This window comes from Oryzias latipes, chromosome 9 (genome assembly GCF_053564925.1).
Source record: "Oryzias latipes strain Hd-rR chromosome 9, Olatipes_Hd-rR_3.1".
Taxonomy (NCBI): domain Eukaryota; kingdom Metazoa; phylum Chordata; class Actinopteri; order Beloniformes; family Adrianichthyidae; genus Oryzias; species Oryzias latipes.
The window spans coordinates 21,246,561-21,520,471 of record NC_136245.1 but is presented as its reverse complement, the minus strand read 5'-3'; the positions used below and the strand labels follow the sequence as shown (position 1 = coordinate 21,520,471).

Sequence of the window (273,911 nt, the reverse complement as noted above, 5' to 3'; positions counted from 1 at the left end):
TAATACTACAGTTAAATAAAAATAAGTTTCTCTCACAGAATATATTTTTGTTTGTTTTTTTCACCAACACTATATTCTTATTAATTTTCACTTCATCTCCTGATATCTATTAAAAATCATAAAGGTGATGTGTTTTTTCTGTTTACATGCAGTATGTGCTGCTGTATAAATATGCTTAACTCAAAAGTAAAACCTAAAAGTCTATTCAAATTCTCAAAAGCTACTTTCTATTTATTTTTCACAGATTGGACTGCAGCACTACTGTTTCCTTGTCTTTTTTGTTGTCTGCTCCAGTGTAGCTATTTATATTTTACTCGTCGTTCCTGAGACCAAGAACAAAACTTTCGTGGAAATCCAGAATGAGTTCAAGTCATCCGAAAAGGCCAGCACCTCTGAGGGATCAGGAACCACTCTGCTATCTACCTGTTTGTGAAATTTGTCTGACTATAGGGCCTCGGAACCACGCGTAATTTTTGATTCTCAAAAGGACGAACAAAAAAGATAATAGTCCAATAATCACAAAAAGTTAGTGGTGAAACAAAATCCTGATATTTTAAAGTATCTTTGAAATCGTTTTAAACATGTTTCTGTTTTGTGTAACACTTGGATATTACTCATGTATGCAGCCTTGTGTATCGAAATGTTTCATTAAAACGAATACAACAAAAGAATTTTGCATGAAGTTGATTTTACTATAGCATAACATTTTAGCTTTCTAATCTGTGTTCATGATATGTTGAACACTGCAATCACTGATGTGCTTGTCATGTTTGTTTTGACTGTGAAAAAATAAACTAACATTAGTAATTTATAACAGTGAGAATTGGTTTAACAGCAGGTGCCCACTGTAAATCAGATCCATCAATCACAAATTCACCTCAGAATAACTTCAGTATTTAGCAGTAACTAAAGAAGTGTTCGGCTCACTGAATGTCACAACTGGCTCACTTCTGGGCACTTGTTAAAATTAGATCACAACATCAATAGTCTCTTTTTGTTGTCTTTTTTGTGACAAATACAGAGCAGCCGTGGTGCATATGTTGATATGTGTCTTGCCCAAAGACACTGAACCCCACTTTGCCTTTGGTGGATGGTTGGAGCCAGTGTTCGGCAGTGTGTAACACTTGTGCTATCCTAGGCACTTTAACATTGGGAGTTGGGTCATCTAGACCCACTAGACAGTTCGCTGAACCTTTTTTCTTCAATGATTTGTGAACCTCACTGGTGTCCATGGATTAAATGAAATCTTTCAACCTTTATCCACCTTTGTCATGGTAGGAATAACACGTCAAAGTAAGGGTGGGGTCAACTAAGATAGCACAAAGGTGAAATCTGTGTGTAAATGGGTGAATGAAACTGTGACTCTAGTGCTTTGGGCCTAGGAAGAAGGTAGAAAAGCGCTTCATAAGCACTTACCATGTTATATTATTCATGATATTATTAGTTAGTTAGTTAGTTAGTTAGTTAGTTAGTTAGTTAGTTAGTTAGTTAGTTAGTTAGTTAGTTAGTTAGTTAGTTAGTTAGTTAGTTAGTTAGTTAGTTAGTTAGTTAGTTAGTTAGTTCGTTAGTTAGGATGCAGAATATGGAAGCGATTTTGTAGCATTAATAAAAAGCAAAGTCAAAACCAGAAATGCTTTTTCATTTTCAAAATGAAGCTGCATTTTTTGACTAAAAAAGAAAATGAAAAAGCAATCCACCAAAATGCTTTTCCATTTCCTTCCTCAACACAGCTTATTCTGTCACTTAATTAAAATTAAAATTAAAATGGTATTTGACATTTCATTTTCAAGACGTTCCATGGTAAATGTGTAGCATAATTCATTTAGAAATGTTTAATTTGACATTTAAAATGGATTAATAGAAATGCTTTTTAATTTTCAAAATGAAGCTGCATTTTTTGACTCAAAATTAAAAAGAAAAAGCAATACTTCAAAATGCTTTATCATTTCCTTCCTCAACACAGCTTTTTCTGTCACTTAATTAAAATGATAAAGAAAATGGTATTTGACATTTCATTTTAAGAAAGGTCCCTGGTAAATGTGTAGCAAAATTCATTTAGAAATGTCTTATTTGACAATTAAAATGGATTAACAGAAATGCTTTTTAATTTTCAAAATGTAGCTGCATCAAATGCCTCAAAATTCAAATGTAAAAGCAATATTTCAAAATGCTTTTTCATTTTATACTTAAAACCGCTTATTCTGTGTCATAATTAAAACGAAAATGCAAAGAGGGGATTGCATTTGCAATTTCAAATCCACCCTGCAAAACTTGGAGCAATATTCATTTAGAAAAAGCATTAGCAGAGGGGAGGCGGGGCGATGACGTCACTGCTTTCTCCGTGTGTCCGGCCGCTGACACACACACACACACACGCAGGAGCAGACTGTGTTAGCGGCAGAGAAGACGGCTTTGAGTTGGTTGTGAACTTCTGATGAGTTTCCACAGCTTCTCAGGACTACATAGCAGCATGTCCGCCTTCTGCGGTCCTCCTCCTGACGCACCGCAGACAAGATTTTTTCTGCGGACCGCCAGCTGCCTTCGCAGAGCGGAGCGCGAAGCTCCCGATGATGATAGCTGAAGGCGGAAATGCTGCTGCGATCTGAGAAACCATCAAATGAATTTGTGTTTCCAGTAGTGTCCAGAACAAAATAAAGACTCATGTAATTTCCACATATTTACACATTTATTTGCAGCTTCGCGCTGAATTTGCTGTTTGATGACATCTGGAGCCCCAACAGATTTCACCGTACTAAACGTTGCTGGTTGGACCAAAAACACTCACTCAGCGCGAAGCTGCAGGAGACTATCTTCATAATGTGCTTTTATTACTGTCAATATTATTATTAAGGGCCTGCTCTACTCGATCATATGTTTTTAAATCCGTGCGGTCAGATGACGCTGAAGAAGTTTGGTTGCGATTCACAGCTTCTGATTCACGAGGGAGCTAAAGGAACATTCTGCTGCATTTTTCGCATTAAGATCCAGAAATCCAGGTTTGAGCAGTCCAGGTCCAGCGGTTTGTGAACAGGACCCGGTTTTGGGTGATCTTAATGCGAACACAGACATACCAGGTCTCTCAGCGACAGCTGCCGGACACACGGAGAAAGCAGTGACGTCATCGCCCCGCCTCCCCTCTGCTAATGCTTTTTCTAAATGAATATTGCTCCAAGTTTTGCAGGGTGGATGTTAAAATGCAAATGCAATCCCCTCTTTGCATTTTCGTTTTAATTATGACACAGAATAAGCGGTTTTAAGTATAAAATGAAAAAGCATTTTGAAATATTGCTTTTCCATGTGAATTTTGAGCCATTTGATGCAGCTTCATTTTGAAAATTAAAAAGTATTTCTGTTAATCCATTTTAATTGTCAAATTAGACATTTCTAAATGAATTTTGCTACACATTTACCATGGACCTTTTTTAAAATGAAATGTCAAAATACCATTTTTTTTATCATTTTAATTAAGTGACAGAATAAGCAGTGTTGAGGAAGGAAATGATAAAGCATTTTGAAGTATTGCTTTTTCTTTTTAATTTTGAGTCAAAAAATGCAGCTTCATTTTGAAAATTAAAAAGCATTTCTATTAATCCATTTTAAATGTCAAATTAAACATTTCTAAATGAATTATGCTACACATTTACCATGGAACGTCTTGAAAATGAAATGTCAAATACCATTTTAATTTTAATTAAGTGACAGAATAAGCTGTGTTGAGGAAGGAAAAGAAAAAGCATTTTGGTGGATTGCTTTTTCATTTTCTTTTTTGAGTCAAAAAATGCAGCTTCATGTTGAAAATGAAAAAGCATTTCTGGTTTTGACTTTGCTTTTTATTAATGCTACAGAATTGCTTCCATAGCAGAAAGACTGATTGGGTGGTTAGAAGAGTGCAATGAACAAGTATCTCCAGTAGGTGCCAGTATAAACCCTTTGGGAGATTGTTGACATGTACTTTAAAATCGTAAAAACGCTGTTTCCATAGATCTACAGCCATCTCAACCATGTCGAGGCTCATCGTTAAAAACCTCCCTAACGGGGTAAGTTTGCCATTGATGATTAGCAAACAGTTAGCGCGTCTGCGCTCCTAGGGTGTGTAATGTGTCCTCCTCTGTGTGCAGATGAAGGAGGAGAGGTTCAGTTCCATGTTCGCGGCCTTTGGCACATTGACAGACTGCTCTCTGAAGTTTACCAAAGACGGAAAGTTCCGCAAGTTTGGCTTTGTGGGCTTCAAATCGGAGGAGGATGCGAGCCGAGCCCTGAAACACTTCAATAGGAGCTTCGTGGACACGTCCAGAGTGACAGTACGGCTGCGCGGTTTGGCTAAGGACGCTGTTTGAATTCTTCACGCGTGAACTGCTGTTCTGTTGTTCGTAGGTAGAGATTTGCAAAGCATTTGGAGACCCCACCAAAGGGAAAGCCTGGAGTAAACACACTCAAAGCGCAGGACAGGAGAAGCCCAGTGGTCCTGCTCCCACTGAAGGAAAAAAGGTATGAGAACCTGGTGGGTTCCAGGAAAATACTTCAATCTTTCATTAATTTACTCCAGTAGTACTGTACTCGTATTGTATATCGGACCATTATAAGCAGACATTTGCAACATGTCTAATCATGTATCATTGTATTTTTTGTTTTATTATGTGTTTTTATGTTGCCACTTTCAGAAAAAGAACCAGAAAAAGGACACAGCAATTGGACTTGGAAATGTAAGTAAACAACAGTGAAGTTTTTCTGCCATTTAAATCATCTTATGGCAGTTTTTTTTTATTGTTACATATTGACAGTAAATAATCTGTCAAATTTCCATCTTGTTTCTTCATTCTGTTATGTAGACATTTAATTCTGCGCCTTGCCACAGCAGTTTAATACACTCTAGTTCAACAGCTGTCTTCTATATCCTCTTCACTCTTACCAACCATCCTCAGCTGTTTCTTTTACTACATCTATGAACGTCATCGTTGATCTTCCTATAAGTCTCTGTCCTGATAGCACCAATCTCACCATCCTGTGACCAACATAATCACTTTCATCCCCTTATTGTGTCCAGACCAGCTCCATCTGCTTCAGTGCATTCGTCCCCAAAACATCAAGCATGAGCCTTTTTTCTGATGTTTTCATTCCTTATTTTATTCCTCAGCTTGAGGAGGACCAAGAATTTAAGGAGTTCCTGTCAGTGCATCAGAATCGCAGCCAAGCACCAACCTGGGCTAATGATGCAGTTCAGGGGGCAGCTGATCCTTTACATTTTATTCTGTTACTCACAGATAGAGCCAGCAACAGAGTTCACGGTGAAGCTCAGGGGGGTGCCATTCAAAGAGGTGAGCCTCTTTGTTTCATCCATGGCATTTTTAAGTGTTTCATTTTTCATATTTCACTTTCTGTCAGTAAAGCCTTCGTCACATGCACCCGTACGGGGGACAACCCGTATTGGTGCTGCAGGTTTTTGGTTGTCTGGGTCTGTGGAGGGTCATAGACAGGTGCACCTGCATCTTTAAGGGAGTGCAGGTTTGTCTTGCAGTTTTCTTGTGGCTTGTACTTCATGGGACGTCATGAAAATGGAACGTACCATTGTTGTGCCTGTGTTGTGAAGTATTTGTAAGGATAATGTAAGTTACACTGACTTAGGACGAACAGGTGATTTTGTCGTATGGCACACTCTGGTTGATAAGGTGCGGGCACTGCCTTCTTACTGGCACCGTGCAAATGCTGCACCCACAGGGTGTGCAGGTGATGATGCAAGTGCCTGTAGTATCCCCAAACAAATTACATTCTTAGTTTTTTCCTTTCTAACAGTCAGGCTGCAAGCATGGAGCGTGCAGCTTTTGCTTGAACAGCACTAACAGGCTCCCTGTGCAGGTTTCAGGGAGATTGAAAATGAAAAATCATCAAAGCCCACATCCCACCTACTTCACCGTTACACCACAGAAGAAAATGCGTATGACGATGTTCGCCCCTCGGTGTACACGAGTGGTGTGTGTTTTTTAAAATTTCCTGCAGCCCACCTGCGTGCCCTGTACAGTTTTGCCCCATTTTTGGCCCGTAGACCCCCGCAGGGGCAATTATGACTAACTCATCAGGTGTGATTCAAAAGTCAAAGGAAACATTGAACTCCATGTCTCCTCTGAGATTATGTTTCTATTTTTCTCCAGGTTATGTATATGTGGACTTGCACTCTGAAGAAGAAGTGAATAAAGCCTTAAAGAAGAATAAAGACTACATTGGTGAGATGTTCTTGCTGAATGTGAAATATTTTCAAATGTTAGTTTGTGTCTACATAGAGCCTGTCAACCTTTATTAACCACTAATTAAATATATATTAATAGAAATTAAATATGTGTTTTTATATTACCTGAAATTTCTTTCTGTGGAACTGTCTTTAGCCTCTTCTTCCTGTTGTCGAATTAAAAATTGGACAGTGGATGTAAAACCCAACAAATGATCTGCCATTAAAATGTAACAGAAACATGCTAACATGCTCAGTTACTCTTGTTTTTTTTCCAGGGGGGCGTTAGTTGAATGCAGCTATCTGTTAGACAAGATAGCACAGTATGACGAACTAGAACTTTCAGCATCTCACAACAATGATGAAGATCTGAAAGATGTTGATATTGATCCTGAAATAAATGTTTTTCTATAGTGATAATAGTATAGAGGATCAATTTAATATTGTAAACAAAAATGATAAGTTCTCCATAATCCATTTTTAATAGAACATTGCATGCCAATTTCTATAAAATCAAGAACTACTTGAAAAAGTTTTCACAAAGCTTGAGTATAATTGCAGTCTCAGAAACATGGTTTAAAATGAAAGGAGATACAGTAGAAGAAAATTGTACTAAGTCAAGAATTGATGTTCGTATGTGGAGACTTTAACATACCCACTGAATTTAAATACATACAAAACATCTGAAGAATTTATTAACATCATGCACAGTAATGGCTAACATCCTTTTATATTGACACTATTGAGTTTTGTAAGAGGCATCTTATTACGAAATCTTAGCTTCGTGAGAGAAAAAGCTGAGTTTTTATGATTTTTTATTAACATAAGTGTAGCGCAATCGACCACTTCCTGTTTGGCGGTGACTTACGCAGGCACCATCACATGTACACACATGAAACTGCAGATCATGAGAGAACATCTTTTTGAGCATCTCCAGTTATAATTTCATGCATGTCGGATGAAGCAAAGAGATAAGACAGGTCAGAATGTGACAAAAAATATGTTTTGCAATAACTAGGTTGCACTATGGAGCTCATCCAAGATTGTCAAATTTTTAGAGACATTTGTTATCAGTTGTGTTCGTTGGTGTTGTAGTTTAATTTCATTGGATGTACAGAAAGGAGAAGAAGTTGCAGCATTGATAAAAAATTGACATCAATATAGCAGACTTCCTGTGCAAGTGACATCTTGGTACCAGGAGACTTTTTTTGTATGTTTCCATCTGATGAACATGCCATGTTAAAATCAAGCTTGTACGTTAAAGCATGTGGTGGGACTCGCGAAAACAAATTTTGTAGGTACGCTATCGAGCTGTTTTTGTGCACCCATGCAAGTCTCCCATATAATACGAAATATTTCACGACTCCTGACGCTTGTGCAAAATTTGGTGAGTTTTCGGGTATGTTAAAGGTCGCAAAAATGAGACTCTTTTGTCTGAAGCAAAACGAAAAAAAAAAATAAAGCTAACAGATACAATAGGCTCCTTGCACTACATGCTCGGGCCCTAAAAATGTAGAAAGTAGAATAAAACATAATGGGGAATAAATCAGAGTATCCAATAAGTTCAAATGCAAAAAGGTAACAGAGGGGGCATCTGCTTTTAAAAGCTTCTTCTCTCCATGTGTGATGTTCTGCAGTAAAATCGCTCTTTTTTTATACTTCTATGTACATTCCATCGTTCTATTCAAGCAGAAGCAGAGCGCATGAGTTGTGAGGAAAAAGTGCAGCCAGAGACAAAATGCCTGAGGAGAGTGTGGACGAATGCAAGCCCCTGCTTACTAAAGGAATGAAAGAGTCAAAGCGATTAAAGGTATGTGGGTTAGACTCCCTGCTCTGTGTAATGCAGTTTAATGACACTTGTTAATCATAATCATGCGTGTGTTTTTTTCTAGTTTCCTAACAAATCACTTCTTCTGGCTGCTTTTGCCACCTGCATAGGAGGAACCTTTCAGTGTGGATATAATATATCTGTCATCAATGCTCCCACAATGGTAAAAACGGTGCTACTCCTCATCTGAAACTTGGAAAGTATGGAGTTTTGTTATATTGGGGGAATACCAAACAGGGATGGGAAAGTTAGAAACAGATGAAGACGTCCACCTTACTTCAGTGTGACTGATTGCTTCTAAATGCAGCTTCTCTCTTTTTAATCGCTTTACTGAATGTGAGTTCAGACAATTCCAGGGGACCATGTAACCAGAGAACAATAAAAAAAGCAAAAGTTAACAAGTATTACTTTTACTTTTTTTTTTTTCTCAATCCGATTAAATGAAGTATAATCAGTTATTAAGAAATGTATTTTTTTAGATAACATTATTTTTTTTATTTTAATAAAAATTGAAAACTGTAAAACATCTACATATATGAATTTAGCAAATGACTTTTATTTGTGTTCCTCATCAGAGTGACATATAAAAACTCATCCAGTTTTTATTATTTCATTTTCATTACAATTTCTCCAGCATGTTCAAGCCTTCATTAACCGCACTTGGAGTGATCGTTACCAAGCGAACATATCAGAAAACGCTCTCACTCTTCTCTGGTCCACCATTGTGTCCATATTTACCCTAGGAGGACTTCTGGGAGTTACAATTGGTGGGACTTTGTCTGTTAAGTTGGGGAGGTAAGAAAAAATCAAAAACCTGCTTCTGTGAAAAGCCTCTGTTACCATGTGAGCCATACATTTAGTAGGAAGTGTGGTTTTGCTGCAGGAAAGGAACCCTACTGAGCAATAACTTGTTTTCATTGACGGCTGCTCTGCTGATGGGTTTGAGCTCCTCTGTCGGTTTATTTGAATTTCTCATCATCGGACGTTTTCTGATAGGAATAAATGCAGGTAAATGTTCAAAATAAATGCTCCTTATTTTAAATTACAGTTCACAATCGTACACTGGATATGGAATGTGTCTGCCTTTGTTTTAAAGTAATGTCAATTATTTTGTTTCTTTATTTGTTTGTTCCTGCAGGCATTGGTTTATGTGTTGAGCCCATGTTCTTGGGGGAAATATCTCCTACAGCGTTTCGTGGTGCCCTGGGATCAGGAACTTCCATTTTCCTCACTGTTGGGATTTTATCTGGACAAGTGATGGGCTTAAAGTAATTCCCGAATTCCAAAGTTACATAAACTGTCTTTAAAAATAATTTAGACTTGTGCTGTCAAGCTTTCAACCATGGATGTATTAAGGAATGTGATTACAAAAGTGTTCAAAATGGTGTGATAAGCATGAATATTTCCATAGTGAAGTCCTGGGTGAGGAGCAGTTCTGGCCCTACCTGCTGTCAACCACTTGTATCCCAGCTATCCTGCAACTCCTGATTCTGCCCTGGTTCCCTGAGAGCCCACGCTACCTGCTCATTGATAAAGGAGATGAAGAGGGGTGCAAAAATGGTAAATTGCATCACAAATGCTGCTTCATTGTTTCACCCTCAGAGACAAATGTGGTTCTCAGCAAGTTTGCACATTAAGCAAAATTGTGGTAACGGTGGTTTCACACAGAAACTTTGTGTGTTTCTATATAATAATGTCAGTAGCTTGATCACACCAGGTAAAAGATGACACTTCTCTTCTTTGTGTGCAGCCTTGAGGCAGCTGCATGGTTTAGATGACTGCGACAGTTCGCTGGAAGATATCCAAAAAGAGAAGAGCAACTTAGAAGGTTTTCAAGCTAAAAAGCCCTGGGAGCTGTTTGCTGATCGCAGTTTGCGCTGGCAGCTTCTCACCATTATTGTCATCAACATGGCCCAGCAGCTAAATGGCGTCAATGCTGTACGTCTGACCTACGCCCAGTGATCAAATTGATAAGAAAATAAGAGTTGTTATGTATTTCTTAATAAGTTTCATTGTTTTTATTTACTGTAGATGTACTTCTATGCAGATTATGTCTTCCTGCAGTCTGGCATTCCACTTGATAGAAAACCGTATGCCACTGTGGGCACTGGTGCCTGTGAATGCTTCACTGCTTTGACATGTGTAAGGACTGAATTTACCATAATACGCATTCTAGTTTTAAGTATTTCAACTTTGTTTTTTAATGTTAATAAATAGTAAAGCAACTAAAAAGCTGTAGTTTACGACGGAGTTTTAGGGCCAGTTTTCAAAAATACAATTATTTTTTAAATTACGACTTTTAAGTCGTAAATTTACGAGAAAGAAAGTCATAACTGTTCAATTACGAGATTTTAAGTCGTAAATTTACGAGAAAAAAATCATAAATTTACGACTTAAAATCTCGTAAATTTACGGGAAAAAATTCATAGATTAACAAGGAGAAAACACAGAAGTTGTCTGTTTATCGGAGCCTAGCTTGAAGATGAAATTAATATGTGGAGCCTTTTGTGAGGCTTTATTTCTGGATAGGTTTAAAAATCAAAGAGATTCTGAACCTTTTTTGTTAGTCAAAATCAGATTATTTTCAGTGGAGCCAGTCCAGGGTTCAGTGTCGGTAAAGGAGAGTTTCATATGTAAAATAAGGAGCTCAGAGACACGTTTGGGTGTAGAGAACTGCTGCAGCCTTTATTTTCCTTTTCATTCACACACCCTGAAGTTCATTTGTCACCTTACATCATGGACCTGTCATCCGAACATCAATGCGGAAGTAAACAGTTATATATCCCCCTTCCTCCAGATGAAAGGTCCCGTTTCAGCATAAAACAATAAAGAGGAATGAAAATAGTCCATTACGTTAGCATTAGAGAGTTGAAAATGCCAAAAAGTGCTCCTCCTCAGACGGAAGCGTCACACAAACGTAGAGATCTTGTCTTTGGTGAAGGAAGAAAGGATTGAAGTGGACAGCTGCCTGCAGGGATACCTCATGATCGGGTTGCAGAGATCATGCAAACCACCCATCAATAAAAAAAAACATTGATAAATCATAAATCAAACAAATGAGCTTCCAAACATTTGGAAATTTATCAATAAACATTCAGCTCACCTGTTCCATTGAGTTTAGAAGGGCTGCTCTGCTGCTGCGCGGCATTCACCTGCTGCTCTGCACGCTCACTTCCACTTTAATCTCGTAAATTTACAAGTTTTTTTCTCATAAATTTACGACTTAAAATCTCGTAATTTCACTTTTTTTTCAAAATCTTTCAAAAATGATGCAAAATGAAACGGTCCATAACAAACAAACAAAAAACATTCAGTTACGTGGAAATAGATTATCCAGTTTAAATATAATGTAGTGCTTCTTTTGTTACACCCCGTGAGATTCTAGTAAAGCTCCATAAATGTTTGTGGTCTGGTGACTTGCTGTGTGCCTTACAGGGTTTGCTCATTGAATGTCTTGGAAGAAAAGTGCTCATCACCGGAGGATACATCCTCATGAGCATCTGCTGTATTTTTTTCACGCTGACACTGGCTTTTCAGGTAATCGTACAGACATGCAGAATCCCTGATTCATATTTCTTGTCCATGATTGGCTCTCTCTTCGTCTCAGAATGTCAGTCCGGTCTTCCCATACCTGAGTGTGGCCTGTGTTTTCGCTTTTGTCCTGAGTTTTGGCTTGGGGCCTGGTGAGTACATTGAAAGCTTTCTTTACTGTCATTTTGATGAGTTACTTGAGGGTTTCTCTCTATTGGTTCTTCTTTTATGAAGGTGGTGTGACTAACATCCTGAACAACGAGCTGTTCACACAGACTGCTCGGCCTGCAGCGTTCGTGATCGCAGGAACAGTGAACTGGCTCAGCTTCTTCCTCGTTGGCCTGCTCTTTCCATTTATTGTGGTGGGTGTTCAGTCTTTAGAAAACATTGTTCTAATATTACAGTTAAATAAAAATAAGTTTCTCTCACAGAATATATTTTTGTTTGTTTTTTTCACCAACACTATATTCTTATTTTCCCAAATTGAAAATGTGTATTTGTTTTTTATTTTGTCTAAATTTTCACTTCATCTCCTGATATCTATTAAAAATCATAAAGGTGATGTGTTTTTTCTGTTTACATGCAGTATGTGCTGCTGTATAAATATGCTTAACTCAAAAGTAAAACCTAAAAGTCTATTCAAATTCTCAAAAGCTACTTTCTATTTATTTTTCACAGATTGGACTGCAGCACTACTGTTTCCTTGTCTTTTTTGTTGTCTGCTCCAGTGTAGCTATTTATATTTTACTCGTCGTTCCTGAGACCAAGAACAAAACTTTCGTGGAAATCCAGAATGAGTTCAAGTCATCCGAAAAGGCCAGCACCTCTGAGGGATCAGGAACCACTCTGCTATCTACCTGTTTGTGAAATTTGTCTGACTATAGGGCCTCGGAACCACGAGTAATTTTTGATTCTCAAAAGGACGAACAAAAAAGATAAAAGTCCAATAATCACAAAAAGTTAGTGGTGAAACAAAATCCTGATATTTTAAAGTATCTTTGAAATCGTTTTAAACATGTTTCTGTTTTGTGTAACACTTGGATATTACTCATGTATGCAGCCTTGAGTATCGAAATGTTTCATTAAAACGAATACAACAAAAGAATTTTGCATGAAGTTGATTTTACTATAGCATAACACTTTAGCTTTCTAATCTGTGTTCATGATATGTTGAACACTGCAATCACTGATGTGCTTGTCATGTTTGTTTTGACTGTGAAAAAAGAAACTAACATTAGTAATTTATAACAGTGAGAATTGGTTTAACAGCAGGTGCCCACTGTAAATCAGATCCATCAATCACAAATTCACCTCAGAATAACTTCAGTATTTAGCAGTAACTAAAGAAGTGTTCGGCTCACTTAATGTCACAACTGGCTCACTTCTGGGCACTTGTTAAAATTAGATCACAACATCAATAGTCTCTTTTTGTTGTCTTTTTTGTGACAAATACAGAGCAGCCGTGGTGCATATGTTGATATGTGTCTTGCCCAAAGACACTGAACCCCACTTTGCCTCTGGTGGATGGTTGGAGCCAGTGTTTGTCAGTGTTTAAATGTGTGTGTGAATGCGTGATTGGACCTGTGACTCTAAAGTGCTTTGGGCCTTTGAAGAAGGTAGAAAAGCACTTCACAAGCATTTACCATGTGATATTATTTATTATATTGTTAGTTAGTTAGTTAGTTAGTTAGTTAGTTAGTTAGTTAGTTAGTTAGTTAGTTAGTTAGTTAGTTAGTTAGTTAGTATGCAGAAAGATTGATTGGGTGGTTTGAAGAGTGCAATGAACAAGTGTCTCCAGTAGGCGCCAGTATAAACCCTTCAGGAGATCCGAACTACTCCTATAAAACTATAGAAGAAAAGCAATCGACAGGCTCCTCCCACTCAAAATGGCGGTGTAGGGAACCGTGCATGCTTGTTTGTTGACATGTACTTTAAAATCGTAAAAACGCTGTTTCCATAGATCTACAGCCATCTCAACCATGTCGAGGCTCATCGTTAAAAACCTCCCTAACGGGGTAAGTTGGTCATTGATGATTAGCAAACAGTTAGCGCGTCTGCGCTCCTAGGGTGTGTAATGTGTCCTCCTCTCTGTGTGCAGATGAAGGAGGAGAGGTTCAGTTCCATGTTCGCGGCCTTTGGCACAGTGACAGACTGCTCTCTGAAGTTTACCAAAGACGGAAAGTTCCGCAAGTTTGGCTTTGTGGGCTTCAAATCGGAGGAGGATGCGAGCCGAGCCCTGAAACACTTCAATAGGAGCTTCGTGGACACGTCCAGAGTGACAGTACGGCTGCGCGGTGTTTGGCTTAGGACGCTGTTTTGACGCTTCACGCGTGAACTGCTCTTCTATTGTTCGTAGGTGGAGATTTGCAAAGCATTTGGAGACCCCACCAAAGGGAAAGCCTGGAGTAAACACACTCAAAGCGCAGGACAGGAGAAGCCCAGTGGTCCTGCTCCCACTGAAGGAAAAAAGGTATGAGAACCTGATGGGTTCCAGGAAAATACTTCAATCTTTCATTAATTTACTCCAGTAGTAGTACTGTACTCGTATTGTATATCGGACCATTATATGCAGACATTTGAAACATGTCTAATCATGTATCATTGTATTTTTTGTTTTATTATGTGTTTTTATGTTGCAACTTTCAGAAAAGGAACCAGAAAAAGGACACAGCAATTGGACTTGGAAATGTAAGTAAATAACAGTGACGTTTTTCTGCCATTTAAATCATCTTATGGCAGTTTTTTTTTATTGTTACATATTGACAGTAAATAATCTGTCAAATTTCCATCTTGTTTCTTCATTCTGTTATGTAGACATTTAATTCTGCGCCTTGCCACAGCAGATAATACACTCTAGTTCAACAGCTGTCTTCTATATCCTCTTCACTCTTACCAACCATCCTCAGCTGTTTCTTTTACTACATCTATGAACGTCATCGTTGATCTTCCTCTAAGTCTCTGTCCTGATAGCACCAATCTCACCATCCTGTGACCAACATAATCACTTTCCTCCCCTTATTGTGTCCAGACCAGCTCCATCTGCTTCAGTGCATTCGTCCCTAAAACATCAAGCATGAGCCTTTTTTCTGATGTTTTCATTCCTTATTTTATTCCTCAGCTTGAGGAGGACCAAGAATTTAAGGAGTTCCTGTCAGTGCATCAGAATCGCAGCCAAGCACCAACCTGGGCTAATGATGCAGTTCAGGGGGCAGCTGATCCTGAGAGGGGGCCAGCAAAGTCCAAGAAGAAGAAGAAATCTGCTTCTGATGACTACCTCAACTTTGATTCAGACCAATCAGAGGATGAAGACAGATCTCTGGATGATGATGATGATGATCATAATGATGATGATAATAATGAAGGTTGAGTTTTTCTTTCTTACCAAACACTATAAACACTATCATTTTTTGTTTATGTCCTTTGGAATTAGTCTAAACTGTGAGAATGTTTTATGAAATAGAGCTTAAATGTGAAATGATAAATTAATTGTGAAAACTGTTGTTTCCAGCTGGAGCTAAGGAAGCTTTGAAGTCTGGCTTGTCTGATATGGACTACCTCCGCTCAAAAATGGCACCAATAGAGGACACCAAGGATGAAGATGAAGACAACGATGACGACAGTGCAGTTCAGCACGCAAACAGCGCCTATGAAAGTGGGGACAGAGAAAACACAGCGAAGACCAAATCCTCCTCTGAGAGCATGAGGCCGAGCAAAGCAAAGAAAACTGCCACACAGGAGGTCCTCAATGAGACAGATTATTTGACGCCCTTTTTGTTGTTCCTGTTTGTTTACATCTGCTTCTGTTACTCACAGATGGAGCCAGCAACAGAGTTCACGGTGAAGCTCAGGGGGGTGCCATTCAGCGTCAAAGAGGTGAGCCTCTTTGTTTCATCCATGGCATTTTTAAGTGTTTCATTTATTTTGAACCTTTTCCTATAAAAATCGCCAGCAACAAATCAAAGAGTTCATGACCCCGCTGAGGCCTGCAGCAATCAGGATTGGGAAGAACGAAAGTGGACAGAGAACAGGTCAGTTTCTGAGAATATTTCACTTTCTTTCAGTAAAATCTTCATCACAAGCACCTGTACGGGGGATGACCTGCATTGGTGCTGCAGGTTTTTGGTTGTCTGGGTCTGTGGAGGGTCATAGACAGGTGCAGCCGCATCTTTAAGGGAGTGCAGGTTTGTCTTGCAGTTTTCTTGTGGCTTGTACATCATGGGACGTCATGAAAATGGAACGTACCATTGTCGTGCCTGTGTTGTGAAGTATTTGTAAGGATAATGTAAGTTACACTGACTTAGGACAAACGGGTGATTTTGTCGTATGGCACACTCTGGTTGATAAGGTGCGGGCACTGCCTTCTTACTGGCCCCATCCAAATGCTGCACCCACAGGGTGTGCAGGTGATGATGCAAGTGCCTGTAGTATCCCCAAACAAATTACATTCTTAGTTTTTTCCTTTCTAACAGTCAGGCTGCAAGCATGGAGCGTGCAGCTTTTGCTTGAACAGCACTAACAGGCTCCCTGTGCAGGTTTCAGGGAGATTGAAAATGAAAAATCATCAAAGCCCACATCCCACCTACTTCACCGTTACACCACAGAAAAAAACACGTATGACGATGTTCGCCCCACGGTGTACACGAGTGGTGTGTGGTTTTTAAAATTTCCTGCAGCCCACCTGCGTGCCCTGTACAGTTTTGCCCCATTTTTGGCCCGTTGACACCCGTAAGGGCAATTATGACTAACTCATCAGGTGTGATTCAAAAGTCAAAGGAAACATTGAACTCCATGTCTCCTCTGAGATTATGTTTCTATTTTTCTCCAGGTTATGTATATGTGGACTTGCACTCTGAAGAAGAAGTGAATAAAGCCTTAAAGAAGAATAAAGACTACATCGGTGAGATGTTCTTGCTTGATGTGATATATTTTCAAATGTTAGTTTGTGTCTACATAGAGCCTGTCAACCTTTATTAACCACTAATTAAATATATATTAATAGAAATTAAATATGTGTTTTTATATTACCTGAAATTTCTTACTGTGGAACTGTCTTTAGCCTCTTCTTCCTGTTGTCGAATTAAAAGTTGGACAGTGGATGTAAAACCCAACAAATGAATGTAACAGAAACATGCTAACATGCTAAAGTACTCTTGTTTTTTTTTTTCAGGGGGGCGTTACATTGAAGTCTTCAAAGTTGATCACAGTGGAGGGAAGGCAAAGAAGGACCCAAAAGACAAAGAACCGGACTTTAACTTTACCAGGAAGCTGAAGGAAGATGAGGAGGAAGAGGATGTTTCAGAGACCGGTCGACTATTTGTCAGAAACCTTCCTTACACATGTACAGAGGAAGACATCAGAGAGCTTTTTAGTAAACATGGTAAATCATAAAAGGGAATATAGAAATGAAGATTCCACTGCTACAGGGTTTTTACTTTTATACATCTTTGATATTTACAGGTCCTTTGTCTGAGGTGCTGTTTCCTATTGACAATTTAACCAAAAAGCCTAAAGGATTTGCTTTTGTCACTTATATGATACCTGAGAATGCTGTAACGGCTCTTGCTCAGCTTGACAGACATGTATTTCAGGTAAGCATTGGTGGTAAATCATATCTTTATCATTTTTATGACTTGATATGGTTTAAATAAGTTTTTGGGTGTTTTAGGGTAGAATGCTTCACCTTCTCCCATCCACGGTGAAGAAGGAAAACCCTGAGTCCTCCGATGCTGGTGGTCCTGGTTCCTCGTCATACAAACGGCAAAAAGATGCCAAAAATAAAGCCTCGAGTTCCAGGTATACGCGATAAGATTACAATTCGTTTTAGCTAACTTTCTTCTCATTCTTGTTTTAAATAATATTCATGTGCTTCTGTTCAGTTCACACAACTGGAACACTTTGTTTCTGGGTACAAATGCAGTGGCAGATGCCATAGCTGAAAAATACAACACAACTAAAAGTCAAGTATTGGATCATGTGAGTGATTTCGTTGTTTAATTTGCGCTACCTTGATTTTTTTTTTTCTTATTGACTGTGCAACTTCTGGAGATCTAATGTTTTTACTTATTATTTTATTTTTATTGTAATGAAGCTTTCCCCTGTTTATGAACCGCTTGCTCTCCTCTGCAGGAGTCAAAAGGAAGCTTAGCAGTCCGGATGGCTCTGGGAGAAACCCAAATTGTCCAGGAAACGAGACAATTCCTTCTGGAGAACAGTGTCTCTTTGGATTCCTTCAGCCAGGTCTTTCACTTTAATCTTGTCTGCTGAACTCTGAAAACGTACGTTTGAATTTCTACATCCTCTTAATGTCCTTCCCGGTCTCTACAGGCAGCTGCAGCGAGGAGCACAACTGTGATCCTGGTCAAAAACCTTCCGGCTGGAGTGACCACCTCTGAGCTGGAAGAGCTTTTCTCCCCTCATGGCTCTTTGGGTCGAGTGCTGCTCCCACCATCAGGACTCACTGCCATCATAGAGTTTCTAGAGCCCACTGAAGCCAAACGGGCCTTTACAAGGCTGGCTTACAGCAAGGTGCGTGATCTGTCACCCGCGTCTCTTCGTTGACACTGTGTTGATGAGACTTTCAGCATCACGACAGGTCAATTCATCTGCCTTCTTTTATTGTTTTTCATCCCTGATAGTTTCATCATGTTCCTCTGTATTTGGAGTGGGCACCTGTTGGGGTGTTTGTTGCAGATCAACAGAAAACAGGTATAAACAATCAAATACACCTTACCACCTTTTTAAAGGTTTTGGCAGACTGGAAATTGAAATAATAAGAATAATTTCACATCTGTGTAACAAAGTGTCGAACAAAGAAGAAACTGTAAAAGAAAAAAAAGACTTGGAAAAAGAAGAGGAAGATGAGGAAGAGGACGCTGTCCCTGGATCCACACTTTTCATTAAGAATCTTAGTTTTATCACAACTGAGGAAAAACTGCAGGAGGTAAGATAGTTAATCAAATCATTCAGTTATACTCATATTTAAAAATGACTATTCCTGAAAGCTGATAGTGAAGATGCTAAACAAATATATATTCATTTCATGCAGACATTCTCTAAGTGTGGCAAAGTCAAATTCTGCAGCATCTCTAAGAAGAAAGATAAATCTGGTAAATGAACATAAATGGAATACACGCCTTTAATTATATTTGTTTTAGGTCAATCTACCCAAGATCTCATTAATTTGAAGAAATTGCGTATAATGTAAATTAACATTGTCAGCTTCACACCTTCCCTACCTTTTTGTTTTGACCTCCAGGTAAACTGTTGTCTATGGGTTACGGCTTTGTCCAGTACCAGTCAGCAGAGGGGGCACAGAAAGCCCTGAGGCAGCTACAGGTACAATTCCCACATCAGCTCATCAACACACAGCTTTACACTGAAACCAACATTTTGTATTTACTTATTTTTTTCTCCTTTTAAACACTTTTCCAGCACTGCTCTGTAGATGATCACAAGCTAGAACTAAAGATCTCTGACAAAGCAACCAGGTAAGATTGTGACTGACAAAGGTTTTGTTCTATTTCACATCACGCCTGTTCTGCAGCAGCTCCATTGGTTTCCTATCGCACATCAGGTTACATACAAAAGACTTCTCCTAACTTGTAAATCTATCCACAATCTTGCCCCTACATACCTGTCTGACCTTCTTCACGTTGCCACACCCACCCATCCCTCAAATCCTTCCTTCAACCTATCCCCACTCCTTGCCTCGTCACTATGGGGAGCAGAGCATTCAGCCACTTTGACCTCCAAAACATTGGCTCTCTCCTTCAATTCACTAAGAAGTTAAAAACCCATCTTTTCCGAATTGCATACTCCCCCCATAACTTGACTGCCATGGCCTATTTTATAATGGTATGTTTAACAGTTGTCAGTTTCTGAGGTATAAAGGCCATTTAATTATAAATGTGAAATCCTGCTTGCAGTGCATTCTGATCTTTTTTCTCCTTTGCACAGAGCTACTGAGACGTCCCGTAAGAAGAAGCAAGCTGAGAAGAAGCAAACAGGGTCTAAGATCCTGGTGCGCAACGTTCCCTTCCAGGCCACTGTCAGGGAGATTCGAGAGCTTTTCTGGTACTAGTAACACATCTTTATCTGTTTCTCTTTTAATGACTTGTTTTAATGAGTTTTTTCCCTTCTGTCTGTTTAGTACATTTGGGGAACTGAAGACGGTTCGTCTTCCAAAAAAAGCAGCCGGTTCAGGGAACCACAGAGGGTTTGGATTTGTCGATTTTATCACCAAACAAGATGCTAAGGTTTGTTAAGATTTGATTTCTGCTAAACCTTTAAATGTATTTTTCATACATATTTTTCGAAGTATTAAGGTGTCATGTTGTGCAGGAATTCTAATTGGCTGTCTTTTGTGTTGGTTTTGTTTTTGGTAGAAAGCCTTTGCTGCCCTCTGCCACAGCACTCATCTGTATGGGCGACGTCTTGTACTGGAGTGGGCAGATGCTGAGGAAACGGTGGAGGCACTAAGGCGAAAAACAGCCGAACATTATCACGGTAGCGCTATTTAAAAATAACAGAATAAAATCTAATTTAAAAAAAACTAAGTTATTTATAAGAATAGCTAAATCAGTAAAAAGGTAGAAACCTCATTTACTTTTAATTCAAGTTTTCCCTTTTTGTTTCAGTGTCTGCCAAAAAGAGCCGGCAATCTAAAGTTTTGGAAGGAATTATGGAGACGATGGAAACTGAAGGACGGACTGAAAATTGAGGACTATGATACAGAAAACTCCTCTTATCAACAATTTTCCTGTTCTTTATTTGGTAGACACAGATGTGCGAGCAAATTAGGTTGAAAGTTTTTGGCTTCTGTTATCTCCTTCATTGCCTGTGTTTTATTAAAAAAAGGCTTCTGCTGAAAGACTGCATGACTAATATTGTGCATATTTTTTATAAAGATTGATTCTATTATTCTTATGTTGTCTTCTTCATTTTTATAAAAATTAAGTCTTTTTCATTGCAACATATGAACTTTATCACTTCTTTCCTGTTATATAGTAAAAAAAATATTGCAACTACATTTATTTTAACTTCTGATCAATAAAAACACCAGCAAGTATATTGTATGTCTAGCTTTATTGCATGTAGATATTTGGGGAATTTTTTATTTTTATTTTCTGAAACCCTCTTTCTTTGAATAGAGATTGTGGGTTCTTTTTTTGTCGTTTTTTGTCCCAATGAAGAAATTGAATTTTAGAAATAATGAAATGAAGTCTATTAGTTAAGAGATGGCTATAGTGAATATTTCCTGATGGATAGCTTTAATAAATCTAGTAAATCTTTACAGTTGATTTGGAAAAAAAAAAGTAGTAAAACAAAACCAAAGCTGTTACAATTCCCCTTTTGTTTAACGAGTCCAACTTAGATGAACACTCCCATTTCTCAAGTAAAAAAATAACACTTAGTGGTAAAATGGAGAAAGATATTAGAAGTTTTTATACATATATATTTGTAAGCCATTGATTAAAATGGTCTAATTTATAGCTTTTCCCCTCATGAATACACATTTTTGTATGCGTCACATGGGTCTTTTACTTTGAAAAACCGGTGGTTTGGTTTAATCAGGTGATCCGGTCACATGAATCACGTGACTTTTTCATGTCAACATGGCTTTCAGGCAAAACAAGACGGTCTGCGCAAAAATGTCAACATTTATGAAGAGTTTGTTAGTGCTGGGTCTTTTCTGGGGCTGTGGTCGAGCTGAAATCCGATCCGCAGTAATTGATAAAGGCAGCGGAAAGTTGACCGTCGTCGAAGGCTATCATGAAGGCTTTGTCGCCTGGGCGAACTTCACCAACGACATCGAAACCTCAGGGTGAGTGAATCGATGTTTACGTTACGAAGCTTCAGTCAGCCTGGCACCGCTTCTTTCTCATTTCCCCGTTACTCCTAAACAAGGAAGGGAATTTTAGTGATGTTTTTCATCACGGTTCCTTTTCAGCTCGTAATCCGATTTTGTCGTAGTTCTGTACAAACTAGTGTTATAAAGTAGGATGTAATAATGTTGTGCGTTTGCTGAGAAAAAAAACTTAACTTTAGGCTAATTGTGTCTTTTAAGATAGACGTATTTGACTCTGGAAACAACTTTTTTAAAAATCTGAAATGTGGTTGTAGACAAACTTTGAACGTTCTTGTAAAACGGAAGTTTCAAAGACACAATACAAAACATTACAAGAATAAAATGACAGGACAATTTACACAAATTATCAAGACAATACTTATTGTTGTAATTTACAAATTATAATAATATTATAATTGACAAAGATCAAGAAATCACCAGTACAAGCCTCTTTAAGCATTGCAAAAATAACAAAAGACATTTTTTAAAATGAAATCTTGAGTCCCTTCAATTATTATCTGTCAATTATTATTGTGTATGTCAGCCCACCTGGGCCTTCAGCACCCTGACCTTTACCCAAATCTGTGCTGTTTCCATGCTATGGCAAGATGAAATTCTTATTTTTGGAAAATGTATTAATAATACCCTATCAATACTGAAACAGTTTGAAGTACGTATTTTACAGCCTTTCACTCTACTGTTCTAACACCCTTCCAAGGTCTTCTGCCCCCCTTTCACTTCCCCATATCAAATATTCTAGCTCCACCACTGAGTTTGAGCCATAGAGGTTTTATTTAGCTGATTCTCATCATGACTTTGCATCATTTTTTTATCACTACTGTCATATTTTTGAGGTTTGGCATTTCCTCTTGTGCTGTCTTTCAGTTGGTCCTTCTTGGAGATCACTACCAGCAGTCAGTACAACGACAGAATCCAGGCTTATGCTGCTGGTGTGGTTGAGGCTGCAGTTACCTCAGAGGTCAGCGTGAATCCTGCTGAAAACTCAAATGACCTTTTTGTGTTTATGTGCTTCTTAACCTGTGAATCTTTGATCCAGCTCATCTATAAACACTGGATGAACACTTTGATGGGTTACTGTGGACCCTTCGTGTCTGATTCGAGTTACTGTGAGCGCCTTAAGGCTTTCATTAAAGCCAACTTGGAGTGGATGCAGGAGCAAATAGAGAAACAACCGACATCACCCTACTGGTATCAGGTATGTGAGGAAAAAAACAATTCTATTCATATCCATGTTTGAGATGATATGGTAAGTATTGTTTTAGTACATATGTCAGACAATTTGCTTCCTGTTTTCCAGGCACATTTAGTTCTCCTACAGCTGAAAGGTCTGGAAGATGGCTACAACGATCAACTATCTTTTCCAACAGGCCACTTCTCCATCAATCCAATGGGATTCATGTCAGTATTTATTTCCACTTTGTGTAATTTGACTGCTTAAATAAATATCTTTACTTCTAACAGTTCCTTTTTATCAATATGTTTTTCTCCATCTTCTTCCAACTAGACTTTTTCAGATGGGTGGAGACATTGAAGACTTGGAGTCGGCTCTGAATAAATCAAGTCAAACTCGACCTCTTGGCTCTGGCTCCTGCTCAGCTCTCATTAAACTGCTGCCAAACAATAAGGACCTGTTTGTGTCCCATGACACCTGGAACACTTACCAAGCCATGCTGCGAATCATGAAGAAATACAGATTTGCCTTCAAAGCATCCTCTTCGGGTAGTTTAGCTTGTTCACAGTGATCACTATTACTTAGAGTTAAAAAAGTCCATATAGGTTAGAACAATTTGCATTATTTACTGTCTCATATTTTTCTTTCTACTTTTCTAATGACAGTGGACACACATGTTATTCGTCTGCTAATCTGCATGCAAAACGGATACAATCAGGCCAGTTTCCAGTAGAGAAGGTTGTTAACAATTTTTAGGAACTTATTTTAAAAAGAAAAAAGAAAAGATTATTACCACTGTTTAAAAGTTGGTCTGAGTCTTGACTAATGTACATACACTTCCTGAGAGTCATGCTTGACAACAGTTTAATTACCATGTGCCCGTTTTTAGGCAATGACCCTCTTCCTGGAGGAACTCAGGCCTTTTCATCTTATCCTGGAGCTATCTTCTCTGGAGATGACTTCTACATTCTAAGCAGTGGTTTAGTAAGAGCATTTTGAATGGCAATGACTTTTGGAATAACTACAATTTAAAAGAAAGATAAATAGCAAAAATGAAAATGCTGTTTTGTCTACAGGTTACACTGGAAACCACTATTGGCAACAGCAACTCTACCCTCTGGAAGTTTGTTCAGCCGACTGGAACTGTCATGGAATGGCTACGGAACATCGTCGCTAATCGACTGGCCACCACTGCCAAGGAGTGGGCTGAGATATTTAGGAAATACAACAGTGGGACGTAAGTTTTACAAATGATTTGTCTTATGTTTAATTTTTTCTTATGTGAAGGCATAGAGAGATCACTTTTCTCTTCAGGCTAACGGTTTATTCTGTGAAATGTTGACTTAAAGCCTTTTTTTTTAGTTATTATTTACTCATAAGTCAAAGGTTAATGCAAAATCTGGTCTGACTTGTGTGAGTTTTTAGGTACAACAACCAGTGGATGATTGTCAACTATAACCACTTCACACCCGGGAAAACAGACATTAAAGAAGATCTTTTTGTTGTATTGGAGCAGATTCCGTAAGTCTTTATTGTCAATTTTTATAGCAAAATAAAAGAAAAAATTGACTTTTGTGTGATAAATCTGCAGCCCTTTGACCACTTGACTACTTACAAAAACCACCTCTTATCTTGCAATGCTGCAGGGGACTTGTTGTTTACAGTGATAAGACTCAAGAACTGCTGAGGAATGGATACTGGGCCAGTTTTAACATACCGTAAGCAACTGCTTTGGAGACACTGCAACACATACATTTGCACCCCAGAATTCAATTTTTTTCTTTTTTTTTGTATGTTTACCAGGTACTATGAGGAAATTTTTAATGCAAGTGGCTGCAATGAGCTTGTTGAGAAATTTGGCCCATGGTTCTCCCTAGACCAGAATCCTCGAGCACAAATATTCAGGAGGAATCAGACACAAGTCACAGATTTGGATTCCATGATTCGTCTAATGAGGTATTGTTTGTGAAATTGAAGTTAAAACATATTTGATTTTTCTTGTTAAACTGTAAATATAATTTTACAATATGTGTGATGTATCCTGTTTTCTACTTAGATATAATAACTTTAAAGAAGATCCATTATCAATGTGTGAAGGCTGTAATCCACCTCAGAATGGAGAGAATGCCATTTCGGCCCGTTCAGACCTGAATCCAGCAAATGGAACGTACCCATTTGGTGCCCTAAAGCAAAGATCACATGGAGGAACAGACATGAAGGTGTTTATTTGATGTCACATCAAATAGTTCTCAGTTTAGCCATCCTGTCTCCAACATCTCTTTTAAGATAAAAAATTACCTTGATTTTATGTTTTACTCCTATCAATTTTTCCTTTCCTATGCAGATGACTTCTTTTGGAATGTTCAAAGAGTATGGCATGATTGCAGTAAGTGGACCAACCTGGGACCAACTGCCACCCTTCCAGTGGAGCACTTCACCCTACAAAGATCTGGTGCATATGGGCCATCCGGATGTTTGGAATTTCAAGCCTATAAAAGTCACCTGGACCCCTTGATTGATATTATGCTTGTATGCATTTAGCATTATATACAAAATCAGCTTTGATGGGTTTAAGCCTGCTTTAGCATAAAACAGTTGAATGATTTATCTGTAATTGAAAAATTGTGATTATACTGATTTTAATTGCTATTACAATGTTTCATTTTGCACAAAAGATTGAGTGATTTACAATCTTGCCAAGAAGTGTTGCTATTGTTTGGGATGTACCACTTTAATTTGAAAATGTTTTTTTTATTTTTTATCTTATTTTCATAAGAAATGTATGTTTTAATATGTACTTAATAAATAAAACCCATGATTATTTTTTGATAAACATGGTGACTACACATACACTACAAGCATTTAGTTGTTATCCTTATCACAGTAAATATATTAAGATTTGAAAAAGCGTTTTTTCACCAAAAATGAACGTTTTATTTGATCTGATTTGACTTTTTTGATGGGAAAACCAATTAAAACAGCTACTGAGAGATGGCACGCACATGTCACGTGACACCTAGTGGTCATGGTGATATTGTGCCGTCTATCGACGAAACTGTCGCATCTTGTGAAAAGTAATGATCAGGCTACTTTTCAGATGGAATAAAGAATCAATCACATTTCAGGAGATCTTTTGACGATCCGAAATAAGAGTTTTAAGGTATGAAAACATGTTTCTTCCTTCCAACTCAGTAGGACGTTTGTGTTAACAGTTGTTACGACGAGGAAGTTTCTACGTCTTTTTTCACTGTAGTGAGTGTGTTGTTTACACCAGGCTGGTAATAGAAAAAGTTGGGTTTTTATAATTTTGTAAATTACTCTAAATGTATCATAGTTATCTCGTTTCGTTCATATTTTGATTTGAACGTAATTTTCGGTCTATAAATACGGCGACATACTAGTAGTATATTGTGGAAAAATACAAAACAATGAATGTTTCTTTAAAAGAAAATCTAGAGATTTGTGTTTCACTGAACCAGTTTTATTTGTGTTTCATAAATATGTCGAGTGTGAAAAATAACCCAAACAAACAAAAACATGTTCTTTACGGCGTCATAGTAACAGAAATGATTCCACAGTACCACAACTGAAAATCACTACTTTAGGCAGAATTTGTTGTTATTGTTCATGACAACCAACCTTAGCAAAAAGTAGTACACTTGAAGTTGATTTTATTAATACCTGAGTATAAGTTTAGTAAGTATAGACCCTGTACATGTAGTTTAGGAAGAATACCAACTGAATACTTCAGACTAAATTGAAACATTGTAAGTTTACAATGTATAGATAGCATATACATATACTTCAAATATACTTCCTCACTTTAAGTATAGACTAAGTATATTTTTGGTACTCTTAAATAAACTACTTTTCGCCTGGGGCAGCCACTGTTGCTAGTAGCTCATTAACATGTGTTCTTCTATATGTTCTTCCGTTTGCAGCCTTCTACATCTCATGTATGTGTAACATCTTAAAATGGGCATCTTCCAGCCAATCTCTAACCTGAGAGTATATGCATCCCATAATCCACCAGCAGCAACTTTTTTCTTCTGCCTCTTGACCCTGGCCATCTCATTGATATGCCTCAGCTTTTACAGTGAGACCCACACACTGCCTAATCCAGACAACACAAAGGTAAAGACTTTATTTTTTTGAATTTTTAGACCTTTCTTAAAAACTTTATTGGCTTTGGAATCTTATACACACGATATGCATTTCGATTTTAGTTGATTAGCAGCAGTGTAAGGTTTTATTTTGCCATCATTAGAGTGCTTGCATTCACATGCATCAATAACAAGTCTTTAGATGCATGAACTGATATTCATGTATTTTTATTTCCTTTGTAGAATTGGAACAACATCTTCTTCTCTTTATCGCAATTATACTTGTGTGTGAAGGCAAATTCAAGTTCATTTCTGGACCGTTCTTCAATTCGTTCACCTCTGGAACAGAAAAAGGATCAAGCAACTTCTGTTAATAACTCATCAAACAGTCTTTCTGTCACGCTGGAAAATCTCAGGGTTCCTCTGGTCATAACTACCAGTTTAACAAGTAATCAACTGAAAGAATTCAGTTTATCCACTGTCTTAAGTGCCAGAGAGCTTCATCTTGGAGGTTGGTTTCATAAAAAGAAAAGGTTTTAATGGATTTCAAACTGACGTTGTACCTAATAAATTAAACCCTGTGTTTATTTTTACAATTTAGATGAAGAAACTGCTAATCTGACCATACAAATTACGTCTGGCGTGAATAAATCTACCTGCCTCACCATTAGTGCTCCGGCGCACCTTCTGCCTATGAGTCTGTAAGTAAATTTGGGCTTCAATAGTTCCTTTCTAGCTTCATTTAATTTCAAAGCTCAGCAGCTTGGTAACTTAAAATATTTCTGTAAATTTTTTCTTTCTTTCATTTTTTTATGTGGGCATAATTTGTATTTAAATAAAGATCTCCTCCAAAGTGCCCTGCATTAGAGAAAAATATTACAACAACTTATGTGGTTGCAAACAATCAGTTGCCCACAGCATCACAAACCTGCTTCAGTCTGGATTCAAAGGATGACCCTACTCTTGTAATCATGCTAACAAAGGTACAGAGTGTCACAGTTGATCAATTTATCTTACTTACCTATGGTAATGACCTATTTTTTTACTTTTTCTTCAGGAGGAGCAAAGCGTAGCAGTGCGACATTTGCTGGAAGTTAGTGTGTGTCTGCTTGGAGTTTGTTTGATTCTTTGTATAGCTGCAAGTCTGATTGATTCTAACGCCACCATGTAACTATAGATTTTTTTACTTTTAGTAATTTTTATCATTTTGTTTGTAGGACAATTTATTTTAATGTTTTTGCTTAAAAATGTTTAGAAATATTAAGAAACCCTTTTAATCTCACTTTGTTGTGTTTACAGGAGCCCTTGATTGACAATGAAATATCCATCATCTTCTGCTATAAAGAAATCATTTGTCTGAAAGAAAACTGTGTTTTTGACTATGTTTGATCCATGCATCTATTTCCTGAAACCGCTGAGTCCGTTTGTGGGTCAAAAGGCTGCTGGAGCCAACCCAGCTACTGTTTGGTGCGGCAGGGGGTACCCTGAACTTTTCGCCAGTCTGTTGCAGGTCCACACACCCGCATGCACACCTTAGGGCAATTTAGAGATACTAATTAACCTGTAAGTATTGTTTTTGGACTGTGGGAGGAAGCCGGCGAAATCTCAAGTATGCACTGAGAGAACATGCAAACTCCCAGCTGGGATATGAACTTGGACCCTCTTGTGAGGTGAGAGTGCTAACCACTACACCACCATGCCACCACGTTATGTCTCTTCATAAATAAAATAAAATGCATCAGTTTGGCTTTTGTGAGAAGTAGTACTCATATTTTGAAAAATAAAGAAAATAGATGGTAGTCTTTGTAGTTCAAGAGGGTATTTTAAGAATATAAATTCAAAAGAATAACTCATATAATCTTAACTATGTCATTTTGACTTGGTGCAAATGTCGTCTTTTTTAAGCTTAACACAGTCTGGTTGCAAAGTTGTAATTGTTCAGTTAGGTCTCTCTTGAATTAGCGCTGCTCCAAATTGAAAACCCACATCTATCTCTTTGAATGGATCTTAAATTATAGTTATCCTTTGTACCCCTGGTGGGGCATATAGGCTAAGAAACAACTTCTCTCTGTCATCTTCTGTCCTGGACTATCCTTTCTAGCTCTTTTCAGCTCTTAAACTATATCACACAACTAATCTCCTAATGCTTTCCTTGTGTATTTCGTGGAATTGAAGGTGAAAAAGGAAGTTTCAAAATCAGATCTACAAACTTAGTTTAGGAGTAACTATAAGAAATTGTCCATACATGTTATCTTTGTGTACATAAAGAAAATAAAAATAATTGCTACTATATTGTTAAAAATTATTACCATTGAAAAGTATTGTTGCTAGTTTTAAATAAGACTCAAATGAAATTAGACTTATGTGGTCACAAAGTCAAAGTGCTTTCATAGCACTATGAACATTAAGCATGTGAGGCTTGCTTTTAAACAGGAAGTATCTGCTCATGGGGTGTTGTTTTCAACTAACACTCTGGGTTTAGTAATCCTCTTTTGCTTTTTTTGCTTTTTTTGTTTAAAGAAAAAACTTTTTTACATGTAAAAAAAAAAGATAAATCAGATAAACACGTAAAAAGCTATTTGTTTTTTGGTGGAAAATCATGATAATAATCAGAATAAGTATAGCAAGTCTACCGTACACCATGTACATGTAGTGTAGGAAGCATACTAACTGAACACTTCTTCAGAATAACTTGGAACAAGTTTACATATACAGATAGTGAAGTGATCAAATTTGTTTTCCCAAATTTTCCTGCAGACTCCTGTCATAAAATCAATAATATGCTTCCCCGAGCACTGTCTAAGAACTTTGTGTATGATTTTAGATTGGGATTGGCTAAATGACATTATAAACTGTTATAAACCTGTGGCTACTTGACCTTAAGACCCTTAAGGGCAAAGCGAGAAGAAGAGTTTTAGTACTCAGTGAAAACCCCCAATGGATTCTATTTCTTAATAAGGCAACTATTTGATTTATTTTCCTGCTCACATGATTTATATTTAGAAGTTTACAGTTTTCAGCTTTTATTGGGAAATATATGGAATATTTTATATAAACCCAGATCTAAACCTTATATTATTGTATTTGGATCAAAATGGACCCATTTTGACCCAAAACAACATAGGGGTGTCTCACATTTGTTTTAGGTTTTATGTGAATAAATAAATAGTGTGCATTTGCAAAATTAATAATAAAAAAATAAAAATAAATAAAGATCATTAAATTGTTAATTTGCAATAAATAGTGGCGTAAGAGTTCAAAGAATTTTTGGTCCTCATATTTTTACCTCACCAATTGTGGCCCTCCGTGCATAAACACCACTGACTTGTAGTAATCAGAACAGGTGTTGTAATATAAGGATTGTAGAAACGTTACTTTAAAAACGAAGAGATTGGGGATTCATTATCCATCTGCAGTACTCTGGGTGTAAAAATGAAAAGTAACAAAGAAAGTGTTTTTTTCCCCCTTCTTTTGGCGCCACAAAAAACCAGGCCTCGAATCCACAGCAAAGTTGCGCCGGTATGTTCCTTACCTACGTTTCCCCAGAGTTTTATCCAATCACGTTCAAGAACCTCTCCAATGCCAGTTTCCATTGGTCTGTTGTGAGAAAAGGAGGCGGGACTTGTACATCGCTGTGGGGACTGACTACGGACGTACAGAAAACGGGATTGAACGGCCTGCGGAATTGATTGGTGAGAAGAATCACAAAACGTAAGGTTGCAAAGTGTTAATTCACAATTGAAAACATTACCATAGTTGTTAGTACTATAAACTTATGTGTCACTTCGCATGATGGAGTTAGCCAAACAATGTTACGCTTTAGCTAACGTTAGCTTAACGTGCCCACAGAATGAGGTCTGCAGAGGCTAGTGGTCACTACTAGCTAGCATGAAAATAAACATTCGGAACAGCTTTTCCGCAACGTGTAGAATGTTTCATTAGACGTTTGCAAGCACACGGGATTCAGAATAACAACAACCGGATTGGTCCACTAACGGATTTTAGGCAAAACGCCGCATTCACATTTACGTTTGCTCGGAGAAAACTACGCCCAAATTACGCTCTTCGTTTAATTCCTTAACATTTTTGTTGTCCTCTTCCAGGCCTCCCACGTGGGTACGTCTGATCTAAGGTCTGGTCGATACGTTTTAGAGTGTCTCTTGACATTTGGACGTCTTTAGCTTTCGCGAGTTACCATCCATGCTGTCGTTTGTTTTGGAATTTAACGTTGCGAGTGGAAGCGTCGTTCGTGTTTGTTTCTGTAACTCTATATACGTGTTTTCCCTTGCTTTTTTTAAGGATGGAGGTTGCACACTAGAACTCAAACTAACAAACAAGAAGAGAGGTTCCGTAGAGACCAACGACCATGGCCTACTCCAGCTACAGCAGCCTGAGCAGAGCTCAGCTCACGTTCGAGTACCTGCACACTAATTCGTAAGTAGGGACTTTACTGTCATCCATGTGGCAATAAATTTATTCCGTTGTGCTACACGTTGGACTGAAAATTTCCAGTCATATGCATATTGCAGTGTTTCACTGAAAGGTTCATGTGTAGGGCTTAGGATTACAATGTTATTTTTACAGATAGCTTGTTATGCTGACTTAATTTCGATGTTGTTACTGTGTTTACAAAAATGCAAAGCCTCTATTTGTCATTGTTGCAATGAAATAAGATGTTTACTTTCTACAAAAAATGTCTATGAACATGTTCTTCTCTAGACTGACAACTAGAAAACTTGAGTGTTTAGATAGAAGTTTTTGTTATTGGCACACAATCAAATATTCTTTCTCGAAAAAGTGTTAAAACCATAGCTTTGTATTTAAAAAAATAGCCCACATGTTAACTGTTTATGTGGAAGGCAAACTGAGATTAAAGACAAAGCAGATGAGCATCCGTCCGTGTCTTAAACATATGAAATGCTGTTAAAGGTGACATATTTCACTATTGCAGATTCATTCAACTGCTCCATTGTTTTACTGCCCTACCAGAGGTCAAAAGGACACAAAAGTCACAGAAAGAAATGCTAAAGACTCATTAAAAGACATGTTTTTTTGTACTTGCTGTTGTTGTTTTTATCTCATGATGGAGGAAATATATAAAGAAAATTAAGATGTTTCTGAATATTTATTTATTCAAATTGTTATGAATATGGAGCCGACAAAAACAAGGCTGTTTAAAAAAGCTTGTAGCGGTGACATAGATGCTACAGTTGGCGGGCCGTAAGGTCTCTGCTCTGGCCTATTTTGATGCATCCACTTGTAGTCAAATGGATCCATGCCCGTCTAGGTTTTCCTCATCCGAGCTGGCTACTGGCTGAAAACTGTGTGGCTGCGTAGCTCCAATATTGCTTGCCATTTTTGTTGCACCGGAAATGTTAGGTTGGGGTTTTGAGTGGCTATAAGCTAGCGGGAGAAAGCGTAAACTATGGGATGATGGGAAATCAAGGCAGGCTTACACCACACCAACAGATATCATAATCACTGGGAATAAAATGGATCAAAAGATGATTGGAGTGGAACTTTAGGTCAACTGAGCCTTTAGCAAAGGTCCTCAAGGTGTTTATTGGCTTTTTAAGATAAAAATAAGTTGTATAGTTTGTATAAACTATATATTCAACTTTTTATGAGTGTTGTGGTGTTGACATTCAAATTACTTTTGGTTGGGTTTAGTGTTACCCATAGCTGGCTTACATCTTTATTTATTAAATAGTATTGCTAATAAAAACTGTTTTGGATTGGATTTAGTTACTAGCAGGGTGTGGAATGTAATTAAAGGGAGAGAGACTTTGTTCAAGGTAAAGTTAAAAATAAAAATGCAAGGATACTTTTTGTAATATAGTAGAAGAAATACTAAAATGACTCTGAATATTATTTTAGATTGATCGCTGCGCCCTGTTTCATCAATTTTTGTGTCTTCTCAGGACAACTCACGAGTTCTTATTTGGAGCTTTGGCTGAGCTTGTGGACAATTCAAGGTACTCCAGAAGACTTTTTGGAAGTCCCAGTCCTAAGAAATGTCATTACACAGAAATCCATGTATGTTTGAAGGCTGTTAAAGGTTAACGGTTTTATTTCTTCCACAGAGATGCAAATGCCACACGGATAGACATCTACACCGGTAAGGTTAAAACTGTTGCCCAACGTTCTCTATTGATGTCAACTCAAGGATTGTTCCTTCAATGTCTTTTGTTCTTTGTTATTCGGACAGAAAAAAACCCAGAACTGCGTGGTGGTTTTATGCTCTGTTTTCTGGATGATGGGATTGGAATGGACCCTAGTAAGTGCAAAGTTTTATACCAAAAGAGATTTACTCAAAATTGATAGGTCAATATAATTTAAGTACATCAGAAATCCCAAATGTTGTTTTAACAGAGCTATTAATAAATTGTTAACAAATGCAATTGTACAGTGTGCATGACACCATTTTATTTGGTTTTAATTCATAAAAGTCGGTTATTTTGATTATTTTTAAGCCCATACGTAATTCCACGTGGAGTTTAATAAAAATGTTAAATATGCTGATGTTGAGGTCAAGAATTATTTGCAGTTGATGCAATTTAGGGTATTTATATTCCAAGGCAGAACAGTTCAAATGTTTTTTTTTACCAAAAAGATCTTTAAAGTAAACAAGTGAAGACTAATAGAACTGAAGTAATTTAGAAAAAAAAATCCTGGAACCATTTGACCAGCCCAGAGTTTGTTTTTATGTAACCACATTTTTTAAATATACAGCCGATACTGTCCTTTAGATGGCACTGTGTTTTACTGAATGCCAAAGACACACACACACACACACAAAAGAAAAATCTGCCAGGAAGTTGACAAAACAGTATCATAACCAAAATAATCAGGTTTCTATTTACCATAAAAATACTGTCAAGCTTCTGTGTTGTTTTGTTTTTTTCTAAAACCTTGAATCTGTACTGTTTTGTGTCAAATCACCAACACCTTACAGCAGCATGTCTTCTAATTCGATAAACCCGGCATTACTGATTTAAAGCTGTTCATTTTCTCTGAATGGGAATTGTGATGCAATTTCAATCCAGTTCGATGTGAAAAACTAAAGAAAGGCTAAATCTAGCACAGGTAGCATTTTGACCTCAGGTGTTTCTACTAAGCACCAAATCTCACTAAAATGTATTATTATTTAAAATTCCTTTATATTTAAAAATTTTTCCTAAGTGTGAAGAATATAAAATATGATGCAGTGATATTGTTTTATTAGATGAGGCAACCCATGTGATTCAGTTTGGAAAATCAAGCAAACGTTCTCCTGAATCCACTCAGATTGGCCAGTATGGAAATGGACTGAAATCGTAAGTCCGCCATCATAGACTATTGTTATGAGATGGAATATTTAGTGCTCAAGTTCTTTTCGGTTTGTTTGCAGGGGTTCAATGCGAATTGGAAAAGACTTTATCTTGTTCACAAAAAAGGATAATGCGCTGACCTGCCTTTTCCTTTCAAGAACTTTCCATGAGGAAGAAGGTCTTGATGAGGTCAGAGTCTGCTGTGCCCTACAATACATCTGGAAGTATTTGACGTAAATGAGTATTAAATGAGGAAAATCTTCCGCATATTATTAAACCTCTCACAACAGGTGATCGTGCCTCTCCCCTCATGGGATCTGAAAACCAAGGAACCACTAACCTCCGATCCAGAGAAGTATGCCATTGAGACAGAACTCATCTTTAAATACTCTCCTTTCAAGAATGAGCAGCAGCTAATGCAGCAGTTCAACAAAATTGAAAGCAGCAGTGGTACGCACGTAACCTAAATTTGATATCTTTTCCATAAGATTGTCATTCGCTTGTGGAAATGAGATGCTTTAAATTGACTCTTGTTAACTTTTATAAATGCTGTTTAAGGTACTCTTGTGATCGTTTATAACCTAAAGCTGATGGACAGTGGAGAGCCAGAGCTGGATATAGATACAGATCACCAGGACATATTGATGGCTGGGACACCTGCTGAGGGAGTGTGAGTTGAACCGTTATTTTGGGGTCCTTGCAAAATGAATTTAAAGATACCACGCTCTCTGCAAAAAATAAATAAGTAAATGTGTTGTTTACAGGAAACCAGAGAGGAGGTCTTTTAGGGCGTATACTGCAGTTCTGTATATTGACCCTCGCATGAGAATTTTTATCCAGGGACATAAAGTCAGGACAAAGAGACTCTCATGCTGTCTCTATAAACCAAGGTAACTTCCTAAGTTTTTTGTTTTTTTTCAGTGTATTATTATTTTCAATGTCTATTATCCTATTTGCTAAAACCTATTTGTTTTTTTCTTCTTTTATATTTTTTTTTTGAAAGGCTTTATAAATACACATCAACTCGTTTTAAAACGCGTGCTGAGCAAGAAGTTAAAAAAGCAGATCACTTGGCAAAGATCGGTGAGTCATTGATTCATTCGGTTACATTACAAATGTTGCAGTCGTTGTAAACGAACCTGAACTGACTTTGTGTTTTAGCGGAAGAGAAAGCCAGAGAGGCGGAGAGCAAACGCATCGCTATGGAGGCCAGACTAGGAGAAGACATCTCTAAAGATTCAAGAGTAAAAGCTGGATTTGAAATGTGTTGTTTCCTAACCCCTCCTCCAGTTGTCAACACAGTTTTGTTGGCTGCCACTTGTGCAAATGTGGCTTTATTTGGAGATATACCATTATTAATTGTTATTTATTAATTAATTTTTTCCTGATGTTCTAGGCAATCCTAAGAAAAGTTCAAGATTCAGCCATGATGCTCCGACGGGAAGCTGACATGAGAAAAAGGAATCTTGAAGCCAAGCAGAAGTATGTTAAAGAGACTCTGAAGTCTTGTCCTCTTAGGATATAAATCAGGAAACAGGGTCTGAAGTTAATGCTGTTTTGTGTTTATTTGTAGGAGGTAAAATAGTTGATTCTCAGTCAGTCAGACTAATCTAAATGTCAACCCTTTGCTGTCAAGCCTTTAAATAAACTTATTCATGCTCAAAATGACATTACTAATAATATTATAGCTCTAGAGGTCAGTGTACGAGGTCAGGTTTCTGATACAGCTTTATCATTTTATAACTTTTTGATGGCTTTTGAGCTATTTTCATTGTTTTCCTTTTAATAAACAAAAACAATTTTTTAAAAATTCAGTTTTGACGCATTTGAGTATTTGTATTGAGTATTTGGCAGCTGTGGTCCAGGGGTAGAGTGGTCCTCCCTCATACCCATATTTTAAAGTGTCCCAACTTTATCTGCGTTTTTTAAAAATGAAGTGCAGAAGCTACTTGCCATCTTACTTTGTGTTGTTATTGTGTATTATAACTAATATATGAAAATCCTCTTTCTTTTTACAATCTCTCATTGTCTTTGTTCCAGAGCACTGAAAGAACCAAAGGATTTGAATTTTATATTTGGACTAAACATTGAGCAGAGAGACCTCGATGGGATGTTTGTGTACAACTGTTCTCGTCTCATAAAAATGTATGAGAAGACGGGGCCCCAACTGGAGGGGGGCATGTAAGTAAGAAAACAAGCAGCAAAAACAACACAGAACTTGTTCTAATTGTTAAACAATAATATGATTTTTTTCATTTAAGGGCTTGTGGTGGTGTGGTTGGAGTCGTAGACGTCCCGTATCTGGTCCTGGAGCCTACTCACAACAAGCAAGATTTTGCAGACGCAAAGGAATATCGCCACCTATTGAAATCCATGGGGGAGCATTTGGCCCAGTACTGGAAGGATACCAACATTGGTCATTTTCTCTCATTTGATTATTGGTGGTTATAACATATTTACCAGGACTAATGTCATTATACTGATTAGATTGTCAATGTACTTGCTGCTTGTGGATTAAAAAAAAGAAGCTAAAAGACAAGTCCAGCTACTGAAAAAGCAGATGAAGAGAATATTTGATTTGATTTTTTTACATTTTTTATTTGAAATGGTTTATTTCAAGCAATCAAATAAGAGTAGTACACAAAAATATTACAATCATCAGTTATGCTTTCATGCAATGATGTAACAAACTTGGGATAATTAGACATAAAATGAATTATTGCTTGAAAGGTAGTGGAAGGAAGCAAATTTATATAATCCCACCCCCGTTATACCGTAACCATTTTATTACATGATTTATCATTATCCGGTTCATAACTTTATCAGACAGAATTAAGAATCCTTAGGTATCACTAAAGCACATGAAAAAGATGAATTACAAAAAAAAAAACTGTTTTAGAAATTAACATGGCAAATGCAGATCAGTTATTCTAAAATGTATACAGAATATGTTTATTATAAAAATCATGCATATGATTAAAAAATTAAACTATATCAGTAAAATAGACATAACACTGTTTCAAAAATCTTCATAGCAAAAATTGATCAAGTATCAAAAGTTAAAAATATGTGCAAATTGTTTCATTAGGAAAAATAATGAATCCGTTTTTGGGGCGGTAAAGTAATATCAGTAATATCATCATATCAATATTAAGTTATGACTTTAGTATTTTCTTGCGTACATGTTGTCTAGTCCTCTTTTATTTCTTCTTTATGTTCAATTTACAAATGTTTTGCAAACTGCGTTTGTTTTGCAGCACAAAAAGGAATCGTGAAGTTCTGGGATGAATTTGGATATCTCTCCGCCAGCTGGTCTGCGCCTCCATCCTCAGAGCTGAGATACAAGCGGCGTCGTGCGATGGAGATTCCCATCACCATTCAGTGTGGTACGTTTGGACGTACATAATCCCAAGAAAAGAAAAGGTGTTAAAAAATAGATTTTGGATTTTGATCATCTAGTTTAATTTTCAGATAAATGTCTGAAGTGGAGAACATTGCCTTTTCAAATGGATGCCGTGGATAAACGCTACCCTGACAGCTGGGTGTGTCTCATGAACCCTGACAGCTCCCAAGACAGGTATGAGGGAGGTTTAATGGGATACGCTTCTAGACTGTTCTTTTTCCTTTTTTAAATCTTGACATATAATTAAAATGTAGTGATTCTTATATTTATTAGACATGAATAAAGTATTTTGAATTGATTGTATTGTCTGATTTTAGGTGTGATGCTCCAGAACAGAAACAGAACTTGCCCTGTGGAATTTTAAAGAAAGACAAAATAACAGCTGAAGACAAACGGAAAGAGCTGGAAGAGAAAATCAAACTGCAACAGGAGAAACTTGAAGCCTTACAGGTAGAATCCTTTTTGTAGGCTTTTTCCTTTTATTTTAGTTTATGTATAAATCAACATAAACATTTGTCTCTTCAACAGAAAACTAGCACAATCAAATCAGCAGCAGACATCAAAAAACTTCCACTGGAGGTCAGCATGAAACCAACGGAGAGTTCTTCTCAGGTACATCAGAGCTGACCATTTCAAATGTTTGAATAACCTAAAAAAACAAATTTTTTTAAATGGCCTTCTATTCTGAAAGTATTTGTATAGTGTAAAAAATAAAATTACATTTACAAAGTAGAGCTGGGCGATACGGCCAAAAAATAAAATCTCAGATTTTTTCATTCCAAATTCGACTTTTACTTTTAAATCAAATTTTTTTCTCTCTGCTTTTACTTTCTTTAACAAAAATTACAATTGATGGAATATATTTAACAAAAACAATTTTATTTTAACATCTCCTTTGGAAATTGGCTCTTTTTTCCTCACAACACCAGCTTTGTAATGTTGTGATGGCATTGTAGTGTCAGTGTGTAATGACACCGCTGTCTCCAAATCAACACTTTTTATTCACGTGTCACATGTTCTGCTGCTTCATCAGCTTAAACTGAAGCTACACAGAGGCAACTAGCAGAAGTTATGGGGTGGGGGGTGCGTCTCATGGCGCGTGCGCTAGTTTTTTTTTCTTACCCTAGAAGAAGTAGCTCCTCTTTGCTTTCTGCTGTTTTCACATCGGCCCTTTGCGAGAGACCGGTGGACTGACTTTACTCCAAACAACGGAAGAGAGCAGAGAGCTAGAAAATAAAATCTCGATTTCCCAAAAATAAGTTGTCTAAAAAACAAATTCGAATCAATCCATTAATTGCCATGCCCTATTATAAAGTAACTTTTTAAACATCTTTTTATGGAGTGATATTTCTGCCACCACGTTGCACACAAAAACTTTCTAAGTTGCAAATGAAAATATTAATTATTTGCTTTTCAATTATTTTTTATTTTGCTTTCACTTTTTTTTTTGTCTTTCAAAATCTTTTTGTGTGCTTTCAAAACCTTTTTTGCGTTTGCAAAACACATCTTTTCACATGTGTTGTTATCACATGTCGCTTTTTTTTTTGCTATCGCGCTTAGAATGGTCAGCAAAATCAAAGACAGGAAAAAAGCGTGATTTGACACAACGCATGCGAAAACATGTGTTTTGCAAATGCAAAAAAGTTTTTGAAAGCAAAATAACAAATAATTGAAAAGCATGTATTTAATATTTTCACTTGTTACTTAGAAAGTTTTGTGTGCAACGTGGTTGCAGAAATATCACGCCATATCTTTTTGGATTCTTTTTGTAAGACAAAAAAACTAAAATGGCATGAGGAACACCAAAAAATATTATGAATTCATGTACTTAAACTGCATTTTCAAAGTATTTGGACTATGTATGTATTTTTAAACAGGTTCTTTTAAATAGTTTCTTTTTTTAGATAAACTGATCACATACATCTAAAATTGCTGCCAGTTGTAGTTTTTGTTGCTATTATCGTTTTTGTCCTCTTTCCATTGTGTTTGCAGTCAACTCGGTCCTCTGAAAGATCTGTAACTCGTCCACGATCCCCACCACTCCCATCCGTCCTCAAAAATGCCCAGAGTACTCCTCCAACACGTACCGTCTCTCAGCGCCCCACCCGATCCCCTGCTCCGCCAGCTGCTTCAACTAAAGTGGAACCATCCAGATCCAGAGCTGCAGCTAAGCCTCCTCCACCTGCAGCAAAGCCTGTACCCAAAGCCGCTGCTAAACCACCTCCCAGCCGCAACTTACGGGTCAGTTAAAGGCTTTAGAAACGCCAAAGTCCTACTTAACAAGGCATGTTGGGAGTAAAAGTCGGAAAATTACAATATTAGTTTTGTTCTTTCGTAGGCCTCTACCAAAGCTTCTACTGTTAAACCAGCAACAGATGGAAAGCGCAAGAGAGTAATTGAGCGGGAAGATAGTGAGGAGGAGGAAGAAGAAGAAGAAGAGGAGGAGGAGGAAGAAGAAGAAGAAGAAGAGGAGGAGGAGGAGGATAGTGATGAGGAAAGTGAAGAAGTACAGACCAAGAAATCCAAGATGTCCACCGCTATCGGTAATCGTGGTAAAGTTGTAGAGAAGGCCCCTCCTCCTCCTAAGCGGGGAAAAATGGATGAGGTAGGTGAAATGTGTGTGACTGGTGTCCTCAATGTTCATGGCATTCACCCTGTTGGTTTTGTTGTCACTGCAGTTCTTCACCTAGACCAGAAAGTGATTATAAAAATAGGTTTGGTTGCATACAAGCCCCATACACACAGCTATCATGGGTGTGATAAAATGGACATGTGATGTTCTGAAACACTTGGGCATCTTGAAGCTTTGCTTGAAGCTCCGGGGTGTGCATAACTGCAACGAGCGCTCCTTGAACCTTCTTGCTGAGACTCGAGCCTCCAATCAGAAGAATTTTGATGTTGACCTTTCAGGTTAAAACGCTCTCTCAGGCTGAGAAGAAAGGGGTTTCCACCCCAGCACGTCAGCAAGCAACCACACCAAGCTCTGTGCTTAAATCCATTTCTTCCCTACAGCAAGGCACTAAAGAAAAGGTAGATTTATTGGGCCCAGCTTTACTACCTTTTTATTAAAAGTAGCCCACATCTTTTTACATCTTCCTCCTATCAAACAAAATTTCTTTTAATATAGATTGATTATAAAAATAACCTTTTGTTCTCTCTAACAATTGTTGATCTTTTTCCTTCTAGTTAAAATCTTTTTTTTTTTTTTTACAGTCCCTCCAAGAATTTGTGATGGCAAGATTGTGACTATAATGCAGTTGAAGCCATGTCATTTTGACCTATAACCCCATTTATATATAAAAAAAAAGTTCCCAAGCAGCATGCAGCTCCCGTGCATCATCGATCAATTTCTGCTTGAGAATATTTCTGCAGAAGTAGGGAAAACTCAGGGTTTATGATGGAAGGTGTCCCTATGCAGTATTGTTATTGTTCGAAAGACACTTTTTTATTGCAAGCAAACATTAGAGAATGACTGGAAACAGATGGATAAAGATACACATCTGAATTAAGCAGAAAAAAGAGAAAAATCTATAGATTTTTGTGACAAAAAAACTGAAGGTGCTTTAAATTTAAAAATCATTTTACGCTTTGTGTTTGTGATGATGCAGAGAGGGCAATAAACACAGCAAAGCATATACAACAATTTCTAGTTTAATAAGGGGAATTTTGCTAATGTTTTTCAAATACGTAGATTTTTAAAGAATAAAACATCGAACAGATTAAGTTACATTTTTTACCAATAAACCGCTGGAGGGACTGCTCTGATTTTAACATTTAACACTCGTCTGAGATCAAGCATCCTAGTCTTTTTTTAGTAAATACCACCCTTTTGGTATCTTCATGGCTTTTAATCAAAGGGTTACAAATAGTTCCACACTTCTTCCTTTTACATTTGAACATTCCACCTGCTACTGTATTTGAATAACTTTGTATTTCTAGGCACCTGAAAAAGCGCAGCAGAAGGAACCAGAGAATGACACAAAAAATGCCCAGAAAGGTGAGGAGCTATGTCTGTTTTTAATTATTGTGTTAAATTAGAGGAACTTCCACATGTCTTTCATCCGTTGTGCAGATAAAGGTCTGCTGGTGGAAGTGCGCGTTAATAATGAGTGGTTTACGGGAAAGGTCATCGCTGTGGAGGTGAACAAACAGGGCGTTCGCTGGAAAGTTAAATTTGATTACGTACCGCGAGCCACCCCTAAAGACAGATGGTAAGCTGTGTTTCTGCATCCTGCATGTTCGTTTCTACACACATTTCTGAAGTCTTTTAAAATATTGTGCCGCTGTCAAGGGTTTTTAAGGGTAGCGATGAAGTCCGACTGATGAGGCCGCCATCTCCGATCTCTCAGACGCCTGACACCCAACAGGAGACTGAGAAAGGTCCAGCACCCATGGAGCCAGACACCACCCAGCCTGGAACCAGTCGAGAGGTGACCGACAGCCTGGTCACTATGCTGAGGTGAGCCTCAAGATTTGTTACTGGTGTTGTAGGGGACACGCATGGGCAAATTCATTTCTTTATGATGTCCAATACAGATTTTTGTAGCTTGTAAACCTCCTGTGTGGTTTTTCCAGGACAATGCTGCGCTACTTCTTCCCTCCAGCTTTTCGTATTCCAAAGGATGATGTCAGTAGCATGACGGCTGAGGAGCTGGTGGCCTTTCCATTGGTAGGATTGACAATCCATATTTTAACTGATTGATTTTTCACATAATATTTTAATATTTTAATCCTTGAGAAGTAACAATAATGGAGGATTATTTCTTTAGTGAAATTACTTTTAGTTTAGTTGAGTTTTACTGGTGATGCATACAATCAAAATGGTCTAATCCCTTATATTAAGTGTATCTTGTTTGATGGGCTACTTCCCCCTTTTTCAGAAAGAGTATTTCCAGCAGTATGAATCGGGTCTCCAGTCGCTGTGCAACTCTTACCAAAGCAGAGCTGATGCCAGAGCAAAAGCCGTGGAGGAGAAGAGCAAAGGCACAGATCTCAAACTGAAGGAGGCAGACGAGAAACTACAGAAACTACGGACTAACATCGTTGCACTTCTGCAAAAAGTACAAGAGGTAAACTTATTTCATTTCTCCTCCAAACGATTCTGAATATTACTGATTCTATGAAAACTGTTAGTCATGCTATAAGTAATACGGTACTTCTCTTTGCACATTCAGGATATCGACATAAATACAGATGATGAACTCGATGCCTACATAGAAGACCTCCTAACTAAGGGCGATTAGGAGACAAAGAATTGTAAGAGAAGAGCAAATGGACAAAAAAACGCCTCGTTTCAAACCAGCTATCTCTCTTGCAAAAGCATTCTTCAAGAAACCACGGTTACCATCTGTGAACATTTCTAGATGTTTTAATTTCTCGTTTGCTTTATTATTTTGATTTCTATACTGATGGTTAACATCTTTTCCTGTGGTATTTCTTTTAGTCCTTTTTATATATCCACATGTAGAGTGAATGTTTTCAATCTTTAAAACAGAAGCTATAAAAACAGGTTTCACTGATGCTCATTTATGTAGTTCACACCTTTGTTCTGATCCTGTTGAGTGCAGCCATTTATCAAGCATTTCACAGTAACATTATGTAACACATCAAGCAAACAGTGTTGTCCATAATTTTCTTCCTGTCTGGTTAACAAACCAAGGTCTATTTTTTAACATCTGTAAGATGCTGCATCCGCACACCAGGACTATTTACTGGGTTTTATCAGTATCAATATCTCCTTAAAGTACTCTACTAAGTTGTGAATGATGAGTGTATTTTTGAAAAGAGAAAAAAAAAAACTTTGTTTTGTGTAAGTGTGTTCATAATTTAGTGCTCTTGTCTTTCCTTTTGCAGATTTTTAACATGTCATCGAAAATGTTTTTTTTTTTTAAACACTGCATGCTTTCAGTCTTGATTGGTCAGAAAGAAGATGCTGTATTTTTGACAGATCTTTACTTCAAAATAATAAAACCAGTTCCTCAACACTTTACTCTGTTTGATGTTTCGCTTGGATTCTTTAAACATTTTAGGTAAATATTAAAAAGCACCCAACAAATCGTTTTTTGTCTTTATTTTTCTTCCACTTGTGTTCAATATGTTATTATCACTGTTCTACAAATTAATTTCTTTGTAGGAGCAGTTAAACTTGCAGTGGGGCCTCAAGGGCCAGTTTGTCTGTTCAGGGACCTCTATCTCTTACCTCCTTTTCTTCCTCTGTGACTCTGGGTTGGAACGACAGAAGGGTCAATCTTCAGCTTTGTCTTGTGCAGAATTTGCACAAGAAGGTCTTCAGTTACATCAGCAGGGGGTTCATAGCCTTAGGTGGTGGTAGGCCTCTCTTTTGAGTTGATGGAATCCTTTTAGATGTGATGAACTTTTGACATGCAAAGTGCCTGTTTCCTGTCTAGCCTTGGGTTTGTGCTCGCCGCTCCTGTGCGTCCTCTCACTTTGGCTGCAGATGCTCCTGTTGAGGGCCATGGTGGATTTATCTTTAAATCCATGTCTGTTGAAGAGGGATTCTGCACTTTTGTGCATGTGTGCTAAATGTTGCATGTTTTTGCATTATTTACATGTAGAAAGTGTAATTCAATGATATGATCTTCATTTTTTTCCGCTGCCTTTTATTTTGATAACACCCTATCCCTCTAGGGTTTTTCTTTCTTTGTTAGTTTTCCTTTTTTTCTTGGTGTTTCCTCTTCGTCTCTCTCCGTCTCGTCAGATCAAATTTAGCAATAAATTACCTGGACTTTTATTTTGAAGGCGTCGCGTTGCTCTGACGGTGTTTAGCCAACGCCGCTAGGTAAGAGTAAACGTTTACATTTTTAGTTGCACATACAACTCTTCGTTTGAAAAAAAGTAACTTTAATTCACCTTCTTAGTAATTCCGTTGCATATATGTGCAGTATCTGCATCTTATTTTAGATAGATTTTTGCTTGCTGTGACTGTAGCAGCCTTGTTCTTGTGTTGCAAGGAAAATACTCGTGCATTTGTCGAGGAAGATTTATGCTAAATGCTAACCAGTGTAAAAAATAAATAAATACATAAGAATCGAATAATAACCAGACTGGGGTTTTAAAAACGTACAATGCAAGTAACAGATTATGGGCAACAGGAAAGAGCGGAATCAATGAACTTTCACCCACTTAACTGTTGACAAAAAGCTAAGGTCACTTTCTTTATTGTTATATAACTTGTGTGTGTGTGTATTTTTCATAATAAATGACTTTTCTGCTCATTTATAATATGTACTGAGTAAATGTTATTAGAAACCAAACAAACAATTAGCCTCATTTTGTCTACAGCACAATTCATAAAAAAAATTGCTTTGAATAATCTGTCAGCAATTGTTTTTTTTATATATTGTTTTTAAACTGTCTTTTTTCCACTACTATTTTAGGTCAGTTACTGTCTTTAGAAGATAATAAAGTCTGTTTATTGACATTCTAAAAGAAAATCCTGTGTAAAAAATGCCTGGAAGCTCAGCTGTGGCAAACGTTGAAAGAATAATGAAAACCTCTAAAAGTGTTACAATAATCCGGCTCTTGGGGGTCAAATCGACTTTGGCATAGTGCTGTATGCGATGCTGTACAGAGGAGAAATTCTTCAGATGTGTTTTTGGATGATTGAGGAGGATGCTTCACCTTTGTTCTCTTTTGGTGAGCAGATCACCAGCCATGCCTTTGGGTGCAGCCCTACTGAACAGACATGTTGCTAGAAGCTGTGGCCGGCTGTGGTGGGATGTCCCTAGACCCCTCGTCCACATCCGATCGGCGAGTCGAGCTCAGACGGGCACAAGAAGATCCGATGAACAGTCCTGGGATGCAACAGTTGGCTACCTACCATTTAGCAGAGCCAGTATAGGATCTTTTTTCCAGCAACAACCAGAGCTGAAGAACCCTTTTCTGGAAGATGCTTTGCTCAGAGGATACTTAAAAAGACACTTACCCTCACAGGTACATTAAACAAAGTTAAGTTTAATAATCCACTTTTGGAGGAACATAATTTGCTTGTTTATATATTTGATTTATATAACATAAAAAGCTAGAAATTTGTGTAAAAGTAAAAATATGAACAGAGTGGGGAACTATTGACATCTTTAAATGAACTATAATTCTGGGGAGCATGCAGCAATGGCAATAGTAAATATCAATCAAGCTAAATATAAACGTCTGAACTCCTTCACAGGAAGTTTTCTCAGACTTGAGCACATTCGGAGAGCGAGTGGCTAAAGAAGTAGATGGTTGGGGTCGAGAGTGTGAGGTCAATCCTCCCCGTCTGCTGCACTTTGACCCCTGGGGTCGGAGAGTAGACCACATTGTGACCTCTGCTGCCTGGAAACGCATGAAAGACCTATCGGCTCAGGAAGGTCTGGTTGCTATTGGCTATGAGAGAACATTTGGGGAGTGGAGGTGAGACTTCAATGTCACATTTTCAGTTGAGTAGTTTTCTATTTTGGTTTCTTGTGGGGTGAATTTTTCTTTGTGAATATTTTTTTCAGTCGTGTTTACCAGATGAGCAAGTTGTACATTTTCTCTCCCTCGTCTGGTCTCTACACATGCCCTCTGGCTATGACTGATGGAGCAGCAAAAGTCCTTCAGGTACATCAAGACAAGTCAAACTAAAATGACTTGCACTTTACTGTCAAACACTTTGAATATCATATACTGCAAACTCGCCATTTATGCCTGCGACTTGATGGACTTTTTGTAGTTCTAAACTCTGAGTGATAAGATAAAAAATGTTAATAGGTTAAAGTGGGGTACAGATTTTTTTGCCTTCTTTTAAGCAAATAACTACTAATTGAAGCAGCCGTGCAGTTTCAAGAGTTTACTGTGAAATGAGAGACAGCCATGCAAAAAAAGTCAACTGGAATTGTAAAATGACACCAAAGTGGCCCTTTATGTTCTGGCTGTTTGCCTCAGCAAAAGTTTTGGTTTACCAGTTTTAAGAGAAAACCAGAATACAGACTATGAACTGCTCGGATATCAATATGATTTTGCTTTCAAGAGCAACCTCGGTCTTGTAGAGTGAATGGATTGCAGGTTGAATAAACTTGCTAGAGGTACAACTGTAAACTAATGATCTGGAGCTTGGCAGGCTGGAGTTTTTGGATTAAAATGATGAAGTTAGTATCTTACTGAGGAACTTTTCCCTATATGTGAAGTCCACAGGTGTGTCATGGCCAGTGGAAGAAGCCTACAGTCGCCTAACCAGCCGCCAGCCTGAACGTTTCTGGACGTCTGGACAATGGATGACAGAGAGACGGGGAGGATCTGATGTGGGTCAGTAGTGCTGCATTAGTTTGCTATGAACTAAAACCCTTTTTGTTCTTCAGGTGAGCAGTTAGCACTGTGACAAGCAAAAAAAGGTCTAAAATGTTTCTAGATATCAGAAATAACATGATTGGAGGCCACTTACTGTATAACTATTTGTTCGTTCCATACTTGTAAATGTTTTTGCATCCACTGTTCCTCATTATTTCCTACTTTCCTCAGCCAGCGGCACAGAGACTGTGGCCATTCCTCAAACAGATGGCTCATACAAACTACACGGCTTCAAGTGGTTCACCTCTGCCACAGATGCTGACATGACTCTGACTCTCGCCAGAATTCAAGACAGAACTGGAGCAACCACACCAGTACTCACTAGTTTTGGCTTTCTGCATCATACTTTTATTACTGAAGCAGAATCACTTGCAGAATTTGTTGAGTGAATGTTTCTCCATTTTTGTTCTGCAGGGTAGCAAAGGTTTGTCTCTGTTCTACGCAGAGGTGAGTCGGGACAAGGATGGGTTGCTGCAGGGCATTGAAGTTCAGAGACTGAAGGATAAGCTGGGAACGAGGCAGATGCCCACCGCCGAGTTGCTGCTGGATGGCCTCCCTGCTTACAGGGTAAGTTTCATGCAGACAAGTTCTATATTATAGGTAAAGAAAAAACCTGGAGAATCCTATTCAGCTTACTTTGTTTATATTCATGAGTTCTCCTGTGTATTTATCCCCATAACATTTAGGCCACGAGCATGAACAGATCAAGACCTTTTTCTAAATTTGTTTAGTTTGAGCTTCATGTTTGCTCAAATCTTTTTGAAAATGGATTTAAAAAAAACTAAAAATCAACTCATAAATCACCTGGTAAAGTCCAGTGCTATCCACATTGCAGTATGCTTAAAAAAAGCATTATTTTTGTTTATTAATAAGTAATACTAAAACTGAATTCATAACCAAGTAACAGTTTTGAAAATAACTGAACCAAATACAAGATTTTGCACTTAATGCTTATCGGACAGTAAAATATAAAAGTAATGTAAAATGCAAATGGAAAAGCAAGCTTCCCCCTTTAACCACAGAAAAGCTGGACATTATCAACGATCATTTTGAGAACTTCCAGACTTACTGGTTTAGTTTATGCTTCACTGGGCCATTCTTTATTTTATTTGATACTTGATGACCCATTTTCTTTGGCCTTAAACCTTTTAAATAAAACTTTGCAGACTGATCTGTGATATAAAAAAAATTGTTTGACTAAGTTTGTACATTTCCATCTCCATCATCAGCTCTCAGAAGAGGGGAGAGGTGTGGCTTCCATAGCTAACATGCTAACCATAACCAGGATCCACAACAGCATCTCCGCCGTGGCGGCAATGAGAAGGCAATACTCCGCTTATACATTGTCCTGGAATGACCTCACAAGCCTGCATTTTTAATAAAGCTTGGATGTTTTTCAGGGTGGTCCAGTTAGCTCGTGACTTTGCTGCTCGCCGCACAGCCTTTGGAAAGCTCCTTAAAGACCACCCGCTGCACATGCAGACTCTTTCACGGATGGAGGTGAGCAAGCACAGCCTCCCCACAAACTTTCCTCATCAATACTCTCCGTTCATTTGCATGTGCATGTGGACAGGTGGAGACCCGAGCAGCTTTTCTTCTAGCGATGGATGTTGGTCGTCTTTTGGGTCGAGAAGAGAGTGGCCTGGCCAGCCAGCAAGATGCGCACTTGCTGCGCCTGCTCACGCCAGTGGTCAAACTTTATACTGGAAAGCAGGTGTGTAGTTTATGCAAAAGAGAGACATGTGCTGGTTTTTTTAATAGATTTAGTGGTGTGTCCTTCTCAGGCAGTGGCTGTTGTGTCAGAGGGTTTGGAAAGCTTTGGAGGACAAGGATACATTGAGGATACAGGGCTGCCTACAATTCTTCGTGATGCACAGGTGAGGTTGGTACACAAATCCCGTCTGTCCTTTCCCACACCTCTAGCTTCCATTTCTTCATCCCTCAGGTGTTGAGTATTTGGGAAGGTACCACTAATGTTTTGTCCCTGGATGTGCTGCGTTGTGTGGCTCGAAGCTCAGGAATGGTTCTTCATGCCTACTTTTCTCACGTCAAGGTACGACGTGAAGTTTCCTGATCAGCAAGTTCAGTTACAAATTTGTGATCAAGCTAAACAAAAATATGAAAGGTATTTGTTTGTTTTTCTTTACAGTCACTGTTGGCAGGCGCCTGTAGCCTTTCTTCCCTTTCCCCTGCTGTGAAAGCAATTGACAGCGCTTTGTCGGAACTGGAAACCTTTCTTCAAGATGCAGCAACCAGGAAACCCGCCTACCTGGAACAAGCAGCCAGAGACCTGGCATACAGCCTTGCTCGCATCTATGCAGGTGAGAAAAAAGGAACAGCCAACAAGGAAGTTAATCAAATCAACCTGAGGTCATATCCATGTGGTGATGACATTTTACTAGCTTGACCGAAATGAAAAGTGCAAAATTGCTTAACAACTTGTTTTTTACTAGGCGCCCTTCTAATTGATCATGCTTGTTGGAAAGGAGCTTCTCACCTTGACACCTATGCAGCTCTCAGGTAAAACAGACACACAAGCCTTTATTTATTTATATCAAACGTTGTATCCGTCATCTTTGTGTTTTTCATTCCCCTTCATCAGGTGGTGTGAGCAGGACCTGTGTGTCGTTGCAGCTAAGCAGAGGACAGGCTGCTATGACTCCAGCACAGCTTCACTTGATGCTGCCATGGTCTATGAGCAGCCAATTCAAGCCTGAAGGATCACTGAATCTCAGTCCTCATCTTTCTTAGTCCTTAACTGTAGTATAACTTAATGGCGCACCGTGTTACTGCATTTGACAACCCCCCCCCCGTTTATTTTTAAATTGGTGTTAAATATGTTTTGTCTCGATTTAACATACAATATGGATGTTTATTGGATTATGGATGTGATTCATTTAAAAGCAAAACTTTCAAATTTATGTGAATTTTGTAATACTTTGCATTAAGAAACTTAAATAAAATAAGCATGGAATTCACAACCAATTTTTTAAATGTTTATTTCTCTATATTTGTATTAAGTTATAGATTAATGGAAAATACTGGGTGATACCACCAATGTAACTGTAATATAATTGAAATAAAAATGTCAATTCTTTATTTTGTTACTTTTATTTGATATTCCTACAGACTTATATCAATCAGTAAACCTATTTTTGTAAGCAAATGTACAGCAACATAAAGAAAACTAACATCGCATTTTATCATTTAATCAACTCTTTTGTTTAATCTGTGCACTTTAATAGCACTGTCCGTTGAATGATTTGTTTTAATTAAATCAAACAGCAATCAGCTACAGTTTCCTCTTATCTATAAATATCACCGTGAGATAAAAACACGTATCGAAATCGAGGTCAGTTTACGTCGCGTTGCCTTCGGTTGTCTCTACGCAAACCTGGGAAATTTGCGGGCAGCATTTAAAAAAAGTCAAGAACTATTTAGCTGAAAAATTATTCGTGTCTTGCATTGATATCCCAGCAATGTTTGAGTTAGTCGGTACTCACCATATGCCCTCGATGTGTGGATGTGCCAAATTTGTGCTCTTTCTGGAAAAATGTTTTTCTGAACTCAGCACAACATGGAAAGTGTCAATTCCAAGTTTATGGGGAAGTTCTTGAACACAGCACGCGAACGATTGGGCGAAGTTTCAGACGAAGTCACACGGAGTTTACTCTGACACTAGACCCGTATGCCTTTTCCTGGCGTTGAAAACACACCTATAGAGCAGCAAACAGGGAGGAACTCTTTAGTATATTTATATGTGTGTGTTTTGCGTCCAGCTCTGTCAGTCAGACTACTGCCGTCGTAGTAGCGGTAACACAGCACCGCCATGGACGAGGCACCAGGAGGATAAGACGAATCATGGCTTTTAATCGGTTCCTGTGGCAGCTGCTGCTGCTGGTGGTGCTGTTCGGTGGACAATTGGGGATCACGAGCTCCCAGGTCCAGAACCAAACTGGCTTCAACTTAGTTGGACTGTCCTTGAATCTAACCTTTGTGAAGATGGCCGCAAGGAACGCCGAGGTTGGTTTAGACAGATAAACAACATGTCAAGTGAGGAATTATTGGCAAATCTGGTTTCTGCTCAGTTCTCACTTGTTTATCAGTTAAAAGATTTGCTAGTTGAACATGTTTGGAGTTTGGCAGATCTTCCTTATAGTTGTGGGCATTTAATATACTGCCACAACACAACACGGTTTATTATCATTTCATTACTTATGTACTGACACACATATAGTTTTTGCCATGGTTTCCTTTGAGCTTGTCAGCTGACTCATGTGGATCGAGTCTCAATAATAAAATATGAATTTCAGCCAAATCTAGCTCCCCAATACAAAAATAGATTTTTATTTACTCACTCACCTATTTATTTTAACTTGACATTACAAAAAGAAATAACATTACAGGCTATCACAAATTGTGTGTTTTTTTAATGAATAAATATGTTGTGTCAGTCCTTACTTGTGTATTAACTCCTTAAAGTTGTGTTAAAAACAGTTCTTTGTGTGTTTGCAGTGTGACCTGGTGATGAACCGCACTCCTGCAGAGCGCTGCACCTTTGTGAAGAACACGCCAGACTGCGACATGGAGGATGGGTTCATCAACTACCTTAACGTGGTGTTCTGCTTGCTGCCCCCCAACCTCACGCCGTTCACCATCACCCTCTGTGTAAGACGGGCTTGTCAGACGCGTGTCTGGTTTTCACTACATTCACGCAGCTGAGTGGAAAAACCCGCAGATAAACGACCAGCTGCAAGGATGGATAGTTGGGAAAGGTCTTTTTTTTTTCAAATGAAGTAAAACGGTTCTATAAATTTTTGCTTAATGTCCAACTTTCACAATGATGACCTGAACTTCCTCATATCTTGCTTTGCTTCATTATCACAGTTTTGACAGGGAATATTTCACCCTTTCTGAGATAAAGGCTAGCAAATCTATCTTTTTTAAAGCACTATGGCTTCAGATTACGACACTTAAAACATGGCCTTGTTTGTTGAATGCACTAACTACCGTATGTTTGTTCAGGACTTAGTTTGATCATGTCAGACTCGGGCTGCTCTTTTGTGTCTCACTCCGTTTTTGTAGCTAAAACAACAGCCCTTGTCATATTATAGTTTTCCTTCTCTGCTCCTCCACAGTGTATGTGGCTGTTCTTCTTGTTTATGATTCTTGGACTGACTGCATCTAAGTTGTAAGTATTCCCCGTTGTAAAACAAGCCCCCGGTGCCCTGCTGCACGCCTATTGATTCAGACACAGACGACGAAAGTGCTATACGTGCTCACTGCACACAAGCACACGCTCGTACTCTGAGCTTAACAGTCACATGAGGTCATATGATGGTGGAGAGTTTTCATTTGTTGGACTTCCATAAAGGAAGCAGTTTGCTTTCAGTCCCTCAACTGCTCCTTTGCACACTGTCTCGTCATTGTAGTTTGATAACAAAGCAGATTGATAGGTTTTTCCGTTTTATAGTTTGTTCTAATACATTTATAACATTCATCATTTTTTTTCCTCAAGTTTCTGTCCCAACTTGTCAGCCATCTCCTCCAGCCTTCACCTCACTCACAACGTTGCTGTATCCTTTTTTTGCGCACCCCCTTCCCAACTTCTTGACTTTTAATTTAGGCTATTTCATCAATTTTCTTTAACTGCGTTCTGTGCTGAGGGTGTGACGTTTCTGGCTCTTGGTAATGGAGCTCCTGACATCTTCAGCGCCATGGCAGCGTTCTCTCATCCCCACACTGCTGGCCTGGCTGTAGGAGCTTTGTTCGGTGAGCACACGCTCATCAACTTACCCCAAAAATTGCAATAAAATGTAAAAAAGAAGGGATTCATTTTCTTGTGTTCCACCTGCATTTGCCCTCCAGGAGCTGGCGTATTTGTTACCACAGTAGTTGCTGGCAGCGTGTCTCTTTTTAAACCTTTTGCTGTGGCGTCTCGACCGTTTCTGCGTGACGTCATCTTCTACATGGTTGCAGTGTTCTGGACTTTCCTCATGCTGTACAGAGGAACCACCACACTGGGAGAAACATTAGGTAAATTTCACAGTTGAACTGAATACAATTTGTCATTATAAAATATGCAAGAAGCCCAGCAGAGTTGATAAATAGACATTTCTCTTCTTGACCTGTCAGCACTTTAGAATCTCTCCCTATCTTGTTTGCTGCATTCCAGCTATCAGGTGTTTTAAAGACCCATGCAAAGATTTCTGTTAGCTCTGAAGTTGGAAAATATGGCAAAAGAGTTGTTTTTGTTTTGAATATAGTGCTACCTTCTGGGATTGTTGCAAAATTCCCCCGGAATTTGACTTTTAAACCAAAATTATTGTGAATATATAACACCAAACCAATGAAAAAATCATGATAGGTGTCGTTTGAAGCCTGAGCCGATTTCTGTTCTTCTTTCCAGGTTACCTCAGCCTCTATGTGCTGTATGTCCTGACCGTTATTATCAGTACGTACATCTACAAACGACAAAGAAACTATGTGAATACGAGCAACCAAAATGCTCCACATATACAAGGTCAGACCAAAAAATAACTTGAGTGTTCAGGTTTGAGCTTCAACTGTTGGCTATGGTTTTTTTACTTATTTGTCTGTTTACATTTTATTTATCTAGAGTTTCCGTCATCCGACTCATCAGACGATGACCTTCCAAACCTGACTGGTGGAAATATCCAGCAAGATTACGGTAGGAACACATATATGTATAAATTGCACACACATACGTACAACTATCCTATGTGTATTTGTACAAATTAAAACGTGATTGCGTGCCCACATTTGACTTACAATCTTGTGTCACAACAGAGTTTACCGATTGTGGAACTGAGGTACAAAAAAGGAAGTGTGTTTTTCTTTGAAGGGAAGAAGTGTTTCCCTCTCCGATGAGCAATAGTATCCACGCAGGTCACCTTTCCTAGCTCTGCACATCCTGATGTAGCAGAGAGACTCCTCTAAATGCACGTTTTCATCTTGATGTCACATTAATAAAGATTTTCTGCCGTACAAGAGAAGCTATCAATCATTCTGCATGACTGCGGCTCATTTCTGCAAAGAGAAGTAATAACAGCCATTGGAATAGGTGACTGTTTTGATAAATGGGTTGCAAACGTAGAAATAAGAGTTTTCTGTGTTTTATTTTAACTTCTATTAAATTGTGAAACTATAATAGCTGTTTTGGAGCATCACCTTATAGGTAGGAAGTCTTGATTTAAATTTGAGCACATGTTCTGGCTCTTTCCCACAGTCCTGGAAGGGCGTGGCGGTGTGGTTGTCTTTCAGGAGGGGGGTTGTGGTTGCTTCCAGTTGACCTGTTTAGGTTGTTCTATTGTTTTGACAGTTGGCATTGAGCTCCATCAAGCCCCTGTGACTCTTATAAGTAAGAAAGGTTTCTAGAAAACAAATTGTTTGTCCGATGCAAACTGTCCCCAAAACATCAAATCTTTGTTGTCTTAACTATATCAGATTTGCATGGCTCAAAAGCCGTATGCTTAAAGTAATGGTCCAAATTTCCTCACTATCTAGTAAACTGAATTGTGCGTACGCAACTTTGTAGTGCTACAATTCTAAATTCCAGTGCCCTGGAAATTTCCTAGAAATAGATTTTCAATTCATCCAAGTCCTCATCTTCAGAACACAGTGGATTCATGAATAGTATTTGTAAAATTTTCATGACGTCATATTTGCTGAAATTTTTTTTTAATTGTTCATTCATTCATTCAATAGTCTTTTAGGGGTTAAGAAGTAGTGAGGAAATTTGGACACAAAAGGTATGAGCTCTCCTATAACATGTTTGTGAGCAAGGGAAAAACCGAAGTTTTGGTCTTTCAAATATTTATCTGAGCTTTCTTGTGTGGCAGAGTCCGAGTACAGACCGCTTCTGCCATACTCTGAGCCCACAAGCCGGATCCTGCTGAGCTCTTTGAATCCAGTGGACAGCAGGAAGTGGAGAAGAAAATCTTGGAGATGGAGAGTCCTCAAAGTGCTTAAGGTGCCCTGCTTGAGACTTCGAAATGGTTCTTTTTGAGACTTTTGCTCACATCCTGTGTTTTTCCTCTGCCGATCAGACACCTTTAGAGGTGCTGCTGCTGCTCTGCGTACCTGTGGTCGACCCAGACAAAGAAGACAAGAACTGGAGGCGCCCCCTAAACTGCCTTCACCTGGTCATTGCACCTGTGGTGTGTGTGCTTGCCTTCCAGTCGGGAAAATGTAAGAGCCTCGCTTTGCATAACTGAGGCAGTAAGTCGAGCAGCTAAAGTAAAAAAAAACAAAAAACGCTCAATTAATTATGTTTTTTAATATTGTTTAGATGGAAATTACATGATCCAGGAGCAGTTCCCTCTATGGGTGCTAATTCTTCTGCTGGGATTCTTTCTGGCTGCTATTGTTTTCTGCACAACCACAAATGATCATCCTCCCAAATATCATGCAGTGAGTGTTTCTGTCACTTTAAATGAAAAACATCTGAAAATGTAACGGTTAAGAAAATTAATGACCCTGGGAGTTTTTCAGGGAGGCTACTCAAGCAGTGCGTTTACCTGGTTACTCCTCCTCGCGGGCGGTTCAGTCTAATTAACTCACCTGTTAAGTTCCAGCTGTGCGGTCCAATCCCCTTTCTTCCATTTCCACGAGCTCTGCGTTCATCACCCCCATTTGCCAAAATCCATAAAACCCATAGTTTTCTAGGACAGTTTCTTTAGAGCGGCAGTAGTTCGTTAGAGATTCGCCTCTTGAGTTGTGGGCAGGACCATTGGCACTTCTACTTTTAAAAAGAGACCTCTGCACATTGAAATTGGCTTGATTATTAATATATTGCAGGTTACAACTCACATAAGTGAGTGCATCCTCTTGGTTTTGGATTTTTTTACATGTTTACAAAGGAAAGGAAGGAAATCTATAACCTTCATTCTCAGCCAAAAACTGCAAGATTAAAGGCAGATTTGCGACCTTTTTTTCAGAATTCTGACTTAAATCCTAAAAACAAATTATAAAAGAATTTTTCCTATTACCCCTATTGTTGTATTTACCATCCAAACAATCAAACTCAAGGATTTTATTGTCCATTTCTACTGTTCTAGAGTGCAGATTGTTTTGTCTTTCAAACAATGCATCTTCCCTTTTAATGGGATACAATAAAGTAATCAGACTTTTGAGGCGTTTGGCTAAGTGTAACAATTAATGAATGAATGACTGCATAGCAGAGGAGCTCATAAAGCTCACCATCTTGATGTTATTATATCAGGGCTGAAAGGGGTGGAGCAACTTACAGCAGGAAGAAGAAAGGGTCTGACGCATAACTTTATACTTGTGCATCCCGCTGCTATTGAACGACGACCAGAAAGGGTCCGTTACTTTTTAGGTCCCTGCTAAATAATGGATTTTTAGTCTCCCCTCGCTTGCTGCAGCTGCATCTATGCATGCATGCATGTAGGCCTGCACAATAAACCGCAAATTTATCGTTATCGCAATATCCAGCTCTGCAATAGGCATATCGCAAAAGACTGCGAATATCGCAATAAATCGTAAACCCAAAATGTGTTAAAACAATCTTATGGCAGTTTGACGCTTTTTTAACAAATCAAATAAATCCCTTTATGCTTTGACCAATCAGATGGACGCCTTCCCATTGTTTACCAATCAGATGGAGGCCTATTATGTTAGATGTTTGTCACCTATGTCAATAAGGGTCATTGGAGTATAATTTCAAACTGTTTCTAATGAAATGGGAAGGAGGTTTTTGGCATTTTTCTATTTTTTTATATACCGCAAATTATATAGTTATCGCAATATTAATCTCTAATATCGCATATCGCAAGTTTTCCTCATATCGTGCAGCCCTACATGCATGTCTCCCCACTGTCAAAACCCAAGTATGTTTTGTGACTGTGAATTTTCTGAGTTTTTCTTGTTGTCTCTGCAGGTCTTTGCACTCCTGGGCTTTGTTGTGAGTGCAGTCTTGATCAGTGCTGCAGCCTCAGAGGTGGTGAGTCTTCTGCACATGCTCGGAGTGGTGCTGAGCCTCAGTAACACTGTCCTGGGGTTGACTCTTCTGGCCTGGGGCAACAGTATTGGAGGTGAAACTAAAAGTTTGATGTTTTTAAAGACACATAATTTTTTTTTTGTGTGTGTGCATGATTTATGACTTGATTCATATTTATTTTCCAGACTGTTTTTCTGACATCACAATTGCCCAGCAGGGTTACCCACGGATGGCCATCTCTGCTTGCTTTGGAGGCATCATTTTCAGTATCCTTTATTCAAACCAGACTAGAAACACTGATCATGTGCATAAATGTGTCCTTAACCCCATTTCCTTCAGACATGGTAATAGGAGTGGGTTTGGGGTGTCTTGTGCAGATGGTTAAAACAAATTCTGATGTGCAGGTAATCTATATCTGACTAAAACAAGTCTAACTCCAAAGGCCTACAGATAATATCTTTGTTTTTCCACCTTCACAGTTTGAGTCAGAGGGATTGTTGACATGGATCCTGGCAGGATCTCTGGGCTTATCCTTGGTTCTGTCTTTCATCATTGTTCCACTGAGCCAGTTCCACTTGGGTAGAACCTATGGGATCTTCCTCCTCGCGTTTTATGTCATCTTCCTCATCATAGCACTTTTTACAGAATTTGGAACAATCCATACCTGACCCACGGTGACCAGATACTTCACTTTCTTACGTTTTTACAAGTCCTGTAAACCGACTCTTTGTTCTGCATTGTAATATGCAGACTCCAGTTTTTAGTCGCATGAAATTTGACTTTTTAGAAAGGTCTGTCTGAAAAAGGAGCTGACTTTAGGGAATACCAGTCTGAAGAGACGACCTTTTGTTTGTGTCAATTAGTGTGACACTGGGGCAAAGGCAGCAGACAGTTCAGTATCCTCAACAAAATACTTTTTTCTTACAGCCGCCCCCTTCAGGGGTCACCATATTGACCTAAACATGTGATCGGGTTTCAGTTACATAGCAGTTTCCTCACCTGACCACTTGAAAGCGCCCCCATGTGGTTGCATTAACTTACAGCACTTGGTAATCTCAGGTGGTCTCTCATCCAAGGACATTCCAGACAACCCAGTTTAGCTTTAGATGTAAACTGTATTAGTTGCACTATTTAAACAGGAATCAGTAGTACTTTTGTTTTCTTTGGCAGCCATAAAAAAATCTGTGCCTTTGTCAGTAAAACCAAGCAGCCAGTATAGTTTTCTGCTCAGGGAAGGTTGAACAATTGTGCCTTTTTTCCTGTTTTGTGTTACTGTTACTGTGTCAACCAAGAAAAGTGCTTCATTAGTTTTGTAATTTATAAACTTTCTAAAGTGTTCTATAAATCAAATGTTGAGAGCTGTGAGGACACAAAGATGTTTTGGTTTATAAAAGTTTTATGCAAGTCTGACTACTTCATCTACATATACATTATTGTAATGTAAATCACTGTAATAAAACAACATTTTCCATTTAAATAGTTTATTATAATCCCTCATACTCTCATATACATTTAAGAATGAGTAGTAATATAAAATACTTTTGAGTCTGCTAAGACAATTAAAAGAAACTTTACACCATAATTGTGGTTTGAGCTAAAAGAAGTAAACATTTTTTTGTTAAAAAAAAACAAAAGAAGAAGCTTTCTATCTGTGTTAATGCTGAACAGATGTGCCGTTAAACTAAGGCATCAGGTATAATTACTACATTATTTACGATAGGGCACGACTGATGTGGTAATACAAGCTTTCTGCGAGCTTTAGTGTTATTAAAGGCCAAACAGGGAACCGTCTGACTCCAGGATCAGCCGCCATCAACTTGTAGTCCAAAAGGCCCCAGAATTTCTCCTTCTATGAAGGATAAGTTAAGTGTGGGGGGGTCACTGGAAGTGCTGTTGTTTTCCTGTGCTTTAGTTAATACTGTGGTGTATAGTCTGTGTGCTCTCGGAGGCAGGACTGTCGTGATGTGGATCATGGATCTGGTCTTGCTGACAGACATTTTCCCTTGAATATTCTGCATACCACTCCTGCAGAAATACAGTTTAAAACAGAATAAGAAAATGGTCTAATTGGGGGTTTGGTGGGGGGGTCAACAATGCAGGAGGAGTTGTAATGTTTCTCACCTGAATCTCCTCTTCATACATTTTCATGCTGAGGTCACTTTTAGTCCTGGAGCGGCGCCCTTGGTAAACAAGAGACGAGTGCTGCGGACAAAAACATGCACAGCTAGTTAGCCAGGAGCTATAGAAAAAAAGCCAAGTGAGTTTTTATCATTTGCGTACCCCACTCCTGTCCATTGCTTGGAGGACTCCTGTCAGAGAGCTTAGGGAAGATGGCGTCAGGCAGGTCTGCCTGTAGAGCTCCAGTGTGGTCATAGCTTCGTCCCGACTCACCTCTACTTCAAACACGATCCCGTTTTCATCTAAAGTACAGAAAACTGTGTAATAAATGTAACGACTAGTTCAAGTTCTAAATATGAACTTTATTGTTGTAATTGGCATAGGGGCAAGAGTTTACAAAGACTCACCTTCTGGATTTTCCACTGGCTCACGGTTCTTTCGGCTGTAGTTCATGCGGAAAACAAAGGCATCCAAAATAAAAGCCACGATGATGGTCATCACCACCTATAAAAAACAGGAAATACTGTCACACACATGCATGTTCAGTGGCACAACCATTCCCACTCAGGAATTCAGAGAAGAATAAAATGAAAGACTGGTTTCCTTCACCCTTTGCATGGAGGAGAGTCTCCTTCCTTTATAATACAAACATGCTCTGTAAGGCATTCCCCACATAAAGAGGTTGATTTTTTCCCCATATATTTTATTATACTTTATCGTGTTTAGTTAAAAACATTTTCTACATTTATATCTTTTAATCAACTGAACACATCCTGCTAAAACTCAAAGTGGAAGTTTGTGTATTATGGGGCCTCACCATAGTGACTATGTAAAACGTCATGAAGTACAGACGGCTCCAGTGGCTTGTCATAGAAGTCACTCCTTCCTATGGAGCAGTGAACACAGACATAACTCAACTGCAATGTCTAGTGATCAGCAATAAAGCTGCTGAACTCTTCAGGCTTACCATGGTGATGTACCAGTTATTAACAACAGTCAGTTCAAACAGAGTCACTGCAGGACAACAGGAATCAGAACACATTATATGTAAAGACATGAGAGTCTGACAGACAGAACTGAATGGATGAAAACAATGAATTACCAAAGCTGCGGAGAATGTTGTTGAAGTTGTTCAGATAATAGTAGCCTTCTTCCAACACTGTTGTGTTGCCGTGTGTAACATTTATCTGCCTGTAGGAGTCTGCTACTGTGCTGGTGCTGAAGAAACAAAGACACAAGTCAGTGAAATGACAAAAAAAGAAATATTTCCGTTTATCACTCAAGTTGTGGCAGAATCTAGAAATATCAACGACAACAAAATAACTGAAGGTCATTGAATTTTTCATAAAGTTGCATGGCTCACTTGCAGCAGTTTGGGTAAACAACTCCAGCGAAGAACTCCATTCCCACAATGGCAAAAGAGTAGTAGAAGATGATCAGTGTCAGTCCCAGACTTGCCATTCTGGGGAAAAGCTCAAACATGGTGTCCAACACATTACGATACCTCTGCTTTATCTTAAACAACCTGTGAAGAAAACAAATAGAGAAATTAAAATGTAACCAGTGTGCTAAGCTATTCATAAGAAAAAAAGAAAGAAAAGCTCACCGGAGAAGCTGGAGCGGTCGAAGAACCACAATAAAGTAAAAAGGCTCTCTGTTGAACGCCAGAGCGATCAGTCCCAGGAAGGCGAACAAGGTCACTGAGAAGTCAAATCTGGACAGAAGATCGCAATATTTTAATGTACAGACAAAGTAAAAATATTATTTAAAGTAAAAGCACGAAGAAACTTAATGTGTGCAGTATAAGAGGAGAACTGAGATAAAAATGATTTAATAAACAACTACTTACAGATTCCAGCCAGAGCTGAAATAATTTATGGGTCCCAAACCTGCAATTTTCAGTAACACTTCTACTCCATAAACTAAAGTGAAAGGACAAAGGAAGAGCTGGGATTAGTGTCAGCTGTAAACCTATAAGGTAAGAAAAAAAACCCTCCCTGAATTTTGAAGTTATTTCTATCACATCCACATAATATTAAATATAATATTAATATTTAGACTTTTGAGACTTTTACAGGTCTTGTAATACATCTTCGGGGTGAACAAAAATATTAAAAATGTAAAGAACAAACAAGTATAATTAAGCTCTGCAAAGTGATTTTGTGAACTTGTAAACTCTCAATGGAGAGCAGAAGCCTGAATATCTCACTTTCTGTTTCACTTTTCTAAATATAAAGGTTTGCAGAGTCTACTCTTTTACCTTCTATCAAATCATTTAAGGTTTGGGATTCCAAACCCTACTTTTATTTAATATTTGATCTTTTTTGAGCCAATTTTTAGCCAACCTCAGACATCACATGATCATTTTGGGGCTTTTACTACTGAGGCTTCAATTTATCAGCTCACTAATACTGTCACTATGTTCTCTTTCAGAGAAAGAAAAACAAGCTATACCTGCAGAAAAAAAGTCAAGCCAGTAGAGTTTAGGATTTGCTCCTTGAATAATTTCTATGAACTTATCAAAAATGAAAATAAAAGGGCCAAAATTTTGATAATAGTTGAGTAAATTCTGACAAAAAACGTCATGACTCACACACGATTAATTTATATTGCAAACTGCCAAAACATTTGCTCACACTTGACATTTGTTCAACATCTATCAGCTTCCAGAGAGGCAAACATCAGATTTTTGTTGAATTACTTTTTAACACATTGCCTCTGCACTTAAATCCCTTTAAAAATAACTATTATATTTCCTTTTTTACTTTGTTAGAAATAAATCAGAATGGTGTTTACTATGGAAAAGCTTAAAGAGCTTTCAGGTTTATCCTGATTTTGCCAGAGAACACACAACATTTTTATTTAGACATCTACAAAAATAAATTGCTGTTATAGTTTGAATTTTGTTGTTATTGAGTAAATAGTATTTTTTGAGACAACTTTTACTCACTGGTCAGGAAAACAATGTAACTCCAAGGAACAAATTTGGACCAGGAGTAACCACCTGCAGGCAGAAAAGGAGGTGAGAGATCTGTCTAATATTGTTAGATGGTCTGGTTTCTGAGATCTTACTGTTTAATGTGTATGTCTCCACGAGGATCCACACCCCGTTGATGGCTACCACCACATCTGCAGAGCCAATTAGAGATTAGCAGGTCTGAAGCGAACACTTCTTCCTTAGAGGACAACTCGGAAAAGTTACAAACATATTGCTTACACATGGCATACTGGAAGGCCTTTGACTTCACAAGCAAGTTGATGCCTGATGGAGTGGAAAAACACCAAAAATAAAAGATGAATAGACAGTTTTCATCAGTGGAAAAAAAAAATAATAAAAAACTTGCCTTTAAAAATGAGGAAGGCTGTATGAGGAAGATCATCAAACCAGTGTTCTCCACTGCGCCGGGCCTGAACAGGACAAACATTTATGGATATATATGATAATTAAACACAAGCTGAATGCAAAATATTTACCTTCCATTTAAGACCAATGACCTCATAGAACTTGTAAAAGTCCTGGAGACTGGAACAGAACAAAGCAACATTCAATACAAACAAAAACATGACAACACCATCCATGCAGATCGATTTTAGTACCAGACCTGAGCATCCTGGACCCCGAAGTGTTTAAAGCTTTGTATGTGAGGAAGCGGTCTCTGGCAGACATTCGTGGTCTGTAATATCGCATCAGACCATCAAACTGTTTCAGAGACACTCCCATGGGCCTCTGGAGTTTAGAACAACGGACTTTTAGTATTTTAACAACACAAAATATACGCTGAGATGCATTAAGAAGCTAACACACCTGTCGGCTAACTAACAGCTGGAAAGCGTGATCAATGGCGGAGCGCTTGTGAAGCAGGAGAGATTTAAACTTCATCTTCTCGACATCATTGAAAGTGTCAAACACCACAGCTAGAAGCTGGAGGGAGGAGGGGGGGGGGGGGGGGGCACAAGGAGGAGGTTAGCAGTGTTGCTGATCAAAAAGACGGTCCAGCCAAAAAATTTGGTTATAAAACAAAGCTGTCTCTGTACCAGGTTCATGATGAAATACAGCTCTATGGAGAGGTAAACGATAAAGAAAACACAAGACCAGCTGTTCTTGGAGTATGCTGGCATCATCACATCAGGGAAGCTGCAGAAGACGGAAAAAAAGGAGATAATCCGGTCATGTGATCCAGAAACATGTTCAAGCACAAAATTTGAAGACAAATTATATAAAGTTCTGAAAGTCGGAACTACTGCCTGCATGCCATCATGATAACTCAATGGCGCTTTTAGGCTTACTTTGCTGTGGTCAGCAGCACAAAGAGGCTGACGAGGCTGTTCTCCAGAGTGTTGAAGTACTGTGGTGAGAGGACACGGTTTAGGGCAGGAAGTCCCAAAAGAACCAAAAAAGGCTTAAGAAGAAGAGAAACCCAAACTTCCACCCTTGTATTTCATATACAAACGATTTTGATGCAGACTCAAGATTTTGCTCACCGGGTCGGCAGTGTTTGTGGAGAAGAGGCAGAAGCCTAACAGAAGATGAGAGGTTGACATATAGATTTTTTTTCTTGTAAAAATGCATCACAGTTTTGCAACCTGCAACATATTTTTACTGCATAAAAGTAGCCACAACATTTATTAGGGAGGAACTGGTTCAAATTCTTACCCAAAATGGAAAAAATCACCATAAAGAAAAGCAGCAGCAGAAGAATGTCAATAAATGATGGGAGGGACTGGAAGATCTGACGAAGGTTTCTGATTGGATAAGAAACACACAGCTGTTAGCAGCTGCATCTAGATAAACATTAATTTACGAGTAAAAACCACACTGCAAAAACTGAATCCTAAGAGAATAAAAAGAAAATTCAGGAAAAATCGTCTTATCAGGAAGACTTTTAAAAAGAAAAATATTCCTATTTAAGAAAACATGTCTGAGTGATTAAAATTTTTCCCGTAAAATAAGAATTCTTGCTAAAACCTTTTTACCCCATTGTTTTGCTTATTTAGAGAAAATCTGCCAACGGTGTAAGAATTTCATGTTTGACATATAGCACATTTAAAAAGAAAAGCTCTGCAATTTGAAACTTACTGACTTGTTAAAAGCATAATGAACATATATGAAATAATTTTGTAGCTAAATTAAAATTTCTGTGTTTACATCCCAACGTACCTGCGCACAGCACCACAGTATCTGCAGTCCACCAGGAAAATGGGCCTGAGCGCTCTGGTTATTCTCATGTGGGACGTTTGTCTTATTAGAACCACTATAGCCTCCACAAACTGCAGCATCAGCACACACGTCTGAACGAGGAGAACACAGAACATGACAACGGTAAACATCAGGATCTTCAAACGCCAGACATGGCCTCCAACAGGGAAGCAGAAGGTGCCAAAGTTTTGAATCACTAAGAATAACAACATCTGTGTGCAAAAAGTGCAGCCCTTACCTTAACCATGGTCCTCTTGTGACGTATGAACGTGTGGAAGCCTAGCCAGCGCAGTTTCATGCATAACTCAAATGCAACCATCACCAAAGCCAGTAGCTCCAGAGTAGCGTGAACCTGCAGAGATATGAAGCACATAACTTTTTGTATATTTTATTCCTAGCAGTTGTAATACAAAGTTGTCTAGATCTGACTTTTCCTGAAGCATGAACAGTCACTAAGTTTTTTTTTTAGCTTTTATAATAATAATAATAATAATGGATTAGATTTATCTGCGCTTTTCCAGACGCTTAAAGTGCTTACAATGTGTCCATTATTCATTCACTCCTCATGTATACTTGGTGATGGTAGAGGCGTGGCTGCCAGTTCACACCTACGGTCCCTCAGACATTCATACGCATTCGCTCACCAGTGGAGCCACACTGGAGGCAGGGAGGGTGAAATGTCTTGCCCAAGGACACAACGACAGTTGACTGGGGGGAGCGGGGATCGAACCTCCGACCCTTCGATCATTGGAAGACCTCACTCCAATCATCTTTTGACCCATTGTCAAATCGCTCCCAATGGTTTATTAATTATGATTATGCAGTTTTTAGGAAAAATAAAAAAAACCTGTGTTGTTTTCCACAGTTTGGCAGGAGTTTGTTGAAATTTCACCTCTGAGTTGAAGGCGGGACCGTTTGTAGAGTAAGTCTGCCCCCACTTCCCAACAGCCATCTGTTTACACACTCTCTTTCTATCTTACAGCCCCTTAATCCCCCAACCTAACATTACCGGTGCAACGAAAATGGCTTGCAATATTAGAGCTATCGAGTGGTACAGTTTTGAATCAGAGGCAAACTCAGTCCGGGAAAAACAAAAACGTGGACTCAATGGCCACTTTATTAGGCACACCTGTCCAACAAGTGACTTTGAACATGGCATGGATGTTGGTGCCAGAGGGCTGTATTTCAGAAACTGCTGATCTACTGGGATATTCACCCACAACCATATCTAGGGTTTACAGAGAATGGTCAGAAAAAGAGAAAATATCCAGTGAGCGGCAGTTCTGTGAATGAAAATGCCTCGTTGATGCCAGAGGTCAGAGGAAAATGGTCAGACTGGTTCCAGCGGATACAAAGGCAACAGTAACTCAAATAACCACTAGTTACAACCAAGGTCTGCAGAAGAGCATCTCTGAACGCACAACATGTCCATCCTTGAGGTAGATGGGCTAAAGCAGCAGAAGACCACACCGAGTGCCACTCTTGTCAGCTAGGAACAGGAAACTGAGGCTACAATTCACACAGACTCACCAAAATTGGACAATAGAAGATTGGAAAATGTTGCCTGTTCTGATGAGTCCCGATTCGGATGGTCGGGTCAGAATTTGGCATCAAAAGCATGAAAGCATGGATCCATCCTGCCTCTGTAACAACGGTTCAGGCTGGTGGTGGTGTAATGGTATGAGGGATATTTTCTTGGCCCACCCTGGGCCTAGTAGTACCAACTGAGGATGGTTACAACACCACAATCTACCTGAGTATTGTTGCTGACCATGTCCATCCCTTCATGACCACAGTGTACCATCTTCTGACGGCTACCTCCAGCAGGATAACTCGCCATGTCATAAAGGTGGAATAATCTCAAACTGGTTTCTTGAACATGATAATTAGTTCACTGGACTCAAATGGCCTCCATTGTCACCAACCCTCAACCCAATAGAACACCTTTGGGATGTGGTGGAACGGAAGATTGGCATCATGGATGTGCACCCGACAAATCTGCAGACACTGCATGATGTTAATATGGACCAAACTCTCTGAGGAATGTTTCCAGTACCTTGTTGAATCTGTGCCATGAAAGATTAAGGCCCTTCTGAAGGCAAATGGGGGTCCAACCTGGTACTAGCAAGTTGTATCTAATAAAGGAGCCGGTGAGTGTACATGGATCTAGTCATTTACAGGTGGATGCATCAGAGTGGAGCAAAGGAGGGAGCTTGTGGCTTGCTGTTGTAACTTCTACATAACAACTACAAGCTTTTTCCAGCAACATTTTTTTACCTGCTCCCAATAAACACAATTTGAATAAAAAAATACTCAGAAATTCAATTTAAGATTAATTATTTAAAAAACCTGATAAAATAAACGGACTCGACCACAATAACCGTTTCAACAATGTAAAGCCAGTTCTGCAGATTTCTTCTCAGGTTGATGACCAGAGTAAAGTAGCCGTTAGCTTACGTAGACGTCCAGGCGCAGCGAAGGCACAGCAGGAGCTTCGCACAGCGACAGCGACAGCAGCAGCAGGCCTGTCAGCAGTTCCATCATGTAGAACAGGTGGTTGTGAACAAACAGGTATGCTGCCAGCGCTTTGGGGTTTTGTGGGTGCGTAAAAAACTTGTCGTTGTTTTCTCCCTCCTGTGAAATAAATTCAGCAATTATGGCCTGACTACTTAAATATTTACATAAATTAAAAAGAATTTGTCTTTTTATGATCAGATCCATTCTTGGACATGGGTAACTTACTGCAGCTGTTCACAAAAACAAGTAAACATAAACATGTGCAAGGGTTTAACGGCATCCAAGTACTAAACAACTGAAGGAGCAATAAAATGATCATGTGACTTTGTGAATGTAAATCTTTCGCAATTTTTGTGGACACCTGCAGGTAGATGGCTGCCTCCTGGTAGTTCATCTCCCAGCTTTGCTTCAGGGACACATTCTGGTTCCTGCTGTTTTGCGGCCCAGGAGTTGAGACCACAGTGTTGTTCACTATGTCATAATTGCCTCCTCCATCTGGAAGACAACACACAACAGTTTGTCTATGCAGCCGTAATTATACAGATAAGTCACACACAGGTTCCGGCAGCACAGAGAATGAAATGCACCTACCGATGCTGTCTATTTCTAACTGTAAGGCGTACGAGGAAATCACGACTGGACTCTCGTTAAAGGACCCATCGTCATGGAAACTGGCTGCAGGTCCATATATGGATTCCATTAATCAGCTTTGATTTGTCTATGTTACTTAGCTGCTGGAACACATTTAGGTCTCCGATGTCCACAGCACCACAGGCTTGGTTCTGGCGCAGCTGATTTTTGCTCCTGCAGTCACATACATCTGGAAATTTGATGCAAAGGTCCAGCCAGAGTCATGACTGATGTCCACGGGAAATCCTCACAAATCCAGGTTTGTTCTTACAGTCGCAAAAATCCAAGGGGGTAGAACTGCCCAGACCAACCAACATGGCTCTTAAAGTGTGCTGCTCCTCGGAAGACCCAGAGAGAAACCATCCCTTCACCGACAGCTGCTATCATCAGCAACAGAGGGTACACTAAAGTGTCTTTAAATGAGCTTGAACTATGAACCCAGTGAATGAGAAAGAGTTGTGTCTGCAGGAATGCCACACTCCCTGCCACAGAGTACAGACACAGGTCAAATGAAGCTTTCAAAATGCACAGAAATCTTTATAAAGCAACTATAAGGGAAAAAAATGACTGACAGGAAGTGGCTCTTCTCTCATAGAAAAAAAGAGAGAAAATGAAGAACAGGATATATAAATCACTGATAAATGTAATCAAGCCATCATAAATTATTAAAAAATGTTGAAGTCATTTCAATTGCGTCACGTTAAACCCCTGTGATTAGTCTATCCAGCTGCTCATCTCAAACCCTCTGCACATCACATGCTTCTGCCTCTGGCACCGGCCCATTGGAATCTAGCACAATGTAGGTCACAAAGTCTCAGAAATAGAGTCAACAGATGTTAGCTGTCCATCAGGCCGCCCAGGATATTCAGCTTAAGCGGGAAGATCCCAGTCCAGTCCAGCAACCGGCCTGTTGTCCTGACGGGACTGCAGCCTTCAACTGCTGTGTACCATCCACAGCCCTCAGCTGTTTGAGAACAAAAGCACGCTAGCAGCTCCCAGTCAACAACCCAGTGATGTCAGGCTCACAGAGACACAAACACGCCCTGCAGTCATCGCCGCTCCTCCCAAAATAAAACTAAATCTACTTCTGCAATACCACCAGCAGCTCAATGAAAATCAAGGCTTCTCCCACAGGCACGTGATTCCTGGGCATCAGGTGATAAAACTCCGCCCTCTTTCTCACAGTCCAAACTTCTTCTCTAGAAGGAGCGATCGGTGTTAGGAACTCCACCACACCCAGATTCAGGGAGGGAGAAGGAAACGACCCTCCTCTTCTTTTCCGCTTCAACTCAAACAAACTGACACAGTGGACACTCAAAATCACAAGCAGCAGGGAGGGGCTGAGGGGGGGTTGCATGGCCTGCTGAACCAGCACTTTCTCAGATGGAACATTTGGTAGCTTACATGTGAGCAAAACAAAAGCTGCAGGATTACAGTGTTGTGGAGGATGCATGGATTCCATACAGTGTGTACCCACACATCCAGACCTGGTAGGGAGTGTTCTCTGGTATGGATTTGCGGCATTATACAGCTGTTAACGTGGTTACGGCCATCAGCCAGAGTCATGAAGGTAAGAGCTTGAACCCAGTCACAAAACACACTTCTACTGCATACAACTTCTGGAGATGGAAACATTTTAGCAACCCAGTGAGGTAATAAAAGTTCCACCACACCGAGATCTACTTGCCGGTAGTTAGAATAACATATGTATTACAAGTAAATCTACGAAAAATGCTCGTCAAATCTGTCTTAATTATTTTTCTATTAAAATTCATTGTGAAATAAATCCCTTACACGTCATATCTAGTTTGGTGGAGGTTCGCCTGTTCTTTACATGCATTTTTCACATTGTTTTGACCTCAACTTTGTTTTGTTTTTGGACTTTTAGATTTTTACTTTAACTATACTCGTTGTTATAAAACAAACAAAATTTTGATCTCAATTTTGCAATAAAAATACCATTTACTACCTTGGAATTGAGTTTTTGGTATGTTTTAGGTTTATTATGGAACATGAAAAAATATTTGTGAAAAAGAATCTAGGGTTGAACTTAAAAATACTCTAAAACTCCCCAGACTAACAAGGGTTTATCATCTACTAGATTACCGGTATGTTTTCAATCAACAATGGGAGATTTTACTGTTTAGTTGAGCAAAATATACATTTTTAATTAATAAATGTGTTGTTTTGGAAGCAAAAATAACGGTTAAAAGCAATACCACTAATATGACTGAACTGAAAGGGGTTTGGATCGGAACCAACCAGTACCTCTAGCATTTCTGCATATTTGCTGCATCGAGTGCAAACTTGTTTACGGCTCATCATCAAATCATCATATTTGACAATGACGCGCGGACGGGCGCGCGCGCTTCCTCGCAGCTCCAGACTTACTCTCGTCTCTTCTGTCAGTCTCCTCAATGAACAAACAGTTGTTTGCTTCGTCCCAGCTCAGGATTGGGACGTCGTCGTCGGACTCCATTAACTCAGATGAACAATCTCCAGAATCAACAGAAAGGAAGACAGAAGAGAAACTAAAAGCCGGCGACACAAGAGTGTGGTTCGTTCTTCCTAATAATCCAGCGCCGCATCGTTAGTGGCGGTCAAAATGAAAATAAATGGGTCAAACTGAAGATGAACAGTTAGCTAAAATGAGCCACGATTTAAACCATTAAAATATAAAACTATCTTATTTAAAAAATGTGCAATATTGATAAGGAAGAGTGTGTTTGTCGCACTGGTCTTTGTCCTGTTACGCCAGACATCTGTCACCGATTTGACATCACCGTTCCTGAAAGAAAACAAGCTCGGCGTGTCCGCCTGGGTCCATAACTACAGCCTATTGGCTATATTTACAACTGCAAACTATTCCGAGTTTGTGTTTAATCCGAAGCAGAACTTGTTCAACCGTTTTCCTTTAAAGCCTTAAGCATGATTATCTAACCCAATCCGAGATGACAAACATCCGCAGACACAGCAACAAACTTCTACGACACTAAAGCAATTCACGGCAGACGCCAGTCTAACTTTCAAAATAAAAGTCCACGAACAAAACTTTTTTATTCCCCACATTTTTTTGTATTTTTCTATTTTCTTTTTTTTTCTCAGAATAAAAATACAAGTATAGATATTGTCTTTAATTTATAAAAGGAACAAAGAGAGAAAGGTGCAACCAAGTGGATTCCTCTCTGATTGGTGGTATCCTAGCAACAGAAAAAATAGACGTCAGTTGTATCACGCTGCATTGCCAGGTAGGTAAAATAGCTTACATTTTATAAGGATTTCTAAATCTATGGATTAAGCACATCTGCTCTTTATGAACTTTTTTTTACCATGTTAAAATTTGCTCTAATAGTTTGTCTTTTAAACAGTTTTTGTGGCGATGCTTGATACCTATCTTTTTAGATCTATCGTTGTTGTTTTTTTTTAATTCATTTTATTTCACAATAATGCTACAATTAACCTCAAACTTTCTAAAAACCTTAATTCGGAGGTGTAAATTTTCTTTATTTTAATTTATTTTTGTTTAGTGCAAAAATGAAAAAAAAAATATAATAAAGTTCAAATGGGTAAAGACTCAATAAAATTGTATATATTGAAAAACAAAACCGAGACAAGGTCAAAACAATGTGAAAATAGTCTAAAAAAGAGGTGAAGCACCACTAAACTTTATTAAATATTCCAAGAATTTATTCCAAGGGGTGTCCCATTTATGTGTCATAATTATATTTTGTATTAAACCAAAAATTTCAGGCTTAATTTTTTTTTAAAACTTCAAGTTAAATTTTAAATGAAAGCTATACGGGGGGGGGGGGGGGGATCATTCTTACATTATTAAAGACAACTGATGTGATTGGCAAAGGAACTGGAGAGTTCACAGACCACTAGGGGTTAAAAACGATGTTGTGTCTGTTTGTCACAAAGCTGGTTTAATTGTCCTTCTGCCCCACAGAGACAGTTTGGCTGTATTGGAGGTAATGATGGAGAATCAAGACGAGACTTCCTTGTCAAAAAAGCAGAAGCCCTCTTTTGTTGCTCAGCACATACTAAGCATTGTAGAAGATTGCTTCTCTCAAGTGGAGTTTGCTGTAACTCTTCCTGTTGGCAGTGCATCTGTTCATGTGGACCAGCCTTTGAGTGAGACACTTCAAGCACACAGAATATTAGAAGAAAGATTTGTAAACTTACAAGATGTGAAGCAGGAGTCAGAGGAGGAGCAAAGCAGAATGTCTACAAAAGCAGGGAGTAAAGGAAAGGGTAAGCTTAGGCGGGAAATAAAAAAATCTATTACTGACATTCTCAGGCTTTTCAAACCCCACATTGGTATCTTGTCAAGTTTACGGACGGAGCAAGGCGTCGAATTAAGTTGGAGTGAAAGTTTATTAATCAGAGAGCTCAACATCTATCAAAGCCTTGTGGTCAAAAGACTGACTAGTGAGCATGAATGGCCTATGCAAAATATGCTAGATCTAAATTTGAAAGAAGAAGAAGAAGTTGCTGCAACCTTGAAGCAAGTAAATGTAGAGGTGAGCCATCAGCATATCCATCAATCTGGAATAACATTTAGTTTTGCATTTCTATTACTTATTTTTTGGGGTCTACAAGCCTTAGCTGTCGATTTTTCCCATGTCCTCCTATTCACATTTCAGTTTTCCCAGTTGTCTGAAGAGATAAATAACACACAGTGCTATCTGGATCTTGAGGAGGAAACTATAAACCAGCCAGTTGCACAAGCATCAGACACAAAGCCAACCAGTTCACAAGATGAAATCGATCAACTCAACATTCATCTTTACAATCTGATGCATGCAAACAAACAGGCAGAAATGATGCTGCGAAAAGTATGTTTAAAGTTCAAATGCCACTAAAATACTCAACATTTTTTGTTGGTGCAATGAGTCTTTTTTTTGTTTTGTTTTTTGGCAGAAAAATGAAATATTGGAGGGGCAAATTGAAGACTTACTCCATAAATTTGACAAAGACAAGGAAGAAATTCAGGTAAACGGACAGAAACTCCGACAAAGTGCTGCAAATAATGTGTACTCAGTAAGTTTTTATGTTCATCTTTGTATTTTTATAACATTCAATCTTCCAATTAAAGAAAATCAACTTTGGATTTACACATGTGAAACATCTAATATGTCTTTCTATTAGTCACACCAATCCATATTCAGACTACTTTTCCACAAGATGAACATATTCTATTTCATTTTTCCCTAAATCATCTGACAGTAACTAAACATTCCTGTAGAGTTAATGCACAATGAAACTATGATCTGTCTTAGGCCAAGCTGGAGTTGACTAAAAAAGAGTATGATGAGGTAATGGAGGATACGAAGAAACTGAAGAAATACTTTCAAGATTTAGAGCTGGAGTGCAACCAGATTCATGAGAAGCGTCGACTGGCAGAAGAGAAGAAAAGGGAAGAGATAAGAGAGCTGGAACTGAAGACCAAAGCTGCCATTACTGTCCAAGCCTGGTGGAGGGGCTGCAGTACTCGGAAGGCCTTAAAGAACAAAGACAAAGGCAAGAAAAAAGTAAAGACTAAGAAAGGAAAAGGCAAGAAGACCAAATAAACGACTGCATCAAGAGCATACATAATTGTAAAATATCGAGGCCTTTTTGAGGGGTAATTAAAAAGTATGAGGTTGTTTGATTGTTGTACAGAAATGTTATCTTCCAATACATTTCTAAGGTAGCTTTAGTCCATGTCTGTTTGGAAAAGAGACTGCTTAAATCCCCTCAATTCCACATTTGTTGTTATATTTCTTATTGGCCACAGAGGGGCAGTATAACTCCCTTTCAGTCAACTTATCTTCATTGCTCAAACTATTCGACAACATTGAGGACAAGATAAACCGTAATTGTGAGTTTAAAATAAGCCAATAAAGTAAAATATGAAACAAATACAAGGTGTGTGCCATTAATTGATTATTTTTTACATGGCTAATCAACCTGGGTACTGAATAGGTTTCTTTTCTTTCCTGCAAGAAAAACGAGTGAAAATTAATTATGTGTACAAACAAATAGGTAAACAAGATTTAACGACAAACCCATTATTAACATTTTTGTTCCATAACTGTTGTTTTTCTGCATACAAATAATACAAACGTCTGTATGGCTACATGTCTTTGCAAAAGTGTTTCCACACATTGGACTCTAATGATGGTTGATCATTTTTATACTGTGTGCTGTCCACTGTGTTGACACTTGGTCGTTTTTATGTTATAGTTAAATAAGCCTACCATGTCTCAATCCAAATGGTATTTTCCAATATTGATATAATCAATTTATTTCCTGTTGATTTTTTTTTATAATGGCATATGTCGATTTGATTAACAACTTCCCTTGGATTGATCTGGTTATATAAATGGATTACGGTAATTAATTAATCATTACACCACTATTTATGAACATAATTTTGATCTTTATTTGATGAACACTGTGATTTGTTTATTTATCTGTTCTTCCTTTTGATGTCTTACTTTCCTGAAAACTCCTTTCTGACAATTTTACACAAGAGTGACGAAGGTAAATTACTGATTTTACAACTGTAGTTCTACAGTGTTATAGGCCAGCTGCCTCATCATAACTCTGTCCAATATTTCCCAACTTGATCCATATTAGCGCTAAAGCCAAGCAACTTTCATTTGAACTCTTTCTCACACAAGACGGTTCCTGCTTAAAGAGCAGCTGATTTATTGATGTTTTTAAATCCATTCTTAAATCACTTAAGTGGCTGCTGTGGTGAGAATATCCAATTTACTCAAATTTGACCCAGTGTGAACATTAATGGTGAATTCTGACCTGTAATTGCATTTTTTCACTCAGAGCACTCTTGTCACATGATTCCAAGTCCAAACAGATGAACAAGTATTCCTTACATCACACTTGTGTGTAGAATTTGCCATCAATAATTAGAGTCTATTATTTGCACTGTCAGCTGGAACTATTTTTGAGATATAACTGAAACTAATATGATTAATTAGTCATTCAGTTCAATGAATATTAGTGTTTGGAGAAACGACTAAATGACATACCTCACTTCTTGCAAAATAGTTATTTTTGGGATTGTTCTTGCGCCTTCTGTGCTTCCTTTCTTTTTATCTGCAGATTAAAAAAAGGTCAAAGCTATTCTTAGATATTTCTAACATTGCACCCCTTCTAAAGACAATTATAGAATGTTTATAGGTAGGCCTATGAGAGTTTTTGAAGAGTAGCATCATAACAAAAGACAAAGAAATGACCAAACAAATATTTCCTCAATATTTCTGCAACGCATTGAACATTAAAGAATAACATAAGTCGATATTCTGGTGTCATTATAAGACTAAATTGGGTTTGACATTCAATGAACAGATGAGTTACATCAGACCATTTCATTTTGAACTGATACGATCACATTTAATACGCATGAGCAAGCAAAAGATATCCATTTACTTATACGGTATACAACAACAGATACCCCTGGTTTAGAGCAGGACTGCTTAAAACCCTCAGGGCCACTGTGCTGTCTGTTTATTGATATGCTTGTTGTACCTACTGTTGCGTAAATCAAGTGTTTAGTGAGGCAGAAGGGATTGTTGGAAAAGAAGCAGTTCTCAATGCCTGGAATTGTCCATTCCTGTTTTAGGGGTTAAAGAAAAACGTGGAGACTATGATTTGGCTTTACATGCATCCCCCAGTCAATTTTTGGCTTGGGGATATCAGGTTGAATTTGTGTAATATGGAAAAACGCAGTTCTGAGCCTATTTGAAGACATCTATAGAAATAGACTAAAATCAGAGACCTTGTTGGAATTAATGAGGAAGCGGTAACCTATTTTGTTTTAAGTAAGATAACCTGTGAATAAGTGAGATGGTTTGTTCTGGAAAAATCAGCAAAAACCTTTTGCTGATGAACTACATAAGCAAAATAAATCCACGTCAAGAAATTAAAGAAAGTTCCACAATGAACTCAAGTTTACTCAAATTAAACTAGACCTGTGATTTAAGCATTATGTGTGTGTGTGTGCACGTGAGTGTGTGCAATTGTCTTTTGTTTGTTTGTTTGACAAATGAAGTCCAACAAACAGAGAAAGATGAATGAGGAAGGAACACATCCTCACAGGATCATGACTCAGGAGAAAGGGTCCTCCCTGTTTCATAAGGTGTTACCTTTTTCTCTGTTGCATCAACTGATGGGATTTGTGTTTCTTAGTGCTGCCACCGCTAGTCTTCCCCTGCTGCGTTGTAAATATTAGCCATGTGATTCACGGGGAGCGTTCGGTCTTACAAAAGGGAATTTTAAAGGTCGCTCCAATGGGGTGGTTTTTCAAGATGGGGATTGTCCCTTGTTCTTCAAGGAAAGTCTTACATTCTTTGAGGATCTAGAAAGCTCAGGATCATTCCAAATAATGAATTAGTCTGAAAACGCTTGCTGGTAAAGTCAGCTTTAATGATTTCTTAAATGTTCTGCCTGTTTGTGTATAGTTTGCTCATCTGTAGCTAGTTGTAATAAAAAAAAAAACAGAATTCAGCTCATATTTTTCTTTATATCACTATAGTCAGGGTTTTGACTTTTTCCTTAATAAAGAGAAGAACCACACAGGAGATGAGAACTTTTGCTAGATAGACTTCTGCAGAAGGAGAATCGGTCTGTCACAGCACAAAGCTGTCACAGAGGAGTTCTGCCTTCCTAGTGTATCCAGTCTCTTTTTATTGAAAACTGAAGGCTGCAGACATGAACGCGGGTCATTTAATCAGGAACAACAGGAACATCACATCACATAACAACTTTTCAGGTCATTGTTTTCTTACTGAAAGATAGAACTGAGACAATCATATTGTGGTGATTATAGCATGTAAGCAAATGATAATTACATAACCATAACAACTATCTTCTTCCCTTTTGCAGTAAACATCTGTATTCCTATCAGATGCTAGACGCCAGTCTGCAACACTGGAGTGAGATGCCTCTGACCAGGGAAAAAACAGCCACAGACACTTTTGGTGGCTTATCGGTTTCCGAGGTTTGCATGAACAAGATGTTTTTCAACACAAATTATAATCTTACAGAAATTACGATTAAAAGCAGATGTTATAGTTACGTATAAAAAAGAATGTCTACTATATGGTCAATACTTTGTGTAATCAATTTGTTCCAGATATAAAAATACAAATCAGTGTTGACGAGGATTCATGAAACCTGTTGTATGGTGCATACTTTCTTTATTTACCCTCTGCATGGACTCTGGAGATTTAAGATTTAGAGATCTGATTGACAGGTGTGGAGGAGGGAAGTGTGGGCTTTTGTTTCTTACTTTCACACCAAAATGGCACTTAATGTCACACCTTTTAGTTCTACTCTTGCTGTACAGTGCACAGAAACGCATGCTTACACTTCACGCTCTTTCTAACACACTAGACTGACAGACAAAAACACATGTGATGACACTTGGGAAAACAGTTCAGATACAAGATCAGGTGTGGGAACGTGTTTTGTTTGAATTAGTTTAGAAAACGTGAGCCAAATGTGTGTGCTTTACAAAACTGTAATATCTTTGTTAGTATTTATCTTGCACTCCAGCTGATAGCTTTTAATTGTATGATTTGCATAAAATGTGGCCAATGGGAGTAAATTAATTTAACAAGTAAAGACTGTTCTCTTATTGATGTGCTAAAAAATAAACGGTTTACACTTTAAAATGGGAAATAAATAAATAGATAAGTGAGGTTGTTCAGTGGGAAAGTATTTTAATGCATCTGCAGCAAGAACTTCTTTAAAAATTGATGATCATCATTCCTAAAATGAGTTTCTTATCCTTTTTGGGACTCATGTATTTAGCTTTGCAATGCTTTCACCTGGATTGCCTTAGTGGCTGCGTAAAGATAAGAAAACAGCTGGGCCAAACGACAAACCCACAAGTTACTAATTAAAAGTACATTTGACAGTGAATTTTAAAAAATGCACAAAGGAAAAGAGCTCAAAACAAGCATTAAAACTGTAAAAATTGTTTGCAAATTATAATTTTAAGGATACAGCTCATATTCTTCAATATGCACTTTAGGAGTGATCACAAAAAAAGGTGATAATTGTTGTATCGGATCAGATCAGATACAGCAATTATCAGATCTGACATGAGAAGGATAATCAGCGGAAAGTGCTAAAAATACCTAAAGATTATTTTAAAAATTATAAAAAAGGCTTTAAGAAACCAAAACTCTAAAAGTGGTTAAAGAACTGTTTAAAAAGCAGGAGAACAGACACAGACTTCTAAGTATCCTTTAACTGAGACTAAATTTAAAGAAAGAAGTTGGTCTAATACAAAAAGAAGTTGGAAAAACTATGTAAATGTGAGAGATGGAAAATCTATGAAGGCACAAAAAAGTGACTATAGATATTCTGACACAAAGCAACTGAAATAAAATTGCAGACTTGTAAAGTAAGGAAACTAATAAATCTAAAACAGCAGAGGGGATGGTTGATTAAACCGGATGTGGACATGAAACTGAGGAAACAAAACCAACACACCTGAAGAAAATAACAAACCTACTGACAATCTGAGCACAAAACACGACTCAAACAGAAAATGACTAAATTTCCTGAATCCTGATTTAATTCATGCTTTACCAGTTGTGTGTTGTTGGTCTTGGTCTAAAGCAGGGGTCGGGAACCTAAGGCTCGCGAGCCATATATGGCTCTTTTGATGGTCACATGTGGCTCGCAGACAAATCTTTAATTCAAATTTTTTTTCTTCATTAGACCAGTCCTTCTCGTGCGCGATGCGATGGCAGAGGCGCGCAGTAGTAGCGGTGCTTAGAGAGACAAATCTGCGCCAGCACTAGTATAAGTTTAAAATTGTCTATTAATTCACAGAGTTTGTACCACCCGGAAACCTGTGAATTGACGTGCCTAAAACTACGCGCTCCCGTCTCTGAGAAAGAGCGCGCAGTTGCGGGGACGGGATGTGTGAGGGAGAAAGCAGAGGGTGGGGCTGAGGTGTTGTGGGGACCGGCAGCAGGTGAATCGCGCAGGGATTGTAAATAGGTAAAACCCACTGCCTGTCACTCACTGCAGCGTGTGAGTGTGTGTTTGGCTCCAGGTCCGCATGTGAGCAGTCTGTCTCACATCTACAAAACATTCATACCAACCTAAGATCACGTTTAAAGTCTCAACGCCTGCATGAAGCAGAAACTCACCACGTAAACCAGACTAGACCATCAGCAAAACTACCACGAGAAATACTCATCATTTATTAGAAACAGCATAACAATGTTATTAAAAAGAATCCACAGACTTATTGTACTTTAAAAAGGTTGAAATTACATCAAATGCACACATTCACTTGTATTTTAGTTTTAAACATATTGTCGCGGACTGAGTTGGGTGGCTGTTGGGCCGCGTTAAAAGTTCTGGAGTTCATTGACCGCATCAAGCAGAGAGCTGATTGGCTCTCAGTTCTGTCGCTCAGCCTGTTGTTAGGTAGTTTGGACCAATGGGGTTCAGCTATGGGCCGAATAAGGGAAAGGGGAGGGCTGCAGCGGGAGCAGGGGAATATAAAGTTGGGAGAAGCGCTCTCGTCTCGGCGGGAGAGATTCAGGAGTTGCTGAATTAATTGTTCGGCGTTTGTCGCGGTCTGCAGTAACCCGAATAAAGAACCTTAAAAGAGGTTAAGTCTCCGTGCCTCAGTGTGGGAAAGGGACACTACATTATTGTATGGCTCTTTCGAAATTACATTTCAAAATATGTGGCGTTTATGGCTCTCTTGGCCAAAAAGGTTCCCGACCCCTGGTCTAAAGGTTCCTCTAGCAGACAGTCCTAAAATTCTCGAGTGACATTTGATCTTTAAAAAAGCTGTGATGTTAGTGCTCAACAATTGAGGATGTGGAATGATCCTGGTTATAGAAAAAAAAGACTTACAAAATGCGTTTTGGTAAAACTTCCTTTAATCAAGGGTTTATTGATCCAAAAAAAAACCAACAACTGGAAATTCAGTTTGTTGCCTTCAATTAACATTAGCCTCTTAAAATGCTCTCATGACCCACAATGATTTCCTATCACCATGAAACATGACCCATTTTGAAGTAAGGCAATATGTAATTTCCCATTACATGTTTGCAGCAGTGTCCCAGTGATGCATAAATAAAGAAAAATGTGGGATTCCACATGCCTAATGTGAAAAGTGTGCACTGTTACTTTTGCATAATTATAATGGTAAATCTACGATGTCAACTTCACCAGCAGAACAAGAAAAAAGCATCAGATATGAATTTGTGTCATCCTTATGCAGCCCCCCCACCCCATCTCAAACACAATGCAAATGAATTGTGATAGGTCAAAAGAAATATGTACCTTAAAAGAAAATGAAAAAGAAAAACATGAACACAGATAGCTTCAAGGAAAGGTGATGCTCTTTCTTTAAAAGTAGGAGATGCTTTACTAGAAATAAAGTTTAATAATGGGAAAAATGACACTGTGTCAGAGTGTACACTTACCAACCACTTTATTAAATATACAGTACCTTGCTAATTTCAGAGCTGTCTTTATCCTTTAGGTACTGGAAACCTTCTTAAGAGAGTTTGGTCCATGTTGACATGACAGCACCACACAGTTGCTGTATATTTGTCAGCTGCACATCCATGATGCCAATCTCCCGTTCCACCACATCCCAAAGATGTTCCATTGGGTTGAGATCTGGTGACTATGGAGGCCATTTGAGGACATTGAACTCATTGTTATGTTTAAGAAACCAGTCTGAGATGATTCCAGCTTTGTGACATGGCACATTATCCTACTGGAAGTAGCCGTCAGAAGATGGTACACTGTGGTCATGAAGGGATGGACATGGTCAGCAACAATATTCGCGTAGGCTGTGGTGTTGTAACCATGCTCAGTTGGTACTAAGGGGCTCAAAGGGCGTTAAGAAAACATCCCCCTTTACTACAAGGCAGGTTGGATCCATACTTTTATGTTGTTAGTGCCAAATTCTGACACTATCATCCAAATGTCGCAGCAGACATTTTTCCAATCTTCTATAGTCTAATGTTGGTGAGTCTGTGTGAATTTTAGCCTCCGTTTCTTGTTCTTCGCAGACAGTAGTGGCACCCAGGGTGGTCCTCTGCTGCTTCAGCCCATCTGCCTCAAGGATGGACGTGTTGTGCGTTCTGAGCTGGTGCAATATCAATGGCTACTTATTATTTGAACATCAGACTGACCTACTTTAACTTCTTGTTTTAGAAGCTGTCTTCTATATGATAGTTTATTTGTTTTACACGACTCCAAATTTTCTATGTGCAGGAACCATTTTTTTGCATTGTGTTTTTTTCCGACATGAAAAACTGCTTCCTCTCCTGCTTGATGTGTTTCGTATCCCCCTCCAAACCTGTTGACCTGCACTGAAATTGTGCTGCGTTCTGTAGCACAAGTTAAATTGAGCTTAAAAGACCTATATAGCCTGCATTTACATTCAACAGATGTTGTCAATTTGATTTGCCTCAGAGAAGAGGCACACATTTAAACTCTGAGCAAGCTTTAAGGAGAGCTGACAGACAGCAGAAATAAAAGCTAAAAGTCTTCTAACACATATGTAAAAAGCATAACACAGATACTTCCAGTACAGAGGTGTATGGAGGTTATATGGTTGTGCTAACTTATGTAAGGGTCAGAAAAGATGGATCTTTAGAACAGAGCCAGATATGCCCCTGCTCTAATGGCTCAGCAGATCATTAAATGCCCCATATGAGCATTTTGTCTGACAGGTGTTTTTAAGCTAGTTATCAGAAGAAAAACATACACCACAAGATCAGAGGTAGAACTAATGGAAAGAAACTTAGTTGATTGAATAAACTGAACTTTTATTTAAAACTTAAGACAAGAACTAAACCACTGAAGTGAAACATGAATCAGCTCAGCAAGGATAAATAGGAAACAGAAAGGAGATGTTCTTTTTTTTAAACAGGATTGGCATGAAGAGCAAAACAGAATCTGATTTACGGAATAATAACAAGTGGCTGCACTGTGATGCAGTGGTTAGCACTCTTGCCTCACAGCAAGAAAGTTGGAATCTCTTCTACTAGGACCTTTCTGTGTGGAGTTTGCATGTTCTCCCCGTGCGTGTGTTTTCTCTGCACACTTCCTCCAACAGTCCAAAACAGGTTCAATAGGTCAATTGTTCATTTTAAACTTGTCCCTCAGGTGGGAATGTGAGTGTTTGTGTGTCTGTAGGTTCTTACAATGGACTAGCAACCCATCCAGGGTGTACCCCACTCTCACCCTACAGTAGCTGGGATAGGCTCCAGCAACCCAGTAAACCCAAAAGGGGAATAAAGATGTTTGGAAACTGGATGAATGGACAACAACAGCAAAAAAGATGAACTTGTCCTAAAACAACAATAAAACAAATCAAAGACAACCACACAGAAAACACAATCCTTCACAGCATCAACCAGTCTTAAATGTCTTTAAAATACTGTATTTGTTCCTGCTGGGCCAGAAGGGCTCTATGATTCTCTATAGGTCTTACAGTTGGATTGTGGTTCATCTTTTTTTGTTCCAAAGTCTTGCTCTGCCTGTCCCAATAAAATCGACAGCTAACCAAAGAAAAGTCACTGTAAAGCAGAAAATGTTGGTTTCACGTTCAACAACACCCAAGCTGTATAAATATCGGATGTTTGTTTCTTTAAGAGAAACACAGCACAGATGAAGGACATCTTTTTAAAGGTTTCTGAATTCAGAAAAAAATGCTGTGAAGCTTAACTGCTCTCCAGTTCCTAAAAACTATTGAAAAATGTATTACCTCTATTACAACAAAAAGCCTTTACTCCTGCTCTAGCTTACAAGTCAAGTTGAGGGCTAATAAACATTTGTTTTTGGTATAATTGAAGGTGAACTGAGCTGTTTAAAGACATACTGAGAGGAAGACTGTGTTTATGCTAATGCCTTGTCAGATATAGAAGCTAGCAGCTCTTTGACACCATTTATTATTAATAGGACAAGATCACAGAAATGCACAAGATGTGAGGCAAACAATGCTGCCTCTGGCAAACAAAGGGGTCTGACAGCGGCCTGAGTGAATGCTTCAAATCCAGTTGCATGTGCATGCAGGGCTTAGAGGAAGTGAGTGCAGGAAATTACTTTTTTGTTTATTGATGTTTATGTTTGTCTCACAGTAGAGGCTGTGTCCCGCCTGTTTGCAAACATGTTTGTAACACGTGTTGCAGAACACGCATGAGCCCCCCTGGTGACTGGAAAGCAGGAGGCCTGCCAGACGGTTGGCACTGCAGTGTATTCAAACACTTTGAACTGATCATGGAAACAGAAATATTGAAGGTTTTAATTAAATTTACAGTTGGAAAATCTGTTAACTGGACTGAATTAAGGTTTAATCCCATCAGGTGGCAGTTCTGACATCAAACACACACACAATGAAAATACAAGGTATGGTGTTAGGGTAATTAATAAACAATATAATACATCCTTCCCTAAACAAAATATATCCCAAACAATCAATGCTTTTTATTTCCACTGCAGGTCTAATGTGCAGCGAAGATTACTCATTAAAAACACCCTCTCTCACCCGGCTGTACAGTGCAAAAGTATTTGATTACATTTAAGCGGCCATATCATAAAATTACATTTATCAAGTTTTAATCTTATGTCAATTACATTAGTAATACATTTTGATTTAAATCCTTCTTCATCAATATCATATGGTAATTGAGCAAAATCTGAGAGTCTGCAAGCTCTGTTGGGAGAAATCCTGCTGTTTCTGTCACTTTTGAGAGTCAAGCTACTGTGACAGTATCTAAAATGAAAATAAGATCCGTAACAACCATTCTGGGGGTCTTTTTGATTATTTTCATCATTGTATTTTGTATTTAAGATTTAAATGACCTGAAACTGGTGTGGGATCTTAAAATTGACAGGTGACTGCAAGATCCTTAGCCTTCCTTTGCCCGTTTCAATAAGTATCAGGGTTGCTTGTAACTGTGGTTTGCCCATTTTGCGGGAGGCTTGGGTTCATTGACACCAAAATGTCATTGACCACTGGAGCAGAAGAACTTTTGGCCCTATACAAATCAGTGGGTGAGGTTGCACACCCTTTGTTCATCTGTAACAGACTGGGACGATGGTGAAATTAGGATGCTGATAGAATTAAAACTAATAAAAATTGGTATCATTTTTTCACCCCTGGTTCTGTTGGCAGAAAAGGGTTTTGTTCAGTAAAGAAAACTTTTAAAAAATCATGTTACAGACCACTGTATGCACAATGTAACTTTGTGTGTGAGCTACACATCCAAAATGTGAAGCTCTGAACTGTTTCAAGTTGTCTTTTGTGCATCCTGTTATTTATAAAATGAACAGTGCCCTTCGAATACGAAAAGGCTACCATCTTCACTGCAGCAAAACAGACCCAGTGGCAGCATTAAGTCGTGCAAGTGATATCATTATTCTCTGTGTCCTGCACTGAGGATGCAAGTGAGGTCACAGTGTTCTGGGAGTAATCTCTTTGCATGCATGCGTGTGTTTGTGTGTTCACGTCTTTATGTTGTACTGGTTGTGAGTCTGTGTGCTCAAGTGCAGGATTAGCGTGCCTCTCCAGTCCTCTGGCTGTAATCGGACAGGACACTGGCTCCATGACGGCCTGAGACCCCCACCGCCTCCCACTGTGGGAGTGCCCCCGCGCCTTTCACTCTTTCATGACAGAATTTGGCTGGGTAGTCTTGGGGCTGTGGTATTAAAGCAGTCATTGTTGTTCACAACAGATTTTCAAAAGTGTACCTTCTTTCAGCAAGAGTGATAAATAAATATGATCTCCTGCCCCTTGTCTTTCTCTTAGAGGTATCAGCTGCTTTCCAGAATTTATAAAAGTCCCTTAATTTGTTGAACTCCCACAAAAGTCAGTCAGAGAAGGAAAGCTGCAGCAGTTTGACGGTTTGGAGGTCTTTAGATAAACGGCCTTCGGTGATCAGGTTAGTCTGAGCCCTCTGACCCAGGACTAGTCAGTCTGCTGTTAGTTTGACCCTTAACCTCACCCTTTGTCTTTCAGACTCAACGCCCAAGCGCTCTGACTCCAACACACACACATACACACACACTTTCCTGCATGCCCTATTATCCTTGACAGCCCTTATGCTCATATTAAGATCTACTTCTGTGATTTCAGGGCTGTTTCAGCTATAAACTCTCATTTAGAGGGAAATTAGTTTGGGTCGGAGTCTTGTTACTATACTGTCCTTAACAGCATTAGGTCTTTACTTGTGGCTTTTAAATACCAACGAGGATGGATGGTACCATTCAAATAGACTTCCTACTTTGTTACACCATGTGTAATGGCCAAGCATATAATGCTTTACTTTATTGTATTGCCATTGTGCAGTTCTCTCAGTGCCACAAAGCGCTCACTGATAATAATTACGGATGGACACATGCTGAAAGAAGGGTTTATGCATCCGTGCACCCATCTATTGAATATGACCTCTCACTAAGCCCCACTAAGGCTTTTAAACCAGCTAACTTTAATCTGAACAACCTGAAGAAATTAACAGACGAAAAATATTTTATCCTGCATATTTAGTCGTTGAAAATGAATATTTTCCAGATAGAAATTCCTCACATCTAAGCTTACATTGCATTGTGACAGTTGTTTTATGAGGGCGATGCCAGTGGGAAGGAACGATGCTGTCGCCCTCATCCCTCCGAGGAGACGGAGCACCATCAGACCAATCGAGATGGACCATAATCAGCTTTTCCAATTATGCTCCATCTCAGACCACTTATTCCGCACAAAATGACATCGATGAGGCCAGACATCACACAAATGCCTCTCAGAGTTTTGCAAGAGACCTCAATTTATACATTCAAACAAATAGTTGGGGCTATAATGAAAAAAGCCTTTTTGAAATCTCGGGTGCCTTTTAAAAAAATCTTCATTGTCATAGCAATCCCAAAAAGCTTTGGTACAGCAGAGACACGAGCTCAAAGCAATACACCCAGATTTTTTTAACAAAGCATAATTCTGCCAAGCAAATGAGTTATAGAGGAAAACTGACGTGTTGTGACAGAAAATGACTCGACCTTGTGCAGGAGGAACATAGAACTATTATTTTTTAAATGCATTTGTATGGAACAGTTTTTGCACACCATAAGAGAGGAGGATGGAATTGCCTGTGTGCATGCTCATGTATATAAGTTGGAGAGGCACAGGGGGTAGGGAGTTAATGATAAGCACCACTTAGGCTCTTTGATCAGCAGGGTTCATCAATCTACTGTCTGATCGGTAAATCTGAGAAAGTCCTCCACTGATGGGTTAGAAGTTTTCCCCTGTGTGTTCATGAACAAAACCACAATTCACTGTATTAAACGTAACCACTTCATGGAAAGCTTTCCTCCCAGCTGTTCCTTAACAACAATAAGTCGGTCAGAAAGTTCTGTCACTGTATAAGCATGTCTGAAGGGGCACAGTCTCCCTTTAAGAGCTGGAGGCCCCTGATGTTTTCCCCCTTTTCACTCCCTCTCCTCTTTTTTGACGAAGTTTTCTGGAGACAAAGGGTTAAGGGGAACCAGAGCCTTTGAAGAGCTGCCTGCTTAACCTCTGACCTTATGGTGCATGAGAGACAGACAGAAACAAAGAAAAAGAAAAAAGTTAGACCTGGTAACATCTAAAAAAAAAAAAAAGAACTATGCGATGAAATGCAAATATTTAAAGTTAAAAGTAAAAAAAAAAAGGATGTAAGGATGTAAAACATGAGTTTCATACATTTGTTCTTGTAAATGTTGTGAAGTGTGAAATGTTTCTGTGAGTAAAAATAAGTCCATGGATAGTGAGGGTGATGAACACTGCCCTGGAGAAAAGTCATTTGTCCACTATCCCTAAAAACCCCTCCCCTCGCTGGGCAGCAGGTTGTCAGTGAAGTGGTCCAGCTGGTGGAGACTTGAGATGCCAAACAACCTGTCAGAGATAAGAGGAGGCGGACAAGGTATGTGCAGAGCACACGAACTGCTCTGCAGCTTTCACTGATGACCGGAGGAGTTGGAACAGTTGGGCTCCCAGTCTCATCACAGAGCTGAGAAAGCATCTGTACAACCTGCTGAATGAGACTTTACTTGTTATCAGGTCCCTCATATTTGGACATGCACTGAGTTTGATAAAGTGGACTCCACTTAAGAGACCTTCCACGTTAAACTGGCGACAGTTCTTGTAATAAACCCCTGGGGAATGTTAATGGTTTGTCAGAGAAGAACCAAGCAACAGCCAATCGAAGCTCTTGAAAAAAATTTATTCCGACTCTGTTAATACATTTTTAGTAAACAGAAAAGTAGGGATTTTTTTTATTACAATTTTCATCAACACTTTGGGATGGAGACAAACCCTCACAGCGAAACAAATATCTGTGAACAACCGTCTTAACAACAAACTAGTATTTACAATTGTACAGTGATAAATACAAGTAACAGAATTACTACTAAAAAAACAACTTATAACAACCCTTGAATTGCAGAGCCACAAACATACACACACACACATCTAATTTAAATAAAGGAATGTCTTTTTCCTCTCAAGTTAGAGCATCTTATGGCAAGTCGCTGAAGCATTAAGGAGAAATATAAGAACTATTTCATGAAATGAACTCTCAGCTTGGGTCATGTTTACAAAACTGACAACATGGAAAAACGGATTGGTTAACTCTTTTTAACACCGGACTCATGAATAATTCACAAACAAACAAAAAATGGGCCAATTCACAACTTGGATCACAGCTTTGACTGTGTAGTCTGTCATGACAGAGAGCTGCGTGCTCATTGGCCACCTGTCAAAGGACAAAGGAAGCTTATTGGTTGGGCGGGGGTGACTGAGAGGACAGTCAAAACAGCTGTGTGATTCTGGATTGTGCACTTACCCAGAATGCAATGCAAACAGTGTTTACAGGTCCTTGAGCCTGCAGTGCGGTTTAAACAAACTGTTTATCTCAGTGGTGCCCCGCCTGCAGCTACCACTGCCTGTTTCGGTGGAAATTAACTCATAGCATCACTGAGCTATGTTGACATCGGTTTTGCATTTACACAGTCACACAAAAACACACACACACACACACATCTTTTCTCCTACACTGAGACTGAGCAGGGAGCTGTGCTTTGCTCCAATAATGAGAAACATGTCTCCCTTAGGATCTGTTGTGAGAGCTGAGATTATTTTGGTCGGTAAATGTTACTGACTGTCTGACAGTGGTCACAATTTACATCCTTCATAATGCATAAAGTGAGGAAGACGGACAGGAAAACAACTAAGTGTGGTTCACGGTAGGCCTAAAAAGGCCGCACAGTGCAAACATTTGACACAAGTCACAGAGTTTTGCAAAAATGACACAATACAATGCTAATGTTACTACTACTTTAAAGACCGACTCCAATCATCTTTTGATCTATTGTAAAAGTGTTCCCAGTGGTCTTTTATTTATGATTAGGCCGTTTCTAGCCAAAATCCAAAAGCCTGTCGTTTTCTATGACATAGTTTCTGCAGAGTGGCAGTAGGTCATCTGAAATTTGCCTCTAAGTTGTGGGCAGAACTGTTGGTGCAGAGTAAGCCCACCCCCACTTCCCATCATCCATCTGTTCACACGCTCTCCAGCTAGCTTACAGCCCCTAACAACCACAACCTAACATTGCCAGTACAACAAAAATTGCGATCAATATTGGAGCTATCCAGCCGCACAGTTTCTAGCCAGATGTCAGCTCAAACGAAAAAAAACAAGACGTACATGGATCTATTTGTCTGAAAGTGGATGCATCAGAATGGACCAGTGCAGGGAGATTTTGGCCAAAGATTGTAGCTTCTACATCACTGCTATAGACTGCATTTTTTCATCTGACTTGAATGAAGAAATATTCAGAAATTCAATTTTAAGCTTAACTTTCTTAATAAATTCTTCGTTATGTAAAAAAGGCCACAATAACATGTTAAAAACAACCAAAACACAATTTTCCGTGGAGTGGGTCTTTAAGCACCAATGATTTGCTAACCATAAGGAGCATCGATTCTGTCTGAGTCCAGTTTTTAATCATCCAGTTCTCTTGCAGGAGCGGAGAGAAACATTACAAACAGGTGAAATCTCTTTGCACGTCACAGGGTCACACTTTTCACAACAACTTTACAAAAGTTTTACAGTTCTTCCTCCATCCAGAGTGCAGCATCAGCCAGAAGACCATGAAAAGAGGAAACAGGATTCTGTTGAGGTAAAGTTTTTTCCTGGGATTGGGTTAGGAGGCTGCACTCCATTCTGGGACTCCACACCTGATGTGTGTGTGAGTCTCCAGGGTGTGATACAGAGGTGGGGAGAGGTTGGGTGTGTAGCGAGGATATTCTCTAAGAGAAGTGCTAAGCTGCCTGTTGTAAATGTTCTGAGGTGAAGATCCAGAGCTCTGGTAAAGGTCATGGCCCATATGTTCTCCCAGTGGTGGAGAGCTTTGATGGTTTGTAGCGCTGAGTCGAGAACCCTGCGGGCTGGAGCTGTAACAAGGTTGAGGGGTGTAAGGTGGGTAGGGCTCCATGGGGGTCATGGCAGTGGAGAGTGGGCAGGAGTAGGACCAGGACGTACAGTTAAGTTCATCTATTCTGGGCTGTGGGCTTGCAAACATGCATGCCTGGCGCTGTCCCATATCTGAGCTGTACGGAGAGTCTGTGAGGCACAGAGCAGGGCTGCTGGATATGCCAGGTGGAGGAGGATAGGAGGAAGGGTGACAGTAAGATTCAGTCCCACTTGGTGAGCCAGAATTGAAGGTTTTCTTGTACGCGTGTTGTAAGTTTCTTGATGAGCAGTTTTCTTCTCCTGCAAAGACAAAAAATACTGCGTTAAACTCAAGGGAACTGACCATTTCCAATATGATCTAATATCTTTCAGTTTAAGTTAAAAACAGGATGCAAAAAAAATACAATTTGGAGGATTTGTGTGCGTTTTTCAGATCAGATGTGTAGGACTCGGTGACTGCTAAAAGTCAAAATTGAGGTTTGAATGAGCATCCACTTCAATTTGGAGTCCGGCTGAAAATAACTGCGAAAGTGTTGAAGATTTTATGAGACCAGCTAAATCAACAGTTTTCTGGCTCATCGGTTCTGCACCACAGTGGTATAGTGAGGCTATAAAATGATTCCGCCATAAATTTAGACAACCAAATTAACCAAAAAACTGAAAAAAGAATGCAGACAACCACAATGTACCAATAATTACAAAGAAAAACAATCATTTGAATAGATACATACATTGTTGTCTAACAATTGTGCAACAAATAAAAAATACTAATTAAGATTAAGCTATCAGACATGTTTTTCCAATAAATTGATTCTACATTTATGGCATTCTTTAAAAAAGCATCAAAAGATTCTTAAAGAAAACAATTGAATGTTGAATAAATTTTTAAGATCTTATCATTTTATATTTATGTATCTATTCTAGGGCTGCACGATATTTGGAAAACTCACGATGTGCAATATTAGGGATCAGTATTGCGATGACGGTATAAATTGCGATACACGAACAAATAGTAAAACAAATAAAAACATAATCTCCATTTCACTGCAACAATTTAATTTAAATAAGAGTCAACATAACTGAAGTTACACTCCAAATGACCCTCGTCTGCCTACAAGGCGAACATTTAACATAAAAGGGCTCCATCTGATTGGTCAAATGCATAAAGGGATTTATTTGATTCGTTAAATACTTCAAGCTGCCATAAGGCTGTTTGAACACATTTAAGGTTACCATTTATTGCAATTTTTGCCGTCTTTTGCGACACGCGTGTTGCACAGCTTGATATCGCCATAATCATGAATTTGCGATTTAATGTGCAGGCCTAATCCAATTTTATGGCTTTTATTCATGTTTCTTTATTATGGGATTTAAGATTTAATGTGACAACATACATTATGCTCTTGCCAAGCATAATGCAGAAATGACATCTAACATGTCTTGGTAAAACCATAATTTCACAAATGAATGCACATGCTAATAAATAATGTAGGAATTTATTCAACCACTGCCTATGAAGGTCTTCTGTTAATTCGATTTGCAAACCAAAGTAAAAAAAAAATGCATTGATTAGTAGAAATCTTATTCGTATTCAATTATGGGTAATTACTTATAGTCTAAAAGAACAAACTTGAAAAATCTTTACAATTTGTTTCTTTATGTTTTCTCTCTCAAAAATTTTTGACAATAAAATCTGAAACCTTGCATAAAAGAGCCTCCTTAAATGTAATATTTATACTGAAATGATTAAATCACTACTCCTGACTGAAAGTGTTACACTTGACTCAAAGCTTGCATGAACAGCTTGTTCCCACCTTTCCTCTTGCTGCAGTTGTAGGCTTGTGGCTGCTGGCTAGGCTGCAGGTGGGGATGAGGCAGGGTGTAGTGTGCGGGTGGAGCGCTCAGCAGCTCCTGAGGACTGGTACTGTTCAAGCTGTTCTCACAGCTGTAGGGGGACCCAGCAGTCTCCGGGGAACCCCGCAGAGCCTGACTCTCCCCACTTGAGAGAATCCCTGTGGAGCAGGATCTCTGGCGGACAGTGCTGCGAGGAACCACAGGGTAATCCTTTCTGCAGCAGAACCAGAAGGCGTACTTAGGCATTACACCAGAAGCAACAGTTTGCATTTGACCCAATAATTGATACGTGACTGTCTTTGTTACGTCGCTCGCTACAGTATTTATTTCTATCGTTACTGAATTGTCCCCCAGCTGAAATACTTGTGTTCTTGTTGTTTTCCCTTTTTTCCTTCGTGTCTACTTAGATCCTCTCCATCCTTTCAGCTCTGATTTCTGTCTGCACTCGCTGCCCTCTTGGTGAACTTTGTGGTATGTAAGAGACAGCGGGCCACATCTCCCTGACTCCTGCAGAGATATACACGCATGCATGCACGCACACAACCAGAGCTGTTGTAAGATAATTCACCACTCTAAAAATAAACATCCATCCGTGTGTCACTTCAGATACTCTCTTCTTCTCTTCTCTCCTCAGCAACAAAAAAAGAGGAGGCTAAGTTTAAAATCATCCTCTTTCCCTCCTTCCTTTTTTTTATACCTCCTCCTCATCTTAAAAACATTTTTTTTCCACTAAAACGTTTACACTACCACACTTAAAAAATGTAAACCATGCAAATAGAGGTGGACTTGCATTGTTGTGATGTGTCTTGGCTCTGAACATTCAGTTTGAGACCAACCTTCGCGTGGCAAAGCCTCCGATCTGTTTAGACCACTTGGTTACACTAAAGCAAACCTTCATGTCTTTGACCATATGTACCCCATCATAACAACCTTCCCCACCAGCTGAAGCAAGTGGAGGTAGAGGAATAAAAATAGATTCCCATAAATGCTCTTGCACACACACACACATTCACATAATTGAAACATGCATTTACAAGACTGAACTCACCCTTGAAGCTTGGCCATGCGGTGCAGCTCATTGTCATCACTGCCTCTGAAGCCTTTAGCAAAAGGATTATTCTCTATCTTCAGCTGTGTGATCTATTGAGAAAGAATAAAAAGGCCAAACAACAGGCCCAGAAAGTTTCATACACCCAGATCAGATCATTAAAAGACACATTCAGTTGCTCACTGGCTGAATCATTAGTTTACGATCAGTCAGAGATCTTAAAAGCAGCCCTGCTGCAACTCGGCATGTTCCACATTCCTCAGCGGCTGATGCTTCTAACCGAGCAGGACAAAGTTCTCACCCACTTACACAGAATAAACTGTTTACCTAAACAGTCGCCGGGTTTAAGGGTTTCAGGCCAAAGCTTTTAGAGGTCCAAAGCTTTGAGCTTTGATGTTAAAGATCCAAACTTTTCTTTGTGATGTCATGGAGATAAACTGTCACGTTTTGAGGGATTTCATGTGGCTGAAGACCAGCTTCCCTCTACTGCAAGGGATCATCCAAACAAACTTTTAAAGAGCTGAAAACACTCGTGGCGGTGAACACAGCACGGCCTGAAAAGCTCCGATCTTTACCAAAAGAAGTACTATAAATGAAAGGTTTTGAACTTGAATTTCTACAGCTTTTGTTCAAATCTGGCATTTTATCGAAACACATTTGATTTTCCAAAATGAGAATGTGTTTGCTTTATACTACTTTTTTTTTGCACAGCAATTGCTCATCCTGAGAACATGTGAAATTATTTCTGTAATTTTGCAATAAATTCAAAAATATATAATTCTCGTTTTATTTACTTCTAATTTCTATACGTATTGTACACACAACTGTTCTCACACAATCAATCTCTGCAATGTTGATGTCTTTTTATGTAAAAGTAGTTTGTTGCTTTTCATTTTGGTAAGCAATAGATGTAGAAAACTGCATATATAAATTTAAAACAATAAATTGTTTTTTATGTGATTGTGAAGCTATTTTATGGTATAATAAACATTCAAATGAACAAACAAGTAAATAAATACAGGAAACTTGTTTTACCAAAGTTGGAAAAAATACATTTATGCTGTTTAAGAATGCAAACCGTTGTTTTCTGAAAGTGAAAAGGTCAAGCTATCAGTGAAACTTAATCTAACCAGCTTCTCAAAACATAAGCAGACTTCAGGAAACTGGATCATCCGAGATCAAGGGAAAGAAACAGGTCGTCAGAGAATGACATTCACAAATACCAGGCATGCTTCCACTCATGTACATATACAGACTGAGGTGTTGTGTTTGCAATTACACAAATAAGAAAATAAGGATGAAAACATTTAAGAGAATCTTTAAAGAGAATCACGGGAACAGAAATCTCTAGCTATAAGCAATGTTTTTTAATAATCAAGCCTGATTTTTGAAACATGATATGATTACATCACAAAGAATCTATACATCTGATGCTGAATATTAGTTAAAATGTAATATTTAACGTTTGTCAAAGGTACACCAATTAAAGTTGTTAGTTTAAAAAAATTCTTTAATGGAGCCTTTTGTGACTCAAATAAAACTCACCTTGTGGTTCTGATAGGAAGTCACAGCTATGAAGGCAGTTTCAGGGAAGACGTGGGTGCAGAAGGCTGTGTTTTTTGAACCAAAGCCATTGTTTTCATCCGCCTTGACGATGTGGAGACGAGGCTGGTATTTGTGCATGGAGTTTAGAATTATCTGCATGGGGGAGAATCAGAGAATTTCATGGGGGATGGAACCTGTAACATTCAAAGATACACCAACAGTCGGCATGCTGAATTTTCAGCTTGTATGAATGTTTTAAAACACAAGTTAGTGGTTCAGCCTCAATTGGATTTTTTTTACTATTATTCAAACGTGACCAAAATTATTAATGAACCTTAATTAATCTATTATAGATGATTAATATTTTTATGTTGACCGAAGTGAAGGTGCAGAGGTCAATTTATGAAAAGGTAAGATGGAACCAGAAAAACAAGTCAATAAAAGAAAATGTTTTCATTTCACATTTAGCTTGGAGCTTCCAATTTTTCTGAGCTTCCAGTCCAACAGAACCGGAACTCAGAACCGAGAAGCGTTTTTATGAGATCTCCTTTTTCCCTTTTTGTGAGCGCGCGCGCACGCAGGCGCGGTCACGTTGGTTTATCAGAGAAGCTCAGTTTAATCGATGTGACGTGTCCGCTGGTGACGCGCATTAGCTAATGGTCTTCGGAGTCACTGAAATTATCTCTAATTTTACATGCCAAAATGAACGTTGCCTCTCTGTGCGTGCGCATACGTGCGCCAACACTCGTCTTTTTATTCCTTTTTTGCGTTAATTTAGATGTTACTCTTTAAAACATTTTAAATTACAAAACATGAATTCTGGAGTGTAAATGAAATATGAATATAATATTTGTTTCAGAAATCCACAAGGACATCATAAACATCCGTCAGACTCACGTGTCCAAAGGGGTCCAGGTGATTGTTGGTGAGTTTGAGCTTCTGAAAAGAAACGAGCTGACGGCTCCAGTGCGCTCCAGTGGCCGGGGAGTCCGGATGGACGTACAGCCTGCCGGGCATGGCGGGCTCTGCCTTTCCCGTGACGGACCTAGTGGCCATGCGGGAGATCAGGAAACGCTCACGCAATGACGCTCCTGGCGTCACAGCCTGAGAGGCCGCGCAGGCCCGCAGCTGAGTGCCGCTGGCTGCTGCAGGCCTGACCGCTTCTTCAGCCACACAGACATGGGTGCAGGAGTTCAGGCAGAATGCCAAATGTCACTTCTTTTTTATTGATAGCCAGAATAAAAATATTTACAGATGATATCATTTTGATCAAATCTGTTTTTTTTTAAAGTAACTTAATGATCTGGACCCTGAAAGACTGAAAAACTGGTGAAACTCTTGATTGATTTGTTTGTTTTTTTCGTCCTTGCAGCTGGGGAAAAATACCCACCCCTCCCCATGCTAAAATAACCCAAGAATGAATTTAAGCAGCAGTTTCTTTGAGGAAGCAGTTTTGATTATTATCGAAACGAGCATGTCTTCATAACAATCATTTTTAAAAGAAAGCTCTAGCAAATGTGGCTTTGCATTAAAAGGCCTGACTGATTTTAGAAATATGGCGCATCCTCCTAAAGTGCATATAAGTTTGGAAATCAAGTTTGTTGCGCAGGCCAACATTTCTAGCGGGTGAGATCACATTAGGTATTGAAGTTTCAGGTTACGCAGTTTGGATTTTCTGGTGCTGGTTCATAATAAAAGCCATCTGAATGATTTATCTACCAAAAATGACTCTTTTAAAAAAATCAGACAAAATACGATTTACATTATTTATCATTTTATTTTATAATCCAGCCCAGCTCCAATCCTCTTATCCCAAACTACTGGAATTATGTTTTTGCCAACATCAACTTAACTAAACCGACTGCTCTTGAAGTGGCTTTTTCCCCTGCAGTGCGTGTCTTTTAATGGACTCCCATCTCATTTGTTATGAAGCTGCTCCTCTTTTTTTCATGGAGAAATGTTTGATGTTTTGAAAAGCGCATTGATGGATCTCATTGCGATCTGTGGAGTCAGTGTTCCGTTTAGATTTTCCCTTCAGCGCAAGTGATATCAGAGACTTTAATCCGGCCTGCGCCGTCTGTCCGCCCCGTGAACCCGTCATAGTCGGATGTAACCGGCGGGCAGACGCACGGGGGGAAACGCGGGGAACTAGGCCATCCCGGTCTGCGAGAAGGACCCGACCTTTACGCAGCGCAAAGGCGGGGCTGGAGTGAAGGATATAATACACTACCACAACACGGTTCACCCAAGGACGCGCAGTAAATTCATGCCGAACAAGGGCCAGTTAGGTATTAAAAATGATGTTTGCTGTAATGTTTGTCTTTAACATGCTCCATGTTTTTGAATATCATAAAATGCTTATATGATTGGATTTATGTATCAAATACTCTGCACCACGGACACAAGCGCGTATTTTAGGGGCAATCCAAGGTCGAATTACGTAAAATAGATGCGATGTACAAACCATTTGTTGTCTGCAAATTTGTAGCGATGGTCGTCCCCGGGCACGATGTCCATCAGAAGGATATACTTGGTTTTTGGATTGAGCCCAATGACTTTGACTTTGTAACTGGGGAACATCCTCCTACAGGAAAACATTCAGGATGGATGCATGCAAAGCTGACCTTTCCGCTTGAAAATGTTGACTTATAATTAAGCACGTTAAAAGAAATGATGCTCCCACAAAAAGATAAAGAAAAAGTCTCACCTTCCAGCCTTGGTGATGATCATCTCAGTCCCGACTTCATCAAACTTGGTCCAGAGTTCCCTGTCATGAAGGACAACTTTGATTGATCCCATTCCCTGCAACAGAATATAAACAGCGTTCACACAAGCTGCATATGCTCCAACACGAACTAGTATGCAAAAATATCTCACTAAATAAAAAATATTTATAAAAATAAGGAGTTTCTCAGACTACAATTCAAATATATCAGAATTTAAACCATGTTAACGGTATAAATGTATCAGATATTATTAAAAAATAATCCGGGTCTACATACCTGTTGGCTGGAGGCCGTCTGTGGTGAGTTAGCAGAGCTTAAATTGAGCCTAGGGTTTTCAAGTTTGGGTTCTTCTGGAGAATCCACGCAGCCCGGGTCCGGGTGCTCTGCAAGGCCGAACTGCTCCCCTCCGTTTGCCATGTCCTACTGCCGCGCACACAAGCAAACAACAACATGCACGTGCATTAGTTATTCGTTATTTCCTCTCAGAATTTCTCCTTCAAACAAAAAACAAGAAACCTTTATAAAACCTGTCTTTTGTTTAAATACAATATTAAAATCAAATTGTCTGCAGTAAAAATCGCATATTTTGAAACATTTAATGAGATCTGGAGGCATGGAGTTTAGGTGATGCTGTCAAACCCTCTGTCAAAGTAAGGACAGTGCGCTCTTTGATTCTGAGATGACAAAGCTGAAAATATCCCTTTAATTGAGGCTGACGCCTGATATTAGATTACAGTGGCTCACGGTGAGCCACACCGTGGACAAACAGATCCAATAACCACAACAAGCTTCACTTTGAAGAGGAGATTAAACGAGAGGCCTGAATTTAGGAACTGCTTTTAGTTCTTTGCTGTAGCTGGATGAAAAATTATGTTTTAAATTCCACTACATGTTTGTGAGTTACATAGTTTTTTTTAGGTGTGCCTGTGTGTGGGGTCCGTGGGCCTTTACCTCACAGCTCCGCGCTCCCTGCAGAAAACACGCTCATCCTGGCTCTGCTCCCTCTGCTCACCTATATTTGCGTCGGGGTGTTAGTGGTGTGTGGGGGATGGCCGCTATTGGATACGCGGGTTGTTTAATTTTTCCACCGTTGGATGCAATAATCCACAATGTCTCCAGAGTTTGGATAAATCCCTCAACTGCTTCTCTGCATCCGTCTCCTTTGCGCGGAAGAGCGCGGCTTGCGCTCCACGCGGTTCTGTTAGACCGGATGCTGCTTCTTGTTCTTCCCCCTTTGATTCCTCATGGTGAACCCTATCTCTGAAGCTCTTATCCAAGCCGTTTCTCTCCGACCGTTTAATACAAATGGAGTCAAGTCCGCCTCATATATTCTGCCCTCCCCCTTCTGTCTTCCCTGCTCTGCCATAGGTCTGCACGATGAATCGTTATCCACGGTCCAAGTGATGGCCGTGACACTGGCCAATGACGCACAGCGCACACATCCTACACTCATTGTATGTTTCCTAAAAACATGGTGCGCGCTCTGTTTGTGTATGCACCCTTCATGAGGCAAATACTTCTAAATGGTTTTTCATCTGGAAAAAACCTATTCAAATATTCCCATTTGCGGAAAATTTCTGTAGGGAGGACGAATTCTTCCAAGTACATAAAATAGTTGCGCCTTATGTCAATTTGGAGAAAATCGAACCTCTCCAACACGAGTCTTATCAGAAACTCGAGACCAAAGGAAGAAAATGTTTTATCAGTTCCAGAATAACCCACACTGTTTAAATCAAGGACAGGATAACACCCAATCAAAGGAGAAGTTGGAAATTAGCAGCAGCACAGACGGGAGCGCGCATCCCTTTTGACTGGATTACTGCAGATCATGATAACCGGAGGCATCCAGAGTTGAAAGTTGAAGCGGTCACCGGGAGGTCAGCCCGCTGCATCTTGCGTCACACATTTCCAGCGACGTAACATCCCTCACTGCACGCGCGCCGTCCAAACCCAGACCTCACCATGGTGCATTTTCTAAGCAATCACAAGCTCCAGCAAAAAAAGGCTGTTTGAGGGCGCATTTTATTATAATCTGTATGAAGCCACAATTACTATATTATATTATATTATATTATATTATATTATATTATATTATATTATATTATATTATTTCATTTTATAAACCATTTCTATGAATCAAGAAAATTGATTAATATATTAAACATAAATGGAATGAATATTTAACAAACTTTATGTGTAATCTGCAGGGAATTGGCATACTGTAAATTTCAGGTTTAGCAGATCTGCTTTTGTTTTTGGTCACCATCGTTATGTATTCATTATTATTATTATTATTATTATTATTATTATTATTATTATTATTATTATTATTATTATTATTATTATTATTATTATTATTGTTGTTGTTGTTGTTGTTGTTGTTGTTGTTGTTTTTATTATTATTATTATTTCTTTTTGTTAAATGTCCCACTCCCCTTGTGTCAGACGTCCTGGGCAGCAGCTCGATGTCTGTCCCGCATTGCTCAGCGCGCCGCTGCCAGAGGAACAGGACCTGTGCGCACGCGCGCATGATGCAAATAGATTCTGTCTGAATAATACAAATACATCCATAGTAACAGACTTCTGCAAAAAATTAAAAACATTATTTACGTATAAGCAAATGTGTGGAAGGGCTTTAGTTTTGGTGTGACAACAGAGCAAACGGATGAAGTTGTTTTTTGAGGATTGTTTGTGACTGATCATTATCTTTTTCTAAAATAGATTAAAATTAAATGAGAAAAATATAAACTACAGTTCTGCTGCAGTATGAGAATAAAGTATTAAGTTTTCTCTTTTTGGTTTCAGAATTGCTGAAGTTTATTGCACTTATTTGACTTTTAAAAATATTTTCGTTCACAACCAACTTCCTGCTTCATAATGTGTTTCATGATCAAAACTTCTAGTAAAAGGAACTGTGTTTTAAAGCAATGCATCGACTATTAAGCCTAGTGTTTTGTTTGTAATTTATACTATGGAACAGTTGTGCAGCACAGAATAGAATGTATTCCTGCAAGAAAACATTTATAGGCCTACGCAAAATGGTTCTGATAAATCACGTGACTTTAAAAAATAAAAGTAAAAAACTCTATTTCTAAATAATTAATTATACTAATTATTTGTTTTAAATTGACAGACTTTATTAGGGTATTTAGACTTATTTCAAAAGATTTAGATATAGTTTAATCTAAAGGTTTAAATAAAATGGTGTTCTCCACAAGGAAGCTATAAAATGTAACTTCATTAAAAAAATTAATTCTTTGGTAATTTTACTGTAAAAGACAAACAAACTGATAAACTATGTTGACAAAATAAATCAGTTACATTAAAACAGTTATCAACATACTTAAGTAATTCTTTATATATTAAAGTAATTTTATTCAAAAGTTTGAACAGATTTTTCTTTAACCTGAATAGTAACCAAAGTTAATATTTGGTTGTGTAAAAAATGTAAGAACTTAACAGTCTCGGACCTTTCAGGATTCAGTTAACACTTATTTGCATCAAAACGCACAAAAAATCTTTTCATCTCTTTTATTTGCACTTTGCAGAGTAAAAATAAGAACCGGTTAGGAATCATACCTGAAACGAGGTCCCAGTGGCAACTGGAAAGGCCATTATTGCCCCATCCTGGCTTGAGTTGACTGGATCCTCTGTTCTCTGTCTGGAGGAAGTGGTGAAGGGGTCCCAGACCTCCTGCACTCAGCAGATCCGTCTCAAACACCTCCAGCTTGGCTGAAGCGAGTGTGTGCACAAGTGTGTGCATGTGTGTGTGGCATTGCAGGGCAAGGTCAACTCATTTCTCTGCAAACAATCACATCACACAGAGCAAAATACATTCCAACCCCCCTGCTCCCAGCATATAAGGTGCTCTGATTTGGTACCAGGGAAGAGTGGGGGGTGGAGGGGTCCTTTTGGGTTCCAGATGAAAGCGAACATGTTCCACGTTCATATGGCTTCATGTTCCATATGTGAGCAAGGTGCTGCCTTCTGCACGGGCCTGGACAAATACTGCAATGCTGCAACCACTGCATAATCCCAGCTCATGTGCAAAAACAAAAACTTTATATCACATCACACATAGCATGAAAAGTTTTTAAACAGCAATGTTCCTCAACAAAATCATTCTTATCAAATTTAAAGTACCACAATAGAGATGTACAGGAAAACCCCTATTCACAAGTCTGTGGTTTGATTGTTCTTACAGTCTAAATGATCCAGAAAGTGACATAAACTTTAAGGTCAACAGTTTAAATGCAAAAACAAAAAGATTTATTTGTAAAACAGCAGATTAAACACCAACATGTTCTTCAAAACTAAAACAAACCTGCAAAACCTAAAAGATTTTCATAATTCTTGACAGTTTATTGAATAACGTAAATTACTGCTGAATGACAATGTGTAAAGATGTGTTACAGCTCCCTCTAGAGGTTTTCATTTGTAAGTGAGGTCACAGCAAATTCAGATTAAACTCTGGAGACAAAATGCAAAAGTTGACAAACAAAAAGCTCCACTCTGTTCTATATTTTATATATGTTGTTGTGCAGGCAAGAAAGCATGCGGTTCTCAAAAGTACTGAGAGCACTGAGCATGTTCTGAGCAGACAGAGAGGAGCAGAGCAGAGTCATCCATGTGGGAACATTAACATTTAGGTGAGCTATGTGTTCTGTTGTGTTTCTGTCTGCCCTCAGAGCTGCCTGTCACTCACAGGCGACACAGTAAAGTGCTTCATGACCTTTATGTTTGTTGCACGGGCAAAAAAATATAAAGCCTTCAAGGGTTCAACTGGGTTACCACATTATATTTTATCTTAGCTACATGCAACAACTGAAAAACCAGAAGATGTGATAATATTAGTCAGCTTTTAGAATAAGAAATGAACACCAAGTTTTTATTCTCAAGTGCCCAAATTAACATATTTTAGATCAGGTGTGGTCAAAATTTTTAACTTATGGACCACAAAGGAATCTGAAATTTGAAAAACCAGGAGCAGATGCGTGGTGTGTTGTGGTGCTCCACCTCAATGGAATGGAATCTGGACAAAAACATGCCTTCATTCTGATTGAAAATGAATAATACAAAGTAATACAATGAAATTGAGTTTTCAATTTCAAAACTGTGACTTTTGTTCTAGTTTTAATGCCAATTGCACCAATGGTTTGATGTTCCTCAGGGAAAAACACAAACTTGGAGAAATACTGCATTCATGATGTGTTGGAATGATTGGAAAAATGCTTTCCTTACATGAAAAACATGCATGAACATCAGAAAAACGACAAATCTTCCAACACCACATGAATGCAAAATAACTTTCTGCACCTAAACAAAGGTCAATTTATTAGATACTAGAATTACAGGGAAAATAAAACATGAATAAGAATTATCAATATTATTCCATTTTGGCAGCCAGATTAAATAGTTTAACAGGTGCCATATGGCCCACAGGCCATAGTTTACCCACCCCTGTTTTAGAGTCATGCTTTCTTCGAGCTCGGCCTTTTAACTCTACATCTCTGGTTTCCTCCTTTAGAATTTTTCTCTGTATCTTGAAGAGTTCCATCTTTAACAAAATAAAAGAGCTTGTGTCCAAGCAGCTGACATTTCACCAGCTCTCAGGGCTTTTCTTTTATCGTACCAACAAGATTTAAAACTCTTGACTGGAGACGTTTTTTTGTTAGCCTTCAGCAGCACAGCTGCACCAGGAAGGGGGGAGAAGTGCAAGGAGGTCAGGACAGAGTTGTAGGCGTTTTACCTAATAGACTTTTACAGTGGACGTGTCAAAGACTTCACTTAACACAGCCTGTGGTTACTCGATTGGCATGTGAATGAATGCTTCGGCCTTTATGATGTGCATTAGGTGACAATATTTAAAGGGCAAATCTGTTTTGGGGTCTTACCCTTTTCGTACTGTTGTTAAGGGCAGAGTGCATGCATGTCTTCATGGCTTTAAATGCTTTTAAAAACTTTTGTTTAGGTTTAGTTTTTACAGTCTAAGCACTAAAAATACAAAACACCATCTAGTTAAACAAAGAAGTACCCTAATAATAGCATAAATAAGTCCAACAAAAAAAAGACATTGTAACATGCAAGAATAGACATGGTATGCAGACGAAAGCAGAAACAGAAGTAAGTGTTGGAACATAGTCTCGAATGTGCTGAAACCAGTGGATATATTGAGGTAACAACTAATACTCAGTGTTTGCAGAGCACCAGAAATGTTCACACACATCCTTTAAGACAGATTTTTAACAGATGGGTCTCTTTATTTAAGCTTAGTCATTGTGAGTTATGCAAAAAGCTTATATTTCATCCTGTTTTCAACCATTAATGGGACCAGATCTTCTACTTTATTTGAAAATGATAGTACAGTTTGCATTTCGTTTAGAAAAATGACTGTGGAAACTTTCTATGCAAGTTTTTCAAAACTTTTTTTTTTCATTCAGTGGTCTATATTTTTGGCTTTAAAACAAAACAAAAGAGAAAAAAAATACAAAAAAGCAATAACTCAAAGTTCACAGCAAAGAGTGTACAATAAAGCTGCAGAAGCGACACAGTGAAAATGTAGATAATCAGGAGGACACCGATAAAAATGTGTGATGTGAGAACTATTTTAAAACCTTTAGGAATTCACGCAGCACACTAATCCCTTAAAGCCTGGAAAATAAGTGTATAAAGGTCGTTTTTAGCTACATGCAAAGTCTTGAAACATTGACACTCTTGCACATGGCTATTTCAAATGGCTGCCATATTCACACCACCCACAGTGAAATGGCAGACGTTGATAGGAAACCAGATTGTGTCCTCTCAACCTTCCACCCCTATTTTCTACTTCACAATTGACCCAAAATGTGTGCACATGCATTATCTGGAGAAACTTTGCTGCACTTTTTCATATCAAAAATACCAGCAAAAATGCGTGCGGTTGGGGTGTGCATATCCGGCCAATCATCTACCATGAAAGAAAGCAGAGACAAGGGAAGAAATAATACAAAACACGGGTAAATATTAGAAATGCAAAGTGCAGAATTACAGATAAAGTACTAAAAGTAGTGGCAAATCATCCCACTCTGAGGTGCAATAACACAATCACATTTATAAAGCTTTCAAACAGCAAATGCATGCAGCAGCTGCTGCTATTTGACACCAGCACAAGTACCATTGAAACACTGCGGGAAGGTACTAAGCTGCCACCCCAGAAAAAAACTCCTCTTGGATTTGAAAGTCTCGGTTCAAGACATGGAGCAAAAAGTTAGAAGCAAAACTTTTGTGGTTATGAAAACAATGTTTGATTTTTCTTTATTAAAATAGAAGGAAAAACACTTGTTGGAGCAGTGTAGAAATGGAAGTGTCCATAATATTTGACTGTCTTTTGTGAAAAGAAGTTTGACTACAAAAATAAGAAATATGCATATAAATGTGTTCCAATGCCTTTAAACACTCTTTTGAGAATACTCTGTAACAGGGGTGACCTACAGGACACAAATCCAATGAGAGGCAAGTGCAAAGGCTAAAAGCATGTGCCATCAAATCAAAGTTTGCCAAAACATTTAAGACATTTTCAAGTTTTCTGTGGAGCTCGCACTAAAACACTCCAGTCTGGTTACCTTTTCACAGTCCACTGAACAACACTGTGCCCCCCCCCCCACTGCCCTTCCCACCACGTTGGTGCATCCTTCATCTGTGATACAGTTTCAACACCAGCAGGGGGCTCTAATATCCCGCCACAGTAAACAGACACAGTGTCTCTTCATTAGCAGAGAATACTATCATTACAAGTCACATTCATTTTTACCCAACAAGTACCAATACTTGGATCTACGTGGGAGTTCGGACAGAGCTCTTGGAGCTACACGTCTGTGGTGCGGATGGTATCGTCATCGAGGCTGAAGGGGAAGCTGCGGGGAGGCTGTGGCTGCGAGCGGTGCCGCCTGCGACCGCTGGCTGCATCTGCTGATGCTGTGAGGATCCCCAAACCGCTGCTGGAAGGAACTGGAGACGTGCTGAGGCAAGGGTTTGGGGTGGTGAGGGAGTTGGAGGAGGAGGAAGTGGAGGAAGAGGAGGAAGATGGGGAAATCAGGGTGGTCAAAGAGCTGAACGAGCCTTCATCCTCCTCTGTGTCCATTACAGAGGGTTCGCCCACTGGAACGGGAGTCCAAGGCTGCCAGCCCGGTGCCACAGAGCAGGACTTGACCAGCTGAGGCCTCCGATCATCGCCTGGTTGGCGGCGAGATGCAGAGGACGCATTGGGGCACCGGTAGAGTGAAGATGATCGTTTGAACTGGGAGCCTGGCACCTATGAGAAAAACGCATTGCCAGCCAGAGATGATCAGATGCACTCCAAAAACCAATGAGGTAGAAAAGAGGATGTGAACGTTTTCTGTTACACCTTGGAGTTTAAAAGAGCCTGAGGTGGAACTTACTCTTGAGGGCCCTCTAAACTCCTGGATCTTTGAGTCAATATCCCTGATCCAGCCGTGCATTTCCTCTGGAGAGTCAGCCTGTGGGAGAGGGAAACAGAAAGAACAAAAAAGAGAGAAAGAGTTCTCTTTTATTTTTTTTTAAACAGGAATGATTTATGGATTTTTTTCTTCCTCTTTAATCATTTCAATCTAAGTAGACTATTTAAATTAGTTTGGGTCTTTATCTGAAAAAATAAATATTTTTTAACATTAAAAAACACACAGGGAAACTCACTGACATCACTTATAGAAAAAAAAAAGTCGCCTAAATGAATATTAAAATCATAGACTTTAAAAAGTAAATGGGTCTTTATTTGGTTTGAGATAGACTCCACTCCACCTCATACCCACTAACTGGGATTAAAGACAAGATCAGGTCCCTTAAACACGATAAGGATTTATAGAAAAGCATTTTTTAAAATAAAATTTCCATTTTTATAACTACATTGATTATCTTATAAAACAATTAGCAAAACATAGAAACAGTATACAATCCAAAGTGTATTCTACCTTCACTTAAATAGAGCCTGGACTTGCACCAGCAGACCCTCGTAATTTGAATTAGGAAGACGGGAGAAAAGGAAGTGAACCAATGCCTCACAATTCTCACAATATAATAACAAATAGCAGCTAAACATTAATGGTATAGAAGCAAACAGGGTTAAGAGTGTGGACCTCAACAGATTCTCACAACTTTCAGAGCAGTAACTTTATTTTTATCAAAATCTGTCCTGTGAGGCAAGAGTGCTAGTGGTTAGCACTCTCGCCTCAGTCTTGCCTCAAACTGAGAAGGCCCTGGTTCAAATTCTGGCTGTGACCTTTCTGTGTGTTTCCCGATTTTGCCAGTGCCATGTGTGGGTTTTTCACCGGGCACTCCAGCTTCCACCCACAGTCCAAAAACATGCTTCATATGCTATTTGTTGTCCCTAAGACTGGCAACTTGTCCAGAGTGTTCCCCGCCTTTGGCCAACAGTAGCTGCTGTAGGCTCCATCAACCCCGTGACCCTGACAAGCATTCAGCGGGTTTGCAAAATGGAAAATGTAAGGATAGATGGACTTAGGTCTCACTGACTTGAATTGGCATTTAAATCCGGGCTTGTGCATTGTGGCAACACCCCCACGCAGACTCAGTAGTACATTTGTTATAAGCATAAAACTTAAATCGCTAAAGTGACACCACGACTTGGAAATGGAATTAAAATTCTTCCAATTTTGATCACTTGTGGCAGAAATATATATTTTTGTTCACCTATGATGGAACAAAGAAAGAAAGAAAATTGGATGTTATATTTTCAAAGCCCATACACCTCATTGGGAATAAATAAGTTAAAAAAAACACCATTTAAATTTGACTTTTTCATTTTTTCATTTTTTGCATGCTTAATGTTGAATAATGTTTCTGTGCTGTTAGCTTAGCATTAAATGAACATCATCATGTCGCTCTCTTCCCATTTTCTAAACCTTTTTTTTTTATTTTTCGGGGTCAAAGGTGGAAGATGAGTTAATCACAGCCTTTGTAGTGAAAGAAGGCCGACAGTTTACTATGGCGTATATTTAGCACTTTACTACCTTCTCAGATGGCCCAAGTAGCTTTTAAGTTGCAGTCCCATCCACACACACATTCACACACTGATGGCAGCTCCACTGCCAAACACTGGTGCCAATCTATAAGCACCAGGAGGAATGTGGGGTTCAGTGTCCAGCTCAAGGACACTTCAACACATAAGCAGGGTGGGAACTGAACCTGCAATCTTCCAATCAGAGGTCGACCGGTCTACCTCTGCACCATGACCATCCAATATGTAACCAATTGAGAGAGTGAGATCTGAACCGCCCAAAAAATCGTTGTATCAACTTCAGCTTTTTTTTTTAATCTGTTCCACAACAGAGAATCAGAATCTCTTTCATCTTTGCCACCAATTTAGCATTTGATTGTGGCTTCAGCTTAGCTTTTTTATTATTTAACCATCAGCTTATGGAGCTCTGTAGCAATCATGAGCCATTTCAACCTCAAGTCTTACATAACACTCAACAAAAACTTCTTTCAGCGTTAATCACTTTATTTTGTTCGTTCATGCAGAATGCAATAATCTTATCCCCCCCTTTCCGAGTTAAACAATGTAACATTTTTAAAAAACAAATAAATATATATGATTTTGGGTTATTACATCAATCAAAACCAAATAATTATTTGTATTGAGAAGTGTTAACTATTTTTTTAAGTATAAACAAGAGTTCAGAATGGGACCAAAATCTTCAGTTGACATGTTTACTTGAGCTTACTAAATGTTTCTCACACTTCCCTTTTTTTTCTTTTTTGCAAAGATAAACATAAAAGCTCTGGTGCTCTCAGTCGGCCTCTTTCTCTCCAAAGCACTTCCCATCTGATCAGTCAGCTGCTCTCCCAAGAGGAGCAAGAATATTATTGTTGTTGTTATGGTTACACATGGCTGTGCTCCTTTCACAAAAACAAACTGTGTAGGGTCCTAAAAAAGGAGCGGTGGTCTCACATCAGCAGCAGAGCATTCAGAGACAACATGTCAACACATCAGGACAGATGCAGCAGAAAAATTTCATGTGCTGTTTTTCATTTTCTTCCTAAGCAGCAGGACATTGTAATGATATTAAATACAGGATTTAAAAAAAAGATGTTTGTAAGCAAGACTTTTTACCTGGATATAGAACGTTCTAGAGCTGGTGATGATCTCAAAAAGATTGTCTCTGAGCAGCAGATCCCTAACAGGAGGAAAAAGTGAAAAATGACTATGTTAGTGTTCGAGGTTTTGTTATGTAATGTCTTAACATTGAAAATGAAATAAATAATTCATTAAAAGAATAATTTACGTTTAAACTTTTTTTTAAGGATTTTGACAAAATAAATGTTTTTGTGATGAGAAAGCAATAAAGAATAAAGAAATAAGATTTAATCTCTGTCAGCAAACTTAAAATCTTCACACACAAAAAAAAGATGAATTCTTTAAGTTATCACTATCAGCTGTGCTCAGTCACATTCATTGCTGAATCACGTGGTGAAAGGCCTGATCAACATGAGGGAAGCTCTGCAAAGACAGTCAGAGGTTGTTGGATGATATATAAGTTTCATACACTCACACTGCAGCAGCTCATATACACACTTGTTTTCGGCATTTTCGGTAAGTCATTTCCAAAAACTGCATTTGATTTCTATTTTTGTGAGACAGATAACCAGACAGAGAAGAAGCTAAACTGGGGAAAAAATCTGACTGTGATTCATGTCTGACTCACCCTGATTTGACGAGACATTCATGGACCTTTTGAATTTCTCTCAGCGGAACAGCTCGGAGGGGCTCCTTGTCCTGGGACACACAAACACCGCTGTCACTTAACGGCATCAATGACAGACATCAAAACAAAACAAAACAAAAAAAAGCTGTAATTCTGCTGTCTTACATTTTCAGACTTGTAGTAACAGACTGCGTTATCATCCAGGGTGAAATATCGCCTCTTCCAGCTCTTCCTCTGCAAACACACTCGGTTTATTTATTCAGACAAACAGTTACTGTGTTATGAGAGGTTGACCACTCACCACATTTCCTTGTTTAACACAGTAACCACATCTCAACACACCAGGCCTGTTCCCCTTCCTCTCCTTCCCATTTGTTTCTTCAGCGTCATTCTGAAACATTTACGAGGAAAAAAAAAAGTTATGGATTAAAAAACTGTTGCGTTCTTTTACATTAAGATGTCACAAGATTCTTGTGTAACAATGACAGTAAAGGATTTCTGATTTTTGCTGCTTAGACAGTTTGGTCTTTAAGTCACCTGAATGGGAGTGTGGACCACCACGCCGCCAATGATCTCAGTCTTGTAGGCCTGCTGCCTCTTCCCTTTGTGAGTCACGTTGATCTCAGGGGTCACATCAGGTCTCACTGGTGGGGGGCAATACTTGGGGACCTGTAATCCAGCCGTGTAATATTAAAACAAAATCCCACACAGCACTTTGAAAGATTATTTATAACAGGGCAGATCTGGATGTTAGATTAGAAAGAAAAACTCATAATTGAAGTTGAAGTGAGCTCAGTTAGTAGCATGTGAGTTCTTCAACTGCTCACAAAGACTTGCAAACTGCTAAAGATCATGAGGTCTAAAATTTCTAAACATCACTGTACAATCAACCAGACCTTTGCTTTAAATACATGAGATGCTCTGTTATTCACAGACCCGATATGAAACTTAAAAATCTTTATGAAGAAGAAATCATTGCAGAATTTACCATCAATCTAAAACAGCAATGAGATGTAAACTAGTAAATAGGTTTGTTTTAAGTCACACCTCAATCGTCTTTTGATCTTTTGATTATGATTATGCCATTTTTAACCAAATTTTTTTTTAAAACGGTGTCGTTTTCTAAGACGTTGCTGGTGCAGAGCGGCAGGAGTTCATTAAAAATTCACCTCCGAGTTGTTGGTGCAGAGTAAGCCTACCCTGACTTCCCATCATCTTTGTTCACACTCTCCCACTAGATTACAGCCACAGACTTATACATAACGCTTACAGCCCCTAAAACCCCTAACATTACCGGTGCAAAAAAAAGGAGAGTTTTATAAAACTTTTTTCATCTGCTTTTGATTCACTATGATTTGAATTAAAAGAAATACTCAGAAATGCAATATTAAGCCTATTTTTTCACACAAGCCCTCCATACTGAGAAAATGCTGCAAGAACACGTTAAAAAAACACCAAAAACACTATTTTCAATGAGTGTGTCTTTAAGAAAAGAGAACAGCAACTGTAGCTGAACGCAATTTATAGGATCGATTGGAATAAATACACCCCATTAAGTAAAATTATCAAATCAAAATTAAAAAGTTACACAATTTCTCCTTTAAGACTCTTTTTTAGATTTTTCTGGTTTCACTCAAAGTAGTTTCATCCTTTCCCTCCAGCTGCAGCAAAAATAACACTCATACTAATACTGTTACTTCTTATGTGTGCATGTGCAAAATTTCTCGCTTCATTTATAATTCTTTTTTTTTATTCAATCAGTCCTTAGACAAATAGATTGAAAATATAATAATTTTGGGCTTTAGCCTTTGTTTACACCACAAATAAAGTCCAAAGTATAAAAAAAAGATGTGAGCATTACCAAGTTCCTCCTCGATTTTACAGCTTGCAGATGCACCATCAGGAGCAATATTGGCATAATGATGTAGTAATGCATGACTTCTAGTGGTCTCCCACATTATAGCTTGGGTGTTTGGTTTCATTTTGGCTTACAACATCGCTTCAGTTTTTTAGGTTTCTATGCGTTGATTTATGCGAAGCAGATTGAACACCCACCGCAACATTTCAGTTGGGAACACATCTGGATTGGAGTCATTCCATGACTTATTTGTTTTTACTTTTCTGCCGCTACAGGGCAGATTTGCTGATATGCTCCTGATCTTTTCATTGTTACCTGATGTTAGCTAAGCTTTAGTTTTCTCACTTTGGGATATTTTTAGATGTCTCTTAGAGTACCTTATTTTTTTAAAAATTCCTAGTTAAAAAACAGCAATTTTATGTTCATCTTCAGAACTCACTACATCTCTTTTAAAGTCACAGCGTAGCTGGTTCCAACCCAGCTACTGTTGGGTAAGGTGAAGCACACCCTGAATAGGTCACCAATTTGTCACAGGCCAGTTTGCAGACACAATTTAACCTACAAAAAATGATTTTGGACTGTTGGAGGAAGGTGGAGAAAACCCACACATGTAAAGAGAAAGCATGCAAACGTCACACGGAAAGGTCCCAGCTGGGATTTGAACCAGAGTTATCTTGCTGTAAGGCGAAAGAGCTAACCACTGTGCAAACATGTTTTTACAAACATCTAACTGGGGTTTCGGAGACTGTAATTAAAACAACAATCAAACACATAGTTCTGTTTAGATTTTTACATTGTCATATAACTGAACACAATGATGGTAAAGGGTTTATAATTTATTGTCAGAGTGGATTATTAATAGAATGATCTTAAAGCACATTTACATACCTTCAGCTGCACAAAAGTATCTAGTTGCTGCTCAGAAATAAGGTTTTAAAGTAAAGATCTGCATTTACCTGTATAGATAAAAAAATGTGAATTCCACACCAATGTTGTCATGGTGTTTATATTTGACAGTAAAAAGAGAAAAAGGGTGATGGCATACTAGAGTCGTAATGATAGAAACATGTTTGGCTTTTCTAGCAGTTTTATTTCAAGCATATCAGCTGCAACAGGATGGTTCTTATTTAACAAACTTCTTAGGGTGAATTTTATTTTGAAAGGAACTTGTATGTGCTTCTGTTAAAGTAAAATAAGTAAAAACTGTTATATATAGAAATAATATAAAACTTGAAATATTGTAAATATTTTAAAGCTACATTTTATAAATGAATGGATTAATGGCCACAGAAACAAATAAAATGGGTTTTTCTATGCAGGGAAGTTTGACTTTGTGGCGCTCACTGGGTTTTGGTCAATAAGAAAATAACCCAATGGTTCTTTCAGAAAGCAGCTGAAACAGGGTGCATTAGAGAGGCAACTTGTTCAGGGTCAACCTTGCCTTTACCCAGGGATGGAACCAGCAACCCTGTGACCACTGAAAGGGATTCAGCGAGTTCTGAAGATTAGTGGAAGGTTTTGAAATTGCAGTGTATATTGTATATCTAGTAAATGTTTAAAAAAGTTCTCTGATAGCCATCTAAAAATATTTAAAGTTTAGACGTCTACAGGTAGACGAGCAGATATCTTTTAGAACATTATCTGTAGACCTGTTATAGAGTAACAAAATAGAGATGTCCAGTAGACATCTGCAACAGATGCATGTTAGTTATCTAAATGACATCTTGTGTCTGGTGAGAAGAAACTACCCACATGGCTTGTTTACAACACGCAAGGCATGATGGGATAGAGACACAATTAGCTGTGGGAAAGTCATCTAAACAGCAATTTGCAATAGAACTTAATGAATTGATGTCTATCAGATGCGTAAAGCATATCTATACCTGTAAACATTAATATAGCCATGATTTGGATATCTAATGTGTCCATGCCCAGCAGATGGTTGACGACTAGATCAACATACGTCTTTGTTTTCCTCGTCCGAGTTCCAACTGGCTAAGAAACGGTACGGCTGGATAGCGCGCCATTTTTGTTGCACTGGTAATCCTAGGTTTGGGGTGTAAGTCAGCGGGAGAGCACTTAAACAGATAGCTCAGTTATGAGTGACAGGAAACTTAAATGAACTACTGCTGCTCTGTAGAAACTGTCCTAGAAAACAACAAAGTTTTTTTTTGTTTTTGTTTTCCTAAAAACGGCATAATCATAGTTAAAATGCCACTGGGAACGCTTAAACAATAAATCAAAAGATGATCGGAGTGCAACTTTAACCCACTGAGTTACATCCACCCCATAACTGTTGCAGTTGCCTTCACAGTGCCACCTTTGGAAAGATTAACAACACTTGAGTGCCTTCCCCTTGTTGATAAATGTTGAGAACATTAACACACTAAATTGTTCAGAAATGGCCTCATTAGCTTGTCCACATTCATGTGAAGCTTCTCCAAGATCATTGTTCATGTCTTTTCTTCCCCTGCTGCATTTTTGCTTAGCTCAAAAAAGGGCTGATGATTTGTACGAGTGGGCTGAAACCTTTGCCTATGGATGTATGAAGATATCACAAACCCACAACAAATAGTGGCCAAACCAGCACTTCCACTGCAAAATTATATCTAGATAACATTTCCTTTTTTTAAACTTAGGTATTTATTTTGTAGCAAAGTATTTTTTTTTTAATTTTTGAAACCTAACCACTTCCTCCTAACATGCAAAGATGCAAGCAAACCCCTTTGAAAAGAGATAAAAATAATCATTTTGTATGAAGACATTTTGTCCTTTCTGCTTCACGTCACTCTTGATTAAGGCCAAGGCAGCACAAAAAGGGTAGCGCTGAAGTGGAGCAGCCATCCACCCGATTGGGGAAGTGAAAGAGAGTGAGCAGCTCTGTTTCCTGTGTGAGTGAGCAGGTAAACGAAGAGGACAAACACTCCTCTCTGTCACCTGCTGCCAGCACACATCTGGATGTCGCTGCTCACAAAAGGTCCACAGTTGAGCACACAAATATCATGCAAAGTGGCTAACTGAAAATCAGACGAATGTGAACGACGAAAGTGAACTTTATCTTTCATATTTCTGGTATTCGCAATTTTGCTCTTCAGCATCTGCGGCAGTGGAGGTAATTATCACGCACCCGAATATGTTTCAGTTTCAAACACACGGCTGGAAGCAGAGCTCCATGCTGACAACAGCGTTTATCTAGCTTCTCATAATACATTCAATAAGAGCAGAACGCTCAAAGACGCATGCTGCACTCACAGTTATTTTACTGGCTTGGTTTAGAGCAGCCACCCAGTCCTTCATGTCAGTCACATCATTGGCTTGGAGGAAGTACTGCCGTGAAACTGCGTTAATGACTGCACAAAAACAGAGAAGTTCACACAAATCCACAAAGATTAAATCTGTTAATGTACCAACCAAATGAATGAAACTGCCCATCGATGGACCAGCAGGGAAAACTTACCGAAGCAGAACTCTGTCTTTGGCTTTTGCTTTGCTGTAACTTCACTCACCTGGAAGAAGAGATGACCTTTAACCTTTAGCATGCGGTTCATTGGTCTAAGTCAATTTATACAATTTGAAAAAAAAATGGTCCTCATTGAGGGCAATATAAAGTCAAAGACTGAAAAAATTTTTTTTTAAATGTTAATTTAAGAAAAAACAATAGATTTATTTGTTAATCATTCAAATACACACACAAAAAAACAACACAAAACGGTGATCCTTTGACCTCTTGACTATTTAAATCTCTGGCTATGTCCGAAGTCCTTCACTACTCACTACATAGTGAACTATATAGCACATTTGCCATTTTGTAGTGCTTTCCAAATCTACAATTCCAAAATCGAGTGCCCAAGAAATTTCCCAGAAGTCTCTGCGAAAAACCACTGTGCATTGATGCTCACTAGATTACTGAATATAGACCACAATGCTTTGAATAATTTTTGCAAAGAAAATGTATTTAAATATGTCAAAGTTTTCATCTTCAGAACTCAGTGGATTCATAATTAATCGTCACAAAACGTGACCAATGAGATCGATGCCATCATATTTGCTGTTTAGAAAATAAAAAAACAATAGTGAGCATGGTGTTCAAATTGCTTTTAAAATCCTGGCACTACATAGTCCCGCACTATATAGATTTTTAGTAGTTAGGGGTTAGGGTGGGAATTCGACACAGCCTTTGTCTCATGCTATGCGTAAATGAGAGTTTCTGGCTTCTGTGTTCAAAACTGTCATGTTCACACATCGCGAAGCAGGTTTTTAAGTCCATTTTGGGGCCCTAAAACGCGAACCCATTAAATGCACATTAAAAGTTAAACCAGTTGAACTTTGACCAATTAGGGACTCAGATTTGGTAGCGCCGTATGGTTAGCATCCTTTTTGAAACATGGAATTGCCAACCATTTGAAAAGTGATCGCTAACAAGAAATTATTATTTGTGGTTTGTCCCCGGCTGGAATTATATAAGACCAAGTCTTTCATGGATCGGAATAGGGCCGGGAAAGAAAAAGCCTGGAGCAAGATTCACAAGATTTGCACATTTTACACCAAGCCTCTTCCAACTAGGAGTACATGTGCTAGTTCAGTGTGAACACCATATGCTAAAAGCACGTTCAAGAACCCATGTTGCCCACGTTCTTAAACCTGCATCACATGCCTGGTGTGAACGTTGCTTTACGGAAACTAGAGCTCTAAACATACAGTCAGGACCATAAATATTTGGACAGAGACACATTCTTTCTAATTTAGTTTCTGTACATTACCACAGTGAATTTTAAATAAAACAACTCATATGCCATTGAAGTGCAGACTTTCAGCTTTTATTCCATGGGTTGAACAAAATGATTGCAGCAAAATGTGAAAAACTAAAGCATTTTTTAAACACAATCCCTTCATTTCATGGGCTCCTAAGTAATTGGACAAATGAAATAACAGAAAACAAAATTGTCATTACTTATAGTTGGTTGAAAACCCTTTTGTTGCCATTTACAGCCTGAAGTCTTGAACTTACGGACATCACCAGATGCTGGGTTTTCTCCTTCTGAATGCTCGGCCAGGCCTTTACTGCAGCGGCTTTCAGTTGCTGTTTGTTTGTGGGCCTTTCTGTCTCAAGTTTAGTCTTCAACAAGTGAAATGCATGCTCAATTGGGTTAAAATCAGGTGACTGACTTGGCCATTCAAGAATATTCCACTTCTTTGCCTTAACAAACTCCTGAGTTGCTTTGGCTGCATGTTTTGGGTCGTTGTCCATCTGTATTATAAAACGCCGCCCAATCAGTTTGGCTGCATTCACCTGGATCTGCGAAGACAGTATGTCTCTGAACATCTCAGAATTCATTGGGCTGCTTCTGTCCTGTGTCACGTCATCAATAAACACTAGTGTCCCAGTGCCACTAGCAGCCATGCAGGCCCAGACTATCACACTGCCTCCACAGTGTTTTACTGATGATGTAGTGTGCTTTGGATCATGTGCTTCTCCACTCCTTCTCCATACTTTTCTCTTTCCATCATTCTCCATACTTTTCTCTTTCCATCATTCTGGTAGAGGTCGATTTTGGTTTTATCTGTCCAAATAATGTTTTTTCCAGAACTGTGCTGGCTTTTTTAGATGCTTTTTAGCAAAGTCCAATCTAGCCTTCCTATTCTTGAGGCTTATGAGTGGCTTGCATCTTGCAGTGTACCCTCTGTATCTACTTTCATGCAGTCTTCTTTTTATGGTAGACTTGGATATTGATACGCCTACATCCTGGAGAGTGTTGTTCACTTGGTTGGCTGTTGTGAAGGGGTTCCTCTTCACCATGGAAATGATTCTGTGATCATCCACCACTGTTGTCTTCCGTGGACATCCAGGTCTTTTTGCGTCTGTTTGCGTTGCTGAGTTCACAAGTGCTTTCTTTCTTTCTCAGGATGTACCACACTGTTGATTTTGCCACTCCTAATACTGTAGCAATTTCTCCCTTGTTTTTTTTCTGTTTTCTCAGCTTAATGATGGCTCCTTTCAACTGCATGGAGAGCTCCTTTGACCGCATTTTGTCTGTTCACAGCAAAATCTTCAAAATGCAAGCACGTGTCCTCTAATCAACTCCAGGGCTTTTATCTGCTTCACTCATAATGACATAACAAGGGAATTGCCCACACCTGCCCATGCAATAGCATGGAAGTCAATGGTCCAATTACTTAGGAGCCCATGAAATGAAGGGATTGTGTTTCAACATTGCTTTAGTTTTTCACATTTTTATGCAATCTTTTTGTTCAACCCATGGAATAAAAGCTGAAAGTCTGCACTTCAATGCCATCTGAGCTGTTTTATTTAAACTTCACTGTGGTAATGTACAGAAAAAAAGTTAGAAAGAATGCGTCTCTGTTCAAATATTTATGGTCCTGACTGTATGTTTAACCCATTGACAACTATTGATGCTAATGTGCATCAAACCCCTTCTGATCCAAACTTACCTTAATTTAGCATAGACTTGAAAGCTAAAACACAAATGACTTTTTTTCATATTGCTGGAAATAAACTCATGCTTCAAGTGATTAACATTAGTAATTTCCTTAAGCTGCATTTTTTCCAATTTTTCCATCAGAATTCTAATTCTTAGCCTATAAACATCTTTTTGGGTCTCGCACCAAAACATGCCTCAAAAAAAAAGCCACATTTTAACCACAGTATACAGCATTTTACCTAAAGGGAGCTTTTACCCGGGCTTCTAGCAGGACTCCACACACCCCTCTCCCTGATTCATGAACAACAATTAGCAGAGCTCAGTTTAGAGCTTTTACTGCCAGCTCTTTCTTGGAGAGGAGAGGATCTTTGATTTGAGACAGGAGGAGCTGTAGGCTCCACAGTGCAGTGAATCCAGATGTTGTTCTCATAGCAAGCACGCTAACATCTGGAAAGTTTCTTTCAGTCTTCCTCTGCTGCATGTGACCATTGACTGCAGCTGCAGAAATAACTCAGAGATGTTGAGCATCTGTGAATTCCTCAGTAAATTTGCATGTCATTTTTTCATACCGTGTGACTCCTCAAGTCCACTGAGCCCAAACTTTTTGGTTTGTGTATGGTAAGCAGTTTGTTTTCTGTTGAGCATCAGCATCATGCAACAATATTAAATTGATATAAAGTAATTTATAGCAGATGGTGGAGGGATGTACCTTGGAGATGTAGGTTAATTTTAGGCTTCCAACAGAACTGGCTCCACTGGGCAGGTTCTGCACACAAACGCGAAAAACAAGCTTTTCATTACCTCAGAGAGCAAAGTTCAATGCTTCCTATCGATTCCTTTCAGCAGCTCTAACCGCTTGTGCAAGTGTGTGTCATAGAAGTGCTGTATGTGTCAAGCACCTGGGGATTGTCCATATACCAGAGCAGGGCATTTCCCTTGGTGTCTAGGATGAAGTATCGTCTCTGGAAGCGGCAGCTGCTCTCCTTCTCCTCGACGTCCAGGAAGCCGCACACGCGGTTCAGCCGGTCAATGTATGGCATGCTGCCACTCTCGCATATCACTGAGGCACAGGCCAGGACAGAAAAAGGAGGAAGAGTCAGTGTTGACGTGCTCAGTTAGCAACAGACAGGCAGGTATTGAGGGTTAATCATCATTTGGCGTTCAGGCACAGTAAGAAATAGAGCCGCTCACACTCAGCAGTTTTTCATGTGACGTGATCGGGGCTGAGCAACAAGCCCTGGAAGCCTTAGGCTGAGCTGAGGTCGAACACCACAACCAGAAATTACAGAGTGCACTCAAGATCTGCATACATGCACATTTCCACTGGACAGGCGGGGGGTGGAGATGTTAAAAGGGATGGGGGGGGTATTAAAAAAATCTGCAATGCAGTTTTTAATAAAGATTTAAAACGATTTCAACAATGCTTTAATACATGAACTTTTGGATCCTGAAGCTGATCCCTGGCAAACTAAATACAGTCATATGGGGAAAAAACTTTTCAAAGTCCTGATTTCTAGTCTCATTCAAAGACTTTAATTAGGTTCATAAAAAGGTATTGATAACCCACACCTGTAACAGTCTTTTAACCACAAACACAAATCATAACAATTGTAAAAAAAACTTCCTTCTACCAAAACTTTTTCGGACTGTTCCAGCTCAGAGTTCTCCACAAAATGATCTGCATTTCCACAAACAAGCCACCAAACAAAGAACAAAAGAAAACACAAACAAACACTAAAAGGGGATGACAATTTCCCATGAGCTATGTTTAAAGACCAAACCAAGACAATTCTACAATTCTAATTCTGAAAGTCTCAGCCCTGCAAGCTTTCTGCTGAGAGAGGTTAGATATGCAAAAGCCGTTTGCAGAAACTGATTGCAATGGAAAACGTTAAGACAGCACAGGTTATTCAGATGCCAACTGGCACATACACACACGCACGTGCGCAAACACGCGCGCCACTTTTGCATGAACCATTTTGGGCTGAGAAAACATCTGGCTTGAATAAAGAAGTGGTTAGATTCTGCAATTTTTGGTAAAACATTTTACCAACAAACAGAACATAGCAGGATTTTTTTAATTACATTTTTTTAATCTTTCAATTTATCTTCACAGGTTAAATTAGTAATTATATAGATGGGATTAGTGGGTCAGGGTCAATTAGACACAAGATTGGACTTTTCCATGTTGCACAAGTCAAAATCAGTTCAACACAACGTGCAACACATGGTGTTTGCAAATAGTTTTCCTTCCTCTCTTAGACTGAAATTAGACATGATTACGGTGTTTTTGCCAAGCCTGATGCCGTAACCCGTGACAACCGCCTTCATTTTGCCGGGTCAAAGCAGTAGACAACTGTTGAGCACGCGGCACTGAGGCCACAAGCTCAGAACCCGAGTCCAGATGACTTACCCGCTGTGTGCGCCACAGCCAGCGCCCCGCAGCAGCGGCGGCAGCGGCGCTACGAGCGGACGCAGCCGAGCCCGGCGCGCAGGATCATGGCAGGCAAACTCCAGGAACAACGTAGACACCAAATATTCATGGATACATAAATATATACTAAAAAATAAAAAATAAAACCTATGCACTGAACCCTCACGTCTGTTTGTTTGCGTGATCGGATTACACTAGACTTGTCTTCTTTCCGGGTTCGACGTTTCGTTATTAGAATAAACCAGCCCCGGATGTGATGTGATCTATGGGTCCCTTGAGCCCGGCAGGGGCCCTCCTTCTCCTCCTCCTTATTTTCTTTGCTCAATTACGCAGTGAAAGTAGAGACTTTTCAAAGTGTTTTCATCCGTTTTAACATATTTTATCAATGCCAAAAGCAAACACTGAGTATTTCTGAGACTTGTGATCCATTATATTTCTAATCATGGTAATTAATAAACAAGCAGGTGTGCCATCAAGTGGCAGGAGCAAGGTAGTTGTAATTGTTTACACACTAAACCGAATTTAGAGACCTTGAAAAGGAAAAAATATTGGAAAAATAAACATCTATAAGGAAGAACAAACTGGAGGATTTACTTAGGTTAAAAGTCACTAAAAAAGATCAATGTTGGTCAAACAATAAGTCAAAACCAGAATACAAAACCTCCTATCTGCAAATGTTTAGAATTTGAGTTTTTACATCATATGATGAGAACAATGATAACCACACTTTAAGTGAATCTGCAAAACAATCTTTTCCTTTTATGACAAAGTTTACAAGACAAAAACTTCCAATCAGCATTGACTAGAATATTATAAACACATTTTTCTTGTTTCCTAAAAAAAAGCGTTTTTTTCTCATACCAGCTTTTGTATTTTGTCTATACTGTTTGCTTAAGGTTTATAATGAAACACTGCACTAAAAAGTTAAATAAAAATCTGTCCTGTAAGATTTCTTCAGTAGCTGTGCAACTCTAGTGGTTCATCTTAAACGTGTTTCTTGTCGTGTTATTCTACACACATGGCCATTGGATAGCTATCTGCTTCTTTATTTCGATGTCTATGAAGCATGTTTTTGGACTGCGGGAGGAAGACGGAGATCCCAAACATCCGCAGAGAGAACGTGCAAACTCCACAAACAAAGGGGACAGCTGGGACTCAGACCAGGGCCTTCTTGCTGTGAGGTTAGAGCGCTAACCACTGCACCGCTGTGCAGCCCACATTAAAATCTCATTTGTGAAATTTGCTTCTATGTTGTTGGTCACTAACTTCCCTTTCTTACAACATTTCTAGTCCCCCTTTTTTTGGCAGCCTTAGTAAAAGTGGAGGCAAAAGGGCCATTGTTGGTTTTCACAGATTCACATGCATCAAACAAATCACTTTTGCTGTCACGACCACATAGTTTTAAAATACTTTAGACCACGAGAACTTTCTCCTTACCAGTCATCTGAACAATTATCTCATATTCTGCAACAAGCAAGGGAGGGGAAACTTACTTTCCATAACCAATGAGAGTAATCTTGAATGTACCCTGATCTATTGATGCTATGAGCTTCTTTTGAACCCTTTCCAAGGCCTTGACTTTAAAACGTATAGCTGTAAGCTGAGTTATTTAACACAAATGTCTTGTGCTCTCTAAAAATGTCTATTTAAAAGGCTTTCTGAGTTTGTTGGGTGCAGTGACTCCTTTATTCTCTTCCTTTAGTCCTATGGCATGAACATCATATTTCTCTTTGAATGTCCTTAAAAAAGAACCATTACTTCAAAGTGTTTTGTTCTGATAAAAATCTGTAGGGGTTTTCCATTTAAAATTCAGTTTCAAATGTGCATATAGGAATAATGTGTCCCAAAATATTGCATGTGAAATGTTTTCTCGTCAGATGTGATGTCATATTTTTTAAAAGCATTGATGTATGATAACAGAGTTTTGCTCCACTTTTCTTTTTCCACCTTCAAACAACAGTAACCGCATATTGAGTCATCCTGGCAGGCCATCTCTTTCAACTCTACAGTTTTGAACCAATTGCTTCATTTTAATCACTGATTAATATTGTTTACAGTCTGAAGTTCAATGGTACTGTCAGCCAAATGAAATGATACACCCACACCCTTTTCTTTTGGTAAAATGTGTCCTTCTGTTAAGAGGAAGTGGTTACCCATCATATGACCTGACTGTGTACAGAGACCTACCTCGTTGATTTCATATCCTGTGGCGCCTGCACAGAATTTAAGTCACAATGCTGCAGAAGAAAATGGTAAAGTTTCCACTGAGCAGAGTATGCCTCACTTAATTTACATGCGACACGAGGCCCTAACAGAATCTTAACTGCTTCAAAACACACTGCTAACACACACATAGGAGTCTGATTATAGGTTTTTATGCAGACATGAGTCCCAGCACAAAAATATATAAATAACCATGGCAACAACAGAATAATGAGGTTCTAAGAGTGAGTGGTTAACTACAGCAGCTATCAGAACTATATCCTAAATTCATTAATATTTACCTCAAATATTCGCATTTTCACATTTAAATAATCTGAAATCATATACTGTTCTTCAAAAAAGTTTTTTTTCTTACATTTTATTTGGATTCTGAAACACAGGGGGCAGCTGGAATGCAGCTCATAGCAGTGTAATAAGCCCTTCTCCTGTTCAACATTTCTCAACATCTTGACACACTTTAGGGTGTTGCCATCTGCTTAAACGCCCAGAAAATGCAACCCTCCTTTACACCGAGCTATAACATAACAGACGGAAAAGCATCCTGTGGTGGATGACTTCACAGCTGACTGAAGGCCATGCGCAGCAGCAGGGCTGCCATCAGGACAACTGGGCTGCAGGCCAGAGCTTGTGAGCTGTTGCCGTGGCTGTGGCTGTGGTGCGGCCCATTGCAGTCGTCGCCAAAGCAACATTCCATCTTGGCTCCCGAGTTGCTGCTGTGCGCCTTGTCACAGAAGGCCTTGTATGAGCAGGACTTCATTACAGTGTCTGAAGGACAGTAGGTAAACACATACAAGTCTCTCAGTTAAACTATTAGACGAACATGCAAAAAACACCTAACAGATAAATATTTTAGATTTTTATCAGTAAAGTGAAGGAACTCTTGTTTAAATCGAAAAAAAAAAACATGCAACAAAAAATCATGAGAAGTCATAAAAAGACAATAATAGGTAACCATTGACTAAATGTGGGGGCAAAAGTCACAGAAAATGTTCTTAGTCAGAAGAAATGACATTAGTATAACTTCTTCTTCCTTAAACAGTCTACAGCTGATTGTTGGTGCTGTACTGACCTCTAGTGAGGTTAACTATGATTCATATTGTTGTGTGTTTACTCACTTGGTCCTGTAATAGTGGAACAGGCATCAGCGTACTGAGGGCAGGAAGTGGACCCCTGCTTATTGCAATCCTCCTCAGTGGAGGCCACACATGTGTGACACTTGAGGGCGCGGCCTTCGCAGACAGAGCAAGAGAGAGCACCTGGCTTGAGACTAAGCATGCATATACACAGGTGGGTGCAGCCAGGCACACACAAGTTCCCAATTTGTACTTCAATCAAGCATCCTCTCCATACACTCTTTTTGTACACAATATTTATGTGTAACACTGCAATTCTACTCCTAGATTATACAGTATGACTGACAAGTTGACAAGTTCACCTTCAAATACCAGTAAATACTTTAAAACATAATGCTGTCTGCTATGAAACCTTAAAAATATATCAGTAGCTTTTTAAACTAATGATTTTGACAATTTTTCCTTTTAAAACACCTTTTGAGCATTCCTGCAGATTAAAACTTAGTTTAAAAAAGTCCCTAATTTTTATTTTATTTTAATTGATTTTAATTTTTTTTTGTAATTGTACAGATAGTTCATGAACCAAATAAAGTAGTTTAGACTTCAAATGTGCATGTTGGATGCTTTGAACAAATTATGGAGTACTGCCTGGTCTGCATGTAGATAGAAATGTCCAGGATTAATAAGGATAACAAATAGTAAGAATGGATTTCCTGTTCATTGCCCAAAGTCATTTAAAAAAAAAAAAAACTTACTGTGACAGGCCAGAGAGAAGACAACAAGGAGGCCCAGAGCAATCTTCATAGCAGCTGGATGATGGGTCACTGTGTCTTGCAGAGTCAAGGGGTTGCAGTGAATGAGTGCCTGATGGCGGAGACACTGGCAGCTGAGTTGGAGGAGGAGAGCTTTAGCGGTGAGAAGGACATTAAAGCTTTATCCCAGTAATCTGTATTTATGCTGCACAACCATCATGCACTGATGGACTTAACTACAGTTCAGTGTTGTTCAGCCAGGAGTCCAATTTCCAGGTCATTCAAAAACAGAGCTTGTAATGGCACCATAATTGTAATCAGAATTCTAATTTAGATCTGGATGCTTAAGAAAAAAAATCAAATAATTCAAAAAAGCAGGAGATAGAACAAACTATAGTTTATTGTTTTCAAGCACATGTGAACAGGTAAACATATGTGGGCTAATTTCTGACCCACAAATTCAAAGCGAAAAAAAAAAAAACTATTGCTACAAACATTATCTCAACATATAACATCAGTCAAGAAAATTACTTTTAGTAACATAAGTTAATATAACAGTAGAGTGGACTTAAATATATATATATACCATGTCACATGAAAAGAAAAAAACAAACTTCAAAGCAAAACCTTTCAGTTATAAGGAAATAGAACGTAAGGACCACTTTTATTTCTGTTTAATCAGTACAGTTCTTGTCTATTGGTTAAAAAACTATTTAAAAAAAACTTTCAAAGAAATGACTTAACTGTAAATGCATGAATTGGAGCTCACATCGTCAAACAAGAAGACCGAAGGCCAAAGAGACTGGAGGGAAATTTGTTTGACACTTGAAAACTGTTTATTAGTAGTAAAATAACTCAAAGTATTGTTTCATCTGCTATTCAAGTCATTCAGTATTCCTTATTTTGGCTGGTTACTGGTTAGTGCTGGGGTCAGTTTGAAAAATGGAGTAACACAGACAAAGTGACTATTAGCTTCATCATAAGCAAACATTTTGCAGCTTTCTGAATTGTCATTGAAAGTTTTATGCCGTCAAGTAGATGAAACAGTAAATAATTTGCATCTTTTAAATGAAGTCAGACACATGAGGACAATGTGCCCTTGAACAACTGCCTCCCCCCTTCTTGTGCAGTCTGCCGTTCACTTATCGCTTCATTTTTTTTTAAACACAAAAACCCCTAAGAAGGGTACTTTCAGAGTGCAAATTTTCTTTACTTCATGTAAAAATACTTTTATTATGTATGCAGCTTCAAAATAACTATTCTCATCGACAAAACCCGGGAGGTCCGAGCCTTAAAGCAACTGCTAAACAGACATCGGTCTGCGTTAGGTTTGATGTCATCCTGGAGGCGGTTACTGGGAATTAAGCCATTAAATACAAGCTGTGTCACAAAGCAGCTGTTGTTCACTGGCACGACAGAAAATAAAATCCCACAGGCTCAAGACGACCTCGAAATGGACATGAAACAAAATGATCACAGGTTCTCATCAAACGTAGTGCATAAGTACAATATATTGTAGTTCCACATAAGCAGCCCCTAAATGCATGACAGGCATGTGATGCAGTGGGAGAGCTGCTTCGTGATTGGGGCATGCACAGGGCATTACTTTAGGGGTAAGTGCAGGGCTGGGGGGAGGATCCAGCTGGACTTCAATGAAGTTTCAGTCGTATTTTCCCATTTTGGCAATCAGCTCATCACAGATCTTTGTGAGTTCCTCGAGCTCCTGGTTCTGCAAACACACACAGATGATTCAATAAGAGTTCTATTATTTGTAGAATAGTAAGAAGATTCATCAGGTTGGCTTTTACTTTCTGCTGCAAAGCTTGCTCCAGAGATTCATTTTTCATCTGCTCCTTCCTCAGGCTGGCGGTCAGCGCCATGTTCTCAGAGCTCGCCTTAGCACGTACTGTAGCAATCTCCTCGTTGGCCCTGAGAAAACACAAATAAAAACAATTAAAACATAAACATATTAAAACATATAGATAAAACATATTTTTTTCTGGTTATACTTGTTAAGTTTTTCTTCTGTGTGTAGCTTTAATGTTTGATATCTTTGCTCCTCTTGCTTGACTCTGGCCAGATAGTCTTGAGCACACTTCTTCAGCATCTCTTCATTCTAAAAAGAACAGATATCATGAGGATTTTTATAAGCATTGCTTTCTAAAAACAGAAAGCACACAAAACACTCCACACCTTTATATGTAATCTTAAGTCCCATTCCAATAATCTTTTGATCTGTTTTTAAAACGTGGAATTTGAATTATATTTACGCAGTTTTTAACCAAAAGTCAAAATTGGTCTCTGAGTTGTGGGCAGGACTGCCACCTTTCCATCATCCATCTGTTTACATGCTCTCCCACTAGCTTACAGCCCCTCACACCCTCAATCTAACATTACCAATGCAACAAAAATGGCGAGCAATATTAGAGCCATCCAGCCGTACAGTTTTGAACCAGATGCCAGCTCAGACGAGGAAAGCAAAGACGTACATGGATGTATTTGTCTGCAAGCGGATGCATCAGAATGGAGCAGAGAAAGGAGCTTGTGGCTTGCCGTAGTAACTTGTACGTCATGCAAGTTTTATCTAGCAGCATTTTTTCTTTCTGCTCCTGAATCACGACCATTTGAATAAAGTCATACTCAGAAATTAAATTTTAAGATTAATTTTCTTCAAACAAGTTCTTGATCATGAAAAATATGTTACAAGAACATGTTAAAAACATTAAAATCCCAATTTTCATCTTTAAGTCTCTGTGCATGCTCTAGGTTTTCCGAAGCTCCAACACATATTCACTTTTAAAATAATCCCTGAAAAACAAATGCTTTGAAACCTTCATAGCTCCTAGGGGTGAAAAGCAGTAGCGAAACTGGTATCATCACTTAATGGTTTTGCAGTATTTTCAAAACAAAAAAGAGAAAAATCAAACCCTCTTTAACATTTGATAAGACGGAAAAAAAAAACTTTAAACTGACTTCATTAAATCCAGTGACCTACTTTCTTAAAGCCTTCAAGATTGCTCTTTGTGTTCTCATAGCGCCGGAAAACATCTGAGAGAGAACGCTCAACAGAGTTCAGGTCCGCCAGGGCAGCCTCCTTCTCCAAAGTCACTGCATGCAAAGCCTTCTGGGAACTTAGGGTCCTGCGCTGGTCATCCTCTGAATAAAAAAGCACAGTTAGCCATGCAAAGTCCTTTAGTCTCTGCATAAAAATAGCAGGTTTTCAACAGCTTCTGTGCATAACAGAACAATTGAGACAACTGCGGTTAAAACAGCAAGTTTTCCAGCAGATGCTGACACAGGCATCAAACTGAGAAGTCAATTTTCCTGTCACGACAAGATAACTTTCTACTCAAATCAAACTGTATTTATCAAAAGCGCTTCTCATACATAAATAAAAAATAAAAACAAAGACACACATTAAAATAAAAACCCACCCTTTGCCCCATCCCCCCATCAACACAACACATACATCCCATGATCCCTCACACAATGAAACTCACCAATCATCTGAGCAATCGTTGTCTCATACTCTGCAACAATCTTTCTGCAACCAAAAACAACAGTTGTTTCATTTGAAACTTTTAAAATAATAGAACACCTCAAACAATGTCTGTCTCTGAAAAATAAACTTCTTTTCTTGGTTTAACCCTCACATGACCACTCCCTGCTGGTCAGGCTGACAGCAGAGTAAAAGCGTGCAGCAGCATGTTTTCCTAACCTCATCTCTTCCACTTGTTGTTTGCCCTGCTCATACTTTTTCTTCCAGTCGTTGATTTCGGCCTCCTTTGTAAGGACCTGAAAGAAGACACTGTTTGAGAGCCGATTCCCATGAATCAGACCTTGTCAGAAACCTGTTCGGTTCACTGCGACTAGAACAAACTGCAGTGTGTACCTCCTCTCGGATAAGGCTGAGAACGGCCTGTTTTTCAGCCTCACTGATGCAGATGGAATCCAGGACCTGACTTCCCGCTTTTTGCATCTCACTTCCCCCAGAGGATCGCTTCAGTTTGCATGCGTCGTCATTCTGCTGAAGGTAGAAAGAAACCAGTCGCACTCCTTAAACTTCTCACTGGGCCACAAAAAGCATACTATACATACTTTTCATAAAAATCGTTTTCATTTTGGCAAAAGACTTTTACTATTAGTTCCTAAAAATAACAAATGTCAAGTGCATGTCTACTTTATTTTTAAATACTTTGTCTTGTTCATTCTGACACTTTTCTCTTCTACTTTTGTGCCTCTTGATCAGAGTTTTACACATCTGAAGCCTTCCTCTCACTAACCCTCACCATCTCCACCTCTCACTTTGTCCTTCTCTGGATTATGATACAAAGTATAATCTCAAAGGGTGATCATCTAAATCCATCTGTCACCTGAGCAGATAAATACGATGGCAGATACTAAAGTAATTCCGTCCTAGCACAGTGCCGTCATTACATCAGATCATACCACAGCCTGCAATGTGGAGCGTGTCACTGTCCAACTGTATCTTTTAGGTTTTTCTGCTTCTATTCACTGGTTTAACCAGATTTATATGGAGGTGAAAGTGCCAGTGTAATGCAAGGAGGAGTCTGGACTTGTTGAAAGGTGCCTTTTCTTTGTTGAATGTCTAGTGATTGTCTCACCGCAGAGTTGAATTCAGACTCCACAGGTTTGGATGTCACCTGGCATTCCAAGACTGGAGACAAACGAAGGTCATGTTAGGAACAATGTTCTTTTAGAACACAACCACACTGGAATAAATACCTAAAATTATGTTTTTCCAGCCAGAGCAGCCAGTAAATGTGCCTTAAGGTGGAAGAGTTAATAATTATTTAGGGACTTTTTCAATAGATTTCATTATCCTTTGACAGTTTAAGTACAAATAAATGGATTACGGTATCTTGTTAAAACTTCTTGCTTTGCTGAAAAAGATCTCAAAAATTCAGCTCTACATCTAAAACCACAATTCAGAAACATTTGTATTAAAATGCATGGAGTGGACTTTAAAGTATAAACAGGTTATAACTTAGTGGAATTGTGTGTTATCAATGTTTACTACGGCGCTCTGCTCGAACAGGTACTGCTGAGCAAACAGACGCTTTAACGGGGCCTTCTTAGTTTCCATGATTGACCAAATTTCAATACAGCAAGGATCACATGTTAAGTTAATGATTTAGTCGAAACATCTGTTTGTAAAAGCAGTGAAATATGACCTTGTTCCTGTCAAATATTGAATGGCCATGGTTAATGGTTTGCTCACGGGAAAGCTCAAATGTGCTAATTAAACTTTTACCAGTTATCTGATCTCTGTGCCTCAGAGACTACGCACTGTGAGTGAGTTTAAAGTCAGAAAATCAACAAAGACATTCCTGCCGGTTCTACTCACTGTTTTGGATCCTTTCTGGTTTGACACCAACGCTGCCAGCCAACTTCTCCTCATCTGTAGCGTGGCCACCGTGATGGTCATCCTTCAACAAAAGTCATCTTTATTTACCATGAAAGCGATATAAACACCGTATGATAAATGTGCATCTCAAAAGACAAACAGAATTAAATGTTTAGAACTCACCTTTCCGCAAAAGTCCTTTATTTCTTGATTTTGTTTTACTTTACAGGAGTTCCTGAGAATGAAGATCAGTAGTAATGGCATTAACACGTTTTTTCCTGTGTGCATCCCGATGATTTTCATGAAATGGAAATAACCATGCTTTTTAAACAAGTAAATTACAGAAACCAAAATAATAAACTGTTAACTTTGGGAGGGGGGGTGGCAAAAGGAATAATAAGTCAGTCAATGACTGTTGTTCTGCTCTTTTGCAAGACTATTTTACACCCATTTTTTTCCCACCTACGCTTTGATACTGAAAGAGAATTGAGGTCAGGCGAATGTGCCTTTCACGGGAGAAGCTGCCTTTACGAAGCACAAATAGTACTTACAACAGAGCACAGAGGAAATGGACTTGTTCAGCAGTCCTGATGCCACACAAACAGAACCGAATCAGAATGTCAAGTTGGTAGGAAGACACAGAACGCGACAGGGGTTAGGTCAAAACACAAGATCAGTCCAGGGTTATTAAACTAAGGTAAAAAGAAAACATAAATGAAACATTGATGGTGTAATTCACTTAAAGACAAAGGAATGAAAAAGTAGAACTAAAAAAAAAATATCCTTATCGCCTGCAATGTTTTGGCATTGTTACATTTTCCCTGCAGGTTTCCTCAATTCAATAAAAAGTAAAAAATGATTGAGGTCTTATTTGAATTGCAGCAAACTAGTGTAAGTCTTTTTACATTAGTAATAAGGATGTAAAACAAAAAAATCCAAACAAGCTTTTGAACACGTCAGCAAGTGGTACTGATGTTATGAATAAAAGAAACCACAAGAGGGAGCCCTTTGCCATGCTGTTTTATGAACATAAGAAAACATTAAAGAAAAAAACTTAAGCTTCAATCAAAGTTCTTGCACAAAAGCTTCCAAATAAAGGATAGTGAACAGAAATAATATTGGTGAATTATAAAGAGTAAGACCAGATGATGAGCAACAAGTTAAAACAGAACACTTTCATTTGTTCAGGTTGACTGTAAACAATAGGAAACGTTCGATATTGTTCCTTAAATTGAGCAACAGGGAGAAATGTTTGATCAGACTGAGAATCTGAGGAATCCCTCCAGCTTTAGAACAAATATAACACCAACTGGAACTGTGCTTTACATGTAAAGAACTGCTTTATGCATATGTGGAAGGGTTAGGTCTTACTCACGTGATAATTGAGTCGTTTATGTCACAGCTGAGCTTCGAGTTGGCCAGCACACCATCAGCCTTCATGTTCCCATTTAGCAAGTCAGGATCCACAGTTAGGTTGGAGTCTGGGCTGACATCAGGTGTCACCGGGGGTTCATCATCCACCTCTGAAGGATCAGGTTTGATCAGAAGAGAGAGGGGGGGCCGCAATGGGAGCTGAGGGGTTTCAGAATTGACCTGGGGGCTGGATTGGGACAAAGCCTCCTCGTGATCAGATTTAGAGCTTATAGTTACATTGAGGTTTTGATCCAAACTAAAGGTGCCATCATTGGGGGATGTTGCCTCATCTGATGGAGCTGTGGTGGTGTTTTGGTTTGAGTTTTTGTCCAAAATGTGGTTTGTAACATCATCAGCAACTGGGAAAATAAAAGAAAAATACAAATTACTTTATTTGTGTGTATTTGTGTGCATGCATCACGTTGTGGTCTTTTAGTAACTATAGTAAAGTCTCCACCATCTGGTTTTGACTTCTTCCATGTTGCTTATAATTATCTTCTGGGCCATACTCGTGCTGAGCTCTTTGGTTGCTGTTATTTTCAGTGAGGAACACACATGCACTACAAAGAGAGTGACTCTTCATGACGAGCAGTGTTCAGCCCTGGATTATTCCCTCAAATGCTATGGATTATCAACTGTGATCAGGGAGTTTCTTCTACATGTATGTCAGGGCCTGGACCAGTCCAACTCCCTCATACCTGAGAATTGTTGCTTGGATATCAGCCAAGGTGATAGTCTCTGATTACTGCTTTGGATATCTGTGGTCAGCTCTGAGAGAAAGAGCTTAAGCAAGATTTCTATAATGGCTTTTCCAGCTTTGCTCACTGTCAGCCCTACGTGGGTCCATAATTGTTTCATCAATTCTAAAAGAGTACACTGTGTGCATTGTTGGGTTTCATTCCCTTAGCTGTGAGCCTTTATCAGGCAAACTGAGAGCCTATCAAGAAAGAGTGTTTTATTTCCCACGAAGATCTTTGCCCTTTTCTGTTGAACCAATAGCAGGGCGGTTCTAGGCCTCCTAGAAAAGGGAGGTTCTTGCAGCTTGTGTTGTTCATCCTGCAGACAAGTACCTCTAGAATCATTGCTGGGTTATACATTGGGTTGAGCAGAAGTCAATGTCTAGTTGGAATGTTGCCAGTTTGGTTTTGCCCTTGGGGAAGACACTAGAGCCAATGTTGCTTTGAATATTCTGGCTAGCAACTTGCATGGCAGCTCTGACACCATTATGGTGTGAATGGAACTTTAAAGCACTTTGGGTCTTAATGAAGGTAGAAAAGTGCTGTTTAAGTATGTGTTGCAATAGCTCACTTGTGACAGTCTCTTTTTTGCATTCTTTATTATAATCAGAGTTGGGACTAAATGTTGATCTATATATTCAGATGTGGGTGACTTTAAACAAATGTAAACAGTCAAGCTTTTTCAATTTGCACGACAGGGATCCATGCATGGCAGCTGAGAGAACTCTGATAGGCCAGTTTTGAATTCAAAGTTGGAAATATAGACATAAGAAAAGAGAAATGTTTCTCTGTGCTGAGCTGAGACTCAACATCGTATTTGCAAGTTACCGTATTGATAGAGATTAAAAAAACATTCCACCCGGGCTGCATGATATAAGAAACACTCGCGATTTGCTATATTAGTGATCAATGTTGCGATGACGATATTACTTGCGGTACATCAACAAAATAGCAAAACAACCAAAAACATAAATTTTCATTTCACTGCAACAGTTTAGTTTAAATGAGGGTCAGCATAACTTGAATTACACTCCAAATGACCCTCATCTACATAGGAGGTGAACAACTAACATAAAAGAGCTCCATCTGATTGGTCGAATGCATAAAAAGATTTATTTGATTCGTTACAGAAGTAAAGGTGCCATAAGACTGTTTCAACACATTTAAGATAAACATTTATTGCAATTATCTCCGTCTTTTGCAATACGCGTATTGCACAACTTGATATCACGATAACGATTAATTTGCAAATGATTGTGCAGGCCTACAATCAACCATATCAATACAGCATTTAACTGTTCCTTTTTTTTGCAAAAGAGCTCATGAAAAGACAGAAACTAGCTGGTCTGCTGGGAAAACTAGAATCTACTGTTGTGATAGCAGGGGGAACAAAGAAATGGAGATTTTTTACACTCCTGAATTCACTTTTTTGCATAGGACCATGTTTAGTGGTAATTAATTAAGCAATGTGTTACTATGAACAGCTGTTTTTTTGTTACTTCTTTGAAAACACATTCAAAACTAATTTATTTTCATAGTAAACATCAAGCAAAAAACCACAGTGTGTGTGTGAGGTGTGTGTGTTTGTGCGTGTGTGTCAGCTTCTGCAATAGCTTCTCTCATTCTCCACCTAAAAACTAATTAATGATGGCTTATGTGAGCTAAAAAGTGTTCTACACACCCTTTGGAGACATGGAACACATGAGGAGGGACCACTCCCAGTTATGCAGAGTTCACGCCATCATGTGGCTTAGCAACAAAAGCAGCATCACACTTTACAGGCATTTCACAACTCAAAAAAAAATAAAAAGAGGAAAAGCTAATAATAAAAGGAAGTATAACACACACAGTGAAAGAGAAGCGGACATTAAGAAAAACAAAGTCTGAGGAATGATTGGTGTGATTGTTAGAAAGATGGAGAAAGAGGCTGCACTCAGAAACAAGTCATTTAATTACCAGGAAGCCTGAGTTCAAGTGTCCTCACACAGTTGATCTTTTGTTTATGAAACAAACCAAATTTTACACTAGACATGTGATTACCATAAAAAGTAGCTACTGTGCAGCCATATAAACATGTCGGATTTGCAGCAGCTGATGTGTAAAAGTGCACTAAAAATTACAAAAAGGCTTCTTTTTAGCAACCGGTTCCCTGAAAAGTATACATTCGTAAGAGCAGGACATAATCTTACTTGTTTTTCCAGGATCACTATCACCATGGCAATGAGAGCTACATTTCTCTGTGTGGGTGAAAGGAGGAGGAGGAAGCAGGGATGAAGAGCATTGAAGTCTTTAAGCAACTCCAAAAAAAGCAAGACTGTCAGAGATTTTAAGCGAAAGTCTAACAAATGAGAGTTTTTGGTTCAGTTTGGATTTATCTTGGGGGAGGTAAAATATGATCAGAAGTAACAATGCTTTTGATGACAAACACTGTTCCCATTGTCTAACAATCAATACTAACAGCAAGTACAAAAAAAAGATCAAATAAATGGCAAGTTTGTTAAAATAAGCTACATAAACTGCAACAGTGAAGTGATTGACTTTAAAACCAGGAGTATAGCTTATATATGGAGAGTGCTTGGTGTTTATTTAGTTCAAAAGCTTACAGTACTTCACTAAAAGAATTAACTGCTTTATAAAAAGAAATATATCTACTGCCATTTAAAGAAATTATCTTTCTTGTCACCACCTAAAATACAATACTTTACTAGGATTTCCTTCCATTTTTGAAATGCTAAATCACAGGATACCACTAAAAACATAGTTTAAACACGACATAAATACTTTCATTTGAATGAAAATTCACAAAATCAGTAGATAAAGTGTTCATTGGGTTGTTCAGTTAACCTTTGGGCACAAATGCTACATAAGAAACCAAACATCAAGAAATTCAATCACAACTGTCTTTTCAGCAGCTAAGTGCAAGTCAAGCACAGCATGTTCTCTGCAAATGTGTTACTCAAAGTCATATGAATGTTTGATCAATGGAAATCATGCAGAAATAATTTAGTTTGGATTCAAAGCCAGAATTCTGAAAGAGAAGCTCAATGAATTATTTTATAGTTGAAAGATTATTCAAATTTAAAGACCCACTCCGATCATCTTTTTATCTATATGAAAAACGTTCACTATGGTCTTTTAATTATGATTATGCAGTTTTTAGCTAAAATCACAAAAATTGTTTTCTAGGACAGTTTCTGCAGAGCGGCAGTAGTTCATTAGAAATTCACATTTGAATTGTGGAGCAACCCCATTTCCCTTCATCCGTCTGTTTTCACGCTCTCCCGCTAGCTTACAGCGCCTCAAAACTCCAATCTAACATTAATAAATGGCGAGTAATATTGGAGCCATCCAGCCGTACAGTTTTGAGCCAGATGCCAGCTCAGACGAGGAAAACAAAGACGCATGGATCTTGTCATCTACAAGTAGACGAATAGAGCAGAGCATGGAGCTTAAAGATTGTAGCTTTTATATCACAACTACAAGCTTTTTCAATTGGCTATTTTTCATCTGTTCCTGATTCCCAACAATTTGAATAAAGAAATAATCAGAAATGCAACTAAAGGACCATAAGAGAACACTGTCTCACCTGTGTGGCTGGAATTGTCCAGGTGGCCCAACAGCTTCTCAACAACTGGAGATTCAGCCTCTGGAGTCTCAAAGGTGCCCTCAGAATCTGAACTGCACGGAAGGAAAACACTGCGAGTTATCAAATTCTCATCTAACACACAACAGAGACGGTGAGAGAGCGATTCTAATAGAAAATCCTCTGCTGAAGGACGTGGGGTTTAGCTTTCTTATTTGAGATGAAAAATGTGCCACAAGTGATAAAGTTTAACAACAAATGGACTTTAAATTAACTTTAACATTTGAAAAAAGTATTTCACACAACTTGAAAGATCACAAATTGGAAAATATTTTTTCAGCCTTTTATAGCAAGAACTATTGATGCAAAGATTTATCATTGCCATCTTCCAACTTCATTTTCTTTCTGACAAGAAAAATACTTTCCAGTATGATTGGTTTCCCTAAAGTGACATAAAAACAAGGGATTTGACAGCTCAATGCCATTTAGAATAACCAGCTCCTTTCTTTTTAAAGGAAGTTAGAGGAAGGGAGAGCAGAGGAAGTGAGGCCCTCGAAGGCCACCTGCATCCTTGGCTCCTTAACAACAAAAACACACCAGCGTTGATTCAAATGCTCGCATACACATGCATTTCATACTGCAGCTCAAGCGACAAACAAAAAGTAATCTTTTTTTAAAATACAGTTTGCCACACAAAGACACAGTCTGCTTTACATCCCAGTTCCAGCCCCAACAACTGCAGTTTTGGACGGTTACTAAGGAACCTAACATGGACGGCAAAAAATGTCAAAAGCTTCAGAAACGGTGCTTCTTTCTCCCAACCCCCAGCTTTTAGCAACTGCTCCTTAACAACCACACAGCCTGTCACACACACATGCACACACACACACAAGCGCAGACCCAGATAGTTATGTCATCTGTGCTTGCCATCTGAAAAAACAAAATGGAGAGCATTAACCTGCAACTCACAAAAGGTTTTTACATTTTAACAGAAAAAGAACCTTTTTGGCTACGTCCTTTAGATTCTCTTTCATCAGAGTTTAACTTCATCTGATGCAGATTCTCTGTAAACAGACAACCATGAATGTACTTTTCACAAAAGCATCCACAAAAGTCTAACAATGCATATTTCCGATTTAAAAAACCATAGTTTTGTCTTTGTTTCATCTGTTTTAGTCCCGTCGCTCACACAACCACATTCACAGCCATCTTACTGGTCCTCTCTTTCATCCTTCGCTCTGAGCTGTCCATCATCTCCTGCACCTCCAGTCACAGCTGACCACGTCCATTTGGCCCATTGAACCGGAGACAACCAGGACATCTCTGCAGCGCGTCCGATGCCACCTCCCAAATTTAACAAACTCCCCTTTCTTGCAGATCACTTTGGATTGCTGCTGAGAAACGGATAGGCCACTCTGTTTAAAAAAAAAAAAAAAAAGGAAAAAAAAAGCAGTAAATCCAATTCAGAAGAGGCAGAAGAACTGTCCCGGGTCTCGTGTTCTAAATAGCAGAGTCACTTCCTCGTATCAGCTTTCCCATCCTGCTTTTCAGCCTTTGTTGACGCTCAGGCCAGAGAGATGTGTCACGCTGCCGTGGAGGATCTGTGCTGCTCTGCTGCTCGCCACAGCGCTGACTCTGACGGTGCTGATTTTCAGAGCATCAGTAGTCACTCCCCTCCGTCTCCCCCTTCCTTTCCCGTCTCTGCACTTTTGTCTGGGTGGACGATCAGCTGGTTAACACACGTCGCCTCGCTCAACTCCCACGTGCTTGCCAAGTCGCCTGCTTTTCCTCTCCACCCTCCCTGACGTCCTTAACGTTTGACGATTCTGACCAGAAACGATAGAGGCGTTAAGATGCCTGACAGCCAGATGTCGGTTTCTCCAATAAACAGGATATAAAAAGAGATTATGGTGTAAAGTGGTGGGCTGCACAGCACAATCTTGCACCTGGAAGGACCTTAAATGATGTTAATTCAGTTTTCTGAAGGCATTTCCTGAAGCAAATTGTTGCAAATTCAAATACCCATTTTGCTTCTTTTTTTAGGGCATTCTAGAGTTTGTTTTATTGTAGCTCTCCTGCCATTTTAAGAGTTTTCTAAAAGGTAATCTGAGCTGTTTGTAGTAGTCTGTTTACTTAGCAACAGAGACAGCTGCCAACTATAACAAGAAGCTCCACTGCCAACTCAGCAATTGTTGCTAACAAGGTTTCCGTGTTTTCTTTGTATGCTTTTACCGGGTTGCAGGTTAAAAAAAAAAAACAGCAATCCCACATGCAGCAGCCATGATGCGGGGGTAAAGGAAGCTCTCATCGATGCTTTCACATGTGCCTCTGAGGCTTGGTTGTTGAGCTTATGTAACCCCGTCAGACATCTCTCCCCATCACACACAAACACACACACACAGGGTCTCTAGGCTGGAGGAGATGTGCTCTTTTGAGACAAGATGGACCGTGACTAATCTAATAAGAGGAGGACCATTCAACCATTGTGGAAAAAAAAGATGACAAAAGGAAGAATTGTCCGTCTTGGTTTACAATCTAAAAAATATTCTTAGATGTGTCGCGCATGAAAAAATAAGAGACACAGACACACAAGTTAGGCAACACACTGCCATGTAAGGTCACACACTGTCATACACACACAGACAGAACTACTGTCTATGACTAAACCAGAAAAGCAGCAAGTAAAAAAGGTAAATAAAGATGTAAATACTTTGAATGATAAAGGAAACAAAACTAAGGAAGGGCTGGGCATAAACTTTTGATTGCGTTTCTTCTTCACACCGTTTTCTTTTTGTTGCTTTATCTTTCTGGTCGAACAGTCAAGAAGAAAAAGCGGCTAACAAAGATGTGCTGGAACACAAACTGTTTCTCTGACTTATTCAGGACTAGAGCCACATCTTCATAGGTCCTAGTGGGCTCTAAAAACTTTCACTTGTGACATTTTAAAATGATACTTTAGACAGATAGAAGTCACTTTCTCTTGCATCAAGGTTTACCGAATGGGAATATGCTTGACTATAACAAAATAAAGACTCAGTTATGTCATACCTAAAGGTGTTAAGACCCACATGTGCATATATGTATAGCCAATATAAAAATAAACTAAGTTTGCCATTTTAACTCACACATAGACCAATATAGCCAAAATCCAGACATGCTTCCTCAATTCCAACTGGTCTATGCTATTTAAACATAGTTGGTTAACCCACGCTCTTTCCACATCATCATCATTATTAGACTGAGTGACAGCAGCATGGGGTTAGGGATAAAAGCAGCTAAAATTAGTATCTGTGAAGCACAACAGAAGGAAATTAGATTCTGGAAGAGATGAGTGTGCCGACATGGGATATGCGTGGTATGTCAACTTTTTATTGCTGCTCTCAAACAAACATGCATGAGATGAATCGCTGCTAATTTGTTGTTGCGCCACTTTCAAAGGTGGATAATCTTTACTGAAAGTCAGACTACATTAAGGCCAAATTACATTTAGGGTTGTTCTTCTTTGACTAGTAGGGTTAAAAGTGACTTAATATTCAAAATTACAGTTTAACTTCAAGGTATAAATCTCAGTTGATGGCAGAACAATTAAGCATTAGATTAAAATGTTTGATTTGTTTTTTGTAATCCGATTACAATTTATAAATTTAAGGAATGTATAGAACATCTGATGCTTATGTAACGCTTCTCAGGTTATGGGACTAGACGCAATAATCAGAATTCGTCTCAGGGAGCCCAAAGTATGTAAATGAAAACAAGACAGCGATGAAAGTAAAAGGCAATCGATTGTATTAACAGAAAATAGACATTTAAACAATACAAAAGAACAACAACAAAAGGAACCGGGATATGGGTCTGAGTCCTATTGAGAGGTTTCCAAAAGTCTATTGGTTGGGATGTAGTTGAGGTTTGCTGCAGGTGAGGAGTTGTTATTGAGGGTGGAAGTATCAGGATCTCAGAATTGGGTAGCTCGCCATCAAGTTGTAGATCAAAGAATACATAACAAAAACCTGACCAATGAGCAGGTCTCTTTGGGGTTAGTTAGTGTCCAAAGGTAAATGCTGAGGTGTCCAAATATGTTCGTATTTGTTCGTATTATTCGTAATATGTTTTAGGCGTCCTGGTGTGGCCACAGCAGCAGCAACAGCTGAGAGCAAGAAGCAGCCAACAGGAAGCAGGAAACAGGAAGCAGGAAGTGCACCAGCTGACCAAGAACTTATATACACACCAGGCCTCTCACAATAAGGGCGGGGCCAGGTGCTCACAGTTAGTCTGATGGCTTGTCTGATGCCAAGGGGTTACACTTAAAAAATCCTTAAGACAATACGATCATGGCTTTTTTTTTTTAAAGAGGACAATAATAAAGATCTATACTCTAATCTCTTGATATTTTCTTAAATTGTCAAAATAGTTCTCTGCACGACATAATTTTGGCGCTGATGAATGGGATTTTAGAAACATCTTTCCCCACACAGCATGTCCTGTTTAGCATATCTACATGCACAGAGTTTCCCTAAATATTTATACAGCGCAGATGTCAGACGTGCAAATAAAATGCCTGAGTCATCTTTAGTGTTTGTGAGTCAACATTCAAACAACTCTGATGTTGACTCAAGCATCCTGTTTTTATTGACTAGGTTTGTCTGACTTGAGCAACAAAAACAACACCTTAATAACACCTGATCTCAATTAAACGTTTCTTGCATTTTTAAACAGGGCAGCCTTTCCAAGTACAGTTTTTACATTTAAATTGCATAGCTTCCCTTGGCTTGGGCTTGGTGTGTGGCTCCCCTTGCTGGCCACTTTTAGACCTATACGCCTTGAAAAGGTAACAACAGATCATCCGATTTTTAGACTTACCGGTAGATTTCACTGTTTCGTTCAGAGTAGCAGAAAAATGATGCAACAAAAATGTGGCATATTTTATAACAGGATAAATGCTACTTTTTCACACTACAACAGATTTGACATGATCCTTAATATAACCATGGAAACCACTGCACAATCAGAGGTACCCTTTTGAATAAATTCATGCAAAGACTATAAAAATCAGTAAATTAATGCACACGGTCTATGAGAAGTTGCTTGTACAAATTGATGCACAAATGCTGTTTGGGATTATTTAGGCTAACAGAAGAGATGCTAATATTGTGAATCTTAACACAGATATATGCAGAATATCTGTGAGGTCTCTCATTCATCCAGGATTATTCCATAGCATGGCAGAAAAAGTTTTTTAAGTTGAGGACATCTGGCATCTTAGAGGCTTTCTCGATGTCAACAGCGAAAGCAGGGCTCGACATAGCCATTTGTCCGCTGGCCCGGTCCTGTTTTTCGAGCAGTGCGGACCACAAGACTTTACTTTTCACTTGTCCGCTCGGGCCACTAAAATATTTAACGGTTTATATATTCTTCACCTTTTTCAATAAAGTAAATTTTGCGAAAACGTGTAGATTTACCTCGTCTTCATAATTTAGTTTTTCTGCTAGTCCTGTGTTCAGACTTCAAGGGTTTCTATGGGAAACCTTTGATCACTTCTCCTTCTCTCCCGCCTGCGCGCGCTCGGCTTTCACTGCCGAGCACCACGCGGCACGCGCTCACTACTTTTTTTTTTCAAACTTTATTGAATGTAACAATTCAATACAAAACAATGTTAAACAGCAACAACGAAGGAACAAGCCAGTGGGTTATTATTACATTTGATTATAAATCCGACACCGTCACTGAAGAGAGACTGAAGCATGTCAGAGATGTGGAAGACATGGCAGGAATAGATAGGAATATGTTGGATGGAGTAGTGGGTATAATTAGTAGTATGGACAGCAAGATATTTAATGAATGCATTGAAGATGAAACTGTATCCACTAAGCTTTAAGCTGAATGTCAAAGAATCAAAGGCAACTCCAAATACCTGAATCTCAGACTCAAATGCAGCAGAATGTTAAACTACTTAATTTTGTTTTTCTTTACAACACTGTAAGCAGTAAGTATTTCTAGTTCGCTGAATGATCTCAGTTAGACCTGCACAATATGAGGAAAACTCGCGATATGCGATATCAGAGATTAATATTGCGATAACGATATAATTTGCGGTATATAAACAAACAGCAAAATAACCAAATAACCATTCCCAGTTTAAAAATTATACTCCAAATGACCCACGTTGACATAGGTTACAAACATCTAACATAACAGGGCTCCATCTGATTGGTCAACAATGTGAAGGCGTCCATCCGATTGGTCAAATGCATTAAGGGATTTATTTGATTCGTTAAATGGTTCAAGCTGCCATTAGATTGTTTTAACACATTTAAGGTTTATGATTTATTGCGATATTTGCCGTTAAAAGCACCATGAAAACTTCTGAACTAGTGTTACCTACTACACTGCAGTGCTCTCTTCAAAACATCTGAAACAGACTAGAGCAGATTTAAGTTTGATATGGTCTATTTTCAGTCATTGAAAAGTGTAGAAATAAGTGATGTCACCAGAATGCACCAAATTGTACCATATTAAAAGTTTCCGGGGGGGCATGCCCACAGACCCCCCTAAAGTTGCAAGCACCTGCGGAGCGGCGGGTCCCGCTATGCGCGGTGTCGGGCCAGTAACTTTCAGGCAGGGCCAGTAAGTTTCAAAAACTACTGGCCCTGTGGGCCAGTGCAAATTTCTGGGCTATGTCAACCCCTGGAAAGAACACCACCATGGCAAGAGATGAGTAAGTGACAAGATGAGAAGAGTGGGACAACTCAAGAGGAGCGGGGTTTGAACTCCAGCAGAGCTGTTGTTCAAAAGTATGGCAAGAACACAGGACCACACAACTCCTACAACAATGCAGCCTGTACATGTTACACACATGAACGCACAGAGACAACACACCACCTACTTTAAGTCTGTTTCTGTACACTCTCCTTTTCAATCCTTTTTTTCACGTCAAGATTTAAGTTAAAGTGGAATTCCCCAAAACACTCAGCAGCCAAAACAACATGTAAAGAAAAACATTAGTAAAATGTTGAGCTCAAAACAGAGAAACTAGATCAGATTTTTTTTTTTTTAAGTTTTGCCGCATGCAAAGATTTAACAACCACAGATATTCAAAGGCTCCAAATACAGGTGAGTTTACTCGCAGCTGAGTGGAGGTTTCTGCAGAGCAGGACATAAAAATGGATGATTAAGCAGGATAAAATTAGTCTTTAAGCTAAAAGCTGCAATTCCACAGCACTGGTTCCCAGTTTACCCAGAGGGAGAACTCCAACCCCCAACTGGCCTACCTAAAGACAGATGGATATGAAAGATGTTTGTATGAGACCACAGATCCTTGCTAAAACTAAGCATGCCCTTTTCTGTCATTACTAAAACATATTTTTTAAGTGCTTAGCAGTTTTGCTTTCTATGTGTCATAGTAATCCTAAATCAACAGCAAGGCTTTTAAAAATAGAACTAAAAAGCAATGCTGAAAAGACAAAGTCACAGCATTTTACCTTAGCCTAAAAAGGATAAGCACAAACAGAGGAGATAAATGCATGAAGCAGCAAGCTCTTTTCTGCTTTTTGGTCAAAAAGAGGGCCTCAGAAATGACAGCTTCAAAATTCAGCATTAAATAAAACAGAAAACAAACTGTGCAGCCCGAATAAACAACGTCACTGTAAAATTAAGGTCACAGCTGCATAATTAAGAGGAACTTGGCATCATGCTAACTACTGTGGTAGGTATATAAGCCATGAATTATGTAAAAACAAAGGAAAAAAATAGAGCAGTCTTAAATTTCGAAGACATGATGGTCCTTAGCTCCTCTGCCTTGCCTTCTGCTTTCACAAAGACTTAAATACTTCAACATATTCAAAGTACCATGGCAGCAATGCTTGGTAACACTGTCTGATTAGCTCATGTGCTTCCAGTTGAGCCCATAAAGTCCTGGTTCTGCCCTGTTAACCATCTCGTCTTTCCTATGCCAGCCACTTTCACCGTGTGAATGCTTTGACACCAACATACAAACAAGCAGGATGAGCGCGGTCTTACATGCTGCCCGTCTTTTGAGAACTGATGGATCCTTTCCTCTGCTGGCTGAGGGAGCCCCCCATGGCAACGACAGACTCTGTTGTATTCCTCTCAGGTTTGTTCCAGATGCTCTCAATCTTCCTGTTTACATCCTAGATTCACCGCTGCTCGTCCTCTATTGAAGTCGCTGTAGCTTTGCTGTGACATGCCACTTCTCACAATCAGCTGGATTTGATTGGCACTAATAACCCTCTCCTGGTCTTTTGCTCTTTCGCCGTCTCTCTTGATGCTTTGAAGAATCCCACACATGAACGGCTCTGGTGACAGCCCCGCCTCCTCACTCTGCCTCCATCCACAGCAACAGCACAGAGGCAGATGTAGGTGGGGCAAAGGCTTTCGATGGGGGTCAAAGCACAGAGGTGGGGCTCGTGAGGGGGGAAAATCCCAAATCCAGGGAGTGGGAAAGTGTAGTGGGGGTATCTGGCAGGCTCAGGGTTTTGTTCAAGAGAGAAAGAGTCCTTTCTTTTGTTAAGCAGGCCAATTCCAGAGTTGGGACAAGTAAGAGGGAGAGATGCCAAAGGAAGTAGAACAGCTCCACTTATTCCAGTACCTGCTGTGACCCCTCACCCATCTCTGTAGGCCACGCCCACAGGTGACCCAACACAAACCTCTATAAATGCCTCCTTTTTCATGCTTTGACAGTGTGGAGCAAAAATATTACACAACACAATCCAGTAGCTTCTACCAGGAAAATCAACAGAACAAAACATTTAAAATCCAAAAATTGAAAAACAGGATGTTTTGAGAAGTTCTGTCTTTTTTTATGCTAAATTGGAGAACGAAATGCTTTTTTAAAAAGATATCATATATTATCACTAAATTGTGTCATATAAAACGTGAGGTTTATCACGATTTTTTTGGATCAAATATTTTTTCTTATGACTACTTTTCTAATCTTATCAGAGCAGCAATTAGCTTTTCCGTACTGCCAATTAGCATGCTAAGCCTCTTTATTTAAAATATCACACACACAACTCCAGCTGATTAAAAAACAAAAGGATATTAATTGTTAAAAATGTAAGACAGAACTAAAAGTTTGTATCATAAACTTGCCTCATACTTCTCCAGATTCAGCGCCAGTTAACTCCCTTAGTTCGCACTTAGCACGCGCTCACCTTTTGGCGCATGCTCAATTCATTAACGGCACCAGCCCCTGACCATGTGACTTTCATGATTTTTTTTTTTAAATGTTGCTCCTTGAGTCACTGATACAGTTATTTTTAAAAGTAACTACTCTAGAAAACATTTAATTTTGAATCCAGTGTGGACAAAGATGTACAGAACACAACAAGACTGGAGTAGTGTTTTATTCTGGCACATAAAACACGTAACCACATTTATTGAGTATGTGATTACAGGAAAAACATCTGCTTTTTGGCATATGTCATCAACTGCTGCAACTGGCATTATGGAGTCATGGTGTCAATAATTTGGTGTTTTGCATATAAACATGCATTTCACAATATATGCCACAATGTGTCAGATAGGAATAAAAAAAATAGAATAAAATAAAAAGAGCCAGTTTTAATAAGTGATGAAATGTTACATCTCAAACATTGTCCAACATTTTATAGTAAAGAACTTCAGACATCTGAAAGTGCATAGCTTAAAATAAATATTTAACTCAAACTATTTACTTTTTATTTTCTTTTTTTCAATCTGCAATACATTTGACCACTTCATATGTTTGTGCTCTGTGTGATATCTGGAGTATACAAAGAAACACTCTCAATTGAAATAAGTGCATCTAGTTTAGTGATCACTGTTTATTAGGTAACTCCTTCTGATCCTCCAGGACCAGTTGGTTGCTGGTTTTGTTAGATGCTGCTAACTTGTGTGCTGCTCCGGTGTGTTTCTCCGATAAGATCCAACGGGTCGGGGTAAGTTACAAAACAAGCAAAGCACCCACACTCAATGCCTGGACTATATATGAAAATGAAATAAAAACATTTGTTAGTGTGATGATGTTCTGAACATCGGAAAGAAGTGGAGAGAAGTGGATGGAAATGTTTTTTGTGCAATTAGCATGATTTACACACTTACACTTGGAGTATTGACAGATATTACAAGACAAACTCACAGTTTCTAAGCCTGACTCTCTGCACATCAGTTAAAAAAAATAAATCAGGATTACTTCATTCAGAAATGTTACAGATATCAAACTTACACAAACTTTAACCACATCAAATATCAATGTAGCAAAGTGCACATTTTGTTAATGAAAAGAGGGACTTTGTGAAATGAGAGTGGTACAAATTTACCACCACTCTAACACTGCAAATGTTTCCAAGTTTTAAGATTTGATGCAAAAGTGAATTTAGCTGCCAGGAAAATTGTAACAGACAACATATCAGCCATTTTTTTCTTCAACAAAAAGCTTCTGGTATTTGTAAAGGTAAAAACCAAGACTAATAAAGGAAACACTTCACTGCTCAAGAAAAGCTTAATAATTAGAATTTTTTTTTTTAATTGTGTTAAATCTTTGTTTCATTTGTTCAAGCCTGCTTAATGTTTTCTCTTGTGACAACACTTAGAAAAGTGTATTTTACCGGTATGAGTCTGAAAAACAAAAAAAAGAACTCAAACTGACAAGCCACATGTGCAAAGCTGTTTTCAGATTTCTAGTGAGCATTTTCAAACACATATTAGATTATAACCTAAAACTTCTATTACCTGCAACATTGCAGAAAAAGCAAAAAGGTGGCTTTGGAAAGTGCAATCAGATTTTAAAGCCAAAAGTTAGACCTTCATTAAACTCCAGGCAGACCCCGCTAACCTGTTTTAGAGAAAAGAAATGGACAAAGATCACCTGACAGCAGCCTCACATTCTCCAGTGTCAGAGAAAGTGGGATGGGTCTCAGTCAGTAAGGCATTCTCGGAGATGATTGTCCAGTCTGTGGCTTCAAACCTTCTCCTTCATTTTCATGAAACAGTCATAAACATGCTTCAAACAGTGTTATTGTTGTGGCTGTTCAAAAGCCACACCTAGCTTGTCATAAATCTCCTTCAGCAGCAGAAGAGCTGTATCTTCAGATTCCCTAAAGAAAAAAAAAGTTCATTGTGATAAAGAGTAATTATCAGAAAAAACAAACAACCAAAGGTATAGAACTTTCCTTCTTTATAGAAAGGGATAACTTACCAGTAACACAGATGAGACTGGATAGCAAACAAGTATTCATTAAAGCTCTCTATGGGTTTTTCTTGAAGCACATAATCGATCCTTCGTCCTCCATTCAGCATCCCCATTTTGATCTCAGAATTCTCTGTCTGCTCTGCGTTCATGGAGGACTCTGCCTCCACACAGACGCCTGCAGCAGAGACAGAAGTGAGATGAGGACACAGATGTAGATTATGCACATGGGAAACAAAAGCCAGCCACTGTGGGTTTTAGCTCATGTTTTTTTAAAAACTGAAACAAAAATAATGAAGTAACTACAGAAAAAAAAACTTTTAAGAAAGTTTGAATGAAAACAGTGCAGCTCAGTTTACTTTTACTCTGCTGGCAGAAATATTTGTGGGTTTAGTTAATGTTTGAACAATTTAGGAGTACATGTTACAACAATAAAGTGCACGGCAGTTCCTGTTGGAAGTTTGTAAGTGATGCTGCCATTGGAGTTGGACAAGGACTAAAGTCATAAAGTAACATGAACTGCACTGGGAGAACTGTCTCAATGCTTTTTCCATTCAGTATCCATGTTTTATAAACCAGAAAAAAAAATTCTGAGGAGTCTGATTTAAAATTCCACAAATAATAATTATTTTCAATGATTACGCACAAATTTGAACTTCAGTAATTAAAATGAAGCAGAGATTATGAAGAGCAAATGTTAGTAGGGTTAGTTAAGAGATAATACATACTTTTTAATAAAATAATAAATACATACATACATAAATACATAAATAAATCCCAGTTTCACACAAGCATATGTTGCATTTCTGCCAAATCCGTGTAATATAGCAGAGCAGGTACTGTCTTGACAAAAATGATAACCTTTCATATTACATAACTTAATATTACTTATGTTGGAAGAAACTGTCATTTCTGAAATACTGCTAGTGGAGTATTCACTCACCAGCAGTCAAACAAAATTCTGCTTGAGGGCCAAATATTTTTGATAATTTTCCAAAGAGACCTTATAGAAGGATTGAAGCCTCAGGGAAGAGCCAGGTAAGTCAACAACTTTAGTCTAAAATGGCTTAAAACCTATGAGATGGGGATGTGATTATGCATGAGCGAAGGAGAAGCAAAGGAACACTAAAGGCCTGTGGCAAAAATGAGACACATTATGTAACAATTGCTGTTGAATGGAATCGTAAATAGTCTGTTAATAAAACAGTTAACTTGTTTTGTCATAAATAGTGGTGTAACAGCAAAATCATTCGAGATTTCTGAGACAAAATTGTAGAAATATCTATCACAGAAGTAAGCGTTAACATGACGATTTTCTCTAGCCTCTCTAGTCTCATCACCAGCCTGGCTTACCTTTTAAGTAATGCGTATGAATGGCCCCGGGCCACTCCAGTATTTTACTCCAAATATCAGCATTTCTGTCTCCTTTGTTAGCATCAGCATTACTATCTGCTGCTGAAGCTGAGACACAAGGTAAAAGGGTAAAGGTGAGAGGGAGGGCAAGGAAGCAGTAAAACAGATTGGTGGGAGGGCAAAGAACATGCAGAATGGGATGACAGAAGTACAGGAAGACTAAGTTAGACATCCTCTTGAGGCCTTTGTGCTTCCTCTCGCATGCACAAATGCACCACCCATCATAGCAGGGAAGACAAACAACTAAATGTTCCTACCCTGTGCCTCTTGGGGGTTTGCATCAGCGGATGTTTCTCCTTCTTCCACAGAAGGCAGCGCGGCAACAGGTATTCTGGCAAACGACTGCCACGCTGTTCGTAGGGATCCCAGTACATTATTCTTCAGATCCATACTCATTCGAGTCAAACTGTCTTTCAGTTCTATGTGAAAAGAGTTAAAAATTACAATTAAAAGCAAGAGCTTTGAAGCATTCACGTTCTGCAGCAGTGAATGAAAAAGAGACAAACCCAGATGCATTCTCTTTCTGCCTTTGTGGTGAGGGATTAGCATAGGCTCCAGATCCACCTCTGAGACGATCATGGGTTCAATCCGATATGCAACAGGATCGTACTGCAGAGAGGATGAAAGGAAAGACAAATAGTCTCCTTCGTTGTGGAAGCAAAATTTGTTTTAAGTAATTCTTTATCATGGCTCCCAAGGTAAAAGTTCATCAAAACAACGTTTTGCAATTAAAAAAAAAATAAAGATTTCCCCAGTGAACAAACAGTTGATAAAGGGTATTTGAGAGTAAACCACACAAGTACTCACTGGATGGTAGATGTTGTAAAAGCTCTTGCATGTGGGGAAAGTGTAGTTTGGATCAATGCGCTTGAGTCCACGAACCGTCAGGAACATTCCAATTGGGGAGCCAAAAGCAAAAAAGGCCTGAGGTTGGAATGCTAATTGCGGGTAATCAATGGAGACCTGCGAGAAAGAAGATTTGGTGAGAAAAATGGGCTTATTAATCGTGCTGCTTGAGGGGGATTTCAAGAGGATTTTTTCTCAAATGAGGACACCTGGAGGGACAGATGGAGATTACACAATGCTCATTTTGTCTTGAATGATGAAGAGCAGGAGAAAATTGAGAAGATGGCCACTCATGCAAGACAAGTGAAAACAAACGTGTGGCTTCGAGTTGTGCGGTTCTGCTTTGGTCAGCACACAAAAGTGGCAAAGCCATGGAAAATTCTACTTTTGGAGAAAACTGGCACGAGAATATTTTCTGACAAGATTTCATAGAATGCAAAAGAAACTCCAGGCAAAGTGAGATACAACACATAACAAGGCTTTACGTAAAGCCTTTCGGAGACACACCTGTCCCTTGGCTATGCCTCCATTGTTCTGTCCAGGCAAGCGGGGTAAGAATAAAAGCAGGAAGGTAATGGCCCAAAGCATCATCTACAACGCAACAAAATAAAAATACACACTAACTTTGTGTGCATGTGTGCTACCTGTCCAATGCCGACATCGAAGTATTCATAGTCCACGGCGCTGGTGACAGCCTGCGCTCTGTAGAAACGGGACTGCTCAGACGACAATCCTGCAAGCTCGTCAGCGTCGTGACCTGGAATCTGGGGATCTTGCATCTGCAGTGTTGCTGCTGCCTTGCACTCCTATTCAGATGAAAAAAGAAAGTATGAATTTGTTTAAATGCAGTTTACCTCATAAATACAACTGGAATTAATTAAAAGAATTAAGGCCTAGTTCTAGAAAATAACTAAAATAAAGGCTGCATTAAGACTCCATGTATTTTTTATACATGAATAAACACTAAATGAATGTATAAACACCATACCTGCTGGTTTGAACATTTGAAATTAAAAGCCATCTAAAAAAAACATTAGGCACATCTAGCCGTTACAATGGTAACCCAAAAAAACATTCCAGCTAGATCACTTAAAGCAGGAATTTCCAGAATATGAGCCAACTTCTGACCTCTGGGAGCCACCTTCTCTTGATGTAGTTTAAGATTTTCTTCCGGGGTCCCAGAGGAATTCCCAAATCTTTAAGATCGCTGTCTTTGCAGAGACTCTAGGAGAGAAGAAACACATTTTTTTTTTATGTGAAGCGTAAATAAAGATTATCAGCACTTTAAATTATGTCTAACACAGATTTGTGTATATTATACCAGTGATTCCAGGTCAAGGTTTTCTGATTTAAGTATGTCCAGGTATTGCTTTAGGTCCAGTTTGGTTAAAATCTGCTCCAGAGTATTACTGCTTAGAGAAGAAGGATCCCCTGATGGTACCTTAAGCACAAAAAGGCAGGATATGTCAATTGTTTGTCTAAATAGGAAAGAAAGGGGCAACTCCTTTAAAAAAAAGGGAACAATAACTTCAGGTCATTTCTTTTTTCTTACTTTTGATTCCGTCTTTTGATTTGTTAGAAGGTCAAACAGGATCAGAGAACCTACAGAGCAAGTAAAATCTTAGGAATCAGTAGAAGAATTTACAAATGGCGTTTTCACATTCTAGAATACAGCTGTTTTCCCACAGACCACATTTTTGAACATACTTTCATCAGGTACCTTTTTGACACAACAATACTAATCTCTCATAATGAGACAAATGTCATCTCCAATGTAATTGTTCAAAAGAGAGTGAAACAGTAAGACTTAATCAGCTGTACAAAACATTCATAGAGGTTCTCACAAAACACATCTCATTTTGCTCACAATCTTGCAAAATTTTGATCTATTTTAAGATCAAAGTATTATCTGAAGAAACAATCTTTTCTACTGGTATGAAACATTTCCTATATTTCAAGCGTGCAATCCTTGTTTAATTCTGTGTTTGCGCAATACTGACCTAGGCTATGGCCCACGAGAGAAACAGCCCTGTTGAAGTCCGGGTGCCTCTGCTTAAAGAGGGCATAAAGCCTGTTGATTTCTGAGGCCACTGTGTCTACTATGGTCTGGCAGTAGGTTGGGCTGTTGTAGAAAAATAGGTCTAATAGTGTGTCGTTGGTGAAATGCCTTAGCCTGCTGATGCTGGGTAAAGTGATCCTCTGAATGTCCCTAAAAATGAAAAAAGAAGCACATCAGCTAGACAAGTTTAACAAATATTATGAACAGTAAAGTGACTGAAATATCTGTCTTTACTTTGACACTTACTCATCTACACCGGTGGCATCCCCATGTAGAGCACTGTGCCAGTTGACAGGTAGAAACTCCACCCGGCCCACCAGCCCGTCCTGCTGCGCTCGCTTGTAATGGGACGCAAGGAGGGACAGCGAGGCGCTCCTAAAGTCATTTACTGGAGAGAAAAAAGGGTCAAAAGGTCGAACAAAAGACACGCTAATGCATCTGTTTGATATGAACACAATAACACAAACTTACCACATTGTATGATGGACCTAAAACGCAAGTCACAAGCAGGGCCAATGCCGTGCACCATGAAAACAAGATGATCCACCTTATCAGGCTCCCCTAAAACAAACATTCATTTTACATTTTGAAGTAAATAATAGAAATTCTATTTTGCAAAAGGAAAATATTAATATAGCAAAGAACACCAACACACATACCATCAGGTATGTCAATAGGGATACTATCAACTCCCCTCTTGACGGTGCGAGGTCGAGTCTGCTCTGACGGAGAGGAAATCCAGTCGTCCTGCAATCCGATTGGCTGATACTGCATTATGAGCTAAGAAGAGTAAACAAAACAGGCTTAAGAAATAAAGATTGACTATTGGAGCTCATTCTTTATAATTTAAATGTTTTAGTGATTTTTTAAGGGTGTTGTGTCACCCTTTTGCTGTAATAGTGTGTTAAGAAAATTACAAAATAGGAGTCAGCAATAATGCAGTTTATTAAATATGATCAACATTTTACCACAGCTCACTTTAGGGTTGTGTATGATGACCGTCTCCCCTGTAGGAAAGTCAATTTTCTTCTTCCACTGGTCTGAAGTCACTGCTTCTTTAAATGCTTCCTAAGCAAGTACAGAATGGGTGTGATCCATGAAGAAGTAACACACCGTCTTAAGAAAAGAACAAAGTGTGGAAAAGCTAAAGTTCAGAATACCTCCAGCATTTTGCTGAAGTCCTCAGGGTATGGCATGAACCGAGTATCCTTATCCCCTTTGTAGAACCAAGTACAGCGGCGGACCTCAGTGGGAGCCTGCTCCCAATACACGGCATAGCGCTTTCTCTCTTTGACATGTACATCGTACCGCTCCCCATCCACAGCAATTACGACTTCCTCGTCCTGATTTCCTGCAGATAGGATAAAGATCCCATGTCTTATTCTGACCAAAAGAGAAAAAAACTTAAGATTTGCAACAGGCTTTCTGCTATAGCAAAAATATTAACGTGAAGGCAAACCTCTCCTATGAGTTTAAATATCTGTGATATTTAAAACATGAAAGAGTAGCTAAACTGGAAAGGGTACAGCAATAAAAAAATGTTCCTGACAAAACTGATAAGTACTTTAGAATTAGTGTTAAATAGCACTACAGAAATATTAAATGAATTCACATTTACTATTATTTACAATTGAATACCACTACTAACTAAAATTACACATTACTTATAATCATTTTCTCCAAAATAAAGGATTAGTGAACAAAATTAGAATTTTTACTAACAAAATGTTGAACCAAATAAAATAGTTGCTTAGGAATGTAGACAAAAAAGTCTTCATTTCCTCGTGATTTACTGATTTAATAACAAGTTGTGTGTTTACTTCCTCTTTAAAGGATTAACTCCTCTTGAGTCTATCCAATGATCAGATTAGATCCAATAGAACAAACAAACAGCAAAATAAAAGCAAAAATTCCTTAAAATGAACTGTTTTATATATATATATATATATATATATATATATTTTTTTTTTTTTTTTTTTTTTTACAGCATTTTCCATGTTCCTGTCTGTAAAAACATGCAAAGTACCAATTGTTTCTTACCAGTGGTGTATGTGTTTTCTAGTTTGTCAGAGTCCTCTCTGCTGAAAGGGAGCCAGGATGTGCTGTCATCAGCCCGACAACAGAAATACCAGTGAGGCTGCACGTCTTTGTACGGGTCTGGAACCGACTCCTCGTCAACCATCTCATAAGAAGATGTGGATGAAGGAGAGGCCTCATCTAGCAAGCGTGAGGGCTGAAGAAAACATGTGACATGGGGATTAGGATTTGAAATTCAAATGTTCTTCTATAACTGTAACAATATGTAAAAATAACTGATGTCTGCAAAAGACAGTACTGTACATCTTTAGTTTCTCACTACATAGCAAACTACTGTTCGGCACCTCATTACCCAATAAATGTCAAAACAAAGCTACCTGAATTTTTTTAGTGAAATGCTCACAAGTAAGCTTAAACACAACAAAAAAGTAAGTTATATTTTAAACACCAAAACAAAAAAGCAGGCCTCTTTTCAGTTAAAGCCTGTTTTAATCTTTTCTACTTTACATGTTGTGTCTTGCCTCTTTTTCCATTGCCGAAATAACTAAATTACCCCTTTTATCAGAATTTCTTTCTATCGTTCAAAAAAAAAACGACAATTCAGCTCCCTCCTTTGCTGTGCTGGATAAGAGAGCTTCCACTGTTTGACACCAAGCGCACACACACGGTACACAATTGCCAAATCCCCACTGCAGTTTAGGGATAAATGTGACTGCTGTGGACGGACGGATTTATAATCAGATTATAAATTAACTGGAAAACAAAATAAATCTCATTGACTAGCTGATAAAAATACCTTTGTGTGCCATGATTGCTGTGCTGGATGTTTTACAACACTGGGGTGAAGAAAAAACTCTAAAAAAAAAAAAACACTCAGTCAAAAGTGTGACTTTGTGAATTCCAGAACAAAGAATGCAAATACCGTATTCATCTTTGAGGACAAGAGCGCAGGGAGAGATTTTTCACCTCAACTTCTTTGCATAACTGTAATTTTTGTTACATAATGCCACAGGGAAAATTATACAAATGTCTTTTCTTCAGTTTATCTATTAAAGTACGTCTACTCAGAATCCACATACAAATTGCTTTTTTATTTTTAACCATGTTTGGTTAAATGTGTTTGCTTCTCACATGTCTTGAACATTTCTAAATGTCAAAACAAGAATTAGTTTTTCTAGAACTCCCCACCTACTTTCTTACTAAATTCCCACTAAATACTTCATTCTCAATGGCAATCAGCTCCCTTTCAACAATCTGCTAAACTAATTAAAGTTACACTGGCTAAAACAACTCCACCAGTTTCAATAAATTTAAGAAAGTTACATTTAGGACTTTAAAGAATTTTACAGAACAGCCACTCTGACAAAAGAATATTTGACTAAAAATTTTTGAGGCATGTCTGTGTCCTGTGAAGAATGGAAGTGAATTACACAAGACTATGGTTGTGTCGGAATTTCTTCACTACTCACTACTTAGTGTGCCATATAGTGTGTTTACAATTTTGGTGGCTTGTCCGAATCCACAATTGCCAAAATCCAGAGTGCTAGAAATTTTCTATGAATCTCTGTAAAACTCAGGAGTGCATCAACGCTCACTGGGTTGGCAAATATAGACTACAATACATTGTGTTTGAATGTTTTTTAAAGTGGAAAAAAAATTATTTCAATGTATTTTTAAAAATCATTAAAATGATTTAAAAATCATCAAGTTTTTTTCATCAGAATATCGTGGATTCATAAACAGTGTAAAATGTTTATATTTAATAGGCTTTTACTTCAGGATATCTGTGACGTCATATTTGGCATTAAAAAAAGCAGTGAGCATAGAAAATCTAAGGCATTTGTTATCACTGCACCATATAGATTTTTTAGTGAGTAGTGAGGGAATTTAAATATAGCCTAAGTTAACAAACTTCAATAGAAATCTAGTTGAGCATGCGTATATTGTAGATTTGTCATGCCCTTAGGAAAAAGAAAAGAAAAAGGATTCTTAAATTAAGAATTGTGTGTCTGATTTCGAGAGTGACATGTTTGATAATTCAGTTAATTTCAGTGAAACTGAATCCTTAATATCCAATTGTCCTTCCACACCCTCACCTGCTCTTCTGGTGTGTTGGCTTTGGCCCCTGGCTGAGTGGGCTTGCCAAACAGGTCTTGGGTGTTTTCATTAGAGGCCGCCTGGGACAGACCCCCCTGATCATTTGGACTGGATGACATTAGCCCGAGTCAGTTATTCCCCGGGGGGAGGGGGAGGAGGGGGCGACGACGACAGGATGGCCTCTCCCAGGGAACCTGGAATAATAACCAGCAGCAAATGATTAATGAGCAGTAAAGGGGATTGAGAGGCGATCACAGCAAATGCACCCTCGGTGAAAAAGCGTGTAACACAATAACAACTGTTCATAAATAGAAAAACAAACCAGATTTTGTCATTAGTATATTCTTGGGAGACTTACCAATAGCTTTATTAACTATTCATATTGACAACAGGTAACGTAATAAGTTATATTGATTAAAAGACTAGCAGCTTTCCATGAAGTTATGCTACAATTACTGTACGTTTTTACATTGTAAGATACTAAATAACTTACGGATATTATTAGCAAGAAAAAAAATTGTAGCAGGGGTTACTCTTACTGTTGTAAAAACAGAACAAAATGTTGACAACAACAGATCATCATGATGATGCAGCTTATGCTAGCTAGTAGTAACTATCTGTATTGTTTTCATTCCTTGTTTTACTTTTAGTCTTTGCGTGAAAATATAATGGACACATAAGCCGTTGTTAACTAAACTCACCTGCAGCTTCACGTAAACTTTAACGGGGAAGTTTGAGTACGCTGTTTAGCTTGTTCATGCTAACACGGCTAGCCAAGGACAATCTGTTGTCAAATGCCAGCGAGACACGTTAAAGTACAGTCGGAAAAATAAAAGAAAACTCAATTTAGTCTGCCTAAGAAGGAAAGATTAACAGAATTATTTAAACTTCTTTTGAGCAACGCCCAAATCTTCCATAAAGACTTGATAAATGTTTTTTGTCAGCGTAATAAAAGAAAAACAGTAGTCACGCCCATTACACGATTATCTAAGAGCCCAAATGTAGCGTTTCGTTTATGTGATAAATAAATTGCTATGTAAGAAAAATACAGAGATTAAAGTGTCACTTTAAAACATATTGTGTTGACTTGAAGGAATAGCTTGATAACTTATTTTTAAAATCAAGATTTACGAGGCACACTGAATGTAACATTAAATCACACCACATCGAGTGGAGTGTACGCCCCCCAAATAAAAGTTGTCTAAACCAAACACAACATTTTGTTTTTTGTGATACTGTTTAAGTTTTGTGATACTGTTAGATGAACACATTAAGCGTGCGTGTTTTCTTTCTGTTGTGTGTTTATTTAATACGTCTGCATGTTATAGATTCTTTACATGCATGCTAACTTTTCAAAATAAAATAAAAAAGGTTTGACTTTTCACTCTTTCAGCTGAACAGGCTTTAGAGAGCCGATGTTTATTCTGTGACATTGCAATCATACTTATCAAGTTACATCATAAGGCTGATGAACCAAAAGTAAAACTGGTGTAAAGATGTTATAAGTAAACTCCACCGCTGCGGCTCAGGGCAATGCGGTCGGTTGACCGAGGTCAAAACACTTGTGAACGTCTGCATGTGCATAATTTTCTCATCTAACTCAAGGTGGGGGGAGGAGTGAAACATGCCTGAAGGAAGACGGGTGAGTAAAGCTACAACACAGACACACCCAGTCCAACAAAGTTTGTGTGGAGCAATAAGAGGGTGTGGCCTTCCCCCCCTTTTTTTTTTCTTACAGAGGGAGGAAAGATAAGCCAAGTTTGTCTATAGATCAGGGGCAGGAGTCACAAAACTGAAGAGGAAGCAAAACACTTTCACTCTACTGGGAGAGATCGTCCAGCAGTACAGTACATTTCTTCCACTGCTGCTGCAAAGAGAAAACCAGGAAAAAAAGGACTCTGCAAGGAGGAATCAGCTCAGAGAAATAGAAACTCAACGCAAAGGAGGGAATCAACCCAAAGCCATGAAGGACAAACTTAGACGAGGAGGTGGGAGAAATCAAGTTAAGACTGGTGAGTAAAACCTGCAGTCATGTTTTTTTCTACTTGTTTTTTTGCCTTCCTCACACACTGGAAATGTGTGGAGGGAGTGTGGGAGATTTGGCACTGATCTGCTGCTCTGCACAAATCTGCTGTAGCCTTTTCAGAATAGCTGCTGTTTGACCAAGGATTTTTATGGTAGGAGTCTTCTTCATGCACACATGTCATAACTGACATAACTGCAAAACCAGTTATGATTTATTAAAATAATTTGGATAATCACCTTTTTACAGTCATTAAACCTTTAAATACAAAATAAATCTTCAAGGATATCACCCACTGCATGCAGATTACACCCCCACCAGCAATGAAAGCTTTTTATTTTTACACAGAAGTAATGGTTGTTTGAAAAGGTGCATTTCAACATTCCTGAGTTGTTTCTTTGCTTATAAAATATTAAAACTCTGTTGGCAGTTCAGCAGGATTGCTGTCCGCGGAGCTTAAAATTTGGCTTCAGGTTTGCAGGGAGGAGGGATTTCATACAGCGAATCAAGATCAGCTATTTTTTGGGGGTGTGCTTTCCAAAAGTAAAGTTTTCCCAAACTGACAGCAAGAACACAGACTCTTTTGTATGCTGAAAACATAGACACTTAACAAGCTGACATCTATCAGCCAGTGCACTCCACTGCCCGATTTGAATTTTTTTCCCCTTTATTCTTTGTGTCTACCTCTGATTCTTCCACATGCCAATGCTGGGCGTGGCTGTCCCTTCACCCCAGGATGACATGAAGGCTATAGGCAAATTCAACAGGTTTTAGTCTTACTGAAGCTGGTTAAACATGCCGAGTCCTGTTTTTCCTTGATTGTGGTTCAGCAAATGAGTACTAGGTTTAATCCACTTCCAAATTTCTGTCATTTGCATGCATGTAGTCTCATATCCCCCCAGGCACTCTTACAGGCAAAGTCTTAAACCCTCTCCAGGTAGATCTCCTGTCATTCAAGGGGGGAAAACTGGCTTTATATTATTAATATTACAGAATTTAATGATTATCCTAATGTTGTTTTTTTTACTTTGACTTTCTCTCTCATACAGATGTACTCAGCCAGTCTAGTGGCAATAATTCAGTTGCCGTCAAGAAAGATGACGAGACATCCTTTCCTGTAAAAATCCAGGGAGCCGGGGTGGAGCCATTTGAACTGCAGGTACAAAAGGTCTTACTGTGCTTGAGTGTGTGCTACATGGATTAATACATGCATAAATGTTTGTATATGCTCATTAAATATCCAAGATGAAAGGACATCTATGATCTCTGTTTTTATAGGTTAATGGCTTTTGGCTTGTTCAAGATGCAATATTGAACGTGCTTTCGAGAAATGAGGTCTGTCCACGTTCCAACTTGTCTCTGGCTCTAGCTGGTCAGACTCTGGATCCCCTTGCAGAGCTGCAGAGCCTCAAGGGTCTGAAAGCAGGGGTCAGCATGCGCCTCGTAGAAGGTAGTTCGTTTGTTTTGAGCATAATTTTGAATCTTTTCACCAATGCCAAAATATAAAATATACATTTAGGTCTTGGTAAAAGTGTCCCCCCCCCTCCCCCCTGTATTTTAATAATTTATTTAAATGTTTTAGTTGGATGCAACTCCATTTCGTCATTGCAATTTTTAAAGGTTATGCTAACCAATCCCCCTCCTTAACTTTTAGAAAATCTGAACTCTTTTTTCTTTTTTTTACAAAACTTTTTGGTTTACAGATGTTTAGAAACGTTTGGTCAGACGTCTCTGCATGTTCCATGAGAACAGACTTTTCTCAAGTTCGTCCCACCTTTCCCACGTTGCTGTGAGTTTTATTTAGAGTTGGTCACGCTTGTCTTTTCAGAGCCGTACACTTACCACTCAGCCAGACTGCATCTGGCCCGTGTTGTGGAGCTGCTGAGAGCCCCTGGCCCTCAGGATGCTTTAAGGGAAGGACGCTCACCAAGCGTCCTGGAAGCAGTCACGCAAACACAAGCTCCCGGTAAGCACTTAAGAAACGTAGACCCGACTGCAACACAGTAAAAAAAACTGATTGAAAACTTCTCTCTTTGTGCCTATGCAGATGCTGCCTTACCAAACGGAAAAAACCAGAAGCGTACTGTTACCAATTCAAAATCAGAAGTAAGCAGCCAGGATGGAAGTCCACCTGAGTACCTCCTCCCTGGCTCCTCGGAGAGGCCGCTCATGGCTCTACTGCCTCACAGCTCCCAGACAGAGGTGTGATAAGATGAGGAATCTGTTCAAGCATTTCAGTTTAAACAAAGACAACAAACGTCTGTCTTTTTGACCTTCAGGTCCCCAGTTACCTGAAAGACTTATCTCTCAGTTGCTGGAACCCACCTCCAGGACACAGGAAGCTGCAGGGAGACTTCATGTACATCACAGTGTTTACAGTGGAGGGACGACGTTGTGACATCACGTCCTGTGTAAAAGGTTTCTTCCTCAACAGGTAGCTGAATTTTAAATGTGTTCAAAAAAATGAATTGTTTTCAAGTTCATTTAGACTATGCTGCACCGTGGGGCAAAGAAGGTTCTGTTTAGACACTTATACTGCACATTGTCTCACCTAAAAAGATGAGTGAGGTCTGTAATATTTATTATAAATATACAGAAAATAAGTTTTTGGCTCATAAAGCTAATGAAAATTCAGTCTCTTACAGACCTGTTGCCTCATCTTAAAAAAACGTTTTTATCTTCCACTGGTTACCTAAATCAGTGTCACCTGTTTCAACTGGCTATCTGTATGAAAGACACCTGTCCACACCCAAACAGTCAGACTGTAGCATCTCCCCCCTGACCAAGACCAAAGAGCTGTCTGAGGACAACAGGGAGAAGATTGTAGTCCTGAACAAAACTGGCATGAACCAATCTACAAAAAAGAAGCAGCTTGGAAAGAAGAGATCAACTGTTGGAGCAATTATTAGAAAATGGAAGAAATACAAGATCCCTGATGATCTCTGATGCCAGATTATCTTACCTGGTGGGGTACAAATGATCTTGAGAACAGGGGTGAAACAGTCCAGAATTACACAAGGGCAGTGGACTATGACCTGAAGAGAGCTGGGACCACAGTAACAAAGGTTACTGCTAGTAAATCACTACATCACCATCGATTCAAATATCATGCTTTGGGACTGTTTTTCTGCAAAGGGGACATAAATGACCGATCTGTATTCAGCCAGGGATGAATGGTGAGATTCTCGGCAGAAACCTCCTTCCATCAGTGAGAGCATTGAGGATGAAACGTAGCTGGATTTTCCAGCATGAAAATGTTCCCAGACACACATAGCCCGAGCAGAGTGTCTGCGTTAAATGCATTTCAAGGGTCTAGAGTGGTCTAGGCAGTCTCCAGACCCTAATTTAATACAGAATCTGTGGGAGGAGTTGAAATCTAGCCCCTAAACATCACAGTTCTTGAGTATATCTGCATGAAGGAATGGACCTAAGTAGCAGCTACAGTGACAACCTGTTGAAGACCTACAAAAAACCTTTGACCTCTGTCATCGACAACCGGGGTTACATAATCTTAAGTGGGTTAACTTTGAAAAAGGGTGATGGACATCATTTTTGGTCACATTAGAAAAATATAGAATAACAGAAAACCATAAAAAACTAATTCTAATTTTTAATTAGTTAGATTGGCTTCAGGTTGGAATGACAAGAGTTGACTATTAATTTATTTTCACCTACAGATCCACTGAAGATGCATTTGATCCACGCCCTGCACAGTCTTCTGTAGTTTACCACTGCCTCACAGACCTGCTCTGTCACATCAGTCCTGCTTTCAAACAAACATTTACCACCCTCAAAACCAGGTAACCCACTATTAAAGCATGAGCTCCATTTTACTTTTAAAGAACATATATATGAGTTCAACCAGGGTAAGGCAGGGAATTCCAACTTCTTTCTTCAGGCCTCAGCAACCAGCAGTGGAGGTGACTCCCACTCCTTACCACACTCTGAGCTGGCTCGGACCTCCCTGTGCCTCTCGGGCCCACAAAAACTCCTACAGTAGGCTGGGTTTGGATGAACAGGCAGCAACGCAGGTTTGTGGAGGGAGGTGCAATTCTTTGACAGGTGTTTGGAATCAAATAATGCAGTTCTGTGGTTTTTAGGCTCCAGATTGGAATGAGGAGTTACAAGGGGCCAGAGATCTTCCTCAGGGAAGTCTGGAGGAGAGGGTGCAGAGAGACCGATCTGTTCTACAGGTTAAGTGTCAGTGTTATGAAATTTAAACCTCAAAAAAGGACTTTTATTTTATTTTATTGTTTTCAAGTTGTTTATTTGTAGAAAAAGATAAAATACTTATCTGAGCTTTTTGATTTTGTAAAAACACACATTGTATTCTAGTCACAAAAAGAAAGAAAAAACAGTAACACTTGCAATCTGCTGAAGGAACCATCTATCTGTTCATTGGTCATTGATGATTTGGGGTGAAAAGTTGTAGTGATTGTTGGGATTTACTTTCTCCTCCTCAGGTTAACGGGGCATTTGTGAGGGCTGTCATGCAAGGAGCAGAAACCATCATAGATGGGTTTGTTGAACCAGTGAATGGAAACCCAGAGGACCCAGCTTTCCTATGGGGTGGCCTGTTCATGAGCCAAGGGGCAGGCGGTGGGATGTTTGGCAATGAAAGGGGTCGCAGGTGAGACACGAAACATGTATACTAATAAACAAGCAAAAAATGGTTTTGCTCTCAACTTTAAAGGGTAAAAGATTCTATCTTCATATAGATAGATCTTATTTACCGTAATCACTTTTTCCTCTCATTCTGTTTTCGCAGGGCAGCTCAGAGACTGGAGCTAAAAGGCGTTCAGGCTTACAGTGACTTGGAGGGGCTGCAGGGACTGCACACTCTACCTACAGCCATCGTGGACTACAGAGGAGTGCGACTGTCTGCTCAAGGTCTGGCGCCTGGCTTAGAAGGCTCGGAACAGGGAGAGGAATCCAATGCTGCTTCAAGGTAGTTACTTTAAACTGAGACCAGGCTGCTGTAAAACTGCATGTGTTGTGAGCATATTATGGGGCTGTCAGTCCTAAATGCCCTTTCCTTTTGTGTTCAGAGGTTTGCTTTATGGGGTGAATGCAGGACCCCAGGAGTCCCCCCATCGCAGAAAGCTGCTTGCCCTCTTGGCCCATTCAGCCAAATCGCTTTCCCTCCAGAGACACGTTGTTCTAACACCTAATGGTCATAAAGTACCGCTCTTCACTGCCGCGGATGCTCAGGGGCTTCTGGGAGCTGACGGGCGGTTCTACTTACTAGACGTGTTTCGGACCTTTCCTGCTGATGCTAACTTTTGTCCAGAGACGGAAAGCCACACACCTACTGAAGATGAAAATACAAACAAAAGCTGTGAACAAGAGCTGGAGAAAAATGGCTGTCAAAAAGAGGGCTTTCCGAGGAATTACTGTGCCTCTTCTGGGCTTCCAAGAAGCTTTCCTCACCGCCTTTGCAGGCTGAGACCGGAGTTGGTGCAGGCTTTCATCCAGCACAAGTAAGTCCTGCATGACAGAAACCAGTGTGGAATGCACTTTTGTTTTTTTAAGTTTTCATAAAATACGGATTTCATTTTCCCTTTAGACACTCCCAATTCACGCAGCTTGTCAGAGAAAAGCTGGATGAGAATGGAGGTTTTGAAAACTGCGCACTAGCATGTAAGTTTGTTTTTGTCAGTGCTCAAATCCAAATTTTGTTGAAAAAATTCTGAATTAACATAATGGTTTGCTCCTCACAGCTGACTCACGGTCCACTGATGCCATGCGAGCCGCATGTCAGGAAGTGGGGTCACTTAGTGACATCATCTTTGAGATGCGCTTCAACCCAAATGTTTTTTCACCAGGTATTTGCTTAAAAAAAGCATTCAATTATTTAAACTTACACTCCAGGACGGCATTAGAGCTCATCCCTCCTGCGTTTCAGGAATAGCTTTTCCTCCAAGTGAAAAGGCATCAATAAATCTGCAGGAAAGGTTGCTGAGGGAAGCTGCAGCTTTCATCATCACAGATCAAATCCCAGCCTTTGTAAGTGGTCGTGTGTATCACAGACATGCTTTAGAATAAATAAAATGGTCTCATGTCAGTTGTGCTTGTAGATACAATGTTGCTTGCAAAGCAGAGAAGCACCAATGGACGGAGCATCTCTTAAACATGCGCTGCACCAGAAAGGCATCAATGTCCGATACTTGGGGCACGTGAGCAAGTCCATCATCCAGTCAGAACACAAGGAGCGACTCAGGCATATAATGGTTTGTTATTCATCAACAGAAATATGAAAAACATTCCTTCATTTGCAGATGTTTAGTTAAGTCTTTTTCATTATTTCTGCCCTCACCAGAGGTCAGTTATGGGAGACATTTTCATCTGCTCAGCCAGAAGAGTATTCAACACTTTCCTTCAGGTGCTTCATAGAGTTTTTGAACTATCCTTTTTTTTTAAATACTCTAGAATAAATTCTGTTCATTGAGGTGTTCACTTGTTTCTGAAATACTGTCTGGATATGTCTTTACAGGGTGTGGACGTACCAAGTTTCTCTGCAGCAGTCAGCCACTTCCTCAACTGCCTGTTAGTCCCAAACTTCTCAGCCTCTTTTGTTGGAGAGGAAACCAAGAAAAAGTCGAGGCGGCGCGGCCGCACTGCTGGATCTTCTGAAACCACACCCTGGAGCCTGCTGACAGGTGCTGAGCTGTGGAATCTGGTCTGCCAGGATGCAGCTGAAACATACGACGTCTCTGACAGCCTTGGGTGGGGTTCCACACTCTCTCCTTCTACTCTTTTATGCAAATTTGCCATGGTTAGTATCTGAAGTGAGATTATTCTCTGTGACAGCTCTGGTCCAAGCCACCTGGTGGAACACTTTGGCCTTCAAAAACTCTCTTTGCTCAGAGACTTCTGCTTGAAGACTGGACTGCAGGTAACTAATATATTTGCTATGAGCATGTTCAAACTAGGTATTACGCCATCAGCAATTAAAATCAATCACTTTATTTGTACACCAATTTTCATCATCATGCTGTCAAAAACACGGTGCTTAACAAACATCAGTTAAAACAATTAAAGGTCATAAGCAACAAAAAAATAAGACATAAAGAGGAAGGAAAGATCTAAATGATAAACCATAAAACACTTAAGATTAGTTAAAAAGATGTCTTTATAGTATAGATAAGAGAGCAGAACCTGAGGATCTGCATATTTGTATGGACTGAGGATGCAACAGAACATGCAAACACATCATCTCCAAAGGATCATTAAAATTAAGGGAAACTTAATAAATTCAACCCTCAAAATTGGAAAATAAAATAGATTTATTTCAAGTTGAATCTCTACTTACAAGAGTATCATGAGGTTTCTTATCAAAAAACAGCAAATGAGTTGATCGTCAGTATTTGTGTGCACCTAAAAACAGAGATTTTGGTCATTTCTGATCAGAACATCCAAGGTTCTTGTTCCCACAACCGGAAAGAAATCTGCTCTGACTATAACAAAACAAATAATTCTTTCTGTCTCTTTTGAAAGTATTATATTGCCATAGAAAAAGGGGCTAGTTTATAATCTTTTGATCAAATAATTGGCGAGCTTGTAACATCTAAGAGAGACTTCCAATATTTCAAGTGTCATTCAGAAAGGCACACGCTTAAAGCCAAATCTCATCAAACCCAGCAAAAAAAAAAAAATCACATAATTATGACCTATTTTGGAGGAGAAAAACCTGTTCTTTGTAAAAAGAATATATCATACTAAACTCTTCTTGTCATGACTGGACAAAGGCCCCAAGCATACAGCAAAAGCTGCAAATATATTTACATAAAACTGCGAAATGGAATAAAAGCAAACTGACAGAAAAGTGACTTTTATTTCTCTGTTTGTGTTCACATTAGTTGAGACTCAGAGACTACTTCCTGGAAACTCAAAGCAAAGCCCCCATCAGTCCAGACGACATTCTGAACATCTTCCCTGTGGTCAAACACATTCACATGCCGACTGAGGACGCCGTAAAGGCCTTTCGTGCCGCACAGAACTTCCTTCAGAAAGGTAAGTCACCCAAATCTGATGGGCGTCATCATGACTAATATGGGTTTAAAGATCTAACACTGCACTGTAATTTTGCTGGGTTCCCAACTGCAGGTCTGCTGGAACAGGCCCATGAGAAGTTGAAGGAAGCAGCATACCTCTATGGTAGGGTGTGTGATGACCTCCACCCTGATGCCTGTTTCTGCAACAGCATTTTGGCAAAGGTGACCTTCCTGCAGGGGAAATCAGCAGAAGTAAGGCTACTTTGACTCATTTTTGAATGTCTGCCAATCACACAGTTAGTTGTGCAAGGGACACACTGAATTGCAGTGACTCATTCAGGGCAAATGATCATTTTTTAGTTCATTGTTTTTCTCCACACTTCATTCCTTTGGTTATAGAGTGGCTAGAATGAGTGTTCATTTCAGGATGTCTGAATGTCGTCATGACTCGTGGTCACTTTGACTCTCGTTAAGGCTCGGAGCGTGCAGCTGAAAGCAGTGGTCATGAGTGAAAGAGTACTAGGCTTTGACCATCCCAACACCATTCAGCAATATGTGAGTATTGACACAACCTCCAAAATCAATATAATTATTATATAAGAAGCTTTAACAGATGTGTAGTTTTTTTCTGGTTGTCACCGTTTGGTTGATTTAAATGTGTTACAAAAAGGCCCTCCTGGGAGTGTATGCATATGCTGGAGGGGAAACAGCCCTGGCTCAGAGATGCTTCTTCAGAGCTCGTCTACTCATCCTCACAATCCACGGTGAAGACCACCCATACACTGCAACTGTGGATGTAAGTTACTGAGCCTTTGATGCTCTTCACCACATGCCATGAACCAGCATTTTGACTGCGGTTTGTTGTTTGTTTGATGTTGTTTCTTTGCAGAGCTGTCTCGGCCTGATGCTGACTGAAGATCCAACCGGGCAGTTCCTAAAGAATGCGCTGAGACTCAACATTTCCTTCTTTGGCCTCAAAGATTTTAACACTGCTCTCACGTAAGATGTTTTTAAAAGCGTAGATTCTTTTTTTTCTTTTACTTCAATAATCCGTCTATTTCTTCATCTGGATGTGCAGTCAGCATCTGCTAGCTCAGTGGATGTGCAGGAAGGGTGACTACAGAAGTGCCATGACCCACGAGAAAGAAGCACTCACGGCCTTCACTTCACTGGTTAGTGACTGCAATGAAAAACGGACATCGAAACGGCCTGCATTTGAGTTTGTTCATTTTTTTTTTCTTTTTAAGTTTGGCGAGGACCATCCACAGACTTGCTGCAGCAAAGAGTTTCTAAGCACCATAACCAAGCAGGCGGTGAAGGTGGAGCGCACTCTCAGACAGGCAGGAGCTGACTGCACCGAGCAAACCATTGAGGTATGGTAGGAACCCATGTAGCACTCATGCAGAGGAGGAAACCCCCACTCACTTTGTTGTCCCGTCTGTTTTCAGTGCTTGAACCCAACAACTGAAACAATTCTGGAGCAGATGGTTCTGGTCACAGGAATCAGAAGAATTTCACGCAGGTACACATTCATAGCAATATATAAGCATAATTCCACAATGTTGTTGTCGTTTATACCCTGGTGGGGCCCCACCAACCTGATATTCAACTAAATCAGGGTTAGAGCTGTTCTTTTAAGTCCTGCACTAATTTATTCTGGAAAAGTGAGAACTTGATGTTTTTTGATTATCAGCTTCTTCTTATGGAGTGTAGGAAGATGAACGAGCATGCATGGTTCCTGCTGATCTAAAACGATCTAATAAGTATTAAATATACAAATCCAAAACTAAAAAAGGATTTAAAATGTAATTAATTTGATTGGTCTTTTTTGGCTTTCTTTAGAGTAATTTCTTTGCAAAAATGTTCAAGTCACTAAGAAAGTAATGTCAGTCTATTCAGTTGCATTCCAAATGACTCACTAATATTGCTGGCTTGTTCTCAACATGGGCTAGTTCAACTTTATCATGACGTGGTAGGAGAAAGTTCATTCTCCACTTGGTTGACACCACTGAGTATGTGTCAGAGGCTTGCTGCACCTTTGGCCATTATGGGTGTGAAACTGGCATTAAACTCTGCTCCCAGTGGCCTTAAGTGGTTCTTAAAAAGTCTTAAATACAACTTGTAGAAACCTGCAGGAGCCCTGAGCATGGGAATAGCTCTGATCATGACAGAGCCTCAGCGCATGGGAGAGACGAGGAAAATTAGCTTTAAAAGTAAGAGTGACGTCTGAGCCGTACTGTCTGAATAGTCAAGGCAACAAGAGAAGTAAAAGGAAATAGTGTTAAATGTTCATTTACAATTTTTCAGCAAACTAACAGAATTACTGTTTGAAGACTAACTCCAATCATCTATTGATCTCTTGAAAAAGCAATCCCAGTAGTCTTTTAAATTTGGATTATTCCGCTTTTAGCCAAAATCATAAAACCTGCTTCGTTTTCTAGGACATAGTTTCTGCAGTGCAGCAGAAGTTCATTACCAATTTGCCTGTTGCCGCAGGGCATCCCACCCCCATTTCCCGTCATCCATCTGTTTTACACTCTCTCCCGCTGGTGTACATCCTCTCACAACCACAAGCTAACATTAGTAGTGTAACAAAAATGGCGAGGAATATCTGAGCCATCCAGTTGTACAGTTTTGAGCCGAATTCCAGCTCAGAGGAGGAAAACAGAGACGTTAATGGATCTAAGAAATACTCAAAAATGCAATTTTAAGCTTATTTTACTTTACATGTGTCCTTCATTATCAGAAAAATGCCACATAAAAAAGAATGATGCCAAAAAAACATGTTAAAAACACAATTTTCATCGGAAGTGAGCGTGTAAGAATAATTGAAAAAAGTCTTGATGGCATTTAGTAAATAGTTATGATTTCAATTTCCTTTTTATTAATAAAATATTTTAGTCAAATGTTATAGGCATTTGTTCCATAGTTATATAGATGACAACCTGAGAACTTTTAATGTGCGAGTATGTTTACAAAAACACATTACCTTAATCATATCTATGATTTTTTTTTCCCACAGTTGTTCTATCTTGCATAAATATGACAAATTACTTTTTGTTTTTCCAGTGACAGGTTCAATGAATTCAAGCAGAAGCACCTGGAACGGAAGGTAGCAGCAGCCAAAGAACTGGGAATCAAACTGATTACCGGCTCTGCCATTACAGACCTCATTAACGCAAGAGAAGGAATTTCAAATAGGGAAACAGGAAACTGGAAGGAGGTTCAGGATGGGAGACACAAAGCCGAGGAAAACGGGGGAGAAATCCAGGAGCAGCAGCCTGCGGAAGACCAATCTAAGACTGCAGCTACCGTATCAGCTCATAGCTGTGAGGAAAAGGCCGCTGAGCAGAGCAAAGATGAGGGAGAAAGTAGCACAGAGGCTGTAGCTGTTGATGCCAAGAAAGAGAAAAATGATGAGGAACATGGTGCAATGAATGGAGCTGTGGACAGCCCTGTCAGCCCATCCAGCCTTAAGAGTAAACTGACATGGGCAGATATCGTTGGTTCAAAAGCAGTCAATGGAACAGGAAGTAAAACGGTAAACGGAGCAGACAGTGTCGCTGTCAGTGGAGCGGCTAAAGAGTGAAGGCATAAAGAATACTGGGTTTGGGAGAGTTTAAAAGTCACTGCTGTAAGGCGAACCGAAGATTTAAGCTGTAATGTGATTTAAAGCAGGACGAGTGTTACTTTATTCATAAAAAACTTTCTGTCTGTAAATGCACCATAGTTATTACAGGAGGTGATCAGCTGTAATGTGACTAAACGGCTGATGTTTTTGGATACATTCTGACTTTAACACTAGCCCAGCAATTTTTTAAAACATTTTTTTTATTCAACAATGCTTGTGCTCCATACAGAAAAACTGAAATTCTTGTTTTTTCTTTAAATCTTTTGTCTGAAAACAACGTTGTTCTTTTGTTGTTGCATTTGTTCAAACCTTCTTTGTGATTTGATGTCTCAACTTTCTTGATCCTGTCGAGTGTTGTGCTGTGAAAAAGTATTCCCAAGTTTTAATAATTTGTTCAAAATAAATTCTTGGTGAGTTTTTAATCGGTTCTAATTAAATTACTTACAGACATATGTTGATAGTGTATGGGGTGCTAATAATGCAAGTCTTGTGCAACAAAGCTGGTATTTGAGGTTACATTTTTCATTTTCCCTAAGTTTGAAGTACACTTCCATTTTCAAAACTATTTGAATAAAAATGTGTTTTTGGAACCAAGCTTTGTACTTGAGATGCTTCATTAAATAAATGAATTTAAAAGTTGCTAGAAGTGTTGCGAAAGGGGATAAAGTTCTAAAAAAATGGAAAGTACTATAACGCCATATACATGAAGAAAACCATCTTTAACTAATTGGCTTGATTTGTAATGTTCCACTTTCGTTTTGTGAAAAATCTGAACATAATAGTTTCCTACATGTTTGAAAATTTATATCAAAATTTTATTTCAATGAAGTCCAGTCAGCTCTGAGTTTCCTTCAGGATTATCTCCAAATCCTGGCGGTCTCTGTATTCAGGTTCAGGTGACTCAGCCCAGTTAGTCTGTGGCACTTTGTGTAAGATGTGGGGAGGAAAAGCAATGACTGCCGTATCACTGAAGACATCTATCATGTGAGAAGGACAAGGCAGCATTTTTTCCTCACAGAGGTCCACAGCTTTACTGATGTAGCTGTATTCCTGTTTGAACACTCTTTCCACCGTTCTGCAACAGACAGAGGACATTATTTCATCTCTGTTTGCTAAAAACGATGCGCTCCATCATCAGTGTTTTCTACGAACCTTTCCCTCATACCATTGAAGCTGTTTCCAATGATTACAAGCTGGTATAATCCCCGTAAGCTCCAGTTTTTCCACAGTAGGTTGTTGTACAGAGCCTTCCCACAGTGCATGAGATAAAAAAGAGTGGGCTTGGTCACCAGACGCTTCCCCTCCTAAATAAAACAGCGGATACTTTAGTCTGTTTAGATCTCAGTTACGGTGATAACATCAGCAGTTTGTTCTCTAGAAGTGCAAAAAGAAAAACAATTGACATGACCTCGTTTTCTGTGAGTACAGTCATTCCCAGCTCCCTCAAGACATCCTGCTCTCCAGAGGAGAATATGGGATCATAAACCAAGCAATCCCTTAAGGAAACCTTTAGGAGAAAAAAAACTAAATGAGCAACTCAAAACAAACATAACACATGTTTGTTAGAACATAGTCTAATGCTCTCTTCTGACCTGTAATACTTCCAGCAGCAGAAGCAGCATGGCAAGCTGATACCGGGCTGCAGTGCAAGAAGAAAAGGAGCCAAGGCCATAACACACACACTCCAGCTGATCACCTGTGTTCTTCAGATGCTCCTCAGTGACGTCCTTCTCTGCAGATGCTGATGCTGTGGATGCCATCAGCAGCTCATCTGAGGACGAGGAACATAAGAGTTACAATTCAATTACACACTAAATAAAAAAAACATGTCTAAAAAATTTGGTTATGTTTTACTTACCTTTCCATTTGTGCCAAAACTCTTCGCATCTCAACTCAGTCCTATGAGACAGAGAGTAAAGAATGAGATATCAGAATTAGTTTTCCCCTCGATAAGGCACAATGAACTATGTTTATGAGTGGTTTTCCGTTTTTTTTATTTTATTTCTTACACAGTGGTCCTGATCCGTCTGACAACTTTCTCGACATCAAGCTGGTCTTCTTGGACGCTGGTGGAACTTAAAGGCACATGAGATTTAAACTTCCTTGTTTGCCCTTTTCGACGCCGAGCGACCTGCCACTCACTTTCAGACATTTTTTTTATCTCATTCCCATCATTCAACGATCTATAATAAAATGTTAGGGGTGAAAAAAAAACAGTGATAATAATTAAAAAACAAACACCCTAATCACCTCCGCCACAAAATCAGCAGCGCGTAGGACGGTTTTAAGTGTAACACATTTGTCTTCCGGTGTAACGCCAAAATAAAAGCTTTTATCACATAATTTATTAACCTAAATGTGTGGTGTTGCTGTTTTAACTTAGAGAAATTTATATAAAAACCAACACAAATCTTTAGTAAATGCAAACAAATAAAAATAAGTAAAATCTCAAAGTTTTAAGGTCACAACATTTATTCGTCAGTACTGACGGACAGACTTTACCCGGAAGTATTTCCACGTTCGTGCGTTGAACGAAAAGCTACACAGATAACCTCTTCTTGCTACAGACAGCCAAGAATGAGTTTTAATTAATCTCTAAGTGTATAAACTATTTCTTGTCAAGTAAGCTTTGTTTGTATTAAGTGCCTTTCTACTTTCCAAGTTCGAAATGTTTCTGCAGTCGTAATGGGATTTAATGTCCCAACTATCGTTAGCTAGATTTCGCTAAAAAATCTCATCATTTGCATTATTAATATCTGAGTTCTGTTAGTTAATACCTTTTTGCTTGAAACTTCTTAATGTATTTTTACGCTTTCAATCATACAAATGTGCAATACAGTTGATATTTATGTTGATAATTGTTTGTGACCGAAACAGTTTTGTGGCTAGCTTCGTGCTTAGCTAGCGTTAGCAATCATTGCTGACTGTGGTTTCATGCTGTTGTACGATTTTTTAAGCAACTTGAATGTTTTTCAATTGTATGGCTTTTATGATTTTTTTTTGTATTGGGTCTCTATCTAGAAATGTCGATGTCCCATCTTTACGGGCGGAGGGAAGAAGAGGAAGAAGGTGTGGAGATCGAAAGCTTCGAGGTGACAGACTGGGATCTGGCCAATGAGTTTAACCCAGAACGCCGCAGGTTTAGGCAGACCAAGGAGCAGGCCACTTATGGGATCTGGGCTGACAAAGATTCAGATGAAGATGAGAGACCCAGCTTTGGTGGCAAGAGGTAATTCACAGGTTTGATGCTCTGATGTCTAAATGTGAAAATTTTTGCAGAGGATGTTAACAGTGTACATTTTCTTTAGGTCGAAAGATTACAGCACCCCAGTGAATTTTGTTAGTGCCGGTCTACGTAAAACTGCAGCCGAGGAGAAACAGCAAGACAAAGAAGAAGGTTCTGATGATTCGGAAGAGGATGCCCCTGCAGTTCCCCCTCCTACTCGTGGAATTGCACCTAGAAAACTTCAGATGGTAAAGTTTCGCTTAAGAACATATTTTATCTAAAAAAGCTTTCTTTTTAAACTGACGTCTATAATTTCTTTGTTTTGTCAGAGTAATTTTCGTGGGAATCAGTCCCAGAGGTTTGCTGGTGGAATACAATCTGGACAGGGTATTGGAACCTGGGAGAAGCACACAAAAGGAATTGGACAGAAGCTTCTGCAGAAAATGGGTTACCAGCCTGGAAAGGGGCTTGGAAAAAATGCTCAAGGTAGGCAGCGTAAAGGAGGAAAAGTACTGTACACGATTGTGCTTTTGCATGCATTTCAGAGGGAAAATAATAGAGATTTTATTGCCATGCCTCTGTTTTGTTTATGTAGGTATTGTAAACCCTATTGAGGCAAAGGTCCGTAAAGGTAAAGGAGCTGTAGGTGCATATGGCAATGAGAGAACCCAGCAGAGTCTGCAGGACTTCCCTGTGGTTGACTCTGAAGAAGAGGAGGAAAAGGTGAGATTTTGCCACGAGCAGTTCTTTACTCCATATAATCTTGTTTTCACAGTGATTGTGTATCTGAAGAATTGAGGGCTAACTGTGAAATTATCTTCTTGTTTTTCTCCTGTAATGTGTGTTGTTGTAGGAGTTTCAAAAAGAATTGGGTCAGTGGCGAAAGGATCCTGCGGGCTCCGCAGTCAAGAAGAAACCAAAATACTCATACAGAACTGCAGATGAGCTGAGGGCTAAAGGCAAAATGGTTTCTCGGAACATGGCAGCATCTGCAGGAGAGTTGGCGCAGGTTAAGGTGCGTTAAAATCCTGCGTTATGTCCTTTTAATTTCGGGTCAGAACAATGAAAAAAACCACAAACTTTAATATTTTAAAGAGCTTCACAAGCATCTACTTGTTTTTTTTTTTTTTTTTACATTTCCTCCTTTCAGCATAAAACTGAAATAAATTGAAAGATTTTTATGGCCATGGAAGTAAAATGATTCAAGTTTTCTTTTTATTAATTGTTTTTATCTCTCTTCAAATTTAGGTTATAGATATGACTGTAAGAGAGCCAAAGGTTTACTACAGTTACAGTCAGATAGCCAACAAACACAGTGTTCCCGATGAAACCCCACCAGCCATGTCCACACGGGATCAGAAGGGTTCCGGCTTCGCTCTCCCTGAGCTTGAGCATAATCTTCAGCTGCTGATCGACCTCACAGAACAGGACATTTTACAGGTCAGAGGAAAATCTGAAATTCTTTCAAATCATTTTCAACTATTAACCCGTTTCAAGTGGGCTTCCAGATTTAATTTTTTTCTTCTGCTCTCTTTATTTATTCTTTTGTAGTCGGCCAGACGTCTACAGCATGAAAAGGACGTGGTCGTTTCTCTGAGTCATGAGTCCCGTGCGTTGCAGAGCAGACTAGAAGCAGAGCAAGATGCCATCCAGAAAATGGAGGCTGTTTTGGCACTGGTGGAGCGTTTTCCCTCTGGAGAGACGCCACCAGGGGAGGGACCGACTCTTCAGGTACGTGGCACATGAAAATACCCAAACTAGATGTACTTATCTTGCAGTTTATTTGTTCCTAATGGTTTTTAATCTCCATTCTTCTAACATTTAATCATTTTGAACATACTTATTTGTTTATTTTCTCACCTCTCTGTGCCCAGGAGTGTGCCCAGATCTTTGAGACTTTACAAACAGATTATTATGAAGAGTATAAAATGATGGGATTGGCAGACCTGGCTGTGGCAGTTGTTCATCCTTTACTTAAGGAGAAACTTCACTCATGGGAGCCTCTAAAGGTTTTTTTTTTTTAATTATTCTAATTAAATTATTACGCTTTTATTTCTGTGGGGGGGAAAACAAACACCTTATTTTCAACATGTTGCTCAATTAAGATACTAGAGTTAAGACTGTTTTTTGTTGTAGGACAGTGCATACTGTCTGGAAGACATTGGTCAGTGGAGAGCAATCCTTGAATCCAGGGATCTTCGTTCCAGTGGCCCAGACTCCAACATGGATCCTTACCACAGGTCTGTTTAAAATACTCACTTTTACATGTAAATGTTCACATTTTGATTTTTAACTGCATGTGTCTCTCTTTGCTTAGACTTTTATGGGAAGTGTGGATCCCTGTGATGCGTATGTGTGTGTCCGGGTGGCAGCCCCGTATGGTTGGACCGATGGTGGACTGTGTGACGTTGTGGGCTCCTCTTCTGCCTCAGTGGATCCTGGATCACCTACTGGAACAGCTGATCTTACCCCGCCTGCAGCGCGAGGCAAGGCACACAAATTATAACAATCCTACATGCTTTTTTTTTTTTTTTTTTGTTCTACTTTTTCTTGCATCTGAAGTGTGTGTATCACCTGTCAAAATCTCCCTACATTTTCTCTTGTTTATTAGGTAGATAACTGGAATCCTTTAACTGACACGGTGCCCATCCACTCCTGGATTCACCCTTGGCTTCCTCTACTCCAGTCGCGCCTGGAGCCTCTCTACCCACCTATCAGGAGCAAACTTGCCAACGCTCTGCAGCGCTGGCATCCGAGTGATGCCTCAGCGCGCCTCATTCTTCAGCCATGGAAGAACGTTTTTACAGCAGGTGCATGGGAGGCCTTCATGGTGAAAAACATCATCCCTAAACTAGGTTGGTTTTCTTTAGTCACTAGCTTTAGGCGTTGCAAAACTGACTGGATCACTGACTTCTATACCTTTTCATTTCCTGTCACAGATTTATTTATACATATATGTATTTCACATGTGAAAATCTCTCTTTCCTGCCAAAGCTTTATGTCTGGAAGAGCTGGTCATCAACCCGCACCAGCAGCAGATGGAGCCGTTTCACTGGGTGATGGACTGGGAGGGAATGTTGTCTCCCTCCAGTCTTGTGTCCCTTTTTGACAAGAACTTTTTCCCAAAATGGTTACAGGTATGTGAATGTCATAACAAATAGTAAAATACGTAAAGCGTATTTCTTAAATATATAGGTTGAATAAATCCTCTGAAATTGCTGTATTTTTTATTTTTATTTTTGGCTTTTAGGTTTTGTGTTCATGGCTGAGCAATAGTCCTAACTACGAGGAAATCACAAAGTGGTATCTCGGCTGGAAAGGCTTGTTTAGTGACATTCTGTTGACTCAACCTCTCATTAAAGAGAAATTTAATGAGGCTTTGGACATCATGAACCGTGCAGTGTCATCAGGAATGGGTTTGTGTACACACAGTCTACTTCATAAATATGAAAACCAAAGATCTACCTTAATTCAAACTATAAAAGCAAAGTTTGAGAGATCTTTGCTTCACTTATGTTGAGTCCGTTATTCCTTTTCACAGGTGGATATATGCAGCCTGGTGCAAGAGAGAACATTGCCTATCTCACACAGACGGAGAGACGGAAAGACTTCCAGTATGAAGCCTTGCAAGAGCGCCGGGATGCAGAAAGTGTTGCTCAAAGAGGCATCGGTTCTGGTGTGCCAACTAACTTTAAGGATCTAATTCAGGCCAAAGCAGAGGAAAACAACATTGTTTTCATGCCCATAGTGGCCAAACGGCACGAGGGGAAACAGCTCTACACATTTGGCCGCATTGTTATTTACATAGACAGAGGTGTTGTGTTTGTGCAGGGGGAAAAGACTTGGGTGCCAACATCTTTGCAAAGTCTGATAGATATGGCAAAATAAATGTACCTTAAAAGATATTTTGTTTTCAGGTGCTTTTATTTTTGTCTTAAAAAAAATAAACCAGTTCATTTCATGTATCTTTAGATGTAGTTTTTAATGTGATATTTGTAAATAAATTATTTCTGTTTATATGTTGTCTTTCTTGTTGTCCTTTGTACCCAAAAATAGATATGTTGATACAAAATATTTGTGGAGGTTTGTTTTTTAATTATTCTTATTTGGGGATATGTATGTTCACTGATTTGCACACCAACTTAAAATTAATTTATAAAATATTGCTGTGTTGAAAAAATATATACATTCTTATTTTAACGACAATTTTACGTTCACTGTATAAAATGTTTAAAAAATTGCGGAGATTATTTTTTAATCAAGCCAGTATTAGTAATACCAAGAGGAACCGTAGGGGGCAGTGTAGCGATTACCATTGATTTTCAGTCATTTCGGCTTCCGTTGAAAGGCTTTGTGCGATCCATAACATCTGCCTGTTCGTAATTTAGCCTCTTAACGTGGACCTTTCCGCTTATAAGGTACGCAAGCAAGTTTTCAAATGCAGAAAATAAGAACAAAACAGTAAATTGATATTGTGGACGTAGAAGCTAGCGGTTGTGAGCCGTTATTAGTCACAGGCCATGATGGTGCTAACAGTTTAGCATGCTAGCATATTTTGTCGATCGAAGTTGTTTTATTCTCACTATATACATCTATGTATACATATGTTATTTTTCAGAGTTATAAGTGTGCAGTTACATTTAGTCAGCCATGTCATCTGACTCTATAAAGAAACGCAAGTCGAAGGTTCTTCGTAACGAAGGGGGAACCACTGAGATGAAGCGAGGCCGAGGGGAGGTCGAGCAGCAGGTACCCAACCAGTGTTTCTCACGAGTTCTGACTTTGTTATTACAAAGTATATTTATTATACTTTGTTATTATTATAATGGCGATCACAGTAAAGTAGTAGTGTTATAAATCTGTGGAGTGACATTCTTCATAGATAAGAGTTTTAATACAATAATGTCTCTCTTTTTTTAGGATGTTCGCGTGTATAATGAGGAGGTGGAGTTGGACGGCAGGGAGCCTGAACACGACTACTTGCAGTTTAAAGAGTCCTGTGAGACTCTGGCTTCTCTCATGAGTGAAATCCAGGAGCTTAAAGCTAATGGAGCTAAAGAGGGGGTATGCTCTTTCAACTTTACAGTTCACGCCAATGTCCCTGCCAAATGATCATTTTCATCAGCCTTAGCATAGAAAGTAAAGTAAGGTAAATAATTATTTAAAAGTATCTAGTTGAACTCTGACAATCATCAAGCTTGCAGTAGTTATGACATTTTTGAGGTCAAAGTGTTATCAGTTATTGCCAAGTGTTCATTGCCAATAAATATGATCTAATGTCTCTAATGTCATGTTTTTGACAGATACACCATCATGGTGAAGGGACTTTACATTGTAAGCCCCGTCTTTAATAAATAATTGTGTTTTCTCTTTTGCTTCAGTGTGCCGAGGTTGAGCAGAAGCGCATGCAGAGCTGCATCCTCTTCATGACCTTGAAGAAGTTCAACCGCCTGGCCCACATGCGGCTAAAGAGAGGACGAGACCAGACGCACGAGGTAACTTCCACACGTCTCTGTAATGCATTGCTGTCTTAAGAGAAATGTGAACGTTGTTTTATGCACTCAAAAATTGTTTTATCATCCGATAATGTCACTCTTATTGTGTGTCTTGATTGATCACTATGCTATATGTTTTTGTTATTGGTCTTTTGTATGTCGAATCCTTGTCTTGTTTGCCAACTTGTTTAAATATTAACTGTGTTTAAAATGTTACCATTGTATCAATGCCTGATCGTTGATTTTTCGTCTTCCTAGGCAAAACAGAAGGTGGATGTGCTGCACCTTCAGCTGCAAAACCTGCTGTATGAAGTCATGCATCTTCAGAAGGAGATCAGCAAATGTCTGGAGTTCAAGTTAGTCCTTCCGAATTTATTAACTGGTTCTAACACAAAATTAAACCACTTTTTTTGTTATCTGATTACATTTTTGCAAATGTATGTACTGAAAAATACTAGATTGTTCACTTATTTCACATTGCTAGTTCTTTAATTGCTTTAGGAAGGAATAAAATCACAATATTTAAGTTGCTGACCTGAAATTGCTTTCTACTGGTGTTGCAACTGAGTCTTTTAAAGAGCCGATAACCCGGGGGGGGGGGCATATTTATGTGAAAGTTAATAAAGACGAACCAATTTAGTTTGTGTCTTCTCTAGGACTTTATCCAGATTGCTTAATTTCTTTTCTTTATTGTTTTCTAAAGCGCTTAAAACTTTGTGACTTTTCCACCACTCCGACAAAAAATGTATGCTTTTTAATTATTTGACCTGTTTATTCTGTTTTTATTGACATGGCACAACAATGTTAGTAGTTTTAGAAACAACCCTGGGTTAAAAATATCCTTTTGTTTTTGCCTCAGGTCAAAGCATGAAGAAATAGACTTGGTCAGTGAGGAGGAGTTTTACCGGGATGCTCCTCAAGAGATCTCCAGGCCTCAGCTCACAAAAGACGATCCACACCAGCTCACACTGGCCCGGCTGGACTGGGAGCTTGAACAGAGGAAGAGGTTTGCTCTGTTGTTGTTACTGTTTTTCATTCTCCTGAAATAGATATGTGCTAAAACGTCTGTATGATACAGATTGGCAGAGAAATATAAGGAGTCTCAGTCTACAAAGGAGAAAATCCAGAAGAGCATTGAGGTGAAGAAGGAGCATCTGAGAAGTTTGCAGCCGGGACTTAATGCTATCATGCAGGTATTAAAAAATAAAGCTCAACTTGAACTTGATCTTAAGTTTTTAGTTTTTAATATTCTTCTAAATCTTCTCCCAGGCGTCTATCCCAGTGCAGGAGTATTTGTCCATGCCGTTTGAGCAAACTCAGAAACAGACCGAGATTGCCCGCCACCTTCCTCCACCCCTTTATGTGCTGTTCGTTCAAGCGAATGCTTACAGCCAGGCTTGTGGTGAGCAATTTTCTCTGTAGGGACAATAGCCGAAATGTCAATATGAGTTGTAAGCAAGGTTATTATAGTTAACGAAAACGAACGAAAAAACTAAAACTAGAACTGAAAAAACATTTTCATTAACTGAAATAAAAATAAAAACGAGAGTTTTATAAAAAACGAAATCTAACTAAAACTGTTTGTTGTGTGTATAAAACGAACTGAAACTAAATAATATTAACCCCAAAAAATACTTTGTTTTCGTCTTTGTTAATACATAAGTCTTTTGGGTTGAAATAAAATCTATTTACTTCACGCTGCTAGTTTTACTGTGTATCTGACCCTTACGGCATCACGTTGTCTGTGACATCACATGATGTCTGTCAGACACTGCCGGCTAGCGTGGTCATAGACATTTACATGAGCGTGATGGCTGCATTAAAAGTTGGGAGAAAGCGGGAGAGTCCTATTTGGGACTTTTTTGAATATAACAAAAGTAAGTGCCTTGTAGTCGAAGCAGGAGACAAAATTTGTGGAACGCTCCTCAAAGGGAAAAAACCCTACGAAAAGTACATTTAAAAAGCGCACACAAAAACGCAAATCAACACTACCTACAAGCTAGCCTGCCGCCCGCCCTCCCCCGAAAAAGAAGCAAGAGCAGATAACGTAATGCTGTTATCGGCTGTTGTATTTTAATTTAAGGATGGTTGTACTTGTGTCCTCTGAATAATAAGTGTTTCAAAATGTATCTTTGATTGATTTTTTATCATACAACACTTATTCTGGTGATTTTGAATCATGCACCTGACAAATATCCTAATTTACAAAAAAAATGAAAAAACTAAAACTAACACTACAACTAATAAAAATTAAACTAAAACGAAGCAATTTCAAAAAATAAAAACTAGTAAAGCTGCCTCTAAAAACTAATTAAAACTAAATAAATTTAAAAACAAAAATTCAAAACGAAATAAAAACTAAAACTAATAAAAAATCCGAAACTATTATATCCTTTGTTGTAAGTCATGTTTGTCAACAGGTTCCTTAAGGATTTGGCCTTTAGGCTTCTGTTATGACTTAAAATAAGAGATTTTGGTTATATTTTTGTTGTTTTATCAGTACATTTTTATGTTTTGTATTCATTGGGATAACACTTATGACTTTAGACTGACATCAGACACACGAAGCATTAGCAGCATCTTTAAATCATTCCATTCAGTATTCAAAACGATAAACTTGAACCATGTATAGTCCATATTCTTCTTCTTCTTTTTTTTTCCCAAACCATATTTGACACATTTCAGAAAATCATTTAAGTTTTACAATAGCACTTTAACCCAGCACAAAGGTTTTGCTTCTTTTTTTCCTATTTTTAATCACAAAATAGATATTGGTTGATGTTTCATGGCAAATCAGATCTTTTAGTGTAAGCAACAGAGGGAGAATTTTTGTGACTTACATAAAAGTATAGCCTGATGTTAAAACTACATTAGAAAACTTGAGTGAATCAGTACATTTTTCCTTTACACTTGTACTCAAAATCAGAACTCCTGGATGAGCAGCAGACTAATGTTTGTTTGTGTTTCATTCAGACAAGAACCTGAGTGTGTCAATCAATGGTGATGTGGATGAGGCCAAAGCCCTGTCCAAACCTCCAGATGACTCTCATGGTATGCACATCACCCCATGTTCTGCAAAAGTCTTTACATGCATGTTTGTCATTATAGTTTTGAATTTGATGAATCCTTAAGACGGAAAATGTGCTGTGTTGGTTTTGTTCAGATGATGAAAGTGACTCTGATGCAGAGGAGGAACAGGAGAAAACGGTGAGTTCCAGCAGCTCAGGTCGTTGAGTTCGAGCGTCTCAGTTTTGCACTCGACACCCAAACATGTTTTGGAGCACAACGGCTCTCAATCGATTGCTGCGTCCGAAGAGCAAGTTGGGGGATTCTGGGAAATATTTCCCTAGAATGGCGAGGTGACTGTAACCTGACACCATTTGGGACCTGCATGCTCAGCAGCACACCATCTTCCCTCCTATTGTTAGGGAAATTGATGTTTTTTCCCCCCCGTTTACTCTGCTATTTATGTCTGCAGACTTTGTGTCTTTGTGGGTACAATGATCAGTAGTTTGTTACAACTTACTTTTTCCTTTCTGTAAATTAGCTGTTTTTTGCTGAAACAGCACTTTGTCCACACTTTTATTCGGGTTGTGAAAATTCCATAAACATGAAGCTTCACTAGAAAATGTGCTTTTAAAACAGTTTTATTTCATTTGGAGGATCTGCAAAGCAAGAATTGAATCTTAAAAGAGTAAAAAGACCTCTGTTTCCATAAAAATGTCTTATTTTATGTCTTGCAAGAAAAATTATCCAGCAAAATAATATCAGTTTAAGAAAATGTCACAGTGGCTAGAATTTTTTTTTTCTTAAAGTAGGAATTTTTGTTTTTTTACCCCATTAGCAGATTTATTTTTTGCTTGTTAAAAGAAAAATGTTCAAATGTTAATAATTTTTTACTTATTTCTAGGGGCTGTTATTGAAGTGTTTCAACTCCCTTATCAGTTTGTTGAACATTTTTAAGTTTATATACCAGTTTTAACCACATTTAGATGACATAATATTAAAACAAATCTTTCTTTTTGTAACTTTTGTTTGATGAGAGTGAAATATATTCCTAAAATACATTATTATTTAACCTGGAAAGGTGTTTATTTGCGCCCTTTTTCACCTTTTTTTCTGTTATTTTTTCAAATAGAAGAGAAGAAGGCCGACAACTGGAGGACAGCTGGATGACAAAAGAAAAGAGATGCTGAAAAGACACCCGCTATCCCTGTGCATAGACCTGAAGAGTAAAGGTATTGCATTTTGGACAATTGATTTGTTCTATGCAATTTTTGTATCCTTAGCCTATTTCTGATGTTGCACATCATAAAATCAAAGGTTCTCTTTTCATTTTGTTCCAAAACTGTGCTGATATAAAAATGTGCTAGCAGCTTTTGTTTTTTTTCAATAACTACCAGATGTATTCAACAAGAATCTATGAGTGATTCACAAACCAGCAATTAGGAGACTGATATATAACAACACAAAACTTTAAATATTTGAAAGTTTACTTCTTTTAATTGTTTTTGTGTATTGCCAAGTTGCCTCAAAATCTTTTTTTCCTTTAAATGGTACAAAAATATTTGCATTCTATTTATGTTTTGTTCTTTCTGGTGTGTGAATGTTTAGCCTTGTTGTAACTTTAGATGAATTGAACACTTTGGGTCTGAGTTAGATTACACTCCCCTGTGACATCAGGTTGCTTTAACCCTCTTGTTCCCTCTGCTGGTTGTTAAGGAAACATGTTGATAGATAACGGAAAAATCTGCATTGCAGACGTAACTTAACCTAAAGTGGAAGTGTGTGTGTGTGGGGGGGTCTGCAGCACCAACAGTATCTAGTAAGCATTTTCTCTGTCTTTTGTCTGGCTTTTAGTTGTACTTCGCCGTGGTTATCCTCGGCGCTGCCAGCTGCTGCAGCTTGTTTTAGTGCAATAAAAGCAGAAAATGAGCAGTGCAGGTGTGAGTGAGTGACGCCGTGTCACCGAGTTCACTCTCACTGCAGTGAAGAGCCGCCACTGATCAGCATAATGTATGATCCCCGGCCGGTGGCTGATAGCTGCCTTTTTTTAAACATAGTTGATGTTCTATAATATACCGCAGTGTAAAGTCAACCCAAGGGCCCCCATCACTGCCAGGATGAATAAAAGGACAGAACATCTAAGTGTTCTGATGGCGCAGATCAGCTCACCGCTGTTCCTCTTGTCTCCACAGATGGCAGCATCCTGCATCTCTACTTCTACTATCTAATGAATCTGAACATCATGACAGTCAAGACCAGCGTCTCTACCAACACGGACCTCACCACAGCCATCAGTGCAGGGTGTGTAACTGCGTCTTTAAACCCTGTTTTACTGCTCACTGCACGTTCTTCTATGATTTTAAAGGAAATCGTTTGTCTCCCCCCCACCACCACACACACACACACCTGCAGGGAGCTTCTGAAGTCAGACACCCTCCTCAGCTGTCTGTACGCCAATGACCAAGGAAGAGAAACTCCCAATCCAGCTAATCGCTACCAGTTTGATAAAGTTGGGTAAGAATGTCAGACTTCAATAAGGGGTTTAAAGAAAAAGCTTTGTGAGGAATTTAAACCTTGAATTTAGCATCATTTCAACCAGAGCAGCAGTAAACATAAACATGCTCAAATCAAACCGGTATTTTTTAATAAAATGCACTGTATATAAAATTGTTTGGTTGAAGTTAATAATATATTCTGCATCTCTTCTAGGGGTGGAACGATTCATTTTAACAATGATTTGATCCGTATGATGATTTGTGATTTACGATAGGATTCATTGTTGATTTTGGTTCATTTTGAACGATTTGATTCATTGACCTAAAATCAATCTAGGACATCTTTAGCCAAAAATTCAACCAGTTTGTCTCAGAGGTAAATACCTGGTACTGAACAGTGCAGCTGAAGAATTTCCACATTCCTTGTATTTCTTGCAAGACAATCAATAATAAAAAATCACATTTTAGTTTCCTAAAGTTTAGCCCACTGTTGTATTCCACATCAAAATAATCCAAAGGGAACATTATGAGAACATTCTACCAGAGTATGGTCACATGTCTTTGCAAAATGTAAACTGTTTCCACACATTGGACTGGGATGATGGGTGATCATTTTGGCTGCATCACGTGTGTGTTGTCTATTTTCATTTGGAATAATTTTACTCACCTCTCATTTCTTTTCCAGGATTGTTTCCTTTTCTGATTATGTGGAAGACTTGGGTTATCCCTACCAGTGGGTTCAGGACCTTGGAGGCCTGCATTTTCCATCTGAAACCTCAGAGGTGCGTTGTTTGCAGCAAAGCTCTCCCCCTCCGTCTGTGTGTTGTGTGTTTCAGGCGGTAGTTCCTGATTGTTGACGTGTTTGCAGGGTGTGCTGATCGGCAGCTCTCTGAGTGCCAGTCACATGGAGAACACCATGAAGCTGCTGAGGGGACGAGTCCTGTCCCGGCTGGCTCTGCATAAACAGTTCGCCTCTTTAGGTAAACTTTTTCTCATAATGACACTTAATTCATCTTTTATGTTTTGTCTGAGATTTTAGTTTGGTTTTTATTTGCCACAGAGCACAGCATCATCCCAATCTCCAGCGAGTGTCAACATCTGTTTCCTGCCAAAATTATCTCACGCCTGGCACGTTGGACAACCATCAGCCAACATGAGTACATGGTAACCGAAACAGACGGAGGATGAATCAGAGTTCCACATGATCAGTCATTAATTATACAGTTTATCTTCTATTTAAGGAGCTTCTATATACGCGTCATGTCACGGATGCTGGGCTTGCAAAGGAATCTGATCTGTACTTTATGGCGGTGGTTGAAAGGGGCACAGGTAAATGCAGCAACTGGAAGCAGCAGTGTCTTTTTTTTATTTTGAGTTCCTAATAACAGGCCTGCTTCTCCCAGCTCGTCTCAATGCTGCAGTGGTGCTGAGTCCGCGTTACCCAGAGATTTCCCCGCTCTTCTTCCTCTCCCTCAGCTGGAAGGGAGAATGCTCAGGACGGACCGATGACAACCTCAGAGTATGAATTTGTTTTCGATTGCTGCCCTTTCTGCAGACTCCTGCTCTCCCCCTAATCTTATCAGTCCACATTTGTTTTTTTTAAATGCAATCGCATTGCAGGCAATGGAGAGTGAGGTGAACGTGTTTAAGAACGAGCTGCAGGGACCGCGTCCAGGATACCAGCTTCTGACTAACCAGCTAGCTCGACTGTGTGTCTGCCTGGATGTGTATTTGGAGACAGAAGGACAAGATGACGGCGTGGAAGGACCCAGAGAGTTCCCTCGTGAGAAGATGTGTCTGCGCACCGTCAGGTACTCATGTGGATGATGGATTTGTTGTTTGTATGGAAATTTTTAGCCTAACAGAGCTGAATTTTGACTCGTGTTGACTGGAAATACTTTGATTATGTAAAGCTTCAAAGGCCCACTCCGATGAAAATCCAGTTTTTGGGTGTTTTTGACATGTTTTTGTGGTATTTGTGTGAAGATGGAGGACATGTATGAAGAAAATTAAGCGGAAAATAGCATTTCTGAGTATTTGAAATTGTTATCAGCTCCAATATTGTTTTGTTGATGTTAGGTTGGGGGTGTGAGGGGCCATAAGCTAGCGGGTGAGATTGTAAACAGATAGCTCAGCTGTGCGTGACAAAAGGGGGGCGGGGTTGCTCCACATCAATGGTCCGAGTCAGAAACTATGTCCTAGAAAATGACAGTTTTCTTTCTTAAAATTTGAATAGAAACAGCATAATCATACCGTAATTGAAAGCCCTCTGGGAACGCTTTTACAATAAATAGACAGACAGTCGGAGTGGGAGTTTAACCCTTGTGCTATCTTAGATGACCCCACCCTTACATTGACGTGTTCTCCCTACCATGACAAAGGTGGATGAAGGTGGAAAGATTTCATGTAATCCATGGACACCAGTGAAGATCACAAATCATTGAAGAAAAAAGGTTCAGAGCACTGTCTAGTGGGTCTAGATGACCCAACTCCCAATGTTGAAGTGCCTATGATAGCATAAGGGTTACGCAAAAGTAAGGGGTCTCAGGTGTTTTTGCACATTTGATTAATCCCTCGTTTTTCTCTTTTAGGGGTCCAAATCGTCTGAAGCCGTTCAAGTACAACCATCCTCAAGGATTCTTCAGTCATCGCTAAATCGGACTGCATTCTTATTTTCTTTGGCTAAAACTTTGTCTGTTCACCTTTTCTTTTGTAACTACTTTGACCACAAATAACTGTTTTTAAGACTTTGGCAAATAAAAACAGATATTTTTGTGAACGTTTGCGTACCCAGTCCTTTTACCGTCCTCCCCACCCTCCATGCTGTTCTATTTATAGCTTCTATCACTGCAAGCTGATTATTATGCTATTGTGGTTTGATGCAGGAGCACGCTGAGTCACTTCCAAGGAGAATCCGTTCTGTGCAGTGCAGGATTTACAGTCTGTTTGCAGTTTAGCTAAAGTGTTTACTGTAGTCCATCCCCTGTAAAATGTAACACTATGTAAGTGTGTGTATAAAATATTCATTTTTAACTTCACATTAAAAAAAAAAAAGCTATTACAGCTTGTGAATCTATGCTGCTGCTGCAAAACTCTTCTAAAGATAATGCTAAACATAGTTCAATTTTATATATATATAGAAACCATTCAATGAAGAAACCATTCACTGATGACAGCAGTCCCATCAATCCAGGTCTATTTTTAGCATCTTTGAAGTGTTCTCCTATTAGGAACTGCAGAAGGAGGTGTTTGCTCCTTTTTTAATTTTTTTTTAAATCTTTTTACCTTTTAAAAATACAATGCTTACTAATATGAACTCTTTTTAAAGTTTATGTTAAAAGTAGATTATTAAAAGCATGAAGGAGTATTTGACAAGTCTTTTACTTTGAAGGCCATTCAACTTCAGACTTTTGTTCATTGTAATGTAAATCCGGTTCAAAGTGGAGGTTTTGGGATTGTTCTTTTCTTGTCATGAGCGTCTACCATGTGAGAAGAATTTGCTGTGGATGCAGGTTACACCCGTATCTTTATTAATCCATGAACGTGGTCGGTTCATGTGAGGAGGGTGCGGTGACTGCTGGAGGGAGGGCACAGCTCCCCCTTCCCTCAACCGCAATGCAGTGCAGGAACTTATAGCATCTCTTTTTTTTTTTTTATTCTTCCTGCAAACCACCCTGACTCTCCAGAAATCTCAGCTCAAGAAGAACCAGACTTGACAACTTTCAGCCTACTTGTGAAAACACCACAATGTCTCTTGGGTTTCATATCTGGATGATTTTATTTACTGTTTCACATTGCATATTCTCAGCAGTTTATACATAGCACAGTCCTAGTCCTAGCATTGCAGACTGGAAGAGTTAGATACCACAGTTCATGGAGAAGCAGCATTAAGGTGCACAACAGGCAAAAAAAATCGAGTCATTCTTACTGAAATTATACTTAAATATAATATAAACATTTCTGCTTACTTGAGTATGATCATTTGTGTTCAGTATCAATCACAATCTTTAGCTTTTATGACATCTTTACCCTTGAAGGCTTGTAGGCGCAGCACCCTGCTGTCCCCTTCAGGACTCTGTTTAAATGCACTTGTTGTTCGTTAAGGGCAGTTGTCGCATTCAAATGATTTTTGTGGAGCATTCTGCGTTCATTACAGTCGTACATCGGAAGCTTCGGGGTACGTGACGGCCATACTCGGGGAGCGAGGGGGGGGTGTGCTGCAGAAAATCAATATTGCTTACATACTGTTACCTGCTTTGCTTTGGACGATCGGTTGCCCGTTTAAAAAGCATTCAGCTCTGTTCTCCTGCTCTTGGCCTTACCTACGCCTGACCTTCAAAGTTCTTTGGCATCTCCTCCTCTCCTTTAGAGCTGAAAACTGGTCCTACTTCTTGGCCTGCTCCTCCTTGCTGGTTTTTGATTCAGTGCCGGAAGATTTCTCTGCTTTCTCTGTCTTTGCTCCGTCCTTCACGTCTCTACTCTCTTCTTTACCCACCTCCTTTTTCTCCTCTGGCTTCTTCTCCTCTGGCTTTTTCTTGCTTTCTGTCTTCTCTGGCTCCACTTTAGGCACAGGCTTCTCTGGCTTCTTCACCTCTGTCTTGCTCTCAGTTTTCTCCGGGTCAGGTTTAGGTGCTCCCTTGGCTTCAGATTCACCCGTGTCTGCTTTGGGAGCAGAAGGCTTCTCCTCCTTGGGAGCAGGAGCTTTTTCTTTAGGCTCAGACTTGGGGGCAGGTTTGTCTTCGGATGGCTTGCTGGGTGTTGATGGTTTTGAAGCCTCCTCCTTCTTTGGTGCTTCTTTGGCGGCACTCTCTTTCTTTGCCTCTGGTTTCTCTGGCTCCTTCTCTTTGGGTTCCTGCTTCTTCTCACTCTCCTTTGCAGGCTTCTCTTTCTCCTTCTCATCCTCCTTTACAGGTTGCTCTTTCTTTTCCTCTTTGACAGGCTGAGGCTTCTCCTTAGTTTTCTCTTCTTTGGGGGGTTCTTTGGCTGCGGCAGGTTTGGTCTCTTTTTCTGGAGACTTTGGCTCTGGGGTCTTTGCAGGAGGAGATTTAGCTTCTGGAGATTTAGCTTCTGGAGATTTAGCTTCTGGAGATTTAGCTTCTGGTGATTTAGCTTCTGGTGATTTGCTACGAGGAGATTTGGACTCAGGTGATTTTGATTCTTCTCCTGCTGGAGACTTGGCTGGAGATTTTGGCATTGGGGATTTGGCTGCTGGTGATTTTTGGGGTGATTTAGGTTCTGGGGATTTGACAGTTGGAGACTTGGGCTGTGGAGATTTTGAAGGAGGAGATGCTTCCTTCTCCTCTTCATCTCCTTTCTCCTCCTGCTCATCCTCCATTTCCTCTTTTGCATCTTCGCCCTCTTCTTTCTCTCCATCTCCTTCCTCCTTATCTTCTCCTTCCTCTTCTTCACCCTCTTCTTTAGTTTCTTCTTCCTCTCCTGCTCCTTCCTCCTTCTTTTCTTCTTCCTCCTCTTCTTCCTCTACGGCCTCCTCTGTCACCTCCGTCACCTGTGTCTCGTCTGTCTGCTCCTCTACAATGACTGTATCAGAGATTTCCTCGCCTTTCACCTTCATGTGTCCGGAGAGTCGGCTATCCAAGTAGGAGTATGGAGATCCTCCAGAGACTACGCGGTTCTCCTCTCCCTCCAGTAACTTCCTGTGTTAACAACAACGGAAACATGATATATCTTGGATTTTTTTTTAACTGTCATATCAGAGTTCGATTTTTGACCCTGACAAACCTATAAGCAGCAATCTCAATATCCAGAGCCATCTTCACATTCAGCAGCTCCTGGTAGTCCCTCAGCTGGCTGGCCATCTCCCATTTGGTGTTCTTCAGCTCAGAGTCCAGCTGGTTAATAGTTTCCTGCAATATTCAAACACACAGCCACACAGGTCAAGCCAAGAATCAGAGAAACGATGCTCAAACATGCGTTTTTCCATGTCTTTGCCTGCAGTGAGTTGATGTCATCTTGGTGTCTGTCCTCGCTCTCCATGCGCTGCCTCTCCAGAGACTCCTTGGTTCCTCGAAGAGTCTCCAGCTCAATGATGCGGCTTTGGAGCTGACGGCGATATTCTGCGATCTCCTCCTGGCTCCCGCGGATCGCATCCTGGTTAGACTTTGCAGCATCAGAGAGGCGCTCCATGCGCACTGTGGGGGGCACACAGGTGAGCATCGTTAGTATGTCCTTGTCAGATTTGAATAAATAAAAATAGATTAAATATAGATAAATATAAATAGATTAAAATAAAGTTTGGCACATACTCATGTAATTAAAAGCAAATGTGCATCAATCATGCGGCTTTCATTGACGATCACTGTTATAAACAGCAGTAACCTTGACGCTGTCCATCCCTCAGGCAGCCTGACTCAGCTTGCTCCGTATTTCCAATCATGAATAAGCTGCTGGTCCGGCTCAGCCGACACAGAGATGGTCATTCTACTTCGTGCCTTTTATGCCTGAATTAGATTTGTTTGTAATAATAATAATCTGAATATCAAATCCTCTGACATATTAACTTTTGCACACAAGCCCCTTTTGTCCTTCAGCATTTTCAGTTGTGCATTGCAGTGGCACTATGTGTACGCAGAGACTCCTTCAGTCAAGAAACTACAGAAAAATTGTTTGGGAGGAGATGATTGTCTGAAAAACAGAGATATTTCAAAAGATACTTGTTGAGGTTTTATGTGAATTGTGAACAGAGATACAATCAGGCACCTGCATGGATGAAATGTCACCCCCCAGGCAGAATGCATATTGGTTTTATCTGTGAGTGCCATCTTGCCTGCAGTGTTTGCTTTTGGAAAGAGAGATGACTCGGCATCATCAGCGCAGATGCAGAGACTAAACTTCTGGACTCATCGAAGTCAGTTTTCTTTTCATTTGCATGTTTTTTTCTTTCTTTGGTGGCCATTTACAATTTCTATATGCATTTTAACAAAGCTTAAACTCACTAATGGTTAGACAATTATATGTAATTAAGATCATGCTTATTATTGCATGACAATGGTGGAATCATTTCTGTTGCGTAATGATGAGTGCAAATGCATTTTGGGTTATCTTTGGTCACTTTGAAGGACGCAGGACTTCAACATCTTACCATCCTTTACAGGCAAAAGTTCAAAAGACTTTAAGAAGGCTTCATGAACTCACCTTGGTACCAGTCTTCGGGGTGCGTCGCGCTCTTTGACGCATGGCTGTCCAGCTGCGCTCGGATCTCGCGCAGTGCGCTGGTGACGTCCGCCTTCAGTGCGTCTCTCATGTCAAAGCTGACTTGCGCACCCTGAATCTGCGCCAGCAGGTCTGCCACTTCTTCCTCGTGGTTCTTCTTGAGGAAATCGGCCTCCTCTTCTAGGGCGCAGAGCTTCTTGTCCAGCTCCATGCGCGCCAGCCGGCAGTCCTCGGCGTACTTCTTCATGGCGCGCGCTGCAGCCTCCAACTCATCCCGGTTTCGCGCCTCATCCTCCAGCCTGCCACGCAGGTGCTGGATGTCCTCTTCTAGGTGGTCATGCTCCATGACTGCGCGAGCCTTTTCTCCTGTCAGCTGCTGCAGAAGACCCCTCAGGTCACCCAGCTCACGCTCATAGTGCTCCCCGACCGACGTGCGCCCAGCCTGGCTCTGGCGCAGCGCTGCCGCCTCTGCCTCCAGGTTGCGGTTGTGCATTTCCAGGTTTCGCACCTTGTCGATGTAACCGGCGAAGCGGTCGTTAAGAGCCTGCAGGATCTCCTTTTCGCTCCTCCTGGTCATGTCGCCGTTGAAAGTCTCCAAGCTGTCGATGGAGGACGGCTGGCTGTAGGTGAGGCGGCGGCGCTGGGAGTGGAACCCGCTGGAGGACACAGATGCGGGCCGAGCCTTGCGGTACGAGCTCGGCCCCATGTTGTGGTGGTCGACCATGAAACTCATGCTGACCAGACCAGAGGAGGACTGACTGCAGCAGGAGGGAGAGCGCAGGGCTTTTATAGGAGGGAGGGAAAACTCAGGAGTCAGCACGAAGTCAGGCTCATTCTGAGAGACTCCTTTTTTTTGCTTCAGAGAAGAAGTACTGCCTGCGCAGAAACACTGACATTTACCCAACATCTACTGATTTCTTCGAATCTTTATTTATCTAAATAATCAAATTCTGTTTAAAAATTCACTTTATTGAGTTTTAAATGCATCTCTAACCTAACCTCATCTGTCTCCAAAGGTTAAAATGATGAACTGATTACAATTATTGTAAAATTAAACTTAATTATTACAAACCTCTTATATGCACTTTATTTGTTTTTTAGGTTTCTTTAATGAATAAAAGTCGTTCACAAATATAAAAGAACTTTGCACAGGCTGAGTAAAACAGTTCTGCTGATGCTCTATAGCTTCAATGCTGCAGTGAGAATTTGCAGATCATCCCTCCTGGGACTCACCGCAGCCGCTGGGCCATTGACAACTCCCATTCTTAGCACTCACAGCACACTCTCTTTCTCTCTCTCACACACACACACACACACACACACATTCAAAAAAGGTATGCCGCTTACATTTAACTATTTTTATGTTCTATAATTCCACTTATGTTGCAGAGGAGCAATCTTTGGGAGTTTGTTTAAAATTTGACCGCATGCAAAGACCATCTACAAGCACAAAAAACATTCAAAGACGTTGCAAAAAAACAAAAAACATTTTTATCCAGCATTATAGGGGAGGAAAAAACCCAGAGCTGTCACTTGTAAGAGAACGTCTGCTTAAAAAAAAGGAACTGCTCAGAAGAGCCCGTGCAGCACCTATTGATTATTCACACCCAGGGTGAAGGAGTTTACTCTGCAGACTTTAACAGAGACCAGAGAAATGTGTTAAATCCATCCCCCTGAGGTGAATGTGGAAGAAAAGACAAATCAGCTCCCACTGATTTCTCATTATCAGCTGTTCTTCTGAAAACCGTCATCTTTGTCTTTAATATCTCATAACATTTGGCCACACGGCTATTATTCCACAGAACTTTTTGAAGAAAGAAGCCCTCTATAGGCTCCTGCAGATATTAAAAAAAAAATCAGTCTGAAGCATGAAAATATATTGGAAAAGGGTGTCTAGTATGGCCTTTACAATTCCATTAACAAAGTATTAAAGATTCATGATACTTTGCATGAATCTGATACGATGTGAATAGATGTTTAATAAAAAAGAGTCAAGGGCTGTGAAAGAAGGGTTTATTTCTTAACCAAGACTTTAAGTCTAGCTTCATCTATACATTTTTAGAACCAACAATGTAGTTAATAAGAGTTTGCCAAATAAGAAAATAAAAAAATTAGAAAATTTGTTACAGATCATGTTGAAATTCAGGCATTCATTTGGTCCTATAGGATTTTTAGAAAAACGGAATGATTGGAACATGACCTTGGCAAAAAGAAGAGCTTTTTCAATATTTGATAATTGGGGTGCTTGTTTTCCAACTTGATGTACGTTCAAATGCAGCCCAACTGATATTGTACGTAATACAGAACCTAACATACCTACAGATTCTTGGCATTAAATTCCACAAAGAATACAAAAGAAGATCCTTTTTGTCAATCTGGCTTCAGAAGGAGTAACAAAGACAGCAGGCAGTAATAGAATTTGAAAAAAAAACTTGTCCAAAAATAACTTTTTCATATTTACATCTATATTCTTTCAAGGACACCATGTTGAGAGACAGTTAATGTCAGAAGGTCCTGATGTGTTTTTAAGACAAATATAAAGCTCAGAGTTTATGTGGAGATGAAGGTACATGGAGAGAATGAAATAGAAACAGATGTTGATTTGTGGAAGGGAATGATAACACTGACATCCCGATGGGAGGGGAAGAGTTGAACTGCATGGGTGAAACAGCAAGTCACCTTGAAGGGAGAGTACACCTAGAAAAAAAAAGATGCCCTGTCAGTGCATGACTCAGCTGTAAAGAAATTATTGGAGCGGGCTGCATTTACTCATTTACTTTATGCTTTTATGCATTAATATTACTTTTTAGAAGTGTAGGCAACGCTAAGCAATATTCTAAAGATTTTGTTAGTAAAGTTTAACAATGACTCATTTAACCAGTCTGATCATCTTTTTTGTAAAACCTTTTTTGTCAGTTTAGCCATTTTCCACAGTTGAATCCTAACTGTTCTTTATAGTTTAGTAGTTATCAATCCAATGACTGAAGTTTCTAGAAAAGCAACTGACCATCTGCCTTGCTCAGATGCGCCCCCTTCTGGATGATGAACACACTTGTCATGCAGTTCATAGATATGACTACAGGGGGCAGCAGAGAAATTGCTCCACTTTCCTTTTTTGTGTTTACTTCCGGTTATCTCGCGACTTTGCAGACGAGGGAAACTCGAACAATCTGCACCTAAATTGTTTCAGTAAAATGAACCAACAACAGTCTTTATTTGACTACTGGACAGAAGAAAACAACGAGTTGGTAAGAAATTGTAAGGTATGTTAACTTTATCTGGAAGTCCGTTTCTTAAAAAGAAATCCAGCAACTTTGCCTATGTTTTCATGAGGCTAGTTAGTACAGTAGTTATCTTTTTGACATGTCAAAATAAAACCTTTTTCTCTACCATTTCTGTACAAGAAAAGGTGTTTTCTTCATTGACAATCAATGAAAGGTTTCAGTTGAAGGGTTAAGTTCTACTATGTATGATCAAGTTCCTTTTCTTAAAAATTGTAAAGAAATACTAAATAACACAACTTTAACATCAGGCTTTTTCTGGAGGTCAGCCTTTAATTGTTATATGTTTTTTCACTTAGCGTTTTTGATGTCAGGACTTTTGCATTTACTATAAACTTTGACTGTCAATTGGCGCTGTTTGCTTGTAAATCAAGCTTTAGGAGTATGCCCTACTTCTTTGTCACTTATTTAAAAACTGTTGTTTATTGTTCAATATTCTTAAGCCCTCTGTTCCTTCCACACCAGCACAAAACAACAACAGCAGCAACAATAGTAACATCACATCTTTCCAAATGCACGTCCCCATTTTTCTCTCTTTTTTTTAAATTTGTAATTGCTTAAATTAATCTCCTTGATGGTATTTGTCTAACATTGTGTTTCAAACTATGTTTTGAATGTAATTGTGTCATTGATTTGTTTGGATGTTATGTCTAGTGAATTCCACAGCTTTACCCTACTATGTGCCTCTCTTAAGGTTGTGCGAGCAAAAGGAACTTCAATATTGCATTTTCTTCTCTTTCTGCCATCTTCTTAAACAGAGGAAAATTTTGTTTGAATACAAGTAGGCAGAGCTTTTAATTTGGCTTCAAACATAAGATTTTCAAATAAAACTAAATCCCAACATTTTAGCAATCACGACTTTGCAAACGGTTAGTGTGTCCTAAGCTCCTTTTTTTTTTGTTTAATTATTCTGATTGCTATTTTCTGTCAGAAACAGGAAGGACAGAATGCTGTTGGGCCACATCTAACCTCTGGGTTTCAAAAACTGTTGAGAAAAATACAAGGTGCCTCCTCCTAATAAACTGAAAATTTTTGTTGATATATATTTTTAAAATTATTATTTCACCTTAATTCCAGTATCTGCACCTACTGATTTATAAGGTTTCTTTTTTCCCCCCCATGCCTGATTCTTTTAGGAGTCCCACCTGAAACCGATCACGCACAGCTGGAGCTCTCGGTTGTGTACAATGCCTGCATCTGCTTGATTTCACAGTCTCAGTTCACTGAAGCTGAGCTCCTCCTCAAACAAGCAACTGAGAGAAGTGAGCCTTTTTGAAAAGCACTGACATGGGATGTTCTCTTTGTCACCACTTGTCTGTATTCTTTGCAGTTCTACAAATGAAAGGGGAAAACCTTTGTCAGTCAGATGCTCCTATACTCTGGATAACTGCTATCCGATCAGTGGAGAACACAGCTTTGCATCCCTTCCTGCTGCTTCTTCCATGTCTGCAGTGGGCAATATGGCTGGCCACATGCCAGCTAAAGCCTATAAAGGATTTTCAGGTTTGTCTTGCATCCTAAGGATTTTGTCACTATTTAGCCTAATATCTGGTGTCTTTGCTTGATAAATGAGCACCTTAATTTTATATTATATAACTACGTAAATACATGATTTAATAATGTAAAGTGGTGCTAAAAGTCTGCATTTTTTTCTTATAATGCTGCAGGAGTCCTCCATGTTTGAAGCTCTAAGTAGTGGAGTTGGAGGTGATTGTGGAGAAGATGCAAAGGAAACCTCCACAAAGGTTCCTTTACTGGTGATGGATCCGAAAAGGTTTACTGAGTTATTGCAAATCTGCAGAGTCATTGTTCAAAGTGAGCAACTTTCACAATAGTTCTCTTTTTGTCTCTTGATAACATAGTTTGAATGAATCGTTTGTGATAACTGATCACATTTATCTACTCGATAGCAGCAAACAACACATCCATTTGAAAAGTGGCCTGTCTGCTTGCCGGAGGATTTCCCGTCCCTTTGACAAACACCATTTTTTAAAGGCTAATCATTATAACTCAATAATACTTTATTGCTTTGGCCAAACAAAGTTCGTGAGGATTAAAACCATGAATAACTGTTGTTTCTGACAAGTTCTTTCAACATGAATTTCTCTCTGATCTGTTTCTCTTTTTTTTTTTAAGGTGCAGAACAGATGAATGAGGGTCGGAGCTCTGAAGCTCTGCCTCTTTTGCAGGCGGCTTCCAAACTGCCAGCTCCCAAAACTCTTGTTGCTTACACACACCTCCTGTCAGGCTCATGCCTCGCCCATATGGTACACTTTCACATAATAACAACCAAAAAAAAAAAAAAGTCCTGTAGGATTGTTTTTAATCCACTAAATGTATATGTGTTTGTCTTCAGAACTGCCCTCAGATGGCACTGCATTGCTACAAAAAGGCCCTAGAAACAGACGCCCAGTGTGTGTATGCGCTCCATCAGAGCACACTTGTCTATTGTGAGCTTGGAAACACGCAAGCTGAGATACAAGCTCTTCATATAATGCACTCGGTTAGTAATGCAATCGCACAAACTCATCTGTAAATACATGCACAAAGTGAAAACGCTGCAAGTTGTTTGTAAGTTAGTGTACATAAACATTTTGCAGATGAAATAAAAAATGTCTTTCTTTATTATGTACATGAATTGTCAAGTAGACAAGCAGAAATTTTACTTTTGCTCTCTTCAACATACAGTTGGTTACTATAAAACTGCTGTTGTTCTGCAGACTTTGTTATTGCCTTCACCTGCAGAGCCCTCCACCGCTGGAGTCCAACTTCTCTCTCCGTCTTTGCTTCTCGGCAGCCAATCACTGAAAGACCTGCTCTCAGTCCCATCTGCTCTCAGTGTCCTTCACAGACTGGCTCTCAAATGCATTCTCAGTGGCAGGTTAGTTATTTTTTTCCTCTGGAAACTCAAATCCAGACCTGCAAAAAAAGCCAAAACACCAAACTTGCTTTTTGATGGCAATTAAACTGATTATTCTGCAGAGTGTCTGAGGGGGTTAAACACTACCTTGACCTTCTGGCTACCCTTCACTCAGAGGATCATCACAGAGTAAAAGTAAAAACAGTGCCTGACACTCACTTATTTAAAAAGTCTTTTGAAAAATCCTAATTGTTTTACATTTTTCCAGGTGCATTCTGAGTTCTCCACCCTCCCCAGGTTACCCAAACTCTACTTAGAAGCTGCAGTTGCCTTGCTTATGGCCCAGCGACCTGCAGACAGTATGGCTCTTTGCATGGAAGTTGTTGACTCAACGCTGGAACTTCTGCCTGAGACAGTAGTGATTGAAGAACCAGAGGAGGGCAGTGAGGCTATGCAAAAGGAGGGAGAAGACAGAATTGCAGCGCTCCTCTGGGCTGCAGCTGCATACCTGCTACAAGGTCAATGCTACTCTCAGCTGAAGGACTGGAAACAAGCTGTGACTCACTACACAAGGTCTGTGAGTGAGATACACCTGCTTTTTGACTGTCATTGTTTTTGGTTCATCATAAAAACTTAATCAAGATAATGTAATGCTTTTCTAGGTGTGTCAACATGCTTGTGAAAGTGCACTTTAAAAGGAGAGGTACTTATCAGATTTTTGAGCTTTTTATTTCATTCTATTTTTTTTGTCACTGGAAGAGCTTTTCATATTTTTTTACTTTATGCAGATGCCCAGACAGACGTTTCCCAAGCAGGAAGACACCTCAGCCAAACAGCTAACCTGCACATCCTTCAAAGGCTTAAAGGCCTTTCGTTAGCTGGTCGGGGGATCAGCTTCAGCCAGATGGACCACCTTAAGGAGGCTCTAAGGGACCTCCAGCTGAGCCTACAGGCTCTTCCAGGTTTGCCAAAAAACATAATTTTGTGTTGAATTGAGTGAGCCTCAAAGGTCTATTTGAATTTTGATTGACAGTAAAATGTGGTTCTTTAATTTTTATTAAAAAAACAAAAAATATATATATATCCGAGATCTGCATCTTTAGTTTGATCACATCCACAAAGTATAGTTTATACACATGTAAGAGTGTAAACCCATAAAAACAGCCTCTGATTCATAATCCAACAGTATTCAAGATAAAAAAAAAAAAAAAAAAAGGTTCAGCTTTGATCACTAGTATGTAGACTAAAGCATCAATTTAGGCTTTTCGTTTCTTAATTGACATTTCCAGTTATTCCTACCTTTTTACCTTTTAAAGATGTTTGTCAAAACAACTTTCTCTTTAATGTATTTCAGTTGTCCTGTATTGTATACCATATTTCTGTACAACCAACAAAAAGTATGTTGTGTTCTCATGGTATGTCTTTCTTGCCGTCCATGTTTTCTTTTATACATTCTGTAAAACTGAAGCAATAAACATGTATGCAGTGGGGGGACCAATATAAACATATATTTGGGTTTGCTCGTATCATCATGCGTTCCCTGATGTTTCAGAGGGTATAGGTGCAGGGCTGTGGTGTGGTGAAGTACTGTGGAGGCTTGACAGAAAGCGGGAGGCAGCAGCTCGTTGGGAAGCGACCTGGAGCCTTCCAACTCAGTCTTTAACAGAGTAAGGCAATGACGTTTCACTTTCTGTATTCATTCTTTAAAGATACCTACAGTATGCTGTCCTTTGTTGGAACTGCAATGTAAGCAGATCAAGATAACGTTTATTTTTTCAAACATCTGAAAAACCTTTTAAAGCTGAACTTTTTAGAGACTATTTTCATACATTAAAACTAACCTGGAGTAGAAATTAGTGTCCGATAGGCCTAAAAAAGTAACAACATCAAATAATCTATCAAAAGGATTGGGCTTCTAACTCATGTCTTCACTCCTGTTATGTTTTAGGAGTTTTCCCTTGTATGCACAAGAACCCTCCTTTGGCCCTTTGTTGGACTCAACGGAACTACGACACAGAATACAGGAACTTGGTCCAGTTTAGACAAATATGAGGATGTCTTATTACAGAATAACCCTTCTCTGATCTAAAATGAGGTTTATTTCCTAAACAAGAAAATAAAAACAAAGAAAGTGAAATAAAGTTGGGTTTTTTTATGTCTCTGTTTTTTGGGGAGATCAAGAAGTGTTTTATGGGATTGGTTGCTAACATGATCTGGGCTTTCTTTATGTGTAGCTAAAGTTTCTGGTCAGGATGTAAGGGAACATGAAAAAGATGAACATGCATGAGACGATGTTCCTGGAAAAATGGTTTGTACTTCAAAATTGGTGTAACAAATTTGAAAAAATATATTTAAAAATTTGGAATTATAGAAAAAATGGGTTTAACCTCCATTGTTTGTCTTCCATATGACATTTTAGGGCTAATCAAGTCGAACTTAGTGGAACATAGGGGGTTTATTTTTATCACGGGAAACTAATTAAATTAATAGTTACATTTTAATTTTAATTCAGTTTAAAAAATATCTAAGCATTTTTTTTGTCTTCGGTAAATAACGCGGTAGATGTTTATTGGATGAAATGGATTTAGTAATGAGCCAATAGGAGAGATTTTGATGAAAATATGACTCCCCTCCGCCCTCGTAATGGGCTAAACTGCCACACTGCTCCTGGTGACGGCGAGCTCCTATTTCTTGATTGGCTATCGAATTTTGATGGGTTGTTCTTAGCCAATTACGAGATCGGAAGCGTCCGACTCATGCTATAAGCGTAAAGACGGCACGTCATCTGCTACTCTTTCTTGTGGTTTCTCAGAGAAGTAGCGAAAACCGGTGAAGTCTCGGAATTTTAGGTAGAATTAACTTATTACAAGCAATTTAGGTGGACGACCATGGCCTCGGGAGGAGAGTAAGTAAAAAAATAGCGTAGATTGAATCGATTATCATTTTTATATAATTGCTAGCTTTAACCGTGTGAAATCCCAATTGGTTCGAATACGTTAGTATTTCTAGTTAGCTTAATGCTAATGCATTGCCGAGTTTGATAGCAAATGAGCTAACGGGGTCAGATACTTCAATCTCCGCACTTTTTTTTTCGAATTCTATCAACCATTCTTAACCAGAAAAAAACGACAGTTTTGTCAATACATCGTGATGATTGATTGGATACATGTAGTTGGATAACTGTGTGACAGTGAGCTCACAGCGCAGTCATCCTGTCGTGTTTCTGTGCTAACGTTAGCTTAGTAGCAGTGTCAAGGCCAAAGCCATCCACCATCACACCAAGAAATTGGCCCGTCCGCTATTGGCCTATTTTTAGATTTTGGGAAAACCAGTTACAGGGACAAGTACATGCTACAAAGTGTTTAACACTACCAAAACGGTTGTATGATGGGCTAGTGGGTAGACAAATGAAGCCGGTCGGCAGTTTTGTCCGCGGTGAGCTAGCTGTCTTCAACTGCTGCGCTACAGTGCAATTAAACATGCTAATAGACTAGTACATCTAAGTCATTATACGTGGGTTATATTCATCGTTAGCCCAGACGTTTTTGCACTACATTAAACTTTTAAAGGTTATTAAATAGTAGTGACAACGTTTAGTATTATCTTTAGTTGTAACGTAAATCGTTAGATGAAGGGCATGGCTAACAAAGTTGTTTTCATATTCTTTTGCTGTGTCATCTGGGTTTTCTTGCTAGCCTGCCGGTTAGCGCAATGCTAACATTAGCAACCTAAAAGAGAAACCCTAGAAACTGGCAACGAGTTTTCTCGAAACGCGTCAGCTGAGACATAAATGTATGGTTAATTCATATCTACAGTTGATCTTCGTGTACTCTACGAATAATAATAAAAATTTGAATAGCGCAATTCTGTCGCCCAGTGTTGTGTAATAGATCCGTTAGCATGTCTTGAAACTAGAAAAAGCAGAAAATTGCATTTGTATGTATGCATTAGTAAAAGCAACCCAGACTCGTAAACACTAAAAAGTAAATTTAGGCCGGTAATAGGAAATGTCTGTGCTTAGTTAGTTCGTTGTAAGACTCATGCCGAATTTAAAATGGTACTCAAGCTAAAAAAAAAAAAAAAAAAAATCTTGGCAATATTTATTTTTCTTTAAAAAGAAAAATAACTAGTTAAAAAAAACTCTTATAAATACTTGATCTATAGAACTTTGTTGATATCAACCAAAATCAACATTAAATACAAGTTTATTTAAGAAATAGGTATCAGAATTTCTTTTGAATAATATTCAGCTTTAAATACTCAAAACCTATTCACCTAAATTAAGAAACTTTTATAACTGTATTCTTTTATTGTATTGCCTAACTAGCTGTTTTGTACTGTACACACATAACTGTAATACCTTATTTTTAGGATGGAATCAATCTGTGTTTTTGACAAGCTCAGTAGCATTTGGTTTCAAGCCTCAGTTTTATTGATTAATATGTAACGATAGAGCAAAGTTAGCTGCTTTATTGACAGATTTATCAAAGGTTGTGGTTGATTAAAATGATTGTACTTTAAATGTCATTTCTTTAAGGTCTGTGAATCAAACAAAAAAAATTAGAAAACATGTTAGAAGTTTATAATTTTTAGGTCTTTTAGATATTCTTCACATCGCCCCTTTTTATTTTTCTATGTTGAGATTTTTGACAACTTAAAAATGTATTTGTATATTAACACGGTTTTTCTTTGTCAACACAGCTCCAAAAATGATGATTTATCAACAGCAATCCTGAAACAAAAGAGCAGGCCCAACAGACTGATTGTTGATGAGTCTATCAATGAGGACAACAGTGTAGTCTCTCTGTCTCAGGTAAAAAAAAAAGGTTTATTCTGAGCTAGAGCAACAAAATCAAATTCTCTCAAGTGTAAAGATTATTAATAACATTACTTTTCAATCAAGGCCAAAATGGATGAGCTGCAGCTCTTCCGTGGAGACACAGTGCTGATGAAGGGAAAGAAGAGACGAGAGACTGTGTGCATCGTACTCTCCGATGACACCTGTTCAGATGAAAAGGTTCGCATGAACAGGGTGGTGCGCAACAATCTGAGAGTCCGTCTCGGTGATGTCATCAGGTGAGAAGCCTGCTTTTTTGTATTTTAATCTCCACCCAGTACCATGTGTAACATGGTTTTTAATGTCACCCTCAGCATTCAGCCATGTCCTGATGTCAAATATGGGAAAAGGATTCACGTCCTTCCAATAGATGACACAGTAGAGGGAATTACTGGGAACCTGTTTGAGGTTTACCTGAAGCCATACTTCTTGGAGGCTTACAGGCCAATCCGCAAAGGTGATTGCTGAGATCCATTGTTAAGTTAAAGACCGATGCCAGTCTATTTTACTGTAAAACACAATGTAACCATTATTTCTCTTAAGGTGACATCTTTCTGGTCAGAGGAGGCATGCGTGCAGTGGAGTTTAAGGTGGTTGAGACAGATCCTTCCCCCTACTGTATCGTTGCTCCTGACACAGTCATTCATTGTGAGGGTGAGCCAATCCGGAGGGAGGTGAGTTTCAGATGTTGGCCCTGGCGGGAGGGAAAGAAATCCAAATAAAGGAAAACTTAAACATTGTATATTTAAACATTTAGGATGAGGAAGAGTCTCTGAACGAAGTGGGCTATGATGATATTGGAGGAGTAAGGAAGCAGTTGGCCCAGATCAAAGAGATGGTGGAGCTGCCTCTCAGACACCCGGCACTGTTTAAGGCCATAGGAGTCAAGGTGAGGAACGCTAACCTGAAGGGAAAATATGGTACTGAATCACACAAGTGGTTTTGTGTGTGATAAATGGGATTGTACACTTAAAATTAAAAAAAAATTTTTTTTAAATAAAGCTCTCACCCCACATTTTTTGTTTTCGTTTTAAATAAGCCCCCTCGTGGAATCCTGCTTTATGGACCCCCTGGAACTGGAAAAACTTTAATCGCCAGGGCTGTGGCCAATGAAACTGGAGCGTTCTTCTTTCTTATTAATGGTATGAATATATCCGTTTGGATGTAAAGTTTTCTAGTATGGGTGAGATGATGCTGAAAGTCAGTGTTCTGATTGGCTATGCTTGTATTTATCTGAATCGTTGTGTTCAATGATATTTTCTTGTTAAAGTATCGTTCTCTCTATTTCAGGCCCGGAGATCATGAGTAAGTTGGCTGGAGAGAGTGAGAGTAACCTGAGAAAGGCCTTTGAAGAAGCTGAGAAAAATGCTCCTGCCATCATTTTTATTGATGAACTTGATGCAATCGCTCCAAAGAGAGAGAAGGTGAGTAATGTAGGGTGGTAACTTTGTCGGTGCACTATGAGTTTTAGGTTCAGGCCCTTGAAAGCACAGCAATTCTTTGTGTATCTTCTCTTTTAAATTCATGTACTAGTGACTGTATTGGCTATGTGCTTTAGATTAGCTGAGACAAAAAAAATATAGACACATTTTACTAATGGCACTCTGCTTTTTCAGACTCATGGGGAGGTGGAGAGGCGCATTGTGTCACAGCTGCTGACTCTTATGGATGGTCTGAAACAGAGAGCTCATGTGATTGTCATGGCTGCCACCAACAGACCCAACAGCATCGATCCGGCTCTCAGGAGATTTGGTAAACAGTCTTTAGAAGCCCTTAGGTCGCTCGTTTTAGATTTCACCCCGCAGCCTTTTATTATTTGAATGTCGACTAGGCCTGCACAATATACCGCAAATTTATTGTTATCGCAATATCAAGCTGTGCAATATGCATATCGCAAAAGACAGCAAATTTGCAATAAATGGTTACCTTAGATGTGGCCAAACAATCTTATGGCAACTTGAAGTGTTTAATGGATTGAAAGTATCCCTTTCTGCATTTGAGCAATCAGGTGGACCCCTTCACGTTGTTAACTAATCGGATTGCGCCCTATTATGTTGTATGTTCGCCTCCTATGTCAACAAGGGTCATTTGTAGTATAATTTTTAAGCTGTTGTAATGGAATGGGAATAATATTTTTGGTTGTTTTGCTAATTGTTTATATACCGCAAATTATATCGTTATCGCAATATTAATCACTGATATCGCATATCGCGAGTTTTCTTCATATCGTGCAGCCCTAATGTTGACTTAAAATGATCCTGTGCAGTTAAGACTTTTGAACATCAGACCTACTTTCAACCATAGAATTTAAGTTGCACTCTATTCCTAAATGTTTGGGTTTTTTTAAGTTTCATTTTAATAAGAAACTTTTTCTTGTTAATGAAACAAATTGTTTTTCCAAACCAGGTTTTCTTAAGAAATCCTGTGGCTTGTTCATTTTGTTTGAAAATGCATTGCAAGTTAAGCTGCTAACATGTTGAAACAAAATTTCTTGCTGGCACTTTAGAAACTATTGTCATCCCAGTAAGGATGAAAAAGTCTATTTCAATTCAAATAAATATATTTTGATTCAATTCAAATTTATAAATTTTCAATTAAATAACTTTTCATATTCTGATTTAAAGAAAAAAAAGAGAATTCCAATTTTTAAAATGGAGGTCAATGTTTTGCCTGGTAAAGAAATTCAACAAATTTAATGAATTAAGTTAGAAGTTTTTAAGTTGATGATCTTATAAATTTTAGGTTTTTAGATAGATGGTAAACTTCTTCATTTTCATTGATCCAATTTTATTTTCACACCTTTCCATTGTAGGCCGTTTTGACAGAGAAGTGGATATTGGCATCCCTGATGCAACCGGCAGATTGGAGATTCTGCAGATTCACACCAAGAACATGAAACTGGCTGATGATGTGGACTTGGAACAGGTTTGTGCCTTCAAAAGTCCTTTATTTTTGTCCAAAATACAACATGTTCAAGTAGATGCCTTTTTCTTGATAAATGATAAATTTCTTTTTTCTATTAGTTTGTGAATATTTTAAGTTAAAATGTAATTAATCATTATCGCAGGTTTTTTTTACATAGTGGTGTAACTTTGGTTTCTACAGTGAATTTGATTGTCTTTTGCAGGTTGCCAATGAGACCCATGGTCATGTAGGTGCAGATCTGGCTGCTCTCTGCTCTGAGGCTGCTCTCCAGGCCATTAGAAAGAAGATGGACCTGATCGACCTTGAGGACGAGACCATCGATGCTGAAGTCATGAACTCACTTGCTGTTACCATGGATGACTTCAAGGTAAACCTGTAATGGAATCGTTTGAAATCATATAGTAGTCCATTAGTACACACAGCTAGCACTGGGCTGGATCAATGCTAACCCGATCAGTGCTGTCTTGCAGTGGGCTCTGAGCCAGAGTAACCCATCAGCACTGAGGGAGACGATTGTTGAAGTTCCCAACATCACCTGGGATGATATTGGAGGTCTGGAAGATGTTAAGAGAGAGCTGCAGGAGTTGGTCCAGGTATGTGTAACATCATATGAAAGTGCCGGGATTGAAATGTCTGGGACTGTGGTAAATGTGCATCCTCCTTCCCTTAATTCAGTACCCAGTGGAGCATCCAGACAAGTTCCTGAAGTTTGGCATGACCCCTTCCAAAGGTGTACTTTTCTATGGTCCCCCTGGTTGTGGTAAGACTCTGCTGGCCAAAGCAATTGCCAACGAATGCCAGGCAAACTTCATCTCCATCAAAGGACCTGAGCTGCTCACCATGTGGTTTGGAGAGTCTGAGGCCAACGTCAGGGAGATATTTGACAAGGTAAGCGACCCCCCCCCCCCCCTTTTTTTTTTTTTTTAAAGAATTCATACATAAAGTTGTAAAACGAAATAAACCTGTTTGGTTTTTGTCTTGTCTCCAGGCTCGTCAGGCTGCTCCATGTGTTCTCTTCTTTGACGAGCTTGACTCCATAGCTAAGGCTCGTGGCGGCAACGTTGGTGATGGCGGTGGAGCAGCTGACCGCGTGATCAACCAGATCCTGACGGAAATGGATGGAATGTCGAGCAAGAAGAATGTCTTCATCATCGGAGCCACAAACAGACCAGACATCATTGACCCTGCCATTCTGAGACCCGGCCGCCTCGATCAGCTCATCTACATCCCCTTGCCCGATGAGAAGAGCAGGATCAGCATCCTGAAGGCCAACCTCCGCAAGAGTCCCATCAGCAAGGTGACAGTTGTTCCTCCCACCACCAGGATGTATGAAGCTTTATCTGTGTAACAAAAGTTGTGTAGATTTTTCTGAAGGTCCACCAACTGTGGCATTTGTTTTCAAATCCAATGTAAAAGCAACTTTGGTATTATTGCACAAATGTTCTCTCCACTTGGAAAAAATAAACTAATAGTTTTACAAAATTTAGGATGTGGACTTGGACTTCCTGGCTAAGATGACCAACGGCTTCTCTGGAGCAGATCTTACCGAGATCTGCCAGCGGGCGTGCAAACTGGCCATCAGAGAGAGCATTGAGAGTGAGATCCGCAGAGAGAGGGAAAGGCAGACCAACCCATCTGCTATGGTCAGGACTGTTCAAATGCTGCTTATCCTGGAATGAACATCTGCACTGCTTGGGATTCTTTGTGGACCTAACCATTTCCATCCTGTTTTTTTGTGCCGTCATGCCCTCACAGGAAGTTGAAGAGGACGATCCTGTTCCAGAAATCAGGAAAGACCACTTTGAAGAAGCAATGAGATTTGCTCGCCGTTCTGTCAGTGACAATGATATTCGCAAATATGAGATGTTTGCTCAGACACTGCAGCAGAGCCGTGGATTTGGAAGCTTCAGGTCTGTAGCTGTGAAATTGGAATGTTTTTCCAATGTGGAAGATGCTGAAGTACTTCTAATGAGCAAATAAGTCAACAGCAGCCAAAGCTGCATTTTGTTTAGGGGGGCATCCTAATACGACAATGGCCTCAGAAGGATTGTATTATCTGTTTACAATATTAGAAAATTGTTGGGTTTCACAAAAGTAGGTAATAAGTTTTCTTGCCTTTCAGGTTTCCCTCTAGTACTCCTGGAGGAAGTGGTCCAAGTCATGGTGCAGGCGGAGCGGGAACTGGTCCGGTGTTCAATGAAGATAATGATGATGATCTTTACGGATAAAAGCAGACTGCCCCTCAGTGGCCAGTACTGGGATCACACCTGTACAAATTCTCACCAGATTCCACATTTTTAGGACTTTGTGCTTCTTTCATGTTTTTTTTTTTTTTTATTCTCCCCCCCCCCATATTGAGAAAGCATGTAGCTTATTGGCTTACCCTGACTTCATTCTGAGTTGGGGATTTTGGAAATATAAGGTGAGTCAGACGCAGAGTTTCTTCTCAGTGGGGTGGCTGGGTGACTGGGTTTCTTTTTTTTTTCTTTTTTTTTTTTTTGAGTGGCCTCATTCTCTGTATTTCTCAACACAAATGGCTATGCTGATTGGAATATGTGCGAGACTTGGAAAGACAAAAAAAACACATTGCTGATATTTCTCCTTTCTTTTTTAAAATAAACAGTAGCATATAATGTATTACAGATTTGTCAAGGTTATGTTGTTGAAAATAAAATCTGAAGAAATTGAAATATTTTGTTTTTTGTGTTTCCTCTTTAAGGGCAAAGATTCCTTATGGCATCTAACCCCCTAATTATTTTTATTTAAACCCACATCTTTGCATGCAAACTGTACACAATCCTAGCTAATGATGCAAAAGATGGGTGTTGGCAAGAGTTTTTATTTTTTCCACTTAACTACAGAAGGTCTCGTTTAAGCTTCAGTGTTTTAATGCTGCTAAAGGAAAAAATGAAAATGTATTGACTGGAAAGCAGTTCTGTCAGTCAACAGTGTCACTCCTAAAGTGTGTCCTTGTTGGCATTTATTCCCAACAAGTTAGTTGGTCTTGAGTGTAGACTCAGTAGGCGTCGTGGAAAGGGAAATGTGGATGTTCTGCATCTCTCCACACTGTCTTGCCATCCTTCTGTAAAAGAGTTGGAAATGTTTTGGTCAGAAAATGCAAATTGCAAGAAAAAACAATTCATTTAAAAAATGGTATACATGGTTTACACTTTTTTTGGGTATCTGTTTTTTTTCTTTCTTTCTAGAATTCCCAATAACTTCATGATCTGAACTAACATTTCTCCATACATCCTAAATTTCTAACCAGGCCCTTAGTAAATTCACAGCCTGAGCTTTTTTGCCTACAGTAATTGGAGCTTTACCCAATAGAGTTGTGGTGCAATACTTCATTTGACCATTAAGTGACTTGAATTCCCCCCCCCCCCCCCCATTAAGAGTGGGGGAGAGCACATAGGTTCATACATTGAGTTCTCACCACTGCTGTCGGAACGATGAAACGCCTCTTGCAGCTGAAAGAATTGATCAGCTTCATGTCCTCTTGCGACAAGTTGAAATCAAACACGTTCAGGTTCTGCTGGATTCTGGAGAGCGTAACACTTTTGGGGATGCATGCCACGCCCCTCTGAATGTGCCACCTAAGGTGTGAGATGATTACGTTTTAGTTTTCTGTTGGATCTGAAGGCGTATGTGAGTTGTAAAGATGGTTGGTCATACCTGAGGATCACCTGAGCAGGTGATTTCTGGTATCTTTGAGCGATTACCCCCAGTTTAGGATCCTCCAGTAGACTGGGTTCATCTGGAGATGCCCAGGGTCTGTCTCCACTCCCCAGAGGACTGTAGGCCGTCACACAAATTGCCAAAGACCTGAAAACAGAAGAAAAGAGTGCGGTTTATGAAGAGTTTTGAATAGTCTTAGAAGAAAAGTTAAGATCTTCTGTGTCTCACTTACTGACAGTGTGACAGAAGGTCTGCTTGAGACAGATAAGGGTGGCATTCTACCTGTAATGTAAGACTTTAATTCTCAGGTTCTCATTTTGTAATGAATTGTAATTTAATTAAAGATGTAGAAATAGTTCAACCTGGTTCACCACAGGTTTGTGTTTTGCTACACGGATGATTTCCTCCATTTGCCTAGCATTGAAGTTGGACAATCCTATAGCCTTCACAAGACCTTTATCCACCAGGTTCTCCATGGCTTTCCAAGTATCTCTGTAGTGCGTGTTAGAGTAGCAGATGGTTCCATCGTTTCTTCGGGGCATCAGCTCTTTCCCTTTCCTGAAACGTCAGCATAGTGTTTGTGATAAAATGCATCTGTTTTGCGGGGCACGTTCTCCTAAATACCACTCACTGAAAAGCCATGGGCCAGTGCATGAGGTAAAGGTCCAGATAAGAAAGACCCAAGTGGGCCAAACTGGTCCTGCAGGCGTCTTCCACATCCTCTGGATCATGCTTGGTGTTCCACAGTTTGGAAGTCACAAAGAGCTCTTCACGCCTCAGAGTCTGGTGTAAAAAGGACCATGCTCGTGCAAATGTACTTAAACTGAATCCATTAAAAATAAAATCAAAAACATTTAAAAACCCTTTGACCTTGAGGGCTGGTATACTTTGGTTCCAACCTTTACCTTTGTGGTAATTTTCCTCAGCTAAACGTGTTGAATACAATTTAGATTTATCCTAGCATTAACAGTAGTTTGGAAATGAAATGCTGCACAACCAAGATCGGATGGGCCAATTTATTGATCGAGCTAATGTGATAAAAAAAAATAACAAAATTGACTTACGGTTCTGCTTCTTAGCTCACTAATCAACAGTAATACCCAATTTTAGTGAAAAGCGTCTTACCTTCCCCGGACCAACACACAGAGCCAGAGCCTCTCCAATCTCCTGCTCATTGCCGTAGACTGCAGCACAGTCGATGTGCCTGTAGCCACATTCTAAAGCTGCCACCACCGCCTGTTTCACCTGAAAATGCATGGATTCTCATGCTCTTTAGGATTCAAGCTTGGGTTTCGGTGACAAGATCTGCATATTTATAACTGTACCTGTCCTGCAGAACTCTTCCACGTGCCGAGTCCAATCATGGGCATCCTCTGGCCCGATGAGAGAGTCACAAAAGTGCCCATGTTGCAACTTTGAGGACCTGCCGATGGAGAGACGGCTACAGTGGAATGTGTCAGGTTTACTCCTATGGGGAGTGGGTACAGTGACCATTCAGTCCTAACACTCTGTTACTCATACACCCACACATGGATTCATTAATTATCCTTTGGGGACAATTGAATGTGTGAGTTTTCAAAGTAATTCTGGTTATGGTTAAGACATGTAAAGCAGTTTGAAATGAACTAGGTTTAAGGTTAGGCTTTGTAAATGGAAGGGAATGAACTCAACATCCCCATGAGAATAAATGCAAAACTGGGTGTCTATGAATTCTGCATATAAAAAAAAAGAGAATGCATTAGCTATCCAGCATAAAAACAGCAGACAAAATTTCAGTTGACCTACTTCTTTTTTCTCTTTGAGTCAAACAGCTCAGCGGATATTTAAACTTTGAAGGAAACATACCACACAGCCAGAAATGGCTGATATTGCCATTAGGCACAGTTTATTGTTGCAGACTTTAAGCATCCTGCATGCAGCTTACCATTTTCCAGTTCTATCTGCACTCTAACACTTTGATCGTTAAAACACAGCCATCATCTCAGTCTCCTAAAGCAGATCGCCTCACCTGATTCCTTTCAGCTACAGCTGCATGTCAAAAGGCGAATAATCGGACCAAATACGATCAAATCTCTTTTTTGTTCTTACCTTGAATCACTTATAAAGTGAGGTTTGCGTCCATCTGGGTTTTGGCAGCGTGAGGTCGAAGTCTCTCTTTATTTATCCATAACTAGCAGTGATGGGAAGTGTCCAAACTCCACTGTGCTCACAGTTAAACATTGATGCCAGAATCCCCCAAGATAAAAAACAAGAAACAACATTTAGTTGTTTTTGTTTTGGCTGAACTGATTATTTTTCCTATTTAAACACTTTTTTGTTCAGTTTCAGAAACCTAACATGTTGCTCATCAAACATAAAATGTAACATTTCAGTAAAACGTGTTTCTATTTAGTATTATGGCTGGAATTGGTGGTGACATCCCTCTTTAGTTAGAAAATAAGAATGAATGCTGTTAGACTGGTATTCAAAGGGATTTTTGTTGATTTTTTTCTCTCTCTTTGCTTCAAGATATTAGTTATATTTTTATCAGACGACACATTTCCAGTGCATTATGTAAATCAGCAAATCTAAAAAATACAAATATGGGTCACATACATGTCTTGCTAAGAATAAAAAAAGGGGTTTGCTGCTTTAAAAAAAATAGAAACTGTGTTAAAAGTTCAAGGGAACTTAAAAGGTTTTTTCAGAATATAAGGAAGTGACACCAACTTGACACATTTTAGTTTATTTGTTCCATTCTGAAAAGTTAATAAATAGTTTTTTTTTAATGTACATCAGCACAGTCTTTCAGCAGCAGCTGCTGCTTTTATTGGTTACAGCCACTCTTCATTGTCTTCAGAGGCTTTAGGAGGCAGGCTAGTCACACAGACTAGGCGTTCTGATCTGTTCCATCAACTCTTTAGTTTTGACAGAATCCACAAACCCGAATTAATCAATCATCAGTTGAACCCATTCAAAGCCCCTGCAACTGAGACCCAGAACAGCCTCTGGAAAGTTAAAAATAACACTGAATGAGAATTTCTACCAACTGATCATTATGGCAAAGTTTAAAGTACAGTTCCTCCAGTGGCCAGATGCATTCATCACACCACAACAATCCCATGAAACCAGCAGATATACCATTTATTTTTTGGCAATGCTCACGTTAGCACCAAAACATGGCCTTCAAATGCCACAAGTGAGAACAGAATGTCCACAACCAAAATTGCGGAGCAATCTAGGCCTTTTAAGGTAAAAAAATGAGGCCATGATTCTGGTCCTCCAGGAAATCCATCCTGAACTTAGATAGCACTTTACCAATACATAGACCAATCTCTCAGTCTCATTTCTTCTCTGCTTACAGTACTTTATGAACTTCACATGTTTTGATAGCTTAATTTTCCTCAGTTGTGAATGTCTCACACAGCATTGAGTCTTACGTTCAAACATGTCTGTTTGTATACATTACAACATCACCTACCTCTGAGTTTTTGTCGCGTATAAGGTTGGTGTGGCACTGGGCTAAGGCACCTATGCCGCTTAGATAATGAGCAAAGGCTATTCAGTTCAGAGCAGCCAGCAGCTCAGAAGAGAAAGCACCCATTTAACATGTAGATTATAAATTCTGAGCTCACACTGCTCTTACAGTGTATGATTGTCATTTCCAAACTTATCCATGGAACTAAATTACATCGATATAAACCATAAAGCACTGGGGCTTTACGTGTGTCATGGAATTCCCTGTGTTAACAAACTTTGAGGGAGACTGATCATAACAAAAAAAGCTTATGCACAGAGCTGAATTGAACTAAATCCCATGTCCAGTTTTAGTGTGCACTGAACATATTACAACTGCTAGCACAATCAAGGTACAAAGAAAAACATCTTATTTTAAAATTTTTAGGAAAGAAAATTTCAGAAAAAAGTCCTTTTTACTTGAAAAATTCCTAACAGGTCATATAAAAAAAAACAAGGTTTGAAGACTTGAAGAGCTTATAAAACCAATAACAAATCCGTACAAAGCTGCTAAGAAAAAAGGAGCCCGTCAAAGCCACAGTTCCTCAGCTTCACCGCTCGAATCCTTTTGCAGGAGCGTGAGCCAAATCTCCTCAAACTCCTGGGGAGAAGTCCCAGGCATCCGTGTAACGCTGCATGCACTGAAACAGGAAAAGGAGAGGGAAACTACCTAACTACTAAACAGAAGATCAAGAATTTTTACTGGTAGTTCTTTTTTCTGGATCTAGACTGGTGTGTGAGGCGGTGGAGGGAAAAAAAAAGGATGCTCTTTTAGGATGAGGGAAGGTGTTGTCGGATAATCTCTCGGGACTGCGGTGGGATCCTATCAGGAAAGCGAACAGAGAACTCCACGATGAGGTCACCCCGCTGCGACGGGTTCTTAGGAAAAGGAAGGCCTTCGCCTCTGAGCCGCTTCACCATTCCCGGCTTGATGATGTCAAGGCAGGGGAGCGAGATGACCCGGTTTTCCAGCGTGGGAATACTAACGGTGCAGCCACAGAGAGCCTAGACAGGGGAAAAACACACAGAGGGTTAACATCCTTCCAGCACAAGAAATGCCAAAGCCATTAATATCTCTGTGACATCATGTTTTCCATGAGTTAAAACTGGAGTTTATCATCCCCCACCTCATGTTATCATAAGACAAGCTTTGTTGTTCTTTCTGTGTTGGTTGCATGCTAATGTGTTAAGTTTCTAGATTCTTTCTGTGTTTCTTGCTTTTATATCAACATGGAAACCCAAATCTAAAAGGGCATCCTTAAGGACCGCCTGTGAGTGAACACACCACTGCTGCATTTGGGTGTTCTTGTAATTGTTAAATTTTAACTGCTATTTCTGGGAAAATTTACAACTTTTTTAAAGACAAGTCGTCTTTATACAGACTCGGAAAATGAAAAAAATAATGTTTTTTTCCAACTTCTAGTTAGCTCCAAGGCTAATGTTACTGTGAATATAGATCACATTTAGGCTTCCACTGGTAATGGTTGGGGTTGGGCTTTGCAGATGAATGGAATAGAAGTCAATGGAATCTCCCCCTAAGAACAACTGTCAAACTAGTGTTAGTGTGTGTTGCTTTTCTTTTTTTACCTTGTTAGGGCCTCATCAGATAATCAGCAAGTTGTCCTTTTATGGGGATTAAAACACATTTTACAGGTTGCTGGTAAGGTTTACAGGATGTGGTTTGACACTAAATAACACGAGATGGAATTAGATTTGATTTTAGATGTACAAAATGCTGTGTGTTTTTGTGTGTCTATGTGTGGGTATTGCAGAGGAGACTAATATTAGCAACAGTCTCATAACTCGGGCTAATGAGTTGAAGCAGGAATTGGCTGAGCTTGTAAATACTTGGGGGGCTTGTCAGATCCACACACTCATGGGTGCACTACCTCCCCTCACAGACACAGACAAAACTTTAACTCCTTATCACAATGCCCCATGAATCTAGCCCAACCGTCAAACCACTCAGAGAGCCCGTTTTTAATAGACCAGAACAAGTAATTACACCCACAGCTCAGTCATTAAGTGTACTCTTGAACAAACTGTTCCTCCTTTATGAGGCAGATGGTTTTAAGGAATGAAAACCATGAAATTGAAGGAAAAATATCAATTATTCATCACTTGTAATTCACAGTGTAAAATGTTTGAGTCAATCATTTAAGTAATAAAAATTAAATAAAAACGTATAACAAGCAATACCTTAGTTTGTTTTAAAAGTAAGAATGATTATTTTTTCACTTCTCATAGATATCACATGAAGCTTTAAGGGGACTTTACTTATACTTTATGAACCAAAAATAAACAGCGAGACTCCTCCAGTGCATCAAATTATTCTAGTTTTACTATGCCATTATATTCTCTGTAACCAAGCTAATTTCCAAATAATCATAGGAATCTTTGAAATGTTAAGCATCCCACTTTAACAGGGTCACAAAAATGTCCAACTTTAGCAAATATGATTATCAACACTAAAAGGAAATTTTAGTTTCCCAGGTATTTCATAGGTATTTGGTATCTTGAACAAACAATAAGACATGAGGATTATCAAGAGGTTTGATAAGCTGAATGAACTGGGAACAATAACTGTATATATTTTTACTTTTTTTGACTGGTAGTTTTGTCTGATTTTGGCAAAAATAATAGACTTAGTCAACAAATATTGTAGAGTTTGTCCAAAAAAGGTCTTTAACTAAAATAATACACACAAAATTAGCATTCAGACACATAGGACTAATAAAGTCTTTAAATGTTATGAAGTATAGATTTGTCCCTATTAAGGCACATTTAACATCTGGAATGTGTTAAATGGAATCATTATCAAACTTAGTGAAGGTTATCACTTTGAGATCATTTTAAATGCACCTTTGTATATTTCTTTTGAGTTAACCATGGTGATATAAATATAAAATGTGTGCTAGTAGTCCTTACGCCTCATCCTTGGGACATTTTCTACTTTAAATGTTCAACCCAATTTTCACATCAGTACTCTTTCATGAGTGCATTGTGCATTACTGCAATGCTAATAAGAAGACAAAGTAGGTCTGACCCAAATCACACAGACATGTAAATAAACATTTCCTTCAGTAGTCAATGTTGTCTTCATTTTTACTTATTTTACAAAACCTCAAGGTCTACATTTTGTCATGAGGTAACACGTGACAATGTCCTTTAAAAAGGAAGACAAATATGATGGAGCCTTTACAAGTGTTTATAGCTTTGTGTCCTATTTTTTTGAGTAATTCATCCACCAAGGTAGTAAAAACATCCGTTCAAAATGGGATTTAGACATCAGAAGTATAAATACTGAATGAAGGTTTCCAGCTGGACTGTTTAAGATGGACGTGGAGCTAATAATAGGCATTCATTTGCTAAATGGGGTCTAAGTTAGAATTTCTACAGCCTTTGTTTCGACATTTAGATCCTTGAGTTTTGCTAAAATCTGCAATCCTACCAGTGGCTCATAAAGTACTAGTGCTTCTGCTTGTATTGTCTTACCTCTGACATGTGATACATGCTATCACATGTGAGGAATGTTCTATTAGTTCTGTTGGTGAACTTATCTGACAAAGATGACAGTTGCCATTTACCCACTACATTCAGTTGTGTGAGACTTCATTGTGATAGACACTAGAGGCTCATCTTCTTGTTATAAACACTTCCATTGAGTAATGTGAATCTCTAGCGCAGACACGGGTTGCCATGGTGCTTCACACATACTGTACTGCCAGCTGATCAGAGGATCCATTGATGGCAAAAGCCTCAGCTCAGACTACAATACCTCAAAGGCTGGCCAACAAGCCAATAGACATTAGCTACTCTTGTACGATTTCTCACCAGAACAGCATTTATTCCTTGAGTCTGTATGTTGATTGTCATTTTAATGTACATACTTAAACTTTTATGTTTTGTTTTGAGTCATCAATCCTCTCACAGAACTCTGGACTTGTTTCCAACCTCAATCTAAAAGTGCACCATCATAAAATGTCTGTCAGTGTCTATCTGTTTGAGGCTGTTCAAAGATCAGCATTTCATTTTTAGAGCCCAACAGCTACAATTAGCATCTATATGTGTCTGGATGTGGGTTTTGCATCTGAACTGAAAGCTGCATTTAGAGGTTCTAGAAATTTTTGTCTTGGTCTTATGGTATCACATTACACTGGCTTCATTGGTTCCCAAGACAACTTTCCTGTTGTCCGTGATATAGTTGAGTTTTAAGGGATTCACTGAGTTATTGGATACAATCAATGCTGTCACAGTGATGACAATTTCTAAAGACCCTCAAAAATGTCAAGCTCTGCAGCTCGTGAGTAACGGCTGAAAACGAATGCTTGCAGAGCATCCAACGCTTTCAATTTGTCAAAAATAATTACATCTCCAAAATATCAACTGGGCTTGACATTCTGCCACTTTCATCTTCAGGTTTTAGACTAAATAACTCAGAGAGAAATGCTCCCAGTGATGAAAATGCATTATCTGTTGGAATAATGAGCAACACTGGGCATTAGGTTTTTATAGTATGCAGCACTTGGCATTTGATTTTCATAGAAAGCAGATGAAAAAAGGAATAATGCAACGCAAGCTTTTATTTGTTTTGGAAACCGAATCATCTGACCCAGTTCTCATATACCCCTGACCCCCACCCCCTCGCCTCAGCCATATCTGTCCCATCCCAATCTGATCTTTTAGTGCAAAGGAACTAAGTCTATTCTCTGGCTGTGCTGATAAAGGAAGAAGGGTTTTAGGTGTGGGAGGCCCAATATGCAAATTTAATCACTGTCTAATCACATAAAAAAGCATTTTCTCATCTGTGTGACTCACCAAGCCCAGTGTACTGTGACGTGCAGCCTCTGGTGCTTAAAATCTAAGTTCCAATGGTCGTATGCCAGATTTTCTGTTTATTTATTTCAGGAAACGTAAAGAACAATTAATACTTTATATAACTGAAATTAGCCTTTTGTTTTTATATAATGATAAAAAAAGAATGAATAACTATGTATTTATGTACAAGATGTAATATTGGGTCATAGAATCTATTTATTGATTTTTCTTCAAAACAATTTTTGTTATGAAATAAAAACTGTTTTGTTTTAAGAAATAATTTTAATCATACAAATACCTTGATTTTCAGATTGAAACATTTCTTTTCAAGGAAAATAGCATTTAGAATATATAGATTTTCTTTTAAATCAACATGAATTCAGATTAAATTGCAAAAAAATATCAACCCCCAGCCCTTCAAACAACTCTTCTAGCATGTAGGACTCAAGGAAAACCTGCTTGTGAACAACAGACTAGCAAGTGTCACATTTGGAAACATTATTACTGGGATGCACCCGTTGGCCTTATGGTCTGTAAGCGGCTAATTAAATATCCTGATGTAACTATAATAGTTGCATGGATTATCACCACTGTTGCACAACAATCCATCTTTAGTTGAGGCTGTTTGCAAATATGTTTGAAGGTTCAGATGTGTGCACTTGTATTTGTGTTTATGGCTGTGTAGGGCTTGAAGTTTTCAGACGTGGTTGATATTTTTCTTATATGATTTCATTCGGCACCACAGAACCAGTGGGAGTGATGGGTTGAAGTCTGCCACACAGTCACACCAAATTCCTGTTGCCTCTCTAGCACTGCAGTGCCATAGACACTGCCTCCACTGATCCTGCCATCCAGCAATAGCTTCATCTATGCACATATAACTCACTCCAGAAACTATGCTGTTTGATTTCAATCACACCTTTTTACGCAAACAGTTTGCCTTTTGTAAAAAAGTTATTCCAGGTGCCTGTGCCTTTAAGATTCCACTCTATTTCAGTTCCAAACGTTCCCCACTGACTACTAGGAATCAAATTCACATATTCTAAAGAAAAAAGGCCACACAAAAAAAACCACACACGAGTGTTTGGCGAGATGTAGGTTCACGAAAGATGGGCTCACCTCTTTTAGACTTATCTTGCAGTTGTAAATGATGTTGGAACCATCTCTTCTGAAGTGAGTGTGCCCTTTATCTTTTAGAACAAAGGCTATATCGGCAGGAATGTTCTCAGGAGTCTCATCCCCCTCCTTTGGGAAAGTAATCTTCGTCCCCTCTTTCCAGCCCTTCTTGATGACGATGTTGAGGATCTTGTCCTCTGTTCTCATGCTCCTTCCATCTGGGTTCAGCCTGCGGCGGGTGATCTTCATACGCTTGGTGCAGCCGTGGAAGATCTCCTCTAGAGAAACCTTCAACTCATGGACCACTGGAGGGTCTTGATGCTTCCTGTTGTTCCCAGGCCGATCTGATGGAGCGCCTCTTCTCCTGCGGGCTTCCCCCGGGAAGCCATTATTCATCCCGCCTGGAAATCCAAACTGTCTCCCAAAGTGAGTAAAAGGTTCATCCTCGTCCATTTCTGTGTCTTGGTCTGGGTCGTTGCTATGGTCGCCGTGAAAGGGGAAACCATTGGAGCGACTGTGGCTCCGGTTGGAGCCAAAAAACATGTCAAAAGGGTTGGAGCCGCCAAAGAAGGAGGCAAAAGTTGCATGAGGATCTCCATGGAAAGTGTAGTGGTATGTTGAGCTTCCAGGAGCACCTGATGAGCTGCTGCCACCTGTCTTCAACCCTGTGATGGAGAAGAGGGATTAGACCAAATCACACAAGCAATAAAGTTATAAAGTTGGCCTTGGACTCGCCTTCCTCTCCCAGCTGGTCGTAGACCACCCTCTTCTTAGGGTCACTGAGAACCTCATAGGCCTCTGCAATCTCCTTGAACTTTTCCTCTGCGTTGGCATCTGTGTTCTTGTCAGGATGGAAGCGGAGTGCCATGCGGCGGTACGCCTTTTTGATCTCCTCTTCATTTGAGCCTTTGGGAATCCCCAAAATCTTGTAGTAGTCCTTCCCCATTCTTCCAATGTTGGGAGTCAGGAGCCTCTTCTTTGGCTCAGGTTTGGGTCACTAGAAGAGAAAAGACTTTCTTTAAGAGCCTTAAGTAGAAAGTCAGTGTCCAGTCTGGACTAAAAAGCTTCTCTTTGGTGTTTTCAGCCTTATGTTGGAAATAGAAAAAGCTGATTTGTTAACTGTAGCTATGGTTCTGCAATGCCAGTGCAGAGGGATCCCCATCCATCTGCTTGATTAGAGGACGTCTCCTTCTCAACTTTAGGATTATTACTAAAGGAAACGCTTGTGCATTTACAGTATTTGGTGATTATAGCAGAGCAGAAATAAGCCGCTGTGAGTGCCGGATGCAGGTGATCCTGGAGGTCTGCCTCCGCTGTGTTTAACCGGCTGGAAAGGAAACCCAAGCTGACAGGCTAAAGAAAGCCCCATTTATTTACTGAGGCACTGCGGTGCCTCCCAGCACTGTTGGACCACGAAAGCCCCAAGAGGGAGAAATGTCTGCGCCCACCTCAACGAGGAGATGATCGCAAATCCTTTCAGATCGGACATTTAAAGACGAATCTCAACCAGAACTGAAATGAATCTGAAGCTTTCTGTCTGACACCGAATACGGCAACTAAGAGGAATAAAATCCTACCAGTAAGCGACGATGATCGACGATCATTCACACCAGCATGGTCCGGCTTTTATTTCTGCCTTTCTTTCTTCTCTTCAGCCCTGCTGTCTGCCGCCCCGGCTCTGCTGGCTCCTTATAAACTGACGTCAGGACGCCGGGAGGATCCGCTCGGAAATAACCGGTGAGCAAACGCTGAAGCCCGCCTGACGTTTCAGTGGAGCCGCGGACTCACGCTGACAGCAGGGAGCCCGAATCAGAGCTGCGGATGTGCTGCGAGCCGGAGGGACGTGGAAAGCCCGACAAGACAATGACAAACTCTGACAATCAAGACGAAGGGGAGAATCAGGACGCAGATCTTTTGGTTTATTGAAAACAATTCAAGGCTTTTCGTGATCTGACTTTATAAAGTTCAGTTCTGTGCGTGAATAGAGTCGTGCCAGATGAGTTGGTGTAAAAAGGCTCCTGAGTCATATGATGATGACTCCTCACACACCCCCACTTTCATTTTCCATCTTTACAGACCAGGTGGAACCAGAACTCACAGAAATCAGCAGATTTACCTGGATTGCAACATGTCATTAATATAAAACAACTCTGTCTTTACAATACAAAGATACATTTCCTTATGGACACCTCTTGTCCCTCCTTACGAAAAAGTTAGGAACTTATGGTTCTTTAACTGATAAAGCCATTTCTAATAATTCAAAGAGAAATAACTTATTAATTTATTTTATACCTTTCTGATGATTTTTGACTGAGGAGGGGAACCTGGTGCAGTTTGAGACATGAAAGCAAACATCACTGCAGCCCCAATTTCTTAAAACAGTAAAAGTATTACAAAGATTTAAAATCTATCTTTCGTAAAAAAAATCTCTAGCTGTTATTTGAAATAAGTAAACTCTGCATTTATTGGAGTGTTTGCTTTGTAAAAGAATGTGTACTACTACAACTGATTCAAATAATTTGATCCTTATCCCTTGTGCTATCTTAGATGACCCCACCCTTACATTGACGTGTTCTCCCTACCATGACAAAGGTGGAAAGATTTCATGTAATCCATGGACACCAGTGAGGTTCACAAATCATTGAAGAGAAAAGGTTCAGAGCACTGTCTAGTGGGTCTAGATGACCCAACTCCCAATGTTCAAGTGCCTCGGATAGCACAAGGGTTACTTGGTAAATTATGTATACTTATATAGTGCTTTATACTAACTTAAAGGCCCAAGTACTTCAGTCCCACACACACAGATGGTAGCTCCACCGCAGAACACTGATGCCGACCAATAACTACCTGGAGCAATGTGGGGTTCAGTGTTTTTTGCCCAAGGACACATCAATATACAGGTGGCCAAGGTGGGAACTGAACCTGCATCTTTTGATCAGAAGATGACTGTTCTACCTCTGCGCCTGAAGAAAACCCTATAGGCTACTGAGATCTGAGGTTTTGGTAGTCAACCTAACATTTCTTTAGCATTAATATTTGCCAAATTTTAAACTAAAAAGCTAATTCTACATTTATGAATTTACAGAGGGTCAAACACATTTTTTTCCCACTTGACATTCTCACTGTCGTCACTGCTGATCAATCATCAAGCAGCTTCCTCAGCTTTCAGACAAATTGTCATATTAGTGCAGCGCTGCTGAAAGTCTGAGTCACAACTGAGGATTTTTAAAGTGCGCAGGGAGGCACACAAAGCAGAGCAATGTCTGTCTGACAGGGAACAAAAAATTAAGATTGATTTAAATTTGAGTCACCAGACAGATGATAAGATTAGGTGAAAAAAAGTGATTGTACAGAGAGTGAGAGTTTCTGACACCCACAGACATGCTGCGTACATTTGCTCTGTATAGTTTCTGATTTGTACAGCAGCTGCAGGAGGACAGGGGGGGGGGGGGGGTTGTCGGAGAAATTCCCTTTGTCATTTCTGCAGGACTTCTGGTCAGAGCAGCTGTCACGCTTGAACAGCTGCACAGCAGAAGACCTTTATTCATGCAGCCGTGCTTGGCTCAGCCTTTGATATCTCACTGTAACTGTTAGTGCAGTAATTCAATAGGAGAAACAGATTTTTTTCCTTTTTTTTAAGTGTCTGCATTTTAAGTATCAGTCATGAGAAATGCCATCACTTTCCACGTGCTGCTCTCAGACAGAACACACTAAACAGCCCAGGAACGACTATTTCTGACCTGATGCTGGGTTTCCATGGTGACATAGAATCTGCCAGACAGTGATGTGTCTGCCAGGAGTACCCTTTCAGCAGGTCCTGAAGTCACGTGTATACAGTAAATACCAAATGTTTGTGTGTTAGGACGTGGAATGAGGCATCCTATGGAGCCAGTATCAACACAATGTGTTTCATAGATACAGGATGTTTCAGCAAACTTCATCCTCTGAGCTGAGAAGTAGAAATCTGACTAAATGAGGAGTTTATAAAAGACACAGAGTCTGTTTTTGACTTCAAATATGAGGCTTCAATGAATGTCCATGAGCACTCCTCCATCCTCAGTTCCCCCCACCATCACCACCCCCACTTTACATCAATTCATCCTGTAACCATGGAGACCACCATTGCCTGAAGAGAGGTTTGTTCCTAGCAGATGTGTTGATGTCAAGTAAGTATGAAGGTATTCACACAGAACACAGACTTTATCTGAGTAACGCCCTCCTGAGCAATTCTGTATGAAAGCTCTTTTATTTCTTCTTCCTTCATGTGGGTGTCAGTCAAATTTCCTTCATGATGATGCTCAGTTTCTTAGACAAGAAAATTCTAGGAAGGAAACAAGCAGATTTTCAGTAGTTTCCTTCAAAGCAGCTGTCTGTGTGTCAAACATGTGAAGGGGAGAGCATGTCACAAAAGCTGCATGGACATGGTTTATGTTTTATAACATACATATTAGCCAAATACAACATTGGATGGACAACATTTTTGATTGTAATCTAAATTGTTTAACAAATAGGAAGCAGAGTAACTAAAACATGGGCTGTAGAATCCTCTGATTTCCAGAGATCACAGTGCAAAATGTCAGTTTCACTGCAAAAACAGGCCCCTTAGAAATAAAAAAAAACTTTCCCAATTGGCAGATTTATTTTAAACAAGCAAAAGAAATCTACCAATGAGGTAAAAAAAAAAGGTATTACCAAGAATTCTTATTTTTAGAAAAAGGGTCTAGTCGCGAAGTCCTGTTGTCTTACACTAAGATTATTTTGCTATTGAAAAACTTTTTTGATAAGATTATTTCTCCTGTGAGACAGAAAGTAAGACAGTTTTTTCTGAGTTCCTGTGGCCGCAAAAATCCATAAAATGTTCCCACTGCTGAGCTAAACAATGACCAAGACAACGCTTTAGATTCTTCTGTCCATGAGAAATCTTTCTAGAATTTTAGTTTTGGTATCCTGTCAAATAGAAGACCATTTTTAATATTCTGTCATAGAATTTCACATGTTTGCACTACCCTTTTCTATTTTTTTCCAGGTTTTGAATGGTCTGACAAAGAGGGAAATACCTTGGGATCTGGCACAACCAGCATGAACCGAATGATTTTCACTTTTAATTCTAACTGTTTAAAGGCAGAAATGAACTTGGAACCTTTTCTTTGTGTTGGCAAAAGCTGCTTCCCAATAAACATAGCTCTTTCCTTTTCCTTCCCAAATAAAAACAAGTTTACTCTCAAAAGGCATCATTTTTGCTTTTCTTAATGTTTTCATTCCTGCTCGTCAATTTATCAAAAGCTGAATTTCAACAGTTCAGTTTCCAGTTGATAGATATTGGTATTTTCTTTATTCGTGTTCCTTTAATGTTTGTCAAATCCTAAAATCCCAGAGAAACAAAAAAAAAAAAAAAGAAATTTTACAGTAAATTTTAGGCTATTCGCTTTTCCCCACGCTTTAGTTCAAACTTCTATTTTAGCGGGTCACAGTTTTGCTTTGGTGTGACATGTGTATCACAAAACAACAAAACACAAAAATCTGTAAAAAAAAAAAGTATTTTTAAAATGTTCTAATAAGCATGTAACAATGAAGAAATCCTCTCTGTTGGCTCATACTAAGCCTGTTGTTATGTAATAAAGTATTAAACACTTTCAATTTAAACACACTGATTTGCAGTAGGGATGCAACGATTCCCTTTTTGATTCGGTTTAATAGTGTAACATATGGTTCGGTTTTCGATCTAGAATTGAGCATGCTTAGTACATTTATTTCTGAAACCGGGATCTGCTACATGAAAATGAAAAGATAAGAAGAAACTGAGATTCAGTCAACTTTATTTGCTTGTCTCTGTAGCTCAGCTTTATAGTCATCTCTGCTGCACACTCACTCTGGATCCACGACTCATAAAAAAAGATTTGCTTTAGCCATTAACTCTCCCCAGGTAACACCTGCAATAAGGCAAGCTCCAGGCTGCTGCAGTGCTGCTCCGTTGTTATCGAGATGGCACAGAGCAACGGAAGGGCTGAACCAGAGAGGGTAATTAAATGTGCAGACAGCCTCGACTGTATGGTGGACACAGTTTGGCACTCAATTTGGTCGTCCTTCACATCCCAGAGTCAGAGAAACCATCAGCGGAGAAAAGGGTTCTGGTTAGCCGAGCAACATCTTTGGCAGGAGAAAAGGAGAGCACTTCAACATGAATAATAACTGGCAGAATGCAACAAAACAGGATCATGTCAGACAGAAACCTGCCCACTTCATACAGTGCTTTAAATCAACATTTTTACATTATACCAAAACAGTTGGTTCAAGTAGTAAACTACCAGCTTTACATGCTTGAAAGTCCTTTGTCCTCTCTACCAGGCTTATTCAATTCATGCTTGCCTTTAGTCAAACCACTTTTAAATGCTCAGTTGTTTTTTTGTTTTAATCGCACACAAGCGTAAAACTTGCATCTAAAGCCCAGAGCTGAATTCAGATTCATGAATTTTGTTTCAATAAATATTGATAGATGCAGCATCCTTTCTGTTCCTAATGAAAACAAACTGATTGTAACGTTGTATTCAAAAAGCAACAAGGCATCAATGAGAAAGTAAAGTGCTAAAAAATCAGCCAACAAAAAACAAAAAAAGTTTCAGATTGCTGACTGGTTTTTATGATTCATCACCGATCAAAACTAAACATCTGCAACATCCACTGCTGTCACACAGAGGCTTCTTTGCTTTAAAATTTACTTTAAATCTTTGTCTGCAGACAGACAAGTCCTGTAATGATTTTTTTAAGATTGAAGATCCTTAAATTTGCAAAGTTTGGCAGGTTAATCCAAAGATCCCACTGAAGGTGACTGTGAGGATTAGCTGCATCACTAATTTGCTTCAAAGCCCAACCTCAGGCCCGATGGCAGCTTTTCAGAAGCATTAAACACATTTAAGTATTTAAAACAGAGGAGGAGTCTTACGTAAAAACATGTTCTGACTTTCTCTTATTTCTTTTAATTCTCCAACAGGAATCTTTCCTTACACAGCAGTGAAATTCCTCTTTCAGTGGCTTGTTTGCGGGCTAAATTGATTCTGCATGAAGCTGAATCAGTTTAGTAATGTTTAGGAGGAACAGAATTTCCCCCCGAGTCTTTTATTTTAAAGCAACCAGATCCCCATAAAGTTAGTGTCAACGTTCTGCCATCTCAATATGCCGGTCCAAATAAGCTTTTATCTGCAAATAAGCTGAGGGTTGCTTCTACCATCCTCGTGGATCAATCGCTCTGAGAAGAGTGGGAGAAAACAGCAGCACGTTCTGCAGTACACAACTACATCCAGTGCGAGCTAACGATGAGGGGATGAGGTTAACGGATGACGTGTAGGTATTTTAATTCCGGATAGAGAAGGTTGACCACTAAGGACAGCAGTCGGGGTCCATCTTTGAGGCAGTGTCCGGGGTATTGGAGGAACTGCAGAGTCTTGTTCACAGAATCTTCAAATTCAGTATTTTGCTTAGCGCTACGCATGGCTTCCAAAAGTCCCAGTGTCTGCAACCAAACACAAAAACAAGAAATCTAAACTCTTTTAAGGTCTAATTTTAGAGGAGTACATATAAACCGAGCATTTTCTTTTGCACATACTTGTTGTGCTTTTGCAGAGAGCTGCAAATCTGCAGTTGGCTGGAGTCTAAGCTCGGTCTCTGATGGTACTTGGATGGAGAGGAAAGCTGCCAGACTTCGCACCACCACCCTAAACCTGGAGGTAAAAATTCAGAAACAGCTGACTGATAAACTTTAACAGATCCCAGATTCTAATGAAATGCTCCTGAAGGTACCTGGTGGAAACAGGAGACCTCTTCCCAAGGCCAATGGCGCTCAGCAGTCCAGAGTTGAGTCTTTCTTCTCCCAGCTGAAGCAGCCTGGTTTGTAACCTCATCAGACCCATGATGACTCCTGATACTTCCGTCTGCCCTGCCTGTGGCTGCAGCTGTTCCACAGAGATACTGAGGGCCTTGTGCCACCAGAGGAACAGTTTGGCTTCATCGCTTGGTCCGCTGGATGTAGGTTAAAGCCTCCATTTCAACCAAAATGAAAGGAAAACAGCACACAAGCTAACATGACAAAGAGAGAGTCAAACCTGGGGAAGACTTGGGATGTCCAGGTGTTGATGAGAGCCAGAGTCCTCTTCTCATTGGCTGCCGTGTATTCAGTGTTGAGGCGTTGCAAAATGAAGGCATAGAGCGTTAAGAAGCTGCCTCCTGTTTGGCTCTCGGACAGGAAGTCGTCCATTGTGAGTTCGGGGACCTGCAGAGAGGCCAGCACAGGACCCCAACCTACAGACTCTTCATCAGCTGGAGAAAGAAAACCGACATGAAGCAAATGTAAAACTCCAAGGACACCACAAACGATCCTCGGTATATTGACAGCGGGTAGACAAAGCTGCAAACACACCATGGTTGAAATGTGCCGTGATGCATGCCTCCATGATTCGCGTCATGTGTCGCACCGATGCAAGGGAACGGGAGCAGGCTGTGAGAAGAGGCAGAATCGGAAAGCCTCTCCCCTTCCTGTCCAGCCAGGCGATGACATGAGCTGATAGCGCCTCGCCTGTTGACACCCCCACCCCGTTAAGAAGAGCCAGCACGTCACTGAAGAGGCTGCAGAACGCCATGTGCCTCTCCTCCAAGCCCACCTCTGCAGAGGGAATAGTACAGGAGCCATGTTTTGAATGCAGAGCGTGCAGCTGCATTGGATGAGAATTCAGCGTCTTTGCAAAGGAAATTCAACACAAGAATTTTCTGAAACAATTGCAACTGGAAAATGAGGTGATTTTTATCACTGACAGGAGTGGAGCAGATGAGGGTTTTGGTGAAAGCAGCTCACCTGGTGGGTTAAATGTGACAACGCTCTCTAGAAGTGCTTCCAGCTGAGCTTCTAGAACATTGAGGCTGATGCCACCTCCCTGTTCCAGAGTGACGAGTGACTGCACACACCAGCACACGTACACTCCAGCTTTGCGCGTCTCCTCCTGATAGGAGTGGAACAGAGAAGGAAGGCTCATTTGGCCGTGGTCAAAACTAAACAGTGATGGGACAAATTTAAGAGTGAGCACACGATAGACGTATATAATCTGGGAGCCGAAAGAAGTGACCATCTTTCTAAGTAGAAGCAAAAATGTCATAGAAATGGTGGGAAAAAAGTTTGTATGAAGATTTTCATTGTTTCTGCAAAGACATCTGAGTGATGCACATTTACAGAGGAGCTCCCAGCAATGTCTTCTGCTTCATTTTCTTAAGGAAAATATTCTGTCCCACCTGGTGTGGGGCTTCAGCGGGACGAGGGTGGAGCCCGGCTGCACTGCGGAGGGATTTCAGCAGCAGCTGAGGTGCAGAATCCACACTCAGCAGCAGAGACGAAGGGTAGTGCGTGCTGACGTATCCCAGAATGCTCTGGTATGAAGACAGATCCAGTTGATGCCAAGGCAGAGAAGTAGACTGAACCAGCAGACTGAGCAGAGGGGAGTCCTGCAAGACCAAAACAAAAAGTTCACAAGAGGCACAAGGCAAATGAGAGTGAGCTTTTATTGCACAGCAGTCTGCGCTCACCTGTTGACTCAGGAGCACGTCCTCCTTAGCCAGAAAAACTAGCATATACAGCAGATAGACCAACATTTTCTGCGACTCTTTCTGTGCGTCCATGTCCGGTAAAGTTGGGCAAGCTGCAGAGCTGGGAGGTGTCTGTAAGTGGTGACTTAAAACACTGATCCAGTTGACATGGCACAGGACTTCGCCCATAAAGAGGAAGCAACTTTTTGGGCTTCCTCTCTCCACCTGCAGAACAACGGAGGTACAAAGATTCAACTAAAATCCTAAATATTGGAAAATAAACATAAGAATCCTGAGAATACTTGACATGTGAATCTCACATATATATTTACCAACTATATAAAAGAATCATAAAAGGAAAACTGAGAAAAACAAAAACAAATAAAAGATGTACAAGATTTAAAATAGTATTTATTCTTAAAAACAGCTTACTTTTGCAATATATGTTAGTTCTTTATTGTATGTCAAACTTCCCTGCATTAACTAAAAGTATTAACTAGTGTTTTAAATTGATTATATTCATGAAAATTTAAGCAGACTGAATGAGACTCTTTAAACAGCCTTTTTCAATGTATTCAATTCCGTCAGGGCCTTAGAACTGTAGTTTTATTTCAAATGATGAAAATGAATGCTTCTCATAATAATAATAAAGCCGGGGGAGAAGGTGGAGTCTCTCACACTGAAGAGCTGCTCCATGAGCTGAGTGTCAGGGTGCAGGTGTCTCCAGGGCAAGCTGCGCAGGTGTGTGTGGTGCAGGTGCAGCAGGTACTCAGGGGTGCGTGGAGCTGTGCAGCTCTCACAGTACTGCATCATGCACAGCCACAGAGCCCCTCTCTGACCAGGCAGCAGCCGGTCTGCACCAGAAATGTAAACACAATCTGTTAATGAAAGAAAAAAAAAATCCAAACAGCTTCTGATGAACGTGGCAGAAAACCTACCTCTGAACTTGTGATGAAGACTGTCTGTAAGTTGCACGTAGAGACCAACCAGTCTCCCTGCTCCACTGGCATCCGTCTCCAGCCAGGGGTAACACTTGACATGACTGAGAAAAAACATATTTTAAACAACTTTATATTGTAACACCAGAGTACTTTTAATCAAATGTTGTGTTAAAGTCCCCCTCCAACCATATTTGATTTATTTTAAAAGCATTCTGCCTCCCCCTTCCCTCCCCGTTGCTGCAGGGAGCTTGTGGCCCACCCACCACAATTTCTACATCACAAATAAGCTCTTTTTTTAAATAAAATGTTGTCATCTGCTCCTGCTCCATCATGAGAAAAATGGCACAGGATCGTGCTTAAAAACTCCAAAAACACCACTTTTATCAGAGTGGGTCTTTAATGTGGACTAGGCTGCACACACTACACTACAAAAACCAACCCTTCTTAAAAAAAAATAAAAAATCCATGCAGAATACAAATGTTTTAATGTCTGCCTTTTCAGAGGTCAGCCTCTCAATGTAGGTTTGACCAACACACGTGTCTAGAATGTTTCAGCCAAATAAAAGCAAAAGCTGTACCAAACTTACTTGCCATCACCTGCATTCAGAGGGAAAATCCACGGCTGAAATAACCTAATGAGTTTACCGTGAAGATCATGCAGAGCTGTGAGAAAGCAAAGAACAAATGATCGTTACAAAGCCCATCCTCACAACTCCCACCAGAGCCCAGGAATCAGTTGATACCCTTTAGTATTTTGCTGCTTCCCACTGGCTCTCTGGCGCAGCTGCTGAGCCGCACGTTGATGAGGCAGTTGAGCAAATGTTCCCAGAAGGAAGCAACATCTGGGATGTAGGATGCCCAGGCAGAGTAAAGGCCAAAGCTGCGCAGGTCTGGCTTACTTAGACGGGTTCGCAAGAAGTAGTCGCTCAGCCAGTCAACTGTCTCTTCTACCTGATTGGCCAAGAAAATAATGTTTTATAAACAGGAAGCAGCTCAACAGATTTCATTCTTTTATTCAAGTCATGATAAAGTAAAAAAATACATTTTTGAAAACCTTTATCAAATAAATCTTATAAGAAGAAAAAATGACTAAACAAATGTTCTCCTTGGCATGTTCTGCCATGGCACCATTTGTCTGATCAAGTCTGAGATTCTGTTTGTTCTCACATTGCATGACATTAACATCTCAAAGGTCGCTTTCCAACTCAATCTATGGATTTAAGTTTACTTTAATACAGGAAGTGTTTGCAATATTTTGTTCAGAACGCAAGCTGTGTTTTACTTAATGGAGGGTTAAGCCTGAAAGCAACTTCTGTAATCTGTCTTTACGTTTAACTAAGCAAAATTAGTAAAAACCCACAAGTAGTTTCCATTAAGTAAGTTAACAAGAGGCAACACAGAAAAAGAAACACCAAATCACAGGTGAGCAAATGAAGCGCACCCCGTTTTAAAGGCTGGTTTGATGCTAAATAATTCATTTATTCTAATTCCACATTGTTTCAGTTCATCTTAATCCTAAACTAGCCCAAATATGTTTTGTGTGATCAATTATTGTAATTCATTAAAAAAAAATTTTTTTGGGTTTATTTTTTATCTATCTGATGTTTTTAACAGAGCTATGGTAACAAGGTAATTTCCCCTTAATGGGATCAATTCTTTTCTATTCTTTTTATCTGAAACTATGTTTAATTGCTAGATTTGAGGGGAGAACACTTGCAAAGCTAATTCTGAATCTGTGTGGATTCTCATGCATCCAGGTTGTAGGTAGGTGGTTAAATCAGAAAGCAGTCAATTGGACGTGGTTGTTTTCCTATAATTGAAGATGTAACATCTCTTTCCAAAAAGGTTTCTCGTTCAGTCGACTGCTTTTTTTACCGACTACGTCAGTTCGTGGACGATGGCAGGAAATGGAAGTCTCCTGACTTTTTGAACCACAATTCTGTATCCATGCTCACAAACCACATTAAGCTTGAGAAAATACAATATAAAAATGCAAGTGAACACAAAATCAAACAGTCACCTGCTGAGTAGAAAGACTGATTGAGGATCTGTAAGGAGATGGTTGCGGTGCAGCTGCAGTGCTGACTGATGGCTCAACTTTGCTTTTGGGGCTGCGGGATGGAGGAAGGCATCCAAGCACTCGCAGGGTCACTTTCCAGCATTCTGAACTCAACAATTGGTTTGATGAACCTTTAAAAGTATGATATGAAATTTTACTGTAAATGAAAAAATAAACATCAAATAGTCTGGATCTTTAATGATGAATCTGAATACACAAGTCTAACTTGTAAAATCTTGTCTTTATGAATTAGTGGCAGGTTAAGCTAATTTGATTTTAACAATTGAAAGGGTATTAAATGCATGATCAGATCACTGCTGTTATGAATTTGTGTATTAATGTTAGTTCTTACTGCCACAAAAACCCAAAACACTTAAAAAACAAGCAGGTATCCTTCCAAAGTAGTGCTTAGTTTAATTTATTATGTTAATATTTTATATTTGTATACTCTATTATTATCACACTAATAAAACAGCTAAAATAACCTGGACATTGCAATGACTAAATGGAATACTCACTGGTCATGAGCAGACGAAGGCAATCACTGTAATGGTCCGGGAAATGGTGGCGCAAAAGGCAGCTCCAGTGTTTGGTGAAAAGATGGAAAGGAGTCAGCAGTTCAGGTTCGGGTTCTCGCCCGCAGACGCAGAGAGCTCCGTGCACCAAATCCAGCAAGCGGGTTCTCTCCGAGAACACAGGATTAGCTTCATTCAGCCACTGCGTCAAGTCAAACTGCAAGAAACAAATGTGCCTAAGTGAGCCCAACGTCGTGTTTTCTTAAGTTTTAAAGTCCCTTCGCATGAATGCAACCTTAGTCAGCAGCATGAAAATGACATCGGCACAGTTGAGATGAAGGGATGTCACCACATCCTGATAGAGGGAGACGAGCTGATTCGGTGCTGCGTTGGGAGTGAAGAAGGGGGAAATGAGAGGACACAGACGTCTTTGTTCCAGGATGGCCTTAAGGACACGACTGCACTCTTTCGCATTTCCCTGGATAAAAACCTGAAGCAGAAAACAATATTGTCAAAACAGCAAAACAGAGGCAACTTTAATCCTTTAACAAACGCACTCAGGCAGAATCTTTTCTACATTCTGTACATCATTTATGTATATTATCAAAACTTTACCATCAAAAGCCAGATGTAAGAGAATATCCTTAAATCTCTTTTTTTCAATACCAACATATGTAGAAAGTTGGTCATTTTCCTTTGTGTTTCAGATTATTTTGGCCCAAATGTCACTATAACGATGAGTCCCTTTCAATGTGGGGAGATTGTGGTGCTTACCTGTCCCAGTATCTCCACACAGGAAGACAGGTACTGGCGCGTTGGGGGATGTCGCAGCGTGTCCTCACACACGAAGGAGACCACTTGGTAAAATGCCGTCACACCAACCTGCTGCAGCGCCAGAGATTTCTCTGCTTTGTATGTGTTCACTAAAGACCTAGGGGGAAAGAAAACACACATGAAAGGAAAATAAAATTCAAATAAAAGATTTCTGTTCTGATGTTTGTCTTTTCTGTTTTACTGACGTTATAAAGTTCTCGGTGTGGACAGCAGCCTGGGCCAGGTTTTGAGGTGGAGGGGCCATGGAGTCGTTCTGGAGTCTCTTGATGTCTCTGCGCAGGGATGTTATCTGGCTGTGGACTGCTTCCTGTCTCTGGACACACTCACACTGCAAGGGTACAAACACAAATTAAAGAACTGAGCTGAAAATGATTCCCTAAAACAAAGTGAGTTTATAGCACTGGGTGTCTTACTGTGACCGTGATGTTTGCCGGTCCCTGACAGGGCTGCCCCCCCTTTCCTTTACATTCCAGGGCCATGGTGACCTGCTCTGGTCGGTTCTTGAACAACAAGGGAAGGCTCTCCAGAAGCTCATGCTCCAGTGCCACCTGCTGGGCTTCACGTGCAACTGCAATTCTAACGCCAAGATGAACTGTATTATTTTAGAGAAACTCCAAACTTTGGGCAGATAAAGACATACCGGTAATTATAATTTATTTTTTCCCCTCCAAGTGTCTGTGTCACAGATTTTTTAAAAAATAAAAAAGAAACATTCTTAAAGGAATCGTGACTCCTTTATTAAAAATTTCAGGATTTTTAATACCTTTGATGTTGATCTCTGATGCTGACCACAAGCTAATTAAAATCACTATAAATCTTACTAGATATTGTAATTTATAACTGTTTCTTTACCTGGCTTGGTCTTGCAAAGTTTGGAGATCCTGTTGCAACATTTCGGCAGCAGCTTTGGGGTCTGTGAAACAGACATTCCCAATTGCAGCCACTGGAGCTTTCTGAGGCTGTAACTCTGGAGCTGGTAGGGGAGTCGAATGCTTTGTCAGGTTGGACAGTATCCGCTCTTTTGCTAGAAGTAGAAACCCATAAAATGTCAAATTAAAACGAGGCAAAGGCCCATCAGCAAAAAAATACAAAGATTTACAATCCAAGAAAGGTTTTCTTGCCTTTTTACCGCTACATAATTACTGCACTAACTATGTTTGTATTACAGTGATCCCTCGTTTATACGCGAAAAGTGAAATCGGTGAAGTAGTCAGCTTAATTTTTTTTATTATTTTACAATGCAATACCGAACAATAGAATGAAACCAAAAATCAAAACCTGTTTTAAAGCCCAAAATGTGTTTAAAACAATGATTTTAATATAGTAATACAAGGTTGGAAACATTGTCACTCGCGTATTTCACAGTCTCAGCTGTGCCTCTTCGTCCTGACTCCGCTCCGCTAGCGTCTGTTTCTACTGAAGGCGCAGGAGTCTTTCTCCGAGAGAAGAACATTGTTATGGGTAGTTGTTGGCGCTCTCTCTTTTTCTGAGCAAGAAGATTTTTATTAACGGATATGCCACCTTCGATTATATTTGGGAACTGCAATAAACGACTCATCAAAGGGTCCCATTCTTGAGCCTTGCACTGAAGTTCAGTGAAGCAGAGCACAATGCACTGTAAAAATATCTGCACGGTAAAAAAAATCCGTGAAGCAGTGAAGCCATGAAAGATGAAACGCGATATAGCGAGGGATCACTGTACACTGAATGTAGAGTCAATGAGCTGCTTTGGTACCACTAGTCAGACTGGAAGAGTCAGTGAAGCCCAGGTTCTGAGTCTGAAGGAAAGCCGGCTCGCTCTGAGCTTTCTCCCACAGAGATAAAACCTCCATCTCATCAAACTGGAGGCGCTCCTGGTCCACAAACTCCAGCCACAACTGCTGTAAAGGAGTTTCGGATACAGCAATACATCACAAAATAAGACAAATTTTACAAAAAAACTAAATTTTTTCTTTTATTTTTTAGAATTCTTCCTATTTTTGAGGAAAAACGTGAAGGGGAACACACCTGCTGATGCTGCATGACCTGTGCCAGTTTGTGAGATTCATACTCCGGGGGGAGAGAAGGCAGGTACACCTCCTGCTTCTGGAGACTCTCATCATCCATCCACAAAGCAAACACTCCAAACAATCTGTGGGGAACCACAAATATGTAATAGCTTCTAGATACTACCCCACACTTTCATGAAACCAAAAATAGGAGTCTTTGTTGCATGATTTCAGCATCATTGACCTACTTGACCAGCTCGGTGTGCAGCTGAGGTGAGGTGAGGTTGTATGGTTGGGGATTACAGGAGCTTTTGTCGCTTTGTGAGTCAGATGAGGGGGTATTAGGCAGGGGCACCCTTAGTGCTTGGCTTGCAGCATGATGGAAGTCTGACACTTCTTGTATTCTTTGCCTCAGATCTTTTAGTACAAGAGCCTGGGAAGAGCCTTGGAAGAACCTTCGACCAATGCACCCCCCCGCAGCGAGCCTGTTGATCAACACGTAGTTTTATATATATATTTAAAGATTTCTAGTGATAAAGAAAGATGAGAATGCCTCTTACCCATACTCTGGTCCAGGCTGTCTCAGGTAGAGTTGCAGGAACTTCTGCCACACAAGCGGGAGAAGGGGGTGATCAGGGGGCGTGGCTATTGCCTGGCATGCCCAGCGATACACCTGCAGCCGTTGCAGGGACGGCACCACAGGCAACTTGAGCCTCTGCTGAGCCTTCTGTCTCGGCAGAGTGACAAACCGAAAAACAGAAAAAAAAACATCAGAAATGAGAGAGACAAACGTGTTAAGCACACGGAAAGTACATCCTAAAGCAAGAGTGAAACATTATGACTTGTGCTAAGTTCTAAGCTAAATAAGTTATTTTGATACCTCCATGTCAACTGTAAGTACCTTTAAAGCTTGATCTGGAGAGATGTTTTCAGACAGGAACTCAAGTTCAACACAGCGTGTCAGCTGAGACTCTTCCTCAAACATGCCCTCCATATTAAGCACCATCCAGGCAAACCAAACCTAGAGAAACAGAAAGCAGGAAGTTAAGGCAAAGAGTTTTATGAAGACAACTGCATGTCCCGCTGTTGCTTTAATAACTCTCACCTCTGCACTAAGAGATTGACCCTCAATGAAAGATGGTGTGGCATTTCCAGCAATCCAGCCAACCAGGGAGGAGAGCAGACTCCGGTCTCCATGGAAACCCAAAGCACTCTGCATCAGGGACAAAAACAGAAAAATTATGGCACTATTAAGCGCCAAGTTCCTACTTAAGGCAGTTTACTGTGTTGAACCCTTGAGCGTCAAAGATCAAATAAAAATACCTTATGCTGCTGGTACAGAAGTTTCTGGACGCAGTCCTCCTGGTGGTGAGTGAAGGCAGCGCAGCAGATCTGATCCATCAGAAACAAAACAGTCTTGTCTCTGTACCACAATTGCTGCTGAGTCAGGATCCCAACCCAAAACTCCAACACCGCTGAGGCTCCCACACGACCAGGACGCAGGCTTTCTACAACGTGACTCTAAAAGGCAAGAAATCATAAATAAGCAGCTTTAGAACTTATGGTCCAACTGTCACAGTAATGATGGAAAATTATTTACAGTATCTTAAAAACAAAAGGAAAAATTAGTATTGAAGGATGTACCTGAATGACGCTGTTTAGCAGACGGACATTGTCTCCATAGGTGGTCCCAGTAAAGAGGGGTGCAACTCGATGAGTGACCTGCTGGGTCACACCTTGAGGACACACACTGTCAGACTGCAAGAACAACTGGATGCAACTTACAAACCTGGCAAAGGGACAGACGCAAAAGTAGGAGTTAGCTTAAAAGATCTGCAGCTTGAAAGTGTTGCTTGAGGGATGTGTTTTATTTACTGGGTGTTTTTGAGCAGATAAAAGCTGAGAGGGTATGTGGGAGGCAGGATGCTATCCAGCAGGTTCACAGCAGCTCTCAGATGGCGAGACTGGATCAGAGTTTTAAACAACCCAACTCCATCAGTGCAAAAGTTTTCCAAGCTAAGAAAAATAAAAATAAAACATAGAAATGTAATTTCATTCAAGTCCTTGTGGAAAATCTCCTTAAATTTGATGTGTGGACCCAAACCTATGTCCCACTGTTGTCATGGCAATGGACAAATAGCACCCAATGGGGAGGCCTGCTTTTACCGCCCGTAGAACAGAGTGCATGCTGGGATCATGTGGAAGCTCAGCTGGCTGGTTTGATGCCAGTGCAGGAACTGTCCAGGCTCCCTTGGGGTTCTGGGTGTTGACATGGAGCTTTAGTCTTAACAGAAGTTGCCACGCCCACTGACTAAAGGACGCCTCAGGAGACACACCCAAACGAAGGATGCTCGCAAGGTAAGACGCCTTAATAGAAAAGGAAGAAGAAAGATCCATGAGAAACATCAAAAGTTACAGTGGTCAATAGTAAAAAATCAGTTACCTGTTTGATTCCCTCAGAAAGAAGCCCACTGTACGGTTTGTCTGTGAGGTACTTCTGATAGGCCTCAGCCACCAGCAGAGCCACTTCTCTGTGGAGGAATGATGGCAGGGCCAAAACCCCTGCCTGCAAAACAAAGAGATTACACATTTCCAGACTTATATTTGGGCCAACGAACCAATTTCCAGGGCAACCAGGATTACTTATTTATTTATACATTTTTGCCAACAGCACAAAGCCAATAATAGGTAAATTCACACACTAAAATCACAAATTCTTCATGTATACCTCTGTGTAACCCCAGTTTAGGCCTTCCAGGATAACGCAGGCTAAGCGGTTCTCCACTGCAGACAGGGGATGCTGGAGCAACCAGGCTCCAATCACGCAGATTTCTTCTTGCCGCGGCTGCCACTGACTTAAAGGCAGCTCCTTACACAAGTATAATGCAACCTAACACACACAAAACACAAAGTTTGACCTCTAAAAAATAAAAATAAAATAAAAACTGTTTTACGATATTCTGTAATCCAAAACAGTGAAACCAACCATTCCTACATTCTGGATGGTCTCTCTCAGTCTTTCCAGGAGCACAGAAATTACATAGGGATGAGACGTTGCTATGGAAGCCAGTAGCTCCCTTCCCACCTTGGAATAAGTTTCTCTGGTAGACACACTCACATAGGAAACCTAAAAGAAAAACAAACAGTAGAAGGTATAGAATGTTTTTGGTACATTCTCTATAATAAACGAACGACAATAGATGCTATTAAAATAGAATCTGGACACAGTAAAGAAGCCTCTATTGCAAAGGTAAATTGTTAGATGGTCAGCTGTTTGGAGCAACCATTCTCAGCTGGATACAGGTGTAAAGCCTTCTCCAAACTTGGAATGAGAGATTTTTCCAGGTAGAAAAGCTAAAGTATCTGGATCTTCTCGATTGAAGCATGGATGGAGCGTGACATTGACTAACAGATCAGGGCGGTGTTTGCAGTGATGCAGACTTTAAACTGATCGGTTGTGCTAAAGAGAGGGCTGAGTCACAGAGCAAAACCTCAAATCTCTGGTTAATCTGTGCTCACAGCCATAATATAGGCCAAAATGAAAAAAGACAGAAGTGGTGAAATTGAGCTTCATTTAACCCCTTGACACTTGAATTTATTTCCAACTATGAAAAAAATTCCACTAATTGTTTTGCTTTCAAGTAGATGCTAAGTTAACATAAGTTTGGAGTAAAAGCGGTTTGATGCGTCTTTGCATATAAAGGAGTTAAAGGTAGCATTGGTTGGAATCACACTTAAGATATTTTTTTAAATATCCTAAAAAATACTTTACGTAACATTAATACTTTATATTAGCAAAATTATCTTCCGTTTCCAATCTCCCCCTCTTTGAATCGCCACCTCAGAAAAGATTTGTGTGCCTGATTGAGGAAAGTTTTGTTAGTAACAACTGCCCCTTGAAGCATCTCCCAAGGTAAACTGACTCTGAGGTGAGAGCCAAAAGAACGGCAATTTAAAAGAACTAAGCGGAGTTCAGGTTCAGCTTAAAAGAGCCACATAGGTGGATTCCCTGCAGTAATGGCAGAGAGCTTCGATTGCAATGGAATCAGACAACATTCAAAGTCAGAGGCAGTGGTGTTTCACTTCTAGATTTCGGGATTTTCTTGGAATGGTTTGGAATTTTGTAACACTGCAAAAACTTACTGCAACAGAGCTGTAATAAGAGCTTACTGGATGAACAAGAAACTGTAAAATAGACTTAGGCCGTAAATTTCTTTCTTCTAAATCCCCTCATCATACCTGGTAGATCAGCAGAGTTATGGTGGTTATGAATGCAGAATCCGAGTGCTGGGTAGGTGTTGCCATGTGTGCTAATGCTGTGAGGAGGGATATGCCGTCAGAGCTGTTCACCTCACACAGCCATTGCTCAAATCTCTCCTGGTGCTTTGGGTCTAACAGAGAGAAAAAAAATGTGTCAGCAAAAGTAGCAATGCTTTGAGGATCACAGACTTGGAGGACTTGATCATGTGCGTATGGGATGATACCTCTAAGAGCCTGAAGACAGGACTGCGTGTCGGCTGTAGCTCTGAGGGTTTCCAACCCTGCCGTCTCTGCGCACTGCATAACATAAAGGACTTTCCACAACATAGTGCTGGACAAAGTTCCATATGGCATCCCAGACATGAACAGCCAGATGCCCAGCCTGTGAAGATGAAAAGAATCATACAATGAAACTGTTTCTGAAAGGGATTCATAACGTTCTAGCAGATCTTTCACCTTTTGTTTCTGAGGACGTGTAACACGGCTCTGAGGAACAGGTGGTCGTATTCCAGCTGCAGCTTTTCCAAAGAAAGCGACTGAACGTGGCTGCTGGATCCAGCAGCATCACCAGCCCTCACGTACTGGGCCCAGTGATCGCTGACATAACACACAGTCATTCTAAAACAAAAAAAACAACTATAACTAGCCTAAAGATGGATGCCTGAATGTATTAGGCTCATATCGTTCACTGACCGTATGATGTGTCCTATTCGCTTGACGAGCTGCCGGTACCGTGCTCTGTTGTAGGTCTGCAGGCCAAGCGCGAGAATTTCGATCAGCGAGGACGCAAACGCAAACATCCGCATCAGCTTCTGACTGGAGCAGGCCTGGGGCTCATACACACCTGGAAACACAGCTGTCGCTCAGATCCCATGATTAAAAACTCCAAAAAGACAGACAGAGCTGAAGGGTTTTCTCACCTTGTTTGCTCATCCCAAGCATGTGTGAGTAGAGCTCCTGAAAGGGGAACTGGGTCAACAGGGAAATAAGATCCTCCTCACAAAGCAGCAACCAGCTGCTCTCTGGATCCTCATCCTAAACATAAAAAGTGATTGGCCATTGCTATAGAACTTGATGTTGATTCATTGGTAAAATTCCATCACAAACTTTCATCGGAAATCTTGTTGGACGGATTTTTAAGGGAAGAGAAAGGACAAGAAACAATGTAGAAAAAAAAAATTCCAGTTACAGATAATTTTCTCTTTGGAGAAAAGTATATTATTAAAGAATGATAAAGAACGATTCCTACACATTGCAAAAGAAGCTGCAGTTTTAAACAGACTGAAATATTCAATGCTTGAAGCTAATTTAAATGAAATCGAGCTTTTTTTTTTTTCAATGTTTGAGTCCAAAAATGTAAACAGCACATTTCCCTCAATGATTGTAGCTACAGAAAAGATTTTTTTTTTTTTTGAAGACAGTAACAAGAAGTTTCTTTTATATATTCGGTAAATTTTGTCCATAAAATTAACATGAGATAGCCCTCTTTTCACGTTCAGTGTTGTTAACTTTACCTCCTCTCCACCTTCATCAACAAGTGTCCAGTTTCCAGAGTCCGGTCCTGATGTTGCTGAGCTCTGGTTATCCAAAGGCTTCATGTGGCTCAGAAACTCTGCCCGATGTCTGAGTAGAAACACAGGTTAGACTGCTAAGATTTCTTTCAAAACATAAATTATTTTTAACAAGAAAAGCATTTCTGTAGAGGGAGAACCATTCTGAGTTCTTGGATAAAAACTGCATTAGAGGGTCTTATTTTTACCTGGCAGGTGACATTAGGATGGCTAGGGCTTGCATAAAATGCTGCACTCCAGAGGCCTTGCCCCAGACTTGAATCTGGTGCAGAAAATAGAACAAAAAACTCATCAACTCGATAAATTCACTTACTGACAAAAATTAAAATGGGTACTTACTTGAAGGAAGTGTGCAGCCCACTTTCCCACTCCAGCAGGACAACACAAAAGATGGCACAACAGGTAAAGATGCTCTCCTGACCCTCCGACATGCAGCAGGACAGCAACCTAGAGAGTACGTATACAGAAAGAACAAATAACTATAATCTAACCTTGTGTATGTTTGAATATAAACATGGAAAAGTGGAGCTTGGTTTGTGAAGGTACCAATCTCTCCAGCCAATGATGGACGTCTGTCTGAAACTGTGCATCATCGAGAACTCTACGTGTGAAGCTAAACAAGACGCTGATGGCTTCTTTAAGGGGTTGCAGAGAACAAGGCTGCGTTTGGCTGCCAGAACAATCTGAAAATAAACACAAGACGCAGCTACGATAGTGTACAGCCTTTTTATGGAGAATTGTTTTTAAAAGTCCTATTAGAGCGACTCTGACGTCGCACCTTTTAGAAGGTGATACAAGTAGGACTCCACTTGCAGTCGTGACAGCAGAGCGGTGTATGCATGCAGCACCGCCTTTTGGTGCAGTAGCTCACTGCAGGCTTCGATCAGTTTCTGCAGCTCAGCCAAAATAGCCTGATTGAACTCTGCCTGCTGGAAACGGTGATATCCACACACTTTAGACTGGTCTGCACACAAACCCTGCAAGAAAAGAAAACAGAAATGCACAAATGTCATTGCAGAACAAGCTCGTTTTGACTGACAGTGCTCTAAATTTGATCAACGGATCCAGAAGGAACAAAGCAAACCTGAAGTGTAAGTTGTTCGTCTTTGAAGGTCCAGAGACGATTCTGTGTGCTTTTACAGTCAGAGGACTGCGTGTGCAGCTGAGTGTGCGACTGCGTCAGTTGTCTGCGACAGCGCCAATAGTTCTGAAGCAGTTCGGTTAGTTCGTGGTTTTCCTGCCGGGCCAGAGCGGAGAACTGGAGGTTACAAAGCTCGACACCCTCCAGCCAAGATTGCAGGCCTCCTCCTGGCTCCCAGACACTCAGCTGCTCTGGAGAGAATGCCTGCAGGGCAGCAACATGAGAACGCAAATGGACAAACGTTAGCATTTAACAATCATATTTCCATATTCTTTGTATTCCAGACTCAAATGAATGCTAAATCAAAATGCACAAAAGCACCTGCAGCTCTGGAGCTGTGCTCGGTAACTCTGGGTACAGTTTATTCCTTGAAAGATCGGCTATGGACTCCAGAGGCTGCAAACTCGGAGGAGAAGAATCCTGCTCAGGCAGTGCCAACACAGCAGGTTCTTTAGTACAACTTTTCACAGATTCTTTACATAACTGTATTACAGGACTGTCCTCCAGAGCAGCAAGAGATGGGTATAATGCAGGGGCGCTGGATTCTTCAAATTGAGGTGCAGCAAAAGACTGACTCCACAGCTGCAAGTTGTTTCCAAACTCAGCGGGTTGTGGTCCAACCTCAAGCTCGGCCCCCTGGGTTCCATCCTCCTCACTTATCTTTTCTCTGTTTGTTTCTGTAAGATTTACTTCAACGTGTGGTCCCACTGTTGATAAATTAAAACTTGATTGTTGAGTCTTGGTTAAATTTGATTTGTCAGAAGTCTCTAGCAAAGAACTCTGATGCCCTCTGGAAAGTAGCTGTGATGTTTGTCTTATGCTCTCAGAGGCTTTAACTGTGTCCGGTTCTTCCTCCCTGATCTCCTCGACAGGTGGACTGAGCGGGATCTCTGTGAAGGTGGAGCTGGATGCCACATCACAATCAACTTTGTGAGTTTTGACTGTTGTATCCTCTTCTGCCTGCTTCTGCTTCCTGTCCAGCTGAGAACATAAAAAGTGAGATGAAAAACAATATTATTGAGAAAGAAAAAGAGAAAGTAATCCCCACAAATACATATTATGTACCAGAATGTACAATATTATAATATAGAGCTGTATATAAATAAAGACAATAGCTAATTAAATACTGTTTAAACCTTTGTTGGTTTTCAACTGGGATGTTTTTGCAGGCAAAGCTAACGCAATCTAGGAAGAATCAAATGCTAGAAGATCTTTAACTGTATTTTCAAGGACATACGTTGTGTAAATAGAAAAACTATTGATGTGAGAGTTCTGAATAATAAATAAATAACAAATGACAAGGCTCCCAAACTCCTTTGTAGCGGAGTTGTGTCAATAAAGTTTTTTCAAATAAAGTAAATATGTTATGCTGGATGCCTGAATTACAAAGCCAGCTAATTTTTGAGTTTTCAAAGTTCTGTGAAATCGTCATCATTTTGTTTATAATATAACTCATTTCGGTTTAGAGCTGAACAATGAGCATTTGCCACAACTAATTCACAACTCGCGGACAACGCGTCACAAGAAAAGTAGAAATTAATGTATAAAATAAATGTAATGTAATTTTCTGTGTAATTACCTGAGATTTTCCAGTGTGTTTTGCTTTGCTCTTCTTCGGTCTCACTCTCACGGCCTCCATTTTAAGAGTCAAGTCAAACAGAAGCGATACAAAGGCGGACGAATAATCTACGGATGGAAACGATCGCAGAGAGAAAACCCGAAAACCACCATCCCCTGTTTTTTTTTGACAAACAAGTAGTTTCAGCAGCTAATAAAAAGCTTAATTTATGAAAAACTGGAGTATGAAAAAAATACTCGGGGGCTTTTCAATATATAGTTGAGAATATTCGGAACACGGTAGAGCAACCATAAAAAGCGTCGTTTAGTGTAAACATGCGGTGATAGATAATTCGGCAAAAACAAAACCTATCCCAGTTCAAGCTAGCTTTGCAAAGCTCAGCTGCTGGTTTATTCCGCTAAGTAACGTTTCTCCATCGATTTAGCGATTATCATATTTTATTCCACGAGATTAAAACGAAGATTTAAGTCGGTTGACAGACAGGTCATACGAAGATTGTCTCGGTCCGCTGTTCGGCTATCAATTGTTTTGTTTACGTTTCTTCCAGGAACTGCGCGATCACAATCTGCGATCACGTGACAAACCCACGTCTCTACGGAATCCGAAAATAGTCAAACATGTGCAAATGTACACAATCCAAAATCTCACGTGCAAAGATGAATTTCACGCATAAAATGTCGCGGGGAAAAAATAACATACATGCATCTCCCGAATATGCATGATACCCAAACTAAAACAGGAAGAGTAATACGTAATGGAAAAGACAAAGGCCGATCAGAAATAAGAGAAAAGGTTTATTTCTAGAATTCCAATGGTTATGTGTTCATGCATTAAAAAAAACACTAGCAGCAGCGGTGAAGTATTGTCAAATCATAATGAGAATTACAAGTTTATTTATATAAAAAATAAAATTCAACATATGTCTCATTATAAACCTGAATGTTTTCCTGTTAACAAAAGTAACGAACATATAAACATGTTTATAAAATTGAAGACCTTTGAAAAGTTTTTAACAAAAAACTTGATATCCAAAAAGGATGGCACATTCTTAGGACTACACTGAAATCAAATGAACACACACACAGAGTTCGGTCTTTTAATTATTTTATCTATTCAGAGCCTAAAGCCATAAAAGCCTGCTGTGACGATGGTGATGGGCTGATGAAGGGAGTGCTGGCATCTAATATCTTTTTATGGAAAACTGGTGATCGATTAGGGCACTGGGATATCTGGGCATCTGCACTGCAGTTGTGAAGTGGGTGCAAAGGAAGATTTTCTTGGTCGCAGGTATGGTCAGATTCCTGTTCAAAAATTTCAGGTGGGTGTTGAATGTATGCTTGACTCAGGGCCAAGCTAAGTATGTCGTTCTTCTCCTTGTAGAAGCGTAACTCTATGCCTCGCCGCCTTGCCAGCACCAACTCCTTCTGGGCCACCTGAAGCTCAAGTCCAAGAAGTCCTGGAGATCTCTGCTCTCGCCCCAGCCAGTCCAAAGCCATACTGCTGTGCATGTACTCGTCAAGCCGTCGCTGACAGTAGTAGGCAATCACACTCTGGGACCAAAGAAAATCACATCACTTTGGCAAATACTTTAATATGATGTTAAAAAATGTGTGATTTTTTTTTGTACCTGTCGAGAGCACCGCCTTTCCCTTAGAGCCTTCAGTGTCCCATTCCATTGCAACAGTTGGAAAACTATCATCATCTCCTTCATAAAGATAAAGACAAGCCAGAATAACAATCAAAAACTCAAAAACTTTGTTTTCAATTGTTTGTTTTTTGCTGCTGGTGACATTCGTGTAAAAAATATTCTGTTTTTTTTAACTTTGTGAGTGAACTACAGACTGGGCTTAACAGATCTAATGAGGCAAATATGGAAAACATTAAATTTGAACTGTCTAGTATTGAAGTTTACCTTGGATTTGTTACTCAGTTCACTTTTTCTATCATACATGCCTCTGACTTTGCTTATTTAAATTTTAAACATCTTGCAATGACTGCAGGTTGAAGTTATATAAAAAAAACTTCATGGAGTGTAGCATTTGCTGGTTTAGGTTCTGCAGTTTCAGGAATAACACTAGACCCATTTCCTCTCACTAAAATAACGTCTGTCTAAGTATATTTACACAACGGGCAGAATATTAGGTGTTTCTTTTCCCTTTTCTCTACTGTAGTCTTAAAGCAAATACGCTTGTTGGAAAAGACACGTTGGGGATTTAATTTCTCAGAAAGTTCATAACTATTCACTGTAAAAAAGAATATTTACTGTTTAGACACATTTTCACCACTTAAATCTGTGGTGTAGTTCCAACTACAGTTGCACACTTAGATCTTTTGGTGCAAATTCTTATACCAGAAATACTTATAACTGAATGGATCTTGTATGGTTTAGCTATATGACACGATGTTATTTTTGCACATGAGACCAGAGACCACTTTGCACAATGAGTCGCTGTTTTACCTGGAACTCCAGCATAGTCCTTCCCATAAAGGAGTGGAGCAGCAAGTTGTAGGTTCCTAGACTTGTGTTTGGATCATGTGCATCATTCATATGGACCTGGACACAGATAACAATGTTGGTTAATATATATGCTTAGAGTGGGAATATAAGGATAAACTGTTTGTGGTTGAGCTCGCTCTTACAGCATTATTTTTGGCAGCCTGCTGCAGACTCTGAAAGATGAAGTCGGGGCTGATGCGTCGACATGGGAGTTCGTTCACGAGGGAGTTCATCAAAGCCACTCGAGCTGCATCTCTTCGAGCCTCGGCTTGGGTGTCGCACACCTGACGATGAGGAGAGGATGGAAGCACAAAAGGGTTTAGTGTAAAAAAAATGTGCAGAGGGAGGACAAGAAAAGTAGTTTTGTCACCTCAAGCAGACTTACAACTCTTACATTTTTTTGATGATTTTTCTCTCTGCTAAAATAATCGTGGGATCAGGACACCAATGACCTATTGCAGACAACCAATCACATTACTTTTTCTGAGCTGGGAGCTGTTGCCTGAGACACAATGAGCCTCCTAACAAGCGTCATGGGGTTTCAAGTGCTCAAAACTGTGTCAAACAAGTTTAAAAGTGTGTGAAGTATGCACCTAATTGGATTAATAACCATGGTCGTGCGAGCGTAATAAAACTTGGCACATGCTTCTGGTTAGAAAAAAAACATTGATAAAATGTTATGCTGTGGCAGTTTTAATCAATATTTCATAGAAATCAACATGTTTTTTCTTGAAAGGTAAACACTTCAGGGATGCATATAGGATAATAAATAACATTTAAACATTAAAACACGTCATTGTAGACCCTCTGTTAATATCTGGGTGCAGTTCAACAGTGACCTGGTGTTTCACTGTTTTGTGGCTTATTGTCAAGACTGATTTCATGTAACCAGTAAAAGAAGACTCATTATTTTCTAACTTTAGCTGCCCTTTCCTCTCATTTGCCCAAATAATGTTTTACTCTATTGGATTTTTGTTTGAAGCAGTTTTGAACAATAACATCTCCACTGTATTAAATGTTCATTTTGAAAGAGCTATCCGTTATTTCACAGTAACAACAATTGTTTCTAATACCGTAAATACGTTTTTCGTCTTTGTCATGGTGAAAGTGAACTGCATGAACAAGTCACTGTTTTATAATTGATTACCTATCATTCTTTTGTTGATTAGTTAAAGTAGTAAAGCCACTATAATAGTAAAGCCAGTAAAAATCAAGTACAAAAAAACTTTGTTTTTGTTTAAGAAACTAGTTCAAACTCAGAAAGACTTTTGAAAATTGTGTTTCTCCACATTTTTCTTTAACATAAAATCTTTTTAAATTATTGCCACTTTATTAAAAGCAAGTTGCCATTTGCTTTTGAAGATATTTACTAGAAATTTGAATAACCTCTAGCTATTGATCCAACTATGTATTATAAAATACAATATATTGTAGCAAAACTTTAATTTAATTTTAAAGTCACAGTATGGTATGTCTCCTGATAGTGGCTCATTCCCTAAAAAAAAGAACTACATTCATCTATACAGATTATTCTCAAAGGGAAATAGAGTAAACATATGACATTAAGATAGTAATAAAATAAGTGATTACATGTTTGGACTTTTAAATGTCCCCATAAAAATGCATAATGAAAATGATGGCAAGACACTGACCTTATAGTTACCAAAGCAGCTTCCTCCAGGAAGTGTTACATAGCAGACGTATGGGGGACCAGGGGAAGACGCAGACTCGTACAACAGCAGACTCTCAATCTCTGATCCAGCTGAGGACTCCTCCAACTGAGCTCTTTGCTTCTGCTCCCAAAAATTGTGAAGAATGGCTACCACATTTACTGCATAAACACAACGATACGAATATGGAAACCTTCATAAAATATCCATGAACATCAGAATTTAATATGTTTGATGTTCAAACAAAAGTGATTGCAAAAGTTCAAAACTTTCATATGGGAAAGCTGAGCCTAGTTAATTAACATTTAAATATGCTAAAAAATTCACTTCATTTGCAGGTGGTATTTATTTAGGTCTAAACAGACATTTTCTTTTTGCACTGGTTTTGACTTGAAGAGAAGCACAAAAACCCATTGCTTGTTATGTCCCTTGAACTATTTTTGTGTTCTCTCAATCAAAATCTGATATGAAATATAGCAACTTCACATAAAAAGTCATTTTTGACTGGTTTTGAAAATCAGGACATCAATAATTTAGTTTCTCTCAAAGATACTTACAGTTTTTGGGGTTGTCGTCCGTCTCACTCTGTGACAAATAGGATATGATGCTCTCCTCCATTTCTTGGGAGCTCATCTTCATCCTAACTTAAGATCCAATGATGGACATGAAGTTTCTTTCCACATTTACAAGATCCAACAGAACCTGACCCCCTAAATTAGCAGCCACCTCTCCCAATCCTATGGCTCAGAACTAGGAAAATCCCAAATATTAAGGTGCCTCCACCACATTTAACACTCTCACTGCCTTTCCCGTTGCCCTTGTGAAAATCCCACCAGGGCTTCTCTTTTAAGGCACACAAGCATTGTTACTCTCCCTGCCAATTAGCTGAGAGGCCCTCACTCTCTGCACACTCAAGAGGTGCGGGATAGGAATGTCGGGCCCCCTCCTTCACTCCTCCAGCTGGCTAATCCCAGAACAAGGCCAGACACTTTAAGACCTGAACAAAGTTGAACCAGACCACACAACTAATAATGACTAAAAAAGGAAGACATTGCAAAATTTCAGTTTTGTGACATTTTATGAAAATAACACACAAATAATTTTTTTGGGCTATTGTGCGTAAAGCATGTGGACCTGAGACTCAAAATCTAAACACACAGGGTTCACAACCGGAGCTTCATTTATAGTCGTCAACATGAATGGGCATTGTTCAGGTCTCCATTCACCCCGTTTCTGAAAGCTGCTTACACATAAATTAACCGAACCCTGGGCAAAAAGCTGTTTCTACTAAATTCTTCTCCTTTCATGCACCAAATTCTGTGCCAGAAGAGTTCTTCCAGTATTTTTTATCATGTTTCATCCTACTGAAGACTTTTTCCTATTAGCCTGATTTACCTCAGAGATACGAGTTCAGTATGAAGGAAAGATGTTATAGACTTTGTCAGCTTAATTGCAGCTAGTGTTATTAATAAATATTGAGTTGACAAAATTTGGAGGGGTGGGTTACTATCTACAGAAAAAGACAACCCCCTGCTTTCAAGTAAGCATTGATATGTTAATGAAATAGTCCTAAGGCAAAGCATGCCCTTAGGTAATTGATTTTTACAATTAATCTGTTTTATTAGATGTCATGTAAACCAAAAATCAGGTTTCTATATTTCTAAAAAACCAGAGAACGTTGGTTTATGTAGGTAGGTATACCTCTACAGAAGAAATGAATCTGGACATTAAAAGTGCATGTATACGCTCACATAAATGAGACAGCTATTAGGAATATTGGGAAATAATTGTGGATTTTAGCAAAAGACAGCCATTCATACAGCCAAAGGGCAATCATTTTGGCTTCATGTCTGAGAACAGTTTGAAAGCAAAAAATGACCAGAGCCACACCAGGTGAAATATGAAACCGGTTTTCACCTGTTTCAAATCATGGATAAAATGCTCCTAAACTGGATGTGGTCTTTCAATTGACAGGGGACATGTTGTCATGGAGGTCCTGATTTGGGGCTTCAACAAAATCTGAGCTGTCAAAAAAAACATTTTGGTTTTTATGTAAGGAAAGTGAACATTGCTAACTTTCCTCAAAAGTCCACACTAATCCCATCCCATTATATTCACTTTTGTTTAAAAAAAACACAACATGTGGTATTTATAAGAGGAAACATCTGTAAAGGGGAAAACACTACCTTGCAGTTCTTTTATTGCAACTTTCTGTTATAACTCACTTGAAAAGAACACTTTTGCAACTTTAATGATGTGGTTTTGAAAAGGGCTTTCATTTAATTTTTTTGTTAAAATTGTTACTAAATTGAGGGCAATGATGATATTTATATTAGACATTGGTTTGTATATTGTACTTCTGTCTGAATATGAAAATGTCCTGTTTTGACAGAAATCAAGGTCATAAAATGATCACTTTGTTCTTCCTTTGACTTGTTTTTTTCGTATCCATCCATCAAATAGTGGAACCAAACAATGAAATGTAAAGTCTTCACATGTATTCATATATATGCGTGTATAAATTCTGTTTATCCAACACAGAAGTCCCAATTATCCCCAGAAGTCGGCGCTCTCCAGGCTGGACTTGATGTTATTTTGGTTTTCCCTCCTGGACTTGGTCACTAGGTTGGCCTCTCCTTTCTGCAGACGTCTCCTTTGAGCAGCCTTTTGCTGCTTGGTGAGCTGCCTATGCACTTTTTGACGAACAACCTCCTGAGGGACAAATAAAAACAGTCATTAGTCTATCAGTCGTAGCTAAATCACATCATGTAACAAACACCATGTATAGGAAGTACAGCTGCTGTGCAAACAAAACAAAATTGCCCAGATCTCTCTGTTTTGAAAGCATGGTAATGTTCCTTTCCCCTTGTGTTGCAGAGACCTGTGACTTACAGGTGGAATGGTGGAGCAGCTCCCAATGCTACCAACAGTGGCTTCACTGTCTGCCCTTCTCCTGTGTTCAGCAACATGTTGAAGACTGTCTGCATCTCTGTGGTTGAAAAGGACACATTTCTTTAAAGTTGCATATATTTATAGTTATAATACAATTAAAATAAATTAAAAAATCTGACAAAGGATCTCAAGGCTACTGTAAAATATATATTTTCAAAATAATTTTTAATATTGAATACTGAAATGCAACCGTAATATCTTATACAACTTTCTTTTCTGGTTTACCTGAAAGGTTTGAACTCCCTGTTGGAGGAAGACAAGTCTGTCAGCTCTGGGCAGTCATCTTCTGCTTCCTTCAACTCATCCTCTACCTCCTCTCTTTCCTCCAGATTCCTAACTTGTGGTGATGTTGACATTTCCTCTTCCTTTGTTTCCTCGGTCATTTCTGCTGCCTGATCAATGTTTGCATTTGTTTCACAAACTTTCAGTCCCTCCAGTTCCAGCATTGCATGCTCATACTGCGCCATGGTCCCGCTCTCATCCTCCTCTTCTCTTTCTGTCTCCTCGTCCGTTTCTTCATCTTGACCTTCTTCCAGCTCGTCCTCTTCTTCTTCAGGTCCAGCTGGGTAGAGCAAGGTAGCATCTCTCTCAAAGTCTTTGGTGAAGCCACTGGCGGAAACTTCCACATCTAGAGAACAAGCCCGTCTAAAGGAATAAAAAGCAACAAAATTCATCTCACTGCAGGTGAAAAGTGATCTTATTCTTTTAAGGCCAGAACAAACCTTATATCCTTAAACGTTGGATATAACTCGCTTTCATAACTGAACCTTTTTATGAAGAAATCTTTGATACATTTGACGTCACGGTCAAAGTACCTGCAAACAGAGGTTAACATAGCAATCAGAAACACCAACTGGTTCCAACTCAAAATGCCATCTGCATGCAGGAGACCTACCATTCAGCATTGGTGTGTGATGTGGAGACCATTTGTGGGAAGTCAATCATAGTTACACGGTCCTGGTCATCCACCATAAGGTTGAACTCGTTGAAGTCTCCATGAATCAGGCCGTGATTGGCCAGTTTGACTATGAGCTCCATGAGTTCGCTGTACAGAGCTGACGGGTCCTGTAACTCGCGTACCTGACACCTGCAGAAGAAACGCACAAAGGCCACATGAGGAAAAGCAATGACTGCTCTTCCACCAAGATCAGAGGAATAATCAAGCAATCACGTACAGAGGAAATCCATTGATGAGCTCCATTACTACAGCATGTCTGTTATAGTCCACAGGTTTGGGAACAGGAAAGCCTCGATCATACAGCGCCTGGAAACAGTGGAAGCATGAGTACAGCTCTTTGTCCTTTGACTTTTTTTCTACTCCACACATCTTAACCAATCCATTACCTTCATGTAGGCAAACTCTTTCATTGCAGAGAGGCGTGAAAGGTAGAGCCAGGACATGTTCTTTCGATGTTTGTGGTAATCTCTCTTGTTTTTAAGATTCCTAAAGGAGGTTCGACCCAGCCGATGGAGCTTCAGAGCATACTGATCGCCGTTTGGATTTGCCACAATATAAATATCTACAGAAGGTTTCGTCAAAGTTAGTACAAGTCTTAGTTTGGTAACCACTTGCACAATAAAGTATTTGATTAGACAACTGTGATTTTTGTTTTACCTGATTCCTTTCCCACACCCATCTGGTTGCCAACTGACAGAATGACCTCTCTAGAGCACAAGGTCTTCAGAGCCAAGTAGTCATATCCGCCGTAGTTGAGTCTGTAGCCCTGCACAGCTGGAATCAACACGCAGAGAGCAAGACATGTGATTCCCATCATACTGTGTCTGGTACAGTTAATGACAAGAAGATCTTGTCGGTTTGTTGTCTTACTCTTGCTGCGTTCATAGACCACAAGCTTGTGTTTGACCAGTTCTCTAAGGATCTTATTGCAGCCGCCGTGTTTGAGGCTGGCGATGGAAGCCAGAAGGCTCACAGGAACGATCTCGTGGTTCTTCATGCCCATCTCTATCTGTTTAAGGGAAACATTTGCCAAGAGAATGATGTTATCACAGCACAAAAAACTCAAACCAAGGACAGGGAGTTGTATAACTGCTACTAAATAAACAATATTAAACAATGTTACTTTCCCTCCCCCCTACTGGTGAGTTTAATGTCATTTCTTTTTTTGCTTTAAAACTAAAGTTTTAGTGATTTTTATTGACTCTTAGTTTACATTGCTACATTTATTTTCTGTTTTTTGGGGTATATTAATATTGTAAGAAGTACAAATAACTTATAAAGCACTCAACACTTAAAGAAGTTTTCTTAAAGGAAAACCAAAGCCATGTTTTGGGATTTTACTCCTTATTTAGAAAGAACAGAGAAAAGGAAGATAGACTACACTTCTATATATAAAAAGGTAGATTAAACATACATTGTTTCAATGGTTCAGCGAAATGAAAACAAATGTTTCAAAAATGTGTTAAATGCACCATTAAAAAAATACAGAGATGTATAATTCTCAAAAAATGATATCACATGAAAACTGGATTTCTGGTTTGCACCAGGTTTTCTATGGTTTACTCAGAAAAGGTTTGCAGCCCCTCTAGGTATTCTCTGTCGGTTATAACTGATCTGTTTATTATTTTGATTACATTTATTACAAAAACAGTCAAGATTGCACTTGTTTTATGCATCATATGCATCCATCCAGCAGACATTCCTCTGATGCAAAACCTCAAGCAGGGATGACAGCGCACAGATTATCAGGCCTCCTTTCTACTCAAAGGCATATAGATAAAGGGGCCTATCCTTTACTGCTATGTTTTAAAACTCAAGTTTTGGGGCTTTGTCCGTATTTGACCACACACACTCAGGGGATCTTTTGAGGCCACAAGTTGGTTCGCAATGAGTGTGCGCTAAATGTTAAATTGTTAACCTACTACTATTTGCAAGAAACTCTTACTACGCGCCTTACATGTTAGTTACACCAACTGTCAGTTAAGCTACGTGCTGACAAAGTTATTGAACTACGAACCACAGCTGAGCTAACCCGACAGATCATGCTAGCTAACTCTGAGTCTGAGAACGTGATAACTCTTAACTCACTACTTACAGCGGTTAGAACTCGGAAGTCGTCCCGAGATAAGTATCTCAACACCACCACATTCAGCTTCCCCATGTTCACTACAAAGAAAAGTTTTATTTTAATAAAATAAAGCTAATTTTGCAAACAGGCTGTTATAAGTTTCGGCACATTTTTGGTAAACACATGTTCCAGGCGGAAAAACCATGGATGCAGGATATGACATCACAATGGGGGTTCACTCAAAACACATTGGTTTTTGGGTATTGGAGTTTAAAATGCAAGCAGTTAAATTGTTAGCTGGTCGTAATGTGTGTTGTTTATAAGAGTCATCTATAATTTGAACTGATGCCTTGTTTTGAACAAAAACATAAAGTTTGTCCTTAATGTCAAGTTTTTATTTTTATTTTTTTGTACAAAACATATTAAATTTGAATCAACTTAAATGTTTATGCACATTGTTTAAGACCATTCTTTAAAATAGCATGATGCCACTTTCTGCTTTATGTGACATAACGATAATCATGTGTCTTCATTTATTAGAGAGACACAAAAGAAAAGACAGAAAAAATAGAAAAATAAAGAATTGCTTTGCCATTGCAGCAAACTACTTACAACACACTTAATCTCAGAAATATCTGGTTGAGCAATGTAACAAAGGAAGTTGCTTTTATGTAAAATCACAAATAAATGTGAATGTATTGATATATCATTGTGTCAGTTTCACTTACTACAGCTAAATTAATTCTAATGACTGGTTTATCAGTAATTATCTTGTGATGGCTGCATAAAATAGATAAACATAAATATTAAAATAATGTTAATATTAAGAGCAAGAAAAAGAAGAAAAAAGTCCAGGAAGTGGTTTAGTGTTTATAATGTTCTGGTTTTTGAGATCATGACAAACTTTCCCCTATAATGTAAGTATATGTGTCCATAAACAGACACAACAACAGAAAAACAGGAGAACGTAGACAAATATACTTTACAATATGATCTAAAATATAATACATACTTAAACAAAGTTTAAAATTTTACATTTTTGGTAAAGAAAATGAGAAAATTTACTTCTAGACTGAAATTGTATTTTCAAAATGAAGCTAGATGGCACTATAATACCAGAAGCTCTCTGCAGCTTCTGATCCCTTTTCCTTTGTCTATAACTAAATTACTTTGATGTTGTTGTTTAAAAGATTTAAATTGCCTTCATGTCTTACATGTTAGAAATTTTTATTAAAACTACTAAATAGCTTGATCATCAAAAAGTATTACTAACCTTAAAATGATCCAGAGGGATGATTGGTGACTTTTTAGTCAAGTTTTCCTGTCTTCAGTTATGCTTTGTGTTCAGTCATGTTCTGTTTTCCAGCAACAAGACATTTTAGTTTATTGCTGTTTCTGGTTTAAGTTTCCTATTTGTCACCTTTTGATTCATATTTTGCTTTTTTGAATTGTTTGGATTTATGTATATTTAATTTGGTCATTCTGTAGGTCTTCTGCTTTCATATCACTTTCTATTCTGTTGCTCCAGCTTAAAACATCCTTAAATCTTAAACAGTTTAGGTCTTCCTAGGAAAATAAATAAATTAATTTTACAATTTTTTTTGATTCATTTATCATTTACTTGTTATAAACTTCTTGACAATCTTCTTTTTAATGATTCTGTCTATGACTTGATGTGAATTTCATAAACAATAGGCATCTTTCCACATTTTTTCCCTCTCATTTAATGCTCGGAGTGAATTAAAGCACATGATAACACTTTAACTTCCAGTAATAGAAGGCCACGTCTGATCTAGATTAAATCATCATACCATTCCATAACTTAATTTCTCATAAGCCTGTTCTTAATGTTCTGTTTCTGCAGGTAACAGGCTTTGATTGTGTCACCACTCGTGGGGAAGGCTCTGACTCTCAGGAGCTCTGAGTAGTTGTTGACACGCAAACATTCTTATTTGTGTCGACCGGTCTGGACAGAGAGGAGCACAAACTAGCAGGAGACGATTCATTAGTTTAGCCTTCATGGAAGAATCAAACTAGTGTTGAATTTTTGGAAACAGGAACAACCCATCCTGCATGAACATACTTGAACAGCATAATAGAGATGTGAAACGGCAGCACTTTTCTTTTTATTTATTCCAATATTGGCTGTTTGGATATTTATAATGCTCAACAAGACTCAAGTGTCCTGAGGTAAATTGAGCCTCCACTTGGTATGCTTTTAGTCTTAAGGTTACTGCTGGAACGAGTGTGATGACCCCATCTCTTTCCCATCTACAGACTCTCAAATGCTGTCGGCCAACCCACGGTGATAGGGCTGCTTTGATTAGAATTTAATGAGCCTCTCGTTAGTGGAGGATGAAAGGGAGATCAGGATAAAAACGATGGTTGATGCGCTAACTGAAGTTGTCTGATGAAACCATAACACGTTAAAACAACCAATACTTATTACAAATGGATAAAAAAAATTACGAGATCTGCTTAAAAAATCATGTTTTACTGATTGAAAAAATTCATAAGATTTTGGGATAATCACACGAGGGGCTATCAGCAAAATTTCTTAGCAAAAACAACACCGCTTGGTGAAATTTGATGTCCTAAATCATGAACCATCTGTGTTAAAATATGGGAGCATTTTTTATACAATTATTTATATTTGTGATTTTCTGGATCATGAAAAGCTTTCCCTAATCAAATTAAAAAGAATAAAGTGTCCATGAACGGAAAATTCTTTCTTTAAAACAATTTGAAAAAGCAAACAAATACACATGTAAGGACAGACTCTAGCAGTGTCAGGCTGTTAAATTGCTTTCATGTTGTTTTCAAGCTCTAAGCTTCAGGGGGAAAATTCTATATTGAGGTAGGAATTGGAGAAGCTTAGGTAAGTCTGCAACAACAAGTGTGAGCTTTGTTCCTGGGGTTATCATCGCCTTGCCTTCAGCCAGCAGCTGTGTGTTTGGAAACATTAAATTTGATTAGATTAGAGAAGAGAGGAGATCTGCTTTCCCTGCCTGTCCTGCTGCCAGTCTTCTAAACAATCATCTGCTCTTAGGTGCCAGGACAAGTGGCTTGTAAAAGAGGGGCCTGAAGAGAAACTTGAGAAGGGGAAGCACAGCCAGCTCTGAGACAGAATCACAAAGGTACATGCGACAGATTGCTTGCCTCTATCATCTTAATCTCTTTGAGAAGAGCTCTTCTTGTCTGGATGTGTGGAAGACTCTGTTCATCCTGTCACAACGTCTAATGATGGCTAATTTAATCTGATTTTATACTTTAAAGCAGCTACTTTATCTTAGTTAGAATTTTTTCGGCATTAGTAATCTGCATTTTTAGCTGCATAATTGTGTTGCGTGTAGAAAAACCTAAAAGAAAGCATAAAATAACATGATTTATAGCAATAGTTAGTGTTTCTTTTAGCTTTTTTGTGATAGTTACACTTTTGAAGTCTATATTTTTGATACGTTTTTCACTTTGAGTTGACCTGAACTGGTAAAACTTTTAGGCAAAGTGAAAGCAGCTAAGTGGCACCAAGCAGGCACATTTACATAAAGTTAAAGATCACTTTGCAGTGCAGTCGCCATGCTAGATCAAAGCCTTTTTCTTTCTTTCTGACTTTTATAAAAAAGTAGTTATTTAAAATTAAGTGTGGTTTTTATATGATGAACAAGTAGTTTTGTTGTCTGGTTTTAAAGGTTTAATAGTTTTATTAATTGGTTTTATAGTTTCGAGGCAAATTGCAGTGACACACCAGCAATATAGCTAAATTCAAATAATCAGTGTGTCAACCAAATTTATAATTTGTATACCGGTATTATTATTGTTAAAGATCAAATGTTGCGCAATCTTAGGTGTAAATTGCAACATTGGCAGTCAACTAAAGCGAAAACTGCATGGGGGGTGGCCCTATGGAATTTTAATCCGTAACAAATCCGAGACCTTAAAGAAGGATTATGATCTTTAATAAAAGTTTAAAGAATACATTAAGAAACCCCGTTGAATTGATCACTTACCTGGATGGGTTGAAATCTGGGAATGAGGGATGGGGTGCCCAAAACTCTATTTCCAGGATGGTTGTATGGAGTGTGCACTCATCTTTTTGGATGGTGGGGTCCAAAAGTTTTTCTTTTCTAACCAAAAACTAGTCCCATTTTTAAAAACCTCAAAAGAGTCATTTTACATGTGAATTAAACAACAGATGTGCAAAAAAGTGTAATTGTTTTTAAATTTTACTTTGGGTCATAAAGTTACAACTTCACTTTCTTTATCTAAACTCATATCTTAGGTAAATGAACTTTTTCTAACAAGTAACTTCACTTTATATCAGGAGATATAAGCAGTGTTATTCAGCACAAAGTATATTTTTAAAAACGTTAGGCAAGAAAATCCAATTATTTTAAGTGAAGACTGAGTTAATGTCTTGCTCTTTGGTTTTAGAAGAGACAAAATTCCCTTTTAAAAAAAAAATCTACATAGAAATCTAATAGCTGACAGTTTTCAAACTGCAAGTACATGTCAGAAACTGGAAAGTGGTATTTTCCAGAAATTAATTCCATAAAGGAATGCTCATAATGAAGAATTATTTGAATTTTAAATGAGTAATTTAAACATAGTTTAATAAGTTAAGTAAACATTGTTCAAGAAACACCAGCTCTTAGGTCCCGCCCACCCCGAGTTTGCAGCTTCACTGTAAAGAGCAAGAAGCACGATCCCCGCACTGATGCACATCTGTATGACTATGGGATTTTGCTGCTCCTTTGTGTGTCAATACACAAGAACAAGTGTACATGTAAGTGTGAGTGATGTAACTCAAGCTGCAGCCACATAATAACATGCCATAGTGATCGAGAGGGCCACAAAGCTAATAGCGTTTCTAAGATGATCTTCTCCATCACACACGTATTTACAACCCCAGCTCTTGTGTTACAGAGTGACTTGTCAAACATCAGTCACTGCTGAGGTGTAAATGTGTTCCTACACACAGAGGAACAGATATCATCCCACTTGGAGCTGGAAGGATGTTGTTTCTGACAGGCAGTTCTTCTGGGCCTCTGAACTTGCTGTAAGCCTTATTAGCATGTGCTTGTACGTGTTCAAAAGTATGTGTATTTCTGCATGTCTGTATGGAGGGGGATAGCATATATACTACTGCAAGCGTGAAATGGTGTTCACCCCACTATCTGTCTTTAAGGGTTAAGAGAGCAAGTGCTGAACTGAACTGATAGATCGTCCAGGAGCGAATCCAGTCAGTTGAATCTGTTAGCTGTAATGGAAAATGCTAATCACACAAGACAGTGGCCACAAGATGCCTCACACATTGAGCCCTCTGCATTTCTTTTAGCTCCATCTTGTTCTGAAGGAAAAATTTGGAACGATTAATTATGGGCTTCTAAGGAAGACAAAATGCCTCAAAGACGGACCACCATTGGACACCAGGGAAATGCATTTATATTCTTTGTATTAGTTAAAATTGTAAATAAAGGCTTACTAAATCATTATCTACAGTACTGATAAAAGCTTCAAAGTAAAACCCTTTGGTCCCGATAGCAGACTAACTCCATGATCAATGAGATTGCTTTACTAAATCTAGCACATGTTGTCTGTGACCTGCATGCAGGTCGGTAGGTACAGTTTTAGTGATATCCACTAAAAACAGTAGAAATCAATAAATTCATCACCAAGAATCATCACACAGACATTTCTTGCCTTCTAGCTTCAAATCTCTGTTCTCAGAACCAAACCCATCTTTCAGTTCTTCCTGGACTGGTCTGGTAAAATTACACACACGTTTAAGTACACAAACAGATACCATGCATCACAGCAATCTCAGCGCAAGGGATGCTGGGTAATTCAGTTATAGATGTCAGGAACGTAAATCACTACCAATCAGTCCCGCTTTCTCGTTGGTTAGTGCTTCCACTTTCAGAAAAGCTCTACTGGTGCCATTTCTGTGAGTCCCACTGCTCTTCTGCTGTTTAGCAGCACAAAGATGAGACCAACTTCTTCCAAATTCTCCTTTAAATATCACACTCAAGAGATACAAATGATCAACTCTGACAAGTGACTGAGTTAAGGGTTTGTTCTCAGTCTGTTTTAGAAGAAATGCCAGAGTGCAATTTCCTGCCAAAAGTTTTGGTGGAGACTGATAACACTTATTTAAAGACATTTTTTTAGTTTGTTTTTATCCACACAAAAAGTACAAACAGATTAAGGTATTATTCTGTGAGAGTGGTAAACAATCCCACAAAAGATCTGAATCATTATCAGGCGAACAAATGGAGCTCTATTGAGACCCAACTTAGATTCCTTGCCATCTCAGTATTCAGCTCTCTAATTCTCTAATTATATAAGAAACAACATCAGATTTCATTGAGTTTAAGAAAAGTCACACACACCTCCTTTTCTTCTATTGTTTCACTGTTATACAGGGACTGTCATCAAAATGAGAAAACATAGGTGGGTTGAAAACTAAACACAGTTTCTTGCAACATAAAAATACACTCATCAGCCACGTTATAAGGAACACCTTGCTAGTACCAGGTTGGACTCCCTTTTGCTTTCAGAACTGCCTTAATCTTTGGTGGCATATATTCAACAAGGTGCTGGGAACATTCCTCAGAGAGTTTGGTCCATATTGACATGACAGCATCACGCAGTGTCTGCAGATTTGTCGGCTGCACATACATTATGACAATCTTCCATTCCACAACATCCCAAAGGTGTTCTATTGGGTTGAAATCTGGTGACAGTGGAGGCCATTTGAGTCCAGTGAACTCATTGTTAAATTCAAGAAACCAGTCTGAGATCCATCTACCTCAAGGATGGAAGTGTTGTGCGTTCAGAGATGCTCTTCTGGTTGTAACTAGTGGTTATTTGAGTTACTGTTGCCTTTCTATCCGCTGGAACCAGTCTGACCATTTTCCTCTGACCTCTGGCATCAACAAGGCATTTTCACCCACAGAACTGCCTCTCACTGGATATTTTCTCTTTTGTTTTGACCATTCACTCTAAGCCCAGGTTGTGGGTGAAAATCCCAGTAGATCAGCAGTTTCTGAAATACTCAGACCAGCCCTTCTGGCAACAACATCCATGCAAAGTCACTTCAATCACCTTTCTTCCCGATTCTGAAGCTCGGTTTGAACTGCAGCAGATCGTCTTGGCCGTGTCTACATGCCTAAATCCTGATTAGAAATTCACATTAATAAGCAATTGTGCCTAATAAAGTGGCCAGTAAGTGTAGCAGCAAAATTTTTAACAAACTAGTTTCAATTTTTAAAGAACTTTTGCAAAACAGTTTGTGGAACTTAAAAACCAAAAGTTGAATAGACTCTATGGTTCACAATACAGGTGCTTCAAAGTTTTAGCTCCTAGACTGATGTGTGCATTCCTGTCTCTGAGATCTCAGCAATAGTACACACATGCACACACACTCGCTATACATGTTCAGGGCTTTGATTTTCCACAGGCTGCACCACAAAGTAGACAGCTCGAGATCATCAAACAATACCTGGATAACACTCTGACACCCTCGCTGCACATCTACTGCTGATGATTTCTTTAGCCAAGCCCAACACACACACTCATAAGCACACACAATGATGGAATCACACACACAAAGGCATGAGCTCAGACTTAATCATTCTGTGAATGGTGCACATTTCATAGCCTCTCCCATTTGGTCTCTCTCCCCTCAGGCGAAGACCTTCAGCACACCACCAACTGCTGACTGGAACGATACATAGCATTAATAAATGAAATGCATGCACTCACACAGGAAGAAAAACTATCTGACATTCCAAAGTCAGTTCAAAATTATGATGATAACTGGAAGCTCTGACAGAGAGTGTTTGCTTTCTTGGATGGGGGCAGAGGAGGTGATGGACAGTGAAAGATGCATACAAATCAAAAGCCACCCACCTTGGAAAAATCCTCCCACCTTGGATGTTTACTGCACAGGGACCACACTGTGTAAAACTGTGGTTCTCAATAAATATTCCCGGTATGTGTGCATGTGGTAGCTTACGCTCCTGGGAGGCTTTGGCCTGAAATTCAGCAAGAGTAGATGCTGTGTGTAGGTGTTTAGGCGTGCATGCCTGCTCCCAGTCCAGGTGGAGGTGTTCTGGGTCAGGCTGTTTGTTAGAGCCGAGGCCAGATCGATGAGGCTCTAATCAAAGGCTGTATGATGTGATTGATTGCCTCATATTCTGAGAGCCTGCGCACAGACTTCCACCGGGCAACCTCATAACAAACCCACACATGAGCATTCATTCAGACACATACTGTGGTCAGTTCATCTGAGCAACAATTGATTAGGATGTAATCAAATAAGAGAAGACTGCTTTTCCTGGGCCAATCAGGTTAGAAAAAAGGGACATTGACACCATCTTTTGTGTGCAGATAATAAAAGACTGTTTTCCCTTAAATTAGTAGTCCTTAAATGCATCACTGTTATTTTTTCTGACTCCTTGCACCCTTTACTTTGTGCAAAAATGTGAAAGTGTTGACTGTTTTTAGTTGAAAATTAACAAACAAGAATGACTGGAGGAGTGTGTCAATAAGCAAAGTTGGTTACCCCCACAAGGATGACGGGGTGTTTGCATAATTCTCCATGTATGAAATGCTAATGACACCTGCAGGCTGTGATAAAGTTAATCTGCTCATAACTGTATGAAATAAGATAGCAACGTGTGAATTTAACTGTGGGTACTTGACCAGTTTTTTAAGTGAGATTTCTTAAATCTCGGTAAGACTGAGTGAATTTCTCTGTGTTTTAACACGGTTGGCCTTCAGAATTCCCTAATCTACATGCATAATGTCAGGAACCTCATATAAACCGCCAATAATAAGCTTTGCTGTTTCTTTACCTGCTGGGCTGTTTTACTTTTTATCCTACCAGATACCTAAACAGCAGTGTTGGATTATTTTCCACAACGTCTTTTCTTATTTTTCACTTTAAATTGAGGTATTTTCTGCACCTAAAGCAAACCAAAGTGACTCAACAGTCAAATTTGAAAAATACATTTGTTAGCAAAATCATACACTTGAGTGAGAAAAACAGTTTATAGCCAATTATGCTGATTACTTCTGCGATTAGAAAAATGATTCTAAAACAAAGATCTTCTGGAAATGTTTTGACATTTTGCCTCTTGAGTTTACTTACTTTCCTCACTGCAGTTTCATAACACACTCAATTTTAAATGCTAGATTCATTTTTGGCTTATTAGAAGACAATAGAAACAGCTTTTTTAGCAATACTTCTTAGTATTATTATTTATAATTTTTCCCTCTCAATCAGTTTAGATCATTTATGATCACAAACCATTACTGGTCTTTTGTTTTTTCTTAAAAAAAAAAAAAGACAAATTCTGTTTTTTTTTTAGGTCAAATAACAGATTTGCTGAATTTATCTTGTACTTGTTTTTGCAGCTGACATTTCAGCTCACAGCTCAATTTGATGTGTGGCTTTATTGTGAATGATGAGGGTTTCTTGTTTCACTGGTTTATCTTTCCGTCTGTTCTTTGGCTGTAAAGACCTGTTCCCTCATCCTCTGCGGACGACAGTTTCCACCAGCAAACACACAAGTGAAAACAGATAAAGCCCCATTTCGGGATTTATCACTGCCAGTTTCCCTGGTGTGTACCACACCCGGCCTCCCCCCTTTTATGCTTCCCCATCTCCCCAATCTCCCCCTTTGGACCTGCCTCCATGCTCTATATTGTCCTTTTTATCTGACTCCCTTTCAGCTCTTCCAAATCAGTCACTCTGTCTGAAGCGCACCATGGGAGGAGGCGGCTGATGTCCCTTCATGTTGTGCCCAGGTTTACCTCTTTGTGGTAGCATGAAGCCATAAATACATGGCAGGCAAAAAATCATTACAAAGCAGGTGTCCTTCCATCTGTGCAGATCACAGTTACCTTTTTGTTATCTCCCCTCCTGTGTTCAGACATCCGTGATGACATTCACCAATGTAACTGTGTAGACTGAAAATGTGAAGAAGGGTTAAGGAAAAGGGGGAAAGAATGTGGGAAGAAATGATTATTAAGAGGATGAGGAGGAAGGAAAAGGGAGAGTGAAGCGATACAAGACAAAATAGATTCCACAGGAAAAAAATCATAGTAAAGTTCAACGTCACCATTAAAATGTTTGAAGTTCTTATGACATTTTTCTGTCGATAGTAATATGTAAAAAATCAAAGCTTAAAAAATTGCATTTGTGAGTATTTCTCTATTGAATCTGTTGTGAATCAGGAGCAGACAAGAAATATTGTTTGAAAAAGATCATATTTGTGACATAGAAAATACAATGTGTGGGCCTCAAGCTTCCGGCTCCAAACTCTCAACAGTGCGAAGGGAAGTAGGGTTTGGTTGCTCTGCGCCAAGGTCTCACTCATCACTTTGAATTTCTAATTACCTGTTGTCGCTCTGCAGAGACTATCCTAGAAAATGACAAAGGTTTGTTGATTTGGGATAAAAACGGTATGATCATAATTAAAAGACCACAAATTAAAAATAGTTAAAGACAAAATAAACCTAGATTATTGCCAACCAAGGAATATCTTTTGATTATTTACCATGACAAAAGAAAAGAGGGGACAAAGTAAAAGTTGGATTTCTGCAACAACTTAGCAGTGAGACTTCAGTAATGCAAGTCATTCATTATTTTATATTCATTGCATGATGTAAAAATGTTTAATATTCGGTGTTTTCCAAGAAAAACTGACCTGCTTACATCCATTAAAAGTGAGAATTTTATCCTTTACTTTGACAGATAACAATGGAACACACTTCTGTTATCCTACAAACCACTTTCATTTATCTGGCGAAGTGAAGTTGTTGCTTAAAAGACCTTGCATGACATGCAGTTCACATGAGCTGCTTGTCAAAATGTATCTTCAGATTTGCCTGAAGTGTTTTCTGACAGCTTTACAAAACAGACCAGAGTTGCCTTTCAAGTGAAATCAGATTTAAATATAAGGTCCAACATTTTATTGTTGAGTTGTTTTTCTTGTTGACACGCATATTAAGTGCACTGACAGTTAGGTTCCTCAACTATCCCAACTGGTTTGACAGGAAAATCTAAGAGAGCTAAGGGGTCATAATTTTGGAACATCATCTTCAGAGAGAGAAACAATGCAGGGGCATCAGAATATCATAAAAGCTTCACATTGTGGCTCATACGATTTTGCTTGAGCTGCTTTTCTTTGTATCTAATAGTTTAAATATTTATCCAAACCCAGATGTTGTTCCTGTAACTTCAGAGCATCATGCTTCATGTGGAGCTCTCCTTGGAGTCATCTCAAGACTCAGTGCAGATCCAGGTCACTCAGAGGGCGGCCAATGAGATTGCTCGTATGAAGGTCCACACTAGACCCCCCTGGCAGAACCAGGCAACATAACCGTGTATCATCCTAATCAGACATCTGCACCGAGTGAATCTGCAGTGTCTTCATTCATCGTTTTTCTACCTCTAGTTTGATTGATAATGCATATTTCTGACATGAGGCCAGTTGCTGCAAGCTCAATAATGTATTATATTTTAAAAGATCACATGCTCAAAGAAAGTAATGAGAAACTTTCACGGGTTCTGTCTCTCTAAAAGGTCATTTAAGGAAATGAGCAGAGCTTAGCCCTGCAGTCAGATGTAGGTATGTGTCAGCTCAGCCACACACGTGTTTGTGCGCCTGTTTGTGTATAACTGAATGCATAATTGTGTGTAATGCAGTGTAGCAGGCACCTGCTGGCGCTCTTTTATAGAACTGACCTCACAGACGCACTCTCTGTGCGCCCCGGGTTTAATGCACTCATTTTGTCTCTGGTAGTGAGATGAAAAAGCAGCATATGCTGCCTAAGTAGAGCTGTTTGTGGAAACAGGTTCAGTCATTCCACCTCAAGTACTCCACTCATCAAATGACAATGATCTCAAATGCAATGTACAGTTCAAAATATATCATTTAAGTTTTTTGTTTTTTTAGAATAATGTTCAAATTCAAATCTGCCATACTGCATTAAGGCACCTATATTATTAATTAGAGAACAATGTTAAGAATTAATACTATATATATATATATATATATATATATATATATATATATATATATATATATATATATATATATATATATATATATATATATCAAACTTACCTGTCTAACATGGCAAAATTTGCTGCTTGTGTGTCATTTTCAGTAAAATATGAACTGCCATAATTAAATTTTTACAATTCAATTCATGTAGAAGTGAAAAGCTTTTAGGAGACTAATGAACTATCATAATAAATGACAGAAAGTACAACTGATCAAAAGCCAGTACCTCCTTTGTACTTTTTTATTTCAGACGCAGTGAAGTCCCTTTCGGAAGCTTATTTAACACTCAGGGCGACATAAATAAGAAGAAAAGGATTCTCTCACTGAAACTATGCAAGTAGAGGATAATTTACTATAAGACCACTGTGAACATTAAAACTCCCCACAAATCCACATTTTAGACTTGACATTTTCAGTCCTTTATTAATTCTCATCAAAGTTTTTATTTCACATTGTTGGTTAAGTCATTGTCTTACAGTGAGTGTCTTGCCGCTCATGACTCCACTCACGTACTGGACAAAAAAACAACAACACCCCAAACAACTCACAAATTTGACATGGGTGTCAAAAGTAAACTTTTTCCTTCTGAAACCAGCCTTCAGTGGTCATTTGAGATACTGTAGTATTTGGTACTTGGGCTTCCCAACCTTGTAAGAAGCATTGGGGATTGCCAAAAGTCCCATTATTTGTTTTGTTACCAATGTAGAACTTTTTTTTTCTGTTTCAAAAAAAAAAAAAAAAAAAAAAGGATAAATCATGCTAATGCTACGTTCCCAGAGAACATGATTCGGGCCTCTATTTGCGTGCAGAGTTTGCTGCTTAACACCTGTCAAAAGATGAGACCCAGATGAGTGTGGGAGGAGCTACCGTCAAATGTTTTTAGCCTCTTCGGTGCATGGAGGAGTGTCTTATTTATTTTAAAAAGCTCTTCAGAAGCATCGGTGAAAAAACTTGTTGTCATGTCTGGGTTTTTGAGATCATTCAGAGACTCTCCTAGAAGAATGAGCTTTACCATGTACAGTACTGCAGAAGCTGCGTCTGAACGACGGCCACTTTTTGCGGTACTTCCGTCTCTCTGTGATCCAGTTTGATGACTTGCTGTCCCCAAGAGGTGAAAAAATAAAAACAAGAATAAAATTGTAGGACCTTTTTCATTATTGTCTTGATGCAAACAAGAAAAAAAAAATCATAAAGTTCGGGAGGAGTACGATCAGCTTCTCCCCCATTTTGCACGACTTTTTGGATGAAAAACTGCTAAAAAAAAGGGGGGGGGGTCTTGAGCCCATTAGCCAGATTCTACCTATTTTTAATAAACAAAGATAAAAAAAAAAATTGAAGATAAAGGTAGTTTGTACAAATTTGATCAACAATGCTGAGTTTGTTGCGTATAGGAATGAATGTAACTGTAGGTCCAAAAGCTGTGTGGACAAACTATAATTGACAATTCTGCTGCCAACAGCAGCATGTAACATTTATCCCTGTGACTACCTCTGAGGGTGTCACAGAGACCTTTCAAAATATTATGACATTTCAGAGTGAGTTGGTTCACTCACCACAGCCATGCAGGCCAAAGTGTGTGTTCAATAATGAGTTGACAGTTGCAGGGATATGTAAAACTTCTACTTTTAGCAATGTTATGAGTGTCCAATTAACTGCAGGAGACCTTTTTACAAAGTTGAACTCAGTTTAAACAGCAAAGACACCTTTTTGTGGCATTCAGTGTTTTAAAATAAAAACATTACGCAATCCTGTATTCACATGTGTACATGCTCGCTGCAGCATGATCAGGCACATGACTGGAGCAAAAACTCAAGAATCCATCAGTTTTCACATAATGTACTGTACAGAAATTAAAGGAATTAAGTAAATTTCAAAGCAAAAAATACCCCTAAGCATAATTCCTACCTTTGTGGGATAGTTTTGCTTGGAACAAATTAAATGGGAAGTGGAATATTGGAAACAAAAAAACAAACAAAAAAACGAAATATTCTTCCAAAATTTGTGTCAATCAAAGCAGTTTTGTGTTTCCTGCAAGTCATTTTCCAGTCAAGATCCAGTATGAATTGCTATTGCCTTGAGCCACATGATCAGTTCATCAGATAAGGCTCAGCACTCTCTGACGCTGAAAAAATCTTTATGCAACCCATTCTTCATGTGCTGAAAGACGTCCTGATATTTTAAAGGGCAAAGTCAGAGGACAGCCTCCTTCAGCAAAACTGCATAAAAATATTGTGAGCATTTACAGTCCAGAAAAGACACGTTTGATCATTATGATGACTAATCCAATGTAGAAATGCCATAATGAGAATTTGCAGTGATCATATACCTCGCGGCAACTCTTTACACCCAAAAAAAAAAAAAATTATGGGGAGAAAAAAAATTATTTGTTGTTCAGATGAAGTGACATTCTTATTAATGTCAACTTTTTTGCAGCTACTTGAAAAGGCCAAACGATAAATGTGACCGCCGTAATTGATGTGAAATGACTGTGTGTGCCATTTACGAGAACATTTCAAAATAAAGGTGAGGCCCAATTTGACTAGTTTTGGATTTTTATGTAAAATGTGTCTAATTGTCGAACAATATTCTTTTTATACATTGGTCTCATACATTCCCTTTCCTCAGGTTTTCCTCTGTCTGTCTGCTTTTCTTAATCTTGGCTTTTTCTTTTTGACTGGAACTCTTTCAAGCTCACAGATAGCACTGCTGCCTTTTTTCTCCCAAAAGACGTTAAAGGAAACAAAGAAAAGAGCACAACATGCTGGCAGAGAGATAAAACAGCAAAAGCAGACAAAAAAAGACACAGACAACAAATGCAAGTTTGCAGAGGAACTTTTATTTTGGCATTCTAGTGTTATACATAATTTAATCCAACCCTCACTTCAATTGTCACCAGTTTAAGCCCAATCCTAACCTAAGCCTGACCTTCTTTCATGCCTAAATACCAGAATCTCACCTTGAATTTAAAAATTGCATTCCTCTGCACTTAGACTGTTGAAAAGTCCCTATAAAGCCTTCTGGTCCCCTTCACACTCACACACATGCAAACACATTCAGTCTTCCTTAAATTGTGGCTGACTCTCTTTGCTTCATTTTTGAAAGAGCTTTTATTCCACATATTCTCTCCGTTCTCATGAATAACACATGAGCATCAACGGCAAACTCTTATCTGTTCTGCTCCCTCTGACTTGCTTAAACACACATGCACACACGCACACACCCTTTTAAACAGTTCCACTCACAGATGGCCCGGTCCAAGTCATTTCCTCAGTGGAAGGAGGATAACTGGATTAGTCCGATTCTTGTGTTCTGTTGTTCTGACAGATCTGTTTATGGACAGAAACATAAAAAAAACACATGTCTCTGCAGGTGTGTGTGGTATCGAAGAGCATTCTGGAATTTTACATGTGTGGCTGTTCAGTAAAAGCAGTAATTATGAAAAGCATATCAGTCCACTTGTGACGGTAAAACATTTAAATAATGTGTTTATCAGATTATGCCATTACAGAGCTCTGTGTTTTTCTGCCGAAGCATAATAGCATGATTTCTCATTTCTGTCACCATGAGAGGTTGCCATTTTTTCCCTCTGCATGTGTACCAATTCATCTGTGAACACTACATTGCTACGTGGAAAAAGCCATTTCCCATCAGACCTGATAGATTTCCACTGATACTGCTGGCCCTGTTTAAAGCTCCAACGTGTCAGGGAATATAATTTATCGAGATGAGAAAAATAATGCTCCAAATGCCTTCAGCTCAGAGTGATGAACAGTCTCATAAAGTTCCTACATAAAACACAACTGAAGCTATAAAGGGGGTGTTTGCCTGTGGTCGTTGTGCACTCTTTGATTTCTTTCTTTCAAACAAATGTTAGCCAGGACAAATTTACTGTCACAAAAGGATTCTATGGTGCCTTTTTATAATAATAATATTTTTCAGCAGCTAGGATGGTCGCAAGGAAAAAGTAACATTTGGAGCCAAGTGAAATAGCAACACATTTACTTTCATATTAGTGCTTGGGGATCCAGCTCTCAATGAAGCAGTAAATGTTGCTTGAAAATTAGCAATCTGGTCGTTTACCTACGTGTGAAGTCATCAGCCCCAAATAATCCATGCTAACACTCTAAAGTTCACCAACTTTCTGTGCAAGACAACACTTTTGATGGGTTTATTCATCAGCTGCCAGTCAGATAACGGCTTTACTGTAAAATGATGACCCGCCATCAGAAAGAGACACACACCAAGGGCTGCTGGGAATTTTCTAATTAAAACTGGGAGGGAGCCACGCTGTGAAAGGCTAATGTAGACATCATAAAGCTACTGCTTAATGTTGCCTCACTGTGTAATTACAAGGCTGGAAGCGCAGTTATCGCACAGTTTCTTTGTTATCCGTATGAAATGGTTCAAAAATAATAGAGAAAATGTGATGCCGGACATGTTGTGTGCCAGGTGGAGATGGGGTTAGTCAAATTCAGATTGATTGTTTTTGGTACCCTGAGCACCTGCTTACACACCATCACACGCTGAAGTGCCAGGCAAATTCCCAGTCCTGCAGTTGAATGCATACACTGTGTTTAGAGAGGCACAGAGCTCTTTTCATATGGAGATGTGTTTTAGGAGTCCAGGCTTTCAACCTGTGATTGCCTGTGTGGAGCAGGGTTACACCCACATATGTCCCTGCTGTCTTTAATAGTATCTCCCATCACTTTTTTGTTGGTTGTTCTCTTCTCTGTCCTACAGAAAGTCTCAATAATGCATTAAGAGTTTTAAAACAGTAATACTGACATAACTGTGCAATTTAATGACTCCATTCTACCACTGACAAAGAAAAGTACGGTATGTTTAAATGTAAATGTATGGTGCAGAAGAGTCCCAGATAACAGCAGACTGCTTTTCTCTTGTCTGGTGGTAGATAAATGTGATACGGGTGGCAATGGGGGTTCATTTTTTTGACTGCCCTGGGAGTATGATGAATGTGTATTTCTGCTAATTGAATGCATTTGCCAAGCGTGATTGTCAGTCTGGCATGTGTTCACCTTTGTCTGGAGGAGCAGAGGGGCGGTAGGAGGGTAAAGCAGTAGCACACAGGAGGAGAGCAGCGGGAGGATGAGTGATGAAGATTTGGAGGAGGAGGAAGAGGAAACAGGAGTGCTCTGATCAAGCTTTTGTCAGCGATGAGCGCGTCTGTGTGTTGCACAGACAGAGTGAGACAGGATGAGGTGGGAGGGAAACTTTGCCATGACAATAGATCTGTTGCTTAGCAGGTGCAGTCTGACCTGCCAGGCTCCCTGCCTCCTGCCTCTTTTTGGATTTTCCATTCCATCTTTCTTCTCAGTCACACAAAGACACCGAAGCCTGTTTTTACTGACGTCAGAAAGAACAAAGACACAATAAATGTGTTGCACAGTTGTTTTTGTTTTTTACTTTGACAACAAAACTGCCAATGCTTTAATTTCGATTTCTCATGCTGGACACTGCTGCGAGCCGCCTCGGACAAAAGATAACATTTGTGACACAACTAAACTCAGTGCTTAACAGCATAGGTATCTGCCCTTCACCTTTTACCCTTCTCCTCCCACCATAAAGCGCACACAGATTGGTCATTGATCTTCTTTTTCTCTCCTGCTTGGGCAATTATCTACCTAATTATTCACAATCCATCTTCAGCTCAGTGTAGGCAATCAAATAGGGAAAGAGTGGAGTCTGTAATCGGGGGTTGTGTGTAGGTGTGTGTGTGTAACTGTCAAAAAACGAGACATAAATTGTTTTCCTAATTGCTCCAAAAAGACAGGAAGCCTGCTCTGGAGGACATGTGCCTGCACCCTGTGAGCAGGACCCCCGCAGTGTAAATCAGGTAGCACTGCATGTACCGGCCTCCCTGCCTGACAAGTAGACGTTCTCACTGCCACCAACACAAGACCACCACATGGACAATATGTCAGGCCTGTCATATTTAGAGCACCATTAAGGAAAAGTCACCACCCCGGCTCCCATTAATGATGTCACGGTGGACAGTGTGTTGTATTAATGATGTCACAGTGAGGAGCGGGTTGCAGCAGAGGGGATTCATCAGCATCTGGGCGTGTGTTGTACGTGGAGCAGAAGGGAGTGGGGTTTGGAGATACGCTTCATTTGTAACACGGTCCGACCTTCGTGTCTGAGAATGAACAAAGGAGGGTGGGAGGAGGACGAAGGACAGAGAAGTGTAACATCTCTTTGTCATCTCTCCTATCTGGTGGTTTTCCTCACACTCTTGCTGGCACCGCCCCACTTTGTGGGGACGAATCAGAACTATTGTCCTTTACTTTTAGAAGCACTCCATATCTATACAGACTCAAAAAGCAGAACAACAGTGGACATCCCGTTGTCCTGTACATGGATCACAGCGTGGTTAACAGAAGAGAAGCAATGTTTAATTTTGCTGTGCAGCCAATACACTGCAAAAACGGAATCTTGACAAAGTGAAAAGACCCTTGTCAGAAAAATTGCTTATTTTTTGTCTTGAAAGAAAAATAATCAAAAAAGTAATCTTGTGTAAGAAAATATGTCTGAGTGGCTAGAATGTTATTCTTAAAATAGGAATTCTTTGTAACATTGGAAGGTGAAAGAAATTGCTTCAAATGTTAAGAATTGTTGACCAACGTGGGGAAGGGGGGTTTGCAGTGTACCTTCTTTTGCTCTTTTACTTTTTAGTAAAAGTTGGGGTTAAACATTAAAATTGTAGAATGTGTTCATTAAAGCAAAACCACAGAAACAGTGTTTTTAAGTGTTTATTTTATCTATTCATTGTAGGTTTTTCATAAATAAAATGTACCCTGATATTTATTTACCAGCTTATCAGTTTAGATTATACCACAAATGTTAGGACTTTGTACCATACAATGATTTACTTCCCTTTTGGAGACACAAAGCAAGTGTGGCCTACAATCTTTGCAAGGTTATTTGTCCGGCAAATTTCCAGAGCTGATGTCATTACAAAGACCTCTAAGGACAAAAAACAACAAATTTGTGTATTTTTGAGAGGTGCTGACTTCACAGTTCTGCATCCCCTAAGGTTGGATTAGTTTAGTGTGGACAAATTGAATTTACAGGGATGGACACCTTGGTGCATGAAAAAAGGTCAGAGAGCTGGGTCAATCTTGTTCCTTTTTTCTAGTATACAACAATTAATGAGGACAAAAAGTTATTCACACTCTTTTTAGGGATTTCCTAGAAATGAAGTAATTTGTTTCAAGTTAACGTGCTCCACTAAGTGTGTTTAAAACAAAACATGCTCCTCCGTTTATGTGCGTGCTCAGTCAGTGCCTTTGAGTTGAACCGTAGCCCAAAATCCCCGCTGCCAGTAAAATTAGCATTTGGAAAACATTGTGTCTTTGACTGTGTGTCTCTTGTATCTCAGAATAATAATGTGTTTGACCTGCTCTTCGTCTTGAACTAAAGGGATTCTCTTCCCCTTTTTTTATTCTGTTCAGCTTGCAGCTTCATTGGACTCTGTGAAGTCAGGAGGCATTGTAAACATTTTGTTTCGACTTGTCCTCTAATGAATCAAGCCCATCTGGTCTTTGCGTGTTATTGTTGGAGCATACTGCCAAGTTGGACTGCAACTATGTGCCTCCCATGCTGCTGATTCTGAGTACAAATCAAGCACGATCACACAGTCAATACACAACTTCGTCAACTCAATAAATATAAAACTAACAGCATTTCACCCTCACAATTCTGCCTTTTCCAAACAAAACCACAACAGAGGGGGAGAATCACATGCTTTCTTACATCTGCTCTCTGGAAAAGCCTTTAAAATTGGCATTTGTCGCTGCAGAATATCTCATACAGTCTTCTTTGTTAAAGCACAGCTGCAAATGTGTAATATAAATGCATTTGTGCTTGACAGCTGAGCCCATGTGGAGGACTCTTCAATGAGATGCATTAAAATTATTTGGCATGCACAAGTCTGAAGCAGCTCTTCAAACAGTCCCTAACCCAGCAGAAATCAGGGAGCGAGTGCACTTGTAAAAGGTATGTTTGTGTATTAGCGCAGGGAACCTGTGTGGTGATGCAATTTCCACAAGTGGCGACTCAAGAGCACAGACAGATTTTCAGGTAATTATGTCTCTTGTTTGTCAATGTAACAACCAGACAGACACACAAAAAAGGGTTTTTATGTCAGGGCATTGCTTTAACCTCCTTTGTAGTGAAGAACGGGCCAAGTAATTTCTATGAAAGGCTTCTTTTTTACTCTGTGACTTGCAGAGATGATATGCGCTGCACAGAATTTTAAACTTTGGCTGGGTTTTTAACTAGTTAGCACCTGGGGCGTTTTAGTAGCTTGTTAGCAAAAATCAAAGAATGTTTGAAGCATAATCATGAAGCATTGAAGCTTTTAAGTCGGATCTAGAACACATCAGAAGTTGAGGTTTTAATACAGTTAAGCCGAACTACCAAAAAAAAAAAGATGTGATGGAAGGAAATACAACAGCAATCCACCTGATTTTTTATTTAAATTATCAATGAAGCACACGTGAGCGGAATGGATGAAGTTCCAAACTGTTGCGTAGTCACAAGACTGATTTCACAAAGCATAGGTGTAACTGAAACATACTTCCTTTGTTAGAGCAAAAATAATGTCAGACTGATGTTGCTGCCAGACAAAGTTAGAACTAGTGTCCTCATATTTTTGAAGTCTTCTTAATGTTTTAATAGACATATGCAAATGCCATTACTTTCAGATCGAAATATGATAGTTTGCATTGCATCTGATTTACCCAATTTGTTCACGGGGAAACATGAAGCCCATTTGACGTTCTTTTTTATAAATAAAAATCCCTAATGCGTTAGACCCGGCATGTCCAAAGTCTGTCCTGTGGGCCAAAAGTGGCCCGCGTTCAAATTTCTACTGACCCACAGGCTCTTGTCATAAAATCAATAATATGCGCGCCCCCAGCATTTTTCTAGGAACTGTGTGTCAAGTTTTTGATTATGATCGGCTGAATTATAAGCCGTAGTAAACCCGAGGCAACCCAGTCTTTTTAAATCAGAAATTCACAGTCATTTCTATTGAAGTTTTTTCTTGTTCTAAGTGAAGACATGAAAAGTATCTCATTAAAAAAAGTTAATCGGCATTTAATGTTTTTAGAAGGGTTCAAGGAATGCTGGCTTTATGGTTGGTTCTCACCCGTTTTCACCTCACCATATCTGGTCCTCTTTTCAAAATGTTTGGACATCCCTGTGTTAGACTGTTGTATTCTCTAACCTAACAGAGACCACCAGTGTGAAAAAACATACCCTGAATACATTATATTTCAATCTCAGTCTGCTGATGATTAAAAGTCACTTAGTGATCTAACATTGATCTAAAAACTGGCCCTTTCATGATAAATTTGTTTCAGAGTTTGAAGTTTCATTAAATAAAGAGATTTGCCTTTTTGTTTTTGGATAAACATGAACTGTTAATTTTGTAGGAGAAAGGGAAACACTTCTTGTTGTAAAGATGCTAAATTTAGATTGTTGTTGGTTCCAAAACATCCAAGCAATCTCTATAACAGAACAGCAGCAGCAAAGAGAAAACCCAGAATCTGATATCTGTAAACGTAACAACGAATTACAGTCTCCCTTGTCATGTTTGTGTCTTTGGCAAGCATTAGGAGAGTGCATTAAATGGTTTTTTATCTTTGTTTTCTGAAACTGACCTCATTGGCCTATCTTGCCGCTTACTGTTATGTAGTTCTATAGTGGAGGACACACAGCAAGTGCTTACATACCAAAATGCTTAGATTCTTATGGTTCTGCCGGCAAGTCGCCCATCTGGAACTAAAGATAAGTCCATACCAGCCTGTGCTGCAGTGTGTAATAGTGTGTGTGTGCACACATGTAAAGCTAAGTCATTTGTTCCCTCCACTCCTCCCTCTTTCTTCCTGTCTGCTGGTGTTAAGAGGGCAAAATGTGTTACTGAGCACTGGACTCCAGCATCTGTTCAGAAATGTGTGTGTATGTTCAGTCAGGGATAGCTATGGGAAAGGATTAGGCCAGATTTAAACAGGCTTTGTTTGATATGCAATGCAACGGCTGCTCCGGATGGGAAACCACCCACCTCCGACTCAGAAACACACACTACTGACAGAAGACCACAAAGACATAGGAGAGTTGTGAGTAGGTATTAAAGCGGTGACCTTTTATTATCATAGAGGAAAAAGTCGCGCTTTGTGAATGTGTGTGTACAAAGGTTCTGTTGGAGGCTTCAGGACCTTGGCTGTGATAATTGGGACCGATGGAGCTGAAAGGGAGGGATGAACCAGGGGATAAAGGATGGATAAAGAAAAGGATGGAATGGTGCATGTTGCCCGGAGAGCTCCTTACTGATTGGCTGAGCTTCACTGCTTGTGTGTGCTGTTGTGCACGTAGTTTGTGTTTACACACACCTTACAGCTGTGAAAACCTTGGCTATTTTCTCTGTGGACTAATTAGTTGAAATAAATCTGGTTCTATCATATTGGCCTCCTTCTGTTAAATTGTGCTTGGTTAATGGTCATTTTAACCTGTTTAAGCCGCTGTGAATGTGTGTTCTCTGTTTCTTTCTCTATGTATGAGCCAGATTAAATTGAGCAGTTTTAGCTTCCTTAGGCATTACAATTCATTTGGGTAAAGTCATTGAAGTGATCCTAATTCTGCTGTGTTGCACACAAAGATAAAAAGCTGAAATCCACCCTTCCATTCAGTACATGCAAATGAACTCCCTCCATGCTCCATATAGAGATTCTGCCAGTAGAGAGCATTTTACTTTACAAGCTTAAAGGATCAGATGGGCAGAAACACGAAGCTAATAGAGAAAACAAATAGGCTAAGCGCTATTTCACACAAAGCCCCTATTGGTCCTGGACATTTTTTAGGGAATTTGTAGGGCAAATGAAATCTCATCTAAACTCAAACAAGCGGAACTCTGTAAAAAAAACTGAAGGAGAGAAAAGAAAACCAAGAGGAATGCATCAATAGAAAAAGAAATCAAAGCACAAGTACAAAGAAGAAAAACTTGGAAAATATAAGGCAACTAAGAGGTGTGACAAAATGCAAAGCCATTTATTAAGGCTGTGTTGCCCCACCCATTTCACCCTGTTTTGTTCTTTTAGAATTGTAGAATTTACAATTTAGAATGTCAAAATAAAAACTATTTATAAAGACTGAATTAAATTCTCCTGTCAAATTTTTTTTTTACATTTTCCTAGGATAAATGTGATATTTTGTTTAGACTCAGAATGTTAGAATCAGTAACATGTAACATGGGGGAAAAAAAGCATTTTTTAAGTATACTGTTTCAAGCTCCATCAGCTTTAAAACGTGTGAGCAAGTCTAAGGAATCCAGGAGACAAGATTTAAAACATTGTTGTTCTCAACACTTGGGAGCAGCCATGGCACAGAGGTATAGCGGTCATCCTCTGATTGGATGATCCCAGGCTCAGTTCGGTCTTTATGAGCAAGACGCTGAACCCCACATTGCACCTGGTGGCCAGCATGCCAACTTTGCCGCCAGCGGTGTATTAATGTGAGTGGGACTGTCAAGCATGTTGGCCCTAAAGACGGATTTTTGTTATTTAAAAAGTCAGTATTTTCTGCATCATTTTAGAGCAATGGTTTGGTGTTGATCTAAAATGCAGTACTTAATATAGCAATACAACAATTAATAAGCTTTTCTGATCAGCATGATCTCAAACTGCAAGGTTGCTGGTTTACAATAGTCCAACACAATGGACTAAATGGATTTTCTTTTTCTTGCTTGCTTTTTTCTTTTTTTCTCAGCTTTTGTGAATTTTGCTTTAATTGAGCAGCAGTATCGTGCAATCCATTCTAGTCCTGGATTTGAAGCCAACCATGAAGTTCAAGTTCTTAAAATTATCAATTTAGGCAGATATTATTTACTCAAGTTAACATTTGTGAATAATGAAAGTGTGTATCCTTTGATTGGAAGATAGGTAGACTCATCACAACTCTTACCGTACTGTTTCTTGTTCAATCGTTCATTTTTGAAAAGTGTTTTGAGGTCTATTTTCCATTTGCTTAAGTTTTGGTGATCGGAATCCAATGGT

General features: G+C 39.3%; 27 protein-coding genes and 1 long non-coding RNA gene across 75 annotated transcripts in view; 15 read left to right on the top strand and 13 right to left on the bottom strand.

The window, feature by feature from the left end:
- LOC111947896 (solute carrier family 2, facilitated glucose transporter member 11-like) overlaps positions 1 to 668 on the top strand; it is a 3,841-nt gene extending 3,173 nt beyond the window's left edge. Inside the window, exon 12 of the mRNA XM_023958496.2 lies at positions 245 to 668. Within this exon, the coding sequence (XP_023814264.1) occupies positions 245 to 433 (189 nt within the window). The 3' untranslated portion in view covers positions 434 to 668. The remainder of the gene's footprint in view (positions 1 to 244) is intronic.
- A 4,593-nt stretch (positions 669 to 5,261) lies between these two features.
- LOC101172586 (solute carrier family 2, facilitated glucose transporter member 11) lies at positions 5,262 to 12,684 on the top strand. Of its 2 annotated transcripts, none has more exons than XM_023958499.2 (14): positions 5,262 to 5,315; positions 6,147 to 6,218; positions 7,913 to 8,030; positions 8,113 to 8,211; positions 8,683 to 8,843; positions 8,932 to 9,056; positions 9,187 to 9,316; positions 9,460 to 9,608; positions 9,799 to 9,986; positions 10,080 to 10,190; positions 11,484 to 11,585; positions 11,656 to 11,731; positions 11,814 to 11,941; positions 12,258 to 12,684. In XM_023958499.2, exons 3-14 carry the CDS (start codon positions 7,959 to 7,961, stop codon positions 12,444 to 12,446), a joined length of 1,530 nt encoding a protein of 509 aa, XP_023814267.1. In that variant the 5' UTR covers positions 5,262 to 5,315; positions 6,147 to 6,218; positions 7,913 to 7,958; the 3' UTR covers positions 12,447 to 12,684. The 2 variants fall into 2 exon arrangements, with proteins under 2 accessions (XP_023814267.1, XP_023814268.1); XM_023958500.2 differs by having other exon boundaries at positions 7,910 to 8,030.
- A 750-nt stretch (positions 12,685 to 13,434) lies between these two features.
- Positions 13,435 to 20,646, top strand: rbm19 (RNA binding motif protein 19). The gene is made up of 24 exons (XM_011479201.4): positions 13,435 to 13,594; positions 13,678 to 13,860; positions 13,936 to 14,049; positions 14,226 to 14,267; positions 14,698 to 14,941; positions 15,088 to 15,317; positions 15,393 to 15,452; positions 15,529 to 15,607; positions 16,405 to 16,476; positions 16,747 to 16,956; positions 17,037 to 17,167; positions 17,245 to 17,372; positions 17,456 to 17,552; positions 17,706 to 17,816; positions 17,904 to 18,104; positions 18,215 to 18,284; positions 18,380 to 18,519; positions 18,625 to 18,685; positions 18,835 to 18,914; positions 19,011 to 19,066; positions 19,536 to 19,652; positions 19,729 to 19,834; positions 19,964 to 20,084; positions 20,216 to 20,646. The coding sequence occupies exons 1-24, from the start codon at positions 13,559 to 13,561 to the stop codon at positions 20,296 to 20,298; spliced, it is 2,772 nt and encodes a 923-aa protein (XP_011477503.2). The 5' UTR covers positions 13,435 to 13,558; the 3' UTR covers positions 20,299 to 20,646.
- A 492-nt stretch (positions 20,647 to 21,138) lies between these two features.
- On the top strand, positions 21,139 to 25,451 carry plbd2 (phospholipase B domain containing 2). The gene is made up of 12 exons (XM_004072411.5): positions 21,139 to 21,402; positions 22,312 to 22,405; positions 22,484 to 22,642; positions 22,745 to 22,845; positions 22,952 to 23,166; positions 23,508 to 23,602; positions 23,695 to 23,855; positions 24,044 to 24,139; positions 24,265 to 24,336; positions 24,422 to 24,574; positions 24,675 to 24,837; positions 24,963 to 25,451. The coding sequence occupies exons 1-12, from the start codon at positions 21,194 to 21,196 to the stop codon at positions 25,131 to 25,133; spliced, it is 1,689 nt and encodes a 562-aa protein (XP_004072459.1). The 5' UTR covers positions 21,139 to 21,193; the 3' UTR covers positions 25,134 to 25,451.
- Positions 25,452 to 25,609: 158 nt separating this feature from the next.
- Positions 25,610 to 28,240, top strand: zgc:158398 (transmembrane protein 248). 3 transcript variants are annotated; one of them, XM_011479202.3, is made up of 7 exons: positions 25,610 to 25,778; positions 26,560 to 26,752; positions 26,965 to 27,232; positions 27,323 to 27,422; positions 27,563 to 27,704; positions 27,779 to 27,888; positions 28,021 to 28,088. In XM_011479202.3, the coding sequence occupies exons 2-7, from the start codon at positions 26,594 to 26,596 to the stop codon at positions 28,028 to 28,030; spliced, it is 789 nt and encodes a 262-aa protein (XP_011477504.1). In that variant the 5' UTR covers positions 25,610 to 25,778; positions 26,560 to 26,593; the 3' UTR covers positions 28,031 to 28,088. The 3 variants fall into 3 exon arrangements, with proteins under 3 accessions (XP_011477504.1, XP_004072660.1, XP_023814269.1); XM_004072612.4 differs by having other exon boundaries at positions 25,637 to 25,778; positions 27,779 to 27,814; positions 28,021 to 28,236; XM_023958501.2 differs by lacking the exon at positions 25,610 to 25,778 and adding an exon at positions 26,198 to 26,303 and having other exon boundaries at positions 27,779 to 27,814; positions 28,021 to 28,240.
- A 2,053-nt stretch (positions 28,241 to 30,293) lies between these two features.
- morc2 (MORC family CW-type zinc finger 2) lies at positions 30,294 to 43,423 on the top strand. 8 transcript variants are annotated; one of them, XM_011479204.4, is made up of 28 exons: positions 30,294 to 30,413; positions 31,021 to 31,155; positions 32,643 to 32,696; positions 32,805 to 32,839; positions 32,930 to 32,998; positions 33,947 to 34,037; positions 34,112 to 34,220; positions 34,322 to 34,481; positions 34,590 to 34,701; positions 34,796 to 34,921; positions 35,035 to 35,114; positions 35,193 to 35,275; positions 35,428 to 35,513; positions 36,072 to 36,212; positions 36,293 to 36,447; positions 37,289 to 37,417; positions 37,503 to 37,608; positions 37,752 to 37,884; positions 37,963 to 38,046; positions 39,427 to 39,675; positions 39,773 to 40,039; positions 40,345 to 40,464; positions 41,374 to 41,431; positions 41,507 to 41,645; positions 41,726 to 41,893; positions 42,010 to 42,103; positions 42,315 to 42,503; positions 42,609 to 43,423. In XM_011479204.4, exons 2-28 carry the CDS (start codon positions 31,088 to 31,090, stop codon positions 42,675 to 42,677), a joined length of 3,174 nt encoding a protein of 1,057 aa, XP_011477506.1. In that variant the 5' UTR covers positions 30,294 to 30,413; positions 31,021 to 31,087; the 3' UTR covers positions 42,678 to 43,423. The 8 variants fall into 8 exon arrangements, with proteins under 8 accessions (XP_011477506.1, XP_078809023.1, XP_011477505.1 ...); XM_011479203.4 differs by having other exon boundaries at positions 30,297 to 30,432; XM_020705958.3 differs by lacking the exon at positions 30,294 to 30,413 and adding an exon at positions 30,456 to 30,837.
- Positions 43,424 to 43,864: 441 nt separating this feature from the next.
- Positions 43,865 to 49,855, top strand: LOC101173711 (acyl-CoA dehydrogenase family member 11). Of its 3 annotated transcripts, none has more exons than XM_004072414.4 (15): positions 43,865 to 44,233; positions 45,099 to 45,387; positions 45,620 to 45,843; positions 45,933 to 46,032; positions 46,599 to 46,716; positions 46,930 to 47,072; positions 47,173 to 47,325; positions 47,988 to 48,082; positions 48,159 to 48,258; positions 48,332 to 48,472; positions 48,543 to 48,635; positions 48,704 to 48,811; positions 48,908 to 49,079; positions 49,212 to 49,278; positions 49,361 to 49,855. In XM_004072414.4, the coding sequence occupies exons 2-15, from the start codon at positions 45,109 to 45,111 to the stop codon at positions 49,473 to 49,475; spliced, it is 1,908 nt and encodes a 635-aa protein (XP_004072462.1). In that variant the 5' UTR covers positions 43,865 to 44,233; positions 45,099 to 45,108; the 3' UTR covers positions 49,476 to 49,855. The 3 variants fall into 3 exon arrangements, with proteins under 3 accessions (XP_004072462.1, XP_011477509.1, XP_078809028.1); XM_011479207.4 differs by having other exon boundaries at positions 44,201 to 44,600; XM_078952902.1 differs by lacking the exon at positions 43,865 to 44,233 and adding an exon at positions 44,238 to 44,289.
- Positions 49,856 to 50,382: 527 nt separating this feature from the next.
- slc8b1 (solute carrier family 8 member B1) lies at positions 50,383 to 58,217 on the top strand. The gene is made up of 15 exons (XM_004072613.5): positions 50,383 to 50,781; positions 51,274 to 51,426; positions 51,897 to 51,949; positions 52,277 to 52,334; positions 52,425 to 52,530; positions 52,627 to 52,794; positions 53,168 to 53,281; positions 53,378 to 53,449; positions 54,621 to 54,751; positions 54,828 to 54,969; positions 55,070 to 55,191; positions 56,681 to 56,834; positions 56,926 to 57,006; positions 57,080 to 57,144; positions 57,220 to 58,217. Exons 1-15 carry the CDS (start codon positions 50,620 to 50,622, stop codon positions 57,406 to 57,408), a joined length of 1,770 nt encoding a protein of 589 aa, XP_004072661.1. The 5' UTR covers positions 50,383 to 50,619; the 3' UTR covers positions 57,409 to 58,217.
- Positions 58,205 to 70,211, bottom strand: tpcn1 (two pore segment channel 1). Of its 4 annotated transcripts, none has more exons than XM_078952901.1 (26): positions 69,594 to 70,211; positions 66,934 to 67,067; positions 66,513 to 66,689; positions 64,294 to 64,407; positions 64,017 to 64,147; positions 63,513 to 63,601; positions 63,341 to 63,375; positions 63,146 to 63,204; positions 62,894 to 62,993; positions 62,664 to 62,780; positions 62,461 to 62,585; positions 62,333 to 62,381; positions 62,203 to 62,266; positions 62,076 to 62,120; positions 61,931 to 61,987; positions 61,809 to 61,862; positions 60,708 to 60,780; positions 60,465 to 60,572; positions 60,222 to 60,383; positions 59,961 to 60,076; positions 59,826 to 59,872; positions 59,676 to 59,744; positions 59,266 to 59,362; positions 59,021 to 59,175; positions 58,862 to 58,942; positions 58,205 to 58,765 (listed from the first exon to the last, which is right to left on the bottom strand). In XM_078952901.1, exons 1-26 carry the CDS (start codon positions 69,679 to 69,681, stop codon positions 58,649 to 58,651), a joined length of 2,463 nt encoding a protein of 820 aa, XP_078809027.1. In that variant the 5' UTR covers positions 69,682 to 70,211; the 3' UTR covers positions 58,205 to 58,648. The 4 variants fall into 4 exon arrangements, with proteins under 4 accessions (XP_078809027.1, XP_023814272.1, XP_023814271.1 ...); XM_023958504.2 differs by having other exon boundaries at positions 59,021 to 59,160; XM_023958503.2 differs by lacking the exon at positions 69,594 to 70,211 and adding an exon at positions 67,164 to 69,204 and having other exon boundaries at positions 59,021 to 59,160.
- Positions 70,212 to 70,334: 123 nt separating this feature from the next.
- Positions 70,335 to 73,111, top strand: drc10 (dynein regulatory complex subunit 10). The gene is made up of 5 exons (XM_078952904.1): positions 70,335 to 70,454; positions 71,152 to 71,725; positions 71,849 to 72,040; positions 72,126 to 72,197; positions 72,485 to 73,111. Exons 2-5 carry the CDS (start codon positions 71,177 to 71,179, stop codon positions 72,773 to 72,775), a joined length of 1,104 nt encoding a protein of 367 aa, XP_078809030.1. The 5' UTR covers positions 70,335 to 70,454; positions 71,152 to 71,176; the 3' UTR covers positions 72,776 to 73,111.
- A 13,328-nt stretch (positions 73,112 to 86,439) lies between these two features.
- Positions 86,440 to 97,176, bottom strand: tbx5 (T-box 5). 5 transcript variants are annotated; one of them, XM_011479083.4, is made up of 9 exons: positions 96,830 to 97,176; positions 96,155 to 96,301; positions 95,860 to 95,954; positions 95,617 to 95,736; positions 94,050 to 94,197; positions 93,153 to 93,305; positions 91,608 to 91,699; positions 90,520 to 90,773; positions 86,440 to 89,005 (listed from the first exon to the last, which is right to left on the bottom strand). In XM_011479083.4, exons 2-9 carry the CDS (start codon positions 96,293 to 96,295, stop codon positions 88,437 to 88,439), a joined length of 1,572 nt encoding a protein of 523 aa, XP_011477385.1. In that variant the 5' UTR covers positions 96,296 to 96,301; positions 96,830 to 97,176; the 3' UTR covers positions 86,440 to 88,436.
- Positions 97,177 to 102,117: 4,941 nt separating this feature from the next.
- plekha2 (pleckstrin homology domain containing A2) lies at positions 102,118 to 118,612 on the bottom strand. Of its 3 annotated transcripts, none has more exons than XM_011479212.4 (12): positions 118,310 to 118,612; positions 116,796 to 116,956; positions 116,606 to 116,662; positions 112,914 to 112,962; positions 112,709 to 112,806; positions 108,136 to 108,267; positions 107,900 to 107,989; positions 107,764 to 107,832; positions 107,599 to 107,669; positions 107,007 to 107,070; positions 104,296 to 104,373; positions 102,118 to 104,168 (listed from the first exon to the last, which is right to left on the bottom strand). In XM_011479212.4, the coding sequence occupies exons 2-12, from the start codon at positions 116,934 to 116,936 to the stop codon at positions 103,722 to 103,724; spliced, it is 1,296 nt and encodes a 431-aa protein (XP_011477514.1). In that variant the 5' UTR covers positions 116,937 to 116,956; positions 118,310 to 118,612; the 3' UTR covers positions 102,118 to 103,721. The 3 variants fall into 3 exon arrangements, with proteins under 3 accessions (XP_011477514.1, XP_078809018.1, XP_020561628.1); XM_078952892.1 differs by lacking the exon at positions 118,310 to 118,612 and adding an exon at positions 117,088 to 117,151; XM_020705969.3 differs by lacking the exon at positions 112,914 to 112,962 and having other exon boundaries at positions 112,709 to 112,783; positions 118,310 to 118,563.
- A 2,077-nt stretch (positions 118,613 to 120,689) lies between these two features.
- LOC101174196 (uncharacterized) lies at positions 120,690 to 122,634 on the bottom strand. Of its 2 annotated transcripts, none has more exons than XM_023958508.2 (3): positions 122,382 to 122,634; positions 121,669 to 121,782; positions 120,690 to 121,318 (listed from the first exon to the last, which is right to left on the bottom strand). In XM_023958508.2, exons 1-3 carry the CDS (start codon positions 122,428 to 122,430, stop codon positions 121,110 to 121,112), a joined length of 372 nt encoding a protein of 123 aa, XP_023814276.1. In that variant the 5' UTR covers positions 122,431 to 122,634; the 3' UTR covers positions 120,690 to 121,109. The 2 variants fall into 2 exon arrangements, with proteins under 2 accessions (XP_023814276.1, XP_023814275.1); XM_023958507.2 differs by having other exon boundaries at positions 120,881 to 121,318; positions 121,669 to 121,809.
- A 126-nt stretch (positions 122,635 to 122,760) lies between these two features.
- On the bottom strand, positions 122,761 to 142,665 carry LOC101160244 (transforming acidic coiled-coil-containing protein 1). Of its 11 annotated transcripts, none has more exons than XM_020705971.3 (14): positions 142,585 to 142,665; positions 133,483 to 133,574; positions 129,122 to 129,518; positions 128,298 to 128,333; positions 127,930 to 127,981; positions 127,747 to 127,828; positions 127,004 to 127,056; positions 126,271 to 126,405; positions 126,097 to 126,173; positions 125,879 to 125,922; positions 125,374 to 125,534; positions 124,388 to 124,494; positions 124,187 to 124,307; positions 122,761 to 124,107 (listed from the first exon to the last, which is right to left on the bottom strand). In XM_020705971.3, exons 1-14 carry the CDS (start codon positions 142,587 to 142,589, stop codon positions 124,039 to 124,041), a joined length of 1,431 nt encoding a protein of 476 aa, XP_020561630.1. In that variant the 5' UTR covers positions 142,590 to 142,665; the 3' UTR covers positions 122,761 to 124,038. The 11 variants fall into 11 exon arrangements, with proteins under 11 accessions (XP_020561630.1, XP_078809012.1, XP_011477519.1 ...); XM_078952886.1 differs by lacking the exon at positions 128,298 to 128,333 and adding an exon at positions 134,694 to 135,305 and having other exon boundaries at positions 126,271 to 126,402; positions 142,585 to 142,637; XM_011479217.4 differs by lacking the exon at positions 142,585 to 142,665 and adding an exon at positions 141,493 to 142,053.
- A 158-nt stretch (positions 142,666 to 142,823) lies between these two features.
- On the bottom strand, positions 142,824 to 154,124 carry ddhd2 (DDHD domain containing 2). 6 transcript variants are annotated; one of them, XM_078952883.1, is made up of 21 exons: positions 153,815 to 154,124; positions 153,113 to 153,307; positions 151,813 to 151,871; positions 151,020 to 151,212; positions 150,140 to 150,330; positions 149,958 to 150,047; positions 149,639 to 149,759; positions 149,451 to 149,540; positions 149,226 to 149,367; positions 148,921 to 149,129; positions 148,473 to 148,522; positions 148,242 to 148,361; positions 148,049 to 148,144; positions 147,565 to 147,726; positions 147,428 to 147,454; positions 146,882 to 147,037; positions 146,581 to 146,683; positions 146,332 to 146,493; positions 146,015 to 146,122; positions 144,671 to 144,839; positions 142,824 to 144,569 (listed from the first exon to the last, which is right to left on the bottom strand). In XM_078952883.1, the coding sequence occupies exons 4-21, from the start codon at positions 151,159 to 151,161 to the stop codon at positions 144,488 to 144,490; spliced, it is 2,220 nt and encodes a 739-aa protein (XP_078809009.1). In that variant the 5' UTR covers positions 151,162 to 151,212; positions 151,813 to 151,871; positions 153,113 to 153,307; positions 153,815 to 154,124; the 3' UTR covers positions 142,824 to 144,487. The 6 variants fall into 6 exon arrangements, with proteins under 6 accessions (XP_078809009.1, XP_078809010.1, XP_023814277.1 ...); XM_078952884.1 differs by lacking the exon at positions 147,428 to 147,454; XM_023958509.2 differs by lacking the exon at positions 151,813 to 151,871 and having other exon boundaries at positions 153,815 to 154,099.
- A 521-nt stretch (positions 154,125 to 154,645) lies between these two features.
- Positions 154,646 to 167,355, top strand: si:ch211-166a6.5 (clustered mitochondria protein homolog). 2 transcript variants are annotated; one of them, XM_078952880.1, is made up of 29 exons: positions 154,646 to 154,755; positions 154,852 to 155,125; positions 156,186 to 156,295; positions 156,415 to 156,586; positions 156,965 to 157,102; positions 157,184 to 157,338; positions 157,416 to 157,570; positions 158,814 to 158,936; positions 159,035 to 159,167; positions 159,237 to 159,329; positions 159,600 to 159,766; positions 159,905 to 160,084; positions 160,185 to 160,616; positions 160,703 to 160,776; positions 160,857 to 160,961; positions 161,042 to 161,142; positions 161,214 to 161,366; positions 161,456 to 161,518; positions 161,630 to 161,862; positions 161,947 to 162,031; positions 162,996 to 163,149; positions 163,243 to 163,382; positions 163,605 to 163,685; positions 163,801 to 163,926; positions 164,020 to 164,129; positions 164,209 to 164,302; positions 164,378 to 164,503; positions 164,579 to 164,652; positions 166,200 to 167,355. In XM_078952880.1, the coding sequence occupies exons 2-29, from the start codon at positions 155,077 to 155,079 to the stop codon at positions 166,717 to 166,719; spliced, it is 4,146 nt and encodes a 1,381-aa protein (XP_078809006.1). In that variant the 5' UTR covers positions 154,646 to 154,755; positions 154,852 to 155,076; the 3' UTR covers positions 166,720 to 167,355. The 2 variants fall into 2 exon arrangements, with proteins under 2 accessions (XP_078809006.1, XP_011477520.1); XM_011479218.3 differs by lacking the exon at positions 154,646 to 154,755 and having other exon boundaries at positions 154,785 to 155,125.
- On the bottom strand, positions 165,992 to 169,063 carry srrd (SRR1 domain containing). The gene is made up of 6 exons (XM_004072417.5): positions 168,771 to 169,063; positions 168,620 to 168,660; positions 168,354 to 168,532; positions 168,170 to 168,268; positions 167,914 to 168,065; positions 165,992 to 167,836 (listed from the first exon to the last, which is right to left on the bottom strand). Exons 1-6 carry the CDS (start codon positions 168,911 to 168,913, stop codon positions 167,596 to 167,598), a joined length of 855 nt encoding a protein of 284 aa, XP_004072465.1. The 5' UTR covers positions 168,914 to 169,063; the 3' UTR covers positions 165,992 to 167,595.
- A 178-nt stretch (positions 169,064 to 169,241) lies between these two features.
- Positions 169,242 to 174,004, top strand: tfip11 (tuftelin interacting protein 11). Its single transcript, XM_023958510.2, has 15 exons — positions 169,242 to 169,383; positions 169,783 to 169,990; positions 170,070 to 170,235; positions 170,317 to 170,473; positions 170,583 to 170,710; positions 170,841 to 171,002; positions 171,236 to 171,427; positions 171,539 to 171,718; positions 171,862 to 171,996; positions 172,124 to 172,227; positions 172,305 to 172,473; positions 172,599 to 172,842; positions 172,982 to 173,124; positions 173,238 to 173,403; positions 173,529 to 174,004. The coding sequence occupies exons 2-15, from the start codon at positions 169,785 to 169,787 to the stop codon at positions 173,873 to 173,875; spliced, it is 2,499 nt and encodes an 832-aa protein (XP_023814278.1). The 5' UTR covers positions 169,242 to 169,383; positions 169,783 to 169,784; the 3' UTR covers positions 173,876 to 174,004.
- A 233-nt stretch (positions 174,005 to 174,237) lies between these two features.
- thoc5 (THO complex 5) lies at positions 174,238 to 183,762 on the top strand. Its single transcript, XM_004072416.4, has 20 exons — positions 174,238 to 174,405; positions 174,606 to 174,736; positions 174,908 to 175,051; positions 175,369 to 175,482; positions 175,741 to 175,838; positions 176,342 to 176,488; positions 176,561 to 176,675; positions 176,752 to 176,884; positions 178,456 to 178,533; positions 178,646 to 178,689; positions 179,621 to 179,720; positions 180,681 to 180,789; positions 180,901 to 181,002; positions 181,669 to 181,765; positions 181,852 to 181,963; positions 182,044 to 182,147; positions 182,225 to 182,312; positions 182,387 to 182,502; positions 182,604 to 182,794; positions 183,575 to 183,762. Exons 2-20 carry the CDS (start codon positions 174,638 to 174,640, stop codon positions 183,636 to 183,638), a joined length of 2,055 nt encoding a protein of 684 aa, XP_004072464.1. The 5' UTR covers positions 174,238 to 174,405; positions 174,606 to 174,637; the 3' UTR covers positions 183,639 to 183,762.
- A 980-nt stretch (positions 183,763 to 184,742) lies between these two features.
- Positions 184,743 to 190,578, bottom strand: LOC101161248 (neurofilament heavy). Its single transcript, XM_004072619.5, has 4 exons — positions 188,136 to 190,578; positions 186,933 to 187,132; positions 186,723 to 186,847; positions 184,743 to 186,637 (listed from the first exon to the last, which is right to left on the bottom strand). The coding sequence occupies exons 1-4, from the start codon at positions 189,058 to 189,060 to the stop codon at positions 185,368 to 185,370; spliced, it is 2,520 nt and encodes an 839-aa protein (XP_004072667.2). The 5' UTR covers positions 189,061 to 190,578; the 3' UTR covers positions 184,743 to 185,367.
- fancg (FA complementation group G) lies at positions 187,010 to 196,435 on the top strand. 6 transcript variants are annotated; one of them, XM_078952074.1, is made up of 14 exons: positions 187,010 to 187,149; positions 192,372 to 192,438; positions 192,571 to 192,696; positions 192,765 to 192,937; positions 193,102 to 193,249; positions 193,571 to 193,701; positions 193,791 to 193,937; positions 194,155 to 194,315; positions 194,417 to 194,489; positions 194,563 to 194,867; positions 194,957 to 194,997; positions 195,083 to 195,256; positions 195,847 to 195,961; positions 196,243 to 196,435. In XM_078952074.1, exons 1-14 carry the CDS (start codon positions 187,126 to 187,128, stop codon positions 196,334 to 196,336), a joined length of 1,779 nt encoding a protein of 592 aa, XP_078808200.1. In that variant the 5' UTR covers positions 187,010 to 187,125; the 3' UTR covers positions 196,337 to 196,435.
- Positions 196,436 to 196,917: 482 nt separating this feature from the next.
- Positions 196,918 to 204,746, top strand: vcp (valosin containing protein). The gene is made up of 17 exons (XM_004072418.5): positions 196,918 to 197,199; positions 198,996 to 199,107; positions 199,198 to 199,370; positions 199,446 to 199,588; positions 199,675 to 199,805; positions 199,889 to 200,020; positions 200,171 to 200,273; positions 200,422 to 200,555; positions 200,748 to 200,883; positions 201,944 to 202,056; positions 202,259 to 202,423; positions 202,527 to 202,649; positions 202,732 to 202,944; positions 203,045 to 203,353; positions 203,544 to 203,699; positions 203,812 to 203,966; positions 204,179 to 204,746. Exons 1-17 carry the CDS (start codon positions 197,183 to 197,185, stop codon positions 204,282 to 204,284), a joined length of 2,421 nt encoding a protein of 806 aa, XP_004072466.1. The 5' UTR covers positions 196,918 to 197,182; the 3' UTR covers positions 204,285 to 204,746.
- On the bottom strand, positions 204,528 to 207,934 carry akr1a1a (aldo-keto reductase family 1, member A1a (aldehyde reductase)). Of its 4 annotated transcripts, none has more exons than XM_004072419.5 (9): positions 207,823 to 207,934; positions 207,060 to 207,157; positions 206,860 to 206,979; positions 206,366 to 206,517; positions 206,097 to 206,292; positions 205,967 to 206,016; positions 205,732 to 205,881; positions 205,493 to 205,652; positions 204,528 to 205,138 (listed from the first exon to the last, which is right to left on the bottom strand). In XM_004072419.5, exons 2-9 carry the CDS (start codon positions 207,138 to 207,140, stop codon positions 205,073 to 205,075), a joined length of 975 nt encoding a protein of 324 aa, XP_004072467.1. In that variant the 5' UTR covers positions 207,141 to 207,157; positions 207,823 to 207,934; the 3' UTR covers positions 204,528 to 205,072. The 4 variants fall into 4 exon arrangements, with proteins under 4 accessions (XP_004072467.1, XP_011477521.1, XP_023814280.1 ...); XM_011479219.4 differs by having other exon boundaries at positions 207,060 to 207,202; positions 207,823 to 207,930; XM_023958512.2 differs by having other exon boundaries at positions 207,060 to 207,202; positions 207,743 to 207,829.
- Positions 207,935 to 208,443: 509 nt separating this feature from the next.
- Positions 208,444 to 216,880, bottom strand: dnajb5 (DnaJ heat shock protein family (Hsp40) member B5). The gene is made up of 4 exons (XM_004072620.4): positions 216,741 to 216,880; positions 215,899 to 216,160; positions 215,167 to 215,828; positions 208,444 to 210,234 (listed from the first exon to the last, which is right to left on the bottom strand). Exons 2-4 carry the CDS (start codon positions 216,107 to 216,109, stop codon positions 210,001 to 210,003), a joined length of 1,107 nt encoding a protein of 368 aa, XP_004072668.1. The 5' UTR covers positions 216,110 to 216,160; positions 216,741 to 216,880; the 3' UTR covers positions 208,444 to 210,000.
- Positions 216,365 to 217,345, top strand: LOC105354736 (uncharacterized). Its single transcript, XR_909295.4, has 2 exons — positions 216,365 to 216,742; positions 216,819 to 217,345. It is a non-coding gene; the product is annotated as an uncharacterized LOC105354736 (long non-coding RNA).
- A 3,617-nt stretch (positions 217,346 to 220,962) lies between these two features.
- Positions 220,963 to 240,182, bottom strand: epg5 (ectopic P-granules autophagy protein 5 homolog (C. elegans)). 2 transcript variants are annotated; one of them, XM_011479221.4, is made up of 45 exons: positions 239,616 to 240,182; positions 238,358 to 239,017; positions 237,980 to 238,240; positions 237,674 to 237,872; positions 237,442 to 237,578; positions 237,235 to 237,342; positions 237,084 to 237,157; positions 236,839 to 236,947; positions 236,245 to 236,359; positions 236,018 to 236,168; positions 235,781 to 235,942; positions 235,549 to 235,706; positions 235,304 to 235,455; positions 234,051 to 234,191; positions 233,793 to 233,954; positions 233,508 to 233,630; positions 233,169 to 233,431; positions 232,940 to 233,080; positions 232,709 to 232,853; positions 232,388 to 232,585; positions 232,170 to 232,277; positions 231,966 to 232,085; positions 231,625 to 231,791; positions 231,313 to 231,549; positions 231,084 to 231,207; positions 230,812 to 230,956; positions 229,929 to 230,100; positions 229,490 to 229,652; positions 229,262 to 229,404; positions 229,017 to 229,173; positions 228,538 to 228,732; positions 228,246 to 228,459; positions 227,689 to 227,858; positions 226,412 to 226,619; positions 226,256 to 226,331; positions 225,666 to 225,769; positions 225,406 to 225,581; positions 224,728 to 224,952; positions 224,437 to 224,646; positions 224,006 to 224,150; positions 223,574 to 223,816; positions 223,260 to 223,473; positions 222,958 to 223,176; positions 222,764 to 222,878; positions 220,963 to 222,670 (listed from the first exon to the last, which is right to left on the bottom strand). In XM_011479221.4, exons 1-45 carry the CDS (start codon positions 239,673 to 239,675, stop codon positions 222,488 to 222,490), a joined length of 7,752 nt encoding a protein of 2,583 aa, XP_011477523.1. In that variant the 5' UTR covers positions 239,676 to 240,182; the 3' UTR covers positions 220,963 to 222,487. The 2 variants fall into 2 exon arrangements, with proteins under 2 accessions (XP_011477523.1, XP_011477524.1); XM_011479222.4 differs by having other exon boundaries at positions 230,812 to 230,953.
- Positions 240,183 to 240,396: 214 nt separating this feature from the next.
- Positions 240,397 to 245,362, bottom strand: LOC101175409 (protein limb expression 1). The gene is made up of 6 exons (XM_004072420.5): positions 244,340 to 245,362; positions 243,765 to 243,943; positions 242,256 to 242,396; positions 242,074 to 242,169; positions 241,243 to 241,320; positions 240,397 to 241,165 (listed from the first exon to the last, which is right to left on the bottom strand). The coding sequence occupies exons 1-6, from the start codon at positions 244,419 to 244,421 to the stop codon at positions 240,725 to 240,727; spliced, it is 1,017 nt and encodes a 338-aa protein (XP_004072468.1). The 5' UTR covers positions 244,422 to 245,362; the 3' UTR covers positions 240,397 to 240,724.
- Positions 245,363 to 245,950: 588 nt separating this feature from the next.
- Positions 245,951 to 249,997, bottom strand: riok2 (RIO kinase 2 (yeast)). Its single transcript, XM_004072421.4, has 10 exons — positions 249,788 to 249,997; positions 248,563 to 248,701; positions 248,350 to 248,466; positions 248,079 to 248,254; positions 247,910 to 247,998; positions 247,630 to 247,821; positions 247,457 to 247,549; positions 246,960 to 247,379; positions 246,675 to 246,771; positions 245,951 to 246,494 (listed from the first exon to the last, which is right to left on the bottom strand). The coding sequence occupies exons 1-10, from the start codon at positions 249,851 to 249,853 to the stop codon at positions 246,333 to 246,335; spliced, it is 1,551 nt and encodes a 516-aa protein (XP_004072469.1). The 5' UTR covers positions 249,854 to 249,997; the 3' UTR covers positions 245,951 to 246,332.
- Between the last annotated feature and the right edge of the window lie 23,914 nt (positions 249,998 to 273,911).

Bases quoted from the DNA above. Each gene is read 5' to 3' on its own strand.
- LOC101160244 (XM_023958505.2), bottom strand. From the start codon at position 134,800: ATGTCCTGGTTGTCTCCGGTTCAATGGGCCAAATGGACGTGGTCAGCT. The intron at 129,519-133,482 runs GTGAGACAGTGT...TTATTTTCCCAG, and splicing joins GGACAATTCCAGCCACACAG to TTGCTGATGATGTTACAAAC. The intron at 124,495-125,373 runs GTAGGTCACTGG...TGTTCTTTTTAG, and splicing joins ATCTTGAAGGCTTTAAGAAA to AATGAAGAGATGCTGAAGAA.
- LOC101174196 (XM_023958507.2), bottom strand. From the start codon at position 122,430: ATGAAGATTGCTCTGGGCCTCCTTGTTGTCTTCTCTCTGGCCTGTCAC. The intron at 121,810-122,381 runs GTAAGTTTTTTT...GTCTCAAGCCAG, and splicing joins CTTCTCTCTGGCCTGTCACA to GTGCTCTCTCTTGCTCTGTC. The intron at 121,319-121,668 runs GTGAGTAAACAC...ACTGTCCTTCAG, and splicing joins TTCCACTATTACAGGACCAA to ACACTGTAATGAAGTCCTGC.
- plekha2 (XM_011479212.4), bottom strand. From the start codon at position 116,936: ATGCCATACATTGACCGGCTGAACCGCGTGTGCGGCTTCCTGGACGTC. The intron at 112,807-112,913 runs GTAAGTTTTCCC...GTTTTTGTGCAG, and splicing joins AAAGACAGAGTTCTGCTTCG to TCATTAACGCAGTTTCACGG. The intron at 107,990-108,135 runs GTGACTTAAAGA...TAAATGTTTCAG, and splicing joins TGGTCCACACTCCCATTCAG to AATGACGCTGAAGAAACAAA.
- slc8b1 (XM_004072613.5), top strand. From the start codon at position 50,620: ATGGCTTTTAATCGGTTCCTGTGGCAGCTGCTGCTGCTGGTGGTGCTG. The intron at 52,795-53,167 runs GTAAATTTCACA...TCTTCTTTCCAG, and splicing joins CACACTGGGAGAAACATTAG to GTTACCTCAGCCTCTATGTG. The intron at 56,835-56,925 runs GTGAAACTAAAA...TTTATTTTCCAG, and splicing joins CTGGGGCAACAGTATTGGAG to ACTGTTTTTCTGACATCACA.
- LOC101172586 (XM_023958499.2), top strand. From the start codon at position 7,959: ATGCCTGAGGAGAGTGTGGACGAATGCAAGCCCCTGCTTACTAAAGGA. The intron at 8,844-8,931 runs GTAAGAAAAAAT...GTTTTGCTGCAG, and splicing joins TTGTCTGTTAAGTTGGGGAG to GAAAGGAACCCTACTGAGCA. The intron at 10,191-11,483 runs GTAAGGACTGAA...TGTGCCTTACAG, and splicing joins GCTTCACTGCTTTGACATGT to GGTTTGCTCATTGAATGTCT.
- morc2 (XM_011479204.4), top strand. From the start codon at position 31,088: ATGGCCTACTCCAGCTACAGCAGCCTGAGCAGAGCTCAGCTCACGTTC. The intron at 32,840-32,929 runs GTAAGGTTAAAA...TTATTCGGACAG, and splicing joins ACGGATAGACATCTACACCG to AAAAAAACCCAGAACTGCGT. The intron at 34,922-35,034 runs GTAACTTCCTAA...TTTTTTTGAAAG, and splicing joins TGCTGTCTCTATAAACCAAG to GCTTTATAAATACACATCAA.
- riok2 (XM_004072421.4), bottom strand. From the start codon at position 249,853: ATGGGGAAGCTGAATGTGGTGGTGTTGAGATACTTATCTCGGGACGAC. The intron at 248,702-249,787 runs GTAAGTAGTGAG...TCCCTTAAACAG, and splicing joins ACTTCCGAGTTCTAACCGCT to ATAGAGATGGGCATGAAGAA. The intron at 247,550-247,629 runs GTAGGTCTCCTG...CTCTGTTTGCAG, and splicing joins TCACACACCAATGCTGAATG to GTACTTTGACCGTGACGTCA.
- ddhd2 (XM_023958509.2), bottom strand. From the start codon at position 153,232: ATGTCATCCAGTCCAAATGATCAGGGGGGTCTGTCCCAGGCGGCCTCT. The intron at 148,145-148,241 runs GTATAATATACA...CTTCTCTCCTAG, and splicing joins ACCTTGACCTGGAATCACTG to AGTCTCTGCAAAGACAGCGA. The intron at 147,727-148,048 runs GTCAGAAGTTGG...TCATCTGAATAG, and splicing joins AGAGAAGGTGGCTCCCAGAG to GAGTGCAAGGCAGCAGCAAC.
- akr1a1a (XM_004072419.5), bottom strand. From the start codon at position 207,140: ATGGGCACTTTTGTGACTCTCTCATCGGGCCAGAGGATGCCCATGATT. The intron at 206,980-207,059 runs GTACAGTTATAA...ATGCATTTTCAG, and splicing joins GGAAGAGTTCTGCAGGACAG to GTGAAACAGGCGGTGGTGGC. The intron at 206,017-206,096 runs GTTGAACTATTT...CTTACATTACAG, and splicing joins ACAAACCTGTGGTGAACCAG to GTAGAATGCCACCCTTATCT.
- dnajb5 (XM_004072620.4), bottom strand. From the start codon at position 216,109: ATGGGGAAGGACTACTACAAGATTTTGGGGATTCCCAAAGGCTCAAAT. The intron at 215,829-215,898 runs GCGAGTCCAAGG...TCTCCATCACAG, and splicing joins CGACCAGCTGGGAGAGGAAG to GGTTGAAGACAGGTGGCAGC. The intron at 210,235-215,166 runs GTGAGCCCATCT...TCCCCTGTCTAG, and splicing joins GCAAGATAAGTCTAAAAGAG to GCTCTCTGTGGCTGCACCGT.
- LOC101173711 (XM_004072414.4), top strand. From the start codon at position 45,109: ATGCCTTTGGGTGCAGCCCTACTGAACAGACATGTTGCTAGAAGCTGT. The intron at 48,812-48,907 runs GTACGACGTGAA...TTTTCTTTACAG, and splicing joins CCTACTTTTCTCACGTCAAG to TCACTGTTGGCAGGCGCCTG. The intron at 49,080-49,211 runs GTGAGAAAAAAG...GTTTTTTACTAG, and splicing joins CCTTGCTCGCATCTATGCAG to GCGCCCTTCTAATTGATCAT.
- fancg (XM_023958048.2), top strand. From the start codon at position 191,177: ATGCGCCCCCTTCTGGATGATGAACACACTTGTCATGCAGTTCATAGA. The intron at 193,702-193,790 runs GTACACTTTCAC...GTTTGTCTTCAG, and splicing joins GCTCATGCCTCGCCCATATG to AACTGCCCTCAGATGGCACT. The intron at 194,868-194,956 runs GTCTGTGAGTGA...ATGCTTTTCTAG, and splicing joins GCTGTGACTCACTACACAAG to GTGTGTCAACATGCTTGTGA.
- tbx5 (XM_011479083.4), bottom strand. From the start codon at position 96,295: ATGGCAAACGGAGGGGAGCAGTTCGGCCTTGCAGAGCACCCGGACCCG. The intron at 95,955-96,154 runs GTATGTAGACCC...ATTCTGTTGCAG, and splicing joins AGACGGCCTCCAGCCAACAG to GGAATGGGATCAATCAAAGT. The intron at 95,737-95,859 runs GTGAGACTTTTT...GTTTTCCTGTAG, and splicing joins ATCATCACCAAGGCTGGAAG to GAGGATGTTCCCCAGTTACA.
- rbm19 (XM_011479201.4), top strand. From the start codon at position 13,559: ATGTCGAGGCTCATCGTTAAAAACCTCCCTAACGGG. The intron at 14,050-14,225 runs GTATGAGAACCT...TGCAACTTTCAG, and splicing joins CTCCCACTGAAGGAAAAAAG to AAAAGGAACCAGAAAAAGGA. The intron at 19,653-19,728 runs GTACTAGTAACA...CTGTCTGTTTAG, and splicing joins GAGATTCGAGAGCTTTTCTG to TACATTTGGGGAACTGAAGA.
- zgc:158398 (XM_023958501.2), top strand. From the start codon at position 26,594: ATGGGCATCTTCCAGCCAATCTCTAACCTGAGAGTATATGCATCCCAT. The intron at 27,233-27,322 runs GTTGGTTTCATA...TTTACAATTTAG, and splicing joins CAGAGAGCTTCATCTTGGAG to ATGAAGAAACTGCTAATCTG. The intron at 27,815-28,020 runs GTTAGTGTGTGT...TTGTGTTTACAG, and splicing joins CAGTGCGACATTTGCTGGAA to GAGCCCTTGATTGACAATGA.
- tpcn1 (XM_078952900.1), bottom strand. From the start codon at position 67,272: ATGGAATCCATATATGGACCTGCAGCCAGTTTCCATGACGATGGGTCC. The intron at 63,602-64,016 runs GTACGTTGGGAT...TTATCCAATCAG, and splicing joins TACTGTGGTGCTGTGCGCAG to AAACCTTCGTCAGATCTTCC. The intron at 58,766-58,861 runs GTGAGAAACATT...GTATTTCTGCAG, and splicing joins TGTATGAAGAGGAGATTCAG to GAGTGGTATGCAGAATATTC.
- si:ch211-166a6.5 (XM_078952880.1), top strand. From the start codon at position 155,077: ATGAAGGACAAACTTAGACGAGGAGGTGGGAGAAATCAAGTTAAGACT. The intron at 160,617-160,702 runs GTAAGTCCTGCA...TTTTCCCTTTAG, and splicing joins CAGGCTTTCATCCAGCACAA to ACACTCCCAATTCACGCAGC. The intron at 163,383-163,604 runs GTAAGGCTACTT...ACTCTCGTTAAG, and splicing joins TGCAGGGGAAATCAGCAGAA to GCTCGGAGCGTGCAGCTGAA.
- epg5 (XM_011479221.4), bottom strand. From the start codon at position 239,675: ATGGAGGCCGTGAGAGTGAGACCGAAGAAGAGCAAAGCAAAACACACT. The intron at 237,873-237,979 runs GTTTGCTTTGTT...CTTTTCTTGCAG, and splicing joins ACGAACAACTTACACTTCAG to GGTTTGTGTGCAGACCAGTC. The intron at 227,859-228,245 runs GTGAGTATTCCA...ATACTTTTAAAG, and splicing joins CCTTCGTCTGCTCATGACCA to GTTCATCAAACCAATTGTTG.
- LOC101175409 (XM_004072420.5), bottom strand. From the start codon at position 244,421: ATGAAGATGAGCTCCCAAGAAATGGAGGAGAGCATCATATCCTATTTG. The intron at 242,397-243,764 runs GTCAGTGTCTTG...CCTCATCGTCAG, and splicing joins GCTGCTTTGGTAACTATAAG to GTGTGCGACACCCAAGCCGA. The intron at 241,321-242,073 runs GTAAAACAGCGA...ATCTTTATGAAG, and splicing joins GGACTATGCTGGAGTTCCAG to GAGATGATGATAGTTTTCCA.
- plbd2 (XM_004072411.5), top strand. From the start codon at position 21,194: ATGGCTTTCAGGCAAAACAAGACGGTCTGCGCAAAAATGTCAACATTT. The intron at 23,856-24,043 runs GTAAGTTTTACA...GTGAGTTTTTAG, and splicing joins AGGAAATACAACAGTGGGAC to GTACAACAACCAGTGGATGA. The intron at 24,140-24,264 runs GTAAGTCTTTAT...GCAATGCTGCAG, and splicing joins GTTGTATTGGAGCAGATTCC to GGGACTTGTTGTTTACAGTG.
- thoc5 (XM_004072416.4), top strand. From the start codon at position 174,638: ATGTCATCTGACTCTATAAAGAAACGCAAGTCGAAGGTTCTTCGTAAC. The intron at 176,489-176,560 runs GTTTGCTCTGTT...TGTATGATACAG, and splicing joins GAGCTTGAACAGAGGAAGAG to ATTGGCAGAGAAATATAAGG. The intron at 176,885-178,455 runs GTGAGCAATTTT...TGTTTCATTCAG, and splicing joins TGCTTACAGCCAGGCTTGTG to ACAAGAACCTGAGTGTGTCA.
- vcp (XM_004072418.5), top strand. The intron at 202,650-202,731 runs GTATGTGTAACA...CCCTTAATTCAG, and splicing joins AGCTGCAGGAGTTGGTCCAG to TACCCAGTGGAGCATCCAGA. The intron at 203,700-203,811 runs GTCAGGACTGTT...ATGCCCTCACAG, and splicing joins AGACCAACCCATCTGCTATG to GAAGTTGAAGAGGACGATCC.
- srrd (XM_004072417.5), bottom strand. From the start codon at position 168,913: ATGTCTGAAAGTGAGTGGCAGGTCGCTCGGCGTCGAAAAGGGCAAACA. The intron at 168,661-168,770 runs GTAAGAAATAAA...TCTGTCTCATAG, and splicing joins AGACGGATCAGGACCACTGT to GACTGAGTTGAGATGCGAAG. The intron at 168,533-168,619 runs GTAAGTAAAACA...CCTCGTCCTCAG, and splicing joins GTTTTGGCACAAATGGAAAG to ATGAGCTGCTGATGGCATCC.
- drc10 (XM_078952904.1), top strand. From the start codon at position 71,177: ATGATGGAGAATCAAGACGAGACTTCCTTGTCAAAAAAGCAGAAGCCC. The intron at 72,041-72,125 runs GTATGTTTAAAG...GTTTTTTGGCAG, and splicing joins CAGAAATGATGCTGCGAAAA to AAAAATGAAATATTGGAGGG. The intron at 72,198-72,484 runs GTAAACGGACAG...GATCTGTCTTAG, and splicing joins AAGACAAGGAAGAAATTCAG to GCCAAGCTGGAGTTGACTAA.
- LOC101161248 (XM_004072619.5), bottom strand. From the start codon at position 189,060: ATGTTGGGTAAATGTCAGTGTTTCTGCGCAGGCAGTACTTCTTCTCTG. The intron at 186,848-186,932 runs GCAAAGACATGG...TGAATATTGCAG, and splicing joins ATGACATCAACTCACTGCAG to GAAACTATTAACCAGCTGGA. The intron at 186,638-186,722 runs GTTTGTCAGGGT...TTGTTAACACAG, and splicing joins ATTGAGATTGCTGCTTATAG to GAAGTTACTGGAGGGAGAGG.
- tfip11 (XM_023958510.2), top strand. From the start codon at position 169,785: ATGTCGATGTCCCATCTTTACGGGCGGAGGGAAGAAGAGGAAGAAGGT. The intron at 170,711-170,840 runs GTGAGATTTTGC...GTGTTGTTGTAG, and splicing joins CTGAAGAAGAGGAGGAAAAG to GAGTTTCAAAAAGAATTGGG. The intron at 171,719-171,861 runs GTACGTGGCACA...CTCTGTGCCCAG, and splicing joins GGGAGGGACCGACTCTTCAG to GAGTGTGCCCAGATCTTTGA.